Raw genomic sequence first — 288,358 nt, 5'->3', positions numbered from 1 at the left:
CAACAAAGACTCAATGCGGCCAAAACTAAATAAATAAAATAAATTAATTTTTTTAAAAAGCTAATGATTGGAGGGGCTTGCACTTGGCTATGACAGAGTGGCTAATACCTGGCTTGCCCAACAATAAAAGCTGGGACATGACAAAACCCCCAGGAAAACAAAACAAACCTGTTTGAAGGTATCAGAGATCAACCAAGGTAGTCAGGACCTTGGTGAGAGGAAAGAAATTCTCAGAGGTGAGCTGGACCTCTTCCAGAGCTTTAATCCACAGAGCGTTTACTAATTCACAGTGCAGGGCAAAGAGGTCCAACAGAGTCCAACAGTGAACTAAGGGTTGACACAGTCTCACTCGAATGGGGAGACCTAACTGGAGCTCAGGCTTACCAAGGCAGCTAGGAATCAAGGAGCCAAGATCCTGGGGAAAAGGGACCTGCAGAGAAAGGTTTCCACACCTGCATGGAATTCGCCACTGAGGTATCTGATGACCCCTAGAGATGCACACTGCAAAGTGTGACACCAGGAAGACCACTGACACTGACACAGCCATTCTAGAGAGCACAGCCTAGTCTAATCAAACATACACACACACAATGGTAGAACTGATAACTAATGAATAACCAAATGAACAGAAAAATACAAGTGAGCATGAAGCCGTGTACAGACTGATGAGCATGATTCCCTCAAACCTCTGCAACTAAGCTGCAAGAAAAAAGAAACTATAATAGGAACTTAAATGATAAGATACTTAGAAGCAAAATGTAAAAAAGAAATATAAAAGATTAATATGAAGAAAACAAACGTATGGAGACATATGAATAATTGAACAAACGGAGAGACAGCTCTGATTTCTGGATGAGAAGGTTTAAAATTATACATACGAATTCTTGAGGGGGAAGGAATCAAGGTGGCAGAGGAGTAGAATGTGGAGCTCACCTCCTCCCGCAAATACATAAAAAACACATCTACAAGTGGGACAATTCACACAGAACAGCTACTGAACACTGGCAGAAGACCTCAGAATTCCACAAGGGCAAGAAAACCTCCACGTAACTGGATAGGACAAAAGGAAAACGAAAGAAAAAAAAAAACAGAGAGAAAGGAATCAGAATGGGACCTGCACCCCAGGGAGGGAGCTGTGAAGGAGGAAAGGTTCCCACATTCTGGGAAGTACCCTCAAGGGCAGGGAGATCAGCCTGGACAGAGGGGGAACTTCAGAGCCTCAAAGGAGAGTGCAGTAACCAGTCTTCAGAAGGCAAAATGGAGAGTGACCTGCACAGATTGTTGGTACCACCACCCTGTGCTTCCCAGCCTGAGGTGCTCATCCACCAGTGCTGGTGGAGGCTTGGTGCCAAAGCTCAGGCTTTGGCAGTCGCAGCCAGGGAGAGGACCAGGGTTGTCTGCATGGAGACAGCCTGAAGACACTGGGCTGTGGCAACTGAGGGTGCACTGGGAAAAAGTCTGGGCCTGTCAGAGAGACAAGGCACCATGGTTGGGGGCGGGGGCATAAGGAGAGGGGTGAGACCACCATAGGAGCTTCTTTCCCTGTGCACACTCTCAGGCAGCAGGACACTACCTACATGAGCTCCAGGGGCGGGTGCAAGCCACCGCCTCCATCGTGGGCTCCAGAGGCGGACATGGGCTGCTGCCAATGCTAAGAGACCCATGAGTGGGCTCTGCTCACTGCCCCCCCTTTGTTCTGGGAGTGTGGGGGCTGCTGCTGCCGCTGGGAAACATGGCAGCGGGCGCCAATCACTGCCCCTGCTAGCGTGGGAGTGCATGTGCAGTCGCCACTGCTGGGAGACACAGGAGCAGACACCAACCGCTGCCCCTGCTGCCCAGGGGTGTGCGGGTCACTGCTGCTGCTACGGGACCCATGCGTGGGCACCGAGTGCTGTCCCAGGAGTGCGTGGGCTGCTACTACTGCTGGGAGACCCGTGGGCAGGTGCCAGTTGCTGCCCCTGCCATACCAGGAGGGAGCACAGAGCGCTGCACCCACATACCCCATATAAAGGGAGTAACAGCCAGCACACACTGAGGAAAGAGGCACCACGCGTCTAAACTAAAAGCAGCCTCTCAATTCAGGACAAGATGGTGGAGTAAAAGGAGTTGAGCTCACCTCCTGTCACCAAAACACCAAAATCACAACTAACTGCTGAAGAACCACTGACAAAAAAGATCGGAACCTACCAAAAAGATATTTTAAATCCAAAGACAAGGAAGAAGCCACAACAAGACAGTAAGAGGGGTGCTTTCACGATACAATCAAATCTTATACCCACTGGATGGGTGACCCACAAACTGGAAAATAATTACACTGCAGAGGTTCTCCCACAGGAGTGAGAGTTCTGAGCCCCATGTCAGCCTCCCAAGCCTGAAGGTCTGGCATCAGGAAGAGGAGCTCCCAGAGCATTTGGTTTTGAAGGCCGGGGGGCTTGAATGCAGGAGTTCTACGGGACTGAGGGAAACAGAGACTCCACTTTTTCAGGGCGCACATAAGATTTCACATGCACTGGGACCCAACACAAAGCAGTGATTCCATAGGAGTCTGCGCTAGACTTGCCTGTGGGTTCTGGAGGGTCTCCTGGGGAGGTGGGGGTTGGCTGTGGCTCACTGTGGGGACAAGTACACAGGTGGAAGAGGCACTAGGGAATATTGACCAGTGTGAGGTCTCTTGGAGGTCGCCATTTTGGCACTGAGACCCGGCCCCAACCAAAGGCCTGCAGGCTCCAATGCTGGGACGCCTCAGGCCAAACAACAAGCAGATGGGGAGCACAGCCCTACCCATCAATGGACAGACTGCCTAATGTTGTACTGAGCTCACAACCACCTCTCAACACACCCCTTGACACAGCCCTGCCCACCAGAGGAAAAAGATGCAGCTCCACCCACCAGTGAGCAGGCACCAGTCCATCCCACCAGGAAGCCTGCACAAACCCCTGGACCAACCTCACCCACCAGGGGGCAGGCACCAGAAACAAGAGGACCTATAATCCTGCAGCCTGCAGAAAGGAGACCACAAACACAGGAAGTCAGAAAAAAACGAGATGGCAGAGAAACATGTTCCAAAGGAGCAAGATAAAACCCCAGAAGAACCACTAAGTGAAGTGGAGATAGGCAATCTACCTGAAAAAGACATCAGGGGACTTCCCTGGTGGTCCAGTGGTAAAGGATCTGCCTTCCAAAGCAGGGGAGGTGGGTTCGATCCCTGATCGGGAACTAAGATCCCACATGCCGCAGAGCAACTAAGCCTGTGTGGCACACTACTGAACCTGCGCCCCTCAACTAGAGAGCCCGTGTGCCACAAACTACAGAGTCCATGCAGTCTGGAGCCCACACACTACAACTACAGAGCCCACCCACTCTGGAGCCAGTGCACCACAACTAGAGAGAGAAAACCCACATGCCACAACTAGAGAGAAGCCGATGTGCCACAACTAGAGAGAAGCCCACAAGCCACAACTAGAGAGAAGCCCACGTCCCACAACAAAGAGCCTGCACACCACAACGAAGATCCTGCATACTGCAATGAAAATCCCATGTGCTGCAATGAAGACCCAATGCACCCAAAAATCATAACAAAAAAAAGAGATCAGAGTAATGGTAGTAAAGATGATCCAAGATCTCAGAAAAAGAAAGGAGGCACAGACCGAGAAGATACAAGAAATGTTTAACAAAAAGATTTAAAGAACAAACAGACAAACAATACAATAACTGAAATGAAAAATACACTAGAAGGAATCAATAGCAGAATAAATGTGACAGAAGAACAACTAAGTGAGCTGGAAGATAGAGTGGTGGAAATCACTGCCACCACTGTCCCCATTGTGGGACAGAATGAAAAACGAATGAAAAGAAATGAGGACACTCTCAGAGACCTCTGGGACAATATTAAATACACCAAAAGTCATATTAGAGATCCAAGAAGGAGAAGAAAAAGAGAAAGGGCCGAGAAAATATTTGAGAAGACAATAGCTGAAAATTTCCCTAACATGGGAAAGGAAACACTCAAATCTAGGAAGTGCAGAAAGTCCAATACAGGATAAATCAAGGAGGAACACACTGACACACATATTAATCAAACTGACAAAAATTAAAGACAAAGAGAAAATATTAAAAGCAAAAAGGGAAAAGCTAAAAATTAACATGCAAGGGAATATCCATGAGGTTATCAACTGATTTTTCAGCAGAAAATCTGCAGGATAGAAGGGAGTGGCACAATATATTTAAAGTGATAAAAGGGAAAAACCCATGACCAAGGATACTCTACCCAGCAAGGCTCTTGTTCAGATACAAGGGAGAAATCAAAAGCTTTACAGACAAGCAAAAGCTAAGAGAATTCAGCAACACCAAACCAGCTTTACAACAAATGCTAAAGGAACTTCTCCAGGCAGAAAAGGCTACAACTAGAAACAAGAAAATTAGGAATGGGAAAGCTCACTGGTAAAGGCAAACATACAGTAAAGGAAGGACATCATCCACACAAACATGATATCAAAACCATCAATCGTGAAAAGAGGAGAGTACAAATGCGGGATATTGGAAATGCATTTGAAATTAAGAGGCCAGCAACTTAAAACAATCTTGTATGTATATAGACTGCTATACCAAAACCTCATAGGAACATCAAATCAAAAATCTACAGTAGATACACACACAGAAGAAAAAGCAATCCAAACACAACACTAAAGATAGACATTAGGGACTTCCCTGGTGGTCCAGTGGTTAAGACTCTGTGCTCCCAGTGCAGGGGGCCCAAGTTTGATCCCTGGTCAGGGAACTAGATCCTGCATGCTGAAACTAAGAGCCTGCATGCCACAGCTAAACATCCTGCATGCTACAACTTAAATATCCAGCACGTGGCAATGAAGACCCCACATGCTGCAAGTAAGATCCGGCACAGCCAAATAAATTAATGAAAAAATAAAAATAAAGATAGTCATCAAATCACAAGAAGAGAGAAAAAAGAGGAAGAAAAAAACACCTACCAAAACAATGAACAAAATGGCAATAAGGACATATATACCAGTAATTACCTTAAATTATTAAATGTAAATGGATTAAATGCTCCAACCAAAAGGCATAGACTGGCTGAATGGATACAAGAACAAGACCCATATATATGCTGTCTACAGGAGACCCACTTCAGATCTAGGGACACATACAGACTGAAAGTGAGGGTATGAAAAAGGTATTCCATGAAAATAGAAATCAAAAGAAAGCTGGAGTAACAATACTCGTATCAGAAAAATAGACTTCAAAATAAAGACTGTTACAGAGACAAAGAAGGACACTACATAATGATCATGGGATCAATCCAAGAATAAGATGTAACAATTGTAAATATTTATGCACCCAACATAGGAGCACCTCAATATATAAGGCAAATGCTAACAGACATAAAAAGACAAATTGACAGTAACACAGTAATAGTGGGGGACTAACCACCTAGAGAGAAAATCAATAAGGAAACACAGACCTTAAATGACACATTAGACCAGATGGACTTACTGAAAATTTATAGAGCATAATCTGAAAGCAGCAGAATACACATTAGTTTCAAATGCACATAGAACATTGTCCATGATAGATCACATGCTGGGCCATAAAGCAAGCCTAAATAAATTTAAGAAAATTGAAATCATATCAAGCATCTTTTCCAACCACAACGCTATGAGATTAGAAAGCAACTACAAGAAAAAAAACTGTAAAAAAACACAAACACGTGGAGGCCAAACAATAAGCTACTAAACCGATGGATCACTGAAGAGATCAAAGAATAAATCAAAAAATACCTAGAGACAAATGAAAATGATAACATGATAACCCAAAACCAGTGGGATGCAGCAAAAGCAGTTCTAAGAGGAAAGTTTATAGCAATACTATCTTGCCTCAGGAAACAAGAAAAACCCCAAATAAACAACTAACCTTACACCTAAAGCAACTAGAGAAAAGAACAACAACAAAACCCAGAATTCGAAGAAAGAAATCATAAAGATCAGAGCAGAAATCAGTAAAATAGAGAGGAAGAAAATAATAGAAAAGATCAATGAAACTAAAATCTGGTTCTTTGAAAAGATAAACAACATTGATAAACCTTCAGCCAGACTCATCAAGAAAAAAAGGGAGCGGGCTCAAATCAATAAAATTAGAAGTGAAAAAGGGGAAATTACAACAAACACCACAGAAATACAAAGGATCATAAGAGACTACTACAAGCAACTGTATGCCAATAAAATGGACAACCTAGAAGAAATGGACAAATCCTCAGAAAGGTACAACATTCCAAAACTGAATCAGGAAGAAACAGAAAATAGGAACCGACCAATCACAAGTACTGAAATTGAAACTGTGATTTAAAAACTTCCAAACAAACAAAAAGTCCAGGACCAGATGGTTTCACAGGCAAATTCTATCAAACATTTAGAGAAGAGCTAACACCTATCCTCCTAAAACTCTTCTAAAATACTGTAGAGGAAGAACACTCCCAAACTCATTCTATGAGGCCACCATCACCCTGATACAGAATCAAAGACACCACAAAAAAATAAAATTACAGGCCAATGTCACTGATGAACAGACACAAAAATCCTCAACAAAATACTAGCAAACCAAATCCAACAATACATTAAAAGGATCATACACCACGATGAAGTGGGATTTATACCAGGGATGCAGAGAATTTTCAATATCTGCAAATCAGTGTGATATGACATTAACAAATTAAAGAATAAAAACCATATGATCATCTCAATAGATGCAGAAAAACCTTTTGACAAAATCCAACACCTATTTATGATAAAAACTCTCCAGAATGTGGGCATAGAGGGAACCTACCTCAACATAATAAAGGCCATATATGTTATGACAAACTCACAGCCAACATCATACTCAACGGTGAAAAGCTGAAAGCATTTCCTCTAAGATCAGGAAAAAGACAAAAATGTCCACTCTTGCCACTTTTATTCAATATAGTTTTGGAAGTCCTAGCTATGGCAATCTAAGAAAAAAAAGAAATAAAAGGAATAAAAATTGGAAAAGAAGTAAAACTGTCACAGTTTGCAGATGACATGATACTAAACAGAGAAAATCCTAAAGATGCTACCAGAAAACTACTAGAGCTCATCAATGAATTCAGTGAAGTTGCAGCATACAAAATTGATACACAGAAATCTCTTGCATTCCTATACACTGACAACAAAAGATCAGAAAGAGAAATCAAAGAAACAATCCCATTTACCATGGCATCAAAAAGAATAAAATACCTAGGAATAAGCCTACCTAAGGAGGCAAAAGACCTGTTCTCTGAAAACTACTGGGTTGCCCAAAAAGTTCATTCAGGTTTTTCCATATGATGTTACAAAAAAACCCAAATGAATATTCTGGCCAACCCAATATAAGGTACTGATGAAAGAAATCAAAGATAACACAAACAGATGAAAAGATATATCACGTTCTTGGACTGGGAATCAATATTGTCAAAATGACTATACTACCTAAGGCAATCTATAGACTCAATGTAATCCCTATAAAAATGCCAATGGCATTTTACACAGAACTAGAACAAGTTTTAATTTGTATGGAAACAAGGAAGACCCTGAATAACCAAAGCAATCCTAAGAAAGAAGACTGGAACTGGAGGAATCAGACTCCCTGACTTCAGACTATACCACAAAGCTACAGTAAATCAACACAGTATGGTACTGGCACAAAAACAGAAAGATAGATCAATGGAACAGGATAGAAAGTCCAGATATAAACCCATGCACCTATTGTCAATTAATCTATGAAAAAGGGGGCAAGGATATACAATGGAGAAAAGACAGTCTCTTCAATAAGTGGTGCTGGGAAAACTGGACAGCTACATGTAAAAGAATACAATTAGGACATTCTCTAACACCATATACAGAAACGAACTTTCAGAAATTGTGTCAGGTGAAACATGTCATGAACTGGAACTTCTCTCCAATATGGTAATCTTCACAGTGAAACTTACCATACTTATTTTTTCTGATCACTATAAAAATCAAAACCTAACAGGAAGAGAAATGCAAATCAAAACTACAATAAGGACTGGGGTTGGCAGCGTCAACACAGCCTGCAGGGGTTAGTGCACCACGGCTGGCCGGGAGGGAGCCCGGGGAAAAGTCTGGACCTGCCGAAGAGGCAAGGGACTTTTTCTTCCCTCTTTGTTTCCTGGTGCGCAAGGAGAGGGGATTAAGAACACTGCTTAAAGGAGCTCCAAAGACGGGTGCGAGCCGCAGCTAAGAGCGCGGACCCCAGAGACAGGCACGAGACGCTAAGGCTGCTGCCGCCACCAAGAAACCTGTGTGTGAGCACAGGTCACCATCCACACCCCCCTTCCAGGGAGCCTGTGCAGCCCGCAACTGCCAGGGTCCCGGGATCCAGCAACAACTCCCCCGAGAGAACGCACGGCGCGCCTCAGGCTGGTGAAACGTCACGCCGCCCTCTGCCGCTGCAGGCTCAACCCGCACTCCGTGCCCCTCCCTCCCCCAGGCCTGAGTGAGCCAGAGGCCCAGAATCAGCGGCTCCTTTAACCCCGTCCTGTCTGAGCAAAGAACAGATGCCCTCCGGGGTCCTACACGCAGAGGCGGGGCCAAATCCAAAGCTGAGCCCCTAGGAGATGTGAGAACAAAGAAGAGAAAGGGAACTCTCTCCCAGCAGCCTCAGAAGCAGCGGATTAAAGCTCCACAATCAACTTGATGTACCCTGCATCTGTGGAATACATGAATAGACAACCAATCATCCCAAATTAAGGAGGTGGACTTTGAGAGCAAGATTTATTATTTTTTCCCCTTTTCCTCTTTTTGTGAGTGTGTATGTGTATGCTTCTGTGTGAGATTTTGTCTGTATAGCTTTGCTTCCACCATTTGTCCTAGGGTTCTATCTGTCCGTTTTTTTCTCTTAATAATTATTTTTTAATAACTTTATTATATTTTATCTTACTTTATTTTATTTTACTTTTTCTTTCTTTTTTTCCTTGTTCCCTCCTTCCTTCCTTCCTCCCTCCTTCCCTCCCTCCCTCCTTTCTTTCTTTCTACTTCTAATTCTTTTTTTCTACTTTTTCTCCCTTTTATTCTGAGCCATGTGGATGAAAGGCTCTTGGTGATGCAGCGAGGAGTCAGTGCTGTGCCTCTGAGGTGGGAGAGCCAACTTTAGGACACTGGTCCACATCCACATAATATCAAATGGCAAAAATCTCCCAGAGATCTCCATCTCAACACCAGCACCCAGCTTCACTCAACGACCAGCAAGCTACAGTGCTGGACATCCTATGCCAAACAACTAGCAAGACAGGAACACAACCCCACCCATTAGCACACAGGCTGCCTAAAATCATAATAAGACCACAGACACCACAAAACACACCACCAGACGTGGACCTGCCCACCAGAAAGACAAGATCCAGCCTCATCCACCAGAACACAGGCACTAGTCCCCTCCACCAGGAAGCCTACCCAACCCACTGAACCAACCTTAGCCACTGGGGACAGACACCAAAAACAACGGGAACTATGAACCTGCAGCCTGCAAAAAGGAGACGTCAAACACAGTAAGATAAGCAAAATGAGAAGACAGAAAAACACACAGATGAAGGAGCAAGATAAAAACCCACCAGACCTAACAAATGAAGAGGAAATAGGCAGTCTATCTGAAAAAGAAATCAGAATAATGATAGCAAAGATGATCCAAAATCTTGGAAATAGAATAGACAAAATGCAAGAAACATTTAACAAGGACCTAGAAGAACTAAAGATGAAACAAACAATGATGAACAACACAATAAATGAAATGAAAAATACTCTAGATGGGATCAATAGCAGAATAACTGAGGCAGAGAAATGGATACGTGACCTGGAAGATAAAATAGTGGAAATAACTACTGCAGAGCAGAATAAAGAAAAAAGAATCAAAAGAACCGAGGACAGTCTCAGAGACCTCTGGGACAACATTAAACGCACCAACATTCGAATTATAGGGGTTCCAGAAGAAGAAGAGAAAAAGAAAAGGACTGAGAAAATATTTGAAGAGATTATAGTTGAAAAGATCCCTAACATGGGAAACAAAATAGTTAATCAAGTCCAGGAAGTCCAGGATAAAGTCCAGGATAAATCCAAGCAGAAATACGCCAAGACACATATTAATCAAACTGTCAAAAATTAAATACAAAGAAAACATATTAAAAGCAGCAAGGGAAAAACAACAAATAACACACAAAGGAATCCCCATAAGGTTAACAGCTGATCTTTCAGTAGAAACTCTGCAAGCCAGAAGGGACTGGCAGGACATATCTAAAGTGATGAAGGAGAAAAACCTACAATCAAGATTACTCTACCCAGCAAGGATCTCATTCAGATTTGATGGAGAAATTCAAACCTTTACAGACAAGCAAAAGCTGAGAGAGTTCAGCACCACCAAAGCAGCTCTACAACAACTGCTAAAGGAACTTCTCTAGGCAAGAAACACAAGAGAAGGAAAAGACCTACAATAACAAACCCAAAACAATTAAGAAAATGGGAATAGGAACATAATATCGATAATTACCTTACATGTAAATGGACTAAATGTTCCCACCAAAAGACACAGATTGGCTTAACAGATAAAAAAACAAGACCCATATATCTGCTGTCTACAAGAGACCCACTTCAGATCTAGAGACACATACAGACTGAAAGTAAGGGGATGGAAAAAGATATTCCATGCAAATGGAAACCAAAACAAAGCTGGAGTAGCAATTCTCATATCAGACAAAATAGACTTTAAAATAAAGACTATTAGAAGACACAAAGAAGGACACTACATAATGATCAAGGGATCGGTCCAAGAAAAAGATGTAACAATTGTAAATATTTATGGACCCAACATAGGAGCACCTCAATACATAAGGTAAATACTAACAGCCATAAAAGGGAAAATTGACAGTAACACATTCATAGTAGGGGACTTTAACAACCCACTTTCACTTTGGACAGATCATCCAAAATGAAAATAAATAAGGAAACACAAACTTTAAATGATACATTAAACAAGATGGATTTAATTGATATTTATAGGACATTCCATCCAAAAACAACAGAATACACATTTTTCTCAAGTGCTCATGGAATATTCTCCAGGATAGATCATATCTTGGGTCACAAATCAAGCCTTGGTAAATTTAAGAAAACTGAAATTGTATCAAGTATCTATTCCGACAACAACGCTATGAGACTAGATATCTATTACAGAAAAAGATCTGTAAAAAATACAAACACATGGAGGCTAAACAATACACTACTTAATAACGAAGTGATCACTGAAGAAATCAAAGAGGAAATAAAAAAATACCTAGAAACAAATGACAATGAAGCCACGACGACCCAATATCTATGGGATGCAGCAAAAGCAGTTCTAAGAGGGAAGTTTATAGCAATACTATCCTACCTTAAGAACAGGAAACATCTCGAATAAACAACCTAACCTTGCACCTAAAGCAATTAGAGAAAGAAGAACAAAACAACCCCAAAGTTAGCAGAAGGAAAGAAATCATAAAAATCAGATCAGAAATAAATGAAAAAGAAATGAAGGAAACGATAGCAAACATCAATAAAACTAAAAGCTGGTTCTTTGAGAAGATAAACAAAATTGATAAACCATTAGCCAGACTCATCAAGAAAAAAAGGGAGAAGACTCAAATCAATAGAAATAGAAATGGAAAAGGAGAAATAACAACTAACACTGCAGAAATACAAAAGATCATGAGAGATTACTACAAGCAACTCTATGCCAATAAAATGGACAACCTGGAAGAAATGGACAAATTCTTAGAAATGCACAAACTGCTAAGACTGAATCAGGAAGAAATAGAAAATATAAACAGACCAATCACAAGCACTGATATTGAAACTGTGATTTAAAATCTTCCAACAAAGAAAAGCCCAGGACTAGATGGCTTCACAGGCAAATTCTATCAAACATTTAGAGAAGAGCTAACACCTATCCTTCTCAAACTCTTCCAAAATATAGCAGAGGGAGGAACACTCCCAAACTCATTCTCCGAGGCCACCATCATCACCCTGATACCAAAACCAGACAAGGATGTCATAAAAAAAGAAAACTACAGGCCAATATCACTGATGAACATAGATGCAAATATCCTCAACAAAATACTAGCAAACAGAATCCAACAGCACATTAAACGGATCATACACCATGATCAAGTGGGGTTTATTCCAGGAATGCAAGGATTCTTCAATATATGCAAATCAATCAACGTGATACACCATTTTAACAAATTGAAGGAGAAAAACCATATGATCATTTCAATAGATGCAGAGAAAGCTTTCAACAAAATTCAACACACATTTATGATAAAAACCCTGCAGAAAGTGGGCATAGAGGGAGCTTTCCTCAACATAATAAAGGCCATATATGACAAACCCACAGCCAACATTGTCCTCAAGGGTGAAAAACTGAAAGCATTTCCACTAAGATCAGGAACAAGACAAGGTTGCCCACTCTCACCACTCTTATTCAACATAGTTTTGGAAGTTTTAGCCATAGCAATCAGAAAGAAAAGGAAATAAAAGGAATCCAAATCGGAAAAGAAGAAGTAAAGCTGTCACTGTTTGCAGATGACATGATACTATACATAGAGAATCCTAAAGATGCTACCAGAAAACTACTAGAGCTAATCAATGAATTTGGTAAAGTAGCAGGATACAAAATTAATGCACAGAAATCTCTGGCATTCCTATACACTAATGATGAAAAATCTGAAAGTGAAATCAAGAAAACACTTCCATTTACCATTGCAACAAACAGAATAAAATATCTAGGAATAAACCTACCTAAGGAGACAAAAGACCTGTATGCAGAAAATTATAAGACACTGATGAAAGAAATTAAAGATGATACAAATAGATGGAGAGATATACCATGTTCTTGGATTGGAAGAATCAACATTGTGAAAGTGACTCTATTTCCCAAAGCAATCTACAGATTCAATGCAATCCCTATCAAACTACCACTGGCATTTTTCACAAAACTAGAACAAAAAATTTCACAATTTGTATGGAAACACAAAAGACCCCGAATAGCCAAAGCAATCTTGAGAACGAAAAACGGAGCTGGAAGAATCAGGCTCCCTGACTTCAGACTATACTACAAAGCTACAGTAATCAAGACAATATGGTACTGGTACAAAAACAGATATATAGATCAATGGAACAGGAGAGAAAGCCCAGAGATAAACCCACGCACATATGGTCACCTTATCTTTGATAAAGGAGGCAGGAATGTACAGTGGAGAAAGGACAACCTTTTCAATAAGTGGTGCTGGGAAAACTGGACAGGTACATGTAAAAGTATGATATTAGATCACTCCCTAACACCATACACAAAAATAAGCTCAAAATGGATTAAAGACCTAAATGTAAGGCCAGAAACTATCAAACTCTTAGAGGAAAACATAGGCAGGACACTCTATGACATAAATCACAGCAAGATCCTCTTTGACCCACCTCCTAGAGAAATGGAAATAAAAACAAAAATAAACAAATGGGACCTAATGAAACTTCAAAGCTTTTGCACAGCAAAGGAAACCATAAAGACGACCAAAAGACAACCCTCAGAATGGGAGAAAATATTTGCAAATGAAGCAACTGACAAAGGATTAATCTCCAAAATTTATAAGCAGCACATGCAGCTTAATAACAAAAAACAAACAACCCAATCCAAAAATGGGCAGAAGACCTAAACAGACATTTCTCCAAAGAAGATATACAGACTGCCAACAAACACATGAAAGAATGCTCAACATCACTAATCATGAGAGAAATGCAAATCAAAACTACAATGAGATATCATCTCACACCAGTCAGAATGGCCATCATCAAAAAATCCAGAAACAGTAAATGCTGGAGAGGGTGTGGAGAAAAGGGAACCCTCTTGCACTGCTGGTGGGAATATAACTTGATACAGCCACTGTGGAGAACAGTATGGAGGTTCCTTAAAAAACCACAAATAGAACTACCATATGACCCAGCAATCCCACTACTAGGCATACACCCTGAGAAAACCATAATTCAAAAAGTGTCATGTACCAAAATGTTCATTGCAGCTCTATTTACAATAGCCTGGAGATGGAAACAACCTAAGTGTCCATCATCGGATGAATGGATAAAGAAGATGTGGCACATATATACAATGGAATATTACTCAGCCATAAAAAGAAACGAAATTGAGCTATGTGTAATGAGGTGGATAGACCTAGAGTCTGTCATACATAGTGAAGTCAGTCAGAAAGAGAGAGATAAATACCGTATGCTAACACATATATATGGAATTTAAGAAGAAAAATGTCATGAAGAACCTAGGGGTAAGACAGGAATAAAGACACAGACTTAGTAGAGAATGGACTTGAGGATATGGGGAGGGGGAAGGGTAAGCTGGGACAAAGCGAGAGAGAGGCATGGACATATATATACTACCAAACGTAAGGTAGATAGCTAGTGGGAAGCAGTCGCATAGCACAGGGAGATCAGCTTGGTGCTTTGTGACCGCCTGGAGGGGTGGGACAATTTAGTAAATATCAATTATAAAATCAAAAATAAATTAATTAATTAAAAACAAACAAACAAAACACTACAATGAGATCTCACCTCACACCAGTCAGAGTGGCCATCATCAAAAAATCTACAATCAATAAATGCTGGAGAGGTTGTGGCGAAAAGGGAATCCTCTTGCACTGCTGGTGGCAGTGTAAATTGCTACTTTGGAGAACAGTATGTAGGTTCCTTAAAAAACTAAAAATAGAGTTACCATATGATCCAAAAATCCCACTCCTGACAGAATCTGGAGAAAACCATAATTCGAAAAGGTACATGCACTGCAATGTTCATTGCAGCACTATTTACAATAGCTAAGACATGGAAGCTACATAAATGTCCATTGACAGAGGAATGGATAAAGAAGGTGTGGCACATATATACAACAGAATATAAATCAGCTATAAAAATAATGAAGTAATGCCATTTGTAGCAACACGGATGGACTCAGAGATTATTATACTAAGTGAAGGAAGTCAGACAGAGAAAGAGAAATACCATAATGACATCATTTATATGTGGAATATAAAAAGAAATGATACAAATGAACTTATTTACAGAACAGAAACAGACTCACAGACTTAGAAAACAAACTTATGATTACCAAAGGTGAAAGGTGGCGGGGAGGGGAGGGATAAATTAGGAGTTTGGGATTAACATATACACACTATTATATGTAAAACAGATAATCAACAAGGATCTAGTGTATAGCACAGGAACTCTACTCAATGTTCTATAATAACCTGTATGGGAAAAGAATCTGAAAAGGAATGGATATATGTATATTTATAACTGAATTACTTTGCTGTACACCTGAAACTATTACAACATCATAAATCAACTATACTCCAATATAAAATAAAAATTAAATTTAAAGAAAGATACCAATTCTTCCCACAATAATCTGTATATTTAGCACAATTTCCATTGAAATCCCAAAAGATTACTTATAAAACTTGATAAAAATTAATTCTAAAATTAATATAGAAGAATGAGAGAATATTTAGAAAATATTTGAAAAAGAAAGTAATGAAGGAAAAATGTCCCTAGCAGATATTAAAATGCACAATAAAGCTATAATAACAGTAATAGTTATATCACTGGAACAGACTAGATCTAAAAAGGACTAAGGATATAAGTGTACCCAAGTCATAAAACACAAACCATAAAAGTAATGTGACATAATGTACATCAGTATGTATATATATTATGATTTCATTTTTTATAACACAAATTTTGAGTATTTGTTTGCTTTAAGGACTGAGGTAGGAGTTAAGCTTTATTTTTCCCAATAGTTAGCCATTGACTGAATATCCACACTGATTACTAATGATCCTTATCACATACCAATTTCCTGTGATTCATTCGTTGTCTGGTCCTTTACCTGTACTATTTTAATTGCTACAGCTGCACGCATTTTCACGTGCAAGGGTCAAACTGACCTCATTTTTTTTTAGAATTTCTCCCAGCTATTCTACATATTCTTTTATATGACCTTTTAAATTATTTGATTTCACAAAGTTTTTTATTTGCAACTGCATTTAATTCACTGATAAATTTGGGAAGATGTGATATCTCTATAATGTTGATCTTTGGATCCAATCAGAAGGTATGTTTATAGTTTTCTTAAAGGAGATATATTTTCAAAATAAGGGAGAGAATATATATATGTTAATTATTCAGCTATAGTATAATTTTTGTCTATATAATCTATCTGACTAAAAGAGACTTGTCTCTTTCTATGATTATGTTTCTGTCACATTTTCTTTATATTTTCAGCAGTTTTGGTCTTAAAGGTAATTTTTGACTTTTTACCTTTGATTTTCATAAAAGTTGAACTGGTACACATTTGTAAATGCTACTGATTCCTCTCCATCAGCTCTGAGGTACTGAATTCAGAGTTGCTTACTTGAGTTGACCCCAAAGCTCTCTGAGTTATTTTTTCACAGTACTGGGGCCTGTCGGCCAGCCAGCAGTCCACTTTTGCTACTGTTACTATTTTGCCGAATATAAATTGTATTTTTCCCTTATTAATTTTATAAGATAATTGAAACATGGAAACATAAATGGGTTGGTGCTAGTGATAAGAATCAATTCTACTGCAAAAAGATGAAATTCATCAGATAAACCTAGTAGCAAATCCTCAGCTTCAACTAGGCATTTATCATGAAAATAAAGCAAAATTAAAGAAATTTTAGAAAACAAACTTATGGTTACCAAAGGGGATAGTGGGGGGTGGGGGAGATAAATTAGGAGTTTGGGATTAACATATACACATCAGTATATATAAAATAGATAACCAACAAGGATCTACTGTATAGCACAGGGAACTATATTCAATATCTTATAATAACCCAAAATGGAAAGGAATCTGAAAAATATATACATATGTATAACTGAATGACTTTGCTGTACACCTGAAATTAATGCAACATTGTAAGTTAACTATATTTCAATAAAAATGATTTTAAAAGAAATCAGATGAAATATATCAAAACTGTAGTAATAAAGATGGTTATATTGAAGGGCAGTATCCAATGGAATATAACACAAGCCACATGGGCAACTTAAAATTTTCCAGTAGCTACACTGAAAGGGCAAAAACCCCACAAATTAATTTACTTAACCCAACATATCCAAAAGGTTATGATTTCAACATACAGCATAAAAATTAGTAACATGGTGATTTATATATTTTTTCATGCTAAGACTTAGAAAGCTGGTATTTATTTTATACTTGCAGTGTTGCACTCAGACCAGTGGCTATGGTAATAGATGATGCGGACCTAAAAGGTAAGGTATAACTAGGAATCTTACCACATTTTAGCTCTCTTGGAATGGAATTCCCTTTGTAACTTAATGGATTGTCTAGCTTCAACAAGTTACATTTTCATAAACTTTTCCATGAAAATATATTTTTTTAAGTTTTATTTTTTATTTATTTATTTGTTTATCTTTGGCTGTGTTGGGTCTTTGTTGCTGCACACAGTCTTTCTCTAGTTGCGGCGAGCGGGGGCTACTCTTTGTTGTGGCGAGCGGGCTTCTCATTGTGGTGGCTTCTCTTGCTATGGAGTACGGGCTCTAGGCACACGGGCTTCAGTAGTTGTGGTGCATGGGCTCAGTAGTTGTGGCACACGGGCTAAGTTGCTCCACTGCATATGGGATCCTCCCGGACCAGGGCACGAACCTGTGTCCCCTGCATTGGCAGGCGGATTCTTAACCACTGCACCACCAGGGAAGCCCATCCATGAAAATATATATACATATTTTAACATTTTTATTGGAGTATAATTGCTTTACAATGGTGTGTTAGTTTCTGCTGTATAACAAAGTGAATCAGCTATACATAAACATATACCCCCATATCTCTTCCCTCTTGCGTCTCCCTCCCTCCCACCCTCCCTATCCCACCCCTCTAGGTGGTCACAAAGCACCGAGCTGATCTCCCTGTGCTATGCAGCTGCTTCCCACTAGCTATCTATTTTACGTTTGGTAGTGTATATATGGCCATGCCACTCTCTCACTTTGTCCCAGCTTACCCTTCCCCCTCCCCATATCCTCAAGTCCATTCTCTAGTAGGTCTGTGTCTTTATTCCTGTAAAAGAGAATTGTTTGCATGATATTTTGATGCTGTGGGTTCAACAGCACTTATGAACTTCTTACGAATTTCTTTACCCATCATTTATATAAAGTGACACTCTTAGACATGTCTTAATGCTCTTTGCTTGACTAACTTGACAGTAATCTCGTGACCCATATTTTATTTTGTTTGTTTTTGCCCACCATATTTCTCCCATCTCTTTATTTAAAATTTTGATTCCTCTTAAGAGTATCTTTTGTAGACATTAGTAAACCGTAGACCTCCTGTTTTAATTATGTCACTTACAGACATTAATTCATTGGTTTAAATTTGTGATGCAATACTTGAGTAAACAGTATTCACATGTATTATAGACAGTTTCACTGTCACTTTTGTGTGACTGCGCTTTCCTATTTCCTATCTTTGCTATGTGGCCCCTATTTTCTTTGAGCTCATCTCACTCTTCTCCCTTTGGTAACTTGAAAGTTATTAAGAATGACCTTATTTTAATGTTAAGTAACATATGGGAATGTGGATATTTCACGTCAACTTCATCCAACTTCATAAGCAAAACAAAATCCATTTACTTCCTCCTATGGAAGAAAAGGGAATTCACCCACTTAAAACTTCCTTCTGATATCAGCTCCAAGTTTTTGTTGGGATATACTAGGATTTTTGTCCATCACTTATTATTTTTAACATCATGGAGGCTTTTCTGTAAATAGGTATAGCATCTACACACTGTATTATGAATACAATGATTCTATATTTAAATAATTTAATGTTTACTGTCTAAAGGCCAGCTCCATAATTTGTAGGGCTGAGTGCAAAATGAAAATGGGGATCTCTTTGTTCAAAATTATCAAGAATTTTAAGATGGCAACGGCAGAATGCAAACCACGTGTTGCTCTTTGAAGCACGAGGCTCAGTGAGACCGCATAGGTCCTAAAGTCCGCTGCCCTCTTGTCATACCACTTTCCAGTCTGTTAGTTCTTTGGTTTATTTATCTCGGGTGGCCTTGGCCTGCAGTGGCTCAAAGCAGGATTTTGGTTCCCAGCCAGAGGTTGAAGTCGGGCCACGGCAGTGAGAGCACTGAATCCTTGCCACTAGAGAACCAGGGACCCGTGGCCAGTGACAAGGCCCTGGCCTGCCGGCTTTGTAGAAATGAATTCCCACAAAGAAACAGAAAGTAGTGAAACAAATGTTTATTAGGAGGAAAAAGAGTACATGTGAACAGGCACACACAGCCCAGCTCAGAGAAAAGGTCGCACCCTCATGGTAGTTTTATAATCACTTACATGGGGCATTTCTTCTGGGTTTCCTTTGGCCAATCATCTTGCTTTTCCAGGCTCTGAGCCTGTATTTGGTTTATCTCAGGGTCCTCCCTTGTGTGCGTGCATATCTCTTAGCCAAGATGGATTCTAGCAAAGAGGCCTATGGGTAGGTTGACATCACTACCTTTTTGACCTTCAAGGGGCATTTCTGTACATGTACAGTCGGGAAGGTCTCTTTGACTTCGAGAATGAGGAATATGCGGTCTCTTTTATCTGGGCAGGGCCCAGCCTCTCCTGTTATCCTCCTGCTACTGTCTTCATCCTGGAGTATCTGTCCACAGGGGACCAACAGCAGCTGCTCAGCCAGGGGCCCATCTATCTCCTGCCTCATTATCATTTAGTGGATTGAAGTAAGACCTTGCACCAGTCCTGGGCAAAGTCCTGCTGGCCCTCGGATTCCTTCCTCACTCTTCTACTTGTTCTGAGCCATAGAGGGACTTTCCTGTGAAAGACGTTTTCCCAGGTCCTTGAGTCAGCTGGTTTTCAGCAAGGTTTGGCCAATGGGAGATGAAGGAAGAAACTGGAAGGATGGAGGAAGGGAGAAGGAGAGTATTTCCCCCTTTCCCTGTGCATCTCATTCAGCATCCCAGACACCAACTCCCCATGAGTCTCAAGGAATACAGCAGTGCCCCCTTATCTACAGTGGGTATGTTCCAAGACCTCCAGTGGGTGCCTGAAATTGGGCTAGTACAAAACCCTATATATACTATGTTTTTTCCTATACATACGTACCTGTGATAAAGTTTAATTTGTAAATTAGGCACAGTAAGAGACTAACAACAACTAATAATAAAATAAAACAATTATACTATAATAAAAGATATAAATGTGGTTTCTCTCTCTCAAAATATCTTACTGTACAAATTTAACACCTTTTCCGTTTTAACTAAGTACTTATCATTCACTGTGGCCATAACTTTTGCAGTTTGAGGTGGGACAGTAAAAGGAGCATGAATTTCTTTTTCCTTCTTCACAATTTCATGACTAGGACATACATTCCTAACATAGATCTTAGCAGCCTCAGCATACAATTTCTTTTCTTTCCTTAAGTCCATACCTTTCAACTTTTCACTTAAAGGAAGCACTTACCGGCTCCTCTGTGGCATTTCCCAATTGTCAGCATCACTACTCTTATGCTTTGGGACCATTATGAAGTAAAATAAGGGTCATTTGAACACAAGCACTACCATACTGTGGTAGTCGACTGATAACCCAGATGGCTGCAGAGTGACTGTCGGGAGGGATATCCTGCACAAAGGGATGTTTCAGGTCCTGGGTGGGACTGTGCTAAATGGCCTGAGATTTCATCATGCTACTCAGAACGGCAAGCAATTTAAAACTTATTAATTGTTAATATACAAACAGCTCATACAGTTCAGTACCAAAAAACCAAGCAATCCATTGAAAAAGTGGGTGGAAACAGATATTTCTCCAAAGAAGACATATAGATGGCCAACAGGCACATGAAAAGATGTTCAACATCACTAATTATTAGAGAAATGCAAATCAAAACTACAATGAGGTATCACCTCACACTGGTCAGAATGGCCATCATCAAAAAGTCTAAGAGGGACTTCCCTGGTGGCACAGTGGTTAAGGATCTGCCTGCCAATGCAGGGGACACAGGTTCGAGCCCTAGTCTGGGAAGATCCCACATGCCGCAGAGCAATGAAACCCATGTGCCACAAGTACTGAGCCTGCGTTCTAGAGCCTGTGAGCCACAACTACTGAGCCCACGTGCCACAACTACTGAAGCCCGCACACCTAGAGCCCGTGTTCTGCAACAAGAGAAGCCACCACAATGAGAAGCTCACACACTGCAAGGAAGAGTAGCCCCCTCTCACCACAACTAGAGAAAGCTCACTTGCAACAAAGACCCAACGCAGCCAAAAATAAATTTTAAAAAAAGTCTACAAATAATAAATTCTGGAGAGGGTGTGGAAAAAAGGGAACCCTCCTACACTGTTGATGCGAATGTAAATTGGTACAACCCCTATGGAGAACAGTATGGAGGTTACTTAAAAAACTAAAAATAGAGTTACAATATGATTCAGCAATCACTTGTGGGCATATATCCAGAAAAGATGAAAACTGCCATTCAAAAAGATACATGCACTCCAATGTTCATAGCAGCACTTTTTACAATAGCCAAGACATAGAAGCAACTGAAATGTCCATCAACAGATAAATGGATAAAGAAGATGTGGTATATATACATACAATGGAATATCACTCAGCCATAAAAAAGAATGAAATAATGTCATTTGCAGCAACATGGATGGACCTAGAGATTATTATACTAAGTGAAGTCAAACAGAGAAAGACAAATATCACATGATATCACTTCTATGTGGAATCTAAAAAAATTATACAAATGAACTTACAAAACAGAAACAGATTCACAGACATGGAAAACAAACTGGTTACCAAAGAGGAAAGGCGGGATAAATTAAAAGCTTGGAAAAAAAAAAAAAAAGAGCTTGGGATTAACAGATATATCGTACTATATAAAAAATAAACAAGGACCTACTGTATAGCACAAGGAACTATATGCAATATCTTGTAATAGCCTATAATGGAAAAGAATCTGAAAAAGAATTCATATATATATAAAATATATGAATATATATTTGAATATATATATAAAATATATATAATATAAAATATATATAATACATATTTATATATTTTATATTTATATATAAATATAAACATTTATACTTATATATTTATATATATTAAAAATATATATATATAAAATCTGAATCACTTTGCTGTACACCTGAAGCTAACACAATATTGTTAATCAACTCTACTTCAATTAAATAAAAATAAAACAATTCACAAATTGAAACTTCTCATTCATTATTTTCAGACTGCAGCTGACTGCAGGTAAATGAAACTGTGGAAAGTGAAACTGAGGATTTTGGGTGGTGATGGGGCTACTGTATCTCCCTTCCTGCTAGACAGGTCAGCCAGGATTAATTTCCTTCTGGTAACTCTGGCCTCTGGTCTCCTTTGTTCTGCCAGCAGAGAGCCTTGCTGTTGTTTCTTGCTATTGCTCATCTTGAAATGTCTCATTTCCCCTTAAAAGCTCTCACATCAACTGTGAAAGTGATTTTCTTCATTCACTTCTCCCTCTTTCAAATAATCATGACAAAATTATTTTCTGGGTCTATACGTACAAGAGATGGTTGTCTGTTACCTTTGCATGCAAATGACAACTTAGCATGGCACAGAATTCATGAGTTGCCCTGTGTTCATTATTTTTAAACTCTGGAGCAGTGCTTCTCAGACTTCAGCATGCCTCAGAATCACCTAGAGGACTTACTGCTGCACAGATTTCTGGGCCCCACCTGCAGAGAATCAGTGTCTATGGTAGGGCTCCCGAATTTGATATTCTAACAAGATTCAGGGAGCACTGAAGCTGCCAGTCTGCAGACCACACTTGAGCAGCAGTGTTCTGAGAGTTCAAAATTTCCTTCAAAAATTCCTGTGCTTCTTTTCCTTTCACTGCCTGCCACATGCTCTTAAATAGTGGCAATGTGTTCTGACTCCGCCTTCAACTTGCTCAAAAATAAATGACCTCTTAGCTATTTTTTTTTAAATCTGTGACGGGTTGCTAGGGAAAATATTTGGTTTCTGAACAAAGTTTTTTAACGATTAGTTAAAATTCTTGTTCATTTAGATGGGTTATAAGGGAGGTTTTACTTTTTAAAATGTTTTCAGGAACTTTTATTTCCTAGTTTAAAAATAACTCATGCATACTGGAGAAAATTAGGAGAGCAGAGAAAACAGAAAAACAGGAAATAGAAACTGCCCATTACTTTTGCACAGCAAAGGAAACCGTAAACAAAATGAAAAGACAACAGAACAGAGAAAGACTGGGAGAAGATATTTGCAAATGATGCAACCAGGGCTTAATTTCCAAAATATACAAACAGCTCATACAACTCAATATAAAAAAAAATAGACAATCCAATCGAAAAATTGGCAGAAGACCTAAATAGACATTTCTGCAAAGAAGACATACAGATGGCCAATAGGCACATGAAAAGATGCTCTTTATTGCTAATTATCAAAGAAATTCAAATCAAAACTACAGTGAGTACCACCTCACACCAGTCAGAATGGCCATCATTAAAAAGTCTACAAACTCAAAACTACAATGGGAAATCACCTCACACCAGTCAAAAGAATTCTCTCAAAAAATCCACAAACAGGGCTTCCCTGGTGGCACAGTGGTTGAGAGTCCGCCTGCTGATGCAGGGGACATGGGTTCATGTCCCGGTTCGGGAGGATCGCACGTGCCGTGGAGCAGCTGGGCCCGTGAGCCATGGCCGCTGAGCCTGCGCGTCTGGAGCCTGTGCTCCACAACGGGAGAGGCCACAACAGTGAGAGGCCCACGTACCGCAAAAAAAAAAAAAAAAAAAAAATCCACAAACAATAAATGCTGGGGAGGGTGTGGAGAGAAGGGAACCCTCCTAATACTGTTGGTGGGAATGTAAATTGGTACAGCCACTATGGAGAACAGTATGGAGATTCCTTAGAAAACTAAAAATAGAACTACCATATGATCTTGCAATCCCACTTCTGGGCATATATCCAGAGAAAAACATGGTCCGAAGGGATACATGCACCCCAACGTTCACTGCAGCACTGTTTACAACAGCCAAGACGTGGAAGCACCCACTCACAGAAGAGTGGATAAAGAAGATGTGGTACATATATACAATGGAATATTACTCAGCCATTTAAAATAATGAAATAACACTATTTGCAGCAACAAGGATTGCTAGAGATTGTCATACTGAGTGAAGTAAGTCAGAGAAAGAGAAATACCGTGTAACATTTGAGGCATCTAGAAAGAAATGATACAAATGAACTTATTTACAAAACAGAACTAGACTCACAGACTTAGAGAATGAACTTATGGTTACCAGAGCAGAAAGGTGGAGGGAAGGGATAGTTAGGGAGTTTGGGATTGACACGTCGTACACACTGCTATACTTAAAATAGATAACCAACAAGGACCTACTGTATAGCACAGGGAACTCTGCTCAATATTATGTAACAACCTAAATGGGAAAACAATTTTAAAAAGAATAGATATGTGTATATGAATAACTGAATCACTTTGCTGTACACCTGAAACCATCACAACACTGTTAATCAACTATACTCCAATATACAGTAAAAAGTTTTTTAAAAGTCTACAAAAAATAAATATTGGAGAGGGTATGGAGAAAAGGGAACCCTCTTATACTGTTTATGGGAATATAAATTGGTAGAGCCATTACAGAAAACAGTATGGAGGGTCTTCAAAAAACTAAAAATAGAGTTACCATATGATACAGCAATCCCACTCCTGGGCATATACTCAGAATTCATGCACCCCTATGTTCACAGCAGCACAATTTACAATAGTCAAGACATGGAAACAACCTAAATGTCCAACGACAGATGAATGGATAAAGAAGATGTGGTATAAATATATATATGTATAAATAAAATGAAATATCACTCAGCCATAAAAAAGAATGAATAATGCCATTTGCAGCAACATAGTGGACCTAGAGATTATCATACTAATCAAAGTTAAGTCAGAAAGAGAAAGACAAATACCATATGATATCACTTATATGTGGAATATAAAATACGACACAAATGAACATATCTGTGAAACAGAAACAGACTCACAGACATAAAGAACAGACTTGTGGTTGCCAAGGAGAGGGCGTGGGGGAGGGAAGGGCTGGGAGGAGTTTGGGATTAGCAGATGCAAAGTAGTATTAATAGGATGGATATACAACAAAGTCCTACTGTATAGCACAGGGAATTATATTCAATGTCCTGTGATAAACCATAATGGAAAAGAATATATATTCTTTTATGTATATATATATATATATATATACACACATGCATATATTAACTGAGTCACTTTGCTGTACAGCAGAAATTAACACAACATTGTAAATCAACTATACTTCAGTTAAATTTTTTTTAAAAAGAAAAATAAATTGCCCATTGCTCACTATCTGGAAGTAAATAATCCTAACATTTTTGTCCACTTCCTTTCAATATTTTTCTTAACTTATTGAGAGAAAATTATACAATTCAATTTTGATATTACATTTTTCACAGAAAATTTTATTTTCCAAGTCAAGTGGAGAGATCTGGCAGGAATATAACTCTATTTACATGGCATGGCCAGAAGTTTATTTGATTATACCTATTGTTCAGTGTAATTACTAATAGCATTTTTTTTTTTTTTTTACACCCAAACATTTTTTACTGGGAGTACAGGGAAATAAAGTTGGAGGAAAGAGGAGTAGAGGTTAACTGGGGGTGGGGGGGGGGTTAAAGGAAGTCAAAAGAAATTTGATTAAACCAATAAAAGTAAAGCTTTCTGTATATTATTTAATGTTTGAAGATACCAAAAGAAAAGTGAAATGTAACTTAACTAGAAAATTTTGGAAGGAGTAAAGGGAGAGAAGAGAGAAGTGGTGAAGTGAGTTAAATCCTTATCTTGGATGTTACCCCACAGGAAACAATGGCACCAGATGAGTAATGCAAGCTATTCTATAAAACTGTTCTTGCAAAAACTCTATTGTCACCACACCCTCTCAATGGCACTTTGGGATCATTGTCTAATCTGCATCTAGACCGCAGAACCTCTGCCACAGTTACTGCAGAATAATCGGCATCTCTACCCACAGATGGGACAGAAAATATCACCTCGAATTGTGAATTTCTTCTATGTTTTATACAAGCAATATGCCGGCTTGGTGAAAACTAGGTCACATATGGGTCCCCTGCTGCAAGAGAGTCTGGAAAATGTAGGTTTGCTTTTCTTTTATAGACTTGTGGCTTCTATCATACAGGAAGGCAACAGAGGGTGGTGGCGCTCATGTTGAGTGAACTGATTTGCAGAGTTTGCCATAATCTGTCTGCTTAAATAACACCTGTAGACAGTACTTTTAAAAGTTTTCTGTACCCTGACATTCCACCACAGAGCCTTATAATAAACTCCCATCATCAAAACAAACAAAAAAAACCCAAAAGTACAAACAATGAATATATACAAATAGAAAATTCATAGTATAGAAAGGTAAAAACTGCTTATTATAACTCCTTTCCACCCCTCCCCCACTTCCTGGATGAGTTATCTACTGCCGAGTAACAAATTACCCCCAAAATATAGCAACTTAACAAAACATTTATTATCTCAGTTTCTGTAGGTCAGAAACCTAGGCGCTGCTTAGCTGGCTGTCTCTGGCTCTAAGTCTCTTGGGTTGTAGTCAAGCTGTTGACAGGACTTCATCTCATCTAGACACTCAGCTGGGGGAAGATCTTCCAACTCACTCACGTGATTGTTGGCAGCATTTAGCCCCTCATAGGCAACGGACTGAGGATCTCAGTTCCTCATGGCTGTTGGCTTCAGGCCGCCCTCAGTTCCTTGCCACCAGTTCCCCTGCTTAGAGCAGCCCACATCATAGCCACCAGCTTCCCTCCTGGTGAGCAAACAAGAGAGAAAGCAAGAGAAAACAGCCAAGACGGAAGCCACCATCTTTCTATAACTTCATGCAAGTGACATCCGCCACTTCTGCTGAATTGTGGTTAAGTCACCACGTTCAGTCTACACTCAAGAGGAGGGGATAACACAAGGGTGTGAATCCCAGGAGGTACCTCACCTTAGAGGACACCTATCACAACTCATTTGCGCCCTGCCCACAACTCTTTCCCCCCAAAGTAACCACTGTTAACAGTTTCTTATGATTCCTTTCAGGGGAAAAAAGTAACAATTGGATTTCAATCAATTTTCCAAAATTAATCTGGAAGTGTTCTAACAGTTACTGCTAAGATTTAAATGTCAACCATTCCTCAGTGGCATAAAAGTCATCCTCTTAGCCAAAGAGACCAGATGAGCATTGAAACTCACAGCCTGTGTTCAGCAAAAAAGGTAAACAGTACGGCGATGGTAACGTGGTGAAAGTGCCTGAACGTGTGTTTACATTTTCACAAATGAAGAAAAAAATCAACCACAGAACATATGGGCAATGCCTCAGAAGAAGTTTTTGAAAAGTAAATTTGTTCAGAAAATGCCTCCAGCTCTGTCTCCACAGAGCTGACAGAGAAGCAGGGTGATGCTCCCATGATACAGGTTAACCTAACATACAAATAACAATGACCGTGTGTGCTCCTCCCTGGTACCACCTCTGGCCTCACTCAGAACTCACGGCCAGCCCAGCAAAAGTGCTATTACTAACCCCCCCTTCATCTTCTTCACAGAGATGAAGAAACTGTGGCTCTGAAATGTAAGTGACTTGCCCAAGTTCCAACCCAAGGGTCTTTGGTTTCAATGCCCTCTTCCCACTTCGTTCAATGCCTGAAGTCTGTTTTAACCTCTCCCCAACTTTACTGATGCCCACACTATTCCACAGCTTAACTAAGCAGACCCAGCTACAAGCTTCCTTGTGGGTAGTTTCCCTCTATCAGAAGGACATCTTTCAGCTGTCACCTGCCATCCCCCTCTCCTATGTGAATAAAGGATTCCGAAAATAGGAACATACGATTCTCATCTGGTTCCACTCTATCTAGATCAGTGATGCCTCACAAGGTCTTTTTTTCTTACAGAAGCCAGCAAATATTTAGAGATCATTCTCAAGCTGTGTACACTGCAGCAGGACACTGGATGCTGGCTTTTGTCCTATTTGAATTTAAATTAAGAAAACAACTAAAAATAGATATAAGTCTTAGCTATTTGGGGAAGAAAATTATACAACAAATAACACTTGTAGACAATGTCCAATATGATGAATAAAACATGTAATTATGTTAGAGAGACTGCTGAGAATTAGAAAGTACTAGATGCTATCTGATTTAGAAATTTGAGCTACAGCTATAGTAAAATCTGAAGTGTTAAATACCCCTTCAGGATTAAGCACTCATCAAACAAATATTTATTGACCTTAGTACTAGGGACAAAAAAATGCAAAGATAAACAAAAGCATTTTGGGGATTCTTGAAGAGGCAGAATGAGAAATGATCATATAAAAATAATTACAGTACTATTAAGGGGGCATTTATTCCCCAGTTCATACATTTTCATGTGGAACTCCCATTAGACAACACTAGGCTTTTCTCCACCTCTCTCCTTCCCCCTTCACTGGTACCCAGGCTAAGGGCGAATTATCTGATGGAGAGTTTAGAAGAGGAAAATGGACTTGCCTCTCTGCTTCTCTCTCTCTCTCCCCTCACCCCACTGCTACTCTTAAGCTCTCTGACACTCTACTTAAAGGAAACATGGTAGGGTTTTTGCCCATATGGAAGTAGTTTCAGTCAGACAGGGAAGTGTACTCATAAGCCAATATGAGCACGCAACTTAAGTTTCACCTTCCAAGATACAGTTTTCTATCAGCAAATGGGGCTGAGATTATATATATATATCTTATATGTATATATTTACATATAAATTACATATATTTTTACAGTTTCATGAAATTTTATTTTTCTATACAATCAGGTAACGAGTCGTGTTAACATCACATTTCCAACATGAAGCTGCTATTTTGATCTTCATCTCACATCTCCTATGTGTCTCTCTTAGAACTAGGCAACAGAGAGAGAGGGTGCTTACTGTAACACTTCAAACTCCAAGAGAAACAGGATATGTGTATAGCATATTGTAAGTACAACAAGCGCTGTAGGACATGAGGAGATACCATCTCTTCCCATTGGATATCTAAGGACCTCACAGTGCAGTCACTGGGGCAAAATGTTGAAGTATCTCGACTTATTAAGGCAAAGAAGGCAGGAAAGAACATGCTAGAAAAGATAATTCAGAAAATTACTCTGCATGAAAATGTGTGTCACAGTAGGAAAATGGAAAAGAGTCTCTGTGGCCTCAGGGTATGAAGAGTTGTGGAGAGGGGGAAAGTGGAGCGGAGGTCACACTGTGTGGATGGAGAGCTCTCTACAGATTTCTGTGCCCCAATCCCAGGATTCAGTGCCTCTGGGATGGAGACCACTATTTGCTGTTTTAAAAACTACTCCAGATACTTTAGATGCACAATCAGCTTCAGGAAGCACTGTCTTCCAGGCTAAAAAGTATGAACTTCATCCTATTAGTAATAAGAAGCCATTAGAGGATGCTGGCTTCAAACATCTGTAGCAAGATAACTCTGGTGGGCAGGGTGAAGGCAAAAATAAATGAGGGAAGCTACAACCACAGTGGTTGGAAAGAGAAAAGATAGGGTTGATTCTAGGTATATTTTGGAGGAAGGGGAGACAGGGCTGAGTGACCAGGTAAGAGGGGAAAGGACGCACTTGCTGGAGAAGGGGGAAGAGGTAGAAATGACTGGAGGATTCTAATTTGTCTCAGCAGAAGTGGAGAGGTGCCTGCAGGGATTATTTGTCCCATAATTCTTATGTCTCTCTCCATCCTTCTACTCACCCATCCACATGAAAGGAAGAGTGGCTGATCGTATCGGTCAGAGTCTGATGCACTGGGTTAGGTCACTGCACTGAACAGCGCTGCGTGTTGCCCCTGTGCTCTCTGTTCCACTGTGCCTTGGTGAGTAAGGCAGACACACCCATTTCTCTAGGGGCTGTTTGGAGAATAGAGCCTTTTAGAGTCAGGAGAGAAAGACAGGTGGAAGAGGTCCTGCTTGATTTTCCCAATCTAAGCCATAGTCTCCAATTCAGTTTTAAGGATCTGAAGTGGGGAATCAGGGTAACTGCCCCCAGTTCATTTTGGAAAGACCTAAGCCATGTTGTATCCTGTCTAGTTTAGCCTTTGTCCTAAATATTTCTGTTTTGAAGTAGTAGTATGAGTAGTTACATTAAAGTAAGCTGGGGTGAATTTGGTAGACTCACACTTTGTACTTCTATCTGCTGCCATGGTTTCATCTAGGAATGAGTGATCTGTGGGAACAAGGAGCACAGTTTTCATATTAATGTAACAGGGGAAAACAAATCTGACTCCATATTGGATCTGTTTCTTTTACTTTAACCCTTGTATACTACTGCTTTTTCTACAAGTTAATCACTAAAGGGATGTTGCCTAGAGCTTAAAGTATGCATAATGGCCCTCTGGGAACCCTGCCTCCCATGACTGAGCTTAAGCTAAAATATCTTTGTTTAGCTCACAGGAAACATCCTGACCAGGCCCACCTGTAAATGACTTCAGGAAGGAAGAAATTAACACATCCCCTCTGGAGTCTGGCTGGAACCAGGAAATACTTGCAACCACTTACTGCCCTTTTTACTTTACCCCCTCACCTTCCCCTCTTTGTCTTCCCCTCAGTGTCTGCTTCTGGGTGAATCCAACTAGGAAAGAAAATTTTTTCTGGACTAATGTAGATACGACACTTAATGCAACAGAGTCATGGTAAAAAATAATGTTCTTACTAAATTAAGAAACCTGTGCAGCATATAGTTCACAACTGCATTCAAACACCTTGCAATCAAAATCACAGCTGTACTCGTCAAATTTTTAAAATACTTTTATATTTATCACTACAACTGAACTGCATTTTTTTCTTTTTTTGGTGGACACTGAGCCTGGAAACTAGAAACACTGATGAAAGGCAATACAAGTTTTTGTCTACTGCCTATCATCACCTGAGTTTAGAGATGTTTGAGCCTTTGAAAAATTACTTTGTGAGTCAAATTCAGAGTCCTGCAAATGGTATTAAACTTTTGCGTAACTGAGTAATCTAAAGCTTGTTTGCATTGTATTCAAAATGTTAAACAATTGTAGTCCTCCAAACCTCAACATTCAACCTTTTTTTTTCTAATTGCAGTTTGAAAGCAACACTTGCATACAGGAAGCTGTTGACATGTATCCCTACTAAAGCTACAGAGGAACTGAACAAATTAACAATGATAGGGCAAAGGAGATGTAAGATTCAATTTTCAGGTTCTGTAAATATACTTTGGAATATCTTATTTTGTAGGTAGAATCTATTAATTCTGCAGCATCTAAATTTGATTATCGGGAGACGCAAGAGGGAAGAGATATGGGAACATATGTATATGTATAACTGATTCACTTTGTTATAAATATAAAGCAGAAACTAGTACACCATTGTAAAGCAATTATACACCAATAAAGATGTTAAAAAACACCCCACACCAATTAAAATAAATAAATAAATTTGATTATCATTTGAAAGAATCATAGATACAAATTACTGAGTTTTTCTGATGAAAATTAATTTTGATAGGTAGCAAAAGAAAAAACAGATTAATTGAACTACATCAAAATTTAAAACTTCAATGCATTGAAGGATACAAAGTAAAAAGGCCACTCAAGGAATGGGGGGAAATATTTGCAAATCATATATCTGATAAGAGGTTAATATCCAGACTATATAAAACACTCCTACAACTCAACAACAAAAACAACCCAATATTAAAATGGGCAAAGCACTCAAATAGACATTTCTTAATATATACAAATGGCCAAAAAGCACATGAAAAGATGCTCAGCATAATTTATCAATAGGGAAATGCAAACTCAAACCACAATAAGATACCACCTCATACCTATTAGGACAGCTACTTTCAAGAACAAAGTAACAAGTGTTGGTGAGGATATAGTAAGATTGGAACACTTATGTACTGTTTGTGGGAGTATAAAATGGTACAGCCTCTATGGAAAACAAAGTGGCGGTTCCTCAAAAAATTAAAAATGGAACTACTCTACGATCCAGCAACTCCAATTCTGGGTATATACTTAAAAGAATTTAAATTAGGAACTTCAAGACATATTTGCACTCCTATGTTCATAACAGCATTAGTCCCAATAGTCAAAAGGTGGAAGCAAACCAAGTATCCATTAGTGGATGAATGGATAAACAAAATGTGGTATATACATAAAATGGAATATTATTCAGCCTTAAAAAACTAGGAAATTCTGACACATGCCACAACATGGATGAACGTTGAGGGCACTGTGCTAAGTGAAATAAGACCATCATAAAAGGATAAATATGATCCCACTTGTATGACTTATTTGTAGTCAAATTTATAGAGCCAGGAAGTAGGATGGGATTACCAAAGTCTGGAGGGATGGGAGAGTGGGGAGCTATCATTTCATGGTACAGAATTGCAGTTTTGCAAGAGGAAATGAGCTCTACAGGTGGACGGTGGTAATGGTTACATAACAACGTGAATGTACTTAACGCTACTGAACTTCACACTTAAAATGGTTAAGATGGTAAATTTTATGTATGTTTTACCACAACTTAAAAATGCCCAGGGGACTTCCCTGGTGGCACAGTGGTTAAGAATCCGCCTACCAATGCAGGGAACACGGGTTCAAGCCCTGGCCTGGGAGAATCCCACATGCCACGGAGCAACTAAGTCCATGTACCACAACTAATGAGCCTGCGCTCTAGAGCCTGTGAGCCACAACTACTGAACCCACGTACCGCAAACACTGAAGCCCGTGTGCCTAGAGCCCATGCTCTGCAACAAGAGAAACCACCGCAATGAGAAGCCCACGCACCACAATGAAGGGTAGCCCCTACTCGCCAAAACTAGAGAAAGCCTGCGTGCAGCAACAAAGACCCAACACAGCCAAAAATAAAGACATTAAAGAAAAAAAATTTTAAATGCCCCCAAAATTCTGAAAGAAACCTTGAATGGAAGCAAAAGATAAGACCTGCAAAAATATTTGGGCTGAAATATTTACAAATTTCAATATAAGGGAAATTAGAATTTAACATTCTCCTTTTAGCAGAATTTGTTCTACAATTACTTGCACATAAGTACCTGTAAAGATAGCATTTTCTTAATTATAGATTATAACATGTAGAGAAGAGCCAAGTGAAGGTGTGAGCAATTTTAAATTTACTAACCATAAAATGCATATTTGAAGCTGATTACCGGCAATTTTTTGAAAAAAAATTTAAATCATTTAAAAAAGGTTTTCTCAGTCTCTTCTGGAAGTGGTGTTGGGTAAATTGGACAGCTGCAAGTAAATAAATGAAGTTAGAACACACCCTAACTCCATACACAAAAATAAACTCAAAATGGCTTACACACTTAAATGTAAGACATGACACCGTAAAACTCCTAGACGCGAACAGATGCATAACATCCTGACATAAATCGTACCAATGTTTTCTTAGGTCAGTCTCCCAAGGCAACAGAGATAAAAGCAAAAATAAACAAATGGGACCTAATCAAACTTAAAAGCCTTTGTACAGCAAAGGAAACCCCAAACAAAATGAAAAGTCAACCTATGGACTGGGAGAAAATATTTGTAAATGATGTGACCGACAAGGGCTTGATTTCCAAAACTTATAAACAGCTCATACAACTCAATAACAAAACAAACAACCCACTCGAAAAATGGGCAGAAGACCTAAATAGACATTTCTCCAGAGAAAACATACAGATAGCCAACAGGCACATGAAAAGATGATCAACATCGCTAATTATTAGAGAAATACAATCAAAACTACAGAGGGGACTTCCCTCGTGGCAGAGTGGTTAAGAATCCACCTGCCAATGCAGGGGACAAGGGTTCGAGCCCTGGTCCGGGAAGATCCCACATGCCGCAAAGCAACTAAGCTCTAGAGTCCGTGAGCCAGAACTACTGAGCCCACGTGCCACATCTATCGAAGCCCGTGTGCCTAGAACCTGTGCTTCGCAACAAGAGAAGCGCCTGCTCGCTGCAATTAGAGAAAGCCTTCGCAGAGCAACGAAGACCCAATGCAGCCAAAAATAATAAATAAAAATTTTAAAAAAACTACAATGAGATATCACCTCACACCAGTCAGAATGGCCATCATCAAGTCTACAAACAATAAGTGCTGGAGAGGGTGTGGAAGAAAGGGAACCCTCCCCTACACTGTTTGTGGGAATGTAAATTGGTGCAACTATGGAAAACAGTATGGAGGTTCCTCAGAAAACTAGAGTTGCCATATGATGCAGCAATCCCATCCCTGGGCATATATCCAGAGAAAACCATAATTCAAAAAGATACATGCACTCAAGTGTTCACAGCAGCACTATTCACAATAGTCAAGACATGGAAACAACCTAGATGTCCATCGACAGACGAATGGATAAAGAAGATGTGGTACATATATACAGTGCAATATTACTCAGCCATAAAAAAGAATGAAATAATGCCATTTGCAGCAACATGGATGGACCTGGAGATTATCATACTAAGTGAAGTCAGTCAGAAAGACAAATATCATATAGCATCACTTATATGTGGGTGTTAAAAAAAGAGATACAAATGAACTTATTTCCAAAACAGAAATAGACACACAGATAAAGAAAACAAATTTATGATTACCAAGGGTGAAATTGGGGGGGTGGGAGGGTTAAATTAGAAATTTAAGATTAACAGATACAAGTGTTGGTGAGGATATAGTAAGATTGGAACACTTATGTACTGATTCACTTACATAAAATAGATAGGGACTTCCCTGGTGGCACAGTGGTTAAGGATCTGCCTGCCAATGCAGGGGATACGGGTTCAAGCCCTGGTCCAGGAAAATCCCACATGCCACGGAGCAACTAAGCCTGTGCGCCACAGCTACTGAGCCTGCGCTCTAGAGCCCGCAAGCCACAACTACTGAGCCCGTGTGCCACAACTACTGAAGCCCGCACACCTCGAGCTCATGCCCTGCAACAAGAGAAGCCACCACAATGAGATGGCCACGCACCACAACAAAGAGTAGCCCCTGGTCGCCGCAACTAGGGAAACCCCGCATGCAGCAACGAAGATCCAATGCAGCCAAAAATAAATTAATTAAAAAGTAAATAAAATAAACAACAGGGACCTACTGTACAGCACAGGGAACTATATTCAATATCTTGTAATAACCTATAATGGAAAAGAATCTGAAAAAGAATATATATATATGTATAACTGAATCACTTTGCTGTACACCTGAAACATTGTAAATCAACTATACTTCAATAAAAAATAAAAATAAATTTTTCAGAAAAGTATCAGTGACAGAGAAAGAGATATGGCTGAGAAGCAGATCAAAGTAAGTGAATAGGTAGCAAGAATAACTTTTTTGTTTACCTTATTTCAAATGCTTAATATAAACAAGCTTTCATAAAATTTGCTTTAATGTACATGGAAACATTACTTTTATTTTGTAGAAAGCATTTTGTTTTTAAAAATAGTTTTTAATAGGACTATATTATAAGCCTATCAACATCATAAGAGCAGTTGAGGGCCAATTAATAAATATTTCAAATCATATGATTCATTCTTAGCAGAGTTTCTCGGTCTCAAAAATATTTAGGTTTAGATGATAAACGGTATACTTAGTTGTTTATAAAGTTGGTACGTTCCCCACCTGGTTGTCGATCCTCAGTCCCTCCACTGGAGGAAGGGCACTGGAGGAAGGAAGGAGAAGCAGCACGTCATGAACCGTGATTCACGGGTGCCCAGCCATGTGAGGACACCCTCAAAAGCAGCATTCGAAGACCAGCGTACTCCAGGGAAAGGCCAGGTCTCATTGTGCCGCTGTGCAAGCCGATGGCGTGGCTCAGGCTGGTATGAGATTATTGGAAAATGGGATTCTTCTAGTTCCATTTAAGGCTGACTTCAGAACAGCCAGTGCTTCCAACAGGCTTTTAGGCAGCTGTGGGGAGAATGCTGTTTTGCTCTCACAGCTTGTTTTCTCCTTTAATCTGTTTCTCAGCAAGGACAGCATAGAGGGACAGGATGTCTCTGAAGAAAGCATCTACACTCCACATATGCCTCCGGTTCACAACCTCTGAGCATAGGCAGGTGGCTCTGGATCCATATTCCCAGACTATGTACCCAGAGCTAAGAAGGGAGCCATGGCGTGACTAACATCTTGGATTCATACAGTCTGTGAAGTTCCTTGGATTCACCACCTCCTCACCATGTATCAACTTAATTTTGGGTTGCTAATTATATACCTTTAATTCAGTTCAGCATTTCATGACCCAAACACTGGTTTCAATCACAGTGGGTGATGGAATTTCTCTTACCAATAAACAGACAAAAATGCCTGAGGAACTTATTATACAAGACTACGTTACCTAAGTTAAGGCAGATTCTGATAGATTATATTATTGTTGGCCACATATTGTAGCTTTCCTTCCTTAGATGCTTCTGCAAGAGTTATAAATTCTTACACAGTTGAATTCAGGAGTGGCCATGCGACTTGCATTAATCAATGAAATAAGGGCAGAAATAATGTGTTACTTCTAGGCAGAAGCTTTAAGAGCCAGTGTGTGGCTTCTCCACGTCTCTCTTCTCTCTGCCACAGCAACTGGGAATATTTCAGGTAGAGGCTACTCTGCTAGTCTGGTCCCAGAATGAAGATGACATGGAGCAAAACCATAGCAATGTGTCACAATAAGTAGATAATATGAGTGAAAATTAAAACTTTATCATTGGGGCTTCCCTGGTGGCGCAGTGGTTGAGAGTCTGCCTGCTAATGCAGGGGACACGGGTTCAAGACCTGGTCTGGGAAGATTCCACATGCCGCGGAGCAACTACACCCGTGAGCCACAACTGCTGAGCCTGCCCATCTGGAGCCTGTGCTCCACAACAAGAGAGGCCGCGATAGTGAGAGGCCCGTGCACCGCAATGAAGAGTGGCCCCTGCTTGCCACAACTAGAGAAAGCCCTTGCACAGAAACAAAGACCCAACACAGCAAAAATAAATTAATAAACTCCTACCCCCAACATCTTAAAAATAACCTTTATCGTTGTAAGTTACTAAGATTTGGAGTTGTTTGTTACTACAGCATAACTTAACCTATCCTGACTAATGCATAATTATCAAACTCAAAGGCTAGAAATAAAATCTAGGTATGCCTGGACATTTTGCTTACGGGGATCCCAGGGAAGAATAGGATGAAAAACACAGTAAATGCAAGCCAGGCAGGACCTCAATAATGCAGTCCTGGCCTGCGTTCAACGTTGGGGTAACAGGAGGATGCTTCCTGGCTAAAATTGCCTCATTTAGATAGACAGAAGAGTAAAGATGGGCATGATCTGTTTGAAAAATAGATGTTGCAATAGACTCAGAACTTGGTACATTTATATTTCTTATTGCGGAGAACCCCAGAAGATAGATTATAGATGACTGTGTCAGGAAAACATATGTTTAAGCTCAAAAGCAAAGAGAAAAGGAATGAAAAGCACTCTGGTCTAGTGCAGTTTTTGTCCTCCATGTGCTAGAGCAGAAACAGGACCACCATACAAGCTGGTTAGATTTTAAATTCTGCTGGGTTTGCTTGAAGAGAGTAGGAAATAGAAGGAATCTGGGCTCTAGAGAGTTATCCCACTACTGTAAGAAAAGACACATCAAGAAAACAGCTTTCTACTGCTACAGAATTCACACAAGTTAATCTAAGACTAGAACTTAAGAATTTGATACCAACAGCTCATACAAACCAATATCAAATCAAAACAAAACAACCCAATCAAAAATTGGGCAGAAGAACTAAATAGACATTTCTCCAAAGAAGACACACACATGGCCAACAGGCACAAGATACTCAACATCACTAATTACTAGAGAAATGCAAACCAAAACCATGATAAGGCATCACCTCACACCAGTCAGAATGGCCATCATCAAAAAACACAAACAATAAACGCTGGAGAGGGTGTGGAGAAAAGGAACCCTCCCACACTGTTGGTGGGAATGTAAGTTGGTGCAGCCACTGTGGAGAACAGTATGGAGGTTCCTTAAAAAACTAAAAATATGATATGATCCAGCAATCCTACTCCTGAGCATATATCCAGAAAAGATGAAAACTCTAAAAGATCCATGCACCCCAATGTTCACTGCAGCACTGTTCACAAGAGCCAAGACATGGAAGCAACCTAAGTGTCCATCGACAGATGAATGCATAAAGATGTGGTATATATATACAATAGAATACAACTCATAAAAAGAGTAAAAAGAATGAAATAATGCCATTTGCAGCAATGTGGATGGACCTACAGATTATCATACTGAGTGAAGTAAGTCAGAGAAAGAGGAATATTACATTTATATGTGGAATCTAAAAAATAATACAGATGGATTTATTTACAAAACAGAAAGCGACTCACAGATATAGAAAACAATCTTACAGTTACCAAAGGAGAAAAGGAGGTGAGGGAGGGATCAATTAGGGGTATGAGATTAACAGATACACATCACTCTATATAAAACAAATAAACAACAAGGATTTACTGTATAGTACAGAGAACTATATTCAATATTTTGTAATAGCCTATAATGGAAAAGAATCTGAAAAAAATATATATATAACTGAATCACTTTGCTGCACACCTGAAACTAATACAGTATTGTTCTGTTTTCATTGAAATATAGTTGATTTACAATGTTGTGTTAATTACTGCTGTACAACAAAGTGACGCATACATATATGGAAAATGGGATTTTTCCCATTTTCATATATATGTCATACATATATATATATGTCATACATATATGTACTTTTATATATTCTTTCCATTATGGTTTATCACATACATATATACATACATATATGTATGTATCTTCCTATACATACATATATGTACATACATATATGTACTTATATATATATATGTCATACATATATGTACTTTTTAATATTCTTTTCCATTATGGTTTACCATAGGATATTGAATATAATCCTCTGTGCTACACAGTAGGACCTTGTTGTGTTTCCATTCTCTATATGAAAGCTCACATCTGCTAACCCCGACCTCCCACTCCAACCCTCCCCCAACTTCCTCCCCCATGGCAACCACCAGTCTGTTCTCTATGTTAGTGATTCTGTTTCAAAGATAGGTTCATTTGTTGCACAATACTGTAAGTCCACTATATTTTGATTAAAAAGTTGATGCCTTGCTTTGCTGTTTCTACAGTGATAACTCCTCATGGAGCAATGGGGGCCCCATCTGGTGCCCTGATAAGGATCAGGTATGAGAGAACAGCGAGACAGAGGGAACACCTTAGCTAATGCTTTATAACCCATCCCCTCCCCACATCTATTAACACAGTAGCACTCCCGTCATCCTCTTGCTATTCTACCTCGTCGGTACAGTTTCAGCACATGGAGGGGTGTGACTAGTAGGGCAGATTTGGGGAATCCTATGCCTGGTCGTCTAACTCACAACATGCACATAACTGAATATCCCTCAACCGACTAGAGTGGTGAGCACGACTGACTGGTATTTCTACAGGCACTTTTCCAATAAATAAGTACAGAACTAGAGAGACCGAGCATGCAGCCAGAAGGAACAGGGAGCTGGCAGGGGCAGTCTGTGACAGGCAGAATAGGATGTATGGACAGCAGAAGAAAAGGTCCGGTAGCCTAAGAGGAAGATGCCAGCTCCGCCTGAGGCCCTGCCCAGCCGTCTGGGCTAAAATGATCTGACACCGGATGAAGCAAGGGGAGCGCTGGATGCACTTCAAATAGGCAACCCTGGACTTCCCTGGTGGCGCAGTGGTTAAGAATCCGCCTGCCAAGCCAGGGGACACGGGTTTGAGCCCCGGCCCGGGAAGATCCCACATGCCGCAGAGCAACTAAGCCCGTGCGCCACAACTACCGAGCCTGCGCTCCAGAGCCCAAGAGCCACAACTACTGAGCCTATTTGCCACAACTACCGAAGCCTGCATGCCTAGAGCCCGTGCTCCACAACAGAAGCCACTGCAATGAGAAACCCGCACACTGCAACAAAGACCCAACGCAGCCAAAAAATAAATTAATTAATGATAAAAAAGGCAACCCTCCTACTTTAAGACGTGAATAATTGATCATTTGGGACAAAAATGGTGAGTTCTGCTTCCCTTTTCCCCATGACTCATGCTTTCGTACATATACGTGTGTGCACACAGACACATGTGGACACACATAGAAGCCCACAAAACCAAGGACTGATGTGACAAAAATGACAGGACTGGCAATGGTCAAATGGCCAGTTGTGAGATGAAAGGGTTGTGGGTGCTGCTGGGTATATGGACCCGAAGAGTTGCTCATCCAGCTCTGCCAGAGTGAACATGAAACGCTGGAAGTAGAGGGAACGTCCGGGGAACAGGATTTGTGAGGCAGGGAGAAGCATCGTGTGTTGCCCCCTACCCTCTCTAGAGAATGCAGAAGGAACTAAGGAAATTCTTCCCTGAAGTCTCAAAGTGATTCTAAACACAGATGTAGCAGTCATCGTCTGAGCCCTGTGCATGCAGCCCGCTGGGATGGTCTTCTCTGCACCCTTCTCCCCTGCTTCCCTTTGCTTTTGCCTCCAGAGCTCTGCACCTGTGATTTTTCCAGAAGACTTCTTCAGCTTCCTGGAGCCGACTTTGCCTGCAGGAGTGCACAGCCCCAGGTATTCCCAGCCTTGTGGCCCTTAACCAATGACTAGTGTAGATAGATAGATGGATAGATAGATAAAATAGATAAACAGATAGGTAGATAGATAGATTGGATAGATGGATAAATGGATAGATAAATAAGATAAATAGATGATAGATAGATGATAGATAGATAGATAGATGGATGTGTGTGTGGGGTTGTGTCTTGGGTGTGGGAGATGACTGCTTGGCCTCCCTGCTCAGGTCCCAACATCTCTGAAGCTCATTTACATTCCAGAACTCTGAGGAATCAGGCTGCAGCCACCCTCCCCTAAGAATTCCTTCTCCTCCTCTTCCCCCTAGCAGTACCCCTACTCCCTTACTGGTCTTTTTCTGAAAGCATTTCCTTAACAAATCACTTTCACCCAAATCCTTAGCTCAGAGTCTTTCCCTGGGGAATTATTTTTTGGAAGTATAATAGACATACCGCATTACATTAGTTGCAGGTGTACAACATAATGATTTGATATCTATATATACTGTGAAATGACCACCACAGTCAGTCTAGTTTCCGGGGAATTTGACTCAAGACAATAGAGGACTGGTGTTGGCTTTTTGCTGAAGTTTGCTGAGAGGAAAAATCTGCAGGTCACCCTTGCTGCTAAGCTAAAGTGACCTCAAAGCCGTTGGGTGAACCAGGCACCAGAAGCTGAGAGGAAGTGGTCATGTCTCCACAGGATCACCCAATGGCAAAGCTGCAGGAGGACCCACCTAGGTACCTGAAGATCATCTGTCACAAGAAAAAGCCAGTATTGGATACATCCGGGATGATGGAGCTGACAGTAGCCATCAGCTGCAGTTGGGCACCAGAGCCAAGCAAATGTGATGAAAATAAAGACAAATGTGCCTCCCCCACATGTTCACCCAAGTGTGTTGCCCATGGAAACAGACACTCCTTTCTTCTCCCTGATGCTACCCAGAGATGCGAACACTGAAGCCTGTTGAATGAGAAGTAGAATTAATAGGAGGTGAGAAGAAGAACACAGGATATGCAAAAGAGTTCGGGAGAGGGAGCTATGCGCTTTGACTGAAGTAATACTTCACTTCAGCTGAGTATTTACCTGAATGAGATAAAGTATTAAAACAGGAGTGACTAGAAGGTTGCCCAAAGATGTCAGCCTGGTGGTAAATATCTTTGAAAACCTTTCCTTGAAGTATTTCAAGTTTGGCAGCAGGAAAATGTCAAAACCTCAAATGAACCAGATCTTGATTAAGGATTTCATTTAAAATGTATTTACCTTGGCGGAGATCAGCCAGGATGGAGGAGTAGAAAGACCGTGAGCTCACCTCCTCTCATGAGCACACCAAAATCACAACTATCTGCAGAACCATCGATGAGCCTACCAGAAAAACATATTCTACAGATAAAGACATAAAGAAGGAACCACAATGAGAGGGGCAGGAGGGGTGTACTCGTGATATAATCAAGTCCCATACCCCTGAGTGGGCAACCCACAAACTGCAGGATAATTATATTGCAGAGGTCCTCCTACAGGAGTGAGAGTTCTGAGCCCCACGTCGGGCTCCCCAGCCCAGGGGTCCTGCACTGGGAAGATGAGCCCCCAGAGCATTTGGCTTCGAAGGCCAGTGGGGCTTAATTCTGGGAGCCCCACAGGACTGGGGGAAATAGACTTCACTCTTAAAGGGCGCTCACAAAGTCTCATGTGCGCTGGGGCCCAGGGAAAAAGCAGTAATTTGATAGGAGCCTAAGCCAGAGCTACCTGCTGGCCTTGGAGAGCTTCCTGGAGGAGGCAGGAGGCAGCCGCACCTCACCCTGTATAGACACTGGCAGCAGCCACACTTGGCAGCGTTCTACTGTGTGAACACTACTGCTGGTGGCCACCATCTCGGGACGCCTCCTCTAGCTCATTAGTGCCAAGACCTGGCCCCATCCAACAGCCTGTAGGCGCCAGGGCTGGGATGCCTCAGGCTGAAAACCTAACTGGCTGGCGACACAGCCCCACGCATCAGCAGACAGGCTGCCTAAAGACTTCCTGAGCCCGAAGCTGCATGCTTCTAGACAGGGCCCTGCTCACCAGAAGCCAAAACCCAGCTCCATGCACCAGTGGGCAGGGTAACAGGCCCTGCCCTCCAGAAAGCCTGCATTAGCCTCTAGACCAGCCCCATCCACCAGGGGCAGATACCAGATGCAAGAAAACCACAATCCCACAGCCTGCGGATCCAGCCCACCCACAGCAAGCCAGACCCTCCCTTGGGACCAGCTGGGCCCTGGCCCTGCCTGCTAGCAGGCCAACAGAAGCTTCAGGACACCCCAGACCACATACCCAACTGTGTCAGAAACTGGTACCTCCCACCAGCGATCTGACACCAGCTCTGTGACTCCTTGGCCCTGCAACCAGACTCCAAGACCCAGCTTTGCCTACCAGTAGTCTGGTACCAACCCCAGGACCTGGCTTCACCCACCACTGGGTGAGCAAAAGCCCTGAAGTCTTCTGAACGCTGACTCTGCACACCAGTGAGCCAGCACTAACCAGGGCCCCCTAAGGCCCTGCAGCCAGCCGCCTCATGACCAGACCCCACCAAACATCAGCCAGCAGCATATACACAAGGTAGGGCCTGGTCAACAGGGCCAGGGGTCAACCAAGCCCACCAGACCACCCACACAGTCAGCCCTCTACAACAGAAGAACAGAACCCACAAAGCCCTTTTATGGGGAACTCACAGAGCATATACCTTGGGTGACGGTAGGCAGTGTGCCGCTGGGATGCACAGGACGTCTCCTACAGAGGGCCACTTCTCCAAGGTTGAGAAACGTAACTCACCTCCCACATACTTAAAAATGCAAACAGCAACTTAGCCAAAATGAGGCGCAGAGGAACATGTTCCAGACGAAGGAACAAGATAAAACCCCAGAAGAACTCAGTGAAGTGGAGACAGGCAATCTACTTGAAAAAGATTTCAGAATAGTGATCGTAAAGATGATCAAAGAACTTGGGAGAAGAATGGATGCACACAGCTAGAAGTTAGAGGCTGAGGCTGGGGAGATCAGGAGAGGCAGGCGGGAGGAGCCATCTGGGAGCAGGGAGAGGAGAGGAGGGTGACTGCTCTGCCCACTTGGGCACGGGGAGCCTGCTGAGCTCCCTCCAAAACCCCATCCAGGCTGTGTGGGTCCTCGGGGCAGAGGAGGGAGGCCAGGGAGATCAGGAGAGGCAGACGGGAGGAGCCATCCAGGTGGAGCAGGAGAGAAGCGGAAGTTTGCCCCACCCACTCGAGCCCAGGAAACCTGTTGGGCTCCCAGGTGAGGTCCACTGCCCTCTGAGAGCAGGGGTGGGGGGCACGCCTGGGCCCCTTCTGTTCCTTGAGCCTAAGCCCCACCCCTCACAGCCCCTAGACCTTTCCCAGCCCTGTGGGTTCTGAGCATTGGCTCCACCTACCACCCACACCTCACCCTTGCTTAGGCCCCATCCTCCACAGCCAAGGCCTTTCCCACTTTTTTTTCTCTCCACTTTACAATTGTGGTACTGATGTACCCTCCGGTTGTTGATTCATCTATATTTTTATCTTTATATTCTTTCTAACATATCGGTTAGTTTCCTAGTCTAATTTTATTTTTCACTTCGTTATTGGTTTCTTTTTGCCCACCCCACACAGCTGGCGGGATCTTGGTTCACAAGTTGGGGGTCAGGCTGAAGGTCCTGTGGTGGGAGCTCCGAGTCCAAACCACGGGACTAAAAGAGAACCTCAGATCCCAGGGAATATTCACTGGAGTGAGGTCTCACGGAGTTCCTCACCTCAGCACCAAGACCCAGCTCTACCCAATAGGCAACAAACTCCAGTGTTGGAAGCCTCAGGCCAAACAACCAGTGAGACAGGAACACAATCCAACTCATACAAAAAAAAGTGGGGGCTTCCCTGGTGGCGCAGTGGTTAAGAATCTGCCTGCCAATGCAGTGGACACAGGTTCGAGCCCTGGCCCGGGAAGATCCCACATGCCATGGAGGAACTAAGCCCATGCACCACAACTACTGAGCCTGTGCTCTAGAGCTCATGTGCCACGACTACTGAGCCCACGTGCCACAACTACTGAAGCCTGTGTGCCTAGAGCCCGTGCTCTGCAACAAGAGAAGCCACTGCACCACAATGAAGAGTAGCCCCTGCTCGCCGCAACCAGAGAAAGCCTGCAACAAAGACCCAACGCAACCAAAAATTTAAAAATTAAAAATTTAAAAAAAATGAGACAATTAAAAACTATGGCACAGATGAAGGAGCAAGATAAAAACCTACAAGACCAAATAAATGAAGAGGAAATAGGTAATCTACCTGAAAAAGAACTCAGAGTTATGATAGTAAAGATGATCCAGAATCTCGGAAATAGAATAGAGGCATGGATTGAGGACATACAAAAAGTGTTTAACAAAATTCTAGACGAACTAAAGAACAAACAAATGAACAGCACAGTAACTGAAAGGAAAAATACAACAGAAAGAATCAGTAACAGAATAACTGAGGCATAAGAATGAATACGTGAGCTGGAAGACAAAATGGTGGAAATAACAGCCAAGGAGCAGAAAAAAGAATGAAAAGAATTAAAGACAAGCTCAGGGACCTCTAGGACAACACTAAACACACCAATGTTCAAATTACAGTGGTCCCAGAAAAAGAAGGGAAAAAGAAAGGTCAGAGAAAATATTTGAAGAGATTATAGTCGAAAACTTCCCTAAACTGGAAAGGAAATAGTCACCCAAGACCAGGAAGCAGAGAGTCCAATACAGGATAAACCCTAGGAAAAACACACCAAGACACATATTAATCAAACTAACAAAAATTAAATTCAAAGAAAAAATATTAAAAGGAGCAAGGGAAAAAAAAAATAACATACCAAAGAATCCCCATAAGGTTATCAGCTGACTTTTCAGTGGAAACTCTGCAGGCCAGAAGTGAGTGGCAGGATATACTTAAAATGATGAAAGAAAAACCTACAACCAAGATTACTCTACCCAGCAAGGATCTCATTCAGATTTGACGGAGAAGTCAAAAGTTTCCAGACAAGCAAAAGCTAAGAGAATTCAGCACCACCAAACCAGCTTTACAACAAATGTTAAAGAAACTTCTCTACATGGGAAACACAAGAGAAGGAAAAGACCCAGAAAAACTAACCCAAAACAATTAAGAAAATGGTAATAGGAACATACATATCAATAATAACCTTGAATGTAAATAGATTAAATGCCCCAACCAAAAGACATAGACTAGTTGAATGGATACAAAACAAGACCCATATATATCCAGTCTAAAAGAGACCCACGTCAGACCTAGGGACACGTACAGACTGAAAGTGAAGGAATGGAAAAAGATATTCCATGCAAATGGAAATCAAAAGCAAGCTGAAGTAGCAATACTCGCATGAAATAAAATAGGCTTTAAAATAAAAACTGTTACAAGAGGTAAGGAGGGACACTACATAATGATCAAAGGATCCTTTGATTCAAGAAGAAGATATAACAATTATAAATGTTTATGAACCCAACATAAGAGCATCTAAATACATAAGGCAAATGCTAACAACCATGAAATGAGAAATCGACAGTAACACAATAATAGTAGGGGACTTTAACACCCAACTTACACCAATTGATAGATCATCCAAACAGAAATAAGGAAACACAAGCTTTAAATGACAAAATAGACCAGGTAGATTTAATTGATATTTATAGAACATCCCACCCAAAAGTGGATGAATACACTTCCTTCTCAAGTGCACACAGAACATTCTGCAGGAGAGATCACATCTTGGGTCACAAAAAAAGCCTCACAAATCAATTTTAAGAATATTGAAATTGTATCTAGCATCTTTTCTGACCACAGAGCTATGAGATTGGAACTCAATTACAGGAAAAAAACTATAAAAAACAAAAATACGTAAAGGCTAAACAGTGCGCTACTAAATAACCAACAGATCACTGAAGAAATCAAAGAAAAAATTAAAAATACATGGAAAAAAATAACAAAAACTTGACAACCCAAAACCTATGGGACACAGCAAAAGCAGTTCTAAGAGGGAAGTATATAGCAATTCAGAGGGAAGTATATAGCAATTCAATCTCGCCTCAAGAAACAAGAAAAATCTCAAATAAACAATCTAACCCTACACTTAAAACAACTAGAGAAAGAAGAACAAAGAAAACCCAAAGTCGGTAGAAGGAAAGAAATCATAAATATTAGAGCAGAAATAAATGAAATAGAAATGAAGAAAACAATAGCAAAGATGAATAAAACTGAAAGCTGGTTCCTTGAGAATATAAACAAAATGGATAAACCCTTAGCCAGACTCATCAAGAAAAAAGGGAGAGGACACAAATCAAAAAATTTGGAAATGAAAATGGAGAAATCACAAATGACACTGCAGAAATACAAAGGATTATAAGAGACTACTACAAACAACTATATGCCAATAAAATGAACAACGAAGAAATGGACAAATTCTTGGAAAGGTGCAATTTTCCAAGACTGAACTAGGAAGAGTTAGAAAATATCAACAGACCTATCACAAGCAACGAAATTGAAACCATAATTAAAAATCTTCCAACAAAAGTCCAGGACCAGACATCTTCACAGGTGAATTCTATCAAACATTTTGAGAAGAGCTAATACCAATCCTTCTCCAATTCTTCCAAAAAATTGCGGGAGAAACACTCCCAAATTCATTCTACGAAGCCACCATCACCCTGATACCAAAACTACAAAAAGGTATCACAAAAAGGAAAATTATAGACCAATATCACTGATGAACATACATGCAAAAATACTGGACAAAATACTAGAAACAGAATCCAACAGCACATTAAAAGGATCATACACCATGATCAAGTGGGGTTTATCCCAGGGATGCAAGGATTCCTCAATATATGGAAATCAATCAATCAAAGACCCCAAATAACCAAAGCAATCCTGAGAAAGAAAAACAGAGTTGGAGGAACCAGGCTCCCTGACTTCAAACTCTACCACAAAGCTACAGTAATCAAGACAGTATGGTACTGGCACAAAAACAGAAATATAGATCAATGGAACAGGACAGAAAGCCCAGAGATAAAATACCCACGCACATATGGTCACCTAATTTACGACAAAGGAGGCAAGAACATACAATGGAGAAAAGACAGCCTTTCTATAAGTGGCGCTGGGAAAACTGGACAGCGCCATGTAAAAGAATGAAATTAGAACACTCCCTAACACCATACACAAAAATAAACTCAAAATGGATTCGAGACCTAAAATGTAAGGCCAGACACTATAAAACTCTTAGAGGAAAGCTTAGGAAAGACACTCTTTGACATAAATCACAGCAAGATCTTTTTTGACACACCTTCTGGAGTAATGGAAATAAAAACAAAAATAAACAAATGGGACTTAATTAAACTTAAAAGCTTTTGCACAGCAAAGGAAACAATAAACAAGACAAAAAGGCAACCCTCAGAATGGGAGAAAATATTTGCAAATGACACAGACAAAAGATTAATCTCCAAAATATACAAACAGCTCATGAAGCTCAATATCAAAAAAACCCCCAAACAATCCAGTTAAAAAATGGGTGGAAGACCTAAATAGACATTTCACCAAGGAAGATATACAGATAGCCACGAGGCACATGAAAAGATGCTCAACATCACTAATTATCAGAGAAATGCAAATCAAACTGAGGTATCACCTCAGGCCAGTCAGAATGGCTATTATCAAAAAACCTGGAAACAATAAATACTGCAAAGAGTGTGGTGAAAAGGGAACCCTCCTGCACTGTTGGTGGGAATGAAAATTGACACAACCCCTATGGAAAGAGTATGGAGCTTCCTTAAAAAGCTAATAATAGAACTACCATATGACCCAGCAATCCCACTACTGGGCATATACTGAGAGAAAACCAAAATTCAAAAAGACACATGCACCCCAATGTTCACTGCAGCACTGTTTACAATAGCCAGGTCATGGAAGCAACCTAAATGCCTGTCATCAGACAAATGGATAAAGAAGAGCTCGCACATATACAATAGAATATTAATTAGCCATAAAAAGGAACGAAATTGGGTCATTTGTAGAGACGTGGATGGATCTAGAGACTGCCATACAGAGTGAAGTCAGAAAGAGAAAAACAAATACCGTATATTAACGTGTATATGTGGAACCTAGAAAAACGGTACAGATGAACCGGTTTGCAGGACAGAAATAGAGACACAGATATAGAGAACAAATATATGGACACCAAGGGGGGAAAGTGGCGGGGAGGGGTGGTGGTGTGATGAATTGGGAGATTGGGGTTGACATATATACACTAATATGTATAAAATGGATAACTAATAAGAACCTGCTGTATAAAAAAATAAATAAAATTCAAAAAAAAGAAGATATGAGATATACATACACACACAATGGAATACTACTCAGCCATAAAAAAGAATAAAAATTTTGCCATTTGCAGCAACATGGATGGACTTGTAAGTCATTATGCTAGGTAAAATAAGTCAGACACAGAAAGACAAACACTGTGTGATATCACTTATATGTGGAATCTAAAAAATACACACTAGTGAATATAACAAAAAAGAAGTAGACTCAGTGATACAGAGAACAAACTAGTGGTTACCAGTGGGGAGAGGAAAGGGAGGAGAGGCAGTACAGATGTACAAACTATTAGGTATAAAATTAGCTACAAGGATACAACACGGGAATACACATGGGGAATACAGCCAATATTTTATAATAAAGTCAATATTTTATAAGCTACAAGGAAACAACACTGGGGATACAGACAGTATTTTATAATAACCATAAATGGAGTATAACCTTTAAAAATCATGAATCACTGTACTGTACACCTGTAACTTACATAATATTGTAAAGCAACTATACTTCAATTAAAGATTTTTTTTAAGTAAAACAGGAGTGACTACAATAGCTGGAAGAGAGAAGATCAATATCCAGTTACGTACTGCTGAGAAGCCTGGGAGCCCATAAATGGAAATAAGATCTGTTAGGAAAATAATTTTATTTCTTTGCATACATCCCCCTTGTCGCACACCTGGCAGCATTCTCACTCCCCATTTAAAGTTAGAAGATACTAAACTTGCAAGTGGCTTGCCTTCCTCAGCTCCTTTTATAACTTTGGGAGAAGCTCTTATGATGGAAAACCCATCCTATTGGGCATGATAGCCCTATCTAAGGCCCATTCAAAACAACACATGATGGATAACAGTCTTCTCAGATCTCTTTCAATTTCTTTATAAAAGATAAAGCTGGGACTTCCCTGGTGTGTGCAGTTGCTAGGAATATATCCTTTCATCTTCTCATTCTAGACTGAGGGATCTAAACTCATGACTGCTCAGAGGAACTGCTAAGTCCAAATCAACCCTGCCTGGAATCTCTGCTTTTGTCCTTCAGTGCCAAAATGTAAGCTCTCCCGGATGTCCATCTTTCTCTATGCCACCATCTCTCTACGGCTCCATGCGATTTTACTGTTAATCCATCTATGGGCCATGGAGATGGTTTCCTCTTGGCTCCCACTGCCATTTCCAGTATTAGACACCACCAGCTCTCAAAATAAACAAAGCCAAATGTGGCTCCTGGGAGACTCACACCATTGGATTTATCACTCTCGACCTGTCAGGCACTCGGCTAGCTCCATATTCAATCCCATGTATTAAGGATTTTGAAACCTGGTTGATAATTGTCAGCTCTGCTCCAAGTTCTGCATCCTGGATGACTTCAACATCTATTGGGACAACCCATCTAATAAATCAATTTCTTAGCTCTTCGACCACTTCATCTCTAATGACCATCTCCTCCACTCTTCTCCAGCTACCATCTACCAAAGTCATGGTATGGATTGAAGAGGGCAATCGATAGGCCCACTCCTCTCTTCTCATTAAGTTCTATACCAGTTGTAGTATAGAGGGGAGTAAGACAGATAGAAATGAATTTATCTTTACTACAGATGATAATAGCTAGATTCGAGAATGGAACTTAGCTGTGAAGCCAAGATTAAGCTTCTTGATAGTGGGCCCTAGAATGAGGGGCATCCACCCAGCGTGAATATGTACAGGTTCTTCATGAGGAGATCAGAATGTGCACTTCCTGGGTAGCAAAGGAGGTAAGGGAGAAAGAGCTGGGGACCTATGTTTAACTTCTCCTTCCCAAGCCCTCCAGAGTTGAATCAAAGCACAAGAGAGCCACTTTATATGAAAGGAAATGACAAGCATGGAGGGTAAGTATCCTTCCCAGCTGCAGCTTGGACCATATCATCGTCCCAAACTGCTTCATCTCCCAAATCACTAATTCGAGCAGCCTACTCCCTGGCCAATTACCGTGTACCCTCATTGGAAGTTTTGGTCCTATGAAGCTTTCTTGTTCATTTCCCTTCTATTACAGTGTAGATTTCTTTCTAAGCTCTTACTAATATTCTCTAATACCTCACTCCTCTGAATTTTCTTCATCTGTCTAGCAAAACTATAAGCCTATAAGATTCTGGGTTGTTTTGCACCTAGAGTCAAATGGCCAAATACTCCTGGAGAAAAACACAGCACATTGATATCATTTAAAATACACCGTCATCAGCCTCAATTACGCCCTCAACACAGACCAGCACTATTACATTTCTCTGATCAACTCATTCTCCTGCGCTCAACAATGGCTATTTAAAATCATGCCCCACCCTTCTTTGAAGCCTTTTGCTTTTTAGCAGATGAGATCATTTCCTATTTTACTGAGAACTGTGAAGCCATCAGTCAGGTGCTCCTTAACTTCCTGATACCAAACCTACATAACCACCCACATCTGTACCCATCATCAGAGCTGTCTGCCCTCCCCACCCCGCCAGCCCCGTCTACAGCACACACCTTCTCCTGTGCCTTGGACCCTGTTTGTTTGTGCTATCATGATCACTCCCCACCAGCAAATATCCCTTTTCCCTCTGCATATTCGGCCAGTCCTTACAAACTGGACCTTTTCCAACACCATTTAAATGTACTTAAGGCTCCTCTCTCTGAAAAATAACTTCCCTTCAGCTGGATGTGACTGGGGAAGAACCACAGGGACTTCTCAAATACTGGTCATATTCTTCACCTGAAGTTGAATACACACATATTACATAGACTCTTTTATATATGTGAATTTTTATATATATTAATTTTTCACACTTAAAAAGGAAAAACCAAACCAAACCTTCTCTCAATCTCAAATCGTGTTGTAACTCATCACCATATTGTTGTGCCATGTATCACTCTTTTCTTTCACAATCACACTTCTTGAAAGAGATACCTGTATTTTCTGTCTCCACTTTCTTAATTCCCAATCCTTCCTCAACCTATTCCAGGCTGAATGTTCTGGTCCCATGTTCTCCCCTCCCCCAGTCACTCCTCTGAACCAGCTCTGATAAGGGCAACAATGACTTCCCTGTCCTCAAACAGTGGACACTGTTCAGATCTTATCTTACGGCACAATTCAGCAGTCTTCTTGAATGCTATTAACCACTTGCAAATTCTTGCAACTCTTTTCCCCTTGCTGCAATGCTGCCACGTCCTCCTGCTTTCCCTTCCTGCTTCTTCTCAGCCCACTTTCTGGACTCATCTTCTATTCAGCCATTAGATCTGAAGCTTGCCAAGGCCCAGGCCTTTTTTTCAATACACTCTTTCTGTCTAGGCATCTCCACCCAAGAGCATTAGTTTTAACTGCTGTCTCTAAGCTATTTGTATCTTAGGCTCAGACACTTCCTTGAGGTCCAGATGCATATATCCAACAACCTATTTATATCATCCACTGGCGCGTCACAAAGGCACTCCAGACACCTCACGTTCAAGACCAAACCCAGGCTCTTCCCCGAAACATCTGGTCTTCTGCCAGTGATCCCTGTTTCATGGATGCCTCACACATCTTTTACTGTCCAACTTCTGTCCCACCACAGAACCTCTGCACATCTCGACCTAGCTGCCTGCAATGCTCTTCCTTTTTCTCTTTCCTTTGGTAACTCCAGACATTCTTTGTATGTCAAAGGTCTCTTCCTCAGAGAAATCTTCCATGTCCCATAAGTGTAGATCAGCTTTCTATGATACATTCCTTTTCCTTGGAGCATTTGTCTAAATTTGAATGTTTGTGTTTATTAATTAGCATGGTTATTCAGTCAATCTCTAGGACTCCCACTGAACGCTTAAGTGTCTCCCCCACTGAACGACCCTTGTTATTGCTCCAGTGTGTCACTGGTGTCCAGTATAGTGAGCACACACTTGTGCAGCAGGCGCTCACTAATATTTGTTAAGACTCAGAGAACGGCCTTGTGGTTGCCAAGGGGGAGGGGAGGCATCTTTGCATCAGACTCCATTGTGGGAAGTCTATATACTTGCAAAAAATATACCACTATCCTTGCTCGGGTACCCCAAGCCATCTTAAAGCAGATCTTCTTGACTTTCACTCATGAAGGATCTCATTTCTTTTTCCCTAGAAGAACTCTGTGCACACCTAATCATCTTAGAAACGAATTCCTTTTATGTTTACTTGTAACATCAAAAAGCTACCAATTCATAAAAAGCAAAGTATGTCCCCCCCATTAAAAGCATCCTACTAAAATATGACACAAATGAACTTATCTATGAAACAGACTTATGGACATAGAGAACAGACTTGTGGTTGCCAAGGGGGAAGTGGGGGGAGGGTTGGACTGGGAGTTTGGGATTAGCAGATGCAAACTATTATATATGGAATGGATAAACAACAAGGTCCTACTGTATAGCACAGGGGACTATATTCAGTATCCTATGATAAACCATAATGGAAAAGAATATGAAAAAGAATGTGCGTATCTATATATATATGTATGTATAATGAATCACTTTGCTGCACAGCAGAAATTAACACAGCATTGTAAGTCAACTATACTCCAATAAAATAAATTTAATTAAAAAATAACAATATGTTTAAAGTATGTGTGTATAATCATAAATAAATGAACGATTAGCATGTAGTGGGATATAATTTACTCTCAATATAAGAGTAATTTGGATTCTCGTTTTATTTTGAGCCTCTTTGGTTGTGTGGTCAATGTCCAGAGAGCTGTGGATTTCAGCGCCATACTGGACACTCTGATGCACCTAGAACTGTCATAGCACTGCAGGCACTGGAGGATAAGATGCCAGGAGCCCACAGGAAGAATATTTAGAAAGTTGCTCCTGAAAAGGAACATCAAAAGCCTCTGTTGCCTTCCTCTCTTGCTAAAATCTGAAATTATAATATTGGATATGGGTTACTGTGGTAACAAGGAGACAGGGAGGTATTTGAGAAAAAGACATTACAATGCAGATAGGGGCTTCATCTGTATAAACTTTGGGTGAAAGTCCCTTCCTTTGAGATAAGCTTTAAATGTTATTATGTCTGCTCCTCTGAATATGGAGGACTTCATAAGGAACACAAGAATATTCTCACGTTTTTACAAGCAGGCTGATTTTTCTGTTTATCCATTCTCAGAGGAGCCCAGAAAGACCACAAAAGAGGCATCCTGGCAGTGGTAACAAAGGGGTATTAAAAGTCAAGGTCAGGAGGCTGCCAAAGTAAAGAATTCTACTTTGAGCAGAGAGAATAGGGAGCAAAACTCAGTGACAACCAAGATAAGGGTAACAAACGTTTACATGGCACTGACCATGATCCCGGCACTTTTCCAAGCGTTTGATTTATATTAACTACTCTAACCCTCAACTCAATTTTAGGAAAGAAGTACTAATTTTATCCTAATTTTAGAGATGAGGAAACTAGAGCAGAATGGGCTGAGTACTTCCAAGATTATCAATGTCGTGCCATGGTTATGAACTTTTTAAACAGAAGATGCATTTAGACATGAAAAAAAGCATCCTGTACTTTATACAATGAATAAATGATACTGGTGGGAGGAAACCTGCCAATAGGTCCAGAATTAAGATCAACTCGTAATGAGATGGCTGTTGACTTAAAACTGGGGGCCCGTAGTTTTTTGTCAATCTGCCTCCTTTGAAGGTTGCTTACTTCTTGGGTGAGTATATTCATCTGTCTATATCTTAACAATCTGCAGATTCTTCTGAATACCTTGAAGACAAACCAAATCCTTGCTGGCCTGCAAAATGAGACAGATGGACCCTTGCGGGACTGAACTTTTTTATCTGCAAAAAAAAGGTTGGGATCGGGGAGCATGGAGAGATCGTGGTCATAGGTCCCTGATCCTGACCATGTTGCTTGGATTCAAGGACCATTTGGGTCATCAGCTATGTGCGTCTCAGAAAACATGATACTACAGAAGACCATTCTCCTCTTTGTAAAGAAAGAGGACACAGAGAAAAGACATCCTCAGTTTAATCTAAGTCACTTATCAAGTGATGGAGAGATCCAAAATTGAAGCAGCTTGACAAGAGGCCAAAGTTCTGTGTTAGTGATAAAAGATATATACTCAGAAAATAGTGCCTTAGGGTCTGAAAAGTTGGGGGACAAATGCTCCAGCCCCTAGAATCAGTAAATGATGGCTGTAAGGGTCCTATGGCGGCTCAGTAAACAAGATTCCAGAGATCCAGGTAAGAAATTCCCATGAAAACACTGGGGGACAACAGCAGGAATAATGTGCAAGTGAGGGGTCCCTCTGGAGGTTTGCAGCGTCAGAGCCATTCCACTGTCCAAGCTTCCTGCGGAGCTGGGTCAGGGACCACTGGGAACAACTCACGGGGACAACGCTGGGGCTGCTGACTCACTTCCCTGGAATGCTGGATGCCTGAGCACCTGCAGGTCTTGCAACACACACTAGAGGGAGCTGTGAAGGTGTTGACCATGCCCAGGACAGATCCGAATGAGTTCTAAGGATTAGAACGTGCTAGAAAGGGAGACATACTCAAAGAAACCAGGAAAGATGAGAGTAGATAAAAGTGTCTTAAAAGTGGCAAGAGAATATGGGATGAGACAGCTAAAGTCAGCATTAGGGACATCATGTGGCAGGCGCAAAAATTATGTGAATTCCTCCTATTTCAGGGTGAACCCAGGTGAAAGAGTTCTCACATGAAAGTCTTCATGGCTTCATATGAGAGCACATGGAGGTTAGTCCACAGGAGGGCATAAAATAAAACATGAATTAAACAAAGTTGTACCACATCCCCAAATGAGGAAATTTAATATCATGAAAATGTGAATTGTCCCATTAATATAGAAATGAGTGCAATCCAAATTAGAACCCTGGTGTGTGGGGTTTTTTCTTCTTTTGGATTAAATGAATTTAAAATTCATATGGAAAAATAAATGTTCAAGAATAGTCAAGAAAATTTTGAAAAGGAAGGCTTTATACAATATTAAATCATGTGAAACCTCTGTAATAAAACCAGTATGATGTTAGCATAGGAAAAGGCGAAAAGACAAGTGGAACTATGTAGAATAGCATCCCCTAAAATAGATTTCAGTGCCTTGGGGAATTTAATATAGGAAAATATTTTATAATTCAGCAGGGAACAGTGTTTTAATTTAATGAATAATACTGGCAAAACTAGCTATGCATTGGGAGAGAATAAATTTGATTCCCGTCTCTCATATAAGAATAAATTCCAGATGGAGTAAAATCTTAAAGGTAAAGAATAACACAACACATTTTAAAAGAAAGTATAAGAGACCATACATGCAAGCTAGAGGTTGGCGAGACAGGAAAATCATGAGCTATCAATAATCAGTCATATTTGATTTTACAAATGTTAAAACATTTTATAAGGTAAAATATAACAAACATAACACATTTATATTGTTTGTAGCATACAAACGATTGAGAAAAATATCTGTAACAGCTAAAGCATAGGTTACATACAAACAACTCTAACAAATTATAATCACACCAAAAAAAGACGATGGAATAGAAAAATGGATAGAGATAAGAGACAGGTCACAGAAAAGCAACTCCAAATGGCTTGTTATCAACAATAAAAGGCCTTTAAGCTTGCTAGTCGTCAGGGGAAAGCAGATAAAATTATGAAGGATTACTGTACACAAATGATATTGACAAAAATTAAAAAGGAGCTTCACTTACTGTTGGCGTTTACCATCAGGAAAAGGGGTTGCTCCTGCACTGCTGATCCACTTGTGAATTGTTCAAATTTTTGTGAAAACAACCTAGCACAATCTGTTAAAAAACAACAACAACAATCTAACACCTGGAAAGCTAATCTTCAGGTATAAAAAGTAGCAATGCAAAAAGAAACATGTACTCATACTTGTTCCAGCATTCTTTGTAGTACTAAAACTCCTGGAACCAAAGTAAATACATATCAAGAAGGGAATGGTTATGTAGGTGGAGGCATAGCTGACCAAGGCATATCTTGTAGTTATGAAAGAATCAGGTAGAGCTACACTAGTTGACTTGGAGGAACTCCTGAAGCTGTTCAACTAGGAATGCAAGATGCAGAGGTGATATACATACATATAAATAAAACACAGTTCCATTTTTGTGAAAGTTAATGGCAAAAAAGGCCACTTGATTTTGTACATATGTGTTGTGTATTTGTGTGGTTTACTTATATAAAAATGTGTATGTTCATAAATATATACACAGAAATATCATGAAAGGATGATCACTGAAAGGTCACTGTGGTCACTGCAGGACATGTGGTTTCTAAGTAACCCTGAGACAGGCTGGGACCTGGGACCTTTACTGCAGTCCTTGCACCTGGACAAACATCTCCTCCAGCAAAAGAATATAAAAAGAAACTATAAGGGACTAAAAATAACTGCATGCACAGGCAGATGGGGCAAATTATCAACAAGATACAAAAAGGCCAAAACCCAGCTGCCACTGCTGAGGTGGCAGGAGCGAAAGCAGAGTACTGGGCATGATCCCTGCACACAGCGCCACCAAGGGGGTGGGCAGACCACCTAAGCCACCTTCCAGCCCAACTCACCCACACATCCCTACTCTCACCTCAATTAAGGGACCAGCTCACTGCTCCCGCCTCAGGGCGTGAGCAAGGGCACCTGTTACTTGTTCTAGCTCCTTCGGGCTGCAGCATGAGTCCCAATTAAGCCTTGCCTAAATTCTTCGTCTGGCCTCTTTTCAATTTCTATCGATTAAAGAACCGAAAGACGCTAGTCAGTAACAACCCTAGCGTCATTCGAATCTGAGGATGGGCCTCAGAACAGGGTGGCTAAGAGGACGGGCTCCAGAACCAGATGGACTGGATCTGAAGTCCACCTCCGCTGCCTTTTAACTATGAAATTTAAGTAAAGTCCTTGTGCCTCAGTTTCCTTATTGGTAAAACAGGTTTTCAGTACCTAACTCACAGACTTGTTCCGAGAATAAAATGAGAAATTAAAATATTTAAAGCACCTAGAACAGAGTTTGGCACTCAGTAAGCAGTATGTAAGTCCTTGCTAATGAAATATTCACACTGATTTTGTGGCAATGAGAAGGTATTATTTATGTAATCAGAAAAAATTTGAATGACATTAAAGGAACAAACCCAGGTAGAGTAGAATTTTCGGACTAAAAAAATTGTATGGTTTTCTAACTTCTTCCCTTCACTTTCTGTAAAAGAATGAGTGGGAAAAAAAAATACCAGAACTTCTTTCTGGGTGGGAAGAAAGAAAGAGAAGAGAGGGTGGGAGAGAGGCAAGAAGGAAAGGAGGGAAAGAAGGAAAAGAGAAAGATGTATATGTGCCTCTGTGGAAGGGTCTCTGCAGTATAGTGATAGTGCCCGGTACAGTGTATACAGTGGTCATCCGTGTAAATCAAAATTAAGATATGCGGAGAGTGATGTTGAGACAGGCTGGGACCTGGGACCCTTTAGTCCTAGCACCTGGACAAATCTCCTTGAACAGAATACAAAGAAGCTATAAGGGACTAAAATTAACTGCATGCAGGCGCAGATGGAGGCAATTATGTGCAATAAGATACAAGAAGGCCATGAACCACTGCCACTTCTAGGATGCCGGAAGCGAAAGCAGGGTACTGCGCACGATCCCTGCACACAGCACCCCCAAGGGGACGGGCCGACCACCTAAGCTGCCCCTCTGGCCCGACCCACCCATCCACCCCATTTGAGGAAACAGCCCGCCCCCTCCCTCCCACCCACGCCCACCGGGAGCGAGCAAGGGCACCTGTTACTTGTTTTCACTCCCTTGTGCTGCAGCATGAGTTCCACTAAAGCCTCGCCTGAATTTCTCATCTGGCCTTTTAGCAATTTCCATTGATTAAATAGTCCCAAGAAATCTGACTCCATACGAGATGTTTCTTTCATGTTAATCTTTGTTTTCTTGGAGTTAAGAATGTTGCCTAGAGCCTGAAATATACAGGATAGCCTATTCTCAAGGCTCTGACCTTTAAGGGTGTAACACTTTTCCATCCTTATAGAGGTTAAAAAGCTGCACAACAGACAGTAACATTTGTTTTGTTTGAAGTTTACAGGAACATCTGACCTGACCTTTCTGGACAAAGGATTCCTGCACCAAGAAGTCTGCAGCAACCAACCTGACCCCTCCCTCAACTTGCCTTTAAAAATGCTTTGCTGGGCTTCCCTGGTGGCGCAGTGGTTGAGAGTCCGCCTGCCGATGCAGGGGAGGCGGGTTCATGCCCCAGTCCCGGAAGATCCCACATGCCGCGGAGCGGCTGGGCCCGTAAGCCATGGCCGCTGAGCCTGCGCATCCGGAGCCTGTGCTCCGCAACGGGAGAGGCCGCAACAGTGAGAGGCCCGCGTACCACAAAAAAAACCCCCAAAAAACCCACAATGCTTTGCAGAGGGCTTCCCTGGTGGCGCAGTGGTTGAGAGTCCACCTGCCGATGCAGGGGACGCGGGTTCGTGCCCCGGACCGGGAAGATCCCACATGCCGCGGAGCGGCTGGGCCCGTGAGCCATGGCCGCTGAGCCTGCGCGTCCGGAGCCTGTGCTCAACGGGAGAGGCCCCAACAGTGAGAGGCCTCCGTACCGCAAAAAAAAAAAAAAAAAAAAAAAAGAAAGAAAAAAGAAAATGCTTTGCTGAAACCCTTCAGGGATGGGGGCTTTGGGGGCACAAACCACTTGTCGCCTTACTTGGTCCTGCAATAAACCTTTCTCAGCTCCAAACTCCAACGTTTCAGTCTAAACTCCAATGTTTCGGTACTATTTGGCCTCACCATGTGTCGGGCACACAAACCTGCATTCGCTAACGTTCCCAGAAAAACAGTGATTGAGCAACTATCCGCAGACTAAAAGAGCTCTGGGAAAGCTCTGGAATACAAGTAAGAAGCTGCAGCAGCCCAGTGGAACTCCAAAACAGAAAATGGCCACATAAAAGAGGGTAGGAATAATTTTACCTGTGTCATTCCATCCCCCAAGTCAGCAAATCCCCTTGGACGTGAGCTCACTCCATGGAAGAAACGGGGAGGAGAACGCCGGTAGCTTTCACCACTGAGGACCCCAAAAGTCCTCACTGCTGCTGTGGACTCCCGCAGCCTCTGCCATTGCAAATCCCCGAAATCTTCACCAAACTGGGACCATGGCTACGGAACTTCTCACAGTCCACAACATTGAGCGCCTCTGACGCCAGGATTCACCGCTCCGAGCCTTATATGGGCTCCACTGCGCACGCCCACCCTGTATTTGGTGCACCTGGAACTGGCATCCCCACGTGACCTCGGACCCAGCACCAGACTCGCTGTGAGAGTGCATCTCACTGAACCAGTGAAACCGTTAACAGAAGCTGATAATTAATAGAAATGCTTGAACTTGTCTTATAGAACAACAGATAAGGGAATGGCCTGTTAAAACCCTTTTGCTTGTAAACTGCCTTCACTGATTAAGTTCGCTTTAGTTGTCTTTTTTCTTAAAGAGAGGAAAAATATCTTTCCTTACGTACCTTCTCAGCTTCACACAGCTCAGCTGTTTTGCAGGAACGCTGAGTCAGCTGCTCCCTAGTGCGAGCTGGCTGGGGGCTGGTTAGGACCAGCGACCCTAAAACTGGACCTGCGCATGTCCTGTGGATATCCGAGGGCCAGAAAACCCCACCCTCAGATCAGGCTGAGCGCCTCCATCTTGAATCTGCACAAGCAGGTAACCTAGATGCACCTGCGCAGAACACCAATTGTCTCGCCTTTTTCCCTAACTCCAATCACCCTTCCCCACGCCTAAGACCATCCTACTTACCCCAAAACTCTCGCCTTTGGGGGATGGATCTGAGACTTGTTCTCTTGTCTCTTCACTTTGTGAATAAACGTTTTGTTGGCAGTAAACTTCAGTGTATCAGCCTTTGGCTTGCTATGCGTTGGGTAAACAGACCTGGTTTGGTAACACTAGGGCCCTGACATCCACACACAAGCGAAGGTCTTTCCCTGCCAGTCAATAAAGTCTGGAAGAAGTGACTACTTCCAATCTGAAGACACCAATGCAAGGCTACAAGGAAAACAAAAAATCAGGTAAACATAATGCCGTGAAAGGAAGACAATACAGTTCCAGCAACTGACACAAGAGAAATGGAAATCTATGAGATCTTTGACAAAGAATTCAAAGAAATTGTTTTCAAGAAGTTCAGGGAGCTACAAGAGAACACAGACAATGCAATGAAATCAGAAAAATAATACATGTACCAAAAACAAATGACCCAAATAAAAATGGACTACGGACCCGAATAAACTTTTGTCCCAAGAAGACATACAAATGACCAACAGGTATATAAAAAGGTACTCAACATCACTAATCATCAGGAAAATGCAAATCAAAACCACCAGAGGTATCACCTGATACCTATTAGGAGGGCTATTATCAAAAAATCAAAAGATAGCAAGCGTTGGCAAAGATGTGAATTGTTGGGTGGCAATGTAAATTGGCACAGCCATTATGGAAAGCCGTATGAAGAGTCCTCAAAAAAAGTTAAAAAATAGAACAATCATACTATAACAGCAGCCCCATTTTGGGGTTATACCCAAAGGAAACAAAATCAGGACCTTAAAGAGATGATCTGCACTCCCATGTCTACTGCAGCATCATTCACAATAGCCAAGATAGGGAAATAACCTAAATGTCCATTGATGAATAAGTAGATAAAGAAAATGTGACACACACACACGCACTGAAATATTATTCGACCAGAGAAAAGAAGGAAATCCTGCCGTTTGTGACAACATGGATGAACCCTGAGGATATTATGCCAGGTGAAATGAACTAGACTCAGAAAGACGTGCTACCTGTTGTTTTTTGTTTTCTGGCCGGGCTGCACAACTTCCAGAATCTTAGTTCCCTGAAACAGGGATGGAACCCAGGCCCATGGCAGTGAAAGCACAGAGACCTAACCATTGGACCTCCAGGGAATTCCCTACATGCTGCTTTTTATTTTAAAACAAGTTACTAAAAACATAAACTCGATAAAACCAGAGTTTGGAATTATGCTGTTGACAACGATGAACTCTCTTGCAGTAGACCAACCTGCTGAGAATGTGTAGGAAAGCTGAATAGAACTAAACATGCACATCCCCACACACCATTTGAAGGCATCAGAGAGCTACCAAGCCCATGAGGACTTGGGGAAGGTAAGAGTCCATAAATTGGGGAAGCGAGGTAGTTGAAACATATGGCGCCGTTTTTCACTCCCGGCTGCTAGCTGGGAGCTTTTACTGATTAAAAGGCAGCTGCAAGGCCAAGAAGTTGAGGAGAAAACTGTGGTTTACAGAGAGAGAGAGGCTGAATAGAACTTCTGGAAGTCTTGTGGAGTTTGGTATAAAAATTGGAGTACAAGCCCACAAAGGAGGAAGTAATGTGGTAAACACCCTAAGCATTCAGTTGGGATCACAAAAGGATAGATACTCCAAATTAAATGAATCATAAATTGCCCAGCCTTCACATAAAAAAAGGTTTGAATGAGTTTAATCTCTGTTGGGGTTAAGGAGATCTTCATTCCTCTAACTGCTCACCAAAAGCAAAAATATATTTTACTTGGAGGAAGATATCGTCAAGATCCTGAGTTTATCTTTTTTTTCTAATATTTATTTATTTATATTCGTTGCACTGGGTCATTGTGGCATGTGGGCTCCTTAGCTGCAGCTCAAGGGCTCCTTAGTTGTGGCATGTGAACTCTTAGTTGTGGCATGCATGTGGGATCTAGTTTCCTGACTGGGGATCAAACCCGGGCACCCTGCATTGGAAGCACGGCATCTTACTGCGCCACCAGGGAAGTCCCCTCAGCTTATCTTGATAATATATAACATACAACGTCTGACATTCAATCAAAAATAACTTGGTATGCAAAAAGGAAGGAAGGAAGGAGAGAGGGAGAGGAAAAGAAAGAAAAGATGAAGAAAAAAATTATTTGACTGAAAAGGAAGAGAAAAAGGCAAAAAACACTTAGATGAAAAATTCAAATATTAGAGCTATCAGGTAAGAACACTAAAATAGTTGTAACTAATATGCTCAAAGAAATTAAATGACAAGATGGTGAATTTCACCATATACTGGAATTTACCGAGAAGAATCAAATAGGAATTCCAGAACTGAAAGATATATAACTGAAATTAAGAGTTCATGGTTGGAGAAGTTTCACTTCTGATTAGGCTGTTGAAGTTATAAAACATCATTACTCCTGCTCAAACAACAACATATCAGCTAAACTAAAAAAAAATCTTAATTTTAAAATGATATTAGAATGACATTGAAGAGCCGTGGAAACCATAAAGTCTAAGTGATCTGTACTGCAGAATATGGCAAGCTCTTGGCAAGGAGGGAATAACTGGCGGTCCATTTTACATGTGGGCGTAATTATCCTCTCTGGTAACGTGGAGGTGCCACTCAAAAACGTCAAGAAAAAACTTGTTGGCACAGCTGTTGGGAATGTGCTAGAAGGCAGCCTTTGGTTGTTAAATTCAGTGAATGCCTCAACTACAGAAAGCCAACCCACCCAAAGCCACGCTTCTCTGAGGGTGGTCCGTATTTACTGCCTGATTGAGGCATTTTCGCTTAACACAGGAAAACTGTGACTGGCTATCTTATCCCGGGCCTCCTTGTGGGGCTGCCTGAGATTACTGGGTCTGTGTTGCAGCCTGACTGTCCTCTTTGCTTCTTTCCTCTCTCTTCCATAGATATGGATTCCTAATAAACATACAGTCCTTTAGACTCTGTCTCAGAGACTGCTGACTGGAGAACTCCATCTGTAGACAGTTACTGCCAGGAATGGCCAAAAAAGTGAACACTGAAGTGGGGTTTTGGAGCTAGATTACTCTCTGCCCAGCTGCTACTGAAGACTTCACCACTGGTGAAAAGTGGAGCACACACAGTTGTTAAAAATTTCAGTAGTGATGAATGCACTAGCATGTAAAGAGAATGCACTAGACAAAGGTATCAGTATTTTAAAAGTATGGGGGAGGAAGGTACCTCAACCTATGAAAGGCCAAATAGGAAGATCCCATAGCTGGTATCATACTCAATGGTGAAAAACGGAAAGCTTTTCTTCTAAAATCAGGAACAAGTCAAGAATGCCCACTCTCACCACTTCTATACAACATAGTACTGGAAGTCCCAGAGTAATTAGACAAGATAAAGAAATAAAAGACATCCAAATTGAAAAGGAAGAAGTAAAATGGTCTCTGTTTGCAAATGACATGATCTTATGTATAGAAAATCCAAAAGACTACATGAAAAATAGTATGGTACTGGCAAAAAGACTGTTAGAACTAATAAATGAACTCAGTAAAGTTGTATGATATAAGCTCAACGTACAAAAATCAGTTGCATTTCTATGCACAATGAACTATCTGAAAAGGAAATAAGTAAAATAATCCCAATTACAATAGCACCAAAATGAATAAAATACTTAGGAATAAACTCAACCAAGGAGATGAAAGACTTGTACACTAAAAACTATATGGCATTGATTAAAGAAATTAAAGAAGACACAAACAAATGGAAAGACATCCTATGCTCTTGAATGAAAAGGCTTAATGTTATTAAAATGTCCATACCACCCCAAATGACCTATAGATTCAATGCAATCCTTATCAAAACCCCAAAGACATTTTTAACAGAAAGAGAAAAAAACTATGCTTCATATGGAACCACAAAAAAACCCAAACAGCCAAAACAATCCTAAGCAAGAAGAACAAAGTCAGAGGCATCACACTTCCTGATTTTGAAACATATTACAAAACTCGTAGTCAAAGCAGTATGGTACTGGCATTAAGACAGACATATTGACCAACAGAATAGAATGGAGAGCCCAGAAATAAATCCATGCATATACACTCAACTGATCTTAGGGTGCCAAGAGTACACAGTGTGGAAATCATAGTCCTTTCAACAAACGGTGTTGAGAAAACTGGATAGCCATATGCAAAAGAAAGAGATTGGACTCTTTTCTTGTATCTCACACAAAAATCAACTCAAATGGATTAATAAGTTAAACATAAGACCTGAACCTATAAAAATCCTAGCAGAAAATATAGGGAAAAAATTCTTGATATTGATCTTGGCAATGATTTCACAGATATGACACCAAAAGCACAGGCAACACAAACAAAAATAAACAAGTAGGACTACATCAAACTAAACAACCTTCTGCACAGCAAAGAAAACAATCAACAGAGTCAAAGGCAAGCTAGGGGATGGGAGAAAATATTTGCAAACCATACATCTGTTAAGGGATAAATCTCCAAAGTGTATAATGAACCCCTACAACTCAACAGCCAAAAAACTAATAACCTGAATAAAAAATGAACTAAAGACTTAAACAGGCATTTCTCCAAAGAAGACATATAAAAGATCAACATACATATGAAAAAATGTTTAACGTCACTAATCATTGGGAAATGCAAATGAAAACCATAATATCACCTCACACCTGTCATGACAGCTATCATGAAAGACCAAAAGACAACAACTGTTGGCAAGCATGTGGAGAAAAGGGAATTCCTGTGCACTGTTGGCATATGATCCTCAAAAAATTAAAGCTAGAACTACCATATGATCCAGGAATCTCACTTCTGGGTATTTATCCAAAATAATTGAAATCAGGATCTCAAAGACATATAAGCACTCCCATGTTCACTGCAGCACTATTCACAATAGCTAAGATGTGGAAACACCCTAAGTGTCCATCAACATAGAAACGGATGAATAAAATGTGGTATATACATAGAACGGAATGCTAGTCAGCCTTACAAAAATAAGAAAATTCTGCAGTATGCATGACATAGATAAACCTTGAGGATATTATGCTAAGGGAAACAAGTCAGTTACAGAAAGATAAATCTGCATGATTCTGCTTACATGAAGTATCTAGAATTCATAGAATCGAAGAGTGAAATGGTGGTTGCCAGGCGTTGGGGGGCACGGGTGGGTGGGAAACGGGAAGTTACTAATCAATGGGTACAAAGTTTCAGTTAAGCAAGAAGAGTCAGTTCTAGAGATCTGCTGTACAACATTACACAGTCCACAATAATGTACTGCACACTGAAAAATTCGTTCAGCGGTAGATCTCATGTGAAGTATTCTTATCACAATAAACTGAAATTTTAAAAAAGACAAGTATGCAGGAATCAGTAACTAAAAAGATTATGGAGTTAGATGCCTAGTGCAAAACTCACCGACACTCTAGAAAAAGATAAGGAAAGGCTAAAAGCAACTAACTGGCAGTTGAAAGGCCAGCATGAATAGAGCACCTCTTGGGAGACTGCTAAGAGGCTCTGAAAAGTATCTGCAGTTGCGGCTGCAGGGAAATCTAAGCACGAGGCCCAGGACTCAATCACAAGAGTAGCAGGGTTCCAGAGGTTAAACTCTCAGCCACGGTAGGTCTTAATGCCAAGATTAGAGCCTTGTTTGAGAAACAATAGGACACTGACACATGGGATGAGGATATCTGGGTTGAAAACCCCGAAACTCTTAAATCCACAAATTTTCCTAAAACTTCTGAGCCTTCAGAAGTGGCACATCCCTTTCCAAGAGCTAGTGCTCTGTTCCCCTGAAGACAATTCAAAAGCCTCTCCTCTGTAAGCAAGGATGTGCCCCAGGATATGTCCCCTCATTCGTCCTGGGTACCAGGCCTATAACTCGGGTGAAGTCACAGGATGCCCCAGCCAGCAACATGAAGGGCAGAAAAGGGAGGAAAAGGCCTGTACCTCAAAGGAGCTGCCAGTCCCAGCCAGCGTGTACTGGCAGGACCAGCAGAGTCTGTGTGGGACTGGATCTGAGCATGTTGGGTAAAGGGGGCCTGGAACATAAGATTGGATAACAGAAAGTTTACAAATTAATTGTACTTTTCCGAGATAAAGCGTTTAACATGCTAGCAAAGACTCTAATCTGGCTCTAGGATGGCTCCTAGAAGCATGGAAAAAGTAATAGTCTGTACTAAGTGAGGAAAAATACCAGAACTACTGTGGCAGACAGTGGAAGAAGAGATTCAAGGACTCAGGGAAGTGGGCATGCAGGAGTGGACAGACTGTGTAAGGCCAGAAAACTCAGCAGATCGTCAGGTTTGATGATGGGAAAGCCTTCCTCAGTTTGTGGTAATTTGTTATGGCAGCCCCAGGAAATGAAACACTTCCTTCCACAGGTGCTGATCCAAGGGCACTCCCTGTAAACAGCCTGCACACTGAGCTCCATCTCAGAGTCTGCGCTTCCCTGAGAACCCAGTCTCACTGTACCTGTGTCACAGGTGGGAGGTGCCTGGCATCACCTCAAAACACTTGGAACTAGAAGATAACTGAAATTAACTAAATCTGAACCCCAGCTGCCACCAGCTCAGCTGATAAGATCATAGAGATCAGCCCCTCAATAGTATAAGAAGGCGGAAAGCAGAGAGATCTCACAGTCTTTTTTGTTTTGGCTGCCTTGGGTCTTCGTTGCCGCACGTGGGCTTTCTCCAGTTGCGGCGAGCAGGGGCTACTCTTTGTTGCGGTGCGTGGGTTTCTCACTGTGGTGGCTTCTCTTTTTGCGGAGCACAGACTCTAGGTACGCGGGCTTCAGTAGTTGTGGCACGCAGGCTCAGTACTTGTGGCTCGCGGGCTCAGTACTTGTGGCTCGCGGGCTCTAGAGCGCAGGCCCAGTAGTTGTGGCGCACCGGCTTAGGTGCTCTGCGGCATGTGGGATCTTCCCGGGCCAGGGCTCGAACCCGTGTCCCCTGCCTGGCAGGCGGATTCTTAACCACTGCGCCACCAGGGAAGCCCTCTCACAGTCTTATAGTATACTGGTGACTTGCTTGCAAAGTCTGGCTATTGGGAGGGGGCTGACTTCGTTCTCAAGCGGTCCAGATGTAAACTGAAACAAATTAAAGCTGCTATTGATCCCCCACTGAGGTTAACTCCTAGTGAGATCAAAAAAATCATCCCTTCACCTCAGCTGCCTGACAGAATCTACTTCACTGTCTACTGTTTTAAACACAATGCCCGTCATAAAATTGAAAATGTATATGACACGAAGAAGACATGAATTTTATAATCGCTTTTCTTTACCTTAGAGAGATATTTGGGAAATAATCTCTCACTTATTTCAAGTTTACAGTTCCTTCAGTTTGTTTTTTTTTTCACCCATCAGATTGACAAAAATCCAAAGGCTTGCCAAAATTAGCCAGATTGTGCAGAAACAGGCACTTTCATACACTGCTGATAAAAATGCAAAATAGTGCTATCCCCTGGAGTTGAATTTGACAATACTGAACAAACCTGCTTACACAGGTATTATTTGACCTACAGATTCATTAGGAATTTATCCCGAAGATATAGTTTTAACAACATGAAAATACACATGCAAAAATTATTCATACAGCATTATTTATAATTGTAAAATATTGTAATCTACTTAAATGTACAAATAGAAGATTGCTTTCACTGACTCTATCTGGGATAATTTCGGCTTCAAGATAAATAAGAACGATAATTGTTGGTTGAATACACTATGATAAATATACACTCTGAAGTACTGGAAACTGGTAAAAAAAAAAATAGGGAAATCTTTATAAACTGAAAGAGAGTAATTTCCAGAACATATTTTAAATAAAAAATGCAAAAGAATATACATAGTATGCTAGGGGTTTTTTTGTAAAAAAGAAGACAAAATAAGAAAACATGCACATATTTGTATAACTTTGCAAAAAGTAATACAAGACTGATAATACAAAAAGTAATAAAATTGGTTACCCACAAGGAATGGAGATGAAGGGATGGTTGAAGGGATAGGAGAAGGAGTGACACTTCCCTGAGTGTACATTTCTATACAGTTTTGACTTTTTGATTCATATTAATGTTCTACATATCCAATAAAATAAAGTTAATAAGGATGGGGAAAATCTTAAACTAAATGAAAACAGTAACAAACCTGTTTCCAGTGAATAAAGTGATCTGCCTCAGGAAGTTTCTCATTTTTTTTTTATTATGGTAAAATATACATAACATACAATTGACCATTTTAACCATTTTTAAGTGTGTAGTTCTGTGGCATTAAGTACATTCATATTGCTGGGCAATCATCACCACCATCCATTTCCAGATGTCTCTTCATCTTGTAAAACTGAAACTCCACACCCATTAAATAACAACTCTCCATTGCCACCAGTCCTGGGTTATCTACCATTCTACTTTCTGTCTCTATGACTTTGACTACTCCAGGTACTTCATATAAATGGAATCATACAATATTTGACCTTTTATGATTGGCTTGCTTTATATGGCATCATGTCCTCAAGGTTCTTCCATGTTGTAGCATGTGTCAAGATTTCCTTCCTTTTAAGGCTCTATGAATATATCACATTTGTTTATCCATTAACCAGTCAACGGACACCAGAGTTGCTTCTACCTTTGACGATTATGAATAATGCTGCTATGACTGTAGGTGTACAAATATTTCTTTGAGACCTTGCTTTAATTTTTGGTGGGGTATATATCCAGAAATGGTACTGCTGTCATACGAAAGTTCTATTTTACTTTTTTCAGGAATTGCAATGTTGTTTTCCATAGTGGCTACACCATTTTATATTCCCACCGAGAGTGCACAGGTATTCCAATTTTACTACATCCTCACCAACATGTTATTTTCTGGGTTTGATAGTAGCTATTCTAATGGGTATAAGGTGGTATCTCATTGTGATTTTAATTTTGATTTTCCTGATGATGAGTGATGTTGAACATCTTTTCATGTGCTTATTGGCCATTTGATTATCTCGTTTGGAGAAATGTCTATTCAAGCCCTTTGTCCGTTTTTAAATCAGGTTGTTTGGTTTTTGTTGTTGAGTTTTAGGAGTTCTTTATATGTTCTGGATATTAACCCTTTATCAGATATATGGTGAGCAAATAGTTTCTCCGATTCCATGGTTTGTCTTTTCACTCTGCTGATTGTTTCCTTTGATAAACAAAAGCATTTAATTTTGATGTAGTCCAATTTATCTCTTTTTCTTTTGTTGTCCATGTTTTTGGTGAGATATCCAACAAATCATTGCCTAATGCAATATCATGCTTTCCTTTTATGTTTTCTTCTAAGAGTGTTATAATTTTAGGCCTTACATTTAGGTCTTTAATCCATTTTGAGTTAATTTTTGTACCTTGTATAAGTAAGACTTCAACTTCATTTATCTACATATCAATACCCAGTTTTCCCAGCGCCATTTGTTAAAAAGACTGTCCTTGGGCTTCCCTGGTGGCGCAGTGGTTGAGAGTCCGCCTGCCTGCCGATGCAGGGGACACGGGTTCGTGCCCTGGTTGGTCTGGGAAGATCCCACATGCCGCGGAGCAGCTGGGCCCGTCAGCCATGGCCGCTGAGCCTGCGTGTCCGGAGCCTGTGCTCCGCAACGGGAGAGGCCACAACAGTGAGAGGCCCGCGTACCGCAAAAAAAAAAAAAAAAAGAAGAAAAGAAAAAAGACTGTCCTTTCTTTTTGAAAGGCCTTGGCACTTTTGTTGAGAATCATTCAACCATATATGTGAAGGTTGATTTGGGGACCTCTCTATTCTATTCCATTGGTCTGTCTTTCTGCCAGTACCGCAAGAAAATGTTGAAGATGGTATTTTGACTTCAGTCCAAAGAAAAAAAAAGGTTAACCTTGAACTCTTCTCAATAGGTTTGTTGCAGTGGTATCAGTATTATGAAACCATTTTGTGGGTATTGCAGAGTTGCGCAAATGAGTGACTATAGTAAGGTTCTTGAGAGCCAGGGAAATATATAAGATGAGAGATACAAGTATGGAATGGGGAAAAGCAAGCAAGATCCTACGTCGGATTCTAATTAGAAGTATCCATATAAGTTTATTATTTCAATGACGCTCAGTCACTCATTTGCAACGAGCAAAGCCTGAACCCACACCTTCGTTTCTAAATACAATTCTCCACAAAAATGAACCAAGGGTTCATGGAGAAATGGCTTATTCAAGGGCTGGGGCAGAGAAAATCAAGATGAGCCTGGAATATGTTACTGTGCCAGAAAATAAGGAAGTGCTCGGAAATGATGAGGATAGATTGGAAAAATGAAGGGGCTTTCACTGGCCAGGTCTGGGGTAATTTGAGCAGCAAGGTACATAAGAACAGTAACAGAATGAATAAAATAAGAATCCATGAGTCCATATTGACAATAGATAATAAAGTAGTAGATATATGGAAAGAAAGGGAAGGCTCTTGCATACAGTGGAGTTCTGATTAGCAAACACAGTAGCACCGATGGAAGCAGAAAATCGCTATTTAAAAAGCATCTTGGTAAAAACAGATTTAGGCAAGAACCATTACGCATGCCAAATCGGGGGAGGGAGATTTTGGCAAGAAACAGAGTATTTACGTAGTTTCAGAGCGTCCACCTACAAGTTTCTTATTTATTAAAAATGGTTGAGAATCCACCTGCCAATGCAGGGGACACGGGTTCGAGCCCTGGTCTGGGAGGATCCCGCATGCTGCGGAGCAACTGGACCCGTGAGCCACAATTACTGAGCCTGAGCGTCTGGAGCCTGTGCTCCGCAGAGAACAAGAGAGGCAGCGATAGTGAGAGGCCCGCGCACCGCGATGAAGAGTGGCCCCCGCTTGCCACAACTGGGGAAGGCCCTCGCACAGAAACGAAGACCCAACACAGCCATAAATAAATAAATAAATAATTTTTAAAAAAAATTTAAAAAAAAAAAAGGAAAAATAGTAGCTATAGAATGGAGAGCCCTGACAACACAGATGACTAAACTAACTTCATAAGGGGCAAATGGACCATGTTTAAATGTAAAAGTCTGCACCTTGTGGAGGATGATCAACTTAGTATTAATCTCAGAAACATCTCAGTGTAGGTAGGAGGCAGGATAACATGGGAGGGTGAAGAAACAGCAGATGTTTAGAGGGGACCAAAGAACACGTGTCTACCGTGTTCTAGGAGCTCTTCATCTGAACTACTGAGTAGGGGATGGCCTGGCCCACTGCCCAGATCCCCGTCCAAGAAGGGCTTGCTGGGATCTCCCTGGTGGTACAGTGGTTAAGACTCTGCGCTTCTAACGCAGGGGTCGTGGGTTCGATCCCTGGCCAGGGAACTAAGATCCCAGATGCTGCGCTGTGTGGCCAAAAAAAAAAAAAAGGGGCTTGCTGTTCACCTCTGAGGGAGTGCGGTCCCCAGGCAACTTCCTGCCACGGCCTGCAGAGTGGACTCCCCTGGCAGAAAGCTGCCTGACCCCAGTTCACACGCCTCCTAGGGCCACCGGCCTCAGTGGCTGGTGGGCAGAGGTGTAATGGCCCAGCTCCTGTGAACTGGATGGGGACATTCTATGGGCACTGCTCCCTACAGAGCCCAGACCTGCCTGGGAGTCCAGCTTCCTCCTCTGCCAATCCTGCTTCCTCCCCCTGCCTTTCACAGGTTCAGCGATCTCTAATCAACCTCCCCCCCAAACTCAGCCTCTGCTTCCTTAGAACCCAACCTGCAAGTGGCTCGCTCAAAAGCTACTGCTTTTTTCATTAAATTAAGAAGGAAAAGAAGGGCAAATTATGCACTTACAAAAATACATTGTTTCAAAAGAAAGCAACAGATGAGCACGGGCTGTTCCAACTAATGAAAATCTTGTTTTCAGAAATCTGTTTGTCAGTTATTTGGATTGGGAGATAAATTTTTCCAAGATGCATGCTGTTTTGAAGAAGGAGGTTGGATTCTGCATCAGTTTCCTAGGCCTGCTATAAGAAAGTAACAAAAACTGGGTGGCTTAAAACAACAGAAATGTATAACCTCTGTTCTGGAGGCGGTAGTCTGTAATCCAGGTGTCAGCAGGCCGTGCTCACTCTCCAAGCTTCTGCAGTTGCTGGAGGTGCTCCTGTGGCGCAGCTGAGTAACTCCCATCTGTGCCTCCATCATTACACGGCCCTCTGCCCTCTGCATCTGTCTTCACATGCATTCTCCTCTGCGTGTGTCTGTTTCCAACTCTCTTCTTTTTTTTAAAAAAAAAATAAAGAAACCGTTCTATTGGATTAAGGACCTGCCCTACTGCACTGTGACCTCATCTTAATTTACATCTTAATTATATCTGTAAAGATCCTATTTCCAAATGAGATTAAATTCACAGGTACCAGGAGTTAGGACTTCAATGATCTCTTGTGGAGACTGTAAAGAAAAAACTCCTCCTAGGTGTTTCCTTTCTACTTGCAAAACTTCTGGCCACAAAATGCTGGGGTAGCTGCCGGGTTTCCCCACACCAAGCAATTCTGCAACACCAGCTGGGGGTCCTACAATTCAGTTCAGTCCTGACACTACCTAGAGTTAGTGTCAGATCCCATAGTTTAAGGGCTCAATCCCACCCTCCACTACAGATGCCAATGGCAAGTTCAGGTTGTCACCTGTGCTTCTTACCAACTGGCTGTAAATTGGAGGTTTGCATGACCCCCTTCTAGGATTAATTTACTGGAGTGGCTCACAGAACTCAGAGAAACATTTTACTTACTAGATTACTGGTTTATTATAAGGGTATATAACTCAGGAATCACCAGATGGAAGAGATGCATAGGGCAAGACACGTGTGGAGCTTCTAAGCCCCCTCCAGGCCCCATTCTCTCTGCACCACCACGTGTTTACCAACCCGGAAGCTCTCTGAATCTTACCCTTTTTGTTTTTATGGAGGCTTCATTACATAGGCATGGTTGATTCAATCATTGGCCTGTCTCCTCTCCCCAGAGGTCGGGGGTGGGAGAAGGTAGGGGGGTAGGGGGATGCAATGAGGGTGGGGCTGAATGTTCCAACCCTCTAATCACCAGGTTGGTTCTCCTGGCAACAAGCCCCCATCGTTAGGACCTTTCTAAGAGTTACCTCATTAACATACACTCAGGTGTGATTGAAAGGGGCTTTTTTTCTTTTTTTTTAAATAAATTTATTTATTTTTGGCTGCGCTGGGTCTTCGTTGCTGCGCACGGACTTCCTTTAGTTGCGGCAAGTGGGCGCTACTCTTCGTTGTGGTGCACGGGCTTCTTATTGTGGCGGCTTCCCTTGTTGTGGAGCATGGACTCTAGCTGCATGGGCTTCAGTAGTTGTGGCATGTGGGTTCAGTAGTTGTGGTTCACGGGCTTTAGCGCGCAGGCTTAGTAGTTGTGGCGCACGGGCTTAGTTGCTCTGCGGCATGTGGGCTCTTCCCGGACCAGGGCTTGAACCCGTGTCCTCAGCATTGGCAGGCGGATTCTTAACCACTGTGCCACCAGGGAAGCCCAAAAGGGGCTTTCTTAAGAATAACAAAAAATACTTGTATTGCTCTAATCACTTGGGAAATTTCAAGGGTTTGGGGAGCTTTGTGCAAGAACAGGGACAAACACCAAGCATAATATTTCTTATTATAAATCACAATATCACAGGGACACAATTCAATCCATGACAGCTTCTGTCCTAGACGAGCTTACCAAAGCCTCTCTAAGCCCCATAATGCTGAACTACAGCAGAAACACAGAAAGCAATACTAATAGGAAATATTACCACCATCACCACACAACTTGCTTGATTCCTTGGAGGTGGCTCTAGGCAGCAGCCTGTTGGGGGTCTTAGAGAAGAGAGGTGAAGAGAGTGAGGTAATTTTAGATGTGAGAATGTAATAGGGAGGAACAAATCTGACTCCATATTGGATCTACTTCTTTTACTTTGAACTTTGTATGCTATTGCTTTGGCTAGAAGTTTATTACTAAAGGGAAAGTACACATATGGCCCATCCCCAGGAACCCTGCCTCCCCTACCTCAGTGTTAAGCTAAAATGCCTTTGTTTAACTCACAGGAAACATCCTGACCGGGCACACCTGTAAATGGCTTCCCGAAAGAAGTAATTAACACATTCCCTCTGGAGTCTGACCGGAACCAGGAAATATTTGCAACAACTTATTGTCTTTTTCACTTTACCTCCTCACCTACCCCTCTTTGTTCTATAAAAGAAACTAGCATCCAAACCTGCGCAAGATGGTTCTTTGGGACACTAGTCCGACACCTCAGTCTGCTGGCTTTCCAAATAAAGTCTCTATTCCTTGCCCAATGACTCGTGTCTTGATTTATTGGCCTGTCATACAGTGAGAAGTATGAACCTGGAGTAGGTAACAGGAACAGGTAGAAGGTTGTGTGGTCTCTGGAGAGGAAAAAGGCTGTACTGCAGGGAAGTAGGCAGATGTTTGGGAGGACACAGTGCTTAGTCCAGACTTCTTGTACATAAAATCATACCAGGAACCTGGGTTGTCTTCATTAGCCAGGGGCTTTGGTTGAAGTGCAGGCTTGGAGTGGAGGAACACTGTCGTGGGGAATCTTATGGTCCAAGGTAATATACCTCTACTATGTCAGCGGCAGCCACAGTTCCAGGAGCAGTTTGGAGAGAGGTGTGTAGGGGTGGCAAAAGATGGGGTGAAGGTGGGGGAGCAGCCATGCAGCCAAAGGTAGGCACATGTGAATAGCTACATTTATGTAAAATATAAATATGGACATATTTAATCAAAAAAATAAGTTCCTTGAACCAAAAAAAATCTCAGGCCAACATATGATAAAATTAAGCATTTGTTAAAAGGTTTTCAAGTAGATCACTGTTACAAAGCTGGGGTTTGTCCAAGCTGGAAAACTTCCCAATAAAATAGTCTAGATATATAAGCAAGTAAGAGGGTGCTCTCAGTAGCCCAGACAAATGTGCTGTTTCCCACACTGTACATGGAATTTTTATAGCTTATTTGTGGATAGAAAATAGCTTAAAATATTTGCAGGGACTTGTCCCTTTCTTCAGAAAGAGTTGTGGTTAATTAGAATTTCTATTTTGTTTTGCTCCCTGACCTCTCAGTTGGCTTGTAAGCTATTAAGTGATGTTCAAGCATTTTGTTTTGAGGCATAGAAGTTGTTTTGCATTGTTCTGCACAAACACATCAGACATGGTGTTGAAGTACTTTAAAGTTATTAGGCAACTGAATACATTGTTATTGTTTTCCTTAGTGGCCAATGGCTCACGTATTAAAACAAAGCTCTTGCCTCCTATGCAGTATTTTGGGATACATTAGTGATACATTATTAATAGAGTTAGAAGTTTGTATTTTTAGACTTGGTTAAGTTGGGAAAAGACAAGGGTAGTTATGCAGGCGAAACTGAATAAAAATATATGTGGGACTAAAATGTAAATAGTTGGCATAATTTGAAGAAAGTTTTCACCTGAAATGCATAGGATAATCAGTCCAAAAAATATATTTTACAGCACATCCTCCTTTCACTGCTATTTTAACATTTGTGAGACAAAATAAAATTTTGTCTGAGTCTTTAAACAAAGAGGTAAGTGTAAGTACTAGTCATAATTTGGTTGGGACCAAAAGTCCAGTTAGGTTCAACCAAATGTTTAAATGGAATGGCTCCTTAATTATCTGTACAATGACATAAAGAAGATGTAGCTAATTAGAATATACAGCATAAATTTTAACTCTTGTGAGTGTCAGCAAAGAGCTAGACACATTAAACAATGGATCTAGAAATCTACCTTCCTAAGGGTCTAAATTGGACTTACAAGATATAAATACAGGCAAGGATAAACTTCTGTACCATTAAAACATCTGGAAAATGAGTTTTGTGATAATACAGTAGTAATTCTGGGCCTATTCCAAATTATGAAAACCTGTCATAATTATACTTCTGATTTATCAAGCAATTTGAAGTGCAATTTAAGTGAATTGGAAATTACAATTAATTCAGGAATTCTGCCCTGTTCAGATGAATACCTGGGGTTGGAGTTGTGATGCTTTTTCTGAACTTTACCTGAATAATCATTAAATATAATTTAACCTTTTGTAAGCAGCTTTTGGGAGGAAAGAGCTCTTTGCAGGAAAGAGCTCCCTGCAGGAGGCCTCTTTTGTCTTGACACTAACATTAAACCAGGCACCCCCCATGTTCTACTCACCTCTGGACCGCTTGATCACACAATACCTTGCCTAACGTGTTGGTTCTTTCCATAGATCAAAGAAGTAGAAATGAAGAATAAGGAATTAACAGACGACCAGATCTCTTCGCTAGCTTCCCCTTCAGTCAGCTCCCAAACTGTGTGAATAAGATTGCATCTAGAGAAAGACCACAAGAAGTCAACAAGCCTGCACATAAGCCTGCACACATTGTGGGATGGCAACAACTCTGACCCCCATCTCAGTGATTAACTGAGACTACTTCCCTTTCTCCTTTTAAAAGCTTTCGTGGCCGAGCAGTATCTTTGGAGATGGTTTTGGGGGACACTGATTGATGGCAGATTGCCGGCATTCTGAATAAAAGGAGTTTTCCTTTCTACCAACATTTGTCTCTCTCTCTTGAGTACTGCTTTCTGAGTGGTAAACAGCCAGACCTGAGTTCGGTAACAATCTAAGCTTGTCCCTGAAATTAGTGAGGATTCGGGTTACTTTTCATTAATAGTGACATCTACGTGGAACTGCAAGGGTCACATTTTTCCTTGACTGACCAAGGAGAAAAATGTATGGTCATTATGAGGAACAGGCACAAACAATCAAGGAATACTGGTGGGAGGGCCCAGTGGTGTTGGGGATGAAGGAAACACACACAAAAGCATGGCTCCTACAACTTCAGAGACAGAAGGTGTCGCTGAGGGTCGCTGGTACCGTGGACTTCTGCTGTGTTCTGTGGCTCTAAGGATCTTCCTTAAAGACAGTCACAGGGAATAAACGGGCCACCTAATGCGTGGAGCTCTGGGCACCCAACATTCTCTGCATCCAGAGAGGGTCCATCTGATTAATATATTTGAGTGCTGCATAAGGTTTTGTAAAAAAAAAAAAGACTCCACTGTATGACATAACCATGATTAAAAATCATACTAGTTTTTTTTTTGAGTATAAGATGCTATTGAGGTAGGAAGCAAGATGGCGGAATAGAAGGACGTGCTCTCACTCCCTCTTGTGAGAACACCAGAATCACAACTAGCTGCTGGACAATCATCAACAGGAAGACACTGGAACTCATCAAAAAAGATACCCCCACATCCAAAGACAAAGGAGAAGCCACAATGAGACGGTAGGAGGGGCGCAATCACAGTAAAATCAAATCCCATAACTGCTGGGTGGGTGATTCACAGACTGGAGAACACTTATAACACAGAAGCCCACCCACTGGAGTGAAGGTTCTGAGCCCCACGTCAGGCTTCCCAACCTGGGGGTCTGGCAATGGGAGGAGGAATTCCTAGAGAATCAGACTTTGAAGCCTGGTGGGATTTGATTGCAGGACTTTGACAGGACTGGGGGAAACAGAGACTTCACTCATGGAGGGCACACACAAAGTAGTGTGCACATTGGGACCCAGGGGAAGGAGCAGTGACCCCAGGGGAGACTGAACCAGACCTACCTGCTAGTGTTGGAGGGTCTCCTGCAGAGGCCAGGGGTGGGTGGCTGTGGCTCACCGTGGGGACAAGAACCCTGGCAGCAGAAGTTCTGGGAAGTACTCCTAGGCGTCCCAGAGTCTGTCATTAGCCTCAGCAAAGAGTCCAGGTAGGCTCCAGTGCTGGGTTGCCTCAGGCCAAACAATCAACAGGGAGGGAATGCAGACCCACCCATCAGCAGTCAGGCAGATTAAAGTTTTACTGAGCTCTGCCCACCAGAGCAAGAGTCAGCTCTACCCACCACCAGTCCCTCCCATCAGGAAACTTACACAGGCCTCTTAGATAGCCTCATCCACCAGAGGGCACACATTAGAATCAAGAAGAACTACAATCCTGCAGCCTGTGGAACAAAAACCACACACAGAAGGATAGACAAGATGAAAAGGCAGAGGGCTATGTACCAGATGAAGGAACAAGATAAAACCCCAGAAAAACAACTAAATGAAGTGGAGATAGGCAACCTTCCAAAAACGAATTCAGAATAATGATAGTGAAGATGATCCAGGACCTCGGAAAAACAATGGAGGCAAAGATCAAGAAGATGCAAGAAATGTTTAACAAAGACCTAGAAGAATTAAAGAACAAACAGAGATCAATAATACAATAACGGAAATGAAATCTACACTAGAAGGAATCAATAGCAGAATAACTGAGGCAGAAGAATGGATAAGTGACCTGGAAGACAGAATGGTGGAATTCACTGCTGCGGAACAGAATAAAGAAAAAAAAATGAAAAGGAATGCAGACAGCCTAAGAGACCTCTGGGACAACATTAAACGTAACAACATACGCATTATAGGGGACCCAGAAGGAGAAGAGAGAGAGAAAGGACCAGAGAAAATATTTGAAGAGATTATAGTGGAAAACTTCCCTAACATGGGAAAGGAAATAGCCACCCAAGCCCAGGAAGTGCATAGTCCCAGGCAGGATAAACCCAAGGAGAAACACACAGAGACACATAGTAATCAAACTGACATAAATTAAAGACAAAGAAAAATTATTGAAAGCAGCAAGGGAAAAATGACTTAACATACATGGGTACTCCCATAAGGTTTACAGCTGATTTCTCAGCAGAAACTCTACAAGCCAGAAGGGAGTGGCATGATATACTTAAAGTGATGAAAGGGAAGAACCTACAACCAAGATTACTCTACCTGGCAAGGATCTCATTCAGATTTGATGGAGAAATAAAAAGCTTTACAGACAAGCAAAAGCTAAGAGAAGTCAGCACCACCAAACCAGCTCTACAACAAATGCTAAAGGAACTTCTCTAAGTGGGAAACACAAGAGAAGAAAAGGACCTACAAAAACAAACTCAGAACAATTAAGAAAATGGTCACAGGAACATACATATAGATAATTACCTTAAATGTGAATGGATTAAATGCTCCAAACAAAAGACACAGGCTTGCTGAATGGATACAAAAAGAAGACCCACCTATATGCTGTCTAGAAGAGACACACTTCAGACCTAGGGACACATACAGACTGAAAGTGAGGGGATGGAAACAGATATTCCATGCAAATGGAAATCAAAAGAAAGCTGGAGTAGCTATACTCATATCAGACAAAATAGACTTTGACATAAAGAATGTTTCAAGAGACAAGAAAGGACACTACATAATGATCAAGGGATCAATCCAAGAAGAAGATAAAACAATTATAAATATATATGCACCCAACATAGGAGCACCTCAATACATAAGACAACTGCTAACAGCTATAAAAGAGGAAATCAACAGTAACACAATAATAGTAGGAGACTTTAACACCTCACTTACACCAATGGACAGATCATCCAAAATGAAAACAAATAACGAAACACAACCTTTAAATGACACAATAGACCAGATAGATTAAATTGATATTTATAGGACATTCCATCCAAAAACAGCAGATTACACTTTCTTCTCAAGTGCACATGGAACATTCTCCAGAATAGATCAAATCTTGTGTCACAAATCAAGACTCAGTAAATTTAGGAAAATTGAAATCACATCAAGCATCTTTTCTGACCAAAACACTAAGAGATTAGAAATGAATTACAGGGAAAAAAACGTAAAAAACACAAACACATGGAGGCTAAACAATACGTTACTAAATAACCAAGAAATCACTGAAGAAATCAAAGAGGAAATAAAAAAATACCTAGAGACAAATGACAATGAAAACATGACGATCCAAAACCTATGGGATGCAGCAAAAGCAGTTCTAAGAGGGAAGTTTATAGCTATACAAGCCTACTTCAAGAAACAAGAAAAACCTCAAATAAACAATCTAACCTTACACCTAAAGGAACTAGAGAAAGAAGAACAAACAAAACCCAAAGTTAGCAGAAGGAAAGAAATCATAAAGATCAGAGCAGAAATAAATGAAATAGAAAGAAAGAAAACAATAGCAAAGATCAATAAAACTAAAAGCTGGTTCTTTGAGATGATAAGCAAAATTGATAAACCATTAGCCAAACTCATCAAGAAAGAGGGAGAGGACTCAAATCAATAACATTAGAAATGAAAAAGGAGAAGTTACAACAGACATCGCAGAAATACAAAGCATCCTAAGAGACTACTACAAGCAACTCTATGCCAATAAAATGGACAACCTGGAAGAAAACGACAAATTCTTAGAAAGGTATAACCTTCCAAGACTGAACCAGGAAGAAATAGAAAATATGAACAGACCAATCACAAGTAATGAAATTGAAACTGTGATTAAAAATCTTCCAACAAACCAGGACCAGATGGCTTCACAGGTGAATTCTATCAAACATTTAGAGAAGAGCTAACACCATCCTTCTCAAACTCCTTCAAAAAATTGCAGAGGAAGGAACACTCCCAAACTCATTCTATGAGGCTACCATAACCCTGATACCAAAACCAGACAAAGATACTACGAAAAAAGAAAATTACAGACCAATATCACTAAGGAATATAGATGCCAAAATCCTCAACAAAATACTAGCAAACAGAATCCAACAACACATTAAAAGGATCATACACCATGATCAATTGGGATTTATCCCAGGGATGCAAGGATTCTTCAATATATGCAAATCAATCAATGTGATACACCATATTAACAAATTGAAGAATAAAAAACACATGATCATCTCAACAGATGCAGAAAAAGCTTTTGACAAAATTCAATACCCATTTATGATAAAAACTCTCCAGAAAGTGGGCATAGAGGGAACCTACCTCAACATAATAAAGGCCATATAGGACAAACCCACAGCAAACATCATTCTCAATGGTGAAAAACTGAAAGCATTTCATCCAAGGTCAGGAACAAGACAAGGATGTCTACTTTCACCACTATTTTTCAACATAGTTTTGGAAGTCCTAGCCACGGCAATCAGAGAAGAAAAAGAAATAAAAGGACTACAAATTTGAAAAGAAGAAGTAAAACTGTCACTGTTTGCAGATGACATGATACTATACATAGAGAATCCTAAAAATGTCACCAGAAAACTACTGGAGCTAATGAATGAATTTGGTAAAGTAGCAGGATACAAAATTAATGCACAGAAATCTTTTGCATTCCTATACACTAATGATGAAAAAATCTGAAAGAGAAATTAAGGAAACACTCCCACTTACCACTGCAACAAAAAGAATGAAATAGCTAGGAATAAACCTACCTAGGGAGACTAAAGACCTGTATGCAGAAAACTATAGGACAGTGATGAAAGAAACTAAAGATGATACCAACAGATGGAGAGATATACCATGTTCTTGGATTGGAAGAATAAATATTGTGAAAATGACTCTACTACCTAAAGCAATCTACAGTTTCAATGCAATCCCTATCAAATTACCAATGGCATTTTTTACAGAACGAGAACAAATAATCTTAAAATTTGTATGGAGAGGGCTTCCCTGGTGGCGCAGTGGTTGAGAGTCCGCCTGCCGATGCAGGGGACACGGGTTCATGCCCCGGTCCGGGAGAGTCCCACATGCCGCGGAGCGGCTGGGACCGTGAGCCATGGCCGCTGAGCCTGCGCGTCCGGAGCCTGTGCTCCGCAGTAGGGGAGGCCACAGCAGTGAGAGGCCCGCGTACAGCAAAAAAACAAAAACAACAACAACAACAAAATAAAATTTGTATGGAGACACAAAAGACCCCGAATAGCCAAAGCAGTCTTGAGGGTAAAAAGCGGAGCTAGAGGAATCAGAGTCCCTGACTTCAGACTATACTACAAAGCTACAATAATCAAGATAATATGGTACTTGCACAAAAACAGAAATATAGATCAATGGAACAGGATAGAAAGCCCAGAGATAAACCCATGCACCAATGGTCAACTAATCTATGACAAAGGAGGCAAGGATATAAAATGGAGAAAAGACAGTCTCTTCAATAAGTGGTGCTGGGAAAAATGGACAGCTACATGTAAAAGAATGAAATTAGAACACTCCCTAACACCATACACAAAAATAAACTCAAAATGGATTCGAGACCTAAATGCAAGACCAGACACTATAAAACTCTTAGAGGAAAACATAGGCAGAACACTCTTTACATAAATCAGAGCAAGATCTTTTTCGATCCACCTCCTAGAGTAATGGAAATAAAAACAAAAATAAACAAATGGGACCTAATGAAACTTCAAAGCTTTTGCACAGCAAAGGAAACCATAAACAAGATGAAAAGACAACCCTCAGAATGGGAGAAAATATTTGTAAACGAATCAATGGACAAAGGATTAATCTCCAAAATATATAAACAGCTCATGCAGCTCAATATTAAAGAAATAAACAACCTAATCCAAAAATGTCCAGACCTAAATAGACATTTCTCCAAAGAAGACATACAGATGGCCAAGAAGCACATGAAAAGCTGCTCAACATCACTAATCATTAGAGAAATGCAAATCAAAACTACAATGAGGTATCACCTCACACCAGTCTTCAGAATAGCCACCACCAAAAAATCTAGAAACAAATGCTGGAGAGGGTGTGGAGAAAAGGAAACCCTTTTGCACTGTTGGTGGGAATGTAAATTGATACAGCCACTATGGAGAACAGTATGGAGGTTCCTTAAGAAACTAAAAATAGAATTATCATATGATCCAGCAATCCCACTACTGGGATATACCCAGAGATAACCATATCTCAAAAAGACACATTCACCCCCATGTTCATTGCAGCACTATTTACAATAGCCAGGTCATGGAAGCAACTGAAATGCCCATCGACAGATGAATGGATAAAGATGTGGTACATATGTACAATTGAATATTACTCAGCTATGAAAAGGAACGAAATTGAGTCATTTGTTGAGACGTGGATGGATCTAGAGACTGTCATACAGAGTGAAGTAAGTCAGAAAGAGAAAAACAAATATTGTATATTAATGCATGTATGTGGAACCTAGAAAAATGGTACAGATGAACCAGTTTACAGGGCAGAAATTGAGACACAGATGTAGAGAACAAACGTATGGACACCAAGGGGGGAAAGCCATGGGGGGTGGGGATGGTGGTGTGATGAATTGGACTATTGGGATTGACATGTACACACTGATGTGTATAAAATTGATGACTAATAAGAACCTGCTGTATAAAAAAATAAATGAAATAAAATTCAATAATTCAAAAGAAAATCATACTAAGTGAAGTAAGTCAGACAAAGACAAATATCATGTGATGCCACTTATATGTGGAATCTAAAACAATGATATAAATGAACTTATTTACAAGAAAGAAACAGACTTAGAGACATAGAAAATAAACTTATGGTTACCAAATGGGGAGGGAGGGATAAATTAGGAGCTTGGGATTAACAGATACAAACTACCACATATAAATAGGTAAACAACAAGGACCTACTGCATAGCATGGGGAACTATACTCAATATCTTGCAATAACCTATAATGGAAAAAAATCTGAAAAAGAATATATATATATATATATATGTATAACTGAATCACTTTGCTGTTCACCTGAAACTAACACAGCACTGTAAATCAACTATGCTTCAATTTAAAAAAAATTATCCTAAGGAAAAAAATCATTGTAGTAGTTGGGCTCCCCTTCCCCCCACCCATGTTCCAGTAGCATTACTGAAGAATTATGAGAAGAAATAGCTAAGAATGCATCCTCATGAGTTAGTCTCATGCATTCCTGCATTCGGCACAGTTGTTAAGAATCCACCTGTCAATGCAGGGGACACGAGTTCGAGCCCTGGTCCAGGAAGATCCCACATGTCGCGGCGCAACTAAGCCCATGCCCCACAACTACTGAGGCTGTGCTCTGGAGCCCATGAGCTACAACTACTGAGCCCACAAGCCACAACTACTGAAGCCTGCACACCTAGAGCCCGTGCTCCACAACAAGAGAAGCCACCGCAATGAGGAGCCCGCGCACCGCAACGAAGAGTAGCCCCCAGTCACCGCAACTAGAAGAAATCCCGCGTGCAGCAATGAAGACCCAATGCAGCCAAAAAAAAAAAAAATATATATATATATATATATATATTTACAGGGCACCTACTAAGTACCGGCTAAAGCGCTTCATCAATATTCCAGAGTGGCTAGAATGAGCCACATGGCAACCCAAAAATACTGGTTGATTTGTTAACAGTTTGCACACAATTTTTTAATATGCTCAGCATGTATTCCAAATGGAATTATCAAGAAATGACAAGCTTCCCTTTCCACCCACGCTACAGATCTAGATTTGGGCATCCGAATGATAAGAAAAGCGAACCATTTGCAATTTTATTTCAAAAGATATTCACTGTGTTCCAAAAACTGGTGGGGGAGTAATTGCCAGGAGAGACAAAGGCTGGGACAGTGGGATCTGATGGCTCGGGCCCTAAGTAAGCAGAGAAAAAGTAAACCCACTGCTTGGGACCCTGTCCCTTGCTTGTCAGAGAAAGGGCAGTGGTGACTGTAATGAGGGCTATAGCCAGGCCCAGAGGGAGCAGAGGGGGGCTCTGGGGCTCAGAGTATAAGAGTAACCATGGACTGATATGCTCCAGAACATTCTGGTATATTCCAACATTCTGAGGCTTGTATCCTCATGGCCAAGATGCCAAGGCAGAGCTAAGGTTCAGAAGCCCCCGACTCAAAATTCGTGGCTTCTGAGTAGTCTGTTCTACTGAATGCTGACCAAGAGAAGAAACAAGTTTTTCTTACTTTGCTCTGAAGTAAACTCCTGTTTAGTTGAGATGTTGGAAAGAAGGTGACCAACTCTTGCAGTTTCCCCAGGACTTTCCTGGTTTTAGCACTGTAAGTCCTGTGTCCTGGAAACGCCTTCATTCCCAGGCAAATTGGGATGAATAGCCATCCTAAGGAAGTAAGAGCCAAGTGAATAGACTGAGTATTTCGGTAAAAAACCATCAGAAAAGTGGCTTAAAAAGCTGTGATAGGGTAGAACAAATCTGACTCCATATTGGATCTGTTTCTTTAAATCTTTGTGTTCTATAGCTTTTGTTTAGGGTTAAGAATGTTGCCTATAGGCTGAAATGTACAGGATAGACCATTCTCAAGGCTCTGACCTTTAAGGGTATAACACTTTCCCATTCATATAGAGATAAAAAGTTGCAGAACAGGGCTTCCCTGGTGGCGCAGTGGTTGAGAGTCCGCCTGCCGATGCAGGGAACACGGGTTCGTGCCCTGGTCCAGGAAGATACCACATGCCGCGGAGCGGCTGGGCCCGTGAGCCATGGCCGCTGAGCTTGCGCGTCCGGAGCCTGTGCTCCGCAACGGGAGAAGCCACAACAGTGAGAGGCCCGCGTACCGCAAAAAAAAAAAAAAAAAAAAAAAAAAAAAAAAAAGTTGCGGAACAGAGAATAACATTTATCTTGTTGGAGGTTTACAGTATCATCCTGACCTGACCTACCTGGACAGCTGCAAGAACAAAGGATTCTGACACGAAGAGGTCTCCAACAACCTACCATGTCACTCCCTCACCTTGCCTTTAAAATGCTTTGCTGAAACTCCTCCCAGGAGTTTGGGATTTCGGGAGGCATAAGCTACCTGTCTCCTTCCATGGCCCTGCAATAAACCTTTCTCTGCTCCAAACTGACATTTGAGTTTGTTTGGCCTCAGTGTGCATCGCATAATAAAACCCCTATCATTTTTTTTTTTTTTTTTGCTCACCACTCCACATTCTTGACTAGGATTGTCTGGGCGGTTCTTCCGCTGGTCTTGCTGATGATTTTTTGTGCGGCTGTATTGGGCCAGTGTTTCTCCTGGAGGATGGTCTCAGCTCGTATACAGGGACATCTGGGTTTTGCTCTCCCTGTCCAAGTAACCTCAGGGCTTCTCCCTTTACCATGTGCCCTCTCCAAGGGGCTTTTTACAGCAGGGTAGCTGAAACTCTACACGGCAGCACAGGAAGAACAGGTTTCGTTCCTCAGACTGCGAAACCTGCCTGGCTTCTCAAGGCGTTGGTCTGGAATTAGCACAGTGTACTTCCGCCATATCTTATTGGTAAAAGGCAGTCACAAGCCTTTTAGAATCAAGGTGAGGGGACTATACTAGGAGTGGATACCAAGCGGCAAAGCACGGGAGCTGCCCACGTGACAGTCTACTCCAGAGGTGGCGTGAGATGCTCTCCGGAACTCACAGGATTCCCAGGTGCCTGACTCACTTCTGACCTGTTTGCTGGGCCACCTGCCTTACCCTTCTCACATTCTCAGAGAGAACCCAATATGAATAGTTTGACCTTCGGTCAGAGGCTTCAAGAGCTCTAGGTAGGTATAGGACAAGTTTATCTCTATTATTCTTACTTCTGCAAAGTGTACTGACGATGGTGAATCCCTGTTAAGGTTACCAGAAGGTGGGTAAGAAGCAACAGGTTAGGAGGCCTGGGTCTTACGCTGCTGGTGTGAGGCAATAAAGGACCTGCCTCTTCCATGCAATGGTTCTTGGAAAGTGAGTGCCTATGCTCAGGGCAGGGATTACAGAGATCACCAAAGCACAGCACCTGCCTTAAAGGAGTGGACCCTTCTCAGCAAGGAACCTCCCGCCCTCGCCCCAAGTCTTGTGTGAAAGTTTACACAAGTGTCACCATTGGTGCCTCCCTCCTTTGTACCTGTGTCTCTGGGGCAGCTCCAACGTCTGCCCTGACTCGGTTTCCCAGTCGGCTTCCCTCGTTGGGCTGCGAGCCTCCCGAGGGTGTGTTCTTGAACACACAGATAATCGAGGGTTGCATTCTCTGCCTGGGGTCGTCGAGCGGGTCCTCCAGGGAGCGCAGCCCACCCCCCTCCATTTCCACTTGCACCTTCCCGGTGTTCTCGTTCCCTCTTCTCCAACTCCTCCGCCCACACCCGCCTTTTTTTTTTATTTTTTTGCTGGAGAGAATTGGGGCCCCTCTCACCCTCCCCCACCACAAACTCCGCCTTCAGAGAACCCCGGAGCTGCTGCGGGCCCTGCGGCTGCTGCTCGGCTCCCTTCCCTTTCTCCACCAGACCTCCTCTGCCATCACTGTGGGCGCTCTCTGGGCATTTCGACTCTTGGCTTCTTCTCTCCCTTTAGCTCGCCACCCGTGTCACCGACCGGGCCGGCGCGTCCCGCCTCCGCTCTGTCGCTTTAAGTGGGTCCCCGCCGCCGCGCCCCTCCCTCACCCCTCCTGGCGCTCAGCGGCTCCTCGCCGCCTCTCCTGCTCCTCCTTTCCCGCTCCTCCTCGCCGCCCGCTCCGCTCCTCTCAGCCTCCGCGGACCCGCAGCCATGGCCGACATCAAGACGGGCATCTTTGCCAAGAACGTCCAGAAGCGACTCAACCGCGCGCAGGAAAAGGTCAGAAGCGGGTGGCGGGGACGCGGCGGGCAGGGCCGAGCCGGCCGGGGCGGGGGTGGGATGTGGGGGAGCGCAGGAGGCCGGGCCGGGGTCTCGGGGACGCCTTGCCCTCCGCCGCAGCCACTGCAGCAAGGCGGCACCCGGCGCTGCGGGGAGCTGGCGGGAAGGCGGGAGCGCCGGGGACGCGCAGCCCCTGTCCCGGGAGGCGCGGGGTTGGCCCGGGTCTCCCGGCTGCCTCGCCGCTCCCCCGCGCGGCTGGCCGCGCTCCCCGCCCTCCTGGGCCGGCGCCCGGCACGAGCTGTGGCAGGTGCGCCGTGTCGCCCGCGGCTCCCGGAGCTGAGCGCATCTTCCTCCCGGCGCCCGCTGGCCGCGCGCCCGCAGGCGCCTGGTGGGGACGCGGCCCGCAGGTCCCGGCGGGAGATTGCGGCGCTGTCCTTCCTCCGGCGGGATTTCCTGGCTACTTGGGTGCAGCAGGAACGAGCGATTTAGCACAGAAGCTACCTCCGAAGAAATATGTTTGGATTAAGAAGGCTGATCGCGAAGAGCCAAGGGCTTTAATACAGTACTGTGCAGTGAATCCCGAAGTTCAAAACCGAGATCTAGATGCACACTTATTTCTTTCGATTTTTCTTCCTTTTTTTTTTTTTTGAGGGGTCTCTCTGTATGTGTATCCCTTTTGACGCCAGCGTCCTTCTCTGGAAGGTCAAAAATAAATATGACCTGAACCTAACAGTTCTCTGCATCTTTTTGCACAGAGGAGGGCGTTTTATTGCATGAAAAAAAAAAAATCCATGCTGCACGGGTTGGGTTCCCTGGTGTTTCACAAGATTGGTCGCAGTAATTTATTTTTCTCCCCGAGAGGTGGGCACAAATGAACGCCATGTCCAAATCAAGCCCAGCCCCGAGCAGTTGGAGAGGTACAGTAGCAGGCAGTGGGTTTGCCTGGCTTCCCTGCCCACTGCTTGTCGTCAAGACCTTGCCAGCACTGAGGTCTTCATTTGTGTCCCGGGCAAAGGACATTCATATTGTAGATGAAGCATTGTACTTGAAAATGGACACCGGCTAATGAGCCCCGTGGTCCGTGTCACTTGAACTGTGTTCTCTTTCACGTGGAAGTATTTTCCATCCTTGGGATTCTGGATGTTTAGTGGTTTCCTGTTTTACTGGAAGTCAGATCTGCCGCGTTGCCCACTATGAAGGTGAATTTCCCTTTTCAGACTTGGGCTCAGGACGCCCCCCCAGTTCCTATTGACTCCCATGAACTCAGCTGAAGGGGGCACTGATTCCTTTGCCTGTCCGCATGCCCAGAGGCTGGGTGGCTGCCTCTCGTCCCTCCCTTCACACATGCATGCTCTCAATGCAGTAAGAGGATTGTATTTCTTTTAATATCTACCCAAGCTCATCCCGAACTGTGATCCTCCTGTCGCTCCTTTAGCAGCTGAATTAACAAGGCTTCCTGCCCCCTTCTAGTCCCTGGCTACTTGTGCAGAAAGTAGCCATGATCTGCTGGGATCCTGGCCAGGTTTTGTCATCATTTTTCCATACTTCCTTTTACCCACTGGTAGGTATTCCTCCCCACCCTCTCCCTCCTTCCAAGTAAGTACTTGAATTTTAGGTCTGAAGCTTTTCATTGAATCCACTTCCCATCTGTGAGGGAATTTATTGATACAGTCTGCCTTCTGACATATTAAATTATTTCTTAATCTAGGTCACCAGCTGTTAATATGCCAGAAATAACTGAAAAGAAAATGTAATCTGACTTAGAGAGCATTCAAACCCTTATGAATTGTTGAAAACTCACTTTTTCATAATGGTGTGTATTATGATAGCAGTTGTGGTTGGTGGTTAATCAAGGTGGCCTAGGGAAGCCTTGAGCAGGGCTTCAAGTGTCCTATTTCTTCCCTGGGGAAAGCTTCGGATGAAAACTTCCTGTTGTACTTAGTTTAGGGGGTTAAGACACCAAGAGGCTGAGAGTATGAGTTCTGTCCCTGGGTGAGTTCTGTCCCTGGGTAAGTTCTGAGCCCATGCAGCGCATGGGAAAAGGGCATGTGGGAATCCAGTTAAGGCAGCCCAGTCGATCCCAAACAGAAGCCGCGGGACAATGGAAAGCAGTGTGTTGCTGTTTGGGCTTGATAAGACATCTCCCCCAGTGATTCCTTCTTTTCGCATCTTCGGTCTCCTCCTCTTATCCAGATGCTCCATTGCAACAATGATATGCTACGTATGTTTCTGAGACCCTTTGCTCCTTGTTTCTACCACCACATTTTCTCAAAAGAGTGTCCACTCCCTCGACTTTTCTATCACCTGTAATCCACCTAACAGCTTGCATGCATTTTGGCTCCAAATGCATGACTGAAACTACACTAAGAGGTAATTTATGGCTTTCTATGAATTTAAGGTACATTTTTTCTTATTGAAAGTCTGTAAAGGTTCATTGGAGAAAGAATGAAATACATATATGAGGGGAAAAAAAACCCCACCAACAAATTAGGACACATAAATTCTACCACCCAGAGATTTCACGGTCATTTGATATGTATCCCAGTACATTTGTTTCCTTACGTACGTGTATATATTTATACAACTAAAACAGGCGCATCCTATATGGTTTTGTAACTTGTTTATTTCATTTAATAATCATGAACGTTCTTCAATAGATGTACATATTTTCCATCACTATTATAAGTGACTGAACAGTATTGGAATGTATGAGTTATAATGGACCCGCTGTTTTTGGACACTCAGTTTCCAGTGTTTTCGAATATAAATACGATCGGTGAGAAAACTTATAGGGAAAATGTTCCCACACACTCTTAAGTATCTCCTTAGATGAATTCCTAGGAGAAGAATTATGGTGTCAAAGGTGTGCTTCTTTTTATTATAGCTAGATTGCCTTTCAGAAAGGTTGTGTCAGTTTACATTCTCACTAGCAGTCCATCGGATGTTTGCCAACACCAGATAATAAAATTTAAAGCACTCTTTAGATTTAACATCGGAAAAAATTAGTTCCTGTTTATTTCATGTTTGATTTTTAAAACCCGAACGTGAGTTTCTTGCGTTCTTGTTTTGTTTCATTTGTGAATGGTGTGTTTATACTTGTGCCCATTTTGTGGAGCATCTCCATCTTGTTATTCGTAAGGGCAGAAACTTTATCAATCCAAACATTATTTCTTCCTTTTCTATTTACTTTTTAATTTTTTGAGGATTTTGTTTCTGTTATAGAGCACGTTTATGTTTATATTATGTGTATGTTTTATATATTTGCTTAAATCTATCGATTGATTTTGCATGGTTTCTCTTTGGGCTGTTGAATTAGGATCCTGCCACTTGTAAGTATCAGAAAACTCAATTCAAACTGGCTTAAGGAAAGAAGAGGATTTAATTAAAAGTAAAAATATGGTTCTTGCACACATAAATTTAAATGAGATTTTAATGAATATATGTTTGTATTAAGCTATGAACATATAATATATGTATATATAAAATATATGTGCATATGTGTGTGTGTTACATGTTAACTCATTTGACTCTGTGAGGTTGGTACCATTACTATTCCTATTTTATAGATTAGGAAGAGGTCAAGTGACAGGCCCAAGGTCACACAGTATGCAGTAAAGCTGAAGTTTGAAGCCACGCAGTCCATTACTTCCTCCTTACACGGTACTGCCTCTTATAATTATGAAAACGGCAGGGGAAGACAGACTTCAGACCTGCATGGAACCAGGGCTCAACCACAGGCATCAGGGCTCAGGTGTCTTTTCCTCATCTCTCATCTCTGCTGTTCATCCTGTCAGCCCCATTCTTGGGCACCTTCTTCTCTTTTGGTGGCAAGATGGCTGCCAGCCCCTCTAGGCTAGGCCACATTTACAGAGAACTCCTCAGTATAGCCCTCATCGGCCCAAATTTGGGCTTGTGCCTATCCCTGGAAAAGAAAATATATCTCTGGCCAAGGGCCAGGGCCATGGGTTGGATTGGGCCTGAGTCACAGGCTTCTACGGAAGCTGGGGTGGAGAAGTTTCCCCTAGACCATCTGTACTGCTGGTAGAGGAGGGAGAATCAGAGCACAGAAAAGGGAATGGGCACTGTGCTGGCAAAATGAAAGGTGTCCACCACGGTGCACTTCAAAGGCCTTCTCTGCCCCGTGGTTGTGTAAATAATCACATAGCTAATAGCTTATAACTTAATATTCACTTAAAATTTTCCCATCAAGTTAATATATGCACAATTTAAAAAAATCAAATATTAGTAAAAGACTTATTATGAAAAATAGCAGTCCCCTGTCTCTCCTTTCCTCAACGGCCAGTCTTGTTTCCCCAGAGGCAGCTATTACTAATCACAAATAAGCTTAAGATAGGAAAGGATCTATCCTTTCTTATTTGGTGAAGACCGGTAAAGATTTAGCTCTCTTACATTCATCCTTCTACTTCCATATCCCCTAATAATAGAGCAAAAATTGTGGATTGCTGAGGATTATATTTTTAAAAAGTTAAAGTATAGAAAAAGAATAGATACGTGAATATGCATAACGGAATAACTCCGCTGTACACCTGAAACTAACACAGCATTGTTAATCAACAGTACTCCAATATAAAATAAAAATTTTAAAAAAAAGCTTACTTGATAACATCAGAAAAAGTATAATGTTTGTTGACTAAAGTATACAAATCTTAATATTCAGCTCGGTGGATTTTTATGTGTATGGATTTCCATATAGCTACCACCCAGATCAAGTTATAGAACATTTCTATTATAAACCAGATATCTGTCATCCCTCATGTCTCTTTTGTTCTTTGTCTTGTTTATGTTCATACCTTTTTAATTCCTTTACCATCATTTCCCTGATGAACATCTTTTCTTGTATAATGCTTGTTGGTTATTTTGGTATCTTCTTTTGCAAAGTGTCTGTTAAAGTTTTTTGCCTATGTGTTTTATTTGGGTTGCTTGTTGTTTTCTTCTTGGTATGTAGTTCTTTTTATATTCAGGATATGAATCCTTTGTCAGATAGACAATTTGCAAATATTTTCTCCTAGAAGGTGGCTTGCCTTTTTACTTTCTTCATGGTGCCCTTTGTGTGTGTTTAAAATTTTAATGAAGTCTTATCTGAAGATTAGGTTTTCCATACAGCTTTTTGTTTCCCTAGAGTTAATAATAGCCTTTATTTCTGTTTGCTTATTTTTTTATGAACTATTTAGAATTGTTTGTTCTTGCTTCATCAGCTCTGTCAGATGCCTGTCAATATCATTATCAAAGGTTCAATATATCAGGTAATGCAATTATATTCTCCAGTGAGCGACACCACCCACAACTCCCCTCTGTTTGGAGCCTCTGCCCTTTTGCTGTAATCTGGGCTGACTTTTTTTTTCTAGGCCTGCTACATAGCTGTCATCCTGGGTCTTTCCTTGCCAATGTTGGGGTCGAGGAAGGGACTTGAAGGCACATCTGATGACTGTCCCCCATTGTCATTGTTGTTCTTTATCCTCACTTTCTGTAGTACTTGGTAGAACCAGGTTTGAAGCCGGAGTGTGTTTGAGTGTGTGACTGTGCAGTGAGAATTGGCTGCTTTTTCATTGGTTGCCTGTACAGGCACTTTTAAAAAGTAGCTTTCTCTATTCTGCTGAATTGTTTCCATTCTTTTATCTACTTTTCGGCTTCTGTAAAATGTATTGAACTCATCCACTAGTAGTGCCTCCCCTCTTTTTATCCATGTATGTTCATACCTTTTTATTCCTTTGCTGTTGTTTTTTGTTGGGTTTTGGGAGGAGACAGATATAAACACGTACAGTCAGTCTGCCTGTTTATCCAGAGGCCTTTTTTACTTAAATATTTTATCCCTTTGGGATTTTTTTGTCCATCTTTGTTCATTTGTGAAATCCAGTGACATTTATTTGGTCTTAACCCTCCTTGACCTCTATGCAATATTTAAATTGGTGGAGCACTTTAAACATTTTTTAAGATTTAAACATTTTTTTTTTCTCCTCCCTTTTTTGCGGTACGCGGGCCTCTCACCGCTGTGGCCTCTCCCGTTGCGGAGCACAGGCTCCAGACGCGCAGGCTCAGCGGCCATGGCTCACGGGCCCAGCCGCTCCGCGGCATGTGGGATCTTCGCGGACCGGGGCACGAACCCATGTCCCCCGCATTGGCAGGCGGACTCTCAGCCACTGCGCCACCAGGGAAGCCCTAAACATTTTTTTTTTCTCCTCCCTTTTTTGTGGTACGCGGGCCTCTCACTGTTGTGGCCTCTCCCGTTGCGGAGCACAGGCTCCGGACGCGCAGGCTCAGCGGCCATGTCTCACGGGCCCAGCCGCCCCGCGGCATGTGGGATCTTCCCGGACCGGGGCACGAACCCGTGTCCCCTGCATCGGCAGGCGGACTCTCAACCACTGCGCCACCAGGGAAGCCCTAAACATTTTTTTTCTAATGTGACTCTAGTGAGCAGGGAAGCCTTTGGTATAATACTAGCCTTTTTCAGCAGTAGGTTAGATAAGAGAGTTATGCTATTTAAACTCTAAAGACATGTGTAAAGACATCACTGCTTGATATTCTTTGTGCCAGTTTATCTGCCCTGAGTAATTATTGTAAAATAATAGGTGCGATTTTTTTCTTGCATTATAACTTCCCAAGTAAATTGTAGGTGCTTGAGGACAAGGACCTAATGTCTTGTGAATTGTATGTACTCGGTGATGATGTATTATTTGACTTCGTATGTTCTTGCTAGTTTACTTCCCAACCCTGCAGACACATTGTCCGAAAGTATCCTTCCACATGATTCTTTCTCTCTGACTTCTGTGAAATTATCATAAAGGTGTCACTGTGTATCACTGTCATTTGAATTGTCATTTTGTGGAGGTAGTATATCAAATAAAATTAACCTTATGAGTTCTGAGGATGGTGGGAACTCCATCAATGTTAGGTTGAACTGTACTAAATTGTTAGTTTTGTAAGTCAAACAGTCAAATATTGGTAGAGTCTTGTGGTTCAGCCCCACGCTGATTGTGTGATGTGGCAAGAAAAAGAGTGTAGTCTCCTTCTATGCCTAATTGTGTGACATTTGTGGGTTTTTAAAAAAAAATTGTTGCCTTGCTGGTGCCCACATCTTGGTTTGTTCTCAAAGGGAGACATGTGGATGGTGTTTGTGTGTGCATGTGCTGATGTGTACGTGCCTGTGTTTATTTATTTACGCAGATTGAATGGGAGAAGGAATACCCTGCTCTGACCAGGAGACACTTTCCATGGATCCCAGTGCCTTGTCTGTGGAAGAGTAGCTTGTATGACCATGTTTACATTTGAGGACACTTTGGAGACTGAGTCTCTGAGACACATCCAGGGTTTCCCCTTTTAAGATCATCAGAAGACTTTGTTGTTGTCCGCTTCTACATTGTACAAGCTTATACCTTCTCATCTACTAAGATAATTTTCTCTGGCTGTATTAGGAACTGACAAAACTAAAAATAATTCTGAGGACATTCTTGACAGTAAAGTTTCTTTCTTCATTTTTTTTTTTACACATAAACATGCATATACCCATGCATCCTTCTTTCTCCAGGAATAGGGAATTAGAACTGTAGGGATTGAGATTTTAATATTAGTAAGAGTTATCATTATCCTTTACAACATAGCATATTGTGTGTGCGTGTGTTCCATAAATGATACTTTAAAAGTCAGCTTGTCTATGGACCGATACAACTTAAAATACCTGAAACACTTGTGTAAATAATATGGTCCACTTTACTAGAGGTATAAAATTAGGTCCCATTTAAAAAAATACTCTAATTAAATGGTTTCAACATCGAATCCAGTGTATCATGAGAATCTCTTACTCCTCCCTGGGGTCCCCGTCTTGTGATAAGTTCAGAAATCCTATGGGGAGGGTCCCTTCTCTAAAGAAGTCTGTGGTTTTTACTATGGCCTTATGGAAAAGGGTTCTAAAAGGGAGTCCAGCATTCAGATGTCACTCTTGTCCCCCAGGGTGAGCACTGCAGTGTGTCAGGAACATGGTGTCCCCACTGATGGGTCTCACAGTGAGGGCAGGGCCAGGAAGCCTTTCTCTCTGGGATTATACTCAACTATGGCCACTGTGTCACAGAATGCCTGAGCTCCAAATATGTGAGCTCTTTATCAGTGGGCTTATTATTTCCAAATATACTTTCACATATACACACAGCTTCTCGCTCCAAGATTTCCCATCATGCCAGGGTTTCTAAGTTAGGAAATTCATTATCAGCAAACACTGATTATCCATTCCATTCTATGCCACTCCACTCTGTTCTGTTTTTAATAACACGCTAAGGGGACATACTAAACGGATTTCCAGCCTGCAGTTTGGGAATACCACCTTAGAGGACCTCCAGCATCCTTTCTTGTAAGCTGACTTTCTTTTGGGCCATCGGTCCATTTAAGGGTGTGTGTGTGTGTGTGTGTGTGTGTGTGTGTGTGTGTGTGATTAAGTTTCAAAAAAATGTTGTGAAGCACTTTGTGAGGGGATGAGTCGAGAAGGCAAAGAGTATTTAAAAAAATATGTTCTGACTTTTTAAGGTCTGGGAATTTCCACTTGACTCTTCAAACACAATTTTTTAGTTTTCTAGCCACTTAAATTAGGGGCTGTCTGAGTAGAACTCCCGAGGAAATAACTGAGCCTGTGGGCTTGTATGAAGGGATAACAGATATAAAGATTTCTTATGTTGCAGATATAATTTTCCAGATATTCTCCATAATGGCTAACCTTTACATAATGAAGCTCCCATCATCACAGAGTTTGAGGAATTCACTGATGAACATATATAATAAGACTACATACACAGCATTGTGCAAAATTAACGTTTCCTGAGAACACATCCACAGGCCAACTTTTAATAAGTGAAGCTGAAACTTCATTCTTACCAATTCAAAGTAAGTCTAAATTTAAGTGTAGTGCTTTAGTAGATATATTTCCTGAATATATATTGAGTAAATCTCTTATTAGGAATAATGTTGGATAAAGCCATGAAAAAGATCTTAGTTTTGAAATATTTGCTATGCATAATATACTTATATATAAATTTTGATTACCCTGAAGCTACTTAGATGTACGAAAATCAGAAAACCATGATTTTGGTCATTTTCATCTTATTCTCATATAGTTCTTTAGTTGAAAGTTTAGTTCATAAGTGGGAAGAACCTGAAAAAAAATATATATATGTGTACATATATAATGTACACACACACATATATACACATTTTTTCTATCTTAAAGTGCCTATAATGATTTAATAAAATACACATGGACGTATGAATAAATGTACTTTTGTTACGGCACCTGACACTTGTTGAGTAAAAGGGTGCTAAATTTACATATTCTAACAGTTAATATATTCGATTGTGAAATCAACCTGGTAAAATTCAGTTATTCATTTAGAATCATTTACTAAGAATCTAAAAGACTCATGCACCCAACGTTCATTGCAGCATTATTTACAATAGCCAGGACATGGAACCAACCTAAATGTCCATTAACAGAGGAATAGATACAGAAGATGTGGTACATATGTTCAATGGAATATTACTCAGCCATAAAAAATGAAATAATGCCATTTGCAGCAACATGGATGGACCTAGAGGTTGTCATACTGAGTGAAGTGAGTCAGAGAAAGACAAATACCATATTAAATCACTTATATGTGGAATGTAAAAATATGGTACAAATGAACTTCTTTACAAACCAAATAGAGTCACAGATGTAGAAAACAAACTTATGGTTACCGGGGGGGGGGGGGGAGAGATAAATTGGGAGATTGGGATTGACATGTACACATTATTATATATAAAATAGATAACTAATAAGGACCTACTCTATAGCCCAGGGAACTCTACTCAATACTCTGTAATGACCTATGTGGGAAAATAATCTAAAAAAAGAGTGGATATATGTATATGTATAATTGATTCACTTTGCTGAATGCCTGGAATTAACACAACATTGTGAATCAACTATACTCTAATAAAAATTAAAAAAAAAAAAGAATCTAAGGGCCAAAAGGCACTTGCTAGGCGCTTGTAATATAGCATTCAACAAAGACCAGCAGGAGGTGGTAGAGAGAGAAATCTTTGAATATACTAATAACCAAATCGTTATTAATGAAAAATCATAATTAAAAATTCTGTGAGGAGAAAAAAACCATTTGTAAATGTAACTAGGGAACTCACCTAGAGTGAGAGGATTGCATATACCTATCTGAAGCAGGTAGATTTTAAGCTAAGGTCCTAAGGATGAGTTGTAGCTGTCCAGGCAAGGGGAGTAGGGTAAGAGCGTGGGGATTTTAGGAGTCAGTAAGCATTCTAAACATCATACTCTTCGCCCTTATTTAACTAAGATAAAAATAAGAGCTGTAAAAAAAAAAAAAGAAAAGAGCTGTAGAATATACAAGAGATAACGAGAATCGACTGCGCGTTGGCTTTATAAATGATCTCTTCTACCATTTGCATTGCATATTTATCAAAGTGGCAAAGTGGACCCTAACTGGGATGGTCCTTCTGTAGTCGCAGTCCCTCTTTTGTGTGATCAGATTTTTACTCTCACATGTTGAAGAGTCCTTCTATGTCCGAGTTCCCCCTTGATACAGAGGCAGGACACTGGTTCCGAGCTGACTTGCCCTCTGAATTATCTGTCATACAAAGATCCCTTTGTATAACAGCAGTAAACTCCAGCCCAATCTGCTTTTATGGATTTGTAAGGTCTCTTATCGTAAACCATCAGAAATGCAAAATAAATATGAAAGCCCTTATAAAATTCTTAAATGCCACACATCTGGAAACATTGGTTTGTCTTTAAAAGGTTTGAATGCACTTGGATTCCCAACTTTTAGTGAGAGAGAGAGAGAAGAGAGAGAACACACATGGTTAAGGCTGGCAGCAACTTGACTTAATTATGTTGTAGACATTGACTAGATTATTTTGCAGGCTGTGGTCTTGAATTTAGGAATAATCTGAGATGATTTGCAGCTTGGGAAGAATCTTAAATTTGGAAGAGAATCTTTTGTAGCAGGCAGTCTCTTCCTCTACCTAGTAATGTTTGCTAACAGTTGAGTAGCATAGATGGCCCAAGCCTTGGAAGGATCTCCCATTTTGTGGTAGCACAGCCTAGAACAGTGTGATGATACCTTTCACATGCCCTGTTATTCCTCAATATTTGAGGCATCTGTACAAGAAATCCTGCCTCTTTAACCTACGTGTTTCTATAGCAAAAAATCAACTTCCAACCTGCTCCCTGTTCAGTGGGTTCTTCTCTGAGTCTCTAGGAAAACGATGGTCCAGATTTTTCTTCCCATCCCTCTAGGAAATGCATGTGACCATGGGGACCACTAGCATTATGAAACATGGTCAGCAGAGGGTTCTCCTGGGTACCTGTATTGGCCTGTGGTTGCTCCTGTTAAGCATAGGGAGTGAATCTAGAAATCAGGTACCTCCAGGGTAGTGTTTTCTCAATAGTCAGGAACATTTGAGGAGTGGGTGAGTTAAGAATGCAGATTCCTGGGCCTATTTAAAAACTTACCAGAATCTCTTATTAAGACTTGGGAATATGCATTTTAATAAATTCCTCTGGTAATTCAAAGGTTTACTGAATCTGCAAAGCACACTGCTTTAGAGAAGGGCATTTGGTTGACATTCTGTGGTGGGTATGAGCTCCTAGGTCCACTCCAGGGTTATAATTTGGAGAGTAAGGCTTTCTTCCACCCAGTGACTATAAATTTATCTCCAAAGTAGTAGAGAGAAGAGGGTGAAAAGCAGTGCCCTATTCTATGCTTAAAAATATCCTCATGCTTAACGTAGCCTACTTAGATTTCAAAGGAATCAGTTTTGTGGAGGCCAAATTGGAGATGTTTCATCAAGGGCCAAATATCTTCCTTATGAGGAGTGTTGTATAGCATAGAAGATCGGAGTCTGTGAAATCTGGTTCTGTAAAAACCATTATAATTTTAGAATAATGCTGGCTAATGCATCAGTCACAAAATGTAGAAATATTTGTCTCAAAAAACTGCTGTGTATTTTTGGTGGGTGACAGAAGGAGATGGGCGAGTTTGGGAGATATGTTTATAATTACATTGATTTTTGTATGTTTTACTGTAGAGTGAATAGTAATGAGATTGCTTAATGTGCCTAGTAGAGATCGTGGTCAAAACTCAGAGGATGGTTTTGGTCTCTTGTGGAAGAAGCCCCATTTGATAGGACCTGGATTATTAGATTCTAAGTTTAATTTTTCTTAAGGTATTTGTTGAGAACTTGTGTCTTTATTCTTAATGGATATTGTTTTACACTTTTCATTTCTTGTGATGTTTTTGTCTGTTTTTTGTATCTGAGTAATAATCGCCTCAAACAATGAATTGGGAAGTGACCCATCTCCTATTTTTTGGAAGAGTTTGTGAAGAATTGGTGTTAGTTCTTCTCTTAATATTGGTAAAATTCATCAGTGAAGCAATCTAGGCTTGGGTTTTTTATTTGCGGGAAGTTTTTTGATTGCTAATCAAATCTCTTACCTTGTTTAGGTCCACACAGATTCTCTATGTCTTTTTGAGTCAGTTTTTGTAGACTGTGTCTTTCTAGAAATTTTGTTTCATCTAGTTTATTGATTTAATTTGTTGGCATATACTTGGTCATAGTGTTCCTTTATGTAGTAGTATTCCTTTTTATTTCTATAAGGTTGGTAGTAATGTCACCTGTTTCATTCCTGATTTTAATAATTTCAGTCCTCTCTATTTCTTGGTCAGTCTAGCTAAAGTCTTGTCACTTTTGTTAATCTCTTCAAAGAACCAATTTTTTGTTTCATTGGTTTTCTCTTGCATTAGCTGCATTCCATAAGAGTTGGTATGTTGGGTTTTCATTTATCTAATATATATTCCGGTTTCCCTTTGATTTCTTTTTTTATCAGTTGGGTATTAAGGAGTGTGTTGTTTTGTTTGCACAGGTTTATTAATTTTCAAAATTTCCCGTGTTAATGATTTCTAATTTCATTCAATTGTAGTTGGGTAACATGCTTTATGTGATTTCAGTCCTTTAAACTTATTGTGGAATGGAGGGTGGGGGAATTGGGTGAATGTGGTCAAAGGTACAAACTTCCAGTTGTAAGATAAATAAGTTATGGGGATGTCATGTACAGTATGCTGACTATAGTTAACAAGACTGTACTCTATATTTGAAACTTGCTAAGAGAGTGGATCTTAAAAGTCCTCAAAACAAGAAAAAAATATTTAACTATGTGACACGATGAATGTTAACTAAACTTATTGTGGTAATCATTTTGAAGTACAGATCTTCCTTGACATATGATGGGGTTAAGTCCTGATAAAGCCATCATAAGTTAAAAATACCCTAAGTTGAAAAAATGTATTAAATACACCTAACCTACCAAACATCATAGCTTAGCCTAGGCTACTTTTTTTTTTTTTTTTTTGCAGTACGCGGGCCTCTCACTGTTGTGGCCTCTCCCGTTGCGGAGCACGGGCTCCGGAGGCGCAGGCTTAGCGGCCATGGCTCACGGGGCCCAGCCGCTCCGCAGCATGTGGGATCCTCCCGGACCGGGGCACGAACCCGTGTCCCCTGCATCGGCAGGCGGACTCTCAACCACTGCGCCACCAGGGAAGCCCCTCATCACACGTTTAAAACAATTATTATTTTTTTTAAATTGATGTATAGTTGATTTACAACGTTGTGGTAGCTTCAGGTGTACAGCACAAAAATTCATATATATATATATGTGTGTGTATGTGTATATATATATATATATATATACTCGTTTTCAGATTCTTTTCCCTTACAGGTTATTACAAAATATTGAGTATAGCTCCCTGTGCTATATAGTAGGTCCTTGTTGGTTATCTATTTTATATACAGTAGTGTGTATGTGTTAATCCCAAACTCTTAATTTATATAAACAAATTCTTATAAAAAGAACCTGTTATTTAGGGCTAATAACATTTCTTACATGAATGTAGTCACTGTAGCCTACCTTTTCCCAGTTGCCCATCCCATAGTAACTAGAGATCTGTATGTAGAGATGGCCCAGGCAAACAAAGAGGGAGTCTTTATTAGAGGTGACCAGGGAGACATCTACATTTATCTCCAGAGTGCATTAGATGAGATCCTGTAGAGTTTGGGTATAGAGCAACCTGTTTGGAGTAAATAGTAACATTGCTGACCCTCCTCTCATCACTAAAGACTCTGTTTCCTCAAACTGAAATTGAAAGATGCACATATCTGTGTGCATTATGTGTGTGTGTGTGTGTGCATGTGTGTTTTGGGGAAGTTTTTAGAGTGAGGTATGACATGCATGTATTAACTTGCAAAAAATCTTAGGTGTACAGCTTGACAAAATTTTACAAATATACATGTATAACATATAATCTGTGTTACTGACACTCCGATGAAGTGAAGAGCGTTTCTGGAACCCAGCAGACTCCTTCAGACTTCTTCCAAGTTAATATTTCCTCTCTTCTGTTCGCTTCTTCCTACCAGGTAGCCGCTATTCTGATTCTACTCCCATAGGTTAGTTTCACCTGTTCTTTAAATTTGTATAAACAGAGTCATACAGTGTGCGCTCTTTTGAATCTTACTTCTTTCACTCATCCCAGTATGTATGAGAGTGATCCCTGTTGCTGTGTATAGGAGTTCATTCCTTTCTTTCATGAATAGTATTACCCTGTACAATCTCCCACAATTTATTTATCCATCCTCCAGTTGATAGGCATTTGGCTTGTTTCCGGTCTTTGGCTGTTATGAATACAGCGGCTGTGCACATTCCTTATACATGTCTTCCGGTGGACAAAACCCACTCATTTCTTTTGGGTTAATACCTCGGAATACAATTTCTGATTCTTTAGGGTAAGCATTATCTAGCTTTAGGAGAAAGGGCTAAAGAGTCTTCCAAAGTGATATATCAAATTTACACTCCCATCAGCAAGTGTGAGAGTTTAGAGAGCCTGTATCTTCAAATGATAAGTTTGGTGTTGCATACTGAGTTGTATTTGTCTCGTGCTGTATCAGCATAAGACTCCTTGTTTAATGAACAAATGACGTTATGTATTTTACACAGAATCATAGGAACATTCCTCTCTCAAGAACCCGTCAATATATTGTGTTTAAACTCGGGGAGTGGTGACCATTACACTACCACTCACATGTGCAGAGGAAGGGTACAGCTGGAGCCTGTGTGCATGGGGCGAGGGGTAGGAGGATTGTGGTGCAAAGAGTCTCAGGGTGGCAAGGGTTCTTTGATGTGCTGTATTCTACCTCCTGTCTTCTGGGATCAGGGTCTCTGGTCCACACAGGTGGCTTTCTCTGCAGGTGTATGTGGTTTAGTAAGTTAGGATCTGAGCACCTCTGGGCTTAAGCAAGGCTCAGTGGCATGGCGTGCTGCAACTGACTCAGCCCCACCTTGGTTTCTTCTGGCCCTGTATGTTCTTCTGCCATTTGGCTAGACTGACGCTGGGCTCTGGTCCCCAGCCCTTCTACGGAGCCGCGTGTCTACTGCCTCAGTAGCCACATCCCTCTTCCAAACTGGCGGGTTTCTTGGCCAAACTTCCTAGTAACTGTGTGTTCACCACATGAGTGTCAAGGCATTGAGGAATCTAAACTTCAGGCTCCCCTTGACCTGGTTACCTAGCGCAGTCACAGAGATGTAGCTGTGCCCAAGGTTGGCAAGTAGGGCAGGCTGAAAAAGGAACTTTCTAGAGTGCTCTGTGGGGTGTAAGTGTCATAGCTCTCTTTTGCCGTTGACATTATCCTTACTTCAAAGGGAGGAGAGAGGAAAATGGGGATGCATTTTTATTCCACCTTTTTCTCTTGTCCATGGAGGGGAAGGCTTTCCTTTGCATTCTGTTGTATCTTCCTGCCACAGGGCTTGCCAGGCCGTCACGGATGAAAGGGGCCTCTTCATTCCACTGTGGGAGCGAGGACTCTGCCCTGGGCTTCACTTGCCTCTTTAGCATTTGATATACTAAGGAGAGAAATGAAAGATGATGGAAAATTGTCATTTGAGGCATCTTCATTCTTGCGCCCCATCTAGTTTGCATTAAGAATTGGGTGTTTTCTGGGAAATACAGCCAATATTTTGTAATAACTGTAAATGGGAAGTAAACTTTAAAAATTGTATAAAACTAAAAACATTTAAAAAAGTGAAATTTGCCATTAAAAAAAGAAGAATTGGATGTTTTCTATCCATAGGCATCATTATGAGCAATTCACCTATATTGGCTCATTTAACCCTCATCGTAAACCTATGAAGTAGGTGTTCTTATTATCCCTATTTTACAGATGAGGAGACGGAAGCACAGAAAGGACAAGGTTGAGCAGTTTGCTTGAGGTTACTTAGCCAGTTAAGGGTGGCATTGGGATTTGATCTCGGAAGCCTGCTTCCAGAGAGCCCACGTTTTCTGAAATGACTGAGAACTTGGCATGTTCTTTTCATCAGTTCTGATGATGTTCCTCTGCAGTGTTGAGTTGAGAAAATGTCAGGTCTCAAGTCATGACCCCGGGTTGGGGAGAAATTCCATGGAGTCTGGTCCCTGAAATGGTTTCATTCCTTTATGAGTCATTCATTGCTTTATGTGTCATCATATCTGTACCCCTGGGACCTCTCAGTTATCGTCTCAACTTTTGGATTTTACACACTGGCTTTTCTTAAACTGGGGCAAACCCATGTGACAATCACCTGTTTTTGGTTACATGGTAGTTTTATCTTAGCAGCTCAAACTACTTTAATAAACATGGTGCTCACAGGCTTATGGGATCTGGGACGGAGGTACTAGTAACTCGGGGTCTTAGTGGCTCAAAAGATGGGTTTGGAAAAACCATAGAGAATTACCAGTTATCCAAGTTCATTTCATTTCTTACAAGATGAACATCCTGTAAAATCTTTACCGCTCACCCCAAAGTTGAGCACCAGGAGAAGTAAGAGAAAGACGTGCCACTGAATATGACCTCACAGATGGGGAAGAGAGCGGGGCATGGATGTGTGTGCTCTACCATATTGACAAAGGTGGCTTTCTAAATACAAAGGGCAGATTCTTCCCAAGCCATCCAGTGAACCGGCACGTGTTCTACATCTGCATCTTAGAAACTTGCATAGGCTAACAATGCTGATTTCCTCTTAATTTTAGCTCACTTGAATAACTCCATTTTCATCTCTCCAGATGCTTTTCCAAAGCCTCTCAAGTCCACAGATTTTTTATGATCCATCATAGAAACGCTCTAGCATTCACTGATGACTCCTCTTCTTTCTTTTGTCACGTGGTAGACAATTTCAATTTGCCCATAGTATCAGTTCTTCCTTTTTCACGGCTATCCAGCTAAAGATAGCATCTCCCAACCTCATTTGCAGCTAGATGTGGCCACGGCAGTTAGCTCTGACCAGAGGGAGGGGAGCAGAAGGGCTCATGTGTAAAACTTCTAGGTCTTGATTGTAAGCCTGGGGGTTTGGGTTCCACTGCCCCCTCTTAATCCCCACTGTCTGGAATGTGGATGTAATGGTGGGAGGTGGAGCTGAGACCTAGGACCGTGGATGTCACGCCATCTCAAGTGTTGAGCGTGGCAAGACAATTTGGTGGCGGAGCCTGGGTCCACCACACTGTGGAGTTGTCACAGCCTCAGGGCTACAGGAGAACAGTGGCCGGACAGGGCAAAAGAATTCTATGTCTGCAGAAGCTACTGTGTTTTCCGGCTTTCATTCCTACAGCTAAACCTCCGTCCTAAGGTTTAGTTTGAACTGTTTGAAACCGCCATTTTTTTGTGAATCAAAACTTGTCAAATATCATCCGTTTCATACTGTTCAATAAGAACACACATTCATTTCATCATTTTTTTTCCATTAAGTTTTGCACGTACCATCTGAGGATGCATCCTGTGAAAGTAGACAGTGTTTTATGGAAGGTGCCTCAGACATGGTGGAGAAGTACTGTCAGTTCAGAACAGGAGGTGACTCAGGAATTACCCAGATTCGATCTGTTGTAAACATTGTTCTCTTTAGTTAAGACCTCCCTGGAAGCCTCATAAGGTATTTTTATTCTCATTAGTTGGAAGGCAGCCACCTCAGCAGCTGACTATATCAATGGATGACTTTAAGGTTTGACCCCCTGAGTGGTATTTTCCTTTCAGCTGTGATGCAAATGGGCCACGTGTATTGGGTCGTTTGCCAAGGGTAGGTGCTTTGCTCTCAAGGGTATTTGGAGCTGGCCATGATACTTTAGAAAGTGTGCCTTTGGTAAAGGGTAAGCTGGGCCGCTAGAACTACTGGAAGATTTTGTTAGGATTTGGAAGCAGTTCAGGATGATGGGAAGAGATGTGGGAATTAGTCAGGTGTGGGTTCGAATCCTGACTTTCTCACTTCCCACCTATGTGGTCTTGGGGCCAGTCTCTCTGAACCTATGCTTCCACTTCAGTAAAATGCAGATAATGATGCTGATTTTTCAGACCGCAGTTAGAATCTGAGCTAATATTGTAAACATTGGCACAGTATGTAGGAGTTGCACAGAATAGAAATGGTCGCTATTTTTATTTTCTTTGGATTTTAATGTCTTTCTCAAGGTGGCACATCAGCGCTCTGTTTATATGGCTTCTAATCCTTCTTTAGATGAGATGGAGAATCTCCATCCTTTCTGGATCTTAGATCCAAAAAGAGGATCTAAGTATACACTCCACACATCTATTTGGGCCAAATTGGGAGGCTCCTTGTTTAAACTGAGAAAACCTGGTACATAACATATATTTCCTTTGGTCACGTGCATGTGTGCTAAAGACTGGGGCCAGAGCCACAGATGAAGACAAACCATTTGCCATCATCTGTCTGCCCTTGGATACCTCACAGGCAGAGTGTGTGGCCTGCATCCTCAGCCATGGCGGAACAGACCCAGGGACACTTTTGAAAATCCTGATTCTTGTCCATTTTGGTAAGACCAAGATGGAAAGACGTTTTCTCTCTTTCTTTTCTCTCAAAGCTCTCTATATCTCAATGCTTGTGTGGCTCTTTGAGAAAACTATTCAGATGGCGGGGAGGAACTTGATCCCGTGGGTAAGATTTAATCCACCTTGCCCTCTGTTCAAGCTCTGAAGCCCCCTTTGAAACGCTAGTGATATTTTCATGGTGATAATGGTACAAAACAAAAACAGGCTTACCAGGGTCTCCATTGAACTTAGACCCAAAACTTTAGACCTAGAAGGGAAGTGAGAAATCAGAGGTGTATCCTCAGACCCAAGTCATTGGCTTAGCTTACTGTCGAAGTTGTGTAGACAGACCTTGTTTTGGGTCTACTACATTTACAGTAACCCAGACTTATCTGTTCCTGTCATGTGGCTCTCTCATCAGTATAATTAGTTTTAATAACTGTTATTTTTAATTAATATTTTAATTAATTAGGCTGCATTGGGTCTTAGTTGTGGCACGCAGGATCTTCGTCATGGCACGTGGGATCTTTCGTTAAGGTACGTAGGCTTCTCTCTAGTTGCGGCTTGTGGGCTCCAGAGCACGCGGGCTCAGTAGTTGCGGCACGTGGGCTTAGTTGCCCCATGGCATGTGGGATCTTAGTTCCTTGACCAGGGATCGAACCCAGCTCCCGCACATTGGAAGGCGGATTGTCAAGCACTGTACCACCAGGGAAGTCCCTCTAACTGTTACTATTGACATTTATGAAATAAGGAATGAATTAAACCTCTGTTCCAGCCCAGTGCATAGGAAATATATTTGATACACCTATAGAAAAGATGAGCTAATCTAAGTGGGCAAATTTAGGTGAGACAACCCGTAGAAGGTGGGTAGAATTCAGCCGCTGGTTTCATTTCTCTGAGCTGCTGCAAATAACAGTTGCAGAGTTACTGCACCAGGCAGCATACGGAAGTCGAAAGAATATTTCCTATTGTGGCTGTGTCTTCCACAGTGGAGACTGGAGGTTTAGGAATCAGAGCTGTATATAGGACTTAGATAATCCTAATTTTGTAGAACACATATGATCCTGGGGTTCAGATAAGAGATGTTCACCTCATTTAAACATTAAAATATATTTTAGAACACAATATGAGATCTACCCTCTTAACAAATTTTTTTTTTTTTTTTTTTTTGCGGTATGCCGGCCTCTCACTGTTGTGGCCTCTCCCGTTGCGGAGCACAGGCTCCGGACGCACAGGCTCAGCGGCCATGGCTCACAGGCGCAGCCGCTCCACGGCATGTGGGATCTTCCCAGACCGGGACACGAACCCGTGTCCCCTGCATCGGCAGGCGGACTCTCAACCACTGCGCCACCAGGGAAGCCCTCTTAACAAATTTTTAAGTATACAGTACAGTACTGTTGACTACAGGTGCAGTGTTGTACAGGTGGATCTCTAGAATGTATTCATCTTGTTTAACTGAAACTTTATCCCTGTTGATTAGCAACTGCCTACTTCCCCCTCCCTGCCAGCCCCACCACCGTTGCACTCTTTGATTCTATGCATCTCTTTAGATACCTCACAGGCAGCATTTTGTCCTTCTGTGACTAGCTTATTTCACTTAGCATCGTGTCCTTAAGGTTCATCCATGTTGATCATATGACAGTATTTCCTTCTTTTTCTAAGGCTAATATTCCACTGTATGGATGTACCACATTTTCTTTATCCTTTTCAGCCCTTCAGGGACATTTACGTTGTTTCCACATCTTGACTATTGTGAATAGTGCTTAAAATAATGAGCTACTGAAGCATTTTTGTCACACATAGGAGAGAGGCAAGCATAGGACTTGAATCTCCTGATGACAGCATCTGGTAACCCGGCCTTCCACCCTGATTTATCTCCCCATGAGGCCCTGGCCTCTGTTTCTTTGGATTGATGTCAGTATTGATCATAGGTGTCAGTAGTGACATTTAGTGACGTCAGTATATTGGAGGGATTGGGGAGATACATGACAAAGATTAAACTCTCAGCCTTTCTTCTTTTAAGTCTGGGGGCTCTTGGAGGTGCTGATCAGGATGAGGACGCCAAGGATTCTGAGAGAGAAAGTGGAGGAGAGTCAGAACAGCTGGCAGAGACCGGGAGGCAGCATAGAGGAGAGCTGGCCCACAGATTCATGGTCAGATGCCTCCACAGTCCTGAACTCCATCAGAGCGCGTGCCTTATGCAAGCGAACCCCGCATAGAAGCTCTGACCGCAGGGATTTGACGAATAAACACACACAAAAAATCCCTGACTTATATCGGAGTTTTCACCAACATGGGATAAAAAAGAAAGCTCTATCTTTTAAGTCATCTTCATAATGCTTTATAAATGGATTTTTGGGGTGATTTTATTTATTTATTTTTGGCTGCGTTGGGTCCTCGTTGCTGCGCACGGGCTTTTCTCTAGTTGCGGTGAGCAGAAGCTACTCTGTTGTGGTGCGAGGGCTTCTCATTGTGGTGGCTTCTCGTTTCGGGGCACAGGCTCTAGGCACACGGGCTGAGTAGCTGTGGCTCATGGACTCTAGAGTGCAGGCTCAGTAGTTGTGGCACATGGGCTTAGCTGCTCTGTGGCATGTGGGATCTTCCCGGACCAGGGCTCGAACCTGTGTCCCCTGCATTGGCAGGCGGATTCTTAACCCCTACGCCACCAGGGAAGTCCCTGGAACTTTTAATAAAGTTAGTGTCTGTAACATCAGGAATTAGTCCCACAAGGACTGGATATTGGAAGCCTTAGATCCTATTTTTAGTAACTTCAGTGGTTTATGCAATTAAAATTAAATCCATTACCAGGAAAATTGTGTGAGTTCCTTGTGTTCCTCCTTGGAGCATCCAGACCCCCTTTGCTTTCATTTGATTGTGCAGTCATGGAAACGGATGACTTGGCAGACGTTAGACCATTCCCCAATAACGGAAACAAACCCTCCCGGTTTCTCTCTATTGCCTCCTTTCCTCTATCTGTCTGTAACTCTTTGTTTCCCTGGAGGCCCCGATGTCTTCTGGAAGGGCTTTCTCACACTCCTGCTTTGGACCACAGTAGCCTCTTTGATGTTAGCCTGAAACATTGCATAAAAACACTCTGCTTTCAAAAATTGGATCTGTATCATTAGTATGTAACCCAATGTACATTTAACTATTTTAGTGTCTTGGATGTTCTGCTTTGGATATTTAGTTACAGGGGAGTTTTAAGTGGAGAAAATGAGGTGACTTTCTCCATCCCACACCCAGAATGCTCCCTTGTACACAGTCGCAGCTGGTACACAGACATGGTGGGTGCGCAGAAGCAGCAGAGGCTTTGGGTCTTTGGAATTGGAGGGTTTATACCTCATCCTTTGCTCTTGTTGCAGTTTCTGGCTTGCCATCATTTGTCTCAAATTCTACCATCTTCTTGAGGCTTCTTGGCGCCTCAAGGAGGAGGGCTGATTCCTGGGGACATTTGCTACAGACCACCTGGGAGGGTGCCCAGCCTCACCAACGGAAGACCCTGTTTCTCTAGGACTTCTTGGGGCATGCACACCCTGGTGCTTCTGTGTATGGTCTGTCCGTTGCTCTCCACCTTTGCCTCTCAGGCCTTGAGAGTTCAAATTCGGCTGTACCGGATGTGTGCTTATTCTTTGTTTTGTAGGTCTGTTTACTGTAGGTTGTTTCAGTGTGTTGGGGACAGTGCACATATCTCCCCTCTGTTTCACTGCACCGGTGAATGAGGTCCAACACTTGAAGTTTCATCTACCAGCCATGGTCTTCATAAATGACACGTTGGCTCATTCCGGACAGGTGCAATTGCACTTATTTGCCTAGTTTTGAAGTTCTCTGGAAATTCCCTCAAGTCATCTTAATTCCTCTGATCCTCTTAATCAACACAGGATGTAATTCTCACATCGAGCTAATTTTTCCCTGCCGTATAACCTAAGTCCCGTATGCTCTGTCCTTTGTCCACTGAAAAGATATTACTTTTCATGCATTGCACACTCACATATGTTGTGAGATTTGTCTTTTTTCTTGTTTTTGTTTTCCAGGATGAGAGCAGGGCTTGAGTACAACTCAGCTGGATTTGGATTTGGTAGCACTCTCCACTGTGGAGCCTAGAAATAGTCTGGAGGCCTCAGGGTGGTGTCACATAAGTGACCGGGTTCTTCTCCTGGTGGCTTTTTATTTTTTCGGCTGTGCCTCGTGGCATTTGGAACTTCCCCAACCTGGGGGACCAGGGATGGAACCTGTGCCCCCTGCAGTGGAAGCGCAGAGTCTTAACCACTGGACCACCAGGGAAGTCCTCTTCCCCTGGTGGCTTTAAGTCAAGGGGCTTAACCACTGTACTTGTTTTAGGTTACCATGGAGACATGTACATTTGTAGCTGTAACTTGTGCCTAGCATATTGCCAAAATGGTTTAGGCACTGAAAGAATCTGACTCCCATGGTGAAGTACAAAGAAGTTTGGGAAAATAGAAAAGAATTTCAAAACTAGTTTGAGTAGCTTTTCTTTTGCTTTGGAATTCTGAGAAATGAGAATTATGTTTTTTAACGTGATTTTTTAAAGATTGTTTTTGACATGGATCATTTTTAAGTCTCTATTGAATTTGCTACAGTGTTTCTTCTGTTTTATGTTTTGGCTTTCTTGGCCACGAGGCATGTGGGAATCTTAGCTCCCCGACCAGGTATCGAACCTGCAACCCCTGCATTGGAAGACAAAGTCTTAACCGCTGGACCGCCAGGAAAGTCCCGTGATTTTTTTTTAAACGTCATATTTTTCTGCCTTATTTTAACTTTTTATTTTGACATTATATCAGATTTATGGACAAGTTGCAAAGTGAGGCAATATTCAAAATCAGGAGATTGATACGGTGCTATTATCTAATCTATAGACCTGATTCAGTTTTCACCAGTTGTGTCCTTATAGCAGCACATCTTTTTAGTCTCCTTTGGTCTCAAGCAGTCCTCAGCCTTTCTTTCTTTGTATCAGGATATTGGCAGTTTTGAAGAATCCAGGCCATTTATTTTGTAGAATGTCTCTCAGTTTTGGCATGCCTGTTTCCTTGTGATTCAGTGAATTTGGCAGGAATACTGTAGAAGTGATGCAGTGTTCTCAGTGTCATAGTACATCACATCAATGTCTTGGAGATTGTAGTAAGCAGAGTAATATGTCCTCAAGATGTTCACATCCTAAGTTCTGGAACCTGTAAATATCTTACCTAGCCTGGCAAAAGGAGCTTCATGGATGTGATTAAGTGAAGGATCTTGAGATGGGAAGATTATCTTGGACTATCCGGGTGGGTCCAACGTAATCAGGGGTCCTGATACAGGAAGGAGAGAGCCAGGGGAGTCAGAGAGGGAAACATGATGAAGGAAACAGGTTGGATGCTGTATCTTTGGCTCAGTGCCCGCTTGGGTGATGTTTGTCTGTGGTGGTACTTGCCACTTCATAATAGTGTCTTAATATTTTATTCGAATTGTCTTGTAACAAGGTTGAATCAAGAACGTTTATTTAGCCCAAGCTCAGTGATGAGTGTAGATACAAAAGCCCCATATAAAATCGTGGACAAACTGAATTTCGAAGTGCATTAAAGGAATTATCCTCCAACCAGGTAAGATTTGTCTCTTAAGGGCAGGCATGGTTTAATGTTTAGCATATCTTTCGGTATGTTAGGTTGAACCATAGGAAACTACCATGTTTTCCAGTTTAAAAATGTTGGAATGGGCTTTCCTGGTGGCGCAGTGGTTGAGAGTCCGCCTGCCGATGCAGGGGACGCGGGTTCGTGCCCCGGTCCGGGAAGATCCCACATGCCGCGGAGCGGCTGGGCCCGTGAGCCATGGCCGCTGAGCCTGCGCGTCCGGAGCCTGTGCTCCGCAACGGGAGAAGCCATAACAGAAAGAGGCCCGCGTACTGCAAAAAAAAAAAAAAAAAAATGTTGGAAGATTTGCATTTTCCTGTGGTTCAACCTAAAAATGTAGCCAATCAATAGGTAATAATTTCAATAGATGTATAAAAGTATATGATAAAACTCACCACCCATTCCTGATTAAAACCTCCTTTTTGGGGCTTCCCTGGTGGCGCAGTGGTTGGCAGTCCACCTGCTGATGCAGGGGACGCGGGTTCGTGTCCCGGTCCGGGAGGATCCACATGCTGCGGAGTGGCTGGGCCCGTGAGCCATGGCCGCTGAGCCTGCGCGTCCAGAGCCTGTGCTCCGCAACGGGAGAGGCCACAACAGTGAGAGGCCCGCCTACCGCAAAGAAAAAAAAAACAAAACAAAAACCTCCTTTTTTCTCATGACGAAAAATATTAATATTAATCTTATGGTGAGCATCATAGTTGTTCTATTTAAAATCAGGAATATTAGAAAGATCTCCAATTGACAATATTATTTGATGTTGATTTGGAATTTCTGGCTAATTGAAAGAGTCATGAAATGGAAGTAATATTATAACATGAGCGTGACATGACTAACAGATACAAAGAAAAATTTAAATATTCATCTAAAACTCATGCAGTTATTTAAATCATTTAGTAATAAATTTAGTACATTAGTACATAAGAGACAAAGAAAAATTACTGTTTTCTTAAATATCACCAATATTTACAAGATATGATAAGAAAAAATTATTCCATGACAACAACACAATATAAACTCTGGTCAACCCTACTAAGCAAAGAGTGGTACCTATTTAAAAGGATATTGTATACTGAGAGCCGTAGCTGTAAGTTATGGTGTAAAAATGGCTGAATGCATGGAGAGATGTACTCTGTTCTTTTAGAAAGACTGAATATTTTAAGGATGGCAGCACTTCCCGACTTAATCTCAATTTTAAAATATTCTAAATTGTACTCCAATAAAGATGTTAAAAAAAAATATTCTAGCAACAGGTAATCAGATGAAAGTACATATGAGTATTTTTGATTATTTTGTGCCACCAGAGGACTTACCCTCTTCATATATAATGTACTATAAAGGTAAAATAATTAAAACAATGGGGCTCTTGTTCAAGAATCTCTACACAGATTAGATTAGAACACAAACCTCAGAAGAAGGCAGACCCATCAAGGAAGCATCAGTTTGACAAAGCGAAGCTCTCACTCCAAAAATATATGAAAGGAATATTCATCAATAATCGGTCATAAAAAAAGCGGCTAATTGGGGAAATCATGAATTGTATGAGTTTTCACCTTATGCCATAAATAAAAACATTTTTCAGATGGATTGATTAAAAAAATATCAGATAAGACTGTAAAAATTAAAGGTGAATATATAACTGAATCTGTGATGAGAATCAATTTTCTAAGCATAAAAGCAACAGAACACTAACATAGTTTTTATTGCGTACAGCTTTAAAGTGTAAGTTTGTTTGAAATATATTAAGCAATATTCAAAAGCAAAGAACTAAAATACATCATTTGGAACATATGTGAGTTATTTTCCTACTATATCAAAAGGTCTCATAAGTCAATTAAAGTGTTCATAGTCTAGCAGGGGAATGGACCAATGGCTGGCTTAGATAGTTCTTAAAAGAAGCAATAAAAATGATTTTGAAAGATATGAGAAAGGTCAGATTAGTTGGTAATAAAAGAAATGCATTTAAATTGCAGTTTTATCTCTTATGTTATTAGACTCTCAAAGAAAAATAAATAAATAAAAGCAACTCATTACCTCTTAATGAGGTCCCAGTCACTCTTCTGAGTTACTGGTTGGGAGTGCAGTCCTTAAAAATGTCTACGATCTTCGGTTCAGTAATTCTATTAGCAGGAATATACAATAAGAAAATTAAAAGCTATATATATATTTAAAGATATTTTTTATAATAATGCTTTGGATGGGGAATTTTTTTTTATTTGGATGGGGAAATGTTTTATAATAGTAAAATACGGGAACAAATAGTGTTGGAGAATAGGAGTTTTATTAACTAATTTATGTGAGATCCATTTATTATGGATTAAATTAAAATACCATTAAAATAATATTTACAAAGCTTATTTAAAGAAATATTTTAAATATTTCAAATCTATTTAATATTAATGATAAAATATTAAGTAAAAATGCATGCTGCAGACTATATAATTTTATATGTATGATCATATCAATTTGTATAGCTATATATTCATATGTAAACGGGAGGACACGGGTGATTTATTGTGTCCTATAAATTAAGAATATATGTCCTTTTCCAGTACTTCAAGAATATTTACACTGATAATACTATACAGTAAGCTATAAAGATCATCTTACTACATTGCTAAAAGCAGGAATCACACAGACCACATTCTCTCTACAACTCAAAGAATTAGAGAATAATTGAAAAGTTTTATCACAATTCAACTACTTGAAGAATTACAAAGGTTTCTGTTAAGTAATTTAAAGCAAATAGAGGAAATCAAAACTACATGTAGAAATCACTATGTAGAAATCAATTGACCATGACACATTGCACTCTAAAAGTCATGAGATAAAGCAATTGCTTTAAATGCTTTTGTATTAAATAGGAAAGGATAAAATTAAATAAAATGAGCTTCTACTCAAGAAGCCAGGAAATATAATTTAAGGACAGGAAGAGAAAGGAATAATAAGGTTAAAAACAGAAATCCAGGAATAAGGCAATGAAATATACAATAAAATTGATATATTAAAATGAGATAATTCTTGGAAAATACTAATAAAATAAATGTAACTCTGGGATGACCAATCAAGAAAAAATGCTGGAATACACATCAAGAAAATAAAGAGAAAGGGGGTGGAACCACAGATATAGGGCTGATAAAATGTAAAGTACTAACCTATAACTCAGAAAATTTTGGGGAAAAGAACTGGGGCTTATCTTATCAGATATTAAAATATTGCAAACACAAATAACTACTTGAACACTGACAAAATTTTAGTGAAAGGAAGTGGACTTTGTCTTATCAGAATTAAGATGTTACAAACATAATTAGACAAATCAGTGGAAAATTATAGAAAGTTGAGATACAGAGCCAAAGATATGTTAAGAATCATTCAACAAGTCTATTTGAGCCAACAGCTCATCATTTTGGAAAATAAACCCATGATATTTATTTTATGCACTATATACAGAAATAAGTTCACCGCTAGAATGAGGATTAATGTATAGAAGAGAAAAATGAAACAGGTGTTTTAAGAGACCACAGATAAATACATAGGGAGACTGAGGGTAGAGGAGTCTTTCTGAGCCAGGTGCAAAGGCAGACAGCATACCAGAAAAGATAGACAGATTTCACTCTATTGAAAACAAACCAAGAATAAAATTTACCATAAATAAGATTAATTTACCATAAATAAGAATAAAATTTACCATAAATAAGATTAAAATTTACCATAAAAAAGATATTTTCAAATCATATGACAGCTCACAGCATGTTCTATTGTGTTCTGTTGAGTTTTGGTAGGTGGATGTCATTAAGACGAGTTTAGCTTATCAGACATTAATGTTGCCTTTTGTTGGTATTCTGAGTGTTTGGTAGGAGTAATTTCTGCCTCTGCTTGTGAAAGGTTATAAAAATTTATTTTAATTGTGGAAAAAAATTTTAAAAGATAATTAACGTCAGCATGAGAAATATATATTTAATTCTGTTTAAGAAATCCTAGACAACGAATTACTCCAAAGTGTCTCTCTTGAATTAGAATATTCATAAATGACTATATATTTGTATATATTTTTTACCTTGAACTCCTAACTGTAGAGCTGATTCAAACCCATTCAAACCCATCTAGGTCACACGCATGATCTGCTGAACTTCGTGATTCATTATAGCTTTTCTCCTATTTCTTTTATGTGGCAAATACTCAGTAATAATAGCCCTCTTACTTAACATAATATAACTTTCATGATGATGAACTCCTATTAAATGGAAATGCAATAATATACATCAATCTTTGAATTCCTGTGATTGCATATGTCATACAGTTTCACAAATAAGCAAAAGGATTGACTATGAATCCGAAGCTTTTATTAAGTAATTATGGTATCAAAACTCTCATGAAATAGATATTATTTATTCTGCCTTTTCATTTTATAGTAATGACAACAAAGAACTATATATGCTTTTTAATATTCAGCTCAGAGGTTTATAACAAGACTAAAAATGGAGTAGCATAGATAGAGGTGATCTAAAATCGACTTTTTCACTTAGTCAATGACTATACGTTGCACTCTTGCCCTGGGTCAGGTGGCATTGGACTTTATCCTAAAGACAGTGGGAAGCTGTTGAAACAGCAGAGAAATGTGATTGCATCTGAGGGGTTAGAGGGTCATTTGACTGTGGTGTAGAGAATGGGTTGGAGGGGTAAGAAGGACTTGAAGCAGAGAGATGCACAGGTGAGGGGATGGGGGATGGAGGCCATCTGCCCAGCGGGAATGGCAGGGAGCTGGAGAGGGATGGACAGGATTGAGGGGTCATTGGGAAGGAGATGGATGGGATTTGGTATGTGGGAGTGGGCAAGAGGGATGGTCAAGGGCAATTTTAGGTTTCTGATTTGAGAAAGTAAATGTAGAAGGAGGACGATTGGACTCCCATCCTTTTTCACCTTTCCCTTCCCATCAGCGGTTTTATTTGATCACGCTTGACTGCAGCGTGAAAGTTGAAAGTCACAACAGAGGGCACACTTCTGAGCGTGTTTATAACGTCGTGTCCCAACTTCAGATCTGGTGTGAGTGGTGACCCTCTTCACTCTTCTCGGCGTGTCCCCCCACATCTTGGTAGTGTCTCGACACGTCCCCCTCCTGCTGCCCACACTTCCTGCCTGGAGTCTCTTTTTCTGATGGTCCCTGGGCTCTTTCCTTGTGTCTAAAGGGCCAGGCCTGGGTGCTGCCACCTGGAGCTGGAATAGAGGCAACAGGCTGCACGAGGCCCTCACTGACAGCTCGGGGAAGGCGGTGGCTTGTGGCAAGCTCTGGCCTTTCTACACTCTTTCCTTCTCTCACACAGGCAAACAGCCCCTCCTCCTTCCCAGCAGTTTTCAGACCTTGCACATGTCTCTTGTACTTACTCATGTCCAAGTTCAAGTTGGGCTTTTCTGGATGCCCTGATTTTTACGGGGGAGGATTCTTGCTCTTCTCCTTAGCCTCTGCTCTGTATTTGGGCTTCACTGGCCATTCTCATATCCTTCCCATCTGCAAGAGAACCGCATCGGGGACTGCTCTATTGGCTGCTGAGTTCGCCAGCACAGACCCCAGACACCCTCTTTTGGTACAACCCGTTTTTTAAAAAAATTTTTATTGGAGTATTGTTGATTTACAATGTGTGTTAATTTCTACTGTACAGCAAAGTGATTCAGTTGTACATATGTATGCACTCTTTTTCATATTTTCCATTATGGTTTATCACAGGATATTGAATATAGTTTCCTGTGCTATACAGTTGGACCTTGTTGTTTATCCATTCTATATATAATAGTGCATCTGCTAATCCCAACCTCCCCATGCATCCCTCCCCCACCCCTCTCCCCCTTGGCAACCACAAGTCTGTTCTCTATGTCTGTGAGTCTGTTTCTGTTTCATAGGTAAGTTCATTCATGTCATATTTTAGATTCCACATATAAGTGACATCCTATGGTAATTATTTGTCTTTCTCTTTTTGATTTTCTTCACTTAGTATGATGATCTCTAGGTCCATCCATGTTGCTGCAAATGGCATTATTTCATTTTTTTCTATGGCTGAGTGGTATTCCATTGTATATATGTCGTACAACCCATTTTTAACGTGACCTTGATCTTTCCTAGCACTTCCCACCCTGGACCCCAGCACAGACCATATGCATGTTCCCACCTCTCTGCCTGCTTCTGAGGGGAAAGCAGGAAGCAGAGGTGATGCATGGAGGGGAGGGAAGGAAGACGCGTGTTGGGGAGCCCTGGGGAGCGCTCTGCTTCCACTAGAGTGTGGAGTTCAGAGTTAACAGGTCAAAGGCATAACTGGAGACCTGCTCCCGCATCCCTCTGTGGTCACAGAGCACTGGCTGCTAGCAGACATCTTGCCCCAGTTTCACTTGGCAAATGTCTCTCCTGGAGAGCAAAGGCCATCTGTGTCCTTCCTCTCTTGTACATTTGGTGTGTAACCTACTCCAATACGGTGGGCCTGTAGTCAGTCTTAAAATTCTTTCTTTTTTTTTTTTTAACTTATGTCTCATCCCTGCCTTATATTTCTTTGAAGCGTTTCTTAGATTCTTTCATTTTCTCTACATCACCTAGGATGATCATTTCAAAAAATATTGCTGATAAAAAAAATCTAGGAATAATTTAGAATTAGGAACATTGCCTTTTCCATCTTGCTAGGATGGACTGCCCTTAGGTGAAATTTGGTATGAAGGTGTGTTTATTTAGCCCATGTAAGTGTTGGTTTTTTGTTTTTTTTGTTTTGTTTTGTTTGCTTGTTTTTAGAATGCTCTAGACACAAAATCTTAGACATACGTTCGGTAATTATTTCTTCTATCTGTTATTAAAGTTTGAGTTGAGTAGGGTTGAATGGGAGCAATATAAGTTTTTGGAGGTCACAAAATATAGTCTTACAAGTGCTGGTTTTTTAAAAACTATACATTTAAATATCAGGAGAACCCACATAATAATCGGGATTTCAGATTTCCCTAGAGAAATATGAAGGTGTAGCAATACTGGGATGGCATTTCCTCCAGGCAGCAAACTCCTGGAGTGGAGTAGATGTCCCCCTTCCCCCTTTAGACATGCTCTCTCTTTTCTGGGTCCAGCTTTAGGCAGATCACCTACCTCTGCTGAGCCTCAGGTCTCTAACATAAGATGCGATATGACCGATGAATGGATAAAGAAGCCGTGGTACATATGTACGATGGAATACTACTTAGCCATAAAAAAGAACGAAATAATGCCATTTGCAGCAACATGAATGGACCTAGAAATTATCATACTACGTGAAGTAAGTCAGAAAGAGAAAGACAGATACCATATGAGATCACTTATATGTGGAATCTAAAATATGACACAAATGAACCTATCTATGAAACAGAAACAGAATCACGGGCATATAAAACAGACTGGTGGTTGCCAAGGGGGAGGGGGTTGGGGGAGGGATGGAGCAGGAGGTTGAGGTTAGCAGACGTAAGCTTTTATATATAGAATGGATAAACAACAAGGTCCTACTGTATAGCACAGGGAACTATGCTCAATATTCTATGACAAACCATAATGGAAAAGACTATAAAAAAAGAATATATATATATGGATAACTGAATCACTTTGCTGTAAGCAGTAATTAACACAACATTGTAAATCAACTATATTTCAATAAAAAAAATAAGAGAAAAGAAAACAAAAACATAAGATGGGATTAATAATCACCACTGCAGAAGTTTTTAGTGTGGATTTTGTGTACACAGAGCACAATGTCTGATATGAAGTAGACACGCAGGATACATGGGTTACTGTCCCCCAGGGAGCTAGTTCACGGGCTTAAGAGGAGATGGTGTGTTGGGGAAGGTGTTTTGGGGACATGGGGGAAGAGGTATTGGAAGGAGCTTGGAATTCACTGGGATCATACATGTATCTTGTGTACAGACCTGGCAGAAACTTTGTCATCCTAGACTCCGCTCTTTCTTGCCCCACATCCAGTCCATCAATAAATCATGTCAGCTCTGCTTTCAGAACGAACCTGGAATTGGGGAGTCCTCACTTCTCTCTCTGATCCAGACCGCCATCATCTGTCACCTGGTGATGGGACTGGCCTCCCCACTTGGCTTCCTGCTTCTGACCCAGACCCCTGCCACCTGTTCTCCTCAAGACCACCAGAGTGCTAAGGTCAGAGCGAGGCAGGCCTCTGCTCAGAACCTTCCAGTGGCACTCACGTCACTGTGGTCAAAGCCACCGCTCTCTCTGTGTCCCACAGGCCCTCCTGATCTGGCTCCTTCCTCCTTGTCTCTCTGACATTATTTATTACCCCCCTGCCCCCGCTCTCTCCACTCCATTTCTCTCCTCTTCGTTTGCTTATTGCATCTCTTTTTATGCCTATGTGTTTTACTTATTTATTTTCTGCAAATATGTTTTATTTTTTCTTTTATTTACTTTTTAACTTTACTGCATCTTAAGCATTCCAACTGTCCAACGCACTTCCTACTTTACTTACTTATCTTATTATTTCTTTCCCCAGTTCCATGTAAGCTTTGGGCAGGGACTTTGGACTGTGTGTTCACATCTGTATCCCCAGTGTCAAGGTCAGTACTTGGCACTTAGCGGGTGCCCCACACTTGTTTATTGACCAAGGAACAAAAGCTAATGAAGGGGCTTCCCTGGTGGCGCAGTGGTTGAGAATCTGCCTGCCGATGCAGGGGACACGGGTTCGAGCCCTGGTCTGGGAGGATCCCACATGCCGCGGAGCAGCTAGGCCCGTGAGCCACAAGTACTGAGCCTGCGCGTCTGGAGCCTGTGCTCCGCAACAAGAGAGGCCGCGATAGTGAGAGGCCCGCGCACCGCGATGAAGAGTGGCCCCCGCTTGCCGCAACTGGAGAAAGCCCTCGCACAGAAACGAAGACCCAACACAGCAAAAATAAATAAATTAATTAATAAACTCCTACCCCCAACATCTTCTTAAAAAAAAAGCTAATGAAAACATGTTACCAAAAAGGAGCACCTGTCCTCCTCTTCTTTCCAAAGCCAAGCTATGGAGTAAAGCAGCAAATTAACACCTGCTATTTTTAGAGAGGCAGTTAGCTCCTATGACAGAACGGAAAGCAATAGAGGGAAAATTATAGGTCCTTTAACATTTGTATTTGATTAAAAGTAGGAGCCACCCAGGAGCACTGTCTGTATCCCTTGATGCTGTGAATGTAGCCTTGGTTAATTCTACAGGGTCTGTACCCTCAGAACACACATTCCTTCAGAGTGTCCTGGCAGCTCCTGGAGCTTTTTTTTTTTTTTTTTAAAGAATGTCAAAGCAATTTATTGAATATGTCCTACACTGAAAGAAGAGATTCTGTTTCACTAGAGTGAAACAGATCCTTAAGTACAAAAATAATTAAATGTTTGACTGATCGTTAAGCTGTTTTATGGTTTCTTTCCTCTCGAAAGCCTTTCATTTATATCATTTAGCCGGCATATTTCTTGTGTCCTTACTGTGTGCCAAGTGTTTTATAAGATACAAAGAGAAGTGTTAAAATGATGTCTGCACTTCAATAACTTGCAATTCAGTTGGAGAGACAGCATGAAGATTCATAAGCAGCTATAAGAGAAGTTAAGTAAGTACAAGAAAAGAGATGCTGCTTTAACAGTCATCGGGGACCTAGAATATGCCAGACACCATCCTTAGGGTAAGTCAAAGCACGTGCCCTTATTTATTCAGCTGTGATGTAGAGATTACTGGTCTCACTTCATGGATCAGCGTAGTGAGATGCAGGGAGCTTAAGTAACTGGGCATCCTGCAGTGGGAGAAACTGAGTTTGAATCAAGGTTGTTAGACCCCAAGGTCATTAGACCTCAAGGTCATTTCTCTTTCCACTCAAACACAGCTGAGAAGGTGCTGTAGTTCATGAGGGGGGAAGGATCATGTCTGCAGGGAGAGACGTCAGAGAAAGTTGAACGGAGGGAGAGGCTTCAGAAGGACGTCGGTGTCAGAGCTGTGAACAGGAGGTGGTGGTGGAGGCACACTGAGTACAACGGTGGGATTGCCAGCAGTTTGGCTGTGAGCTTGTTGTGGGCAGAGAAGGGGGGATGATGAAGATTCAGGGATCTCTGCAGTATTTTCCCACTTTGGGGACCCTTTCAAACTTAGGAAAGCAGAGTTGACAGAGGGAGGTTTGGGGCTTTCAAGATCTGTATGTTATTCTCTTTGTTGGCTGGGATTATTTTTACTTGGAAACTGCCTTAGCTTTAGGGAACTAGAGGGCGTGGTGGAAGTCAGAGGAGACCTGATAACTTAGCTGTACGTACATCTCAACAGAGAAAAAAATCATGGGACTTCTATTTGGAAGAGCTCTTGTGGTTGGTGGAAAGACCACCCTGGGCTTTGGATACAGATCAACCTGGGTGTTGGCCCCCCTTCTATCACTAAATAGCTTTGTGGTATGTTTTACCCTCCCTAAAACGTAATAATGATATTTATCATGTTCTCCTGAATATAAGGCAACCAGTGAGAAGGTTCACTCTCAAAAATTTTTTTCACTCTGTAGGAACTTATAAGGCTGTAGTTAAAATTGTTGAATGTCAACTTATAAAATTAATGTATTATTATTATTTTTTAAATTTATTTAAATTTATTTTTTTAGATTCCATATATATGTGTTAGCATACGGTATCTATTTTTCTCTGACTTACTTCACTCTGTATGACAGTCTCTAGGTCCTAAAAAAGAAAACGGCTCTGAAGAACCTAGGGGCATGACAGGAACAAAGACGCAGACATAGAGAATGGACTTAAGGACACGGGGAGTGGGAAGGGTAAGCTGGGACGAAGTGAGAGAGCAGCATGGACTTATATACACTACCAAATGTCAAATAGATAGCTAGTGGGAAGCAGCCGCATAGCACAGGGAGATCAGCTTGGTGCTTTGTGACCACCTAGAGGGGTGATATAGGGAGGGTGGGAGGGAGACGCAAGAGGGAGGAGATATGGGGATATGTGTATACATATAGCTGATTCACTTTGTTATAAAGCAGAAACTAACACACCATTGTAAAGCAGTTATACTCCAATAAAGATGTTAAAATATAAAATAAAATTAATGTATTAATTTAGTAGCATATATTTAGAAATCTCATATAAAATCATATCCTACCTTAGAGATATAGCTTTTTCTACTCCTATTTTATGAAACAGTTTTTTAGTTTTTCACATGCATCTTTGACCTCAGTATCTTTGTTCCCAGTGGAGCCCCCTTTTGAATTCTCTGACACAGTTTCCCAGAGCATTTCAACACTCTGTCAGAGTTGTTTGCAACTGGTATTTGAAGTCCAGATGCCCATGAAAGTCTTCAATTACATTTTAACAATGACAGCCATAATCTCAGTAAAATATATCTTAAATATAGTATCACAAGAGTTCTTTATATTGATGGTTTGGTGGTAAAGAAATGATGGTCTTTAGAATTAAAGCCACTTCCAGGTTTTCTGAATATGTATCTGGTTTTCTTTTCTGATTATAAAAATAATAAATACCCATAACAATTAATCCAATATAAACCCCCATTATTGGAGAGTTGATTAGGCACAGAATAAAGTCAGGAATGTGAGTTAGGCATACTAATTGGCAAAGAAAATGAGTTTTACATTTTGACAGGTCTATTTTGATGTGGTGGCATTGCATATGTGTAACATACAGTAGACATTTAGAAAATCATAAATCGTACTGCCCTTTGCTTACCCAGATCAGTTCATCAAGGGAGGTACAGCAGGGTAATGATTAAACATATACTGGAATTGTTTTGCTTTTTTTATATCTAGAGAAATTAAATTCAATAGAAAAGATTCAAGATAATAAGGAACTCCATTATGTGTAAGTGATTGAGAGAGGAGTGCAGACCTAAAGTTGGGGAAAGGACTGTTTGAAATAAGATGGAAAGTAGTATGGACAATGATAATTTACAGTATTTAATAAGCTGTTTTGAAGTTCAGAATTTTGAAGCTGAGAAGCCTAGCTGATTACTCAGGACTATATAGGGGCTTAATACTGAGTAAGTATTACAATTTAGGGCTTAGAGAATGAGCACAGTTGGCAGTCACAATAATTAGGAAGATTTTCTTCTGGAATGGACCAAAGGCATTGACACATATATATGATCCGATGTTTCAGTACATCGAAGCAGGGTCATCCCTGTACCACTTTTTGGTGCCATTTGAAGGTTTCATTCACTGTTTAGGAAAATTGTTAATTAAATATTTTGTTCAAAGAATTAAGCTCAGAGGACTTTGCGTTTGACAGCCCCCGGTGACTGTCTCGGGTCATAACATAGTGCTTTCTCTTTTGCAAACATTCATTAGTTAACTGTCAGAGTCTCCCCAAATCCCTTTTCAGTTGGTTTCAGTACAAAATATTATTTAAGTATCAGAAGGTCTTTTATTACCTGGACTTAAACACCACTGATAACTCAGGAAGTTTAAGCTGACAGTTGCCCTTGGAAACACCTCCTCGGGGTAAGCACTTCCAGGTTGATGTCAACATTGTTCTTTGGTAGCACTAAACAGTCACAACGGCCAAACCTCGTGGCCCACCTGCTTTAGGAAACATAGGCGCCCAGAGTTGTTTCCTAAAAGGTAAGGTGGTCTGAAGTGTGATGAAGCCTGGTGAACAGACTGCTGTGGTTTCAGCTCCTTGATTTATTCAGTCCCTTAAGGAGTCATAAAAAAGGTAGAAAGTTGGTAAAGGGCCTCCTCATAGACTTAGATATTAACCAGATATTACGCGGGTACTGATCATTCCATCCATTAACATGCCGGAGATTCAGAATAGGTGGGGATTTTATTTGTGCATGTGTGTGTGTTTGTTTATATTAATTGATGATATTTGGGGCAGTATTTGGGACCAAAGTGTGTTACAGGAAAAGAATGCAGACTTTGAAGTCAGGAGGCCCTGGTTTATAATCGAGACTCTGCTGAAAAAGAAATCTAGTCTCTCTAAGCCTTCATTTCTCCATCTGCAAATTGATGATTGAAGTGCTTATTTTGGACATTAAAGAGATGCTGAAGTGCTTAGCACAGGATGTAGGGTGGAGTAGGTCGGCAGTAAATGATAATGGCAAGGATAATGACGGTGATAAGCAAAATTGGGGACCCGTGGTGTTCACTCTGGTGTGGTAGAACGTAGGCTGTCTGCTTTCCTGGTTTGGGTCGCGTGCTTTCCTCTTGTACACGGCATTGGCTCTAGACCACTCCTTCCATCTCGGGCTGTGTATTTTCACATGAATGTGGTAAGTGTACAAGAAAAGATCCATCTGTATTCCTTAGAGCTGACTCACTAGCAATTAGCACTTTCATATCTTGATTTGTTGCAAGCGTGAGTTACTATCTAGAGTAGTTTTGAAATTGAGCAGATGCTCTAGATTTGAGATACCCCGTGATTGGTACCACAAGACTGAAGTCTGATACTATCACTTCGCTTCAGTCCCCACTGGTTTTTTGGGGGGGTCCGCACCACACGGCTTGTGGGATCTTAGTTCCCCGACCAGGGATTGAACCTGGCCCTTGGCAGTGAAAGCGCAGAATCCTAATCACTGGACGGCCAGGGAATTCCCCCCACTGGTATTCTAATGTAAGATTTGTTTTGCTCAAAGAATGCCCTTTTAAAAAATTGTGGTGAGAATGGGATGGACACATGACCCAAGAATGGCAGAGCTGGGTGGTGGGTATGTGAGGGCTTATTATACTGTTATGTCTACTTATGTGTATGTTAGAAATTTTCCATAATAAAAAAGTTCCACATTTTGAAAATTCTGGGATAGTTGTCTTCCTGTATTTGGAAGTAATAGGCATGTTTTAGTCCCATGTCTGGATTTCATACAGCTGTCTTTTAGGTGTTGTTTAATGTATTATGTCATTATTTGTAGGATGAGATGATTTAATAGGGCAAAAAAAGATGAAAGCTAATTTCAAAAGAAACATGGAAGGACCAGGAGATTATCATGTTAAGTGAAGTAATTCAGGCAGAGGAAGACAAATATCATATGATATCACTTATATGTGCAATCTAAAATATGACACAAATGAACTTATTTACATAATGGAAATAGACTGACGTAGAAACCAAACTTATTGTTACCAGAAGGGAAGGTGCGGGGGAGGGATAAATTAGGAGTTTGGGATTAACATATACAGATTACTGTATATAAAATAGATAAACAACAAGGACCTATTGTATAGCACAGGAAACTCTACTCAGTATCTTATAATAACCTATAATGGAAAAGAATCTGAAAAAGAATATATATATATATATACACACACATATATATGTGTGTGTGTGTATAACAATTTACTGTACACTTGAAGCTAACACAACATTGTAAATTAACTACACTTCAATTTTAAAAAAGTGTGAGAATGTTATCTCAGTGCAAGTAGAGGAAGCTTAGGAAAAAATCTCTCAGGACAACTGCAATCTCACTGTCCTCTGGTTTAAGGGTTATTTATGTAAGTGAAATTCTCTGGGTGGCTAGATTCCACAGTTAAGCATACATTTATATTTAATTTTCCCATCAGGAGAAATAATCAGTACTGAAGCATTATTGAGATTTAGACATTCTGCTGTATGTGGCACTTAAATGATGAAGGATGTTCAGAAATAGCCCTCACTGTATTTAAATAGCCTGTTAGAGTAGACAGGAAAATTCCACTGACACAGTGGATGGTGGGGCTCTTTTAATATACCCATGTGTTAAAAGCTTGGGCTGAATTTGAGTTTGTGATGTATAAAACAACATCAAAACCTAGTATACAGTGCATTTGTCACCCTGTTTCTTCAAGTATTCTTATGTGTCAAAAGAATGTATTTTTCTTAAGCCAGGTGTGTGTCTGCAGGACCTGGTACCACAGATGGCTTCAGGGCTTGCTTCACCATCAGGCTGCATCCTCATCTTTGTAAGAGCTCCATGAGTGCTCTGCTGTAGTCAGCAAGGCTTATTCGTCTCTCCTCCCCTCCAGCTAAAAGCTAGCAGTCAACTTATATCCCCTACCCTCTTGTCATGCCAACTGGAAGCAAGATGTTTGTTCACTCTTTCCCAAAGAGTAATGGTTTAGGGCCTGGAGGTTGGAGTCAGACAGCCCTGGGTTTAAATCTCCGGACTACCTCTTATTAGCTGTGAGCCACGTGGCCTCACACATTCTCAGATTCCTCATTATAAAATGGGAATAACAGTGGTATCTATCCCATAGCCCTGTTGTGAAAGGAAATAAAATACAGCTCCTTACCTAAACTGGCACCCAATAAATAATTGTGTGAATTGTTATTATTGTGATTATGAATCGTTCACTTAGGAGTCTTGAGTGTTTGATCGTGTAGCTAGCTTGCTGCTTCCCAGAGTTGGAAATTGCCGTCTTCCCTGGTTGTCATGGAGAATGCCAAGATGAATATTTTGTGATTCTTACCTGGAAAGGAGAGGAAATGTCCGTCTCAAACCTGAGGCACGTGAGGCAAAGTGTAGACCTGGGGGCTATTTGGCAAAAAATGCACATATGCCCTTGCACGCTGGATTCAAGCCCAGATCTTTACGTAATGGCCACTTTATTTAGGTAGAAGTCGTGAGGACGTAGCTTCATCTGCTCTGGTCTCTGCTGAAGCAACAGTGGAATCAGACCGTGCACCCAAGAGTGTTCAGAGAGAAAATTTCCAGGAAGCTTCCTGCCCATAAATGTCAATTTCCCAGTTCTCTCATCACAAACCTGGCCTTCCAAATCCCTAGGGGGTCCTTTCCCTCTTGTACCCCACAGCATAGTTCATGGTTGAATACCAAGAATTACCCACCAGAGAAGGAAGAGACTATCTCTAAGAGGAACTGTAATTTTTGGCAGAATAACTGCCTCCAGGGGAGAGTCCCTCATGGATGGTGTTGTCTGAAAAGGAAGGTACTAGGTATTAGTACACGACTCACCTGCCTGCAGAGACATCTCATGAGTATGACCACATCGGGAGGGATCTCCTGCTGTGTTATGAAGAGGCTCAGAAGCAGTGACATCCATGCCATAGTGACCCATGTCTTCCTAAAAGGAACCATTTCCGACTGAAATTTCTTACTGCCAGGGCTCCTTGGAGAAATAGCTGATTCCAGTGTGGGCAGGAAATGTACAAGATGAGTCTGGAATATCTTGTCATCCTCTAAAGGAAGGAAGCTATCTAAGACTTTGGGTCACTTTCAAAGGAAACAGATGCCAACTCAAAAGAGCTCCCTCAGGTCAAAAGAGTGACCTGAGGGCTTCCCTGGTGGCGCAGTGGTTGAGAATCCGCCTGCCGATGCAGGGGACACGGGTTCGTTCCCTGGTCCGGGAAGATCCCACATGCCGCGGAGCTGCTGGGCCCGTGAGCCATGGCCGCTGAGCCTGTGTGTCCGGAGCCTGTGCTCCGCAGCGGGAAAGGCCACAACAGTGAGAGGCCCGCGTACTGCCCAAAAAAAAAAAAGAGTGACCTGAGACATCACAATAAGAACTTGGAAAGGATAATGACTACAGTGGGTTGAAACACACCAAATAAATAAAGCCGAACGGGCCTTTAATGATCCTAAAAATGTTTGAAAACAAATGCACATATGAAAATAAATTGGTCATAACCAAATCATTCATTTTTCACGGATTCCAGGCAGATGAGGCTCAAATCCTAAACCCTCAAAACACAATGACAATCCCTAACTTTGTCATGATAGAGCAGGACTTAGCGAGCTGAGATGTGTGGCAGTGGTGATGGTGGGAGAGGGAGTGCTTTAGGGACAACTTTCAAGAGTTGTTACTCGTTTAAAGAAGACTGCAGGACCTAGTGGGCAGCAGGTGTTACCGAGTCCAAGTTTGTACTGCTCACTGCACAACAGGCCAGTAAATCAAGAGACGAGTTGTTGGGGCAAGGAATAGTGACTATTTGGAAAGTCAGCAGACCGAGAAGATGGTGGACTAGTGTCCCAAAGAGCCATCTTAGCAGAGTTAGAATTCAGGTTTCTTTTCATGCTAAAAGGGGAGAGGGTGTGGTTGGTTGTTGCCAACTTCCTGGTGTCAGAATCCTTTGTTCTTGCAGCTGTCCATGTAGGTCAGGTCACTGTGATCCTATAAACCTCCAGCAAGACAAATGTTATTCTCTGTTCTGCAACTTTTTAACCTCTATATGAATGGAAAAGCGTCATACCCTTTAAAGGTCAGAGCCTTGAGAATGAGCTATCCTGTGTATTTCACGCTATAGGCAACATTCTTAACTTGAAGCCAAAGTAATAGAATAGAAAGGTTAAAGTATGGAGAAAAGAAACAGATCCAGTACGGAGTCAGGTTTGTTCTTCCCTATTACAGTTCCTCATTTAGAGAAGGCTGCAGGACTTAGTGGGCAGCATGCAGCGCGGGCACCCCTGGCTCCGCCGTCTCTGCCTCTGTGGCGCCTGGTGCATGGCCCTCAAAGCCATATCCCTCTTGTACTGCAGTTGTGTTGAAGGTTGTTTCCCTATTAGACCATGAGCTTCCCAGGGCGCAGGGGCTCTGATTTATCCTGTTCAGTACTCCCAGTGTCTGCCCCAGTGCCTGGCATATCATAGGACTCAATAAATGTGTATTGAATGAGTAAGGACCTGATAGTATATAGCCTCATCCTCAAAGAATACAGGAAGCTTCACTATGAATATTCACATATGTGTTTCCCCTTAAATCCTTGATTGTATATTTCTTTGCTTATAAGTGTGTCCTGATATTATGATTTCAGCCGTTTTAAAGGTACATCTTGTGCTCTTTACTGACATGCTAAAACAAAAATCTACCATTTACTTAATAGCTACCGTTTGCTAGTCTCTATATTAGGGACTTTGTAAAGCTTGCTTCTTTCGACCTTCATGAACTTCTGAAATCTCTGTTTTATAGAAGGGGAATTAAATCTCAGAGAAGTTAAGTAACTTGCCAGAGTCATTCAGCTAGGACGTGGTGGAGCCCAGGTCTGTGGCACTCCCAAGTCTATATTGTTTTTACTCTGCTGGGATACAGAAATGTCATCTTGGGCTCTCGGATGCTTTGAGTGAAGGGGAGCTCTGATGAATATCATCTTTAAGAATGAAGAAATAGGGCTTCCCTGGTGGCGCAGTGGTTGAGAGTCTGCTTGCCAGTGCAGGGGACACAGTTTGAGCCCTCGTCTGGGAAGATCCCACATGCCGCGGAGCAACTAGCCCCGTGAGCCATAATTACTGAGCCTGCGCGTCTGGAGCCTGTGCTCCGCAACAAGAGAGGCCGCGATAGTGGGAGGCCCCGCGCACTGCCATGAGGAGCGGCCCCCACTTGCCGCAACTGGAGAAAGCCCTCGCACAGAAACGAAGAGCCGTACGCAGCCATAAATAAACGGATAAATAAATAAAATGAAAAAAAAAGAATGAAGAAATAGGAAGTGGTGATTCTTTTAACGTCGACATTTTATGAAAAGAATTCCCTATTCCCATCAGTAATAAACCACGAGATTGCCAATGCACTGTTTACTATTATGTATGCAGGATCATTCTAAGCTAAGTTCCCCCTTAGACAAAAATATAATGAAGATAAAGAGAAATTTGAATCCATGTGCCAAATTGTGCTTGAGTGTGGGATAATCATTTGCATTTTAATACCAGATCCTGAATAAATAAGATTGTTTTCAGAATAGAGCCTTTCAGACAGTCACAGATTGCACCGAGTCTGCTTTTAACTATGCCCTGTGTCTCCTTCAACATGTCCCTTTGGGCTAAAGCTTGGCCATGTGCCACCTCCTAGGGCCACTATGTCCTCTCAAGCTGATGGCTGATTAGTTGTTTAAGAATCGCGTGTGGGTGACTTATAATGTCAGACAGTGGAACTAGGAGAAAATGCAGCATGGGATACCCATTCATTCCCACTTTCAGTATATATCTATCTGTGTGTCTACCATCTGTCCATCTATTTATCTGTCTATCCCTCTATCTATCAATATACCTATTTATATCTGTGGTTCTCAAACTCTTTAGTCTCAGTACCATTTTGTGCTCTTAAAAACAATTGATGACCCCAAAGAGTTGTGGTTTATTTGAATTATATTCATTGATATTTCCCATATTAGAAATTGAAGCAGAAAAATTAAAAGCATAAGAATACACAGGCACACATTCCTTTAGCTGTCAGAGCACAGATGTCATCACACTTCATGGCGTCTCTGGCAAACTTGAATATACCCTCATGAGAGAATAAGAGTGAAGATATTTTTGATTCTGCAGACCCATAGAAAGGTGTGGAAGACCCCCACCAGGAGTGTGTGGACCACACGTTGGTAGCTGCTGGTTTGTGTGTTTTTCATTTCTCTTCGTCTTTCTTGAACCCACTCCAGTCAGGCTTTCTACCTGACCATACCACCTACACTGCTCTTGTCAAGGTCATCCGTTACCTCCACATGTTTAATTCAGTGGTCAGTTCTCAGTCATCACCTTACTCGACCTCTCAGAACCATGTGACACAGTTTATCATTCCCTTATCCTTGAAATATTTTCTTCATTTGGCTTTCCCAGTGACTCAGTCCTTGAGGACTTTTTTTTTTTTTTTTTGCGGTACGAGGGCCTCTTACTGTTGTGGCCTCTCCCGTTGCGGAGCACAGGCTCCGGACGCACAGGCTCAGCAGCCATGGCTCACGGGCCCAGCCGCTCCGCGGCATGTGGGATCTTCCCGGACCGGGGCATGAACCCGCGTCCCCTGCATTGGCAGGCGGACTCTCAACCACTGCGCCACCAGGGAAGCCCGAGGACTTCTTTTGTTTTAAATCTACATTATTCACTTGGTGTGGACATCATCCAGTCTCATATTTTAAAATACCATTTATGTGCAGATACTCCCAAGTATTATTTCCAGCCTTGACCTCTCTCCTGAACTCGAGATCTGTGTATCCCACTGCCTCCTTGACCTGTCTCCTCGGGTGTCTGGTCGCATCTCAAACATAATGTGTGCATAATGGGGCTCCCCAGCTCCTTCCCTAAGCCTTCTTCTCCCATAGTCTTCCTCATTGCGGCAAACTCCCATCTTTCGAGTCGCTCAGTCATAAAACTTGGAGTCATTCTCGACTCTTCTCCTTCACACTCCTCACCCAGTCCCTCAGCCAGTGTAATCTGGCTCAAATTCTAAAATAGATCTGGAGTCCTGCTACTTTGCACCACCTCTTCTGCTACTACCACCCTACTGCCTTGGCCTGAGTTACCGCAGAGCCTCTCAATTGTCCCCTGGTCCCTCCCTTGCTTCACTACAACCACTTCTTCGCACAGCGATCTGGTTGTTCCTGCTAAAAGGTGAATCAGATCATGGCTCTCCTGTGTTCCAGAAGATCCAGTGCCTTTTCATCTCATTCAGAAAGAAAGCCAAAGTCTTTAGAAAAGGCTCCCAAAGCCCCGTAGGACTTGTCCCCTAGGTCCACTGTCTCTTTGCTCTTCCCCTGGCTCACTCCCATCCCCCCACGCTGTATCCTTGTGGCACCTCCGGGCTTTTGCCCTACAGCATCATCCTTCTAGAAAGCCCTTCCCATTTGTCTGCAGGGTTCACTCTTTACATATCAAAACAAAACAGAATAGAAAACAAAGAGATGCGAGAGAACTTTGGGAGGGGTTGGGAACATCAGTTCCCTTGATTGTGGCGATGGTGTCAGGAGTGTTTGCATATGTCCAAACCCATCAAACTGTACACATGAACTACGTCCAGTTCTTTGTATCAGTATATCAACTATACCTCAAAAGAGCTCTTACAAAACAACTTTGGACATTATTCAAATATCACATGCTCAAGTGAGGCCTTTGTCAACACTGCTTCCTGCTATATTTTTCCCCATGGCATGTTCCAACATTAATTATATATTTTACTTATTGTTTTAAAAAAATTGTCTCTCTTCTCTCCAACCACGGCTGAAAGATCTCTTAAGGCAGTGGTTAATTTTGTCTGTTTCTTCTCTTGCAGTTCAGTGCCTAGAGGGTGCATGGCAAACCCTAGACTCTGATTAAACATTTGTTAAATGAATGAATGAGTGGGAATGAAACTGTCAATTTCATCTCCTTAGGTTGAGAAAGAATTCATTAAAAACATCAAAGAAGTAGAGTAGGATTAGCTAATTCCAAACTCCACATTTTCACAGAGTATTCAACATAATGTGTAGTTCAAAAAAATGTCTTTTAGGATAAGTCATGACTTTGATCATAGGAAGACCCCAATTTTTTGAAAATTAATTTTTTTGGCGTATAGTTGCTTTACAATGTTGTGTTAGTTTCTGCTGTACAGCAAAGTGAATCAGCTATACATATACATATATCCCCTCTTTTGTGGATTTCCATATAGGTCACCACAGAGGATTGAGTAGAGTTCCCTGTGCTATACAGTAGGTTCTCATTAGTTATCTGTTTTATACATTATATGTCAATCCCAATCTCCCAGTTCATCCCACCTTCCTTTCCCCCCTTGGTATCCATAAGTTTGTTCTCTACATCTGTGTCTCTATTTCTGCTTTGCAAATAAGTTCATCTGTACCATTTTTCTAGATTCCACATATAAGTGTTATTATACGGCATTTGTTTTTCTCTTTCTGACTTACTTCACTCTGTATGACAGTCTCCAGGTCTATCCACATCTCTGCAAATGACACTCTTTCGTTCTTTTCATGGCTGCGTAATATACCATTGTATATATGTACCACATCTTCTTTATCCATTCCTCTGTTGATGGACATTTAGGTTGCTTCCATCTCCTGGCTATTGTAAATAGTGCTGCAATGAATATTGGGGTGCAAGTATCTTTTTGAATTATGGTTTTCTCCCAGAATATGCCCAGGAGTGGGATTGCTGAGTCATATGGTAGTTCTGTTTTTAGTTTTTTGAGGTACAGGAAGGCCCAAGTTTTATGTTGAGGTTCAAGTGTAGACTCATACCTACCTGGTGAGGTACCTTTGCATAAACTGATTTTGCGGCGGAGGACCTTTGGTGTGGGACTCCCCTTTGAGAACAAGTGCAACTATTCCAGAGTTCTCAGAGCCTTCTCAGCATCATCATTACTGCATTTATCTTGCAGCTTCTCATACTCAGATAATAGCATAGGTAATAATAGATAATATTGGGAGGGTGACTATCTCAGGCTCCTTAGGCCACTGGCTGAGGGAAAACAAACCCAGGTGCAGGTCTGGTCCATCCGCTCAGGGCATCACACAGGACACCCCTGGGATTTGGCAGCCCAGGTTTGATACTGAAGGGTATATAGTACAGACAGCTATGTGGTTTTTGCAAAAAGCGGGGAGGTCCAAGATAAAATAGTCTGGGAAATAACCCGTTAAAGTTTCTGCTTTTTCCAGGGCCTTTATTTCAGAATTGTATATAGTAAGCCTCTAAGAAGGAGTTGTTTTGTGATTACCAAGAGGGGAGGGGGGGGCGGTGGGATGAATTGGGAGATTGGGTCTGACATATATACCCTACTAGGTATAAAATAGATAACTAATGATCACCTACTGTATAGCACAGGGAACTCTACTCAGTGCTCTGTGGTGACCGAAATGGGAAGGAAATCTAAAAAAGCGTTGATATATGTATACGTACGACTGATTCACTTTGCTGTACAGCAAGAAACTAACACAACATTGTAAAGCAACTATACTCCAATAAAAATTAATTTAGCAAAAAAAGAAGGAATTATAGGAGGCAGTGTTTCACACAGTTATTGGAATACAAACCCTTTTGTTTTTGCAACATCTCCCTGGGGGGAATTCATGAACATAGTACTGAGCCTTTACTGTTTATATGTGTTACATTCTTTTCATCTTTCCTCTGGCCTCCCAACACTAGGAAGAGAAAGACATAAACATTAAGTGGAAAGGTCTTATAATGAATTGTTTCTTCCAAAATGAGAACAAAGTCTAGGAGGGTATTTTATTTACATAGAATTGGAGCAGCGCTCTGATGAGAATCTGCAAAAGGGTAAAAAAAGTCAGCTGAACTTTTTGGAGGTTCACATTAGGCTAGTTTTTTGCATAAACTTTTTTGTCACTGAGGGACCGGGCTTACACTGTGTACATTTTTTTGGTCCCTTGCGCCTCTTTTTCTTTATGCGTATTTTACTTAAAGGGTTTGGTGACAGAGGAATCCAAAGTTAAATTTAGGTGTAGGTATTAACGTCATTAATTCAGATTCGACTGTCAATATAAAACATGTCTTCCCTCATTGATTTTGATTATTTCTTTATCCCTTAAAGAAATATTCAGGGAGTATAACCATTGACAAATGTTATTGCACTCATCACGCAGTGTTTGCTCCTTTGGTAGGAAGAGTTCTGGACCAGGCATTTCTTTTTTTTTTTTTTTTTTTTTTTTTTTTTTGCGGTGCGCGGGCCTCTCACTGCTGTGGCCTCTCCCGGTGCGGAGCACAGGCTCCGGATGCGCAGGCTCAGCGGCCATGGCTCACGGGCCCAGCCGCTCCGCGGCATGTGGGATCTTCCCGGACCGGGGCACGAACCCGTGTCCCCTGCACCGGCAGGCGGACTCTCAACCACTGCGCCACCAGGGAAGCCCCAGGCATTTCTTAAACTGTAGGCTATTACGTTATCTTCTAAGATCTCAGCACCTACCAACTGTTCACTGAACGTAAGTCAAGACAGTACACCCCCACAATTGTAGCCACCGCTACAATTAGGAGAAGACAGCCTACACTTGATGTATATTATATTAAGAAACAACTTAGGAGTTGGTGGCTTGGGAGTGAAGCTGTCCCCCATTCCTACTTTGAGGCTGAAGAACACGATTCTCTGAAGAATGGTGCTGGAAGGGAAAGCAAAGCCCACAGGTGGTGAAGAGGATCTGGCTGTGTTTCTGTGGGAACCAGTGTTCCAGGGGAGAAAGGGCATTTCTGTCTGTCCTGTCGTAGACACTGACTCGTGAGTCACTGCACACCGTAGACCAGCTAGACAGAGCAGCGGACACCAACACAGCCTCTGCTGGGTGTTTCATAGTTTCCGTTTGTCCTTGGGTATCTTGGAGTCTCAGTTCTCAAAGCGCGTGGTCCAGGGACTTTGGCAGAACCTAAGACTTTCTCAGGAGCTTTGTGAGACCAACATCATTTTCGAAATAACGCTAAGCTGTTGTTTTTGCTTTTATCACTCTCATTCTCTTACAAGCGTACCGTAGAGTTTTCCAGAGGCTAATATCTCTACAGATTGAATGCCGAAGTAGATGTGAGAATCCAACTGTCTTCTGTTAAGCCAGACAGTAAAGAAATTTGGAAGCATATTTTTTAAAAATCCATAAAATGTCATAAAATATTTTATATACGATGACACATAATGGGCTTATTATGTGAAATAGCTTAATAAATATTTAAAGTTATTTTTTGCTTAAAATTTGAATTGGGTAAATCATTGGTAAGATATAACTTCAGTAAACTAAAGATGTTTATGAACATTTTTTGTGTACATATGCCCCAAATATTGCTGGTGTTTTTATTTGCTAAATCTGGCAACCCTAACTGCTCAGCCCTTGTTTTTTGTGGGAAGGGCTTGTTTTAGCATCTATTCTTTGTTTGGGGAGACGGTGGAAAAACCACAAGCTCTTCTTGCTTATTTATTGACTGCCAGTTCAGCAGACAGTGGAGCCAGCTCTAATAAGTACAGGCACGCTGGGTTATTCTTTTAAAAAAATTTTAAAATGTATTTTATTTACTCTTATTTTTTTTTTACTGAGATAACATTGGTTTATATCATAATATAAATTTCACGTGTACAACATTGCATTTCTACTTCTATATGTATTACAGCGTGCTCACCACCAAAAGTTTATTTTCCATCTGTCACCATACAGTTGACCTGTTTACGCATCTCACCACCCCCATCTCCTCCCGTAATTTCTATTGCTACTGTGTTCTTTGTATCTATTCAATACATGTTTGCTTTGTTCACTTATTTTGTTTTTTGTTGGTTTGCTTGTTTTTTATATTCCTCATATCAGGGAAATCATACATTTGTCTTTCTCCGTCTGACTTATTTCACTTAGCATAATGCCGTCAAGGTCCATCCATGTTGTCTCAAATAGCAAGATTTCATCTTTTTATGGTTGAGTAATATTCCATTGTCTCTATACACCACATCTTCTTTATCCATTCATCCACCAATGGGCACTTAGGTTGCTTTTATATCTTGACTGTTTTAAATAATGCTGTGACGAACATAGGAGTGTATATATCTCTTTGAAACAGTGTTTTCATATTCTTTGGCTAAATGTCCAGAAGTGGACTAGCTGGGTCATTTGATAGTTCCATTCTTAATTTTTTGAGGAATCTTCATACCGTTCTCCATAGTGGCTACACCAGTTACATTCCCACCAACAGCGTAGGAGGGTTCCTCTTTTTCCACATCTTCTCCAACACTAGTGATTTCTTGCCTTTTTGGCAATAGCCATTCTAACGGGCATGAGGTGATACCTCATGGTGGTTTTGATTTTCATTTCCCTAATAATTCGCACTGGGTTATTCTTGATGTCTTTCTGACTTTGCAGTGGTAGATGTGATTTTCTCCAGGAAAGAGTTGAGGGTTAATTGAAAGGCATCACCTAAAAAAATGCAGGCTTCCCTGGTTCCACGTGGCAGTGTCAGCAACTGATCTCAGCTCAGTCTCTGCCATTTATTTCTGGATATAGTTGTATCTCTTGTCACTCAGAGCAGAGCCTGCAGAGCTGGCACGGTTACTGTGCTTGTTTCTAATGTGAAGCCCTTGGAATTTGTCAAGAGAGGGCTCTAGGGCCAGTTGCCAAGAGGATTCACTGGCATTGCTCGATCGATTGATTCATTATTTCTCCCTCTTCCATTCCTCTCTTCTTCCTTCCCTTCATCCCTTCTTTTTCCTTTATCTCTCTGTCTCTCTATCTCTCCCTTTCTGTTTTCCTCTCTTCTGTTCAGCAGCTGTTCACTGCATTCTTCAGTGGATGTGGCACTGTGCTAAATTCTGCTTTTCAGGAAAAAACCAAAAGAGTGATGTTCCTGGCTTCGGGGACCTTGGTCAGTATCTCAGAATTCTTTGCCGCTGACTTGTACTAATCAAGCTCACAAGGGAATGAGGCATAGAAGTCAGAATGTCAGTGGGTTAGTTTACAGCAGAGGACTGTCCTGTCCAGTGGATTCCATGCTTAGCATCCGCACAAGGAGGAGAGGGCACTGGTAGGCAAACCTGTAACTGACGGGGCTGGGACTACGGTCCTGCGAGGGAGGGGGCAGCCCAAGAGTGAGGTGATTCATCTCCACGCAGTTTGGAAACTTGGAAATTTGGAAATTCATCTGCCATGCGGCTCCTTCCTCTCCTTCCTTTTGATTTTTTAAAATGAGTCTGTGGATGTCATCTGTTTAATAGCATTTTTTTTTTAGCTATAATAAAGTTTTGTGTCGGAAGCAGCATATCTTCTGCCTATTTCTGCTACATAAAAATCTATTTCCAAATTTTCTCACACCCTGGTAAAGATGATTTGTACGTAGACTAGAAGAGAATAAGATGGTAAGCCAGAACCCCACGCAGATCTTCTTTAAGAAATAATAACTACTGGTTACTGAGAGCATATTGTGAACCCTCTATATGTTATTTCATTTGATTCCTCAAAGCAATCCTATCAGGTAGAGTTTCTCATTTCCATTTCATAGGTAAGAAACGGATTCCAGAAAGGGTAAGTGTCTTGCCTCAGGTCACTGTTACATGGCAGGATCCAGATTCTGTCTCCAAGTCCACGTTCATATCCACATGCTGTGCTATGCCCCTTACTTTCCTTGTGCTAGACACAGAAGGAGTTAAGTGAAGATCTCTCAGGCATGAGGCCGGGGCTTCTGTCCAATCCTTAAACCTTTTCTTTAGAAATAGACATAGAAAAAAACAACGAGCCACCCTCTCTGCCCCATTCTTTGGCCTTTTTTCTTATGTACTCTGAGTTGATAAATAAGACAAGATTGGCATGGTCTGGGCATCTAATTCTCATAAGCAGATTTCCTGGAAGACCCCAGGTGGTTCATTCTGTGTCTCCTCAGGTCAATAAGTATGAAAACAAGAAAAAATAATGACGATAGAGCTGCAACACATTATAAGGAAAATTGCCGTAATTTAATATCTGAGGATATTAAATCAAACATTTCAAGGGCTGTCACGTGGAGAAGGGATTAGTTCTGCCCTAAAGCAATGAACTGGGAGAACCAATAAAGAGAAATTATAAGCATGAGTTGTGGAGCTCAGTGTTAGGAAGTTTTTTGTTTTGTTTTCTCCCTTCTACTCACCCTCCGTACCTTCCTACCTTCCATTAGACTTTTCCAAAGTGGTATGGGCTTCTTTAGAAGGTTTTGAGCTCTCCAGCATTGGATGGCCACTTCGAAGTCTTCCTGTGAAGGTGTTTTCGTTATTGGTTTAGAACTGTGATCTTACACGCTGCCACATCTCAAGAAATTCTAGTGGCAGCCAGGACCAGAATGTTTATCAATGGAGACGTTCCCCTGTAAGAGTTACTTAGGGAAGGTGAATAAAAGCTACAACGGCCACTGGAGGAGGTGGGCCCTTCGTTACTGCGTCCCTGTCAGGCTCAGAGAGGACAGGCAGGGCAGCCACCTCCCCTCTTTGGCTCTGACCCCAGGTGGATAAGAACAGATGGAGTGTGGGTAGCAGAGGCTGAGCAGTGGAGGAGGGAGGGCCAGGAAGGTGGAAAGAGCGTCAAGCTGCCCTTTGATGACTTCCCCTTGAAATCCTGGCTGTGGCACATCATGTTCACTCTCCATTTTGTACACGTATAAACATTAAAAAACTTAACATTTAATCACAAAATATTCGTGACTATATTTTCCAGCTTAAAAAATCAAATTACTACAGAGGAGACTGAACATTTTTTTGTCCTCTATCCCCATGCCCAGCAGAGGGTACACGCAGAGTAGAGCCAAAAGCACATTTGTTTACAGAGGAAGGATGCAACAGAATACCCGGGATCTGGATTTACTAGCACTATTCAGTCCTTGTGGAGTGTTTTAATAATGATTTTTTACTTAAGTAATAGTAATGAGTGCTAATTATAGAAATTTGGACAGCCTAGAAAAAATAGAATAAAAAATTTACCCATAGACTTACCACAAAAGATAATGTTGGTAATCATTGCTATCTTTCTTTTATTTGTCCCGTTAATATTTATTCTTGTAATAAGTGGGCTTTTATGGCTTGTTTGGCACAATTTTCAGGCCAGCCACTTCTCAGTTATAAGTGGTATCAGCTGCTGATTGTGATTGTCTTTTCAGTTCCCTGAATCTTATAATTAGAGGAATCCTAATGAGAGAGTGATAGTTGGCTGGAATTCTGATCTTCAGTGTTGTTAGGAGTGTTCGCCTGTGTCTTGAGGATCCTGCTGTCTGAGTGGACCTCACCAAGGGCCGATGGAGCAGAAGTCTCCAGTTGTGGGACTTTGATAGATTACCTGCTCATTTGTCCTCCATACCGAATCTGGAAGTGCATGATGGGAATAACAAGGCCCTGAGTCGTCTCGTGCGTGGTGAAGTCAAGGAAAAGAAGAATATATGTGATAAAGTTGACGTCACTAACTGTGGGAAATGAGGATGGTTCAATAATGTTGTTAAGATTATTAGCTGGCTACTCAGGAAAGAAAAAAAAGTACTTTTTAGATCTTTGTCTTGCACTGTACATCAAAATCCATCCCAGAGGCAGCATGGCATTGTGTTTGAGCACCGAGAGTCTAGAGCCAGCCTACATGGGTTCAGATCCTGGCTCTGCCACTTCCTGGCTCTGTGACTTTGCTCAAGTTACCTCACTTCTCTCTGAGAAAATATGTCTCTACTTTCTCACCTGTAAAATGGGATGGTAATAGTAGCTATTTAGGGTAGTTGTGAGAATTAAATGTTATTGCATTATTTACTGTTTAGAATTATAATTTAGAACAGTATCTGCCACAAACCCGGTTACATATAATTGTTTAGTATTACGATGATGATGATGATGTTTGCTAGTGTGTTTGTAATTATTCTTATTATCTACTACTACTACTATTATTATTATGCTTTACATGTTTTTTTTTATTTACTCAGCCATAAAAAGAAACAAAATTGAGTTATTTGTAGTGAGGTGGATGGACCTAGAGTCTGTCATACAGAGTGAAGTAAGTCAGAAAGAGAAAAACAAATACTGTACACTAATGCATATATATGGAATCTTAAAAAAATGGTTCTGAAGCACCTAGGGGCAGGACAGGAATAAAGACGCAGACATAGAGAATGGACTTGAGGACACGGGGAGGGGGAAGGGTAAGCTGGGATGAAGTGAGAGTGGCATGGACAAATATACACTACCAAATGTCAAATAGATAGCTAGTGGGAAGCAGCCGCATAGCACAGGGAGATCACCTCGGTGCTTTGTGACCACCTAGAGGAGTGGGATAGGGAGAGTGGGAGGGAGACACAAGAGGGAGGAGATATGGGAACATATGTATATGTATAACTGATTCACTTTGTTATACAGCAGAAACTAACGCACCATTGTAAAGCAATTATACTCCAATAAAGATATATTAAAAAAACCCCACAAAACAACCAGGAGGAAATAGAAATTGATATTTATCTGATCTTAAGGTTAGAAAAGGCTCTCTAAGCATGCAGTCAGAGACAGAAACCACAAACAACTGATAGATTTAACTACATAAACATGAATGTCTATATTGGCTAGGTCAACAAAGTAAAGCATAAATATTTACAACATTAAAAAATAAATGAAAACACAGAATAAATAGTTGCAACACACCTGACAGATGAAGAGGTGATAGTTAGCCTTCTGACACAATTTGGCAGGAGACCAAAGCTCATCCCTTGGATTTGTTATATACGGTTGTCATTAGCCTGTGCTCAAAATTATGCACCTACACCTCTACGAGTGTATGTATGTGTGTGTATATGTATGTATTTCTTTCCTGCTTGTTCTGTAAATGATTTGTCAGCTTACAGTGATGCAAAATAGCAAATATTAAAAATAAGAGAAAAGAAAATGGAGAAACAGTGGAGGAGGACTTGAGGTGGAGTCACAGTGCAGCTGTGATTGACAGGGCAACGTAAGAAGACGAGCAGTTTTACCATCCAGTGTCCCTAAGCCCAAACCTACCTAATTACTAAAGGACGTACAAGTCATTTTGATAACTGAGCACAGTGGAAAAAATTCTCTTCAGAGTCATCAAGAGAGGGTACTTACTGGTTATGTAATGATGGGCAATCTTAAGACCATTTTGTCGTTACTGCTACTATTACTAACGATGATGGTGCGTTTCATTCTCTTGGTATTGGCTGATGGCCCCACACCAAAGCAGGTTACGGGAAAGCGATTTCTCAGGGTTGAGAATGGTGATACAGTGATGCAGTGCAAGGGTCCTGGGCCTGCTTGCCCTCAGATGCCCCTCTCTGGGGCACATGCTGTCCCTCCTCTGCTCTCTGCGTTGGAGGGCCCGGACCCTGCGGGCTCCATTTCCCAGGTTCTTTCAGTTGGCTTCCAGCTGACATTGGCCATTGGGAGGCACTGCCGGGAGGTTGGAGGGTAGGTGGAAGGGAGAGACCAGGGTAATTCTCTGTCTTCCACTTTACCTGGGGTGGTTCCTTTAGCTGCGGCTGTGTGTCCTTCCTGGGTCCAGCTTCTCATGGGCTGGCCGACGATGGTGCCACCTTCTCTCAGTCGACCTTGGTCCCTGGGCTCTCCCCAGGTCAGATATGGGAGCGGCTTTCCCCACTGGCTGGTCTTTGAAACTCCTCATGTGCCCCTTTGGCTTCTCAGCACCTCCATCCCCTGGATGGTAAGTAAGTGGTTTCTGACTTCTGACTTATACAGACATCAGGTCTCAACTGACCTGGCTGGATTCTGGATGATGATATATTGTCTCACTAATCATCATCATGGGGACTTCCCTGGTGGTCCAGTGGTTAAGACTGTGCGCTTCCATCGCAGGGGGCGCGGGTTCGATCCCTGGTTGGGGAACTAAGATCCCCGCATGCCACGTGTCACGGCCAAAAATAAAATAAAAAATTAACTAATTAGCATCACAAAGCAAATGAGAAAATGAGAAGGCTGAAGAGTGGCCTCACCAGCTAGTCTCCATGGCTAATGTGGAATCCATTACTTATTATAATGTCTTCTTTGTAAAGTTACGCCTGTGGGTATGTTTTCCCCACTAAAGGGCTGCTTTGGTTTGATTGCGTTTTGTGAACCAGCCCAGAGTCAGGGCCTCCAATTTTCAGGACTCCTTAGGGCAATTTCCAGGCAGGCTGCTTTGTTAGAATCTACTTGGACATCCACTTGCACTAGGCACGGTGTTATGTAGAATTTGTGCTGTCGTGGAGAATTACCATTTAGATTGAAGAAATGTATTTCATTTGTTTCCATAATTTATTTCCAAGAAACCTATGGCCTTACAAATGGAACATAATTGGGACATTTTGTTTTTCTGTTTTAGTGAAATTGCTTCCATCTCTATATTAATGAAAAAAGAACAAAGAAAGAATACCTCAAAAGACATCCACAGGCAACTTTTCTATCACCTTTAGTGCTGTGGTCCCCACTCAGATGGGCACTCATAACGAGCCTCGCACAACCCTGCTGGGCCTGACTGGCTTTTTATCCCAAGCCTTTCCATATTCTGATTTCCTTGTAAATTTAAAAAAAAAAAAAAAAGCTTTTCCATATTCTTATATATAAGCAGCACCAATCTTTTAGAAAGTGGAAGGAACTCTTTCCCAGGCATTGTGATTCTTCAGGTTACTTGCCCCCCACCCCTGCCTCCACCCCGCAATTTCTGTCCAACTGTGCTTTGTGCAAATGACAGGTACTTCTGTCAGGCAATTCTGCTTTTCATATAATGTTACCTGGTATTTATTTTCTTTAGGACAAATGTATAAGAACAGAAATACAGTATTTGCAGTACAAATAGATACAAGTACACATAAACAGAAGCCACTTACATGTAAATGTTAACTAGCATTAGAAATTGTTTCAGTGTATGGTGACTTAAAAGAATTACTTTATATGATAATACAATGCCTAATGTTGCATTGTATTGATACTTTAGTTTGCAGCTCCCCGTTTTGGGGGCATTTCTTTTTCTTTTTACAGATAGCATGATGAGGAGGATATTTGTGCATAAAGTCTTTGCTGGGTTTTAGACCGTTACCTTAGGTGCCATAAATTATTTCTCAGTTATCATATTATGCAGATTATATTTATCAGCCAAAATAGATGGGGGTTGGATTATTAAACTATATTGCCATTTTAATTGAAAAAATATATGATTTCAGGGCTTCCCTGGTGGCGCAGTGGTTGTGAGTCCGCCTGCCGATGCAGGGGACACGGGTTCGTGCCCCGGTCCGGGAAGATCCCACATGCCGCGGAGCGGCTGGGCCCGTGAACCATGGCCGCTGAGCCTGCGTGTCCGGAGCCTGTGCTCCGCAACGGGAGAGGCCACAGCAGTGAGAGGCCCGCGTACAGCAAAAAAAAAAAAAAAAAAAAAAAAAAAAAAAAAAAATGATTTCAGTAATGTAAAAAAATAAACAAGCAGTTGCAGTGGAAAAAGAAGAAAGAGATATGCCAAGTGCTAATAGTGCTTTTTGCTGGTTATTGAGACTATCAGAGATTTTTGTTTTCTTTAGACTTTCCATGTTTTCTGTAACAGAGCATTTATAGGTAAATCAGAATTATTCTTAATTATTTGGGGATTATTTTTATTGTTTTCAAATAATGATTCATTTAAAAATACATGTATTATTTCTCTCCTCAAGGTGTTTTAAAGTCTCAGATCATGTATTCATGTAAATCTTTTGTTCAATAGATATTTACTGAGTGCCTCTAAGAGAGAGACTGCATAGGAAGCTCAGGTCCTGGGAATCAGATTCCTGTATTCAAATCTCACCTGTATTACCATTTGGTTGTATGATTTTGGGAAAGTTACTTAACTCAGGCCTGTTCTTTTGTGGAGCTCATAGCCTCCTGGGAAAAGTGTGGTGTGGTTACTTATCAAATGTCATGAAATGAAACAATTTGATCATGATGTGCTTATTATTGGTGTTTGGCATACTGATTTCTCAAACAGGATTTGAGAATGAATGATTGAAATAAATGAATGAAAAAGGATTGACTTAGAAACTCTTTTCCCCTAGAGTAAAAATCTTTTGGTTCTTCTGGGGCATTTATGTGTGCAGTTAACAAGCTGCCCATGGATGAACCATGGAAGCCATTCATTCATTCACTCACTACTCATTCATTCATTTATCATTCATATAATCAATACATTCATATAATCATTCATTCAGTACTTAGTGAGCATCTAATAAATAAAAGGATAAGCATGAAAAAAAATCTCTTTCTAATGCCTTCTCCTCAGAAAACACGTTTTAATTCAAATAGGAAAACATAAAATGCTTAGCAGTTGATTTCTCAACTGGGTGCAAATGTAGTTGACCTTCAGTTACCGCTATGGAATTCAGATATAGGTGGTGATGCTTAGTAAGAAGAACTTACAGAAATGTTCAAGGAAGATGCCTCTGAGACTAATGATGACTTTAAATTCTGTTTCAAGTGAAGCTTTTTCCCTTAAAAGAAGGTGAAGAGTAGGTGTGACGACACCCCCCTCGCATTGTTGTTTTCTCTTCGTTTATTCTTTTTGCTGCTGTATTCTTACAACAGCAAATTACAAATAGAAGATGCTTCTGTGTTGCTCACCCCTTTCTCTTACCCTTCTGCTCCCCTTTATCTCCATGCCCCTCTCTGCTTCTTGCCCTCCTCTTCTCTCACTCTGTGTAATCAAATCATGGTTGCTTTGAATATTTTCAATGCTGCCACAGAAGAAGAGGCTGTGAGTTTCAACACCCCCAACACCCCTTCGTGTATTTGAGGATCCATACCTTTGCCTTGCTTCTGTCACTTTCATGATGCGGGAAGCTTTTAAGTGTTTCTTCAGTTTCCCCTTCTTCTCTTCTGCTTTGCCAGTAGGTGATAATAAATATTTATGAACTAGTGATTCCATCTCGATGCTGTCACAGTACTATAAATGACATCACCCCAATTTGAGGCGTGTTTTAAAATTAATTGATTTAAAGAGAAAAGAAAACCACGGAGCAGTTAGCACATCCTCACCCTGTCAGGCAGCTGCCTGGTGCTGCCGGGGAATGAGGGCTTTCTCTTTTGACTATTAGGGTTTGTTGGAAAGAATTGAAATTGTCGATGTGTTTTGCTTAGGGTTGAACAGGATTTTTTTTTCCTCCTGTATTGTGAGGTTGCCCCTTGCTTGCCTTCCTGACTTTTTCATTTTTCTCTTCCTGTCTTTCCATCTGTGGAATGGCTTCCTTCTTTTCTCCCCACCTCGGTTTCCATCCATTTAACTTTCTCATGGCCCTTATTTTCTACTTGGCCCTTCAGCTGAAGGCCCGTCTCTTCTGGAAAGCCTTCTGTCTTAGTCATCTCGGCCTGCTGTAACAAAATACCATGGAATGGGGGGCTTAAACAACAGACATTTATTCCTCTCAGTTCTGGAGTCTGGAAGTGCAGGGTCAAGGTGCTGACAGATTTGCTGTCTGGTGAGGGCTCTCTTCCTGGCTTGTAGGCAGCAGCCTTCTCTCCGTGTGTTCACATGGCCTTTCCTCGGGCAGGTGCATGGAGAGAGAGGGGGTTACAGTCTCTTCCTCTTCGTATAAGGATACTAAGTCCATCAGGGGGGCTCTACTCTCATAACCTCATCTAAACGTAATTACCTCCCAAAGACTCCACCTCCAAATACCATTATTTTGAGGGTTAGGGCTTTAACGTATGCATTTTAGGGAACATGGACATTCAGTCTGTCAACTGGAAAAATAATACACAACCTAAAAGTTGAGAATTATGCTTTATTTGGAGGATAAAACTGAGAACTTAAGCCTGGGATGCTGCCTCTCAGATAGCTCTGAGGGATTGCTTCAAAGAGGTAAGGGAGGAGCCAGGATACACAGGGGGGTTTGCAACAAAGACCAGGTAGTCGAAACATCAAAGAGATTACTGTTAAATAAATAAAACCAGATCTTTCAAGTTAAGGAATTTAGTGCTTTTCTGTATATGGGAAAATGCAAGAGCCTGGGCTCATTGAAATAATATCTTTGATATGCACCTTAGCTGTCTGGGGCCAGTATCCTGTGCTTTCCCACCCTGAGTCCCCTCAGGGTGCATCGTTGGGGGTGGCTGCAGTGGCTGAGAGCTTGGCAGCTGGCAGCCCATTTGTCTCCACCCTGAGTCCCCTCAGGGCTCACCCTCGGAGTGGCTGTAGTGGCTTGGTGGCCGCAGCATCCTTTGTTTACCGATATGACAGCAACATTTTTCATTCACAAGTCCGTAGCCCCTTGAGCCAGAGGAATTCTGCCTTCCTTCTTCCTTTAGGGCCACTCATGGGCCAGTCACGTGGCTCTGGAGGTTTCTCTTCTCTCTTTTGCTTCCCTGCAAACATGATTAACTCAGGAACCCTGCATTTTGCCCCCCTCCTCTGTTGCGCAGTGCCTAGTACGATACTTGGCCCTGGCTTGGGACTCAGCATTTCTTGACCAAGTCAGTGATGGATCATGACCCACGTGCTGGCCCCTCCCTGGGCTGGAAGCACGATACTTTACAGAGGGTGAGACAGGCCCTGCTGTCCAACTTCATGAGAGGAACCAAGTGTTGGCTGTTTAGCTTGAATGTTGGTAACTACTATACAATCACACGTCCAAAGCCGGAAGGGAACTTAGTGCTCATCATTCAACCTATGAGAAATGGAATACTGCCCGCCGTATCCGTAAACAAAGGATGTCACAGTCATCAGCAATTGTAGCCACCAGCCTGCGGTGCCATCTAGCAGCCATCAGACTGCAGCCACTCCCCACGGTGAGCCCTGAGGAAACTCAGGATGTGAAAATACAGGATACTGGAACCCAGATAGCTGAGGTGCCTATCAAAGGACTGATTTCAGTGAGCGCGGACTCTTGCATCTTCCCACACACACAAAAGCGCTACATTCCCTTAACTTTTAGATTTCTAGTTTTCTTTAATTCACAGTAATCTTCTGTTCCTACTACCTGCCCTTTGTTGCAAAACTCCTATATATCCTGGCACCCCTCTTGCCTCCTGGGAGCAGTTCTCTCAGGGTTACTTGAAATGCTGCCTCCCGGGCTTGAAGTCCTAAAGATTTCTGCTGAATAAAACATAACTCTCAACGTTTAGGTTGTGCATTTATTTTTTAGTCGACACCTATTTCCGTATGGCAAAGATGACTGCAGGAGAGCTTAAATGACTTGTCTGCGATCTCACATAAAAATAACCATGCACCTGCCCTGTGAGCCTAACGAGTGGACTTAACAATAAAGCAAGGCCTTGCTAAGAGAGCCTGGCCCCCTGTCCATACGCACAGATACCGTAGATGGCAGCGGTGCAAGGAACGTGTGGTCTCTTGACTTGAAATAATCTCACAAGCTCAGCATCGTGAAAACAGGTTATTAAAAGCACAGACCAGGGTTTCTGGTACTAGCTCTATCACTTTCTAGCTATGTGACACGGGGCCATTTCATACCTGTAAGCCTCCGTTTTCTCATTTGTAAATTGGGGATAATAATGGTACCTACCTTACAGGCTATTCAGGAGGGTTACATGAAATAAAGCTTGTAGCACAGTTCTTGACACAGCAGAAGCATTCAGTGCATGAAGTTGTTGGAATTAGACATCCCCACTTGTCAGAGGGACAAGATGGAACGCCCCTGACTTCCTGTTTAATGTGACTCAGGGCTCCAGCTGGGCATCGAGCCTGTTGTCAGTGATGGTTCACTGAGCATCTCACTGGGAATCCCTGGCTCCCCCTCCCGTCGGGAAACCCAGTGCTGCTGAAACCACAGGTCTGGCTTTCTTCTAGAATACTGTGTAGAAGCCACTGTCCCCTGTTCCTCAGCCTGAAAATTAGAGCTGCATCTCTTTGTCCATCTGTATTCACCTTGCGTGGGTGAGCTGTCAATTCGGCTGGGTTTTGACTGCTCTGTCACTTTCTGTTGTCACAATCAAGAGAGGAGCTGAGGAAATATGGTTGGGAACCTGATCGTGATTTCAGTAGTACGCCCGCTGGGTTTGCCGGATCACAGAATGCTGGCAGCCTGCGAGCTGCATGTACCGTGCCTGCTAGGAACTTGAGGAGGCTGGAAAACACATGAATTATACATTTTGACAATGTGAACATGCAAAGGGCATGTCCTCTGTGACTTTAGTTTTTCATGAAACGAACTGTTCTTGGATTCCGAAATCTATATACTTCCCTTACATCTCGCTGTTTCCTAGTCAGCGTGTGGCTGCCAGGATAAATCAAGTGGAGTGACTACAAATGGAAGAATGCAAAATCAGCTTCTTAACGCAGAGGTCTGTTCGCCCCATAGGTGCCAATTACAAAAGCAGTGAGCATTGTTGTTTTCTTTCATCTTTTCCTCCCAGGTTGAACCACAGGGGTCACTGGAGCCCAGCGTGGCTGTGGAGCGTCCCAGGATTAACACCCATCGCTCACCAATACCTTTTTTAAAACAAATTTTTTTTTGGCTGCATTGGGTCTTCGTTGCTGCACGTGGGCTTTCTCTAGTTGTGGTGAGCGGGGGCTACTCTCTTCCTTGCAGTATGTGGGCTTCTCATTGTGGTGGCTTCTCTTGTTGCGGAGCATGGGCTCTAGGCGCACGGACTTCAGTACTTATAGCACGTGGGCTCAGTAGTTGTGGCTCGTGGGCTCTAGAGCGCGGGCTTCAGTAGTTGTGGCGCAGGGGGTTAGTTGCTCTGTGGCATGTGGGATCTTCCAGGACCAGGGCTTGAACTCGTGTCCCCTGCATTGGCAGGCGGATTCTTAACCACTGTGCCACCAGGGAAGCCCACCAATAGCTTTTTAAGGCAACTTTCTTGACATGTGAAAATTGTTATATAGCATGTTGTTCGGCATCTCTTAACCTAAAAACATTCCTTTAAAAGAAAATGCTTTACATCTTTCTCACCCTGATGGTTACTAACCAGCTTGCCACCTCCGTCGTGGCATTGTGCCTTTCTTGCCACCCCGAGGACTAAAAATAGCATTAATCAAAGTGTTTTAAATGGTTTCTCGAATTTAATCTGAGGAGTGTTTAGGGATGGAGACCACTTTTTAGGTCCAGAAAAGTTTTAGTTCTCTGAATAAGCCAAGATGCAAATTTAAAATGAGGCTCTAATTGCAGGACTACGTTGTCAAATGCTGGAATCTGTCTTTTGAGTCCTAATCAGCGTTTTATGACCAGATGTACTCCACCTGCATTTATCACTTTTGGGTGGTGCAAAGTCCTTGGTATCGTTTGGCAGCCCAAACCATCAATACCCGTACCTGTCTGCTCACTGGCCTTGAGCTGTGTGTTGTGGAAGCCTTGCTCAGGGCCATCTGTCAGATGAATTCTTTTGGATGGACTTTCTCTAGGACCTATGCTTAGAAAGGCTTCAAGAAATACATTATTTGCTTCTTCAGCAATTATGTGAATAATGAGCATTCTGAATGTCCCTAGGTCCTAGTGGTCACCTTGTCTTGAAGTTTCGACTCATGAATCTTTCTCTTTTCTCCTGTTAACTAATAAAAATGTAACTGAGTAAGTTTAAAGATCAAATTGGCTTTATTGAATGAATGAATCAGGTGGCATCCCATCTAGCAAAAAGAAAGGAGCTCTATTTGGAGAATGATGACCCTTTTCAAAAAGCTGGTGCTTTATAGGAATTGTTTTCTTGAGTACTGCCAGCCCTGTAAAGTGTTATAAGCCCTCTGATATTGTATCATCATCCTCATTTTACAGAAAAGAAATAGAAAAAACATAGACAAGATAAATAACATACTTTTTTTAAAAAATAAATTTATTTATTTATTGGCTGCGTTGGGTCTTCGTTGCTGTGTGCTGGATTTCTAGTCGCAGTGCGAGGGTGCTACTCTTTGTTGTAGTGTGCGGGCTTCTCACTGTGGCGGCTTCTCTTGTTGCAGAGCACGGGGTTCTAGGCACACAGGGTTCTGGGTGCACAGGCTTCAGTAGTTGTGGCTCGCAGGCTCTAGAGCGCAGGCTCAGTAGTTGTGGCGCACAGGCTTAGCTGCTCCACAGCATGTGGAATCTTCCCGGACCAGGGCTTGAACCCATGTCCCCTGCATTGGCAGGCAGACTCTTAACCACAGTGTCATCAAAGAAGCCCTAACATACTTTAAGTCACACCACTTGGGGCAGACTCAGACTCCTCCTCTTTAGTAAAGCCAAACTTTGTGTCTGATGCTGAAATATTTTTAATGCTGTCAAACTGGAAGAAAAAGTTACCTATGTGTATACAAACATTCTTTTGTTCTGGGTATATTTTTCTTTACTAACAGTTTATCAACATAAGAAGTACATCATATATAATTCAAGGGCAAGTATTGAAAATATATTTTAGTTGGGCCTGGATAAAATTCACAATGTTAAACTAGAAAAACAGGGCTTCCCTGGTGGCGCAGTGGTTGAGAGTCCGCCTGCCGATGCAGGGGACACGGGTTCGTGCCCCGGTCCGGGAAGATCCCACATGCCGTGGAGCGGCTGGGCCTGTGAGCCATGGCCGCTGAGCCTGCACGTCCAGAGCCTGTGCTCTGCAAAGGGAGAGGCCACAACAGTGAGAGGCTCGCGTACCCCCCAAAAAAGAAAAAAAAAACAGAAAAAAACCCCTAGAAAAACAGGTTGAAATACATGAAAGTAATGTGTAAATTATTTTGGGCAGCAGTTGACAGTTAAAAGCAATAGTATACAGATACCAGGGGAATGTTCAAATAACAGGAAACAACTTAAAATTTATTAGGCCTTGAAAAAATCAGATCTTATCCTGACACTGAACTTGTGCAGACCTATGTGTCAATATATCAGTTATCTGTGCTATGGATACATGACTGAATTTGAATTTGACAAGTTGAAAAAAACTGTGATTACTGAAGAGACTACTTCATTGTTGCTTCACGTGCAAGTCAGATTTGAAAAGTAATAAACATTGGAGATTGAGGAAAAACAAAATTTCTAAAGTCCCTACACAGGGCGTAGTACTTGTTATTAAGGTACTTCCTACTATGCACTTTCATAGTATTGGCAATTCATGTTGGCTTCTAAAGTAAGCTGCAGTTGAATTTTGTTCACTCCAGATTCACTTTTCAAAAAGTATGGAAATTACATGTCCCCAGTCATTAATGTTACATAAAGTACATTATATCTACACAGAAAAGCAATTGATTAGCAGTGTTTCTCTCTAATTGGTGGGATTATTTGTCTTTGCTTACCTGTATTTTCCAGTTTTTATACAGGGAACAACTGTAGTTTTTATATATATATATATATAGTTTAATGTAAATATTCTAATTGTCAATAAATTTGTTTTTGAACACACTTAATTTTTCATGAATGCAATCCAGTTTAAAAATTCAAAGGGTCTCACATAGACATCAGACTTGTGGTTACCAAGGGGGAGGGGGGAGAGAGAAGGATGGACTGGGAATTTGGCATTGGTAGGTGCAAACTATTACATTTAGAATGGATAAACAGCAAGGTCCTACTGCATAGCGCGGGGAACTATATCCAACCTCCTGGGATAAACCATAATGGAAAAGAATATGACAAAGAATGTCTCTATGTGTAAAACTGAGTCACTTTGTACAGCAGAGACTGGCACATTGTAAATCAACTCTACTTCAATAAAAAAAAAGAGAGAAAAAGAAACACATCCACGGGCCTTTTAAGATATCTACTCAATACTCTGTTTCAGTGATTTTTCAATAAACATTTTTTCTCAAATCAAAAAACGGAAAGAAGAAAGGAGCTCTGCTGAGCTATAGAAAAGGAAAGGTTTTTCAAGATGGAGAGGGGGCAGAAAAAGTAAATTACTCACAAAGAATGCATTGTTTCAAGGAACCTCACTCTGCGAAGGGAGGCAGAAGGGTTCTGTGAGACAGACGACTTCGCTAATGTTGACCAGTTGAGATTACATCTTGTGGGTGATTGAAGCTGCATTTAGGTTAGGTATGAGGTCTTGGTTTGCTACCGTGGAGCTTAGCACAAGTGACTCCGTGTTGGGCTTGTTGTCTCAATTCCCCCTTTGGATCAGACGTTCAGCCTAACTGAGGGATGTGGTCAAAATTTACCCACTTCAGACCCACTTCAGAAGCAGCCTTCATGCCAGAGATCTGTGGTTATTCGAACTTTTATTACTAGTGATTTCATGACAGGTGTACCTGCAACCCCTGGCAATGAGACCCCTGTAGAGGTGGTGTTAAAGATGGTCACTGAGATTAAGAAGATTCCTGGTATTTCTTGAGTTATGTATGACTTAACATCAAAGCCCCCAGGAATGACTGAGTGGGAGTAATAAACTTCTTGTTCTACTAAAAAAAGAAAAGAAAAGAAAAAGTGCATTAGCAGCATTCTCAGCTACTGCTGTATAGTTCTTGAGGCTTCTGATGATGCTTTGTGTGATAGTCATAGGTCAGGACTTTGTTGCTTAATCTCTGTGATATTCATGGGCCATGACTTCAGGTTCACAGTTTTCAAGTTGGCCATTCTCTTTGTTCCTTTTCTGATGTTCCGGTCTTAGGGAGATTATTTGCTTGGTGGTTAGTGGCTGCAAACGTCCACTTAAAGCTTTTGAGAGAATAGAGTGCACCAGGGAGACTATTACAATGACTATTATAAACTATTATAAACAGGAGTACACTTCAGACACCTCTTTGCTCAGCTAAAAGAGAAATCGAGGGCTTTCCTATTATCAAGAACAACTTTGGCCAGAGAGTCTAAGAATGTTTTGTCAGGCAACTATTGCTTGAACAGTCGATTGTGGAATACTTTCAAGAGTTCAGGAGAGGTTATTGATTGTATTCTCATTTACATTTACTCCTAACCAGGGAAGTATGGCCCTCGATGATGTAAACCCAGGGGAGTCAACCAATGAGGTGTCTTAGTTTGTCTGTGGAAAGTTAGGGGCACAGTGAGATAATTTAAGAGGCATTGCCTGGCTATGTGCCAGCCATCTAAGCATTCATAAGCCCAAGGAGAACGATAACGACCACAAACACAAACCTGATTGGGGCACAAACCATCTCCTTGAAGATGGTACTATTCATGGTGCCTGTTCAAGTCAGCAGTTGTTAGTTTTCTCCCAGCCTAAAATAAAGGGTTGTCCTGATTACCTTGCAAAGATGGGTGCTGTTGGTGAGATCTTTTAGTGAAAAAGGGCAGGTCTTATGTAGATAGTCATGAGAACGTGAGGATGCAAGTATACTAAGACATACATAGGTATCTAATTGTCCCGTGCAGCTGTAATTGGAGAAAGGTAAGAAAAATGCACAGAATGTTCTGGCTGAAAAGCTAAACTCTATAAGAGACTTCTGGGGGGAGGGGCCAGTCGTAGTTTGCAGGGACACTGGGAATAAAAGAGACATTGGTCACAGGGAGGGCCAGGGGGTCTCTAGGATCATGAACAGATAAGAGTTTTTTTTGGTTTTTTGGGTTTTTTTGTGGTACGCAGGCCTCTCACTGTTGCGGCCTCTCCCGTTGCGGAGCACAGGCTCCGGACGCGCAGGCTCAGCGGCCATGGCTCACGGGCCCAGCCGCTCCGCGGCATGTGGGATCTTCCCGGACCGGGACACGAACCCGTGTCCCCTGCATCGGCAGGCGGACTCTCAACCACTGCGCCACCAGGGAAGCCCCAGATAAGAGTTTTTGATGACAAATCCAGTAGTTTGAAAGGTTAACAATGGCCTGAAGGATATGGATGATAGTATTATTTTTCCAGGCCATGCCAGAGTAAAGGGAGAAGGAGAAGATAAAAGGTTTCATGTTTAGTTAAAGTATGAAGTCTCAATCCAACATCTAGGGAGGAAGCAGTCTACCTTTACCTTGATGTTGGCTTCTTCCTTCCTAGTCCATTTGATTGGAGGGTTCCAGCATCTGCACAAGACCAGATGTTGGGTGGAGCCTTCTTCGGCTGGGAGATGTGTATCCACAGTTCAAGTCCTTAAAATTTGTCTGCGTCTTGAGAAGGACCTGGTATATAACCTTCCAAGGATATTCAAGGGCAGTGTTTGTTCTTAGTGATTCTAAATCAGAAGGGTGGGAGAAAATTGGAAATGTTAGTTTGGAAAGTTGTAGCCAGATACTTGAGGAAACTAGAAGAACTCAGGATCTAGTTCAGTTTACAGGTATATATAGCAAAAACCTCAAAGACAATTAACAGAATTAGACTCTAATGTAGACAAAGGTGCAAACATAATTTTTCTTTCTACAATTACTCCCATTTTTCTTTAAAGAATAATCACAGTAAAACTAATTTGTTTACATTGTACTTGGCCTGATTACTTACATAAATGTAGCAAGAATAGTGATTAACCTTATAAGCCTTTTTTAAGACTGGAACGTTTTAAGCAATGTACCAGGTCAGTTTTCCTAAGGCCTGTTGCAAGGAGAACAGATTCTTACTAAATTTTTGCAAATAGCTAACCGTATTGCTACATGAAAAGAGTACTCCAGATTTCTGAATGTTTTATAAGAATCATAATCATTCTCCTCACTTCATTCAGTCCTACGTAATAATACTTGTTCTCCTTGAATGCAGTTTTTCTGGTAGTTCTGGAAATTTTTATGCAGTTTAATTTTGTGATCTTAAAGTTATCAGAAACCTGTATTCCAGAGTCCTTGTCAGAGTTCTTTCTGTGAATCTCTCTGCTGAAACAGTTTTGCAAAACCATTAGAGTAAAGCAATAACTGTCTGTAAATGATAAAAGACTAAAAAATGGCATGGTTAAAGATGTGATTAGCATTTATTAAAGTGCAGTTGACAAGGAAATTGGTTATTTCTGTGACATACACCATTTTAAGATAATAATCATAATTATGACTGATAGCATTATACCAGGACATTTCAGAATTTTAGGAATTTTATATAATTTCTAGACCACTTATATTAATAACATGCACCTATACAATATAACCTAAGAAGGTTTATCATCACTTATTTGACAATGCTTCCCATGTAATTCAACATATAAAATAAGCCTTTATAAGGAGAGAGAACAAATCTTTTGAGATGTTCCAGGGACCCTCTGTAAGATCCCCAAGTTAGTTCAAAGTCAAAAAGACTTCGTTTAGAATTTGACTTTGGGGAAGTTTGTCAAAAATATCAAAAGCTTTCAAAACACTTGGTCAAATAGGATCATAGGTCACAGTGAAACAATAGTTAGTTAGTTATTTAACCATAGTGACAGAGACTTTGAAAGATAAATGATTGTAAAAAAAAGAAAAAATTAATTCTTCTAATGGAGAAGACTAGTTTTACTTAAGTAATCAAAGACCTTATAAAGACAGCATACACAGAAAATGATTTTGATAAAACTCAGTGTTTGTTTTCTAGGCAGATCACTCAAAAGGTGGAGAAAAACCTCTATTTACAATTTCTCATTAAGAGCAGATCAACAATCCGAGAAAACTTGTCTTGTTAGCAGATGAAAGAAAAGTAAGTTTTAGTTTTACATAAGTACATTACTGATTTTAAAGCTTAATTTTATAACCCTTATAATAAGTTTATTTGATTTTGGCCAACTTGACCACACAAGGTAAGAATCTATCTTTTCCCAGCTTTTTATTTAAATTCTCTTTTCCTCCATTCTGAAATAACCAGTTTAGGACAAAATAACTTTCATTTCCCTTAAAAAAAAAGGTATCTCTATTCCTCATAACATCTCTTACTGAAAACACATATTCTACTTCCCTTGTTGACAGAGATATTTTTCTAATTATTTGTAGTAGCTTTAGTTACATATATTATAAATTTTAACCTAAAAACCCAAATTTTTAGTGAAAATAAAAAGGTAAACAACTGTGAACTCTTCTTTACATTAGTATTCCGTGGCTTGACAAATTTACAAATATTTTTTATAAGTTCTAGAAACATATGCTTTCTCATAGTAAATTTTTTAGGGTGGCACAAAATATGTTTGCTAATAAACCCAAATATCTTTTAGTTTCTCTGTAAAAGGAAGCCAAAGTGGATAAACCTGTGTTCAGTAATTAATTTTTCAGTATTCCATGTTACTTGGAAATGATCTAGATGTTTAACGATTATCCGTCATTTAATTTAATTTAGCAAACTTTAAGGTTTTAGGTTACTGAAGAGATTTGAAAAGTTCACCTAAAAACTGTTTATCCTACTTACATCAATTTACTTTATTTGTTCTTAACAATTATGTTTACATCACCCATTAAAAACTTTATGAGACATTAAACAAAGTCAGTCATCAACCCAAACAGTTTTTCTTCCTGGCAGATTTTATAAGAGATTACATGAACTTATTTGACCTTTAGTAAGCCTAGGTAGAATAAAAGTTGTATGTCTGCATCATTTTTAATGTTGATAATCCTAGAGACATGTCTGCTTTAATTAAGCTAACACCTTTAGACTAGCTTTTATTTACTAAAGATTATCTCAGATGGTGTGAACCTGAAAAGCATTTGAGTTAGTTTTTCTTACATTTTTAAGAATTTTAGAATACATGACTTATGTAAGAGCTTAATTTTCTTCAGGCCAATTAAATAGAGCACATATACAAATTAATTCTAACAATATCATCTAGAGGTAGAAAATACCAGACATCTACAACACATACATATAGATGCATGTGAACAGACAGACACAGAGAATAGCTTCCATACACTTAAGATTTCTCATTTGTCCAAGTTCCAAATGACCTTTCTCCATTGTTTTTCTTTTGATCAAAATTACCTCCCTGAAAATTGTATTTTCACATTGACAACTCAGAGGAACAGGGAAGGCATGCAAGTTTCTCCAAGAAGGACTTGGGTTGCCCAAGACCCACATTTTACAAGCCTTATGGACTAAATAGGGGAGGTTTGGGGATTGATCAAAAAGAATAGGTGAACTTTGAATTGCCTCCAGACTCACATTTCTAGTTTTGCAAAGATTTGTAAGATAAGGACAGTTGCTCTTAATTCCTCAGAGAATCGGGTTGCAGCCTAAATGACATCATAGGTTGATCCGCCCAATAAATCCTTTTACAAGGGCTTTAGAGGTTTTTTCCTTTCTTCTGGGTACATCATTTTATTTTAACTTAGGAAAGAAGGCCTAAAAATTTTTTCTATCAGGCTCTGCAATATGGTCAATTTCTGACCACAGAGCTACTTCGTAGTTTTTAGCAGGGACAAACAGTAAATATTTTTGGCAGTGTTGACTCAAGAGACACCCTTCCTCCCCGCAAAAGGATGCAAAAGATATTTTATTTTCCTCTTTCTACGGGTATTGCAGAGATCTGGAAGAGCTGACCCTGGTAAGAATTCTTACCGTCAGCTGTCTTCTGACCTGTCGTGTCTTCTGCAGTGAGAGCAAACCCCTTCCCAGGCTGCAGAGATGGAGGGTGGGTATCCGAGCATGTGTTTCTGGCCCTCCTAGAAGGCCTTGCCTTTGAAAACCACCAGGCTCCTTTTATATCAGTTTGAGTTTTGAAATTTTTTTTTTTTTTTTTTTTTTGCGGTACACGGGCCTCTCACTGTTGTGGCCTCTCCCGTTGCGGAGCACAGGCTCCAGACGCCATGGCTCACGGGCCTAGCCGCTCTGCGTCATGTGGGATCTTCCCGGACCGGGGCACGAACCCGTGTCCCCTGCATCGGCAGGCGGACTCTCAACCACTGCGCCACCAGGGAAGCCCTGAAATTTTATTTTATAGGAATCAAATTCTGGCAGCACTCAAGGCCAATTTTTAAGGGCCTTAATCTATGTAAATACATATTACCCTTCCTAGGGCACAGGCTTGTTTTGCAATTACGGCTTTAGAACTTGGACTCAATGTAATATATATTTAAATACACGCTACTTGATGTATATTAAAATGGTTTACTTGGACCCTCAGCAATCTATTCTGAGAGACCAGGTTTTTTTGTGACCGTGTATATGTGCATGTGTGCTTTAAAACTGCAACTATGCCCTCCAACCCCTTGCTCAGTGGATTCAGGATGGGCACAGTGATTGCCAGGGCCAGAGACAGTCTTGGGCTATCAGCCAGGGCCTGGCAGGAGGCAGAATTCAGCTCAGATGGTTCAAGATGCTTTAGTGGGGACTTCCCTGGCGGTCCAGTGGATAAGACTCTGTGCTCCCAGTGCAGGGGGCGTGGGTTCAATCCCTGGGCGGGGAACTAGATCCCACATGCCGTGTCTAAAAGATCCTGCATGCCGTAAGTAAGACCCAGCACAGCCAAATAAATGAATAATTAAATAAATAAATTTTTTTTTTAAAGATGCTTTAGTGAATAGAGCATAGAAGGGCAGAAGTGTTAACGGAATCACCAAAGACTAGTAACAACAGCAAGAAACTGTAGCCACTGCTAGGACTCAAGGGGCAAGAGGAGAAAATGGTGCAGCTAGACCCAGTGACAGTCATAAAGGAGGGGTTTCCGGATGGGAGCCGTAGGGGTGAAGGGAACGTAAGTATTGCCAGAAACAGCTCAAAGCCGAGACAGAGCGGGACCTGACCTTTCTTTCCCCACACTTTCATTTCCTGCTGGTGCCTCCATTGGTCCAGGAAGCTAGAGTCAAGGGAGCTTGGGCAAGTCCGTCCACTGGTTCAGTCCTGCAGGGCGCAGAGACCTGTAGAAAATGAATTTGGGGCCGGCGTATGTTGAGGTCATGATGTATATTACACAGATGGTTTTCTTTCATTAGTTGTCACCTAAATGGTGAAAGAATGGTGGAGAAGAAGAGGAAGAAGTGAGAAAGCTTTCGCTTACACGTGGCAGAGCTGGGTCATGAACCAGATCCCCTCCCCACCAATTATACGAGCCTGGTTTATATTGAATTATTTATGCAGGGCAATTAATGATGCTGCCCGTATGTATCCCAGTAACCTGAGCTGCACTTGGCAGGAGTTACAATGCAGGGATTCTGTTTGTTTTTCAGGATCCTGTGTGGGTGCCTTGGGGCGGCAGAAAGGAGGAAGGGAGACCCTTGGGGCCTCAGCGGCTTATCCAGGGCGATGGAGCCTACACCTGGCTGAACCAGGACATCTCATGATTTGTTTTTGTTGCTGAGAGATGGCTCACTTCTGAGTGTTATATAAACTTGGTATTAAATTAAAATAATTACTCCTGAGGAATAAGCTTAAGGCTTTGCCCACAGCTAACAGATCAGAGCAAATCTGTGGTCATCAGAATGATATTTGCAGACCTGCTTCAACAGACGCCTGCCAGGTGATCCTGATGCCACAGCCAGGTTGAGGAGCTCTGTTTTAGAGGCGCAGGGCTTCCCAGGTCTAGATCCCTGGTAGGGATGGTGTAGCTCAGGGCTTTCCCGAGTGTGTTTGGTAGCACATCAGTCTCGCAAGATACTCCTTAGACCAAAAGGTTCTCTGGTCAAAAAATTTTTGGACGACACTGCATTCTGCATCGTCTTCGTGGTGATTCAAAATGCACTTAGCATATGAAGACCATATGAAGTCATCTAGTTTCCTGGCTAAGTTTTGTTTAAGCGTGAGTTATTATTTAAATTTACATTTATTTAAGTTTTTGTCTTTTGTCTTTCCAGCTGGTTATATAACCCTTTCATTTGGTCCTTAACACCTAGGAGAGTGCAACTGTACAGCCCATATTCAGAAGGAAGGCTCATTTTAGATGCTTCTGTTCATACTTTGAGACCCAAGTACAGTACAGATGTTTCTTTACTTTTCCCATTTCCTAACTTTGCACCTTAACATTTCAGAAGCAGCCTACCTGGGATGTGCAGCTATGCATCTCTATCTCAGGATGCCTTTGGCCCTTTCCGCAGGGTCCTGGACTTATTGAGGAGGAGGGGGAATTCGAGTTTTTGAAGCCTGGGCATTTGTGGAAGTGAATAAGGTTTTTCACATTCTTTGGAGAGACAGTTCTACAAAATGAAACTTTCTCTCACTAATATTGGACACTTTTCACAGCTAATTTAAGTATATTTTATGCCAACAGAGTCTGTCACGAAGCTTCCAGTAAGAGGTGAGGAGGGAAAAGGAAAGGAGAAAGAAGCGATGATAGGAGAAGACCCCATTTGCCTCAATTATGTTCAAAGGAGGAGGTGACTGTTGTGTTTGCGGATACGGCATAGGGCTAAGGCTGAGCCTGGTGTCTTGTTCACAGCCGGGTGCTGGCTGGGCATTAGGTCCCTGATGTTCGTTAGATTTTAGAGGAAGAAGCAAAGATTGGTTCAGTATAAATGATTATGGCCTGCAGACTTCTGGGTTAAAGTCTCTTTCTTATTTTATATGGAAAACCATCATAGAACATTTGCCAGAGAAACAGATTTGCTCTTATTTGCAGCCATGATTGTCTGATGTTAAAGTCCCCTGTTTGTAGTCCAGGTTGCTTGGAACATTCATGCCGAGGTCCATGTGATTTCAGTTGTTTCCACATGAAAGGGCAGGAGTGCCTTACTCACCATTTGGGGGGATGGCCAGGAAAACCGTCACAGATGTTCCTGTTTCATTTATCTGACGTTGTTTACTGTCGCTGAGCCAGAAACTCACGTTTAATTCACAGATTGTGGACAAAAACGTGACTGATTGGAATGATTCCGCTTCCTATGGAGTAGTCTGCAGAATCATGTTTTTATAAAAACCTGATGGCGATGACTCCATTAAAATGCAAATTAAACTGCAAACAACCAGAACCCACTCAGCTGTCCAGAGCATTTAACCATTTGGAAATTTTTCAGTCCTTTGCTTTAAGAGAACAACGGAGGAAACGCTGAATAGAGCTTGTGCATTCATTTTAATATCCGATGTTCAAGGTGTATCCTGTGATCATTGCAGTTTCAGTGTGAAAAGCTTGATTTTTTCTACATTGACAGCAAATGCCCAGAAAAATGACTTTTTTTTTTTTAATTTACCTGTGGGGTGTGACACTGAGTTTGTAATTTTTGGAGCAGGGTTCCCAAACTTGAATGTACAGATGGATTGCCTGGGGATACTGTTGAACAGCAGATTCTAATTCAGTGGGTCTGGGATAGATGTGAAATTCTGCATATCTAGCAAGCTGCCGGGTGAAAGCTGTACAGTAAGAAGATTTCAAAGTGTTCATGGGTTACTCCTCTCTATGACCCTGGACATTATGTTGACTGGACTGCAGTATTCCTTCCACTTGCTGACTAATCAAATATTAGATATTATAAATTATGGCTTTAACAGCGACATTGAAGCAGAAGGGAAAGGACCAACTTTTTAAAAAGTGATCTCAGCGGGGAGGGATAGATTGGGAGTTAGGGATTGACATGTACACACTGCTGTATTTAAAATAGATAACCAACAAGGACCTACTGTAAAAAATAAATAAATAAAGTGATCTCACATCCGGATCTTCTTAAACAAAAGGCAGAGAAATACTACTGCAGTGTTGCCTATAATAAGGTGCAGAAGTGGTGTAGCCAGTGAAATCTAAAGTAATGATCTCATGAGAATGCAGGCTGTGGAGAGAGGTTTGGCCTTAGAATCATGATCAGTTATTTTTCTAAAAACACAGTTCTAGCTTTTTAAACATTTTGATTTTTACACCAGAGAGCCTGCGTGGGATTTGATTTCCCCATAAACATGGAATAAGACATATAGAAGCTAGTTGTTTGTAGGTGTTGCTTCCTTTTTACTCTGCTCAGGATTTACTAGGTGCCAAGGTCAAAGATTTTGCAGGAGACTACCCTTTCAGTAGGAGAAAAGTAAGTCATGCCATTTTTAGTTTTCTATTCTGAAAGTTCGACTTTACGGCTCTAAAGAGCTTTGGTGTGGGGTATAGCATCCTTCTTTATTCTCCTTTTTTTCAAAATTGTTTTGACTATTCTGTGTCTTTCATATTTCCATATAAACTGTAGAATTATCTTGTCAATTTCCTCAGTGAGCCTACTAGGATTTTGGTTGTGATTCCCTTGAATTCTCAACGGAGGAACATCAACATATAAACAACATTCATGAAAAGATGTCGTTCAAATGCCAGGGATAAAAGTCCCACAAGCTTTCAAAAGGAAAAACAATCTCTCTTTGAGATGTCTTCAAATGAAGGCTGAAAACATCCTACTAAACACTTTTTAATGAGAATTATCCTTTGCCAACTGCAGGCAGGGCTTATGTTCCTGAAAAGCGTCCTCGTTGGCAAAACTCCATTGTTGTGGGATCAGTATCTTTAGACTTGCTTATCTTGCAAATTGTTTCTGGTAGGATGGATTGTGCTGGTTTGTTTTTATCCCATTCGTACACTGTGACACAACAGTGGTACTTTTTTAGAAGCGTGTTTGGTTGCTTTAGTTCATTATTGCTCATGGTTGGAAGGTGAAAAGGGCGGTGGGAGATTTTGAGCTAGGAATTTTGAGACCCCAATTGTATTCCAGGATGGCCTGTGGAAAGCGTTACAGGAAACCAGCAAGGGATGGAGACGCTGCTGGGTCTAGCAGCAGAGGAGGGTGCTGGGGATCTTTGATCTCCAGGCCTATAGGGGAAGGGGAGGAAGCTGTTACCAGAACTTAGGGAGAGGAGATGTAGTTGTTGGAGGGGCCACCAGAGGATTGAGGCTACTGTGATGGTGGCTGCAGGGAGGGGACCAGGGGAACCACTGTCCCCACGTCTCTGCTCCTGCCTTTCCATCTTCTGCTGGCTTGAGTTCTCATGATCAACTCTAGACAGAAGCCAGAGGGGCAGGGCCGGGTGCAGTCCCTAGAGGTGCTGAACCAGGTGAGGAGGGGGGAGTGTGGATCTGTAGGCGTCAGTGCAGAGTATGACCCGCAGAAGTATCTGCATGTGTTTACAGATGGTCCGAACAGCCAGTAAAAGGCTGTTCCAGAAGCGTGTTTCCCTTATGCAAGTATCATGTAAGTATCACTCAGGGTGTCCAGAAAACAGCTGTGTTCTTCCTACCCCTTCTATCACGTGGTAATTCTTACACACCAAACTGTGCTTCTTAAAAAAAAAAACCCTTAAAGTATTCCCCTGTCCAGACAAGAGTCTGGTGATATAGCCCAAAGCAGCATACTGTTAGGCTCGATATTTTAAAAATTCACACAAAGTTTGCGTTTAACTTTATAAAATATTCCATATTAACCATATGAAAGTGGCGAATCCAGCTCCAGAAGCTCCAATTAAATCTGAAAAGTGGGCCTCATCCAAACTATATTTCATAGTTTCTTTTCTTTAGTAATTCACTTCATGCAGATCAGACTTTAAAAATAGCTGCAGAAAATTGAAAATCAAGGCATAAAAGCAGAATACAGAAATGTGTGCAGAAATAATTAGTGCTGCAGGATTTACTTGTTTCTTCGCTCCTTTATTTATTTGTTTGTTTGTGGCGATTGCATGTTTGTTGGTGAGAAGTATTTTCAGCCCTGAGTGCCCAGGAGCAGAAGGCCATGTGCTCTGACAGGCAGCCCTCACGGCCGTAACGAGCATCCTATAGCTCACCTAAGTCTCCCAGGACCTTATGTTGCCCCTCTGTTCCAGTGTTCTTTAAATAAAGGTCACGAAGGCACTCAGAGTTCCTTCTTGTGCACAGATCTTTAGAAAACTGCCACGGGAACAAACTGAATGGAAAATACCATGTCCAGCTCTATATCAGGACTCATTTCCAGAGGAAGTACCATTTGGTTTTCAACCTATTAGCAATCTCCTTTTTTTTTTTTTGACTTCCATTCAAACCTGCAAATTCGTATAAAAATTTTTACATCAGATGACTCTTAGTTTGGGATCAATAACCATTCAAGGTAGAAACCACTAGTGAAATGGCCTTTGAGTCACATCCTGTTGGGTGTGTCTAAAATCCTTGGTGACGGTGAGCCCAGGCAATTGGAGTCTGTTGCACATTTAGGAACCTGTGGAATTGGGGCCCTCCTTCAATATGAGATTACCCAGAAAGCGATTTCAAAAGTTCTTTAAGCATCCTGTATCTTTCTCTTTGTGTTTATCCACGAAGTGTTTGTGAGGCAGGAAGGGTCAAGTTACCAAAGGCATCATTAATAAAAAAAGGAGTCTGAAGAGGGACAGTGTCCTTTCTGATATCACTCAGTGGCCCCAGGCAGGACTGCAGGGACTTTGTTGTGAGGATCTGTTCATGCCATTCTTTCCACCAAAAGTTTGGGAAACAGTGCAATGCTTGCCCATAGGACATTATAGAACAAGCAGCTACATTGTACTGATGTGCACCTAAGGTTTTTTGTTTTGTTTTTCTGAACTACTTGTTACTGAAGCACTCTTTGTGGCCTGATCTCTAAGGTTCTTATAATGAGGTGATGTCCTCCTAGGCCTTTTGCCAGTCTGAAGCTAGTTGGAGGTCTTCTTTCTAAGTAAGGGTAGAGTGGGGAGAATGTGTATTTTGTATAACCCATGTCCACTCACCCAGGGTATTTGAATAAATATAATGACCTATTTTGGATGGAGGTGATGTCAGATGGTTCCATTTAACAGAAGTATGGATCCAGCAGTTGCCATATTGGCATCCCTGGCCATGTGATACAGACAGTGAGAGTGAATGTAGAATGGACGAAAATGACTTCGTTGTCTAGGGAAAAGCTACCAGCCATGTTTCTTTCCCTGCTGCTGTCTTTAGGGCATTATAGCCTTGTAGTTAGAAGCTGACTCTGGAATCATACTGTTTGCTTTGAATCCCAGCTCAGTTACATACTAGTTTGTGACTGTGGTCAATTGTTTAACCTCACCAATTTTCAGTGTTCTCATCAGTAAAATGAAGGTAGTCATTATAACCTAACTCACAAGGTTGTTGGAAGGATTAAATTCACTTTTAGGTATAATGCATTTGGAACTGTGCTTGACGTATTTTAAATTTCCATAGATGAGAGCTAATAAATTAAGGAATATGGAGTTATTAAGATGGGGCATTTTCCCTAGAGGAAGAAAAGCAAAAACGTGTCTTTACTCTCTTCTCTGGACTCTCCTTTTCATCTGATTCCTATCCATCAACTCCCTCTTATCTTAGGCAATTTACAGTTCCCAATTGAAATCCTGAGTCGGGTTTTGTGGACCCACCTAAGTCAACATCTTCCTTCCTATTTGTACTGCAGTTCAGTGTGTTCAAATTGCTGATTCATCTTCTGCTGGTACTGTGGGTAACTGAGGTCACAAAGGTGGCTTGAGGAGTCTGTAGGAAGAAATCAGGCACAGGACTGATCCCCAGTGAAGTGTCTGGGTACAGAGCCCTCCCTGGTTGCTATGGCCACATGCCTTTCTAACAGCTCCTCTGTAGGTAGATTGCCACCAGTTTAGCAGACAACTTTTCTCTTGTGGTATATGGAGGAATATCTTCCCCTAGCTAAGCAGCGTGAGGATTAATTTGAATGATTTAATGAGGTTGGAGGATCACTGTGCAATATTGGCATGAGATAGCGCTCTGTCCTGGAAGGGGGGGGGCACTGGAGAAGGAAAATATGGTCCCTCTCAGAGCCTTAGGATGACTCAAAGGTTGTAGCCGACTGTGTCCCTGAATTTTGCTGTAAATGTTGTATTCTGGGTTGGATACAGGAAGTATCAGTTTTCATAGAAAAGTAGTCTTGAGACGAGGTGACCCAAGCAAGAGGAAGAGAGGGGGCACCCAGCTTCCTGGAGAAGAAGAAGGGGTCAGATAGATGCCAGGGCTCACAATTCATCTTTCCTACATCAGTATTCCTCAAGCTATCTTTTCCAACAAGATTTTTTTTAAGTCAGAGGAGTAAGATGCCCTCAACTTTAAAGGGTTGGGGAGGGTAGAAGAGAGCAGAATTCTGCAGCAGGATACCTCACCAGGTAGACCCGTGACTGAAAGCAACTTTGGCTGGTGCTTTACTGTATCTGCGTTTTGGGGGCCCACCTCACTTCTCTTTCCTTTCCAGGCCCCTGAACTTTCTTTCCTCCACTGCTTTCTAATACCCAGTTGCTTCTGTCCCACTTAGGATAAACCTGCTCACGTCTGAGACTTGTACTTTCTCTCTACCATGCGTTATTCTCAAACTTTTAAAGTCTGAAGACCACCCAAATGGGATGGAAACCTGTGAACCTTCCCTCTCTCATTTGTTCTCGTGTACCTCCCTGAAAGTGTTTCCCAGAATTAGCAAGAAGGCTCATGCCAACCTCCGAGAGGCTTTGATGATGTGATGCCTAATGTACTGTTGAGATCTGCCAGGGCAAGAAGTGAATGTCATAGCGGTGCAGAAATAGGCCCCACAGAGGACCAGATGGAAGGCAAAGTGCAGGACCTTGATGGGCACCTGAGCCACACCAAAGGATGACTCGTCTTATTCTTCTCAAATCAGGCCGCATTAAAGCCACTTCTTTAAGTCTTGAAACATATCCAGAAAGAGGTTAAGGGACTAGTACCCTGAAGTTGGAGAAACAGTGCAGTGTGTACCCATAGGACACTTCAGAAGAGCAGCTACCCTGCACTCGCGGGCACCCAATGGTCTCCCTCCAGTCTGAGGTTTTGGATCTTTGCACAGCATCAGAGTGAGCACTTGATAAATGGATAGGTGGGTGTCCAGACAGATAAGTGAATGAATCATTTGGATGTGGGCAGTGGTAGAAGACCATCTGTCTGTGCCCTCCTGTCCAGAAAAGGCCATGGTCATCCCATGTACTTGATTCCTGGATTCAGTGAATCATGTTTACATAATTTGATGTGCTCTTCTTTCTTTATAAAGACAGAAAGTATGAAGAGAGGGGCACCTCCTTGTTTAGAGAAAACTAATTAGATTGTAGGATTCTTTCTTTGACTTTTAGAGTCTGGCTTAAGGAAGGATGAATTAAGGAAGGAATGAATCACCCAGAGTTAGAACTTTGTCTAGTCTGAGCCGTCATCTAATGTGTGAATCTCTCTAGGGCATCCCAGTGGCCAATGCTGCAGAATTCTTTTAACCATCACCCTTGTCCCAGCATCAAGCAGTATATAAAAACGTGTCTCAGACACCCCCAATGGCCTTCATCTTGAATTACCTTGTCTGCATCCCCGCCTCTTATCAGTTTCCCACTTCGGATCATAGGACCTTTTTTCGTGCTTGGGGTCATACCTCACTATTTTTTGACCTTGCTTTGATCTTTCCCCTAATTAACAGAAGTCCTTTCTATGTGGAATGGAAGATTGTGAATTTTTTTCTTTGACTTCAAATGCCAACTACTTTTTTTGAGAGCTGTGAACATAGTGTTCCATTCCTAATTTTAACATATGGAGAGAAGGCAATTATTCTCTCACTGCTACAATAGTCAGCATTTAATTTGCACTGGACTCCGAGGATTTGAAATTGGATCGGAATTTTGGCTTTACAGTGTGGGGAAACTGCCCAAATTAAAACGAGTTCTAAATTTTTAGGGACTTGACTTGGACACTTTGTACACGAACAATTGCTCTAGAAAAGTATGTGAGATTCACATCATTGGAGCAGCCTTTGTAAACCAAGCTGAGAAACTTAACTGCTTTAGGAGACACTGAAAAAAGATTTATTAGCTTAAATATTCCAAGTTACCATATTCCTGCTTTAAATTTTTTTTATTTTTTGCCTATGTCATGATGTCTTTTAGGATCAGATCAGAACTTCTGAACTCAGGGCTGAGAGTGACAAGATGAATACCCAGCCAGCTCTAGAGGAATATTTCAGAATCTCACTGAAAGGAAAAGCAGTTTGAAAAAGCTTCTTCAGTTGAGAATATTATTTTGCATTTGAAAACTGACAGCAACAAAAGTAACAACAGAAATCTTCTTGTAAAGTGTCGGGCTTCCCTGCTGGCGCAGTGGTTGAGAGTCCGCCTGCCGATGCAGGGGACGCGGGTTTGTGCCCCGGTCCGGGAAGATCCCACATGCCGCGGAGCGGCTGGGCTCCTGGGTCATGGCCGCTGGGCCCGCGTGTCCGGAGACTGTGCTCCTCAACGGGAGAGGCCACAGCAGTGAGAGGCCCACGTACCGCAAAAAAAAAACAAAAAAACAGGAAAGTGTCAATGTACATGAAATTATCTTTGAAGTAAAAGACCTAAATCCTAAGCCAATATGCACCAGGCGCAGATTTTTCTTCCTTTTGCCTGGGGAGGAGGAAGATGTGTCATGTCAAAATCTGAGTGTCAGATGCATGAATATATTAGTAATCCTCCTGTAATATCAGTGGGGCCAAACTGTTCAGGCTTAGTTGGTATTGTCAACATAGCCAGTAGAGAGGTGAATGAGAGAGGCCACCTAAATTATAAACTCACTGTTAAATATTGTACTATTAGAACAAGGTAGAAGATACATTTTTTTGTCATCTCAGTTCTAGGTTTCAGTGTCCTCGATGCCTTAAGATACTGTCTTTCTATGTAGCAGATGAATCTTATCACCTGTATCAAGGCTGCTGGAGAAAAGTCACAAAACTGCTTAAATGTGGGTACCTGCACTTTGGTGGTTTCTGCCTCAGCTGGGCCTTTGGTTCCACCCACGATTCCTGCTTTGTGTTTCTGGTTCTTAACCTTTTCCAATTCCACATCTAAACCATTCCCATCTCCCTGGAGACTTTGCAACAACTCAGCACCCTGATTGTCACCAGATGACCCATTCAGCCACCACAGAAGAAATGATGTCACCCTTGACTCATTCTGTCCTCACCATTTTTGTCTCATAAGCTGTGAAATTCTGTATGTTTACTTCTTGAGGGTTGGTTTTATCTGTTCCTTAGCTGCGGCTGTCATTTATTGCCTGGACTATTTAAATAATCTCTTAACTGGTCTCCCTTTTCCACTCATTCTCTCTTCTAACCTGTCCTTAACACTGTCACCAGGGAGCACAGATTTAATCACGTAGCTGTCTCCAGGGAAGGGAAACTCTTCATTGCCTTCCCGTGGTCTCTACAAGCAGACTGAAGTCTTTAGTCTTGCAGACGAAGCCTTTCCGTAATCTGCCCTCTGCCTAGCACGCTAGCCGCATCTACCCTAGTTCCACAGCTTGCACCCGTGCTCAGACCTGTCACGTGACCACAGTCCCTGGAACGCAGTTTGCTCTACTGCGGCCCCTAGCACAGGGTTTGGCAAGCAGTCTTCAGCAAGTCAATATCAGCTGGAGATAGAAACGAACAGACGTTCTTCTCTGCCTCCTATTCATTGAGATTTGCATTCTTGTCTAGGGAAAATGTCTAACATGATACATTGATTATGGATTCAAGAATGAGAAGATATTTGAAATATGACTCATTCCACTCACCAGTGTGATGAATAAATCTCTTCTCTAGCACCTCTAACTTTGGGTTAAACTTAAATAACTCCTAGGACAGTGAGCTCATTACCTCTACCAACAAACTATTTAATTTCCAGAAAACCATGATAGAAACTTCTGGCACAAACATTTTCTTGATAAAGCTTTTACCTGCCCGTGCTGATTCTTGATCTTGGTTTCTGATGGGAAAAGTCCAGTCCTTCTTCCTGATGTTGGTCCTTCAGGTATTTGAAGACAGATGTACTCTTTTCCCTTTGGTCTCCTCTTCTCCCCGTTACTATACCGATTATATCATTTATGCCTCTTACCTCATGGTATCAACTCTCTCCGCTTCAGCTGACTCCAGGTTGTCTATGTATCTATGTGGTTATCAACTTGTTCACCACATAGAATCATTCAGGACTGCTCCCCGGGTACCTTTCATGCTTGTTCGTGTAGCCTGAGATTACATTAGATGCTTTGGCAGCAATATCACTTTGTCAGCTCATACTGACTGTCGGCGAAAATGGTTCCTTATTTCTACTTAAGGGCAGGAACCATGTATTCTTTTTTTTTTTTGCAGTACGCGGGCCTCTCACCGTTGTGGCCTCTCCCGTTGCGGAGCACAGGCTCCGGACGCGCAGGCTCAGCGGCCATGGCTCACGGGCCCAGCCGCTCTGCGGCATGTGGGAGCTTCCCAAACGGGGGAACGAACCCGTGTCCCCTGCATCGGCAGGCGGACTCTCAACCACTGCGCCACCAGGGAGGCCCCAGGAACCATGTGTTCTTAACATCCATCCTGTCTCATTGTAGTTGAAAGTTGAATACATAAATCTGGCACTTGGACAATTATATTTTGACCTACATTTTATCCCTGTTGAATTTCAACTTGTTAGGGAAGCTTTCTTTTGTGAATCCTCATTCTCATCCTATAACATATCCAATATCCTCCCCAACTTTTTGTCAGTATAAGTTTAGGCCATTGATAAATTATTCGATAGTGTTAGATAATAATATCTATAATAATAGTAGATATTTATTGAGCATTAATTATATGCTAGGCATCAAAGCTCAGCCTTTCCATGTGTATCCTTGGTAGTTTCACACAATACTGTACCATTGATACCCTTTCCTTACACATGAATCACTGAATCAGGTGTAGGTCCCCAAGGGCTGCCTCTGGAAACCTTTCTTCCGGTTGATATTAATTCACTCATCTATATCTTTTGAGGAGAGTCTTTCAACTAGTTACTAACAATCTACTTGCTTGTACTAGAATCTAATACATAAATCTCTTATATACCAGATATGAGTATGATAAACTCCTGTTACTTATCTTTATGATTTTTCCTGATTACTTTAGTGACATATAACCATAGAGGAAATTATGGAAAATGTAGCAAATTATAAAGAAAAAAATAATAATCGCTCTGAATCTTACCATCCAGGAATAACCTCTGTTAACTTTAAAATAGATCATATATATATTTGATCGTGTTTCTTACGCTTATCAACTTATTCCCTAGTTACAATGCCCAGTTCTTTCAAAAATTAGTGTTTTCTCTTCTGTCTTTCACAGAGACTCTTAAGTGAGAAAAGATTATTAGTTAATAGAGTGATTATTTGTCCTTTGAATAGTTATGTTACTGGATACATCCAGCTTTGTTTAAATAATAATTTTGCAATGAGAAATAATATATCTTTCCTATTATTCATATATGATGTTGGTTTGGGACATGAAATTGAATGAAGTTGAGTAATTGGTAATATATGTGAGTCTGTATACAGTTTTATTGTTTTAAAAAATCTTTGTTTAGTAATGCCAAAGGAAGGAATACTAGCATATATTATAAACAGTTAGTTTTAGAATAGAATAAAATAATCATTTTTTACTTATATACTTAGAATAATTACTATTTACCTCCAAAGAAAATTTATTTCTTGAAGGAATCTGCATGGACTCTGACTTGTTGGGTAAATACTTTGATACTTGGGTTTAGTTAAAACATTCTAAACTGAGTCTAAGGAAGTTATCAATTTGTACAAGAGTATATCTTTAAGGAAACAAATTAGCATAAGCTGATGTACAACCTAGCCATAGAAAGTGCTTTGTATGAGTGTATGTTTTAATGCCCAAATGGTTATGTTTTGGAAAAACATATTTGGTAATGCCATAGGGTGTACGTATTCTGAGAAGGCAACATTTATGGAGTTTTTATAAATTCTTAAATAAGTTGGTGTTTTAGATACTAGAAATGGGAATCTTGAATAGTGTACCCGATCATGACTCTCAGGGTCCTTTTGCTCCGTCCCAAGTAACTTTCTGCTGTATCGCTAAGAACTACTTCTGATACCCAGTCTTGTGCTCTAGGAAAACAGAGCCACTCATGTCCAGTTCACAGTCCATCATGATTCTTCCAGTGGTCTTTGCTTAGGCTGCTTCCTTAACTGGAAGGTACTCTGCCACGTTCCTGTCTGCAGGAATTGCCAGCATAGTTTTAAATTCGAAGTATGGTTGATTTACAACATTGTGTTAGTTTCTGGTGTACAGGAAGGTGCTTCAGTTATATACGTGTGTGTGTGTATATGTGTGTGTGTGTGTGTGTGTGTGTATATATACATATTCTTTTCCATTGTGATTTATTACAGGGTATTGAATATAGTTCCCGTGCTATACAGTAGGACCTTGTTATTGATCACTTTTATATAGTAGTTTGTATCTGCTAATTCCAAACTCCTAATTTATCCCTCCCCCACCCCCTTTCCCCTTTAGTAACCATAAGTTTGTTTTCTATGTCTGAGTCTGTTTCGTAAATAACTTCGTACTTGTGTCGTATTTTAGATTCCCCATATAAGTGATATCATATGATGTTTGTCTTTTTCTCTCTGACTGACTTCACTTAGTATGATAGTCTCTAGGTTCATCCATGTTGCTGCAAATGGCATTATTTCATTCTTTTTTATGGCTGAGTAGTATTCCACTGTATGTATGTACCACATCTTTTTTTTTCCTTTTTACTATTATTATCTTCATTTTACTGATGAAGAAATATACTCAGAGAGGTTAAGTGAGCTGCTGGTATGTTATACCACATCTTTTTATCCATCCATCTGTCAATGGACATTGAGGTTGCTTCCACGTCTTGGCTATTGGAAATAGTGCTGCTATGAACATTGGGGTGCATGTATCCTTTCCAATTGTAATTTTCTCTGAATATATGCCCAGGAGTGGGATTGCTGGATTCCAGCATGTTTTGAAGAATCCCCACCAGGATTCCCTGAAGAGCTCAGCTCTAAGGGGATATTGCTTCTAACGCCTTGCCATCCACTCATCTTGCTTATTACAGATTGTCTTTGATTTGTTATTTGTGAACTTGCCTTGTCTACCCCATTAGATCATAAGCTTAAGATTAAGTCCTGGGGCCTTATTTTATTCGTATATCTATTTCTGGATAACCAGTTCTTAGCATGGGCTTTGTGTATCCCAGGGCCTCTTTGAACATTTATTGAATTGAAGAGAGTGTCAGGAGATGGTGGGGGAGAATTTACCATGTGCCTGTGGCTCCAGTAATTCTAAATCCATCCCTATGAAGTAGGCTAGTACTTTCCTCAAATAACTTTGATTCACCGTTTAACAAAAAAGTGAGCAACTGTTATGCATCAAGCATTGTGCCAGACGCTTTGGACAAAAGGACAAGGCATAGCTTTTGTCTTTAAGTCTTACAGCCTACTGGAGAAAAAATATGTGAATGAATGAATGCTATAGCGTGACACCTCCTCAAGGTCATGCAGCCTGTGCGTGGTAGGACTGTGATTAAAATCCAGGTCTGTTCAACTCCAAAGCCACTAGGCCAAGATGCTTACAGAACAGAAAACTAGCTGTGCTAAGAGAGACGTCTCCTCAGAAGAGCGAAACAACAGCCTTGCTCTGCTTTTTGTTTGAAAACATTATTATTTTTTTAACATCTTTATTGGAGTATAATTGCTTTACATTGGTGTGTTAGTTTCTGCTTTATAACAAAGTGAATCAGCTATACCTATACATATATCCCCATATCTCCTCCCTCTTATGTCTCCCTCCCACCGTCCCTATCCCACCCTGAAAACATTATTAAATTGAACCATTTTGTTTTATCCACAAACTAGGTCCTTCAGAAGCTTGGGAAAGCTGATGAGACAAAAGATGAACAGTTTGAAGAATATGTGCAGAACTTCAAACGGCAAGAGGCAAGTATATTTATCTCATTTCTGGGGTGGGAAATGGGTTGGCTTTGTGTTTTAGTGCGTAAATAAAATACCTTGAGGTTGAAGAAAGATCTTCTTCATTGGGCTTGGCATTAACTTGAGGGAACAATGGTTAATTCTGCAGACTTTTTCTGTGCGAGGCAAAGAGGTAGTAGGCACTGCGGGAAGAAGATTTGTGTTTTAGAATCTCAGGAGATGAAGACTTTGCTCCTCTGGAGCTCCTCAATACAGATCACTGATCTAAAGGAAAGGCGATCTTTTCGGTGATTTACCTTCCACTGAGTATTAGCAGTAATTAAATACTTCTGACAAAATTATTTCAATTGCTGCATGCTTTAAGATCACGCATTTTCAATAGAGAGTATATCTCCCAAGAGGGAGAAAATTGGTTATTGGTGGATGAAAACTATCATACTCTTTTTATGGGAATACTTCACATAAGTAGACATGGTATATCTGTGGTATTAACATTTCATGGGGGTATAATTAGGAAAAGAATGTCTAAAAAGTTTCCTCAGGGGAGGCAATGAAAAAAAAGGTTGAAAACACAGTTTGTGGTATTTGTTCCTTTAATAGGGTGCTACGTGTTTAACAGACATATGAATAAAGAAACAAACTTTTTAAAATTATTTGTTTATATTTCTAAGGCTTGATGAATGGCTGGCATATCATCTTTAGAGACCATGCGTGAGGGTCAGGGAGAGGGAAGAGAAACGCCGGGGTCTCTTAGATTAGAAGCTTCAAATCTGGAGCTCATTCTCGAGGTAGGCTGGGCCAGCAAACTCTGGAAAATAAGGTTTGGACACAGGGAAAATGTAAGGACATGGGTTTATTTTCCTGTTGTCATTGGAGCCACAAGTGTCCACAGAGGAAATTGTGGCCTCAGGGATGACAGCCAGCAATGGAAGATCAACGTAGGTTTTCACAATTTTTTTTTTTTTTTTTTTTTTTTTGCGGTATGCGGGCCTCTCACTGTTGTGGCCTCTCCCGTTGTGGAGCACAGGCTCCGGACGCGCAGGCTCAGCGGCCATGGCTCACGGGCCCAGCCGCTCCGCGGCATGTGGGATCTTCCCGGGCCGGGGCACGAACCCGTGTCCCCTGCATCGGCAGGCGGACTCTCAACCACTGCGCCACCAGGGAAGCCCCCAACGTAGGTGTTATGTCACTGCCTTTGCTTCTGTTTGCAGATCCCTGATCCTGGAGGTTTCTTGTTTCCATTTGTGTATCAGCGTTCTGGCTGTTTTGTAACATGCTGTTTCTCTTCCTTACCAACAGGGGATATAAAATCCAGCAGTTAGAGCCCGGTAGACTAGTCTCCACCAAAACACATTGCTGAATGTCTCCAATTTCATCCCAAGACTAAGGGTCGGACAGATAGGAACTCAATTTATTATGAATAACAGTGATCTCGTTCTATCTGAAAATGAGAAAAGAGAGAGGGGAGTTGGAGAAGAAACCGGTGATAGATGGAAAACTAGATCATGTCCAGATCACTGAGTATTATAGAGAGATTTGGATTTATGACGGTAGAAAAGAGAATTCCTAGAGAAATGTTGGACGTCGGCTCATAGACTAAGTTGCCCCCCAGTCTCCTCCGGGAGAACAGATTCTCCACATCTCCTGATGTTCTCGTTTGGTGAGTTCTCTTGCACTTTCTCATACACTAGGATAGCACTCGTGCAGATCATTGACTTGGATGGCAGCAACTTCCCACAGAGAAACTTGTCAATCAGGGCCCTTGTTACTTTGCCGGGCAGTCCCCAGTGTCTGCTTGAAGGGATCGGCTTTGGGTAGAAGAAGTGACTCACGTTTACAGATTTCCCTCCTTGAGGATTTACCCTCTATCCTTTGAAACCTAGTCTTCCTGTCCGGTGTGTCCCTGTGGAGCTAATTAGTTCTTTGCTGTTAGATTGTTTTTCTCAGTCACTTTTACGGCATTATGATATTTTAGCACCCCAGAAGGCTAACCTTGGGAAGCATCAAGTTCAGGAATGCATTCATGATAAGGTAGTACTTTGCATTTTCCAATTATGGGGAATTTTTTAAAAATATAAATTTATTTATTTTATTTATTTATTTTTGGCTGTGTTGGGTCTTGGTTGCTGTGCGTGGGCTTTCTCTAGTTGTGGCGAGTGGGGGCTACTTTTCGTTGTGGTGCATGGGCTTCCCATTGCTGTGGCTAGTCTTGTTGTGGAGCACGGGCTCTAGGTGTGTGGGCTTCATTAGTTGTGGTGCCCGACCTTCAGTAGTTGTGGCTCGCGGGCTCTAGAGCGCAGGTTCAGTAGCTGTGGCGCACGGGCTTAGTTGCTCCGCGGCATGTGGGATCTTCCCGGACCAGGGCTCGAAACTGTGTCCCCTGCGTTGGCAGGAGGATTCTTAACCACTGCGCCACCAGGGATGCCCCTTATGGGGAATTTTTATTGTTCTTTTTTGGACTTTGTTGACTGAACAAGGTGAGGATTGTTTTTTGTCTAAGGTATTAGAGAGAAGTGCAGTTGGCTAAATCATCATCAGTTAAATGCTCTGCTGCTTATTCTTTTCACTATATACATTTTCAAATGTTATGGAGCCAATAGTATACTGTCATTCTTGAAGATCAACACCTTAGCTCTGTCAAGATCATTAGCAGATTTCATAATGCAGGTAAAACTTAAACATTTGGGGAAACTTGCACAAGCAATTCTACTTGATAAGAGTAAAACAAATAGAACGGAAATGTAAAAATAGTATTTCTCACGGAGTCTCCTGACCCTCTTTGGTTCCCTATGAAAATATTCTCACATGAAAATCATCTTGCATTTGCACATGCTCATTTTGATTTTTTTTTTGTTTTAATCAGAAAGAGTAAATTTATAGCCATTTTACTGCCATGAGGAGGGAGGGAACTTTAACCTTGTCTGTATATTAAAGGGAGAGAAGGAAAAAAGGAGGGGGTGGGAGGAAGGTGAGGAGAGAGGTTTACTAATCTTCTATAGAAACATATTAAAGGTTGGGAAGAATAGCTGAAGACTGAATTTATTAATACTCTGTAGAAGGAAAACTGTGTCTTTTTAACCCCCAGTATGTATTGGTGACCAATTCCCATCTGTTGCATATGCTTTTATGCTATGTAGAAACATTAACCAAGGATGAAGGATCTACCAAGATTGTGGTGACCTCTACAAGGCTTATTATTTTTTGTATTAATGTGAATCATTACTCTAAAGGCAGAAGGCATTCTCTTAAGGTGACATACGCTAAAGACATTGACCTGGGAAATCTAGATTTCATATTTTTTTCTGTGTATATGTATTTCAAATCCAACAAAAATACTATTTATAGTATAAAATGAACTTTATTTGGATTTGTGCAGTATATTAGAGTCATCTGACCATACTAAATTAGTACTTAATCCAATGATTCTAAAAGTAGACCACTAGGACTTCCCTGGCGGTCCATTGATTAAGACTCCATGCTCCCAATGCAGGGGGCATGGGTTCGATCCCTGGTCAGGGAACTAAGATCCTGCATGCTGCACAGTGCGGCCAAAAAAAAAAAAGAATGTTAAGAAAAGTAGACCATTAGAATGTTCTAGAAAGTATTCAAGCATCTGGGGCTCTGATGATCTTGCTTTTAAATTTCCTTTAAGAAAATCAGAAGAGTCCTTATAGTAATTGATATATTCCCTGCTTCTTCGTGGTGGAAACAGAGGTAGCAGACGGGTCTATGTTTGCACTTGAGCTTGAGGATTAGCTTTTATCTTGTTCCAACCCCAAATTCTCTTTTTGATCCCAGACCTCTTTTCCTAAAAGTTATTTGATTTACGTTAGCCGGAGAGCATGGATACAGGGTCTGTGCATATGCTCTCACATTGTCCACTGCACTCCCCGTTGCTGTGGATTTTGTGGTCCAGGAACACCCAGTCAGGACCGGGAGGAAGGGGAGAGGAGTGTCCAGCAAAGGAGAATAGAGTGACCCCTCCCCCAAGAGCTCAGGGTTTTCCATGGTGACGAGTGGTAAGGAAAGCAAGGGTTGGAGACATCCAGCCAGGAGAATGAGACCTGACTTCACCGTTTCCTCCCCAGAGGGTTTGTTTTTTTCCTTTCTATATTTCCTCTTTTACCAGAGCTGCTAACAAGTAGCAGAAGTGACTGGTGTGAACATCGGCTGCTTTCACTTCAGTTCACCTGGGTGCTTGCTGACGGGTCTGTTAATGAGCCCAGAGAAGGTGGCTTCTCTCTCTCCTTCCTGCTCATAAACTTGCCCACGAAGATGCCATGCTTATGGCCAGTGTGCAGATTACAACAGGATAACCCAGGGACTGGTGGGGCTCAGATAACCAGCTTTGATCACGTTTCAGAAAGTACAGATATGGGCGCCCTAATGGAGGTGTGGTCTGAGAACTTCTCATATGAAGGAGAAGGGAGCCTCACTTCTGCTCACGTCTCCACGGCTTTTTAGTCCCCCCTTGAAATACCATACAGTGTAGCTCTGCTGCTTCTCTCCATGCCCACCACCAGGTAACGGCCTAATTGGTATAACACAGATGAAGAAGGAAAGAAATATCGGGACCTTGAAATGCTCTCCAGTGGGGAGGATCCAGAGCCATTGATTCTCATTATTAGGATAATCCAATGTCTGAAAGGTGGAGTCATGTCTTCATACTGATCTCTCCTCTGCACAGGGGTCCCGTGTGGCCGCTTTCATCTTTTTCTCTGCACAGAATCTAGTGCTTTGAACATAAACTTTAAAACATTTGTTAAACGTGAAGCTGAACTAGTGGCAGAAACGATCATTTGGAGCATGTTCCTAGAGCACGTTTTTATTTCTGGGATGGAAGAGGTGTTGAATAGTGCTTGAATTTTTGTAAGCAGTTTCACGACACTTTTTAGGACATACGTATATAAATAATTAAAAATTACAGAATAGAAGTTTGAAAAAACAACATAAATACAGGATATGTTCCCACGGTGTGTTAATGTGTGGATAAAATTTTTATTTATGGCAAATCACATTTACATTCCGAAAAGTTTTGTAATTTCCTTGAGCAGATAGTCCTAACAGATATCCTAGAACTATTTCTTTTTAACACAGATAACCATGATGTGAAAGGGGCTGGCTGGTTGTTCCTATGCCTGGTGGTGGTATTTAGGGACTGGCCTGCTCGCTTCCAATTTCTTCTTCCACTTTCTCCACTGCGGGTGCTTCCTTATGATTGAACTATCCTTGCCTGACCTGCCATCTCCCTCTGTTGAAGTCCTACCTTTGCTTAAGGTCAACTTACAAGATATTTCTTACCTGACGGCTTTCCAGTGCCCTCAGCCAGGCTCTCTCTTTCTCTGTATCCTCCAGTGTACATTTTTTTGTAATTCATCCAAAAGCTCTTGTTCCAGTTTTCTTGTATGACAGTTATTTTAGATGTGCACCTCTGTCCTCATTAGGTAATAAAATATTTAAAGGAAGGCATCCTTTCCCAGCCATTAAAAAAATCCGCCTGCCAATGCAGGGGACACGGGTTTGACTGGGAAGATCCCACGTGCCATGGAGCAGCTAAGCACGTGCGCCACAACTACTGAAGCTCGCGTGCCTAGAGCCTGTGCTCCACAACAACAGAAGCCACTGCAATGCGAAGCCTGCAAACTGCAACGAAGAGTAGCCCCCGCTTGCTGCAACTAGAGAAAGCCCGTGCACAGCAGCGAAGACCCAGCACAGCCAAAAAAATGAATAAATAAATAAATCTCTGCCCTCTGCACCTGACAGGTGCTTATTAGTAAATATATCCCTCCTTGTCACACTTAGCTCTGTACTCACTCTTTGTCTTGGATTTTCCATGCCTCCTCACTCATTCATTGTCAGTGTTTCTCTTCATTGTCATTTACTTTCTCATTTTCATCCTGACTTTTGGCAGCAAAATAACCTTTGGAGAGTGTCTCACATGGCCTGGATTTGATTCTAACCTGGGTTATTGAGACTAGAGCAAGGCTCTGGTCCCCTCTCTGGGTTCTGAAGCTGCCCTAGTTCCATGCTACTCCGTATGTATCAGCTGGCCTGTATGGTATTTTCCATTTTCTGAGAGCTTCACATACTTTTACTCACAATGTAATAAGTAATTTTAATTAATGCAGAAGAATGTTTTTCAGTCCTTGAACCCCAGCTACATTCTTCAATTTGTAGGGTTTTTTTTCATGAATTGTGTTTTAGAGTAAGCTTACTCTTCTCTGATCGGATAATATTTTGACCATACAGCACTAATATATTTAATGGATACAGTTAATTTCTTCTGAGCAACTTCTGAGAGACTTGTTGAGTCTTGTTGCTTGCATTTATACTTGGTTTCCATTAAAGTTTGAACTCAATAATTGCACAATATACTACAAGAGAATTCATATATGTCTGCATCTCTGGAAATAAAGTTGACTCCTGTTTCTGGCTAGCTATACGTTTCTGTGAGAATACCGCAATACTGAAAACCATCTTAGTGCGCCAGTGTTTTCCAAAATTTAAAGTATTTCTTCTTGGTATCAACTTTTAAGGAAGTTTCACGGTTATTTGATTGATGATAGCATGTGGGTGCATGTTTAGAACAATAGTATGTAACCATTTCCATATTCATTTTCTTTATATTTATTGAATGTCTTCTGTGTTCCAGGAATGGTTCTAGGTCTTTGGGAAACTTCAGAGAACAAGCAGACAAAGGTTGCTACCACTGTGGATCTTACATTCCAAAACAGGGGGACAGACAATAAATAAAACACTTTAATAAAAATAAGCAGATTATACTGTTTGCTAGAAATGATGAGAGCTATAGAATAGCTAGAGAATAGCTAGAGAATATATAGAGATAGAGAATATATAGAGTGAGGTAAAATATATCAGGAGGCTTGGAGACAGTAAGTTTCAAGTTTGGCTTCAAAGGGGAGCAAATAAATAGGACCGTAGCTGGGGAAGGAAGTGACGTCAAGAGAGCATTTTCCTAAGGTGGCAGAAATATGTGTATACTAATGGGACTCATTTAGTACAGAAGGAAAAAATGATGAATCACCAGAGAAGGGAGAGAACAGCTGACTTGTGTCCTTGAGTAGAAAGAGGAGTTGGGATCCGGTCCACAACTGGCGACATTGGCTTGAGCTAGGAGCTGGATACTTCATCGAAGGTAACAGGTCAATATATATATAACAAGCCAAATAATAAGTGTCTATTCAAAGCATTTCTTGGCTGACTCAACACCTAATTAAATGTCTACTAAGCATAAGGCATTGCAAACGGAGTGATAAATCGTTCAGACAGAATAGTTTCTGTCTTTGTCGAGCTTGTGGTCTAGTGTGCAAAAGTCTTCTTTCTTTTAAAAAATAAAGTAGTAGAAAAAAGACACAGGATCTTGAGATAATGTTACTATAGTTCCATCATTAGAATGCATTTTGGTATCCTAGTTTCACCTTTAACATTAGCGTATGAGTATACTCTCACTCCAGTTGGTATTCTTACAAAAAATGGTCTAAGCCCCTAGTTAAGACTTTCAGTCTTCTTTGTACCATTGTTCTGGTGGAAAAGATGTGGTTTGCATATATAGTCTTGACTTAAGAGTCCTTTTTTGGGTAAGTATCACCCATTGATTGCCAATACAATTGACTTCTGTGGAAGGGAGCAGAGAGAAGAAACCTGCAGGTGTCAAAAGAATGTGTTGGCCCTTGCCCTTCAAATGTGCCTGGATTTCTCTATAGTCTTCTGTTTATTCATTTCTGACACACCCATTAAACCTCTCTTTTGCTCACTGGCTTTCAAGGAGAGAAATGAGTCTGCCTACTTCTTGTGACTATTCAGGTGTTGCTGTCCATGGTGCCGGATGGGAGAAAGAAAAAAATATTCGTTGGAGAACTTGTCCATCTTTTATCCTCTTTGTTCTTATTTCTTTCATTCCAACCACAAGAATATCTTTTCATTTATGGCCTATATAAATCAAAAGCTTAACCTAACTAAAATTTGATCCAGTCAAACTACAGATGTTCTAGGCATCACTGTTTGGGCCACTTCCTATAGAGCCTGTTCCCCACTTAAGAAATCACTTTTAGAGGAATCTCGTCATGTTATTGCTCAAAAGGTTTCCTTTCATCTGTCTTATTCTGTTGCCTATTTTAATTGTATTTTACCTTACTACATTAATTAACTATGCCAATTGGAGAAGATTTAGTATCTCATTTCCCAGCATTCATTTAGAGACCAATTCCATGTATCTCCTACTTCTCCTTGTGAAGTCAACTTATTATCTAGTTTGGATGCCCCTCCCTAAATGATCCCCAGGTTGACTGTACTGTTCTGAGAATGTGATGCAGAGAATTAGGCATCTCTCTCATCCAAGCCTAAGGAGGCTGTGGAATGGTTGTAAACATTGGCACAGATGAGCTGCAGTTGATTTTCAGATTTGCGTCAGTATTACTGATTCCCTGCAGTTGCCTGCAATTCTCTCTCATAAGTCACCCTGTAAGCCCCTTTCTAACTTTGCGCTGAAGATATAGTCTAAGTGATGGAAATGCATTAGAAGGCATGTCTGATGGTGACTGAATGAAACCTGGAGCCGGACGTATTTTTAAGGGCCTTTTGGGCTATCTCATACTAGAGCCACATACGAGAGTGTCCATTCACACACTGTGTCAATTAAATGATAGACCCACTGAGAAATTAAAGCAGAGGTTCCCAAATAACCAGTAGAATATCTGAATGCCTTTCAAAATTTTGATTCCTGGGTCCCATTCCAGACTTCTGAGTCGGGTCACCCGTTTTGACTTGTATCTCTAAAGAACCATCATAAGGTAGTAACAACTTGGATGCAAGCCTTAGATTTCACTGATATAGTGAAGATAATACATATATTTCCATGTATGTGGAATAGTAATACACATTATTCCTTAATTGTACCTTCTTTTGACTGTGTTCCTAAACCCAGATAATTGTAAGACTCTTCTATGGAGCTTAAAAAATCTACAAATTTCCAAGCCATACCTGACTGGCTTAGGCAAAAGCACTGATGAAGAATTTTTATTATTAAGACTTTCCATAAGTAGGGCTTTAACACTTATTACTCTGTTGGTCACGGGTATTCATGCTTTCTTGTTTCCTCACAGTAATTTATCATGTCAGTTTGATTTTTTCTCATATCCATGATTCAGTGGTTCTTACACATCTGCATAAATTACTGCCACGGGTTCTAGGATCCTCTGTTGCTGAAACACTTAAAGGTACAAAAAAACTTTCTGAAAAACATAAATGTGTGTTTGAGACTTAGAAATACAAATTAAAATGAAGGAAGCAGTCACAATTCCCCAGTGGCTTGTTTGGGGGAGGTTTTGTATATTCCTCATGAAGATACTCCTTCGTACTATGACAAGTAGCAGAACTTGGTTCAGTCAAGCATTTATGAAACACCTGCTCTTTGCACAGTTTATCATTGAAAAGGTATCAGGTAGAATAATAATAGTGCATCCAACATTTATTGAATGCATACTGTGTGCCTGGTTCTCTGCTGATAAGTTACGTGGACTGTCTCCTTTGACGCTGGTGATAGCCCTAGTAAGTGAATACCATTATCACTTCATTTTACCAACGATGAATCAGAGGCCTAAGTGACTTGCCCAAGGTTCCACAGTTAAAAGTGGCAGAGCTCAGATTTTAAAGCCAGGCAGTGTGATCCCAGAGCCCACCGACTTAACCCCTATGCTCTATGAATCCAATGGAGTATACTCAAGAATCATGAGCTTTTGAGAAAAACAAGTAAACAGCCAGTATCTTTATTTACAGATTAGAACTACATCATGAGAGCACAGAAAAAATGATTCCTTTAGTTAAATCATTCTCATTGGTTAACAGTTGATTTCTCTTACGTAGCCACATCCATCATTTGCTGGCGTCTGTGCCTTTACAGTTTGAGGGCATAGAGGTGGGAGAGGGCAGTGAAACGTGGGCTTTTGAGGCAGTTTGCGGAGCCTAAATAATCCAGACCACCTCAGCTCCAGTACCGGCTTGCCGTCTGTTAGCTCTGTGACCTCTGGCCAAGCTTTTCAGCCTCTGTTCCTCAGTCTTCTCATTTGCAAATGTGTGCTGACCTCAGAGGTATTGTGAGGATTATGAGTTAATAGGACAGTGTCTGGAGCAAAGGGAGCCTTCAGTAAATGTTTGACTTTGTTACTTATTGCTATATTAAAGGCTTGCTTTGAGGACACTGTTATGGTCTGAAGTTATGTACCTCCTAAGTTTGTATGTTAAAGTCCTAACCCTGGTACACATTAGAATGTGACTTTTTTTTTTTTTTTTTTTTGTGGAACGCGGGCCTCTCACTGCTGTGGCCTCTCCCGTTGCGGAGCACTGGCTCCGGACGCGCAGGCTCAGCAGCCATGGCTCACGGGCCCAGCCGCTCCGCGGCATGTGGGATCTTCCCGGACCGGGGCACGAACCCGTGTCCCCTGCATCGGCAGGCGGACTCTCAACCACTGCGCCACCAGGGAAGCCCAATGTGACTGTTTTTGAAGATAGGGCCATTAAAGAGGTAATTAAGGTCAAGTGAAGTCATATTGGTGAGTCCTAATCCAGCATGACTGTTGTCCTTCTAAGAAAAGAGAAAGACACTGGGATGCACACATATACAGAAAAAAGGCTATGTGAGGACACAAGAAAGCAGCTGTTTGTTTGCAAGGCAAGGAGAGAGGCCTCAGGGGAAACCAAACCTGCCAACACCTTGATCTTGGACTTGTAGCCTCCACAACTGTGAGGAAATACATTTCTGTTGTGTAAGACACCCAGTCTCTGGTATTTTGTTACGGTGGCCCTAACGAACTAACACAGACAGCATAAATGGCAGTTTCAGAAGCATCCTGGATGTTATTTTATGTCTGGAATAATGATAGACAAGGTACGTACTTCATTTCTACTCATCTATGCACCTCTGTAACTTGACATAGCAGTTGTTTCTCTAATACTTTTAAGTCCTGTCCAATTTGGCCATGATAGAATATTGTAAATGGAGTGGTATCCATACCCACAGAAAGGGACACTGAACGGTAAGTCACAGGAAGAGTCATTGTTGAGGGGCGGCTCCTGTGGCATTTCTCTTAATTTTTGGGTCATTTCCCCCCTCCCCGCTGTATTCATTACTGTGCTCTAGGAATTAAAGCAAAGCTTCGAAAGATATGTATATAATGTCTCTGGTGCAGCTTATAAGTCAAGCCTCTTCACACACACACATGAAATGAAAAAAAAATGGGATGGCTTTTCAAGGCTTACAAACTCAGTTGCCTAAAGGCCATAAAGCATATCTGTACGTCGTATCCAGCCTGCCTGTGGTGGTGAGTTTAACAGTTCTAATTAGGTAGTTCTATCCCCTTGCACACACAATGGGTTAGCTTTTCCAAAAGATCAGAATAGACACCTATAAACACGTTAGTTGGCTTAAGGGAAATACATGGAAAAATGGTACATGTAATTACTAGCTAGCTTTCTAATTTTGTTTTGTTGAAAGGCAGAAGGTATTTGACTTGGTTTTCAGATCATAGGTATGCTTGGAGTTGCTGACGAGGATAGTTGGAAATTGGGCCATGAATCCTGGATAAAACTGTGGAAGCTGAGATGTTCTCTTCGATGTCTATCTCCCTTCCATGTTCCACTCGCTGCCGCCATCAGCCCAGAAATGTGATTTCAAAATACACTCCAGTCTCCTCTCTATCTTATATCTTTTGCACGAAGATATGCCAAAAGAAAATTTTAAAAATAAAGAAATGGTGCTATGAAATCAGTGCTAGTTTCTTAATGACGGCTCCTATTACGACAAAGAGCTCAAAGCAAGGAAGCAAACAATGTACGTGCCTAAGACCCTGCTGCTTTTACCTTTGAAAAACTCTCATCTTCCAATTGAACGGCACCCGAGCTTATCAGAGGGAGAGCTCTATTTCTTAGTAAACCAAGAGTGCCTGGAGTGTTGAGCAGCCTAAGGTTGTCTTTGATCATAAGTGGATTCAGACGTTATGACTTACTAGTCATCTGTTCATCAAGTTGCTGATAATAACTCCATTAAATCTAATCTTCTTGATAATCTGATTTTCTCCTCAGCTTCAAAAATGATCACAAAATATACTAACATCGAGATCGAGTTAACCTGTCCGAACTCTGAGAAATTGAGCCAATTTTAATTTTGATGTGTTACTTAGCCTTTTCAAGAGAAGAATGTCAGTAAAGGCCAAAAATAATAATGTAACTCTGGAAACTTCTATAGGTTCATGATCACAGGCAAGCTAATAGGACTTACCATTGTGAAATCACAGTTTTTGAAGTTACATCTCTTCAGATCCAAGTTTCATACGTCCGTTAATACTGTTGGCCTTCTATCTCAGCTCCTTTTAAAACATCAACCCAGTTTCTTAGTTAAAGAGGATATTTAATAAAAAAATTTTCTGTCTTGTGGGTATTGCTTTTATTTTTTAAAAACAAAGTTACCTATAAATATAAATCAGTTACCTATAAATATAAATTACATTCACCATATTTTAACAAGTCAATTCAACAAGCCATTGCTTGTTTACTAGGTATTAAATACATATTGCCTTAAGGTGTTTGGCTAGACCTGCATAGCCTTGCAAATAAAATGCACTGGATTTGGTTTTGCCAGTACAGTCAGGGCCACCGTGGTATATGCCCCTGACCGCGGGTGTCATGCACATGGTAGTATGGGGCATGGTGCTTCTGAATTTGCAGTGGTTGCTGTGCTGAGTTTAGTTCCTTAGAAATTTATCAATTCATTCTATGCGTTGTATCTCAAATTCAAATCAATGCTTCAAGTACAGTTTCTTTCTTTTGGGCAGGCGTAACTGGGTCTAAGGTAAGCTAACAAAATCGTACCTCTGTATTGGCTCCTGCAGTCCTAGACATAAGTATTTACCAGTATTAATATCTTTTTAGTGTTTCAGAATTCAGTGTACCTAAACAATAAACGACTTGACTCATTAATCTTCAAGTGTTATTCATCATAGTTTGGTGCAACCCTGTTTTTAAGCCCAATGCCCAGGTACAGTTTGCCGTAGCTGTAGGACTTTGAGACACTCTTCTTGTGTGTCAGTCTGTGGTAGCTCTTATCAGGAACCAGGCTCACCTTGCAGGAAATCTGTCTGTAACTCTTCCTTGCACTTATTACTAGAGTGCAGTAGGAAACCTTGATGTGGTAGCATTTATAGCTAGTCCTTTGACACTTCATAGATTAAATCTTTAAATGTTCAAGAACGAAAGATGTGTCTGGGAGCTGTCCTAGGTGCTGAAGAGAGACAAGCAGCGAGAGCTGCCCAGGAGTCAGGCCTATCTGGGAACCGACCCCCTCCTCTGCCCCACCCTCCCCCCAAGACATATAAACAAATAATTAAGTAATTGGTGTTCCTGAGGACCAATCTGATGTAGAACAATTTGGAAACACATTTAATTAGGTATGGAATGTGATTTCTTCCTATTGGGTAACAAAGATATTTGAAACTTTCCATGGTGGTGTGCCTGTTTCACTCTCTCTCCAGCTATTTAATTAGATTTTAAACTTCAGTCTAGTCCTTAGAGGCAGGTATCATGGAGAGGTGCTCACAGCACTAGGGGAAGAAAGCAACAGCTTCAAGAGACCACTCTGCAAGAGAAGAAAGGGATTCTTGGACTAGAGGCAGTGAGTCTCAGACCTTTGTAAGGTTTTAAAACCATGAAGACTTTTTGCTTACCTATTAATTTAAAAACTTTTTAAATTTCATATTGGAGTATAGCCAGTTAACAATGTTGCAATAGTTTCAGGTGCACAGCAAAGAGACTCGGCCATACATAGACATGTATCCATTCTCCCCCAGGGCTCCCCTCGCATCTAAGCTGCCACATAACATTGAGAAGAATTCCCTGTGCTATACAGCAGGTCCTTGTTGATTATCCTTTTTAAATATAGCAGTGTGTACATGTCAATCCCAAACTCCCTAACTATCCCTTCCCTCCACCCTTCCCCCACTGGTAACCGTAAGTTCATTCACTAAGTCTGTGAGTCCGTTTCTGTTTTGTAAATACGTTCATTTGTATCATTTCTCCATTTGTATCATTTCTTTTAGATTCCGCATACGGTATCTCTCTTTGTCTGACTTACTTCACTCAGTATGACAATCTCTAGGTCCATCTTGCCTATTCATTTTGGATATCTTCATGATGAAACCCAAAATGACCCTGGCTTGTTTTCCAGAACATCCAGGAAACAGAAGACTGGGGAGACGGTTTCCTTCTCCCCAGCCCTGTGAGGGTGTGACACACAAGGGAGGGGGTGTTTGGGGGTAGCTTTAATGAGGAAGGAGAAGCAAGCCACTCCCTTGGGCTGTGTGGAAAGAAAGCCAGGCCTGGGGGACCGTCTAGGCTTGAGAGGCAGCGGCTCCTGACACTGATAAATGATGCAATTGAAAAAATAAATAAAGAACCTCTGACTAACACCAGGGGCATGTTATTATACTATATGCCAGGGCAAGGGATATTGTGGGCAGTGAATCCTTCTTAGATATTTTCCAAAGAGGCGTATTAGTAGGCAATGCAGATAACTTAATTATAATAGACTCACTTGCCCATAAGTCCTGAGGAGAGTGTGACCAAGAGTTGGAATAATAATTTTATACTGTAGAGAATGACATTAAGAAATTGAAGGGAAAACTCTCAAGGTTGTGGAATTTTCAGTCTTTTTTCTGCACACACGCATGCACAATACACAATTCAAGGCTGAAGGACTGAAATGGTAATTTTCAGAGGAATTTGGAACGAACTTTAGATTCAGTGACATGCGAGCAGTGCTATAAGAGTTATTTCTCATTTAAAACTTACTTGTGATTCACATAGAGTAATGATGTTAAGTAGATTTTATTATGCAGTAGGTTTTGTGCAGAACTACTGTGTGGCATATTATAGGTGAAAAATTTCTTTCCAGAGGCTTTTGCTTGATTCAGGCAGAATTTTATACGAAATTCAATATGGTCATTACCGAATGCTTTATGAACCTTAATACTCACGGGGAAAATTAAGAATTTTAATAATTGGAAAAGAATAAAGTTATTTAAGTTAGCCTCCAGTTTATCTGCCTAAATTGAACTCATGAATTTAAGCCATTATTATATAATTTGAATTTTCTGTCACTCTTATAATATCTAAACGTTTCTTCTGGGATGCTTATTTTATTTTTTAAAATGTTTATTGTTCCCCTTGGGCTAGATGAATGCAGTGTATAGATTGGAGCCTGAATATTTCCTTCTCTTTCTTGTACTTTTCTTGAAAGAAAAGGCAATGACTTAATTGTGGGCTTAATTTGACATGCTTTATTTCGTAAGTATTTGGGAAAAGAATGCCTTTCCACCCTGCTCTTCTGCTGTTTCCAGGTACTCTGAGCAGTCGGGGTAACTCAAAACCATCAGTTACTGTGGTTGGCTCTGTATTACTTCCTGAGGGGAAAGCATCCCTCTGGGTGAGATGTGAGCCCCGCCTGAGCTAAGTGCTTCTTGCACTTTTCCAGGGAAGGGGCAGGAACAGTAGTAGAGCAGAGTCTTAAAGCAGACATCTGAAAACAGGAGACATCTGTGAAGTTCTGTTTCATCTCTGCAGCTTTTCATTCTACATCCTAACAGGTGGCTTAGTGGTGGTGAAATAATGGTTTCTCCATTTGTCCCCCTCCAATCTCAATAAATTGATATTCCAGCGAGATGTTTCAGGTTTATTTTGTGGCTGTAAGTGTGCTAGACAAATCGTTAAGTACCTCTAAGGTCTACACTTACCTATTTTGAAAAATGTGGCCTTAGGGGAGTCAGACCCTCCTCATTACCCCTTTCAGGGCTGTAGGCTTTAGATCGGTCTGGATCTAGATCTGTCTGGGTAAATCACATGTCTGATTTCACGTATTATTCTCTCTAAATGATCTGCCGTCTGTTGGGACAAATGATTGTGGCCTGCTGTCCTCTCTCAGTACCATTCTACCTCTTTCAATCACTTGGCCACCACTCAGGCTCCCATTTGCTAAATCACCCACTTTGTCCTTCATCTTTCCAATTTGATTTCCTTTCTGAAATGTTTCTGTAAGTGCCTTTAATGCTCTTCTGCTCAGTAACTCCATTGGCTTGTTGTTGTTAGATTTCAGGCTACTCTATCTTTCTGCATTTCTACTCTTGATGGTGAACCATTGTATCAGGCTGTTTAGGGTAGGTCACCAATACCTTGGTGGCTTTTAAGAACAGGTTTGTTTCTCGCTCCTGAAAGTGTGCACGGTAGCTGCCCATTTCATCTTCCCTTCGCTCTGAGATCCAGGCTGGAGAAGCAGCCCCTATCTGGAACGTTATGGGGCGCATGGTAGAGGGAAAGGAAATGGTCGGAGTGTGTGACGGCTCTTACATCTTCTGCTCAGAAGTAGCACATGGCTCTTCCACTCACATTTCATTAGCCAAGTCCCACAACCAAGCTTGATGTTGATGGGGCAGGAAGTATAATCCTCCCCCCAAAACAGATCTGGTAGGGAGATGCAGTGCAGATGTGACAATAATAAAATCTCCCCAAACAATGTCTTTTCAGCTTTTTATATACTCAGAATCTTACACAGTATCTGTCCCAAAATAGATAATCAATAGGGGAAAGACTGACTTCCTTTTTCCCCAAATTCTTTTCCTGTTCGTGTTGGGGACCTTGGCCTGATTCTACCTGTTTCTTCTCTGGATCCTTCATACCTTCTACCTGTGCCCAAGTGTTTATCATTAGCATTTTCCTTCATTCTCCTCATTCTTGGCCTACAGTTTTACACTATACTTTGATGTTTTGGAAATCCACTATGGTCAGTTTTTTTTTTTAATCTAGCTTGTAGTAGTTTGCTTTCACACTGCATTTCTGAATGGCTCAGCAAGGCAAAGGAAACTTAGTTTTGATTTTAAGCCATGCTGAGCCACAAGAAAGGGAGTCAGTTGTTTAGAACTTTGATGATTTCTGTTTTGCCTTTCTGTATAGCACCATTCTGGTTGAAGTTCATATGTGCCAACAAATGAATTAACCCTAAGCTTTCATCTGGCGGTACCTGGATTTACAGAGTTGCAAAAACAGCCCGAGCTTAAGGCAGGTAAAGAAAACCTCACCTGAGCTTTACATAGACTTTATAGAAATAATGTCACTATACCTGCACTATAAGATATAGGAAAATATTCTCTTCCAGAATTTATTTTGGAGTCCAGCATAGTCTTAAACACTTCTTTTCAAAGTTTGTTTGTATTTTTTTTAATATTTATTTTTATTTATTTGGCTGTGCCGGGTCTTAGTTGAGGCATTTGGGATCTGTAGTTGTGGCATGCAGACTCTTCTCAGTTGCGGCATGCGCACTCTTTAGTTGCAGCATGTGGGATCTAGGTCCCTGGCGAGGGATCGAACCTTGGCCCCCTGCATTGGGAGCACGGAGCCTTAGCCACTGGACCACCAGGGAAGTCCCCAGAGTTTATTTATATTAATCACTATCTATTTTTAAATGTGGTGGGCATTTTGGCTTTGCGTTGTGTTTGGATGGTGTTTCAGAATTAAGTATAATCTGCTTTGCAATGCAATTTTTCGTATAGATATTTTAGTTCCTCTACTAGATTATAAGTTATTGAAAGGCTTTTTTTTAAGAGTTTAGTTTTCTTTTTTTAAAATTAATTAATTTATTTTTGGCTGCATCGGGTCTTAGTTGGAGCACGCGGGATCTTTCATTGTGGCGTGCAGGCTTCTTTCTAGTTGTGGCCTGCGGGTTTCCCCTTCTCTAGTTGTGGCACACAGGCTCCAGGGCACGTGGGCTCTGTAGTTTGTGGCACGCAGCCTCTCTAGTTGAGGCGCGCAAGCTCAGTAGTTGTGGCGTGCAGGCTTAGTTGCCCCGCAGCATGTGAGATCTTAGTTCCCTGACCAGGGATCGAACCTGCATCCCCTGCATTACAGGGTGGATTCTTTACCACTGGACCACCAGGGAAGTCCCTGAAGGACATAAGTGTTTTTTTGCCTTCATCCCCTCTCCCTTTTTGGTAAATACTAGCAAATGCTCGTTGAATGTGACTATTATAGTTGCTATATTAGTGGGTGTATTATTAACTATCAAGTTAGAGTTATAAAACAGTTGCTATAGTATTAATCTTCAAGGTGGAGTCATTCTGTATGCTAGCTCTCTTCACTTTTGTTAAGTGATTATGCAATTAAAATGCATATATTTTTAATGTGTTCAGTTGCAGTATCATAGGCAACACTGTAGGTGCTAGCTGTATGCCCCTAGCACCTACCTTTTCTGAGCCCACTAGACTGACTTGCAGCTTCCAGCATCAGAGCTCTTTGCCCGAGGGCTTTCTGTGGTTCCTGAGACCTATCTGTCCCTACATGGACATAATGGGGAATTAATGTCCCCCAGAAGCAGCCCTCAGCCAATGATTGGCAGGAGTTGATGCATAAATGCCCCAGCTCCCTTGCCCCTCGGTTAGGATGTCTATAGGGTGTTTGAGTCTGTCTCCCAGAGTTCCCCAGCAGGGTTAAGGCGGGGCTGCCCACTGCAGAAGCTTGCTTGCTAATGCGCCCTGCGTTGGCTCTCTTTCCTTACCTGCTTCACTTCTCCACGCTACCATCAACATTTCCTGGGGGAACTCCGGACTAAAATCTAATCCTACTCTCAGAGTCTTAGAGTTTCTAAGTGCAATCCAAACCAAAACAAATGTTCATGGGCCAACATTTACAATTGAACAATTTCTGTAATTTGGTGATGTCCAATAGAAACACAATGCAAACCACATTCATAATTTAAAATGTTCTAATGTATTTTAAAAAGTGAAAGATACTGTACACCTGAAACTAACACAGTATCATAAATCAACTATACTTTAATTTTTTTTTATTTTTTTCGGTACGCGGGCCTCTCACTGTTGTGGCCTCTCCCGTTGCGGAGCACAGGCTCCGGACGCGCAGGCTCAGCGGCCATGGCTCACGGGCCCAGCCGCTCCGCGGCATGTGGGATCTTCCCGGACCGGGGCACGAACCTGCGTCCCCTGCATCGGCAGGCGGACTCTCAACCACTGCGCCACCAGGGAAGCCCTATACTTTAATTTTTAAAAAACGAAAAGAAAGAGATGAAATGAGTCAATATAGTTTATCTAACTCAGTATATCCAAAATATTGTATTAATATACAGTCAGTGTAGAATATATTAATGAGATATATATGTTTTTGGGCACTAAATCTCTGTCCACTTGGGGCTAGTAGCTACCATATTAAACAGTGAACGGTGATGATCAGTTTCCAACCATTGTAACCTACATGTCAAAATTTAGAGACTTAGTAGCTCTTGAATGTATTGAACTGCTCTATGGTGGGTCACAGTTTCTAAGCAAAGTCTTACTTGCCTTCTCCTTTTCTTTTCTTTCTTTAAAAAATATTTAATTTTTTTGGCTGTGCCGGGTCTTAGTTGCGGCATGCATGCAGGATCTAGTTACCCGACCAGGGATCGAACCTGGGCCCCCTACATTGGGAGTGTGGAGTCTTACCCACTGGATCACCAGGGAAGTCCCTCTCCTTTTCCTTTTTAGGCTGAGTAAAATCTTTGTAAATATCTTGTTTAGTCTTGGGCATCTTGTTTAGTCTGTGTCCACATATTTATGTTCTTTCAAGAATGAGCTCCTGGCGGAAATAACTCGAGACTTATTGCTTTGTACATGTTTGCATGCAAGATGCAGACAAGATGCTTAACATCTCTGTGTTTGTGTGTTTTCAGGCAGAGGGTACCAGACTTCAGCGAGAACTCCGAGGATATTTAGCAGCTATCAAAGGTAATGTGTATGAGTTGTTTACTGCATGTTACCAAGCACGGGTTGTTCTTGGAATTCAAGAGTAACAAGATTGAGTGTTAATTATACAGCCATTTGGCTTTCTGGCAGGATGGGTACTCGAGCACAGGTGTTCCATTCCACCCACTCCCCAATTCCCATTGAAATGATAATCAGAATATACAAGGAACAAATGTGTCTGCCCTTATGCTGGAAACTAGGAATAAGTGCCTCCCACGTCCTACAGCCTTCTAGGAAGAGTTGTTAGATAGAGTGAGCTTGAGACCTTGCAGCTGATTTCATCCCAGGGGAGAGTATGTCCCAAGAGCTGGATGCTCACAGACTTATACACAAGCCTTCTAGCTGGAGGGGGCGAGGGATGGTAGCAGGGTTAGCAGGAAGCATGGCCCTGGACTGCATGTGGCTTGTGGGGACCGGCTGCACCTGCAGCCCTGCCACTGTAGGGGGACAGAGAGGCTCTGGCGTTGGTTTCTAGTCTCGGGATATTCAAGGCAAAGAAATGAGGCTGGTGACGGAGGGCAGGGAGAGTGATCCGGGGTGTGTGCTCCATCTCTGCCGGCCGGCCGCTGTCCAGCCCCCTGCACTGAGTCCGATCCAAGTGCAACCACGGATGTGATGGATGATAAGGCAGATTTTGAGATTAGTGGGGAGAGATTTGTGGGGTGGGACTAGTATTTTGTTTTTTTTAAATTGGTATTGATATATAGTTGATTTACAATGTGTTAGTTTCAGGGGTACAGCAAAGTGATATATATATATAAATATATATACTTTATATATATAATATATATAAATATACTTTTTTTAGATTCTTTTCCATTATAGGTTATTATAAGATATTGAGTATAGTTCCTGTGCTATACAGTAGGTCCTATTTTATATATAGTAGTGTGTGTATTTTAATCCCAAACTCCTAATTTATCCCTCCCCGACCCTTTTCCCCTTTGGTAACCATAAGTTTGTTTTCTCTATGAGTCTATTTCTGTTTTGTAAATAAATTCATTGGTATCATTTTATAAGCGATATCATATGAAATTCTCTGTCTGACTTACTTCACTTAGTATGATAATCTCTAAGTCCATCCATGTTGCTGCAAATGGTGTTATTTCATTCTTTTTTGTGGCTGAGTAATATTCCATTGTGTGACTCTTTGAGCGAATACTTTGATCATTTCAGACATCTTCTTTTCATTTTTTATTTTATTTTGTAGAGCAGAGAAAGGTTTATTTCAAGGGCCAAGCAAGGAGAACAGGCATCTTGTGCTCAAAAACCTCAAACTCCTCAGGCATCTTCTTTTATTTTGTCCTTTTCTCTCATTGTTGAACCCAGAACTGACTGTCTTAAATTCAGCAAGCATGTGGGTGAGTCTAGAGTGTTGCAGCTTTCAGTCTAACAAAAAAATTTCCCTCTTTGATTCATTGGCATTAAGTTTATGTGTCTTTTATTTTTAATGGCAGCACTATGGTTTTTCTCTCCTCTCCTTCTATCCAGCCCCTTTTCATATTCCCTAGTGACAAAGACCAGGACACCAACTCGGTCAGGTCTCACCTTCCAGCTGTGAGGGAGAGTCTGGTGCCAAAGAGGCGCTTCTCCAAGTCACCAGCCAAAGACTCCACCTTGTTCTGTCCCCAGCCCTGAGCTGTCTCCACGGCAATCCACACTTTACCCTCCATGTTTTGAAGGAGGGCAGAGGGAGTCTGGAAAAGACTTTGTGATACTTTGTATCACCATGTTGCACTGGGAAACTTTTTATCTTTCCTGTTATTAATAACCATATTTTTGTAACATACCAAATTGTACCTTAACGAAAATTCTGAAAATACCCATAGACTTAAGAATGCTAAGCTTTCTGAGAGTTCTGACTTAAAACTGTATGTATAAGCTTTTAGTAATATTAGAAAAAGAACAACTTCTTGTTTCTTTTGAAAATTTTTAGGCCACTTAAAGCCCTTTCAGTGATGCCTGAAAATCCTATAGATTTTGCTTCTATCTGCTTTCCCCTCGCCAGATGCTTTATTTCTAATATTTAAAGTCATTTGGTATTAGTTGTTTTAGAACTCTTTAGTTTTATAGGTAAGTATTCTAGGTGTCCCATACATGTACGGTTTCATGCCATTTAGCAAGTGACAGCACACATAAGAGGACATATTATTATTGGTGTTTTTAGACTAGAACACCTTGTTGATGTTTTTCAAGACCCAGCATGTATCTTTATCCTAAAAATACTAGAAAATGCACACTGTAATCAGAATCAGGACTACAGGTGCAAAGAGCAGTTGTGCCTGCCCAGATTTTCCTTAAACAATTAGCAAGTATTCAAGATTTTTCCTCTCACTTTGAAAAGTAGGGAAAGGAGGAAGAGACTCCTCACCTACCTCTCTCTAACAGGAGTTGTTTTTCTCCAATGCTAGGCATGCAAGAGGCTTCCATGAAGCTCACCGAGTCGCTGCATGAAGTCTATGAGCCCGACTGGTACGGGCGCGAAGACGTGAAAATGGTTGGCGAGGTGAGAGCTGGTCACAGCACGTGAGAGGCCCCAGGGTGACTTCTGTGAGGTTCCCACCATGTCCTGCTCACTCAGCCTATCCCCTGACCCCCTCTCACCGCTTCATGGCCCTAATCATGAAGGGGCACCGTGTACCCAGAAGGCACTGTGCAGTTCCACCATCCAGATCAACCCAAACTTGCAGTGAGGAGTGAACATGACAATAAAGCCACTTGGGTAGAAAGCTGTGGCTTAAAGATTGGTTTTGTTCAACATGAGAATAGCACTTGTCTGTCCTTTACTACACTTCTTAGCCCATTCCAGTAGGAGAACTGGCTCATGGCCTGATTTTATGTACTGCACCTTCTTCCCCATCCCTCCTTGAAAGCAGGCACGGGATCTGGGAAGAGCATCCCATTCGCTTTACCACTAGATGGTCCCTTCGCTGGTCTGCAGGGCCGAGGACAGGGCCTGCTAATAGGAATTTAACTAATGAAAGGCTTCGTCCTTAGACATGTCTTAACACCTAAAATGCACCGTCTAGCTCAGGGAAGTGAGAAAGTGGTCATTGTTGCTTTGAAGAAGGCGGAATGGGATGTGACATCAGATGAGTTCTTTAATCTTCTTGGGCTTTAGTTTCCTTATCGGCGAAGTGAGAATAATAATTGTATCTCCTAAAAACACACTTAAAGTCGAGTGTATTGACATCCTCGACCTAGTGTACAGTGTGTGTGATTATTACTGACTTTAGGAAGCCTGCAGCCGGGTTTTCTCATGTCCAAGCTCTTTGTTAAAGCAAAGAATGGTTGGTCATCATGCCCACTTCATGGGAGCTCGTTGCTTCTCATGAGGCACAGGAGAGTTAAGACATATGGCCGCCACAATTCAGGGAAGGGTCTGGTACATGACATGCCGATCATCTATGCAGCCTTTGGAAAGATGGGTTAACATCTTTCCTGGGCTGCTTCCCCAAAATTCTGACATCCCCACAGTTATGACTATGATAGAAACTGAGATCTATTTATGAAGAAAGCTCATTGTGAGCTCTGTTACCTCTTTCGAAAACTTTCAGTATGTGAATTAGGCAAAACTAGCCTCCACACACCATTTTCCAATGCAGTTTTGAGGAATGGCATCTTCTCACATTTCTTAAATATAAAGACACTGTGTTTCAACAGCGTGTTGTTAAAGGCTTAACTCATTTTGTAAATTTCCAATTAGAGGTGTATAATTAAAAATTCATTGTGAAAAGAAGAATTTTTAAGGGAATGGTTAGAAACTTGTGTGAATGGCTTTTCAGAACACCACATTACAATTCTGTGTGTGGCAAATGCCACTGTTGACCTTGATTCCTAAGGAAACAGCTGCTGTCCTACCTTGATCCTTGTGGCTGCCAGGATTTGGGGAATCTTTCAATGGTGAAGCACCTGACACTGCATGTCCAGGGGGTCTGCTCAGATCATAAGATAAGCCTCTTTGTACGGTGGACTTAAATTTTTTTGTTTGCATAAAATTCTTTTCTTTTAATTAATTAATTAATTAATTAATTAATTCAGTTGCGCCTGGTCTTAGATACAGCAGGCGGGCTCCTTAGTTGCAGCACATGGGCTCCTTAGTTGTGACATGCGAACTCTTAGTCGTGGCTTGCATGTGAGATCTAGTTCCCCGACCTGGGATCGAACCCGGGCCCCCTGCATTGGGAGCACGGAGTCTTATCCACTGCACCACCAGGGAAGTCCCTGTTTGCATAAAATTCTTAATAAGGATCTATGACAATTAGAATTGGGTTTTAACGTGTGAAAAAGAGAAGCAAATCAACCATTAAAAAGTGGTTTTCAACAAGAGAGAAGCTTCTCTCCCATAACCGACCTTGGAGGTTGGCAGCCCAGGTGTGGTATGGGGGACCCACGAGCATCAGGGGCCTGTCTTTGCATCCCTGCTGCCACCTCCACGTTCAAGATGACTCTGAGCTCTGGCTTTCAGCTCTCATTTTTGTCTTCCAGTCAGCAAGAAGGAGGAGGCTTGGAGGACAAGCCTCCTTTTAGGGCCACTTCCTGAAAGTCCATCCCATTGGCAGAATTTAGTCTCATGGCTACACTTGGCTGCAGTGGAGGCTGGGAAGTATGGTCTGTATCCCAGGCAGCCGAGTGCCCGGCTAAAACTGGACGTTCTATTGCTAAGAAAAAAGAAAGGGTAGACATTGTCAGGAGATGCCAGATGTAGTAATGGGAGGAATATGGAATGACGTTCTTGCACATGTGCCTGGGATTCTGTGAAGCAAGTTTATGTTGTCAACCCACATACTTGGAGAAATTGAAACTCAGGAACGTTCAGTTTTCCAAAGTCACACAGCTAGGATATGAACTCTGTTCTGGTGAGGCAGCCTGGTGTCATCGACAGATCATGGGCTTCAAATTCAAGGGTTGAAACCAGAGTCTGTCATATACCAGCTGCATGACCTTAGCCAAACTATGTAACATCTCTGGATTTCAGCATCATCATCTGTATAATGGCAACAATGAGACTTTCTTCATAAGGCTATTGTGAGAATTAAATCACACACACACACAGAGACACATACAGCTTTTAACCCAATGCCTTGACAGTAATAGGAGTAACAATAATAATAATATCTAATACTCATTGTGTTCATGACAATTGATGTTCCATAAATGGTAGGGCCCTTCCCAGTAGGACTAAATTTTCTGCTCTCCGTGTGGAGGCTTCAGCTGCGGTTTGTTGTTTGTCTGGAGTGGTTTCTAATTTCATGGATTGCTTCAGAAGCAAACTGTCTTGGTGGAATTCTTCACAGACTCCTCCTAGCCCCAAAGTCCATTTATAGGAATCGGGGGACCTTTTGAAGTTTCTACATTCTTTAGTAATTCGGAATCAGAAACACATTTTTAAATGAGCTGAGCCCTTAGGTAGCCTGTGTTATAAATTAGAACTGGTAGCCAAATTACTGTATTCTTAAATAATCCACACTTTTCTAGCATTTACTAGCCAGGGAAGTAGAACTTATTTAATTTTATAGTTTCAGCTTTTTTAGAAGTTGGTGAAAGTTATCCAATTAAAATAATTCTGCAGTTGTCTCTTTATTTCTCTTTTTCTCTCAGAAATGTGATGTGCTGTGGGAAGACTTCCATCAAAAACTAGTGGATGGGTCCTTGCTGACACTGGACACCTATCTGGGCCAATTTCCTGACATAAAGGTATTTTATTCTGTGTCTATAAAGGGAAGAATTGAATGGTCCCATGTTCTTATTAAAACATGGGCAAGAGATAAGTAGAATTAAAAGTCCTCAAGCTGACATCAAAAACAGTTGGTAACTTTTCATTTATTTAAGCATGAGATTTTTATCCTGTTCCTAACAGTTTAAAATGAAATATAGTTCCAGAAATCACATTCCCCCTTTAATGAACTGCTTCAGCTTTTATTTCTCTACAGAAGTTTTTTAATCCTATAGATATAAAATCATAAATCAGAGATACCAAAAAATTCCAGTCTTCTTTATGTTCAAACCTTTTGGTTATATGGCATTTGGCAAAAATTTCCGTTAGAATAAACAAAGGTCATGAGGAAAGGAGAAACTTCATTGCACATGTGAGAGCAGAATCTGATCTTTTCCTTCCTGTTTATTTTGTGTATGTTCATAGTATACCTGCATATTTTTTCTCTCCTTGAAATTTTCAGGTTCACATTGAATTCTTAAGATGTAAGCACTTCAAATACATTTGCATCTGGATCTAAAAATATCTTGTCTAAAACATTTGTCTTATTCGACACTTGGATTCATTGAAAGGAAAATATACAAGTGAAGGATTGAATATCACAGATTTGAAATTGACTCTTAAGGTATAGATGTTCTTTAAACCATCAGGGCTGTATATAGCAAATGGTAGCATTAATAGATCTGCTCCCTAGTTGTTCTCCCAGCTCAAAGAGGACTGCTAGGTAAGACAGCCATGTGCTGACCTTCCTGTAGAGCAAGGAGGCCATGAACCAGTGTCCACGGGCATTTTCAGTATCTTGCTAGGTGACCTCTGATGTGAAGTTCCATTTTTACCTGGCCTTCTTTATAGCCATTGCCAGACACCAGGAAACTATCTGCAATAATGTGCACCGCCCTTGGCCATGAAACATAGTGAAGCTTCTTGGCCAAAACTATACTCCTATCAATGACGTTAGTTTCCTCAGTCCCACACAGAGTGCCTAACGCTAGATGGCCAACACCTGAAGTGTGTTTTGGGCCACCAGAGGCACCAGACAAAAACCTAGGTGGATCAGACTGGACATATTAGCCTTGTTGGCAAGATGTCCCAGAGAACAAATCCAAATGACGAATTCTAGGTGATGTTATCATAATAGGCAGCAGAGTGCTTTACCGAGCCATTGTATAGCTACATCTTAATTTGGAAAGGTATTAAGTCAGTTTTAAAAATTTTCTGAGAAATTAAACAATTTTTTAAAAAGTTAAAATTCTGTACACAGGGAATGTGTTTTGAGATATCTTCAGATAATTTGATAGGCATTGACATTTTGCCTTGGAATTTGCAGCATTTGTGGAGCAAACAGTCTCAGAATTATTATCACGCTTTAGAATACTGTTTATTGCATGGTAATTCAGTCTCCATAAAAATCAATTCCTAATAAATTAGGTGAAAGAAACGTTTGTCTTCCTACTTGAAAATTTCAAAGAACGTCGCAACTTGTCTAAATTAGTCATATAATATTTGATAGTACAACTTAGATGAGCAAATAAAGGCTGTGATTGACTACAGAAGAATACATTTGAAAAGTTGTTGAGCTTCGGGAACAAAAACTTAGTATCATCAAAAATGTGTGAAGGATCTGTTTGTTATCTGTTATTTGTTATGATACTGCCCAGCAATAGCTATTTGGAAATTGACCATTCTCTCTAGGAGCGTAAAATTTCAGAAGACATACAGAAGTACCTTTGTTGAAACAGAGAGATTAAAATAAACTCATGATGGAGTATGTTGGTTAGTCTTTTCAGTTTGTTGAAACACTCAGTGGAACTTTTATTCTATTTTTTAATTAATTAATTAATTAAATTTTGGCTGCATTGGGTCTGCGTTGCTGAGTGCGGGCTTCTCGTTGCTGAGTGCGGGCTTCTCGTTGCAGTGGCTTCTCTTTGTTGCAGAGCACAGGCTCTAGGCACATGGGCTTCAGTAGTTGTGGCACGTGGGCTTAGTAGTTGTTGTGAAAGGGCTTAGCTGCTCCGCGGCATATGGGATCTTCCCGGACCAGGGCTCGAACCCGTGCCCCCTGCATTGGCAGGTGGATTCTTAACCATTGCGCCACCAGGGAAGTCCTTTTATTCTGTTTAAGCAGTTCTTTTCCTGTGGTCCATGGTGTCCATGGTTGAGGTCACACACAATGATGATCCTCCAGTTACTGAAACATCTTACATGAGAGATTTGGAATCATGTTATCTAGCTGGATTCCCTGAAGATAAATGAAATACGGTTTTACCTGCATCGTGGAAAGAGCCTACATAATCTCTCTCTCTGTTTCTCTGAAGTCACATTTCGAATATTAGAGCATACACATAGGGTTTCAACCAAGATAGACAATTGTGAAACCATTTCATATGGTGAACAGTGAAGGAAATAGCAGTGTTTAACTTGGAAAGGAAACAACCTGGGGTTGGAGAGCAGTTGGGATAGCTGTTTCTAATAGTTGAAAGACTTCTTCTGTGAACATACACAGATGTTGTGCCTTTTACTCAATGGACGGAAGTTAGACGTGGATACAGACTCTGTCACTTCATAAAGTGAGTGCTGAGAGATTATGTAGTGAATGGGTTATTGATGAAAAGGAGGATTAATGATTAAAAATACAGTGGAGCCTTTTCAAAGCCTGGAACACAGTTGACTTCCTGGACTCATTAACATCAACAGGGTGTGCATGGTGAGGCAAATTTCCAAATATTTACTGCAGCCCATCAGCAAGGGCTATGCAGTACCATTCATGAGGGAATGGTGTTTGACTTTTCCAGCTGTGATTGGCAGGGCACCTGGTGTTACAGTTTTTGTTGTGCAGCACTGATATCTAAAATCAATGTTGGAATAAGAGCCAGCTCGTCCCCAACCTACACAGGCTTACAGCTCTTAGCAGTTATTGTAAAATGACGTTTAGATTTGATCTTAGCAGCTGTGCATGAGCCATTAAGCATATATTTACAGCGGTGGGCCAAAATGAATTCCACATTGGGGTTATTGTTGAAATTTTTAAAAAATTTAGTAAATTATTTTTTTTTACTGCATACGGTCAATGAATAGTGGGGAATCTGAAGAACTTTTAATTGAACCATTTAATTGAGACTTCCCTTGTGGTCCAGTGGTAAAGAATCCACCTCCCAATGCAGGGAACCCAAGTTCAATCCCTAGTCAGGGAACTAAGATCCCACAGCTCTAGAGCCACGTGCCTGAGCACCACAACTAGAGAGAGAAAACCCACACGCCACAACTAGAGAGAAGCCCAGGCTCTACAACCAAGACCCAACACAGCCAAAAATAATAAAAATAAATAAATAACTAAAATAAGTAAATATTTAAAAGCCATTTAGTTAAACAATTTACGATTACGCTAGTAAATTTATTTAATAAAATTTACTATTGGATGATTAAATAAGAAGTGTATCATTTTCCATGTGAAAGCTATAGTGTATTAACTCTACCCTTTCTTAGGAGATGTGGTTCTTTTTTCAGGTTTCCCACACATCAGGTAGGTAAGGCAATAAGATTGATATGTTTTGCCAACACAAAAATATATGCATCAAAATAAGTGATGGCCTTCAAAATGTCACTTCTACCATGGTAAGCTGTACTCCGTAATTAACTTGTCAGTTACACAAGAAAATGCCTCACATTATTTACTTCACTTCTTGTTTTTGAACAAAAAATAAGATGATCCAGTGCACTGTTCCCAGGCTTGGAAGTAATTGAATTTTGCCTCTTTTCGAAAATCAAGTTTATCTTCAAAGCATCAAGATTTGCTTTTTTGGAAGATACTAAAGGACAACCTCCCCACCCCCGACCAAGTCCACAAAGCAGAGCTTTGTAAAAGTTTCCACAGAGTTATACAAGGCCACTACCTCAAGGGGCGGTGCTCCTTGGAAGGTAACAGATGTCTGCTGAAAGTAATGAGCTTTGTCACCTTGTTAGCACCTTTCTCTCTACCCTGCTGGGCTAATTCATCACATATTTTGAGTGAACGTGGTATGTCAGCCATCCTTCCACTGACGCCAGTCGGAAGTGGTCGGTGCAGAGGATAAAGTGAAAGGGATTGGAAGCAGCTAAATGAGTGTAACTGCCCCGCCCTACCTGTCATCACCCCTGAAGGGGGTGTAGAGGAGTAGCACAGAGTTACAGATGGTAGCCGGATGACAGAGTCTGTCAGAGACACCTGGGAAGTGCTAGAAAGAGTACTAACCAAGCATCAGGGGCAGGGACTGAGTGAGACAGGTGAGGGCACGAGGGTTCAAAGTCCTATGTGGACTGCTGACCCTGCACTAACATTGCCCCAAGAGTGAGAGCCTCCTTAAACATTGTGCCCTAGGTGTCTCACTGGAGTCACCCTACTCTTGGCACTGGTCCCGGGGCTGATACCTAATTCATCTTTCGCCGCAGACTTTCTGAGTAATTCTGGACAAGTTAGAGGTTAATCTCATGCAACTTCAAATTCCCTACCTGTAAAATGGGAAAATCCCTGAAACACCCATACTGGGCATTGCTGTGAGGACCCAGAGGACTATGTTTTGTAAACGATAAACATTTATATTATTGTTGTTTTTTTTCTTCCTACCCTATGAAATTTAAAGTTTTTTAAGGATCCTCTTCTGCAGTTCTCAGTATTAGACTAGCTGGGCACAACTAGACCCCTGGGGATTTTTTTAAAAGGGACAGATGCCTGGACTTTGCCTCAGACTAACTAAATCAGAATCTCTTAGTCTGGGGCTCAGGAATCAGTATATTTTACACTACTTGCTTATTAGTTGTTCCTCTTTAACTTAATTTTTAGTGGTTGCCCTACAGTTTGCAATGTACAGCTTTAACTTGTCTAACTTCAGGTAACATTGCAGCACTTTATGTACAGTCTAAGAACCTTATAGCAGTGTATTTCCAGCTCCTCCCTCCATTCCCTGTGCTCTTATTGTCATATATTTTCCCTGTACATAGGTTATAAAGCCCACGATCTATTGTTTCTGCTTTTCTCTAGTTCAGTGACCTTTCCAAGCAATTCAAAGTAAAAAACCAAAATCTTGTCTATTTACCTTAATTTTTACCATTTCTGGTACTCATTTCTTTGTACAGCTTCTGTTGGTATTAAAATTCGTATATGGCAATGAGTTCCCCCAGCTTTTGTTTGTCTTTTAAAAAACGTGTATTTCACCTTTACTTTTGGAAGGTATTTTCACTGGGAATAGAATTCTAAAAATCTCTCTTGATTTTTTATTTTTCAGTGCTTAAGAGGTGCTACTCCATTGTATTCTGGCCTGCCCAGTTTCTGAAGACTGTGCAATTCTTACCTTTGTACTTATTTTTTTTCTTTATTCTTGATTTGAAGCAGTTTGGTTTTGGTGTAGCTGTCTGTGTCTTGTTTGGTATTTATCCCTCTTGGGATTCTATGAAGGTCTTGGATGTGTACTTTGATGTCTTCCTTATTTTATAAAATTCCCAGCCATTATCACTTCAAATATTTCTCTGCCTCTCCCTCTCCTCTCTTTGAGACTCCAGTTACACGATGTTAGACTGTTTGATATTGTATTGGTCTTGTATGCTTGATTCTGTTTTTTTTTAAACTTTTGCTCACTTCGTGGCAGTTTCTTTAGTGATTTTTAAAAATTAATTAATTTTTAGTTTTGGCTTCATTGGGTCTTCATTGCTGGGCGTGGGCTTTCTCTACTTGCGGTGAGCGGGGCTACTCTTCGTTGTGGTGCGTGGGCTTCTCATTGTGGTCACTTCTCTTGTTGTGGAGCACAGGCTCTAGGTGTGCAGGCTTCAGTAGTAGTGGCACGCAGCATCAGTAGTTGTGGCTCGCGGGCTCTAGAGCGCAGGCTCAGTAGTTGTGGCGCACGGGCCTAGTTGCTCCACGGCATGTGGGATCCTCCCGTACCAGGGCTCGAACACGTGTCCCCTGCATTGGCAGGCGGATTCTTAACCACTGTGCCACCAGGGAAGTCCCTCTCTTTGTGTTTTAATGAGAAAATTTTCTCTTCATTTCATTTATCTTGAACTGTACTGTTTCTTTCCTCAGCTGTTTTAAGTCTAATGAAGGAATTTCTCCTCTGATAAATTTTATCATTTCCATTTGATTTCCATTTAGCTGAATTTCCATGTATCTGTTGACATTCCCTATCTGTTTATGTATTTTGTCTACCTTTTCCAGCTGGATACTTTAACATATTAGTCATAGTTATTTTAAAATTACTGACTGGGGACTTCTGGCGGTCCAGTGGTTAAGGCTCTGTACTTCCACTGCAGGGGGCACAGGTTCAATCCCTGGTTGGGGAGCTAAGATCCCGCATGCTGCATGGGTGCAGCCCCCCCCAAAAAATTACTAATACTTCCAACATTTGGGTCATGTCTGGTTCTGTTGCTTTCTCTGTCTTTTCTCATGGGCCATTTTTCTTTTTTTTAAGGTGTGTGTTTCAGAATTTTTGATTGAATGCCAGACATTGTGTATAGAATAGTGAAGACTGGAGTACTGTTTATGCCTGGAAATGGGCGTGCCTTTTTGTCAAGCCAGTAGTGCGACAGTTCAAATTACTCTGCTTGCACCTTGAGCTGGACTTGTGTTTTGTTGTTGCTATTGTTACTTTCCGTGCACTGTCGCTTTCAAATTCCTCTACAATTGGGCTGCCTTGCACGTATAGTCTAACATCTATAAAATTTTCAGGCTCTTGGGTTGAAGTCTAGTTTTTGCCTCTACTTTGACCCACATTGGTTGGGCCCTTGGATGCCAGAGAGTTTTTCTCCGTGTTCCTGCCTCCCTCAGATTTCAGGTGTCCTTGAGTGCCAGTGTTTCAGAGGGGATCTCTCTCCATACACTTGGCCTTTCTCCAGTGGTAGGCAGCTGTTTCTTGTTATTCAGTGCTGGGCTTGGAGTTGAGGCAAGGCTGTTTTATGTTATACTTTCCTGGCCTGTCTTAGGCAAAGTCAGCCTCGTATCTGTGGTTGAGCTTGAACAGGAGTTTCCTGACCCTGCCAAAGTGGGATCAGACCTCTTCTTGTTATAGGAATCCGATCTTGGGCCCAAGAGGGTTTTATGTTCCTCCCCTATGGGTTGAGATTTTTTTCTCCCACTCTTCTGTGTGTTACAATTATTTTTGAATATATCTAGGAGCCCAAGGGATTCCTATCCATCACTGGGGCCAGATTGATTTTGCTTCTACCTTTCCCCCAGAATCAGTGGATCTCTGCCTGGTCTCTGTGGACCAGAGGATCTGTTGTTTCCTCCTCAAGTGGCTTAAGGCTTTTGCTTTGTAAAGAGAAAAATGTCCAAGGGAATGGGCAGAGCTTTGTCTTTCTACCCCCATAGCCATCAGAGATCATCTCATTCTCACTTGCACTGCAAGGAAGTGTCTTGTCCCCAGTCTTTCTCATAGCATACAGTGGAGGCCCAAGGAAAGAGCTTGCCCATAAGTGCAACTTCCCTTTGTGTCTTGGACACCCAGCTATCCCAAACTGACACGTTAGCCCACAATAGACCTTAAACAATGTGTTAAAATTTTAGCTGACTACTTCTTGTCCACCTGTATGGTGCCACAGCTTTTACCTGCCAAAGGTGAAAGAGTTGGTATGTCTCGTCTCTCCTTGAAGAGACTCATCCCTCTTTGGAATTGAGATTCCTTTATTGCCATATGACTTCATGTGTGTGACACAATCAAGACAATTTATGCTTTTATAAATTATCCAGATTTTTTTCTTGCTAGTGTGACCGTAACATTGTTTGCAGCTCTCTATATCCTAACTGGAAACAGAAGTCTCTAGAAATCAATATATTTTAAAATCTCCTCAGATGATTTGAATGAACAAAAGGATTGACAAACACTTCTAGGCAGAAGGGTTTCTTAGGAAGTAAATCTGATTTATAGAACTGCTGTTAGTGTGAGTGCTATAAGAATTATAAAACCAAATCCTAATATAGTCTTGTACTATCTTCAGAATGGAACATTTAAAGATCTAGAATAGAGACTAACAGAGAGTATAGGTTTAGGTGCTTCCCTCAACCAGTTCTGGAATTTCTCTGGTCTTTGCAAATTCTGCCTTCACCTCCTTACGATTGTCCTAATTATTTTCAGAAGGGAGGCCTTTACCTAATGGTTTTCACACAAAGGAGCGGAGGCTGTAGTCTGTTTTCCAGGGGTCATTTGTCTAGTGAAATTCTGGTTCACCTCGATCTCCGGTCAAGGTCCCCAGCTACTGCAGACAAGGAAGGCATTTCGGCAGTCAAGAAGAGAGTCTGGGACCGTGTCTCTTTCTTAGCGCATATGTTTCCCTGTTGGCAGAACCGCATCGCAAAGCGCAGCAGGAAACTGGTGGACTACGACAGTGCCCGCCACCACCTGGAGGCTTTGCAGAGCTCCAAGAGGAAGGACGAGAGTCGCATCTCTAAGGTAGGGGCCGATCCCACTGTTGTCACCACTCTCCATGTTCTGTGACCTATCGCAACTTTGCTTTTGAAAATGAAATCTTCCCTTTCTCATGGAGATGGGAATCAGGACAGAATTGAAACTGAAGCACGGTGCTTGTGGGCTGCTGTTCATAATTTTCAAGTAACATTAAGGGTTTTCAGGTCACAGTAGAGTTCACATGGGTGACACTGACTCACATTTTCATCATCATAAACGTTCGCCCCCAACAGTACCGCCTGATCAAAGAAAGTAACGCGTCCTTACATTCTTTCTGTGGTCGTGCTCCATACTTGATGGCAGAATGCAGATTCAACTAGGAAATCGAGTGTGAAATTCTCAGACATAAGTTGTGCTTGAGCGTACAGATGTGTACTACAATTGCATGACGTGCTTTTTCTTTTAGAAAACCCATTTCCGGAGCCTTTACCATGTATGTCAGTCATCGACTGACAGCTCACGGGAGACACCTGCTGACTTCTCACTTGGCCTCCAGTCTTGCCTTCCCCCATCTGCACACACACAGCTGCCTGGATGGCCTTTCTGCAGCACATATCTAGATAGAGTTTCTCCACCGCTTAAGTCTTTTAACGGCTCCCACTGCCTGTAGAAAAAAAATTCTAGATTCCTTACCATGGCCCATGCGACCTTCGCAATTTGGTTCTGACTCACCTCTCCGTCCTTGTCAGCTTTCAAGTCTTCTTTCCCCTCCTTTCCTCCCTCTACACATGTCCTAAGCTGGAGCCTCTGTGACCTACAATACCAGCTGCTGAGCAGCTGTGATAAGAGCTGCCCTTCACGCGAGGCCCCTGAGGTGCCAGGCACCATGTTCAACACTTCATTTACATCTTCTTTCTTCAATGCTCACAACACCTGTGAGGTGGGCATTGCTATGTGCATTTTACGGATTTGAGGTGCACAAAGGTGGAGCAGTCTGATAAGTCCACATGGTTAGTGAGCTAGCATCCCCAGTCCAGCAACCCCACCTTTTATGTATTGCAGTCCATTCTCCATCCCCTTTGTTAGCAAACATTTGCTCATTCTTCAAGATTTGATATCAAGTTAAAACATCACCTGCCCTATGGAACCTTCTCGATTCCCTGCACCATCTTCCTTAATAGCACGCTCCGTAACAGCTTATAAGCCCTTTCTTGTAGTGTAATTACTTAGACTTCCCACTAGACAGGGAATTTCTTGGAGAAGCATCCGTGTCCAGCATCCCGAGCAGAGCGGTGTATGTGACAGGCTGTTAATGCATTTTTGTAGCGTGAATGACTCTGTAAGAGATGCAAGAGCAGCCATTGTAATCAATCACGTTTTCCTTTTGAAATAAGATTCAGTATTTCACTTTTTTAAAAATTAATTAATTTATTTATTTTTGGCTGCATTGGGTCTTCGTTGCTGCGCGCGGGCTTTCTCTAGTTGTGGCGAGCAGGGGCTACTCTTTGTTGCAGTGCGTGAGCTTCTCATTGTGGTGGCTTCTCTTGTTGCAGAGTATGGACGTGGGCACTCAGGCTTCAGTAGCTGTGGCACGTGGGCTCAGTAGTTGTGGCTCGTGGGCTCTAGAGCACAGGCTCAGTAGTTGTGGCTCGCGGGCTCTACAGCGCAGGCTCAGTAGTTGTGGTGCACGGGCTTAGTTGCTCTGCAGCATGTGGGATCTTCCCGGGCCAGGAATCAAACCCGTGTCCTCTGCATTGGCAGGTGGATTCTTTACCACTGCGCCACCAGGGAAGTCCCCAGTATTTCACTTTTATTGAAAAAAATCTTGTGGATTTTTACCAGATTCTCTGCTTCCCAAAATATTTCCGGGATGCCATAAAGCTATTCCTATTTTATATTAAGCGATGTTGTGTCTAGAAATGGCTGTGTCTGTGTGATATTTTTTAGTGTAAACATGTTATGTGTCACTTCTAGGCAGAAGAGGAATTTCAGAAAGCACAGAAAGTGTTTGAAGAGTTTAACGTTGACTTACAAGAAGAGTTACCATCATTATGGTCAAGGTAAAGATGTTTCTGTACAGGTTATAGAAGTTCATGAACAGAGAATATTCCTTATCTTGTCTTATTCCGTGTGATGCTTCCGCACTGTGCAATAGAAGTGTTCAGTAATCTGTAATTTCCAATATGGTAGCTACTTGCCACACGTGGCTAGCTGTTGAGCACTTGGAATATGGCTAATGTGACCGGGGAACTGAATTTTAAATTAAAATGATTTCTCTTTAACTCTTTTAAATCTAAATAACCTGATGTAGCTAGCAGCTACTCCATTGGATGGCACAATCTTAGACCTTGGTATATTTCTCAGGTGGAGACCCAAATCTCAGCTAAGAAGCATTAGGAGAACTGTCCTTAACCTTGAAATTTACAAGGATACTCTTTTAGCTTTTGGAAGAACTTCCTTTATTCCAATAGCTCATCTAGTCTTCGGTCTTTGATACGAAGCCTCTACTTTCAGCCCTTACCTGTTAACCCGAACTTCATTCCTATTTTAGATGTTAACTATTCTTCTCATTTATAGGTATTCTGCATTTCTCATGCCATTAAGTGCAGTTTTCCCCACTCAGTGGTTGAACAAGAAGCTGTTGGGTGAAGTGGGGCCTTATATCTCTCAATTCCCATCAGCACCCCCATGCTACCACCCTGAATAAACAGGATTGTGCTTGTCATTGCAACACTGCTTTAAGTCAAATCCTAAATCTTGGCGAGGATATGGAGAAAAGGGAACCCTCGTACACTGTTGGTGAGACTGTAAATTGGCGCAGCCACTATGGAAAACAGTATGGAGGTTCCTCAGAAAACTAAAAATAGAATTACCATATGATCCAGCAATCCTACTCCTGGGCATATATCCGAAAAAGATGAAAACTCTAATTGAAAAAGATATATGCGCCCCTCTATTCATAACAGCACTATTCACAATAGCCAAAACATGGAAGCAACCTAAATGTCCATTGACAGATGAATGAATAAAGAAGATATGGTACGTACATACAATGGAATACTACTCAGCCATAAAAAAGAACAAAATAATGCCGTTTGCAGCAACATGGATGCAGCTAGACATGATCATAAGTGAGGTTAAGTCAGAAAGAGAAAGACAAATCCCATATGATGTCACTTATATGTGGAATCTAAAATATGGCACAAATGAACCTATCTATGACACAGAAACAGACTTATAGGCAGAGTATTATTCTTCCATTGTAGGGGGCTCTGGGGGAAACAGTGACCAGCTCCCGGGGGGACAGGCTTCCCTCAGGGCAGTGCTGAGGTGCGAGCGTCCTGGCTGGCAAGCTGGGACTGCGGTAAGCTGAGCTTTTAATCCTTTCCACCATTTCCGAGAACAAAGAAACATCTTAATAAAGAAATTAAGTTGGCCTTGACAGCTGACCAGGAGGGACCTGAGAAGGCCTCAGACAAGTCCTTTGGGGAAATGGTAATGTCTCAGAGTCTCTTGTTTATGAAGAACTTGTGAAATGAAACCTCCCAAGCAGATGATATCAGAATTCAGAGCCTGGTACTCTTTGTGGGTGTATATCTTACTGCTGGTGACGCTAGTTTTTTAAAAGCCAAGGCAGAATGTGCCCTTCCAGTGGAATGAGTGCCAAATTTGTTCATTCATTGGTTTGTTCATTTGCTTATTCATTCATTCATTTATTCATGGACTTTTGTGTGTGTGTGTGTGTGTGTGTGTGTGTGTGTTCCCGGGCCTCTCACTGCTGTGGCCTCTCCCGTTGCGGAGCACAGGCTCCGGACGCGCAGGCTCAGTGACCATGGCTCACGGGCCCAGCCGCTCCGCGGCATGTGGGATCTTCCCAGACCAGGGCACGAACCCGTGTCCTCTGCATCGGCAGGCAGACTCTCAACCGCTGCGCCACCAGGGAAGCCCTATTCATGGACTATTTACTGCATGCCTGTTCTGTCCTGTTCTGCTATATTAGGTGCTGGGCCTATACTCACGAACTAGACCAAGGCAGTCCCTACTTTGAAAGAATCTCTGATTGCATAAATTGGAGAGAATCACTATATGATAAGTTGCATTAAAAATACTGAACTTTTTTCTCAATTGAATACACCTAGTTGATTTAATTTCTCAGTTCTAAAAGGAAACAATAAACGTATTAGAAAATTGTGGATGTTTGTTTAGTCATTCTAAATAAGGTATTTCTCTCTAGTGCCAGTTATTTCTCTAAATAATCATTGCTATAAAAAAGATATGCTGTGTATCAGGAAACAGAATTTAAAGATAGAAGAAAGGGGATTCTTGTTTTTGCTCAATGTATTCAAAGTTCAATATGTTTAATAGAAAATCCCTTATAAATAAATAACAATAAAACAACACCAAGAAATAAGCAAAGTAGGAATAGATGACTCACAAAAGGAGAAATTCAAATGGGCGATAAATGAACAAAAAAAATGTTAACTCACCTTTCATTAAAGGAACATACATAATTAAATAGTTGGTGAGATGCTAACTCTTTCTCATCATATTTACAAAGGTTTTGTGTCAAGTCACATTCAATGTTGAGGGAACAGAAGGGGGAGCAGGTCAGCAGTGCCCATCGAAGCTTCTGTTTTCTGTGCCTTTCACCCAGCATTTACAGTCAAGAAGCTTATTCAAAGGAACTAGTAAAGCTGGACCCAGAGTTCAAGTCATAGGTCTTCATTAGGGTTTTGTTTATTATAGTGAAAAATCGATGCAAAGAAAACGATACCCACCATCAACTTCAACTTCATCCCACTCCCCCATGTCTATTTAAATCTGACCCTTCTTCAGGGCAGCCTCCTTGTCGTCTCAAGCAGATGTTTGCAGCTGGTACAGGGCTCATCACTCTCCTCTCCTCTTGGTTCCTTCAGCTGTTTCTGACGTATCTGCTAATTTCTGCTATTTAACCACGTATGGCCTTTTGTGGTACCTTTAACACTCGCACGCTGTTCTGAAATCTGCTTCTGTCTCTCACCAGTATGAATGGAGCATGTGTCCATCAGTCAGCCCTCACGTGCTCCTCCAACTGGACTGTTAGTGTCTTAGCCCACCACCAGGTGTGCCCACCACCAGGTGTGCAGCCAGACTTAGAGAGTCTCTTTGTCTAGTAATTGAATGAGGAACTACTGTCTGCATGATTGGGGTCCTAGGCTGCCAGTTCAAGTGCCCCAGGAAGACTCCTTTGCAAACTATGCAAGAGCTGGGTCCCTCTGCACGATGTTGTCAGGACACGTGCAGTCTCTCCTCTCCCATCCAGCCTCTGCCTTAGTTAGCTTCCTCAAATACAGGTCCAAGTCCTCTCCTTCCCCCAGGTCCAACAGGGCCGCGGGTTGTAAGTAACTGTTGCCTGCAAATAAATGCGTGCTTCCTGGTCTGGAAGGTCCTCTGTCTCCCCAGGCTGTCACCTCCCAGGCTTCTGATCTGACCCTCTGCGTACTAACTATTTCCCAAACACACTGTGCCAGGATTTTCTTTATTAATGTGTGTGTGTTGTATACAGACATATACATGATTATGTATATTACAGTTAACTCTTGAAAAACGCAGGGTTGCTGACCCCCATACGGTCTAAAATCTGAGTACTGCTAGCTCTGCCTCAAAAACAAAAGAATTGATAAATGACTCGTCCAAGGGCAGGAAACTGAAACAGTTCAGCTAGAATCAGAACTCAAACCCTAGTTCTTTTGACTCCACATATTATGATCTCTTATTGAACACAAGCTTTTCCCTACAGTTAGTTCATTTAAAGATCTGTCAAATGAAAATACAGGTACTATCTTTATTGAAAACATCCATGCGTAAGTGGATCTGCACAGTTCAAACCTGTGTTGTTCAAGGGTCAACTGTACTTTAAATCAATGAAAAGAAAAAGGTGAATTCAGGACCACATGATCACTGTAGATAAAGAATATTAAGATTGAGCGAAACATTCATGTGTCTTTCTCTGTCTGGCTTATTTCACTTAGCATAATACCCTCAAGGTCTATACGTCTTGTCACAAATGGCAGGATTTCCTTCCTTCTCATGGCTGAATAACGTTTCATTGTATCTATATATCACATCTTCTTTAACCACTCATCAGTTGATGGACACTCGGATTGTTTCTATATCTTGGCTATTGTGAATAACGCTGCAATGAACATGGAAGTGTGATACCTCTTTGAGATTCTGTCTCCATTCCCTCATGTATATATATCCAGAAGTGGAATTGCTGGATCGTATGATAGTTCTATTTTTAATTTTTTGAGGAATCTCCATACTGTTTCCCATAGCAGCTGCACCAATTTACATTCCCACCAACAGTGCACAAGGGCTCCGTTTTCTCCACATCCTTGCCAACATTTGTTTTCTCTTGTCATTCTGATGATACCCATTCTGATAGGTGTGAGGTTATACTGCATGATATCGCTTATATGTGGTATCTTTTTTTAAAAAAGGCAAACTCATAGCAACAGTGTAGAAAAGTGCTTGCCAGGTGCTGGTGGTGGGGGAAGTAGGGAGAGGTTGGTAAAAGGTGCAAACTTTCAGCTCTAATGAATAAGGACTGAGGACCTAATGTAAAATATGGTGACTGTAGTTGATAACACTGTGTTATATAGTTGAAATTTGCTAATAGAACTTAAATGTTCTACAAGAAAAAGATAAATATGTGAGGTGCTGGGTGTGTTCATTAACTAGTTGGGGGAATCCTTTCACAGTGTATAATATCAAGTCACCATCATGTCGCTTTAAATATCGTACAATTTTATTTGTCGATTAGACCTTAATGAAGCTGAAAGAAAGGATGAAGAAAACCCAAATAAACTAACCTTATAAAGAAAAAAAAAGATTAAGTGAAACATGGTAGGAATCTAAGGTACAGGTTAAGCCATAGGAGAAGTAAGTCTTATTGGTAGAATGGATTTTAGCACTCAACTACTGTTTCATTTCCGAACCTCTAAATTGAACTTCTGGCTTTTATTTTATTAAAATTCCAAACCATGTAATTCATGAGAAAGCATGGAAATAACATTCACGCTTCAGCAGAATTTCTTGGCAAGCATGCCATGCTTTTCTATTGCGTTTTCCTCCTTTTGCAACCAAAGACTGGTTCTCTACTTGTTAACTGCATGGCCTGGGACAGTAAAACTCTTGTGCCTCAGTTTTTTTGGATATAAAATGAGAATCACTGCCTAGGGGGTTGTTATGAGGGTTAAGTGAGGGAATATAAGAAAGTGCTTAGACGACTCTCCCTTTTATTGGCTTTAATGATGATGCAAATTCATCCACCTCTACTGTTTGGAATTTGACTCACCACAAGGCACAGCTAAGCCACTAGAAGCCCCCTTTTCTCTACCCTTTCAACTCTTTGTTTAAATAAGAGGGGTGCCTACTGTGTATGGGCACATTCTTATTTCCCAATAAGTATTCTTATTATAAACTCCCTGAATATATGTTTACTCCACATATTAGACCTATTTAGTATTTCTGGTCCTTTCTTGCTCTTGATTGGCACTTGGAATCTAATTAACCAGTCAGGATTCTGGGATGATTTTTGAGAATGTCACTGAAAAAAGAACATGAATTAAATCAAAGTGGTGATTTACTCAGATGGAGTCAGAAGGACTGAATTAAATATAGAGCCCAAAGAGCCCTCATTTAGAGCAGAGGGAGCTTATACTGGGGATACTGGGCTGAATCCACTGGGCTGACTGGTGTGCTTACTATTAGGGACCTAAACATGAAGACTGAGGGGACCCTGCTCATTTCACAGAAGCCCCCCACCATGACTTTACTTCACAAATGTGTTTGAGGTATTGCGAATGAATAGCTTGTGTTTTTAATTTGTTCAATGAAAGTACACTCTCACTTCAGCTGAAAAATTGTAATTAATTTGTAGGTTTTTTTATTTCTCTCTATCAAACAAATTTCAGAATCCAAATATATGATACCAAAACTAGACCATTTATATTTTGTAAAAATTAATAAACTTCTCTATCTGAAAACTTTTACAAGATACAAATCTAAACTACAAATGTTTAGGGCAGTGGTTCCAAAAGTGTTATCTCTGAGCCAGCAGCATCAGTATTACCTGGAGCTTGTTAGAAATTCAAATTCTTAGTCCCCACCTCAGACCTGCTGAATCAGAAACAAACCTCCAAGTGACCCTGGTGCACATTGAAGTGTGAGAACCATTTGTTGGGGTTATTACCAACACTCTAGGAAAGGTGGTGCTGTATACCAAAAGAAGCTATTTTTTTTTTCGTTAACAAATCAGGAAAGGTTGGGCCTACTCTGGGTTAGGCATTTTTATTTAATCCAACGTTATTCAAAATTTCGTAAAGAAAATCTGTCTTTAATATATGTCATTGCCATTGAAAATACAGTTTTGCTGACCGGTCTTTCCCATCTCTTCTTTCCTCTTTGTATCTCTACATGGTAGACGAGTTGGATTTTATGTCAATACTTTCAAAAATGTCTCTAGCCTAGAGGCCAAGTTTCATAAGGAAATTGCGGTGGTGAGTAATGAAGATTGTTTTTCCTTATGGAATATAAAGTAAATGAATGTTTGTTCTGGAAGCAGATGAAATGGCACAGCATTATGCAAAGAATTCACTCTCTCTCGTGTTTCTTTTAATAGTGTGTCATGACCCTCAATAATATTTCTACATTTTTTTTGTAGTGACCACATGGTTCTGTATAGCTGGTAAAGATTTTAGTTTGTGCTTTCATGAATCCCTGCCTGCTTGTTACAGTCTTACAGTCTTTTTTTTTTTTCTTTCAGTCAATTTTTAAAGTTGGATTTCCAAGTCTTTAGGCTCAGGAGAAATTGGTTTCCAGATATTCACATAGTCAGCAGCTCTGTCATCGACTAGTATTTTCTTAGTTCAGCAGGGAGGTTGTATGACTTTATCTCTAATGGAATCAATGTAAACAATAAGTTTTCCTGCTCTGGTTTGCATATATATTTGTTTATTTGTGTTTGTGGCCTGACAGTTTTGACATGAATTTTAAGTTGAACCCTGTTCAGAGGTTAACTTATCCTGGGACCATCCATACTATCATAAGATTCTTAGTTTTTCAATAAACAATTCCTTTCTGGGGTCAGTAGCCTGAATTTGCACTAGAATGACTTACAGCAGTGGCCTCTGTCCCCTTAGCTTTGCCACAAACTATATGAAGTGATGACGAAATTGGGTGACCAGCACGCTGACAAGGCCTTCACCATTCAAGGAGCTCCCAGGTAGGCCATGTTCATCAGAGCCAAGTTCATGTCTGTACACCTTGAAAGCAAGGATTGTTGCAAATTCTGGTCTGTATCAGCCTATGGTCTTTTACTCATCCTCCAACGATCTAAAACCAAGGAGCCCTTCCATCTGGAGGCTGACGCCAGCCTTAGTTCTGTGCTTTTAAGTTGACTTTTAGCCTTCAGATGAATCTCCATGGACTTTTGTCATTGTCACAATAGAGTTGATATCTACCTCTCTCTGCTTTCCAGCAGTGGTGTCAGCTTTTTACATATAATGTCTTTTTTTTTAATAAATTTTTTTATTTATTTATTTTTGGCTGCGTTGGGTCTTCGTTGCTGTGCACCGGCTTTTCTCTAGTTGCGGCGAGCGGGGGGCTACTCTTCGTTGCGGTGCGCGGGCTTCTCATTGCGGTGGCTTCTCTTGTTGTGGAGCACGGGCTCTAGGCGCGCGGGCTTCAGTAGTTGCGGCACGTGGGCTCAGTAGTTGTGGCTCCCGGGTTCTAGAGCTCAGGGTCAGTAGTTGTGGCGCACGGGCTTAGTTGCTCCGCAGCATGTGGGATCTTCCCGGAACAGGGCTTGAACCCGTGTCCCCTGCATTGACAGGTGGATTCTTAACCACTGTGCCACAAGGGACGTCCCTTACATATAATTTCTAGTTGTGCACTTGTTACTTTATTTGGAGAAGAAGGGAATTCCCCAAACTCACAACTGTTAGTCCTTATACTTATTATTGGTGCTTATACCTTTAATGAATCCATTTTGGGAAAGGAAAAAGGAAGTAGGTGAGACCTCATCTTACCTCCAAACTTGACCTTGCAAGCACTGCGTTGTTTTGTTGAACGTTGGTTTGGTTTTATTTTGAGTACACCAGTCAGTTATACCAAAGGCTCAGTGATCCGTAAGTAAATGGTCTACATTGCCAGGGTTTGGATTCACAGCAGTTTTCTCCTGTGATTTGGGAATCCCTTTTATCCATCCTTCTCAGACATTATGTACTCAAGTAGTGTAGGCTAGTGAGGCTTGGGTTGGAAGTCAGAAGACTCGGCTTTCAAGTTTCTGACTCTGCAGTTAATTTGCTGTGCCTTCCTTGAGTAGGTTCAATCACCTCTCTGGTTTAAGAGCTCTTTTTTAATCAACAGAAATAAAAATGTGCTATTGAACTAAACAGCTTCTAAGGTAATATGCAGTCCTGACATTCTGTACTTATGATCTTAACATCAGTCAATCTATATATGATACACACGCATTTATAAAAACACACATACTCTTAACACAGGCACCACCACTTCCATATATCCACCTCCGTATATCAGTGTTTGGAACTCCCCGGAAATAGGTAATTTTCTTAGTTGATGCCCCTTGGTTTAGCTGTACCTGTAGTCCCTACTCTGGCTGCTATTCTAAGTGAGCATTAAGTATATTTTCTTTGTCTAAGAGAAAGAATGTTGCCTAAAAGAATACAGGAAAGGGATAGAGCTGCTGTTTCCAATACAATTATTTCAATATGAGGTTAGAAACCAAGAAAGAATTGTAATAAGAGTATCACAGTGACATTTGGGTGATTTAGAGATGCAGTGCATGGGAAAAGGTTGTTCCCTTACACAGAGAGGAAAGGGACAAAGGCATCTGGCAGTTGCAATGTTGCTGAATCAGATACAATGAAGAAAAAGCGGGGCCACGACCACTTGACAAACGTTCTTCATTTTTTTCCATGTTCCTCCGCAGAACAAGGTGGTGAGTGAGCTCAGCGGGGTCTCCATTTGGCATAGATTTGGGGGCTGTGCTTCCCAGCAGAGGCCATGATTGCTGGCACGGCCCCAATCATGCATGCGTCCACGTCTTGTCCACGGGACCCATTCCCTCAGCCCCTTGAATACGTAGACCCTGCTGCTGTGTACGTGCTCATTTATTTGGGGGTGCAGACCTTGTTCCCTCAATCTGTAGCGTTTAGAAATTCTTAGAGAGTAGGATGTATCCCGAGTCGTGTCTTAGCCGTTGCATTCGGGCTGACGACAGGCAACTGGCCTGGTGCCAGGGATGTAGTGGGCTCTCAGGAAACAGTACAGACTCTCGTCCGTCACATAATATGTTTGCAGTTTCAAGCTGTCTGAGCTGAGTCACTGTGCCATAAGGTGTAGAAAGAGAAATAATGAATTAATTTCTAAATGTCATCAGAAAGCACTCCTACAAAATCTTAATGAGTGCTGTCCTTTTTTTAATACCCCATGAATCATTTGGGGGGTAGGTTTTGCTATAGATTATGCCATAGCAAGATTCTCTTAAAAATCAAAAGTAAAATTAGTTCAATTAATTCAGCTTATGTTTGGAAGATCCTTGCAGTCTGTCTGGCCCAGTGGAAAGAACAGGGGTTCGCATTACCAAGGCCAGAATTCAGATCCACTAAATTGCCCGGTCACTTTAGGGGTCTTTATCCTCTCCGTGCCCTACTTTACTGACCTGTAAAGTGGGGACAGTCGTGCCTGGGTCTTGTGATGATTAGAGATAATATATGAACGGGATCTGGCGCACAGTGGACAATACATAGTACCAGTTACCGCATCACCGTCGCTAATAAGCAGAATTAACAGGAAGAGGGAGTAGATAACCAGCAGTACCTGGAGTGCCTCAGTGTTTCTGTGGGAAGGAGGGCCCCTGAGAAATAAGTACTGTTCCTTAGAAGGAGCCCTGCTTACTCTCTGTGTTCATCCAGCGACTCGGGTCCTCTCCGTATTGCAAAGACGCCATCGCCGCCCGAGGAGCCTTCACCCCTCCCGAGCCCGACAGCTAGTCCAAATCACACGCTGGCACCTGCGTCTCCTGCACCAGCCCGGCCTCGGTCACCCTCGCAGGTAGGAAGAGATCACGTGTATAATATTAGGGGGACTGGGAACACTGGTGCTCAGTTGACCACACCTGGGGTAATTCTATGGGGCGGGGACATTGACAAGAGTTTCCAGTCAGGCAGGTTTTGAGGTGGGAGCCTTGGGCATTGTGACCGTCACCAAGGAATCAGCTTCCTTCTCTTACTTGGATTTTTATGTTTCCTCACATACCCTCTGCTTGAGTGTGTTGACACGTCTTTCCACAATCTCAGCTTCCTCAGGCTCGCATGCTCTCCTTTTCTCAGAGTCCTGTCCTTTAAGGTTCTGTTAAATCCTACCTTTTCCAGGAAGCCTCCCTCCTGTTAGTGCTTTAGGTAACATCTGGAGCAAGAAAGGCCACGACGTGTATGTCATTTCACGTTTTTTGCATCACCCGCGGTATATTGCGCGTGCGCTCAACAAAAATGATGGAACAAGTGTTTGAAAGAAGCAGAAAGGGCCGAGCAAAGATAAATACAGGGAAAAGTGGCCACCCTTATCTTCCCTGCTTTTGGCAAAAATGAAATTCCTATGGGGAAACTTGAAGTCTCCAATCCAGTTCAAGCTTTCTTGTGTATGGTTGAAACTAAGGAACGTTGTACGAAGATACGAATCATGGATAGATCTCTAAAACGCTTATTTTCCAAAATACTGGAGTGCCGAGTGAGATGTAGGCTGCTTATGGTGGTCTCACTAACTCCAGTGAAAAGCTTGCTGGATGTTAGTTCTAGAATGCTAAGGCACTGTTGAAGTGAGAAATCATTTTCAGTTGACTTCAGAGAAGGAACTGCCTTAGTTTAACTTGAGAGGCACAGGTACACGTGGCACTGCAGCCCTGTGTATAGCCCTTGGGTTGAGATGGATGGAGCCTCATAGCCTGACTTTTTCTCATTGGGCCACTGGTTGTCAGAGCTCTGAGGGCCACCCAGGAAGGCGTTCTTTGCCCGAATCAGGTGGGCTTATTTCTCTAAGCAGACCTACGTTTCAATCAGCAATCAGTCTGTTCCCCTAGCTCTGTTTACGTGACATTTCTGCATGTCTCCCGTGCCATCTTTGCCTGAATTAACCCCTGTTGGTTTGTGTGATGCTTCTTAGACAAGGAAAGGGCCTCCTGTCCCACCTCTCCCTAAAGTCACCCCAACAAAGGAGCTGCAGCAGGAGAACATCATCAGTTTCTTCGAGGACAACTTTGTTCCGGAAATCAGTGTGACGACGCCTTCTCAGGTGAGTGCCTGATACAGAGCTGGGATGTTCACTAAAGCACCACAGCAGAGGGACCCTCAGAGCTCATCTCTAAAGAAGGTGGCAGATGTTCAAGCCAACAATGTAATTTCAGTTGTCATTCGGGTTTGCTTTATCAATACTTGGTGTGTCTAAAGGGTTCCCAAATGGGAGATGTGCGGTATTTGAAAAGACTCATTTTTCCCGCTGTTAAGAGTTGTACATCCTTCCTATAGAAAGTTGGGAAAAATACTAAGTGTAAAGTGAAGAATGTTAATAATCCCTTAAATCATAACCCTAACATAACCGCGGATGCATTTTGGTTTACTTTCTTTTAGTTATTTTTTCTTTTAGTTTTTTTGTTTTATCAGTTTTGCAGCACAGAATTCGGATTGTATTGTTAGGTATTCCTGAATTTTCTGCGTCATCTTACTGAGCATTTTTTCGTGTCATAATATTGTCTTTTCCAAAAAAAAGTTTGACCGGGGTATTCTATCAGATGGATGTAACCAACCGCCGATGGTGGTCACAGGTTACTTCCGCTTTTTCTGTTACATCACCAGCACCTTGGTGATATCAATATATATTAATACACGTTTGTGCTTTTATCATTTCTTCCATATTGCTCCCTGGCAGAGAATAGGAAAATGAAATTCAAAGAGGTGAATGTTAAGTCTTTTGACCTTTAGCAGGAGTAAATGTATTCATTTCCATGACTTGGCACCAGCGTTCCCCCTGCTTTTCAAGATACCTGATTGTGTGTGTGTTCCACCTACAGCTACTCTCAATGTTATACCTACACCTGTCCCAGTTTGGTTGTCCCATGGCCTCAAGGACTTAGTTGCTCCTAATGCCCTCAAAGCCATCTCTCTGTTGAGGGTGAATGTCCCCAGAGAAGTCATGCCAGTATCATTTCCTCCTGGTGTCCTCAGGGTCAGAAATAATTTTAACATTTTGCAAGGGGTGCAAACACAGCATTGTAATTACTGAGTACATCCATAACAACACTACATATTGTATCCCAATTACAATTGCATCCTGTCGCTAATAATGGAAATAATGTGCTAAAAACAGGGAGCTCAGGAAATGAAAACTCAGAAGCAGTGCAGTGGCACATCATAATTTCTCATCTCTTTCGAGGGCATTTATGGATCAGCACGTTGCTTTTAGCTGTTGTTTTCCTTCTCCTGTTGTTTGTATGAGGTGCTGCATTTGGTAAGCTAATTAGAACTTGAAATGTGATTTAGTAGCTCCTTCGAGGAGGGGGAATTGCACTTTTATCAGTGCGTGGACCAGTGATATCTGTGGATACACAGATGCCACCAGGGATAGCGGTCTTAGAGCCAAATGATCTTACCCAGCATCTGCCACGGCCCTGGCACCAAACTGGAGCAGTTTTCACTTCCAAGTTGTGCTGCCCCTTTGTATTTCTAACAGCTCATTCTGTTTTTAGCTACATCACTTTAAAAGCAACAGTGTTTTAGGGTGATAATACCCTTACTCAAGTTGCTTTCACCTGGACCCCGCGAGAGCATCCTCTCAATTCCATCATCAATAGAGAATGTGGCCACCTAGAAGCCGTGTGTATTTAGCTGAGGACGTGTAGCAGCTGAGGCCACTGAAGTAGAGAAAACGTGACACGTAGACTGGTTCTGAAATAAAGATGGGGTTTAAAAGAGTTCTTTCTTCAAAAATGTTTTTTTTTATTTGCAGTTTGCTGGCTCGTACAAGGGTCCTTTACAGCGGGGGAAAAAAAAGAATCAAAGCACTTCTAAAAATTACAGATGCCAGAAGAGGTGCCTGCGTCCTCCTAAGAGTGTTAACGTGTGCTGGTGTTGTTGACTGAGAGTGATGGGCAAAGCCAAGAGTTAGGGAGAGGAGAGGGAGAGGAAGCACCTTTCAAAGCAGAAACGTCTCCAGCTGTGGCTGTAGCAGTGTGGCTACTGCAGTGACGCAGAGCTGATGGAGCCGCCTTGCCCCAGCATCGATAGTCTGTATGCATGACTCCAAGGCTCTTGGAAAGGGAAGGAAAAGCATCTCCCATTTTGCAATATATATTAATGCACGTTTGCGCCTTTTATCATTTCTTTTTTTTAGAACTTCGCAACACGTTTTTATTTTTGCTTTATATCTATTACAGTGTCTGAAACCTAAAGAAATACAATTTCTCTTCCAATTTGGATGTGTGTGTAAATATCATTTGTCTGGACTCAGCACACTCAATGCCATGGTTTCCTGGCCTGTATGTGCTCTGAAATCATCAAGCTCTGTCTGTCTACCACTTATAACTTACCGGCTGGGTCACGTCCATCAGTGTGCCAGGTGACTCTGAAAGAAGTAACCCCCAGAGACGTTACGGGGGCGCATTTGGGGGGTTCAACTTCATACAGATTGTTTTCTTTTACTCTGGGAAGGAGGCAGAAAGGATTTTCTGTCATTTTCTTCTGGATATAAGTGGCAACATGGTTGTAGCAGGTGGACCCCAGTATATAACTCGAAGCATTTCCATCGATTCAATGGCTGTGAGTCTCATGTCGCACTAAGAGCAGGGGTGAATCAAGGATTTATAGTTCAGTCTGCTTTCTCCCTTATTGAGTGGTATAATCTAGCTTTATTTAATTTCACTTATTTTTTCTTTATTGACGTATAGTTGATTTACAATGTTGTGTTAGCTTCTGGCGTACAGCAAAGTGATTCATAGATATATATTTATATATAAATTTTATTTTACTGTTTTCAAAATGTTTAATGGGTCATTTTACATTTAACAAACAGATTTATGCCCCCAGTTTGCTATTTTTATCATTTGCATAACTGGGAAGAAAAGCGTTTGTATTAATCCCACCTGGAAGCTCAAGATGTGATGAATGAAATATTCCTCATCTCTGATGGATTTGTATGTTTCATACACCAGGCTTCGTCACAGCGATAATTCTCCCTTGAGAACGTCCTGGGATTGGAAACAGAAATCCATCAGGTCTACAGAGCCCTCTAATGGCCCAGACCTTAAATGTAGCCTGTGTATTTGGGAAATAGATATTTCCCAGAATCTTCTCTGGAAATATCCTTATCTGCTCATAGGGAGATGCCTGCTTATCAAGACCACAGGGCTGACTTTGCTTCTCTGGTTCTGTGTTTACAACTATGGACCCGATAAGGGACAAATCCATCCCTCCATGTTTTTAACTCCCAGGAACTTAAATAGGAACAAATCCTGTGTGTGTGTGTGTGTGTGTGTGTGTGTGTGTGTGTGCGTGCGTGCGTGCGTGCGTGCGTGCACGCACCGCATTATTCTTTCAAAACAGCATTTTCCATCTAGTCCCGTGAGATGCTGTGAAAAGCGCATCTTTGATCATAGAAGGGTGGGGGCTGCATCTCCTTTTGCATTTTTCATAGTCCCTTTCAGCATGTATGGGGCTCTGAGGACTTCTGCAACAAAATCTCTGTGTACTCTCTTTAAATAAGAGCTTCTCAAATAATCTCCCATTCCCCTCAAAATACTCTATTCTTAGGAAAATGGATTTTTGGTAAACATTTTTAAAAAGTATTACATCCCTGGAAACCAAATATATGGGAAATAAATAAGATTTTTACCAGAGATCAAGACCAAAAAAAAAAATCATGTGTATAAATACACATAGATATATGTGTACATGCAAGGTTGTCTCCTTTTTTCTTCAGAAAATGTCCTGGAGTGTTTTCTATGCTGACTTGGTTACTTAACTTTAATTCAGATATTCACCGTCCCCTCCCACCAGGCCTTTCCTTAGGGATTGTGGTCCTGGGCAAATACTTTTTTTGGCGCAGGGGCTCTCCATATAAGCAGTCTGAGTCACTTGATGTGAACGATGCCAGCAGCATCCTGGTGGCCAGTCTCACGGGACCCCGTAAGTGAAATGCCGGCCAGTGGGACAGGTCTGCTTGTCAGCCAGCCTCTTCGCAGCAGGCCTGGCCACCAAGTTCCAGGGCACCCTGGTGATGTATGAGCCCCAGACTCCTGGGGTATGAGACGGACCCTCCCCGTGGAGTTAGGGTGGGAGAATACTCCAAAGTGGAAAGATGGGGGCCGGGCCCATGCAGCTCCTGGTCCAGGGGTGTCCTGCTTGGATGGCACTGCTAGTGGTAGCAGGTTCCCACAACCAGAGGGTGATCTAAAAAATTCCAAGAAAGGTGCTCAAAAGCGTGGGGACCCCTTGAGAGGCAGGGCTAGGGGCAGGGTCCCTTCTTGCCTATCTTCCTGTCAAATAGCAGTGAGGAAGAAAAGATGGCTTGTTTTTGGATTTCTTTTTCATAGCAGATACCCCAACTATTTGGTCTAAATCTTTTCCCGACAATGACGTCACATATTTTCTCTCTTTGATATAGCTTTCTTGTTTACGAATCCAAAGGGATTATCTTCTGAACAGCCCAGCTTGTTTCTCGAAGCCCTCCTGTCACCCTGATGTGCGGGAAGGCAAGACATCAGCACAGCCTTTAAATCGTGTGACCGTCGGGATCACATCAACACTATTTACTTTGCTACTCGTAGATCTCCGTTCTCCAGCCTAAAGCTGCATCTTACGTTTTAAGTTCGTGAAATCAACCTCTTTTTCCTAGCCAATCAAACTGAAATAGATTTTTCAACTTGCAAAACACGTTCACGAGACAGCCCTTTTTCATCTCCTCAATCCTGATGGGGCCAGACTGCGATTATTTACATGCGCGTCACTGGCTTCCTGGGTGTCTGTAACCTGCTTTTAAATACCGCCCTGGCTTTTCTTTTCAATGTAGCATATTTCTGGACCAGCTGCTTCTACTTTCAGTTGATATTTTTTTCAAAGTAAACATGTTAACATTCTTTGAAGACAGAAAGAATTAATAAGATGAAAATCGGAAAGAGGAAAAAATAGTACTTTTCAAGCCCAGAGTCAGTCAGTATGGGTTGAAATTTATTTCTTTACATATGGATATACAATAGTTGAAAAGTCTAGCATTATTCTCCTTAATTGCCTTTGTACCTTTGTGGAAAATTAGTTGTCCATATGTGTATAGTTCTATATCTGGACTGGTTTTCCATTGATCTTTTTGCTTAGGTTTATGCCAGTACCACACTATCTTGATGACTGTCCCTTTATACTGTCTTGAAACTAGATAGGGTTAGTCCTTCAACTTTGTTATTCTTTTTCAGAGTTGTTTCCGCTAGTCTAGGTTCTTTGAGTTTCCATATGAATTTTAGAATCAATTTGTAAGTTTCTACAAACTTTTGGGACATTGTATTAGATTTCTAGGGCTGTCGTAATAAAGCACCACAAATAGCGTGGCTTAAAGTAACAGGCGTTTATTCTCTCACAGTTCTGCAGTTAGAGGTCCAAGATCAAGGTGTCAGCAGGGCCGTGTTCCCTCTGAAAGGCTCTGGGGGAGGATTGTTTCTTGCACCTCTAATTTCTGTTGGTTGCTGGCAATCCTTGGTGTTCATTGGTGTGTAGACCCATCATTCCACTCTCTGCCTCTGTCATCACACTGCATTTTCCCTGTGTGTCTGTGTGCTCTGTATCTTCACATGGCATTGTCTTTGTGTCTTTATATCCAGAATTCCCTTTTCTTATAAGGACACCAGCTATTGCATTAAGGCCCATCCTAATCCAATACGATCTCATGTTATTTTTATTACATCTGCAAAGAACCTATTACCAAATAAGGTCACATTCAAAGGTTTCTGATGGACGTGAATTTTACAGGGGACTGGGTGGGCACAGTATTCAACCCAATACAGATGATTGGAATTGCATTGATTCTGTAGATCAATTTGGGGAACATTAACATCTTAATAATATTGAGTTGTCTGACCCATAAACACAGTATATCTCTCCCTTTATTAAGATCTTTAACTTATCTTTGCTTTGTTTTGTAGTATTCAGTATACAAGCATTTCACATCTTTTGTTGGGTGGTTTACCCCTAAGTATTTCGTATTTTTAGTGTGACTGTAAATCATATTTAAAAAATTTCAGTTTCTGGGTTTTTATACTGTTATATGTAAATATAACTGATTTTTGTATATTGATGCTGTATCCTGCAGCCTTGTTAAACTCAATATTAGTTCCTTAGCTTTTTTGCAGATTTCACTGGATTTTCTATATAGGTGATTGTATCTTATGTGAATAAAGATAGTAGTATTTCTTCCTTTCTAAATCGGATGCCCTTTATTTCTTTTTCCTGCCTTATTTCACTGTCTAGTACTGCTAGTATAATGTCAAAAAGAAGTGGTGAAGAAGTTGTCCTTGCCTTGATCTTAGGGGAAAAGCGTCCAGTCTTTTGTTATTAAGCATGATGATAGCTGTAGGTTTTTGTAGATACCCTTTATCAGGCTGAGGAAGTTGACTTTTTTACCTACCTTGTTCAGAGTTTTGGACAGGACTGGAGGTGGATTTTTTCAAATACTTTCTCTACACTATTAAGATGATCATATGAGTTTTCTTTTTTAATTTGTTAATATGATGAATTATATTCATTGGTTTTCACGTGGTAAATCAATCATGCATTCCTCAGGTAAATTCCATTTGGTCATGATGAATTATACTTGTATACATATTTTTATTCAATTTGCCAAAACTTTTTCTAGAGTTTTTCTGTCTATATTCATGAGGTTTATTAGTCCGCAGGGTGTTTTTTTTAAAACAACATCTTTGTCTGGTTTTAGTACCAGGGTAATGCTTGCCTCATAGAATGACTTGGGAAGTACTCCCTCATCTTCAATTTTCTAGGAAAGATTATATGGGACTGGTATTTTTTCTTCCGTAAATATGTGGTTGAATTCACCAGAGAAGCCATCTGGGCCTGAAGGGTTGTTATTACTATTATTATTATTATTAATGGACAAATGTCTTAAACTACAAATGTAATTCCTTTAATCGATATAGAGCAATTCAAGTCATTTCTTCTTGAGTAAGCCTTGGGAGTTTGTGTTTCTTAAGAAATTTGTCTGTTTCTTCTAAGTTGTCAAATGTATTGGAATAAAGTGGTTCATAATATTTCCTTAATATTCTTCCTAATGTCTGTGGCTCTGCCCCCACTCTCATTTCTTTTTCTTTTTTAAAAATTTATTTATTTATTTTTGGCTGCCTTGGGTCTTGGTTGCTGCGTGTGGGCTTTCTCTAGTTGTGGTGAGCGGGGGCTACTCTGCTGTAGGCGCACAGGCTTCAGTGATTGTGGCTCGCAGGCTCTAGAGTGTAGGCTCAGTAGTTGTGGCGCACAGGCTTAGTTGCTCCACGGCATGTGGGATCTTCCTGGACCAGGGCTCCAGCCCATGTCCTGTGCATTGGCAGGCAGATTCTTAACCACTATGCCACCAGGGAAGCCCCGTCATTTCTGATATTGATAATTTGTGCACTTTCTCTATCTTCTTTTTACCCTTGATCAGTCTGGCTAGAGAATTTTATTAGTCTTCTCAAAGATTAAAACTATCTTTTTGACTTTGTTGCTATTCATATTTTCTCTCTCTTTCTTGTCTTCTATTTCATTAATTTCCATTTTGATCTGTATAATTTTCCCCATTTTTATTTAGGGTTTTATTTGCTGTGTGTATTTTTTTCACCCAAGTAGAGGCTGAGGTTTACTAATTTGAGACCTTTCTTCTTTTCTTAAATAGGGGTTTAGTGCTATAAATTTCCCCCCAAGTACTGCTTTAGTAGCAGCTCACAAATTTTGTTGTGCTGTTTTTATTTTTGTTCAGTTCAAAGTATTTTCTAATTTCCACTATGATTTCTTCAACTCATCAGGTTATTAATAAAGTGTTAATTTTGTCCAAATATTGGAGGATTTTCCAGAGAGAATTATGTTACTGATTTCTAACTTAATTCCAATGAACTCAGAGAACATACTTTATATGACTTGAACATTTTTAAGTATATTGAGACCTGTTTTATGCCTCTGGAATATTGTCTACCATGTTCCATGTTTCATGTGTACACAGAAAGAAAATGTACTCTGTTATTGTGTGGAACGCTAAGTGTGAATTAGGTCATATTGGGTCATAGTGTTACCTATGTCTTCTGTAACCTTGTTTATTTTCTCTCTACTTGTTCTACTATTAAAAATTAACTATTGAAATTTCTTCTACAAAATTATGCATTTTTCTCTTTCATTTTGCTGCTTTCTTGGTTCTTGCTTCCTGTATTTTGAAGCTCTATAATTGAATGTACAAATGTTTGGGAATTGACTCCTTTTTATATCGGGAAATTACCTTCTTTATCCCTGATAATACTTTTTGATATGAAATATACTTTGTTTGATGTTAATATAACTATTCTAGCTTTCTTTTTGTTAAGTTGGCATCCTATATCTTTTTCCATCCTTTTACTTTTAACTGTTTGTGTCTCTATATTTAAAGTTAGTTTCTTGTAGGCAGTATCTAGTTGAGTCTTGCTCTTTTTAAATTCAACCTGACAATCTCTGCCTTTCATTATATTATATAGACCATTTTCATTCAAGGTGATTATCATATGGTGAAGTCTAAATCTAGCACCTTGATTTTTTTTTTCTATTATCCCATCTGTTTTAACCCTTCCACCTCATTTTTCTTCTGGATTAATCCATCATTTTTATTATTCTCCTTTATTTCTTTTGTTTATTAGCTTTAACTTATTATTTTGTTACTTTAGTGGTTGCTTTAGGGCTTAAATAACTTATCACAGTCTACCTCCAAACAGCAGTATACCGTTTCAGGTATCGTGTAAAAACCTCACAATAGTATACTTACATTTCTTCCCTTCTGGTTTTTGTGCTATTTTGTCATGGAGTTTACTTTTTAATGTGAAGTAACTTCACATTACTTTATTATTTTTTTAAGCAATCAATTAGCTTTTAAGGAGATTTAATGATGACTCAAGTCATATGTTCTTACCTATGTAGTTACCATTTCTGATGCTTTTCACTCCTTTTTGTGGATCCATCTTTCCATGTGATAGCATTTCTTCTGCCTGAAAACTGTTCTTTCACATTAGTTCTAGGGCAGATCTGATGGTGATAAATTCTCTCTGTTTTTGTATGTCTGAAAAAACTCTCCATCTCATTTTTGTGTTTTAAAAATAGTTTCAAGAGGCACAGAATTCTAGGTTGGCAGTTTCTTCCTCTCGGTACTTCAAAGATACTGATTCTCTGTCTTTTTGCTTGCATTATTTCTGGTGGTAAATCTGCTGTTATTCTTATGTCATTCCTTGTAAGTGACATGTCTTTTTTTGCCTGGCCACTTTTAAGAATTTCTTTTTAATGCTAGTGTCGAGAAATTAGTTACGATGGGCCCAGGTGTGCTCCATGTGTCTCCCATCCTCTTTGGCCAGTGGCTGCACAAAGCTTGTACTCTTCATGGTGAATGGCAGGAATCCAAAGAAAACAAGTCAACCATGCAAGCACATTTCAAGCCTTTGCTTGCATTATGTTCAGTGACATCCCTTGGCCAAAGCATGACGCATGGTCACCCCCAAGTCAAGGCATAAGGAAGTGAACTCCATCTGTCATGAGGCCAGGGCAGGGCTAGGCATAAGGATTATGCTCAATTGTACACTATATTGGAGAAAGTCCGGTACCTTAATTGTAAACTTAAGATGTCCTTAGCAGAAGACACTTCATGAAATACAGCATAGAAGGTTATTATAATTGGTAGTTATTTCCCATTGGATATTTCTCCTCAGTGTGGTTTCACATCTAGTCTCCTTTCTTAGGTACACATCCCAGGTCATCTCTTCTAGACTTTGGATGGTAAAACAGTAGTTGGGATCAAGCTCCCAAAAAGCTCAAGAATGTTGGGACCGCATCAGATCTACTCCAGTGGTGATGCAGGTGTGAGGAATGAGAAAAGATTCGTTTTCTTTTGTTATGTTAAGGGAAATTACATGTCACTATGTTTAGACATGGAATGACAGCATTGTGAGTACCTCCGTGCCCTTTTATAAAGGAATACTGCATGAACAGGCAACCCTTTTTTGCTCTTTTTGTAGCTCTATTAAATTACTCTTTGATTATGAGTGCCTTAAGGGATAACTGTCAAGTTTAAGAGAGAAAAACCAAATAGAGATTGAGCCTGAAGAAGCCAGTTACACATTTTGAAGGCAGGCAGACTGGTATGACGGATATTTGATGACAGTAATTTTACACAGACATCATTACTAAGAGTAGTAACAATATGGCTTCCATTTCCATTTTGAGTGTCTCTAATATATTATATTCAGTGCATTTCTTGTCTTTATTACTCATGGTAGTCTTACTAGGTATTATTATTCTCATTTTATGCGTGAAGAAATGGGGGCTCCAAGAAGCTGAATTAACTGCCCAGTGAGAGACAGCAAGCAAGTGGCAAAATTGGGGTGCAAACCCAGATTTATTTCAATCAAAGTCAAAGCATAATTGACTAATTTTTTTAATCCTTGATCTCTAAATTCCCATTTGAGCTTCCTTAAGGGGATCTGTTTGGCTCCTAAGGGACCAATGGACATGTTTGTGTGGCCTCAATTTTTCTGGAGAACAAGAAGAATGTCAAGAATTCCTTTGCACGTCTCAGGGGTCCCTAAGATGTGGGACGGGGTCTCTGCAGCAGCCTGGAATAGCATTGGAGTCACAGGACGGTAGATGACCTGGTTCAGCCCATTCTCTTCATCTCCAAATGGGAAAATGATGCCTCTTGAAATGATCTACCTCTTGATTTTTTTTTTTAAGGATTCGCAGCACAGGTTAAATGCAGTTTGGGGAATACAGTAAAGTAATTCTTTAAAGACAACAAAGTGCATTCCTGTGAGTTGGTGTTCATATGTGTCAAGTTGTTAGAGCAGTGTGCATCCTAAATGTAATTTAAGTGTTTGCAAAATCTTAAAAATATAACTTGTACCAGTATACAAGTTGATGAAAAACAAAACTCATGCAGATTTTGAATAGGGGCTGAGGGAATCTGTTGACAGTTTTGTGATTGTAATTGTTAAAGAAAGAGGGATCTCAGAAAAGCATTATCCTTGTCAAATTTAAAAGTATATGTGAGGAATAATTGTGCTGCAAAATAGATAATTCAAGACTAACAGCAGGATATATAAGCAGATTTCCTCCTACAAGGAGTGTGGATATACTAAAAAAAATGTATTATCTGTTCTGCCCCCAGGCTTTTCATACCTTTCTGAATTTTTAAGTTTTATGTCTATGATCAACATTAATTAAAATAACTCCTGTTCTTTAAATTTTTTCTCTAAACATCTCTATTTTTATATAATACTTTATCCATTGTGCCCTTTCAATTTCTAGGCAACAGATGGTCAGAATTGAAGCTTATATCAAATACCAAACGTATGTAACTCGAATTGTGTGAAAACTGACCCCAATTCTCTCCACTGTGGTACAGTTTATGAGGGCTTATTTCAGCTATGACCTTTATTGTGTAACCTGAGTCTGGGTTAGACCAACCTCAAGGCCATGCTATGTCATGATCTCACAGTAAATGTGCGTTGCTGGTATAGTGGTAAGCATAGCTGCCTTCCACAGTAAATGAATTAAAGTTAGTGCTCAGTATTATAATTTTTTTTCTGCGGTACGCAGGCCTCTCACTGTTGCAGCCTCTCCCGTTGCGGAGCACAGGCTCCGGACGCGCAGGCTCAGCGGCCATGGCTCACGGGCCCAGCCGCTCCGCGGCATGTGGGATCTTCCCGGACCGGGGCGCAAACCTGCGTCCCCTGCATCGGCAGGCGGACTCCCAACCACTGCACCACCAAGGAAGCCCTATAATTATTTTTGCTATTGCTATAACAGTACTTTCATTCTCTATTTGGTTTTCTTTCTAATCTAAAAATGTTCTTGGGGTAGGAGCTCATGTTGCATTGAAAACTGGGGGACGTGTTTTTCTCTCTTTCGCTCCCTCATAAACACAGTTGGGACAAACAGCATTATGGATGAAGAGTGGATCACATGATAACTGAAACCAGGGGTGGGGCACCTCTGAGGGGAAGAGGCAGGTGGGGTGAGATCACAGTAGACAACAATACCTGCCTTTTTTTTTTTTAATAAATTTACTTATTTATTTATTTATTGGCTGCGTTGGGTCTTCGTTGCTGCACGTGGGCTTTCTCTAGTTGCGGCCAGCGGGGGCTACTCTTCGTTGCGGTGCACAAGCTTCTCATTGCGGTGGCTTGTCTTGTTGCGGAGCACGGGCTCTAGGCACACGGGCTTCAGTCGTTGTGGCTCGCAGGCTCTAGAGCACAGGCTCAGTAGTTGTGGCTCACAGGCTTAGTTGCTCTGCGGCATGTGGCGTCGTCCCGGACCAGGGCTCGAACCTGTGTCCCTTGCATTGGCAGGCGGATTCTAAACCATTGTGCCACCAGGGAAGTCCCCCTTACTTTTTAAATCTTAGCTTCCTAGGGGGCATCACAGCAGTGGGTAACTGTAACGGGTCCAAGCCTTAGCCCATCTTATCTACTTGTTCCTCTGTAAATCTTGGCCTGAGTTTTCTGAGCTGGCAGAGAAGGAGATTCCTTGGATCTTGGTGGCTTTAGGATACATTTCTCAGACATTCTCTTTGTTGCCTGGACTTGGAGCTGAACAAAGGATAAGAACCGGAGCCTGGGCCATGTACCTGAGCATCTCAGGTGGTACTTGGCTGGAGGTGGTTATTTCGCCTCTCATCCTACATAAGTAGTGACTCTGGGAGCCCATGGATGAGCCAGCTAAGTGGTAAATTATCAAAGCGTGCTTTGGGGTATCAGCTGAAATTGGAGGGTTATACATGGAATAGGTCATGAAGTCTGATCAGATTCAAGCTTGTGTATGTTTTGTTTTGTTTTAACAGAATGAAGTCCCTGAGGTGAAGAAAGAGGAGACCTTGTTGGATCTGGACTTTGACCCTTTCAAGCCCGACATGCCCTCTGCGGGTTCTGCTGGAGTAACCCACTCACCGATGTCGCAGGTACCAAGTGGATTTTTGGATGTTTGGGACTGATATTTCATAAACTTTAACAAGCTCAGTAAGGCATTCCGCTGACCCCTCTCCCTTTCACGTGACTGTTGACTTTTCTTTTCAGTTGACGAATATTTCCTAATGGGAAGGAAGGGTAGAAAGAGGACTTGATCACTGTCAATTATTCTCAACCTCCCCTACCATTAGCTTTCTCTACCCGCAGAGCTGGGATAACATACATTCCAGTTTGCCAGGAATCATCCGTCTCAGAATGGTAATCCACAGAACCACATTTGTACTCGGAAGTGTCTGGGGTTGGATGATACATTTTATGGCTTCCCAAAATAAGACTGTTTCTTTGGGCTTGGGGTTTAATCTTCTTACTGTTTTCTCTACTTTCCTTCCTCATACTTTGCAAATTAAGGCATGTTTCAAATCACCATGAGATTTTGCCCCAAAAGGAATTTGTTTTCAGTATTGATAGTTCTGAACTTGACGATGGTGATGATGGCCTGTGTGTTCTTGATCATGGCTTGATGCAGAGCTGGCCTTGCTTATCCAAGCTTACCCCTGCTCACGACTTCCTCCCCCTCAGCATTTTCCCCATTTCAGTAGTTATTATGATCTCATTGTCTATCAGAGGGATACTGGTGGTGGATGCTGTCATGACCTGTGGGTGATTCCTCTGGAATATAGCTACTTCACAGTTGTCTCTGCTCACGGAAGGAAGTTAACTCAGAATTTTTGCTACCCGGAAATTGTTTATGTCAGTAGTTTTGATGTGGTCGGGGCCTCACATTTGAGTTTGGGAAAAATCCAAGGATGCTACAATGTACTTCAAATTAGTGAATCACGGTGTATTGCAAAACTCAGCTTAGGAAGTGAGACCCAGCTCAACTTCCTGGTCGTGAAGCCTTCTTGATACAGTAAACCTGGGGCACAGACAGCTCACTGTGACCCTCACTAAATAAAACTCCTCTTTAATCCATATTTTGTTCCAGAATGTGATTGGATTTCTGCGGGCCTCCAGGTTGTGATATTGGAATAAAATAAAAATAAAAATCTGAGACATCAACAAAGCAGGCAATTAAGTAGGTTAGACACTGGTCGGAAAGGTACTTTGCAAAGAAAAATAAAAATGGGTCTCTTAGATGAACGTTTCAGGAAGTTCTATTAATTCCCTTTTAAGATATTCGTGATGTGCCTTAGAATATTAAGGGCTCCAAGAAGTCCTACAATTTAAAAAAACTGTTTAGATTTGTTTAACTTAGGGTTTCCCAAATTTGTTTGACCCCAGAAATCTGTTTTAATGAAACGGTCTTAACATTCATGGGAATGGCCTCTAAAACTCACTTTGGAAAATGCTGATGTAGTCATTGTCAGCAAGTTTGACGATTCTATCCTGGTGGCCAAGCAAAGCAGAAAATGAATGTACGTACCATTCAGAACAGCTCCTTTCCAGAGCTTTCCCATTGTATAGAAAGCCAGCAGAATTCAAGGGACTTCTTCTGCCTTCCCCTCCAACATTTATTACTTCAGTGGCAGGAAGAAAGTTTCTACAGTGGCTGCTGTGATGATCAGGGGGTGAGATACCACAGCATTTCTATCTGCAAGTCTGACTCAGGAGAGAAACCTCTTCTCTATCAACTCATGATTAAAAGAAGCCATGAATCATGGAAATTAAGGCTAAGAGATTCTTTCAGAATTCAACAAACAAACAAAAAATAACCTTGGTGATATCTTCAAAGGTCTCAGTTTCTGGAGGAAATGTATTACTGCCATCAGGGCAAGCTGTGTGTGCCCCTCTATCCTTCCCTCGGGCCAGGTGATTAACTGCTCTGACTTCCCAGTGGCTGTAATTGAGTCACCTCACCGCAGAGTTGTCCTGTGATCCAGCGCTCACCACATCTCTCCTCTTTGGCTAAGAAGAAACGTGTAGGCTGAGATAACAAAAGGCACAGAGCTGTTAGAATCTGCTGCCTTCTCTCCCCTTCACTCAAAATGCTCTCCCTTCCCCATCGCCTGACCCCGTGTTTTATTTTATTTTATTTTATTTTGAGATCCAGAGTTTTGCTTTATTAGACATCTGTGAAGACAGTTTGCAGATACAGTCAGATTGTGAATTGCTGCCACGTTCTGTGAAGTTTGAGTTTATAGTGAACAAGACCCCAGTGGCTGTTATTTTAGAATATATTTCCATATTCCAAGCAGATGAGACATGTGATGTTTATGGCCAACAGCTTTCACACTAGTCATCCACTTCAGCCATTTCCCAGCATAAATATGCAGCTTAATCCCAGCTACTTCATCTCTACAATGTGGGATTCGATCTTCAACTAATAATGCATTCTGACTCCTGTTTATATAGGTGCATGCAGTTAAGCAGACCTGGACTCTAACAGCTAAACTTGATCTAAATAGCATTCTAGGGGTAGGGCAGGCTCTGTAATCCGGACTCATCTTAGCCATCTGACCCCATGTTTTAATTTGCGTTCTTGCTGCTCACAGAACACCTCACCTTGTGATGTCTGCAGTGTCCACACGAGCTAACACATCCTTTCACGATCGGAAGGAGTGATAAACACGTTTCCCGTTGCTGCCTTCCTTTGGAGAAAATACCTGTTCTGTCTGCATTACGCAAGGATGTGTAGGAGCTTCTAGGAGCTGTGATTCTTAAGGGGCTGTGAAGCAAGAAAGCATCAACCATTTGGAGAATCAGAAAATGCATATAAGGTGCAGGAGGAGTCCAAGTACCAATAACTGGCTTTCAGTGGAGCTGTTCTACACTTAGTCGTTCTACAAGTGGGTGCTAACCCAGAGACCGACCAGGCTGCCCAGAGCTGCAGGGTGGGACCATTAGAGGAGGCCTGGACCAGCTGCGGTGGGGGGAGGTTTCAGCTGGAACCATAGGGCCCATCTTCTGTGCAGAACAGAACCCAAACCAGACATCCGTAATCCCGTCTGGAAAGTGTCCTATGCTTCAGATGTGAGTACCAGGCTCTCTTAATTTTCTGTTCACATTTAGAGATTCAAAATAAGTGCGCAAACATGGATCTATTCTAGTCACAAAGACATGAGCAGAAAAGGAGGTAGTCTTAGCTGTAATTCTGAGTCACAAAAGAAATAGGAACGTGTCCCCCACTTTCCCCACACAGTGGAAGTTATTTAAACCATCTGGATTCATTCCCCAGGATCAATAAGCTTCATAATTAAAATGCCAGTAGTAAGTGTAATTCACCCATGTCTTAGGGGGCACCCTGCTAATTTGCACGATTGCCAATTAATCGAGCTGTGTGTTATCGTCTAATTCAACATACTGAAGAACTATTTTTCTGGAATTCATTTACCATTAACAGATCATCGTCTTGAATTTGGTAAGGCGGGGTGGGGAGAGGAAAGAGCATTAGCAGTGGTTAGGACCTGCATTTCCTCAAAGATGTGATAAACTCTAATTTCTGGACATCTTGTTTCCTTCATTTTAATTGTGTGTGTGTCTGTGCGTGTGTGTGTTACTGTAAACCCATTCATCACAGTTCAGATATAGTTTTCACTCACAGAGCAAAAAGCAGATTGACTAGACCTATGCTATCCAATATGGCAGCCACTAGCCACACGTGGACATTTTAAATCTAAATTAAATAGAAGAATGTAAAATTAAAATTTGGTTCTGTTCCACTTGCACATTTCAAGTGTTCAGTAGCACGTGTGACTAGTGGCTGCTGCATTGGACAGCACAGATGTGGAACATTTTCATCACCAAAGAAAGTTCTGTTGGACAGTGCCGTACGAAGCGTTCCTGAAATGTTTATGATTTTATTTCAAGAACTTTTGTCACCTCCGTGTTTTTGACATGCTGAGGATTTGTCTGTTAATGGTATTTTTGTTTCTCTGTTTGCTTTCAGACATTGCCCTGGGACCTATGGACGGTAAGAGAACTAAGAACCCTGTATTTTGGTGTATCTGGATGGCTAGACATTTGGGAACCTTGTTATATTTTATTTCATCTGTGATGGAAAGAAGACCCAGATGTTTTTTGATGACAACGTAGTCCCCTAGAACGATCATCAGCTCCCTCATGATTTCTAAGCATTTACCTGCACATGGAAACAAAGGTGAGGAAAAGAATGTCAGTGCCAGACTCCTGGGTGAGCAGGAATTCAGTGTTTTGCCTTTTATGCATCCTCCTGTGATTATCGGTGGCCAGAGGAAATTTTGTAGTGAAGGCGTGCTTATTTGTTATTGCTTATAGAATACACAAAAAGTATGGATGAGAAAATGTGAAGGACGAGCTACTCGACACAGGGAACCATTTTCTCATTATTATTTTCAATGAAGCTTATTAGTCAATGAGGATTTGAACCTCAGAGTCACACAGTCCTGGATTTGAGTCTAGACTCTAGTTCTTCCAACAATATGACTTTGAGCAACTTCTACTAAGACTCTTTAAGCCTCAGTTATTCTCATCTGTAAAATAAGGGTAATGACGCCGACCTCAGAGGGTTGTGTGAGGATTAGAGATAGTATTTGTAGAATATTTAGCCCAATGTCTAGCATGTGTCAATACAAGGTAGATATTACTGCTCATGTTATGTATTCAGCTACTCTGATGTACAAGGATGAATACTTCCAGAATTTAGACTTCAGAATAAAACACAAACAGGCTGTTGTGGTGGTGACATCTGTGCAATTAAGAAAATGACTGCACCCACATAGAGCCTCACATCCCTTGGGGTAGGGCCGTGGTCTACCCCTTTCTTAGAGAAGCCCTTGGTCACGTGGTCTTAAGAAATCAACTTGAGTTCACGTTTTCTTCTTTTTTAGTGAGACAGCAACAGGAAGGTTGGGTAGATTTAACTATTCATGAGCCTGATCTTTTGAGGCGACATTGCTACTTTCTTCCCTTAAAACAGAAAGATGACTATCCCCTTCCCTTCCACAGGAGCTTAAAGCATCGTGGAAAGCTCTCAAGAGAAGAGCTAAAAAATGTTGAACAAAAACATCTTTTCTAGGGAGCTGGTTTTACTTGGATATTCGCAAAAAGGGATACATGGATTGACATTCAGAACACTGGAAAATTCTAGCCTCAACTTTGTGTTAATTTTTTTTAAAGATTAAGAGGACAACGCTAATTTTGGTTATTCCAATATTTCATATGTTTAGTTGGAGCTATTATACACCTTACGTTCCCTAGCTGGGAAGGGTATAGAGAGGCTAAAAGTACCATCTAGAAGGAACGCTGACTAATTCAGAGGACAGACCTGCTAGGAATGGTAATGATGACAAGATTGTAAGACGGAAGCTCCCTGGGCATAGTAGCTGACATTTCTTGATCTTATCTCCTCAGTGTTATTTCTCTGTGTGCAGACAAGTCTTCTAGGTTGCGGGGAGAACAAGAGGAAAATCCTCCAGGCAGGCAGAGGGGTTAGTCTGTCGGATCATCTTCCATGCAAACACCACTTCAAAGGCAGAACCAAGGGCAGGATGAGTTTGGGAAAGATTTTATTCTGACACTGTATCAGAGCACATGATGCTGTGTGATTCTGTGGCTGCTAATGCTTGATCTTATCCTGGTCTCCTCAGGCTTGCTTCTTTATTTGAAACTTTTCATTTCACAGTCTGCTAAAGCAAAAGTCATGTAATAGCCGTAAAACGTCCTTGTTGGTATTAGTAAATGACAGAGGCATTTTTCATGTTTCAATTGTGTAGTCTTAGCAATAGTGGAACAAAACTCATTCCTATTATAAAACAAGTTGCAAAACTTAATATCAAACCAATAAAAGCCAAAGTCTTCAGCAGTATGTAGACTTTGGACAGCCTGGGATTTTACTGTGCTACGGAATTTTCTTCTCTTGCCTTACGATTATGCTTATTTCTTCTTCTTCTTTTTTTTACTCATATAGACAAGCACTGATTTGGTACAACCGGTAGGTAAATATCCAGAAAATTCTGGATTTTTTCGGTACTTAATATGCATTGTATATGTGGTATATTATCTAGAATGAGCTCTTTTTTTTTTCTCATGGCATTGTTAGTCACAGATTTAGCCGTAAACCATTTAATTTAAATACTTTCTAGCTTTGTGTAACTGGTGCCACCCTACTGAAGAGCTTTGTGTTTTTCATCAAATCTTACCATGATCTATTTCATCTTATGTGTTTTTTTTTTTTCCTTTGCTTTTCTGCACACTCTAAAGACTGATTCTTCAAAAAGTCTTTCCCTGTGTAACCTGATCATGGAGGAACCTCCAGACAGTGGGTTGACCGAAGAAATTCAAAGATCTCAGATTGATTTAGGTGCAATTATTTGGGGCCCTGATGCTAGTACAGACAGTGTCAGCCAGGAAATTACCCAAGGTGGGTCGCAGGAAGACTCTGCATGTCTCTCCAAAGCAGAGCAGGAACTGGGATTTTCCACCGGGATACTTCCTGCTGCTGGCTGGTACACTGTAGCTGGACAGGGTGAGCATGGTCTGGGGGCAGCTGCTCCACGTGGAGAAGAACAAATGCCCCCAAATCCCATGCCTGGTGCTGCTTGTTTGGAGATGGCGCATCCTTGCGATCTACCTGACTCAGAGATACCAGCCGTGGAAACTGGCGGCCTGGTCAAAGAAAGTCAAGAAGATGTTAAAAAGTCAGAAGAAGAAGAAGGAAAACAGAAGATAGAAGATTCTGTCTGGGCAGGTGTGGAGACATATGAAAAGGTAGAGGCTGGAGCTCTTGGCGTCAAGGCCCTAGGAGGGACAGAGGAATTTGAAGAGAGAGGAGGTACAGGAAACAGAGTAGTAGATCTTTTTAAGACAGTAGGAAAGCAAGACCAGGAGACCTTAAAAAGCAATGAAGAGGAAACTAAGAAAGATCTAAGTGCTGGGTATAAGGAAAGTGTAAAGACCAATGAAAAGTATCTTGAGAAAATTGACATATTTGAAAAAGACGTGGAAAGTGTAGACAGAGCAGATGAGTTGAGTGACAGAGACCAAGGGCTAGATGAAGGGATTCAAGTAGTAATAAATAATTGTGAAATTATAGAGGGATCTGGAGCTAACCCTGCCAATCCCACAGATATTTTGAATCCGCCTCTCCATACTGACTCTGTATCTAATCCTGAAGATGCCAGCACAGAGGAATGGTTCTTAGCTGGAAAAAACATAAAGAAAAATGTAATTGACCCTCCTAACCATGATAAAATGTATCACTCAGCACAGGGCAGTGCAGATGCTGAAGAGATGCAGTGTGAGGCTGTGTTACATGCGCCTGGAAGTAACAGAGATGGAAATCAGTCTGTTGTTTTATCGATAAAACATGAAGCAGCAGCTCAGTCTAGGACAGATCTTAATTATGCTCTGGGAACTAATGCAAACAGAAGAGATTGGTGTTTGTGTAAGGCCGAAGATTCATTAATAGAGGAACCTGAAAGTACAGTGACTGGGAACTGTAGCCATACCATTAACTTGCCAAAAATTGCAAAACCAGACTCTTGGGGGACAGATCCAGGCCAAATCTGGCAGCCAAGCTTGGATTCAGCAGTGAATAATACGGATATATTGGAATTCTCTGGTATACCAGATGGCCAAGCAAGTGGATTTGCCAGTTGCTTTGATTCTATTAGTCACTGGCCTATCAGAGATACGGGAGGCTTAGATAATTGCTGGGAACATTTAGACACAGTTGGGAGCAAGAAAGGGCTGGAGGTGGACTTACTAGCAGAGGTATGTGGGGAACAAGCCATTGCTAGCCGTGGGGAACAGAGTCAAGAGATAGCTAGACCATTGGTTATGGGAACCTCCCAGAATGTTAGCACCGAGAGTTCCACTAGTCCCCAAGACAATGACACCAACAACTCAGATTTATCTGAAGATGAAATTGCTAACCAGAGATATGGACTGTTGTACCAAGAAATAGAGGCTGATAAAGAAGAGGTACTTACCCCAGTATGTAGTATAGACTAGCCAAAGACTTTTGTAGGTTCTGTTTTTCCTAATGTTTCTCACCGACTTCATCATCCATCACTATCTTCTCCAAGATCTGCTTCATCTCCTTGACAGATTGTCATGTACCTCTTGAAATCTGTGCAAACCAAACACAAAATAGGTTGACAAAACAAACAAACAAAAATCCCCCGGAACAACAACACAAAAAGCAGAATGATGGTGTTGGAAACTAATGAGTGTCTACTTTACCATCCTATTTACTGTATTTATTCTCTCTACTTTCACTTTTGTTGTTCAAGCACTAAATATATATATAAAACAGACAGATTTACTGTTCCTAAAGTGGTTCTACCCCGGTAAAAACACATGAAATGTTTCTACCCAGGCCCATGGAAGCTATAAAATCTCATAATAGCTGTTCATCAAAATGATGTATTTAGAGAAATACTGGAAATGCTTCCAGATTCTATGGATGGCTAAAAAAACGAGCTATTTAACCACTCATGGCTCTTGTCTGGAATCATGTTCTCATTATTGAGAAAGTGGGCTTTGGTTAGCCCTGAGCCACATACCAGCAATAATTGTAAAAATAATGTTGTTCTTTTTTTTGTCAGCCTATTTAAAATAATACAGGATGGCCTTTTCCATTTCCTAAGCATTTTCATGCACAGCAGCCTTTTGTATTATTTTAAAATTTGCAGTGGTTTTTACTTTCCCACCTGTCTAGTAGACATTTACCAATCCTACAAAAGTAATGAAAAAAATAACGTACTCTGATTCCCATTTCTCTTTAGGCTTCTGGAGGTCCATTTAATGGATTCACCCAGGTAAGAAATCAATTTGCTGGCAAAATCCATCTGTTGAGAATGATGCAAATCTGAAAAATGTGGACCTCTGCTTGCTGGGATAGCATAATGTTTAAGTACGTCAGCATAAAATTTGAGCCCACTTCTTGTGAATTCAGTAATGGAAACAGTAATAGGAGCAATGTTGCAGCGTTGTTGTGAAGATTAAATGAAATGTGAACGTAGAGATTTAGCCCAGCAGCCTAGCACGTACTAAGTGCTCCTTGACTCTAGTTAGCTCTTGTTAATATTATTAGCTCTACCATGGAATTCTGATGACGCCTCCACTAGAAATGAGAAGTTGTCTTTATCTGAGAGATCTCCTAGGTTCAGCTGTTGGAAAAGAGGAGATAGGATTGTTTTGAACTAATGAGATGGATCTTCAGACAATATAAGAGATTTTTAGGAGTCTCCTTCTAAATATTTATCTAAGAGTCATACTACACGGAACCTTATTTCTTCAGTGGTTCTTCAGGAAGGAGCCACTGGAAGATCAGAAACTGTAGGTTGGCTCTGACCAATAAGACGTGCCACACAGTGGACTGTCCCATTCACTGTATATGTCCCAACAGATGGACGGTGTAACCCATGTGAAAGGCAGGCCACGTGGCTGTCAAGTTCATGGAATAAGTTCTGAAAACCTCTTCAAGGGAGACTTCAAATATCTGCTTGTCTGTGATGAGTGCTTTTTCTCAGACTATGAGACATGAACAATTTTGAATTTTAACATTCAGAATTTCTCCATTTAAAAGTTTGACTACTTTCCCCCATGTTACCTATAAAAAGAGAAGACCCACTGGCTCACACACCTACACCCAAATACAGATAACACACAAACGCACAGAGAGATGATAACATGTCTCTTCCATAGAAGAGAACTCCTTTGAAAGATCGGGTCATGAGAATTCATTTCTTATTTTTTAAGTTTGTATTTATCACTTATAAATGCACATAGTTTAAAGAGTAACAACATTTTATAAGGTTTTTTTTTTAATTTAAAAACTTCAGACCATCTTACATCCCCTGATTTCCTGCTTCTTAGAGGAAAATACTTTCACGCCTTGTAGCAGATTCTCTGATTTCACCCCCATATGTGTGCATGACTTTCTTCTAATGCTCCTTCTTGATTTCCGAAGCATTAGCTATGGACTTATCTCTCAGGAAGATGAGGACTTAAAGCGCTTTCAACCTGCTGTGCCACAGTTCACATCTCTCTCTGCTTCCTGTCCTTCCACTGATGTCATAGCCAGCCAGCCAATCATTGGTGGTATTATCACGATGCTATAGACGCTCTTAGTGCTCAAGTCATGAAGTTTACATTTCCTTTTATGCCAACTTTTTTTTCCTTTGAGGAAATAATTGTAGGGTCTTGTTTGTTAGCATGTTGGTTTGTTTGCTTAGTTTTCTAGGTACTTATTACTAATTCAACCCCATACTCTGTGGTTATAGAAATCTCCTCTCGTTTTGTTTAAAACATTAAACATTCTTTAAGTTTCATCCTCCTGAAGGTTGAAGCTATCCTTCTGGATGGCTCCAGCCTGACCTGGGGATTCCATGGCTACAACTTGCTGCTACGGCTATTGTCACAGGGTCTCCCATCACGTCTACTGTGGGGATTGCCTCACCTGTCTTCTGTCCATCCACTCTTTTCAGGACACAGATTGTCCTCATTTGGGGCTAAATTCCTCATTTGGGTAGAGCACATCCTCCAGTAGCTTGCTGAGAAAGTGTGCGCAAGAAGCATGTATTTGTGACCTTCTCTGTTTGAAAATATTTGTGTTCCCATGTACATAATGGACTGTAAGTTTGGATATTATATTACAAGTTGTAAACTGTTTTCCTTTAGAATTTTGGAGCCATTGCTCCACCCGATTCTACCTCCTAGCCTTGCCACTGAGAAATTGTCATTTTGATTCTTGATCTTTTGTAAGAAACCCTCTCTCTTTCTCTCTCTCTCTCTCTGCTCCCTTATGTACCCCTCCCACCTTCTTTTTCTCTTTCTTTCTGGAAGTCTGTGTAATCTTTATACCCCAGTGATTCTAGGATTTTACAGTGATGTACTGTGGTCTGAGTCTATTTTCATACATTGTACTAGGCCCTTTTCATCTAAAGACTGTGTCTTTCAGTTTGGGGGACTTTTTCTTCCTGATGATTTCTTTTGCTTTCTTTTGTTTTCTCATTCTGTAACCCTTCTCTTTTTCATATGCTGGCTTCTTGAGCTTGTCTTCTAATTAATTCTTTTTCTTTGCTTTTCCCTTTTCTCTTTCTCTGCTTTCCAACTCTTCCAACAGATTTTTCACTTCTATATATTTTTTTAATTTCCAAGAGCTCTTTTTGTTTACTGAATATTTGGTTTTTAATAACATCCTCTTCTTGTGTCATGAATACAGCATCTTCCATTATATTTCCAAGGGTATTAATAGTAATAATTTTCAAAGGTCTTTTCCCCCCTGTAAAGTCTTTGTTTCTTCCACTTTTTTAAACCTATTTGGTCTCCCTTTAATATTTGAAACTTTTCTTAAATGTTTGTTAATCTTGGCTGTCTCCTCGTATTTAATGAGAGGGGGACACTGAAAAGCTGAGAGACTTGTACAAGTAGGTAGAGCTCATTGACTATGGGTATTGTTGTAGGATTCTGTTGTAGGATTATCTTTCCTGTTGAGGAATTCCTAGTGTCAGATTCTTTAGGCTTTTTGTTTTTTTCTTGAGCTGGTCCTATTTCCCTGGGAAGACTCTTCTGGTCTCCTGTCTGGGTATGTGCAGGGGTGCAGGGGTACAAGCCTGGCTGCCAGTGTAATGGGAGTTGAATGGGGAAGAAGTTGGGAGAGGAGGAGCCCATGTCTAAATATTTATTATGTAAATTTTCATTTAATCCTGCTGCTTTCCTAACATGCCTGTGTGTCCCCCAGTCCAGAGACCCTCTGTTTCAGCCTCTGAAAATAATCTCAGGTCGGGGGTGGAAAGGGTATTGCTTGGTTTTCAGGTAGATGAGAGTATCTCCAGGTCTAAGTACTTTTTAATAGACTTCCAACCAGTTCCTCTGTCTTTAGCAGCATCCTAATTTCCATTTCCTGTGGTCCCCATCTTTCTAATTCTTGATCCATTGGGATTTATGAGTAATAAATTGGCTTGCTTTTTGGCATTTCTTACATCAACTTAAGGTACAGATGTTTTTGGTTCCCAAGTTACCTACTGTTCGTTCATTTGCTTTTCAGTTTCAGAATTTTGTTGATGTTGTTTTTGTTCCCATTCTTTTTACCCTTATGGGTTTATGCCTTTAAAAATTAATTTTCTTACTGTTATTTAGTTTGGATTCTGGAGGTAATTGCCTGTGTTCAATCCACCATCTTTAACCAAATGTCACTGGCTCATCTTTTCTGTTGGGGAACCGTTGATGTTTAATTCTTTGGGGATCTCTTTGGTCAGATTACCCAGGAAAGATTCTTTCAGTCTCCTGTTTGGAGGGTATAAGTCTGGCTACCTGATGAAGATCTTCCTAGAGATCACTGTTCCCTGAGATTTCCTCCACCTTGATTTTTTTAGGATTCGTATCCTGAATGAATATATTGTATACAGTTTTTAAGTTATGGTTCATAATTAACTCATAGAAGTCACACTTCAGTGATATAGTAAGATTAAGGTTCCAACATTTTAAAACGTTTAAATTTGTAGCTTAGATCCATCAAATTCTAACTTGATGTTGATGTCCAGAGGAGCAGCTGCAGACCAAAGATGCCTCTGAAGACACTGCCCTTTACATAATGTCTCTCATCAGATCATTGAATTCCGCTAGCTCAGGTTTCTATGTAGAATAACTGCTGGCAAAAAATTATCTCTGCATGTTTTGCTTTTCTGATTTAAATAAAAAGAGACTAAAAGAACTTTATAATGTACTTATTGACACAATTCATGCGAGCTAATTTATATGATACCTTTGTTGTTGCTTTTTTGGCAAATTACCTGAAACCCTAATAATTTTGAATATTGTACTTTATTCCCAATTTTCAGCCGCAGGACACTACATTATTCACGATGCAGACAGACCAGGATATGATCTGTAACTTGGTAAGCTGATTTTGGTTTGTGTTTGGGGGATGTTGTTAGTTACCACCAAATGATCCAAGGTTGATCTTTGTAGGTTATTTAGAGCCTGAAATCCAGCGTGTGGTTTCTGTAGCCCCCTCTTTTCTAGAAAATGAGAAGGAGAGCTTCCGAAAAATCTCAGTGTGACTTTGAATGTGGCTGCTTCTATTATAAAGGCACAGTGATCCCAGCAAAAATCAGTCTCTTAATTACGGGCTTCAGTGGAACACAGTCTATCCATCAAGGACATGGGTGTTTCTTTTTTTTTTTTTAATTAAAAAAATAAATTTATTTATTTATCTGGCTGCGTTGGGTCTTTGTTGCTGCGCGCGGGCTTTCTCTAGTTGCAGTGAGCGGGTGCTACTCTTCGTTGCGGTGTGCGGGCTTCTCATTGCGGTGGCTTCTCTTGTTGTGGAGCACGGGCTCTAGGCGTGCGGGCTCAGTAGTTGTGGCGCACGGGCTTAGTTGCTCCCCGGCATGTGGGATCTTCCCGGACCAGGGAACGAACCTGTACATGGGTGTTTCTGAGTGACTGTACCTTATGCTACGGGACTGACGATGAAATTGCCTCGAGAATTCATGCTTGAAAGTAGATCCTTGCTTTTCCTTGAACCGGAAGCTACCTCATTTCTCATGTCCTCCCTTCATTTTGTGAGTTGTAGAAGGAAGTAATGCACAGTAGAGGTAGGATTCCTACTTTGCTGTCAAATGAGATGAGAGGAAAGCTTAGCTGGGGAGTGAGGAGGCAGAAGGGTTACTCTGGGGGTTAGAGGAGATTCTTACAAACTCAGTTATCATGGGAAACGTTTTTAGCAGCAGCTTACTCGTAAAGTTGAATGAAGAGACCTTGAGTGACATCACTGAGAGCTTCCCAGTGCTACACTACAGGGGGTTTGGGCTCTTTGAGGATTAGTTCATGGTTATGCGTAGCACACTGGTTTTCCCGTGGGAATGGCATAGGATTATCCCAGCTTCTGGCTTTCGTTTTGGAAACTTAGAATTGGGTTTAAGGAGAAGGACTTTTTCCTTTCAGGTGATTTCACTTCTAAGTAAGGATTTCTGCTCCGGGAAGTTTGTCTTCAAGGCTAATTTGATATTTTTCAAAGGCAAGTGTTTCTCTAGCACCTTGTCTGGAGGTGGTTGTATTTTTGCCTTTTGGGTAACCAGATAAAAAGGCGGAGCCTGTGAGGCTGCAAGTAAAGATTTCAGTGTTTAAAATTCAGATTATATTGATGTTAATAATGGAGCCAGAGAGACCTCCATTTCATGGTCATTGGTGGTTTTCAGTCTGGGGTGCTGATGGGTGCTGGAGGATAAGATTTTTAATTATCAGTTGAGAATGGGTTACGAAAAATGGAGGGACCCTGGTATAAACGAAAAGGCAATGGGTCATCATTAAATTCACACCTATTACTGTTGCAAATTCCTGGCATAGAATCCAGTGGTTTTTAAGTTTCTCTGAACATCTCTCTACCCCCTACAGCTGGTTCTAGGAGCTTCCATTGCCTGCCCTCCCCTTCTCTTTTTATGTGTTCTCTGAAGCAGACTTCCTGCACCTTCTTTCCATTGGGGAACTTAGCTTCGTCATTCCCAGCATTGTAGATGCTGCTAGGGTTGCCCTGTGGGGAACTAGGAATCGCAGTGACCCTCTCCCACTGAGCTGTGATTATATGGGGTCTTCCCGGGAGCAGGGCAGTGTCCCAACATGGGTTCATTGACTGGTCTGAGCAAGGTGGAGGCTGCAGTTGGTAGTCAACTGCACATCTCCCCAGTCTGCATCCTATGGCCCCACGGGACATCCCTTGTGTACACATTTAAACCTTTTTGAATCTGCAAACCCTGCCCTGGGCTCAGGGTTGCCTCCATGGCCCTTTGCAGTTCTCAATAAATTAGCTCTCCCCAGTTTGGAGAAGCAGGATCATAAGGTAGTCGCTATATTGGAATGTGACTAGACCCTTAACTCCATTCTCCCAACCCATCTCTTCTTCCTCTGCATTGACCTTCTTTCTAGCTTATCACAGAGGATGCCGGAACATGTGCACCAAAGTTACACTACTCGTTTTGTTCTAAAACAATTCCATTTCTGAGTCTCAGAGTTAAACCATTGTGGCATCCTGCTGTCAGTAATAAATATAGAGTATACCTCTCCTCTGAATGTATAATGGTCTCTACTCCAGCAAACAACAGCAAGTCCTTACCAGCGCTCCCAGGTGTGTATGGCATGGTATCAACCCACTTGCAATGCTTGTCAAGGGAGGCTTCTTATAGAAAAAAAAGTGGTTGAAACAGGGCACAATTCCTATAGGACTACTCTGAGATCTTTCTACAAGGTGTTGTTCACAATTTACCTTTGTTTTTCTTTCTGTCTTGACAAAACATTTTCAATTTTACATTATCTTAGAAGAATTAGGAAAGTGGTTTCTATTTCCGGAGTTGAGTAGCTGATTTTATGTGCAAACATGCTGTCACGCTTCAGCCTTACTCATCATTCAGTGAGTTCTGTTTGTCCCCCTAGAATTTAAGTTGTCAAGTGTGTAATGCTATATTATAATATTCGGTGTGATATTATAAATAGAGAAAAATGTTGTGACTCGTAGGACATAACCCGTCTCTCCTCCCCTTCATACTTTGCTTCCATTGAGTCATTGTCTGACCTCAGCAAGGAGACGCCATTGGACTTATTCATGAAATCACCCTAGTTATTCTCGCCGTATTATTCTCTGAAGTAAAACTTCAGAATTTCCTCGCACTTCCAAGAAACCCAGCCTCTGATGCAAATATGTTTTCATTTTAAGTTATCTCTGTGTTTGGTTTTCTGGGTTTTTTCTTAATGTGCACAGATATATTTATTTGATACACGTTTTGAAACTTCTCTTGACCCCTCATCCTCCATTGCAGACTCAGCTCGCCAGGGGACAGCCATCAGCCTATGGGTTTCTTGCTCTTCGTCAAATTACCCTTCCTATCCTTGTCGTGTAGGTCATCTGATACCATTCTCTCATAGCAAATCACCTCGACTTCCAAAATGGTTAGATCATACTCTGAGAGCTTACAGTAGCTCTTTGCTGCAAGGAAAACTCAGTCCATTATGAAGATAATTCCTTTTGAACAATACAAGTGAAATCTTTCCCCATAAAGGACTCCTGAGAGTAGATGAGAGTGAATTTTATCTCATTCTTTCTTAAAAATTGTGTCTGATCACCCCTTAAAGGTTATAAAAGCCCATAAAAATATCAAACCTCTGTACATTTATCTCCCTAAGTGTCCTTTCATTTTATGAAGCCCTTTCAAGAGAAGGGTGGTATGACCTTGGTATGCGTCACAGTGGAGGTTTTGGTGGAGGGCACGAGACAAATATTTTGCGTATTTATCCAACAGCAGGCTATCATTATTTTCCATAATCTCAGCATAACTTCTCCATCACTTCCCCACGCAGCTTGCCATGTGCACCAGCTTCAGTGGACCTATGGGAGAGCTAGAGATGGCTTTTGATTGCGTATGGCGAATGTCTGATGGAAGTTACTGATTCCTCCAAAGGAAGTATTTATTGGAGACTCCGTACTCCTCTAGGAAAACGCTTTTAAACTTTCTTATGGTTTCAATGCCCTAATAGAAAATGATCTTAAAGTGCCCTACAGTGGCCATCCATTTAGTGAAATAGTCATGCTAAGTAGTGTGTTTACATTAATCTATAAATCAAAAGAGAGGAAACAATTTCAGTAGCCGTGGTAACTTGCATCGGCTGTGCTGTTTTTCATAGCCTGTTGTTATTTAATCATGCTAATTTTAAAACTCAAAAAATCTGGAGGTAAGAGATGCCAGAGGCTTGATTCAGCATATAATTGGAATCAGGAGGGTGTCTGTGTGTAGGGGTCACAGTGGGAAGAAAAGACCTCACTCTTATCCACACAAGTAGAAGAGTCTAATTGGTACCACAGAGAATACTGCCTGTGGTTCCCTAAAGAATTAGTTTATTATATGAAAAAAACACACAAAAAACTGATGGCTAAGGATTTTGTTGGAGGGAAAAGTGGAATAAGGGAACGAACAAAATGTAAGGCAGCCAAGTATCTCTGACTGTGGTGTCTCCTTGCCAGGTGGTTGGATCTACTCCTCCCAGCTGGGGCAGTTGCGCAGTAACTTCATAGTGACCTTTTCATGCACCTTAATGCGTTTTGATCTGAGTATTGGGATGGCCCCTCATTTTTTTGGTTGCATTGCATATCAACAGAGTGGGGAGGTCCCAGAATTGTGTTTCCGTGAGCTCTTCCCTACTCCTTCCAACTTCCAAAGGTGGGAGCTCCTAGGATCTCTCCTCTCTCTGCTCAGTAGTAGAAAGTACCGTTTCAGGATCTCTTATAGGTGACCTAAGGAAGTGAATACTCATAATGTTGAAAGTAAGTAAAATGAGTAGCCAAAATGGTAAGTCTTTTTGCCCAACTTCAAGGGATATAACAGTGCTTGGTGATGGTAATGTGAAGCTTAATAAGAGTTTATTCCTAGACTTCTCAGTTGTGTAAAGACCCATCATGCCTAATGTGCGGGTTTTTTCCAGCACAAATTTAATGAAGCTAATTGCCTGTAGGATGATGAAGAAAATCGTAATTGTCCAGTATTCCGTCATGTTATCTATTCACTTGTTGAATCTTTTTCCTCTAATCCTCAAACCATCAAAGGCTGAACCTGAACAGGCTCCGCCCACAGAGCCGAAAGCAGAGGAGCCCCCAGCTGCTGTACCACCTGCTGCCGGGCTGGACCTTGGACTTGACACCCAGGCTGAGGAGCCAGTGGAGGGGGCAGAGGTGAGCGCCACCTCCCTTCCACCCTCCCCCCGCCTCCCCTGCCATTAGCTGTGCTCATCTCATCATCCCATTTCTCGCTTCTCATTCATGCTTCACTTGGACCAAATCACCTGCGTATCTGTCATGGCTCCCCAGGTTCAAATGGCCTTTACTCCTTTGACAGGGAAACTGCATATTGTTTTTTTTTTAAGGAAGATATCCAGAGACCTGCTCTTACACTGTCATGTAGCCACAGGCTTGGTTCTCAAAAAACGGTGCCTTGATTCTTTCTGATAACTCTCCCATTCATGGTCAATAGGTTGTCATAACTCACAGATAACCAGACTTGTTAATGCTCCGCCCCACCTGTGATGGCTGGAGATGGGCCTTCCATTAGGGACTAACTGCAGATGATAGACAGAAGGGTAATCACCTTGTTGGTTGTGTCTACACGTTGATTTCTTACAATATTAGTTTTGTAGGTTGGTGAAGGCCCCAGGAGGGACTGAAATCCTATATTAGAAATCCTTGAATCTATAAAGACTTCTATGGGAACAACTGTTTGCTCAAAGTCAAGTCTGGTGCTGGCTGTTATAGCACAAGAGAGCTTGAGGATGTATTTTGTGCAAGAGTGGAGACTCATTTGTCTGCCTGGAACCCTTCTCTAACCTGCTCCTTTCAGCCACACACCACACCACATCGAAAACTGGGATGGGCTCTATATGCACCCTATTGAATTGGATAAGTTAACACATGTGAAAGTGTAGAATGATACCAAGGAAAATTTACCAGGGAAGTGTACCAAAGTTTCCCAGGGAGAGTGAACAATAGTTTACTTATGAAATGCAGTTAAAATATCTCCCAAGAATTTCAATCAGGGTACCCTACAGCCTTCCCAGAATCTGTACAAAGAGAGAGACCAGGCTTCCCTGGTGGCGCAGTGGTTGAGAGTCTGCCTGCCGATGCAGGGGACGCGGGTTCGTGCCCCGGTCCAGGAAGATCCCACATGCTGCGGAGCGGCTGGGCCCGTGAGCCATGGCCGCTGAGCCTGTGCGTCCGGAGCCTGTGCTCCGCGGCGGGAGAGGCCACAACAGTGAGAGGCCAGCGTAACGCAAAAAAAAAAAAAAAAAAGAAGAGGTAGACCAATCTCCCTATTCCCAAAATAACATTGCCTAGGTGAGATAACTAGAGAAATAAAAGCTATATTTTTGCTGTCCGTGCCCTAGGTTGTTTTACTGGGAAAAGGGTAGGTCATCTGTCAAATGTATTATTTATTAACAGAGTAGAAAAAATAAATAATAGGGCAAGATAGTGACGCAAAATACAAATTAAGAATTACTCAAGAAAAATGATCGTATTTTCCATGTAAAGGTACACAGTTGGACCAAGTTTTGTAAGGAAAACAAGACTGTGTTCTGCTAGACTTAGACTGAGTCCCTCCTAAAAAGGCTGTTTGCACAGATTGTAGACTGGGAAGTGCTGAGGTGCTGTGCTCCAGTGTCCGGAATTTTTCTTCTTAACTCTCATTCCCAGGTTCGCAGGTGATCTTAGTAACTCAGTGCAGACGGAGCATTTTCATTTGGTGTCAAATCTCTCCACTCAGCTTAGGATGATTTAAATAACAAAGGAAGGGAAGGAGACAATTGATTGTTCGAATGCTGTTACAATTAAGAAGAAAATTGATTTTAAAAAGAATATGGACCATGCCAGGGAGTTAGAAAGATATTGATTAGGTTCAGATATTGATTTAGAAATGGCTTCAGTTCTGAAAGGTTGTCATCAAATTTCTATTTTGAAGAGCAGCACAGACTCCATCTTTACCAGTGCTTTTTTTTAAATTAATTTTTATTGGAGTAGAGTTGATTTACAATGTGTGTGTGTGTTACTTTCTGCTGTACAGCAAAGTGAATCAGTTATACATACACATGTATCCACTCTTTTTTACATTCTGTTCCCATATAGGTCATTACAGAGTATTGAGTAGAGTTACCTATGCTATATAGCAGTTATCTATTTTATATATAGTAGTGTATACCAGTGTTTTTAAACCCAGTTGATTCAGTGCCCCAGACTATTCAGTGTAAGGCTTAATGACGTCAACGCCCATGGTTTTGAGCAAAGGTATTCTGGGTTTGACAGTAGGGTGGAGATGTGAAATAGACAAGCTCATGTGTTAAATACAGGCTCGAACATTGATCCTCTAATGGCCGTGACCACATAACCTCTCATACCCATCCTTACTTTAACAAACTTATATAAGTAGGTTTTGTTTTCTCAAAGTCTAAGTTCATTGGTTTTCCAATGAAGAATCTGAGTAGCTACCCATTATCAAGTACCTACTACATATATGTCGTACCTACTACATATATAAAGATTTATAAAAGAATTACAATCTTTTAAATCAAGGGTGGTGTTAAAAATATTTAGCAAACTGTATGGTATAAGCATCAACCATTACTAGAACGGGCTTCCCTCATGTTGGGTAAGGAGATGTTTGGAAGAATTCTTTTTTTAAAAAAAATATTTATTCATTTGGCTGAGTCGGGTCTTAGTTGTGGCACGTGGGATCTTTGTTGCGGCACGCGGACTTTTCTCTAGCTGTGGTGCGTGGGCTCCAGAGCACACAGGCTCAGTAGTTGCCCCGCCGCATGTGGGATCTTAGGTCACTGACCAGGGATCAAACCCGCTTCCCCTGCATTGGAAGGCAGATTCTTAACCACTGGACCACCAGGGAAGTCCCCGGAAGAATTCTTCATTCTGAAAATGCTTGTCTCCTAAAGCTTATGTGAACTTTAGAGAATAGAAAATTTAGATTCCTTGTGAAATGCAAGGCAGTTTGAAGAATCTTATGAAGGATTCAGGCACCTGCTGAGATGCAGAGATGATTAAGAACAGCAGGTCCTGAGCTGACCATGTGAGTCATCCTCTCTGAGAAGAAAAAGTTCAAGCAGTTGATTTCTCCACCCTCAAATGGACTAAAAAATAATAGTAAGAGAAGGCAGTTTCCAGCAGTTTGATTTGCCTAATACTCATCTGAAGTGGCTACTTTTCATGTTTTAAAATGGACACACTTGGATAAAGTCAGTTCTCCCCCCCAAGTCCACCCTTCTACTTAAGAAAATAATCTCAGATAAAATGTGTTTTTGTTCTCTTAATGTAGGTTTATAGCTTCTTTTTTCTGGTCATAATTGAGATGATATTAGGGTTATTTTTTCTAAAGAAATCTCTCTTCTGTTGCTAGATGTGTGATATTTAGTTGTAAAGAGATGGAAATCCACACCGTGTCCCGAGCATTAATTAGAAGGTTGGCTGTGGCTGTCATCGGTCACGATGGGGTTGATGTGACCTTTTGAAGTCATCATTTTTGCTGCCGAAATGTCACCACACGGTTATTATTTCCAGTCTTGACAGAACGCATTTCGTATGAGGTGAAATTTGTGGTGTTTTGTTAAAAAAAAAAAAAAGAGGCAAATGTAATTTCGAAAACAGGAAATTTGAGCAGCAGTTCACAAAGAAACCTCGGGCTCCCAAGAAAAGTTTAATTATTACATTTTTGTTTGTTGTCTCATTCCCCACCTAGCTTATATTGTTTTTAGTTTTTCCCTACAGCACCAAATTTTACCAGTATATCTGCAGGGTACGTTTTAAAAACCAACACTTGCTACCTCTTCTCCAGACGTTTCCATGTTATATAAGTACTGAAATTTTTCTTTAGAAAAAAAATCAATATTTGTTTAGAAATATATCAGAGAATTAGGTCAAAACCAGATAAAGATGATTTTTACCTACATTTATTTTATTTTCTTGCAGAGAATCCCTTCTAACTTTCTCTAAATTTCTGTCTGCTCCTATATTTTGCTCCAATGATGTGAAGTGGACCAATGTCTTTTTTCCCTATTATTTTTAAAGAAATAATGCCGTGTAATTAAATTTAGGGTTAACATTGTTTCCAAAACAAATAAATGGGGAAAAGATCGAGGTAGATATTTTTAGAATTTTAGAATTTTTAGAATAATTTTAGAATCCTGGAAGGTGAAACACTGACCCATTATTTGAGGAACTACTTTTGTGTTTCGTTTTTCGAACATTTCACCAAACTTAAGTTGACTTGTCAGGACCAATTTAAACCAACAACTATAGATAGATTGATGATAGATACATAGATACATAGATGATAGCTGATAGGTAAACAGATAGATGATAGATGGTGATGATAGATAGATAGATAGACAAATGATAGATAGTTAACTGATAGGTAAACAGATATAGATAGATTAGATAGATAGATGTTAGATAAACAGATGATGATAGATAGGTAGACAGATGATAGATAACTGATAGGTAAACAGATATAGATAGATAGATAGATGATAGATAATAGGTAAACAGATAGATGATTTATAGATGATAGATAGATAGGTAGATAGATAGGTAAACAGATACATGATAGATAGATACATAGATAGAGATATACACTATGATCTGTGAACTTCATCTTTCCAGGAATATTTCTATCTGTGTTTGTAGAATGCATGTACTAGTTTCCTCCTTCATTCAGCTGGTAGATGTAGCTGAGTCCTCGCTAGATGTCTGGCTCTGTTCTGGGTCTGGGGGATACGATGATGCAGGCAGTAGATACGCCTCCTGCCGTCCTGGTTCACACAGACTGGTGCTGGGTGAGGCGTACATTACACAGTAGTCCAGGCATCCTTCTGTGATGGGCCTGTGTGTGGGCAACAGCATTGAGTTTTCTCCTTGTGCAGAGTGAACATGGGAGCTCAGGCTTCCAGTGTGCCTCTAGATGTGAGCTCGGATCTGTCAGAGGAAGACCTGAGGAACAGAGGAAGCCAGTAATTTCTCGTCTGCCCTTCAATATCACAGAATTATGTCCACACGCAAAGTGCTCACTCTGAAGCATGCTTCAAACTATAATGTATATAATTATATATGGATATGGATATATATGGCGATAGATAGATAGACAGACAGATATGCATGTCTTGGAGATAGATGTACCTTTTTTACCTTTCTCAGAAAAAAATCACAGGAATGGTTATTGTCTCTGAGTTTGACTGTATTCCTATCAGCAGCTAATTACATTCTCAGTGCCCTGCAGGCCAAACAAATAGCTGTTTCTTTTGTGTTCCATGGCACCCAGCACAGAACTGGGTGAATAATACATGCCCAGTAAATTCTGAGTCATTGATTTGTTGACTGATGGACACTGTCATCTACTGATCCTGAAAGAGACTACAGCCAAAGCTGTTAAAATACCGATATTATGTGGTCATTTTCTCTCTTTCAGTTTCCATTCAGATAATTGAACTTTTATACTTAGGAAAAGGAAGCTGCTTATTGTGATCAAAAACAGGACCACCTTCCTCCTTATGCTGCACAGTGGCCTTGTGACATCTGAGCCCCAGTTGCCATAAATGTAAAATGGGATTAATGATAATTACCTTCAAAGTTTCTGGCAAGGACTTGGAAATAATCCAGGTCACTAGTTTAGCACCTGACACGTAGATGTTCCTCCAACAGTGAGAGTTGGATAATATCATTATTGTCATCATCTTCATGATAAGTGGTTTCCTCCAAGATAAGCAGATGTAGGTGAAAGCTGTACTCTGGGAAGGAGCTGGCCACAGATGTGAAAGATAACAGCACCCCTTTCCCTTTTGTTGCACGTTGATATTAAGGGACTTGATCTGATTTAGGTCCCCATCAGCACAAATTTCCTCTTGGTTCCTAAAGAAGCTGCATCCCATCAAAATTCTTTGCCTTTTCTGAGAAGACTTCTTCTCTTCTAGGGACCTTCATATTGGGTCCATTGATGGGAATATTCCAACCTTCACTTCCAGGAAGCTGTGGGCGTTCAGAGGCATGCAGCCTCCTTCAGGGGGGTGATAGAAGGAGCACACAGGCAGGTGAGCTCCAGAGATGTATTCAGAGTTGACCCAAGTGGCCGGGCCGAGACCTTTCTTTCTCTCTACCACTGCAGCACATCACGGGGAAGAGATGGAGTTAGCCAGGGCTAAGATGAAGGTAGGTGGTGGAAACTTCCCACGCCTCACACCTCACAGAGCAGGTTGACCTGGGGTTGTCAGTTTCTATCTCTGGAAAATGGGGCCGTGGTTGTTTCCATATATGGTTGATATTAAGTATTCATTAACCACCTGCCAGCTGTTAGGCAGCACACGCAAACATCTTCCCTGCTTTCTGGGGTCTCATATTCCAAAGCCCCTTCTTGCACAGACCCATGTGATGATTGTGGAATGTTATTATTTCTTCAGTGTTCTAATTACATGTGAACATGATCGTGAGGTTTCAGATTGTTCTTCCACTTTCGAGCAGCCATTTGTCGATGATGGGTGCCTAGTGATTTTTTAAGTGTTACTTTCGGCATGTGCTTTTTTTTCTTATTGAGGTGCAATTCACATAACATGAAATTAATCCGTTTAAAGTGAAAAATTCGGTGGCTTTTGTACATTCCTAATGTACAACCACCACTTCTATCTCGTTCCGAAACACTTTCATCTCCCCAGGTTAAAACCCCATACCCATGGTCCCCCCCCCCGCCAGCCCCTGGGAACTGCCAATCTGCTTTCTGTCTCTATGGATTTATCTACCTTGGAGATTTCATATACATAGAACCATACAATACGTGACCTTTTGTGTCCGGCTTGGTGTATACTTTTTGGCACATGCTAAATCTAGTGCTTGAACTTGCTGTTTTTAACATGGCTTTGGTTCTAATCAACTTCCGGATAAAAACTCCCTTATTCTCTCTCAGTATTTACTGAGCTCAATGCATAAGCCCACGTTGATACCTTTCCTGGCCATCAGCCCAGTTGGGTAAGACCAGACCCAACTGGGCTGATGGCCAGGAATGCTAAAAAGACAACTCTTTATAAAACCCACCCCCACCCTCCATCAATCCTAGTCTTACCCCAAACAGGATTTTGACTGGCAGAGCCTTGCAGATGTGTCTACGGGCTCAGGTCTCTCACTCTGTGGGTCCCAGTATCAAGGTTTATTTGGTCCATGGATAATATGGAACTGAACATTCAGACCAGTGTGTCTTATAGTTCTGCACCAGTTCTTACCCTTTCTTGTTCTGTTCATCCTCTCAACACCTCCAGGGTAGAAGGTCCTTTCCATGGACCTCTCCTCATTAGTGGACATGAGCTGAAACCGTAAGCGTGATCAGGAAAAAGTGCTTGATTTTGGATCAGAGATCCCTTCCTTTTCTCTTGCAAATTGAGTCTCAATGTTGCCAATATTGAGTCTCAACCAACCCAGGGGCTGCCTTAGAGAATTACTGTGTTTGGCCTGCAGTGAAAGGCAGTATGACTGAAACACCAAGAGAGTTAAGGCGCAGGCAACAGGACCATATTGTATGCTAATATTTGACATACATTATCTCACAGCAATCCTGTGAAGGAAGCATTTTTTTTTTTTTTTTTTTTTTACGGTACACGGGCCTCTCACTGTTGTGGCCTCTCCCGTTACGGAGCACAGGCTCCGGACGCGCAGGCTCAGCGGCCATGGCTCACGGGCCCAGCCGCTCCGCGGCATGTGGGATCTTCCCGGACCAGGGCATGAACCCGTGTCCCCTGCATCGGCAGGTGGACTCTCAACCACTGCACCACCGGGGAAGCCCCGTGAAGGAAGCATTCTTTAGGTATCATTACCGCATTTTGCAGATTAAGGAAACAGACACAGAGAGTTTATGTGGTTTAAACCAAGATCACACACCCAGAAAATGATGACATGAAATGCAAATCCTGACATTTTTAATCCATAGGTATTCATCTCATAACTACTCCAGATGCTGTATTTTTCAAAAGAGCAGGTTTTTATAAAAGTACATTTACAGACCAGTCTAAAGCCAACAGGGTCACAACTGGGCTCAAATCCCTCCATGCTGACACCAGGACTTTCTCCAACCAATGCTTCGACTTGGTGCGTATTCCTGATGTGGAGCTGAAGGGTCAAAAAGAAATAGAAACGCTTGTAGAGCCCAACCTTGAGTTTCACAGAGGCAATGGGTATCCTAATCCTCCACTTTGGCTGCAAAGCAAGGGTCTAAGTGGGTGTATTGGAAAGATCCCTGAATCAAGAGCCTGGAGACTCTTAGCTCCATGGCTCACCAGTGAGGCGGCCTTGGGAAATCATTTTCCCGTTCTCTACCAGTTATCTCATCTCTCCTTTACAAGTTGTGTTTGATACACACTATGTCCTCTTCCTACTCTCAGCAGTCTACAACTTACTACATTAAACAGTTAAGGATTTCCAAATCCTTTGTAATGAGAGAGCCCTTGAATCATGTCTTATTCTCCAGCTTCTATTTGCTAGACAAATGGGGCGACAGATCTGCATGGAGTGTTTTACTTACCAAGTCCAGGGACTAGTCAAAGGCTGTCCTATCAGAGGGTAGGCAGTTGGGTCTTCCACATGCGACAGTCAGCTGCTTACCTTTCCTCAAGATTCAGGCCTCCGACGGCCATCTGGCTGAGTCACAGGTTGCCCAAGGACATGCCTGTGGTTCTTGGCAGGGTCAGGGTTGGGAGTTTTGCCAACAGAGCATGATGACATTTAGGTGATTTGCAGATCTCCGTTTTTTGGTTTAGTCTCTGGGTGTGTCTGGCAGCCCTGCCTCTGCCTTCTGCTAACCCCAGCCTGAGCCTGTTCACTAGAAGGCAGTTTGAGTAGTGGCAGCAAATGCTCAAAGATACCATAGCCAGGCAGGGTGAAATGTTTATTGTGGGGTAAAGGCATTTTCTAAAGAGCCTCTCTAACAAGTTCTTTGCAACCCCCACTGAAGCTGTGTTTTGTGGCTACTTCTGAAACTAATACTTGCTCACGTCCCAATCTCTGAGAGTGTACAACACACAATATTTACCTTTGCTTATAAAGATAAATCCACCTTTCCTGTGCATTTCTCCCATACACTTTGCAAATGAATCTCTAATTAAAACTTTAAGAATTTAATGTGTATGGTTATTAGATATTCTGCTATGACCTTAAAGGCCAAATTAACCCCAAATTCCTTAACTTTGGCATTTCAGCAGGAGATCTTAATTTTTAAGGAAAGTGTGGAGCTAAATTGGACAGATGTTGCCGTGGCAACGCTGCTGCCAGCAGCTGAGTTGCCCTGGGACCAGGCTGCTTAAGGCTTACGATGGGACTGCAGGCAATACTAGGAGAGTAGATTGAAAAAGATGATTGAGCTGAAGGTCAGGGGGAGAAAAACCCACTAAATTCCTTTATTAGAAAGGAAACGTATAGATTATCAAATGAAGTTTGTAATACCAGGAGCAACCTGTGAAGGGAACAGTATTGGAGGCACGGTGTTCCATGGGAGAGCTCACAGTACAGTCTTGCTGAAGGGGAATTATGACCTGCCATGTTTTAAGTGTAGTTTATGAGAGAAGGAGTACCGTCCACCAGACTGTATCTTAGTGTAGGAACCTTCTCTTCTCTAGCTGCCTCTTAAGATTTTCTTTAAAATGGATCCTTGGGGCTTCCCTGGTGGCGCAGTGGTTGAGAGTCCGCCTGCCGATGCAGGGGACGTGGGTTCGTGCCCCGGTCCGGGAAGATCCCACATGCCGCGGAGCGGCTGGGCCCGTGAGCCATGGCCGCTGAGCCTGCGCGTCCGGAGCCTGTGCTCCGCAATGGGAGAGGCGGCAGCAGTGAGAGGCCCGCGTACCGAAAAAAAAAAAAAAAAAAAAGAAAATGGATCCTGAAGAGAATCCTGTGTTTTCATACAAATGCTTGGATCTTTGGACAAGTCAAGAGCTCATGTTGGATCCAGAACAAGGGCTGGGCAGGAAAAGGCCAGGATGGCCTGGAGCCAGGATTCACACTGTGAGATTCATCTCCCTTCATTACTTCCCAGAGGGACTCAGGGGTCACTCCAGCTCCAATGCTTGTTAGTGGGAGAGTCAGAACTAAAACCCAGGTCACCAGCTCCATCTCTAGGATTACTGCCACTCCACCTTATTTCCTCCCTTGTAAAATGAGAACTCTGGGTTAGATGAGGCCTCCGGTCCTTCCAGCTGTGGAATCATATCAATCTCTAACTTGGGAACATAGCTAGGACTGCCCAAGTGCCCAGTTTCTAAGTGTTTTCAGTTGTAACTCTGCAGTGCACTGGATAACACCAGGAGATGGATTCATCTTCTTTTCCACTTTCCCATTCTGTACATATCTTTCTAAACAATGGAATTTACAGGACTACTGACAAAAATAATGGGGAGAAATTCTATTCAACCAATCTCTTCTTGATAGCTTTCGATTACATAATTTGTATCAAGTCAGAGGGATTTTACAACATGTTTGCTTAGGTGCCCAGAGACATCATGTCTACAAATAAAAATTTTATTTATAATCTACTATTCTCAACTTAAAAAAATCTCAGCTTAAAAATTTTATTTATAATCTACAAATCTCAAAAAAAATTTTATTTATAATCTACAAATCCAAGAGTGTGAGTGAATGCATTGGCTGTAAGAACATGCTTGAATTCTTCAGCAAACACTGCTCGCTTGGGAGTTGTCCGTAGGACGTGGCAGGTCTGTGGAGGTGCCGGGTCTCAGGATCGCTGTGGAACTCTGATTTAGAGGTGCGTTGCTTTCTTGGTTGCCGTTTGGTGTGAAAAAACACAGAATTTAGAGTTAGACTGTTCCAATCCTGGTTTACGGACTGGGCAAGTCCCTAAGTATGAGTTGACTTGTGTAGAAAGCGGGACTATATCTAATAGGGCTGTTGGGTGAATAACATGCAATAAGTGTAAAAGACCTGGGATAGCACCTGGAAAATTGTAGAGCTACAGTAAAGGTCAGTTTCCCCGACAGCCTACAGAATGTGCATATATTGAAACTGTCAAGCAGAAACCTGTCTGTGGATCAGAATTATTACTCTCCATGTTTGGGATAAATTGGAAAGCCTAGAATTCAGTGATCTTTTAGCCAAGTGCCTCCTGCCAAGAGCAAATGTCAGGAAGATGGCTACTCTCTGACGCAAGGGTAACCAAATTAAAAATATGTATTTCTTACATTCTTTACTTATCATTTGTGTCATTTACCCCAGGAATATTTTAATGAAAATCAAATGCATCCGGTGAGCACATAACTGAAGATTGTAAGACTGAAACAGAAAAAAAATAAATCACAAAATTTTACTAGATTCACTGTTATCAGTGTATTTTTTCATGTTAATGCTCTTTACGCTTAAATATACAAAGTGAGTCAAAGCATGAATAGTACTCAAAGTATTAGCCAAGCTCTGGAGAATTTTCCACAAACCAAGGCATGAACAAATCCTAAAAGCACAGTAACTGAGCCTGGCATAGAAAAATATGTGTCATCCATCCCACCCCAGATAGAAGACACTGGTACCCAGCCCACCATGAGTGCGGGCACATCTCTCTGAAGCATCCAGGCCACCTGGGACCTACTGTCACTCTCACACCAACACATCCTTTGACACATGCATTTGGGGGATTTAAGACAGATGGCTGTGAAATGCTTACAATGTAATGCAGAGTGCAAAAGGCAGTGCTACCTTGACTACATACGTGAATTCCCTGGACTTCATTAAGATTCCAATTCAGTAGGTTTGGGGTGGGGCCTGACACCCTGCATTTCTAACAAGCTCCTAGGTGATGCCTCTGCTACTAGCTGGGACCAAGGGTGCAACCGTAGATAGATAATCCCAGTTAAGTTCAAGCACGTGTGTCCATAGCAAAAAGATGTGTGGGAGAAAACACATCAAAATGTTAACGTTGGTCATAAAATGATGAGTACTTTGGTTTCTTTTTTACGCTCCCATGTTTTCCAAATTTTCTCTAATGACCACCATTTAATAAAAATACTAACATTTTAAAAAGAAACTATATTGTATTAACACACATACACACAAACTAGAAACCAGCTAGTGTTCAATTATAGGAGAACTGTTAAATAAATTGTTAAATAGAGAAAACAAAGTGTTATATATCCACTAATATAATTTTTCCAAGAAACACAATCCATGTGTTCTAAAATAAACAAAGTCCCTATATGCACAGAAAATGAATAAAAATATATCAAAATGGTACCATAAGTTGTTTACTTTATTATTTTGAAAACCATGGTATCTATTATTTTTTTATGCAGAAAAATACCTATTTTCAGATGGCCTACCCTATAGGAATTTCATACTAGGGCATCTCTTCACTTTTCCTCATCCAGGTCAGTTACACAGTTGGCAAGCTGCTTTTCAGGCATTGTTCAGAGCTAATATTGCCAAGAAAACAAACCATGAATGAATAAAGTAAATCAATAAATTACACAAAGCCTGCAGATTACAAATTCTCCTGCAGCCAATCACAGCTCTTATCTGGGGTCTCAGCCCTTGTTGACCTGCTTCTAGGGCACCATTGCCCAGAGGGACCGGTTAGTTTCTGTCACCCACTGTGTTCCCCTGCTGTGCAGGATAGGGGGGGGGGGCATTGTTGCATTGCATTCATTTCATTCCGCTTGCAGGAAATCTCGCTAAGGCACGTAGGTGTTTGAAAAGACTCTGCCATGCATGCCATGACCATATTGCTTTCCACCAAGGGGATTGTTGAGGCAGAAGATTAAAAGGCAGTAAGAGCTATACACTGTGATAAAGTGAGAACCGCTCACCTTCTCAAAGAAGGTCCCCTGCAGATTCCTGTGATTTCTGTGTGATTAATGTGCAAATTGGCAATAGGGTCCATGTGACTCAGGGACCTTGTGGATATGGTAAACAACCTGAGGGTAGGGAGAACTGTTTTTAGTCTTTTTTTGCATCAGATGATTTCCCACCATAAATCTATTTGGCGAACAGATAGTACAGTTTTGGAAGAAGATAATAGTGTTTCTCTTAAAATGTGTAGTGAAGAGAAAAATTTAGTAACGTTGAATATCAAAGGCTTGAAATACTTTCAGTAGTTTCAATACTCTGGTCTCCCTTTTAAAAAAAACAAAAAATACAGTCATTAGTCATTGTGGTTGCAGGTGTCTAGAGTCTAGGAAAGACTAAATTTAGAGTCTAAGTCTACATTAGCTGACAGATTGGAATGCATAAAAATAATCATAGAGGGATAACTCTGTCACTGAAAACCTTTTTAATCTGTTCTTGATTTATCTAGAGCTAACGTCTGATCTGAGCAAATGGATTCTATTTTCCATTGTATTATTATGTTGTTCTATTATTGCAGTCAGTAAATATGCACTGGAAATATTTTGGTAAGAGAAGAAAATATGGCACAGATTCCAGACATAAGGCGAGGGTCAGGGCATCCTTGATTTTTCAGAGGAGTGTCGGACAGAGGCCAAAAGATACAAGGGAGTACAGGTGGCGACGTCCTTCTCTGTTTCTATAATGTTCTTAAGGTCTGTAAAACCACAGTGTTAATTTCAGCTAGAAAAATAGGAATTCATTTCTAATGGACTCAGAGAAGGATGGAGGAGTGATCATTTCTTCCCTTTCCCAAGTAGGTCATTCAAAGTGTTTGGCTTTTCCTGTCTGTAGTCAGTGCCATTTCCTTAGCACCTTGTCTTTATTAGCATTGTTACTTTCAATATTTTGGTGATTTATATCTGCCGTCATTCTTATCAACAATATTCCACCTGCTCCATCCCTTTTTTTGTGTGTGACAGGGATCAGGTAAATTGCTGATATGCTAAAGCTGGGCTATTTGTTCCTTTGAGGTCAGCGAACCTCAGAGCAGACAGACAAGAGCCCTTGGTCTACACCTGCTGGTGGCCGGCATCGCTGCAACCACCCTGTCAGGTGTAAATCAGATCCAGCCAATGAGGATGCCTATTAAAATTATTTAACAAAGGAGAGGTGATAACATGTATATCTTGCACTAGTAAAATCGGATACAACCAAACTGATGGTTATAGAGAGCCATAGAGATAAATCGGGGACTCATTATTAACATTCTATTTGTATCGAGTTAAAGAATTACTTTTGGTAACCCCATCGATACTTCACAAAAATATATTCTCTTCGGGAGATACATCAATCCAGTTGAGAGTAAAATCCAATTACTAACAGTATGTGCTTGGAACATGTATGTAAGGAAGGGTTTATGTATGATAACTTGGAGGAGTAGCCTGTCAATACGATAATGCCTGCTTTTCGATCTGTAACACTGTGTCTGCGTGTATGTGTGTATGTAATGGTATTCACTGCTTGCCCATGCTGTCTGCATAGTATAGAGCCCGTCTGGTTCGAAGCTGTTGAAACCAGGGGGATGTTCACTCCATAGGTGTGATTTTTCCAGACAGATAGAAAGCATACATAACTTAGAATGATGACAATACAACTTGTTTTCTACATTTGAGCTCATAAGTTCATTGCATGCACGTGGTCTTTATGTATAGTTTCCGATGAGGAAGAAGATTCATTAGGTCCTTAGGATCCTGGAGAGAGCTTGTTGGCTTCTCCAACAGTAAAGCTAAGAGCAGTTGTTCATCACTCTTCTTAGAATTAAGATGCCCTCCTAATATATGTTCTGAGTATTACTCTTTTAACAATGGTAACAAACATATACATAAAAAGACCCGTTTATGTAAAACAAGAGATGCAATTCTCTTAAATTTTTAAATTAACTTTTTATTATAGGAATTTTCAGTTATTCACCTAAATATAAATCCCCCTGTACCTGTTACCCCACTTCAGTAGTTACCAACGTTTATAATTCATCATAAATAAGTATATTACAATTCAGGTAGAAGGATTACTTTTCTGAAGTCATGTGCTTAATGTCAGAGTAGAAAAAATAAATAAATGCCATGTCATGGCCAGTGGCTGCATTTTGGATTGTTGCATACCGTGTGGAGAGCCAAATTCTCATAATAGGAAATTCTCCTAAGAGAGGGAAGTAAATTTCTAAGAATATGAGTAATACTTATAACAAATACTCCACTGTTAGCATTATTTTTCATTTCTAAAGTAAAATGTGGCAGAAAAATGTATTCTGCAACAGGTTATTTATTTATTTTTCTTTTTTTTAATTGAAGTATAGTTTGTTTACAATGTTGTGTTAGTTTCCAGTGTACAGCAGAGTGGTTCAGTCATACATATATATATGTGTGTATTCTTTTCCAGATTCTTTTCCTTTATAGATTATTACAAGATACTGAGTATAGTTCCCTGTGCTATACAGTAGGTCCTTGTTGGTTATCTAATTTCTGTTTAGTAGTGTGTATACTGCAATGGGTTATTTTTATAAATAAAAGTAAATTGGAGTCAGAAGAAAGTTGTTATTTTAAAAAATGCCCGGCTGTGACTGTAGGTGTGTAGCTCAGAATCTCCATGTCCCATTTCTGAGGCCCGATTGGCAGGCACTCTCCATCACCCTTTTCAGTATTCTGGGTTTGACAGTTAATATCTGCAACATCAGAGCTTTCCTAACTTAGTAGGACAGACTGGGTAGAATTTATTCAATAAAGAAAAGGAACGGCTAATGCTAATCACATCAGCTGTCAAGATCAGTTTTTGAAAGATGCGTCCTGAGTGTATTATATAAGATCAAGCTACAATTCTCCTTCTGTCTCAGTCTTTCCGATTTGAAGCTCTCAAATCACGTCTGCCAAACTGATGTGAGAGTCTGGTTCAAGACTTGGACTCCATAGCCAATCTGTGCAAAACTAAAACTTCTGATTGCACTTCATTTCGTTATTACAAGTTTTAAATACTATTCAAAGCTCTTCTGACTGCGTTCCAACCTTAGAAACAAAATTCTCTTTTTTTCTGTCTTGCTTTTCTCAGTAAAGGACCCAGAGTCTGATTTGATTTTTGGATTATATTGCATATTTGATGACAAAAATGATTTTCCCTTCATTCTCAAGAGGTCTCATTGAGAAAGTTCCTACTTTTTTTTTTTTCATGACTGTGATTTAGCTTCTGGGACCTTTCCCCATGAAGATTTGAAAGTTCATACTAAAATACAGTTTTTCTAAATTCCGACTTTGTGCGATGAGGGTAATTTTAAGTGGCTTTCTTCCATGACCCAGGTAGTATCGGGCCCGGGCCCCTTCCATTTCATCACTCAGATAGCCTCTACAGCCTTGCTGCCCTCTGCTTTCAGCCAACAGAGCTAGAAAGAGCTTGAGGAGGGGACCACGCACCTCAAAAGCCATGTCTCAGGAGTGGCATGTGTCACTTCCATTCAAATTCCAATGTGCTACACCCAACTGCAAGGAAAGCTGAGGAATGCAGCGTTGTTGGGGGTCAGGAGGGAGAGGAGTCAGGGTTTTGTGGAGCAAATGGCAGGCTCTGGTGTACCTGCATCTGGGGCTTAAGGACATGACAAAAAAAGCCTGGAAGTCTGATGGCCTCAGAGGAGGCGACAGACGTGAAAGGGCTGAGTCTGACTCTTACTGAGGCCCCTGGAGACAGACACAGCCTGTTTGGTTTCTGGTTTACAGCTCATCCCTGCAACGGATGCTGATGTGACGGCTGGGACCTTGGTGCCGGCAGCCGAGGGGGGCCCCGTGGGGGAAGCAGAGACAGAGAAGGTGACTCTTCCTGCTGGAGAAGGAGCGAGTTCAGAGGAGGCCAAGATTGACACCGAAGCCACAGAGGCTGTAGATGGTGACAGACCTCAACCGGTAGAAACAGAAGCAGCAGCAACTCAGGTACATGTCCTAGTAAATGGAGGTTCTAGGGAGGTAACGCCCATTGAAATCCTCTGTCTGTTGGTTAATGGTGGTACCTCTTTTGAATGTGGAGCTGTGGACCGTTGGTAGCCATTCTGTGGCATTGCATTCCACCAAAACGCAATACTCGATTCTCAGGAAGAGTGGCCTCAGCATTCTCTCTGTATCAGCATCGTGAGGCTCCACATGGGCCCCTATTGCTCTGGCGGACTGACCTTAAGCACAGGTAGGGGCAAAGGAAACCGTGGAATAACGTGATGGAGAAAAGGAGTGAAGCACGCTGAAAAGGATGAGAATGGGGGAAGGAGGAAGAGAATATGATAGAACAAATACAGGGTTGTTGGATGCAGTGAGAAAAGAGCCAGAAAGTGCTTAGCCAGGTACCAGGCACATGGTGAGAAGCCCGTATTAGGAGTTATTTATATTACTGTAATTACTGTTCTGTGGTCATTATTTTTATTAGAGTGCCCCAAACTCACCATTAGGCTCCTTTCACCAAAAGCCCACCCCTGTGTTGCACTTTCAAAAGAAAATGGGTCATTGATACGTACATGAAGTTGGAGTTACCCGAGCTCTTCCTTTCTTTGGAGAAACATTCAAAGGCAACAAATGCAGACATTCCTAATGGGGAGCCTCAAACCCAGGAGCCAAAGCAGGACAGCTCTTCTCAAGCCCGTGTTCTTTGCTCTTCTAAGTAGAAACAGAGAAGAGTTGGTTTCATGTGAGGCTTTGCTTTTTCCTGATTATTTTACTCATAATAAATTTCCAGTAACCTCTCCAGAGTTATTTAAAGCTTGAAATTGAATGAGCCCTTCAAACAGCAGGTAGCAGTACTACTTAGAGAAACAACTCAAACATATATGCCGTTTTGTCCGTAGATTTTCTTTGTCACAATGCCAGGCATATTCCTGTACGTATTGCTGTGCTTGTTGAAAGAGTGTATTGTTTTCTCCAAATTGAAGAACGGAGGTGCCTGTGTCCGCTGATACCTGAGGATGTAGCGAACTTGATGTCCAGGCTTCCATTAGGCTAGTGGAATTCCCCTCAGTGCTTATCTTTGTTAAAAAATGAAAGCGAGATCCTGATCCTTTGGTTCTGCTTTTCCCCCAGACAACACAGTACTTAGAGTGCTTGGCGGGACTTGTCATCCCTCAAGTTGTCACTGCAGTGTGGGCTCTGATGATAATCAACAAGCAAAGGACAGGCAGATTATCTCCAAACACGGGTCACCAGATCTTTATCGACAATAGGATTTCAAGGAGAAAAGCAGTCACAGGAGGTGAAATGTCAGTTTCAAGCGAGGGTTACTGTTCAGTGGGACAAGAACGGACCACTGCGAAAATGAGAGCATCCTTAGAGCCCTACTACATTCCCTTTCAGGATCGTCCCCCCACTCCCGTGGTGACTCGCCCTCTCTCCCCGAAGCCTCCTATCCCACTTCCCAGTTTCCCTAGTAACCTCACTCTTAACCAAACTGCCTGGTTGTTCAAGGATCCAGAAATTAGTCCTACTAAGGGCTTCTGTCTCAGGAGAGAGAGAAAGGAAGCCATGTCGGGAGGAAGGTGCCACAAGGTGGAAGGGCCAAAGGCCAGAATAAGGGAACAGCAGGCATTTAGCTGGATGGGGGAGGTGGGGACGGTGGAGCCAGGCAGCGTGGGGTGGGGTAGTGGCCACTCTTGGAAGGTATAGAAGTCTTCTTTCCCAGTCGCTGCCAACCACATTTTTCTTCCTTTAGGAGAAGGTCATTCCTTCGGTGGTCATAGAGCCCGCCTCCAACAATGAAGGGGAGGGAGAACACGAAGACACCATGGGTGCAGAGTCCAAGGAGGCAACTGTTGACGCGGCTCTCCCGGGCTCCACCGGCGAGACACCAGCGCTGGCCTCGGAGGAGCAGGAGGCGGGCAAGGCCTCCCAGCCAGCCGCCCCCTCCGCAAGCGAGGCCTTCCAGGAAGGGCCTCCCGGTTTCCTCTACAAGGTCTTAACATTTCTTCTTTTTATTTTGCTTTCTTTTTCTTATTTTATTCAATGTCAGGAAAATGTAATAGAAAAATCTGTCACTTTGGATGGAGAACAGAGTGTAATTAAATTTAGCCCTGCTTGAGAACTGTGTTGCATTTGATTTGCAGTTAACTGAGGTTCATTGGGTAAATGATATGCCCCTTGGTAGTGAATGGGTGGATTTCTTTGGTAGTGAATGGGTGTGTCCTCCCGAGCGCCCCCTAGAGCCCAGGGCTTGAAATCACCCGTGTGCTCATCTGGTCCCCCATGGAGGGCAGGGTACATGAATTGTTCAGTCAGCTCTGGCACCTTGTTGTAGTGCATGGCACAGAGTAGGGAGTCAATAACTATTCTGAAAGTTAATAACTATCTTAATGGGCTTCCACGATAAGGATAAAAAATAATGGCAAAGGGGCTTCCCTGGTGGCGCAGTGGTTGAGAGTCCGCCTGCCGGTGCAGGGGACACGGTTCGTGCCCCGGTCCGGGAAGATCCCACGTGCCGCGGAGCGGCTGGGCCCGTGAGCCATGGCCGCTGAGCCTGCGCGTCCGGAGCCTGTGCTCCGCACCGGGAGAGGCCACAGCAGTGAGAGGCCCGCGTACCGCAAAAAATAAATAAATAATGATAATAATAATGGCAAGAAGGTTTTGCTCAGAGAGGCCATCAAATGGCTACTAAAGTCTTCATAAATGGAAGGGTGCATACCAAAAACCCAGTAAATACCTAATACTTAAGCCTAATACCCTAGTTTAAGCCAGGGGTTAAAGGCAGATAATCCTACCTAACAGAATATGGTTGGAATGTTAATTTGCATGTTTGATTTTGCATTTCCTAATTCAGCTCTTTGTCTTTTACCAAGTGTTAACTCCATGTGCGTTTGTCGTAGTGGGATTGAGTAGAATCCTCTTTTTCTCTCTCTGCTCATTAGAAAGTAACTGCTACCTTGTCACCTCCAGTGGGTCCAGGTGGGATTGATGAATGAATTCATGTGGAGAAAAAAGCTAGACTTGTGGCCAGTGAGGACATGTGTCCCACTGGGTTCTGTTTTAAGAAGAGGACATGAAATCAAGGGGGCAGGTGCCATGCAAAGCCAGGCCTGGCTGGGTCCCTCCCTGGCTTTGCCCACTAGCTGCAGTGTGAGCTGGGGAATTGCAGTTACCCTCTCTCTGGGCTTCAGTTTTCTCATCAGAAAAATGAATTTCATAGTCATTTCCAGCTCTGACATGTTATGATTCTGTATGCAAAATACACAGCTTAAAAGCCAGGTGTTTAATCTTGGCAGTGGGGTTGAGGCGAGGGATATGGGAGAGAGAAAACTGGCCATGACTAAACCATTATCCAAGCTGGGTGATGAGTCCATGGGGGTTCATTATAGTACTCTTTCTCCTTTTGCTTTTAAAAAATTTTCTATAATCAAATTTTAAAGAAATCTTTCCAAAAAAATGGGAAAGAAGGATGATGGGTTAAGACAGATGTTGTTAAAAGATGCAAACTTGCAGCAAGTAGTAAAGTAGACCTAGAGATCTAATCCATGGTGAATATAGATGACACTGTTGTATTATAGTCATCAAACCTGCTAAGAGACTAGAACTTAATTAACCCAACCACTAAAAAGAAATGATAATTATGTAACCTGATCAGGAGCTAGCTAGGCTACAGTGGCAATCATGTTACCATATATAAATGTATCAAATTAACACGGTGTATACCTTAAATTATACAATGGCACATGTCACATACATTTCAGTTAAAAACCAGAAAAAGAGAGAAGGGAAAGAAACAGATTGTCATGGTTTAAAAGGTAAGATAGGGAAGGAAGTTTGCTTATAAAGAAATTGATCACAGGCTTAATTAGTAATTCCTATATAACATGCAAGCTCTCAATTATTATTTTACAGAAGCTGGGGTTAGAGGAACTTTTCACTAAGTATCTTTACTTCAGGTTAAAAAACAAACAGTAACAAAACATTGATGATAATACAATGCAAATCTCTAACAAAAATATGATGTATTAAAATTTCATTAATGCACTACATTTTAGTTCTTGCAGAAGGCATTGCTTTACTAAATATACATTCAAGTGGCCTCAGTATCAGTCTGTAAGACTCAGATATTTTAAGTAAACAGAGATTAGGATTTCTTTTCTGTCTTCAGCGGCCTTCTTCCTTGGGGTGTGACTCATCTTCATCCTATTTTATCCAGCTTGGAGATGCTTCTTAGAGAACCTGCTGATAATCTGGCTGAGACACTTTAATTTTACATCTCCTTTTCTTTCTAAAATGAATCGGTTCTCTTACAATCTCTTGCAGGTGGAAACACTGCATGATTTCGAGGCAGCAAATTCTGATGAGCTTACCTTACAAAGGGGTGACGTGGTGTTGGTTGTGCCCTCAGATTCGGAAGCTGACCAGGTAAAGGATGAGAGTGGAAAGTACTGCAGGCTGTATCGGTTTTTCCTGAGAGTCAGTTGGGCACAGTGACTTCCTGAAGACGTTTCTACCTTCTGAGATGCTGTGTGACAGCTCTGAAAAGGGCTTAAGGTCACAGCATCACTAACTAGATTTTTAGGACACTTCTTTTGGGATGCCACTGGGATGCTATTATATATTTTTTTTAATACAAATAGATGACAAAGCATAAATTACCAATATCAGGCAAAAGTGTCTAGGTATCTGAAAATCATTAAACACCTCATTATAAACTTAGGAAAATATGTAAAATATATATCAAATATATTTTATACTTATAAAATATATTATAAAATATAAATTTATATATATATTTGCATTAACCATAAGTTATCTTTTAAAGAAATAAAGAGGAAAAAAGCTAGTCTTTTATATTTACCAACATGTTTGCCATTTCCAGTGCTCTGATTTCTTCCTATAGATTGAGTCCTAGAGTGCTGATCTAGCAGTAAATCCTCTCAGCATTTGTTTACATGACGTTTATTTGACGCCTTTATTCATGTTCATTTTTAAAGATTTTTCACTAGAGGAAGAATTCTGAGTTGGATTTTTTTTTCTTTCAACTCTTTAAAGATGTTACTCCATTGTTTTCTGCTCTCTCCGATTCATATTAGAAGTCAGCTGTAATTTGTTTAACCTTGTTTCTCAAATACACTGTGTACTCAGTATACACTGTGTATACTCAGTATACACCTGAGTACTTTTTAGAATTTCTCTGTATCTTTGGTTTTCATCAGTTCAGCTCTAATGTGCTTAGGTGTTATTTTTTTTTTAGGTTTCATGCTTGGGGTTCATGAGCTCCTTAGACTTGTATCTTGATTTTTTTTTTTATTACATTCGGAAGATTTTTGGCTATTATTTCCTAATTTTTTGCTCTCTTTCACCTCTTTTTCCTCTGTCTCCAACTATATATATGTTGGACTTCTTGATGTCTAAGACTCTGGGTTTTTTGTTCAGTATTTACTCCTCTTTGTACTCACATTGGATAATTTCCATTGATCTTCTTTGAGTACAGTGAGCCTTCTGCTGTGTTGAATTTGTTGTTAATCTGATCTTGGGAATTTTTAATTTCAGATATTACTTACACAGGTCTATAATTTCTATGTTTTCTTTTATATAGTTTCTGTTTTTTGCTGAGGTTTTCCCATCTATTCTCATTATTACCATCTTTCAGTTTAAGTACTTGAACCGAGTTACAATAGCTGCTTTAAATTTCTTAGTAGTTCTCTCTTTCAAGATAGTAGTTCTGGGCTTCCCTGGTGGCGCAGTGGTTGAGAGTCCGCCTCCCGATGCAGGGAACGCGGGTTCGTGCCCGGCCCGGGAAGATCCCACATGCCGCGGAGCGGCTAGGCCCGTGAGTCATGGCCGCTGAGCCTGTGCGTCGGAGCCTGTGCTCCGCAACAGGAGAGGCCACAACAGTGAGAGGCCCGCGTACCGAAGACAGTAGTTCTCTCTTTCAAGATATTCTCCATAAAAGTACTTCTCTGAATGCCCTGCGTCACCCAGACTGAGGCTGATCCTCAGGGAGAAAGCTCTATTAGCAGATCTCACCCAATGCAGTTTCAAGGGTCAAATATCCCCCAATTTCTACCTGCTTTTGGTCATCCTCAGTGCCTTCAAATAGTTGTTATACATGCACAACTCCGTTATTTGTCAGATTCTAATATATAAACATATTTTATAGCTGTCATTTCTAAATATAAATAGTTGCATTTCTGTATGCATATGTATATATAACTACATATAAATATCTAGTTGTTCTAGTTGTTTATAACTGTTCTATGCAAAAGCATTTGTCTGATACCAGCTATTTTGCCACTACCAAAACTGGAAATCTTTAGTCTACCCCATGTTTTAAGCAGTTAAAGTTTAATTTTCTATATTTTCCTCACTAAAGATTGCTATTAACTATGATTCTTCACTTTATAAGTTGCATTTCAGAATGTATGTGTTGGAATATATCTTGATTATGGCTTTGTGCCAGCCCTTTATTTTTATTTTTATTGAAACTATTTTAAAATGAGTGACTCCACTTGGCTGCATTAGATTTTTCACCTGCTGTAAATAAAGTCAAATATAGACACTTGAGGGGGAAATATGACCTTTTATATGTCTACTAGAGGTTTAGAAAATATTTAGTTATCATCTTTTGCTCTAAGTATAACTTTGTCCTTCGCATACATAACATCATAATTTTCTAGAGGACACTTTTCCTCGTCAGCTAGGATTTTATCAGTTATTTTATTGAATCATTTTTTTTCTCAGTGTTATTTTTTTCTGCCTTCAGATATTGGCCTGTCTAAATGCTTATATTTCTTGTCTATATAGCAGCATCAGTTTATGGTCTCAGATTATATCAAAGGGAATGTATTCAGCTTCTTTATTTAATTTTTGAGACCTTGTTTTATCTGATGTACTTGAACTATATTGGGGATTGGTTCAGATTAAATCCGGCTATCCCTCATTTTAAGTGAGATCTCTTTCCTGCATTGGTTAACATAATAAAGGCAGTCATTTCCCTCTCGTTTCACTTCATACGGTCTGTGTGTTTAAAATAGATCCTTCAACTCAGCTTTTCCCAGCTAGACTCTGCTTATCTCCAGAAGGCCAAGGGCAGATGGCAACCTCTGTCTCTCAGTTTTACGTTTGGTCTCCCGTGCTGTATGACCGTGCACGGATGGGTTCTTTAAACTTTCCGTGGTTAACTATCTTCATTTTTGTGGGGGCACGCCTATATGATAGAGAAATGTTTTTGAGGAGTAATTTACAAAGACTCTACAAATGTTGCCAGCAAGAATGTCATGACATCAAACAGCTTTGTAGTTTATATAAACTTGAAAAACAATGAACACGATAGTGATATCAGGCAACACATATCGAGCTGTTAGTATTTGGTAAGCCTTGTATATGGTGGTTTATTTCAGTTACATGATACGAGCTGGCAGACAGAGTTCCTTCTTATAAGCAAGTGGTTGAGGATGAAATAAAAGACCTTCCATGGCCTTGTCAGCACTATATTCCAGCCCACTGGTCCTCAAGCCTTTTTTTCACTGTGATCCACAGGACAGGAAATGGTCCTGTGTGTGATGTTTTCACCCGGTGTTCCTCTCTTTGCACTGGCTATAACCCTTCCTTCCTCCCTCCCTCCCTCCCTCCCTCCCTCCCACACTGCTCGGCTTGTGGGATCTTAGTTCCCTGACCAGGGTTTGAACCCCGGCCCTCGACAGTGAGAGCACGCAGTCCTAACCACTGGACTGCCAGGGAATTCCCTGCACTGGCTATAATTCTAATTCTTTCCTCTTCCTTAAGGACTTACGTCATAATCCAGTTAGCATCAATTAACTATACTTTATACAAAATTATAATATTAATATTAACCTTCAATTAACAATATACATAAAACAATTTCAAATGTTTACTCCTTTTTTTTTTTTTAACTAACAACTTACTTGGGACAAGCCTTCCCCCTGAGCTCAGCACACCTGTTTACATGTAATGCATCATCCTCGTGCAGGACCACAATGCTCATTAAACCCATTATTTTATTAATCTTTGGCAATGCAGATTTTTCCAGTAGTTTGTTGGACTCTGAAAGCACTGTCTTTGTCTTGCAGGATGCAGGCTGGCTGGTAGGCGTGAAGGAATCAGACTGGCTTCAGTACAGAGACCTCGCCACGTACAAAGGCCTCTTTCCAGAGAACTTCACCCGGCGCCTGGATTAGGGCCAAAAGTATTGTAGAAAGAGCCTGATTACTGGGTTTTTAAACCTTTGTGAAAACCTGAAGAGTTCACTTTTGCTATGACACTCAGTGATTTGCAGACCAATGCCAGACAAAGTTTGGGAGGCTATGTCAATGAAGCATGTGCGCAAACAAATGTTTAGAGGAAAAAAAACCAAGTAAATTAAGGAAAAAGTCTTCACTGGTTCCCACGCTCTTGCTAACAGGTTTGTCTGTGCTTTGTCCAAGCTGTGGAGACTTGTATACTCGACCCCCTCCCACCAGTTCTAAAGTAGCTTTCTCCAGACCAGAACCTTAATTTCTCTGCACCAAGTGTATGGTATTGAGTGGCTTCCCTGCAGAAGACGTGATGAATTGTCCTGTAATACGAGATTATCTATTCCCCTGTGCAGGTGTGAGCACGTGCTCTCTCTCTCTCTCCCTGTCACATTTGCTGTGTTTAAAACGAAACTGCTGCAAAAGTTGTCACTGTTCTTTACCAGCACCTCTCTCTCTATATATATGGACACACAGTCACACGAGCTGTTTCTCATCACTCCTGGATCTATGTGTATGCACAAGGCTACAGATACATAGTTGCGCTCTCTCCTTTCCATTGTAGCTTTTAGCCTCTTATGTGTCATTGATACATGCGTTGCTCTCATTCCGTCTGGAATCACAGTTGCAGTTTTGCCTCTGGGCAAAAGCAGCCATCCCATTGCCAAAACGGTGGACAGTATCTGTGTTCGGAATGTGCATTCTTCAGGATGCGATGACTAACGGCACGTCGGAGCTGCTGCCCCTTTGGAGAAAGCAGAGTCTGATGATCTGGATGTCCGGCCACCAGGACTGGAGGTGGGCGAGTGGGGATTAGCAGCTAAATTGTCTTAATTTCTGCCTTTCTGAGACTGGCTGGCTGATGATCGGGGCATTTCAATCCACCCCCAAAGAACACTATTTCAAAAAGCTCCTATATATTTCCACCTCTTTTTATTGATGCAACTCATCTTCACCGATTGTCCGAAAATAAGATATAGATGATGTATGCTGTATCCACAAGTCATCGGTAACGAGTCTGTTTTCAGTGCTGTGTCATTCCAAATAAACCTTGGGTAATCTCCAGCAATGACCTTGACTCCTTCCGATGAGTCATTTGTTATGGAAAGCTTGTTTCATTCGGGTACACGGCTTGAAACAGTCTACGTTGGAGTTGTTATTTGTGCAGAAATATGCTTGTTCCTCCGGGTTTTGCTCCACAGCCTGCCTCCCTTCCGCAAACCCCTGCATCCCAGTCATTGCTGGTCACTCGGTGGTCCCTGCTGCCTGGCCATCAATACAGCACAAATAACAGCTTTCAGTGGAGGCCCCTCCGAGGTGCCGACTGTCGCTGCCCTAGTCTGTGTATCACAGAAATCTGACGACGTCCGTAATCAGCAGTTTCTTCTCACACCAGCCTCATTTTTTTTGGTTACTTTTCTTTCTGACATGTTTGTGTTTGGAGGTACATACAAAAAAATAGATTAGATGACATAGAAGAGTCAATTCACTGGACAATTGTTTATAGAAGAGAATTCTTAAAACCCTTTCAGTTGATTTAGACCCTTTTCTGCTAGTATAATTGTACTCAATATAAGCTGATCTAGAATGGGTGTTATTAGAATTTTAAATTTGGTATGTATTCGTGATTCATGATTTCATTTCTCCTGGTGGATTACTCACTTGGACGCTTAGTGGGTGGTTAAGTGTTGATAGAGAAACAGCTATTATCGACCCAAGATTTTTCCAGGGGCTGATTTCCAGGGAAACTGGATCCTCACGAAAGGCCTTGACCCAGGAAGCCCTATCCTAGCCTCCTCTTCATCTTTTAAGATTTCTCTTACAAATCTAGTAGGACTCAGACCTTCAGATAGATCAGAGGACCTTCACAAAGTCAGATACGGAAGCCTATGGTTCTTATAAACATACACCTACTTGGCATGCCTGCCAATTCCACATATAGACTGAGTGACATATATAGTTGCAGGGCAAAGCCCTGAGACAATTTGGATTTTTAATAATATCTCGGTGCCACCTGGGATGGAAAACTCCATGCACCATGCTGTCACACTTCTTCCACCTGGGCCAGCTCTTTCTGACCAAGCCAGGACAGCTTTTGAGTGAGCCAGAACCCCACATCCATGGGCTTCCGTGGAAAGAGTAGGCAGGTTCAGAATTCTGAGCCCTCTCATTACCTAAAAAAGCCCAAACTCAATCTACTAGAAAAACCCAGCATGGCCCCATGGTCCATTCTGATGGCCCATTCAAGAAAAAACCTTTGGGAAACTGCAGGAATTTTAAGAAATCGATGAGTTTAAAGATGACTGCAAATCAGTGCTTTATTTCACACAAAATGCATGAACACCTCAAAGCCTGAGAAATAACTGATTTGCCTTGCTAGGACTCTCCTGCTCTTTTCAAAGGAGCCCATGCTGCTTTCTGGGTTTTACTTGGAACCCAACTAAAGACTTTATGAACGCTGTGTACCAGACCTCGGACATGAGCTGGTCACACAGTTGTCTTGGGTGGTGGTGTAGCTGCTGTCTTCCCAGCATGATATATAATAGCATCCAAGTCCTAGGACTTGGATTAATGGCATCAGACATTGGTAGCTGCGTGGAGGAGATGTTGACCAGTATTCTCTTCGCAAACTTAGAGATCTGAGAGCCGTGCGCTTCTACTCATCCTCGACTCCACAGCAGGACCACGACTAGACAAACCTTAGCTGTTCAGGGCAGCCTTCCTCGAGGTACAGAGCATGGGTTTGATACTTTTTCATAATAACCAATAAAATATGCTGAAATAAGCTTAATAGTCCATCCAAATATTGGGTGGGTCAAAAAGGTCGTTTTACGGAAAATCCGAGTGAACTTTTCAGCCAACCCAAGAGTTAGTGGCTCATTGGCTATCCTTTGTTATGATTGCTTACTGGGAACACATACTGACTTTTTCCATTGAAGGGGTAATTGAGACACACCCCTTAATTCTATGCAGATTGAGAGGCAGGCTAGGTACCTTGAAACTCTTTCAAAGGCTATCTAAACTCACTTTCTTAAAATCCAGTTAATTTCCAGTCCCCTGTGGTCTCAGGTCCAACACTGCGGTTGCCTCATTTTTATAGGTTGGATCAAGGTCATGTGCTTATTCCTACTCCTACGCACCAGGGTGCGTCTGCCATTTGCTCTGGGAAAACACCTCCTGATGCCTTTTAGTGCCATGAAAGCCAGTGCAGGAGCGCCTGGCCTACGGCACATTGCCACACGGCTGACACCCTTACACCCTCTCCCTGTTAATAGATAGCATCAGACTCAGTGTCCTTACGCTCTGCTCTCCAAAAACCGGCCAGTGACCGCCAAGTGATTTCTGCGACATCTGATGATGCCGCCAGACTTCTCCAAACTCTCTGTAAGGTTCCAAGAGACTCATTTTCCTTGTTTTCTTGCTTCTTCCAATGGCTGCTGGAGTGGGGCGGCGGGGCAGGGCAGCATCAGTCTCCCTCTCTCTCTAGGTCTGTACACCCGCTGTCCAGAGCATGTTTCCCTGGAGGGTCCCATTACTGCTTCCAAGTCTGCATGGTCATTCATTAAACATCTGTAAGGCTCATGCTAAGTGTCAGGTACTGTGCACTGGACCACATGGACTGAGACCTTGCGCTCAAGGAACTGCTCTCGAAACCCCGCTGCAGCCCACCACTGAGGGGTCCCCCTCTTCAGAGCTCTGGGCCTGGAAATGTGAGGTCTCGCCTCTGCCATTCCTTTTCCAGATTCCAAGCACCTACCTTTGTTTCTTTTCTCAAAATGTCATGCAATCTTGTGCTTTAATCCCTGCTACCGCATCTGGGAGTGGTCCTTATCCCTGCCAAGGAAGACTTTTGGTGCTTGTCGTCCCACTATGTCCCTGCTTCCCTTCTTCCTAGTTTATCCTCCACTCCCCAGACCATTTACCTACACTGATGTCAAAGGGTTAGCACTCCCCTCTTGGTCTCCCTCCCTCCCTCTCTCTCTCTCTCTCTCTCTCTCTCTCTCTCTATCACACACACACACACACACTAATGAGGAACACTGTTGTATGACACGCGGAATCCTCATGCCTCTGCTTGTCTTTCAAAGCCCTGCACGTCTTTACCGATGCTTGTCTTCTGCTTCCGTCAGAGGACCTTCCTCACTGGTACATCCTGCCCTCCCGCTGCACCTCTACCCTTTGCTCACTGCACTGCAACCTCCTCCTGAAATGCCCGCCCCTCCTGTCTGCCTCTGCAATGCTCCCTCCCTCCAGGCACAGATTAAGTCCCATCTCCTGGACAAAGCTTTCTCGCCAGTTCACTCCTCTGTCCACACCTGTTCGGCTCATTGAATTTAGTGTAAAAAGGATATCAGTTAGCCCTTTGTTTCCCCCACTAACTGAAAACTCTCTACCAACCTTCTCAGTATTCCGAGTCTGCTCCAGGACCTTATACACAAGTGCACCAAGCAAAGGAACAAGGTACTGAGTGATGGATTAATTCAGGGAAGCCCAGAAGCTCCAATCCCCAATCTGAAATTCACTATAAGAAAGTACCCAAAGTATACGGCCAAAAAATGGTTTGACTACAAAATTGAGAATTTCTATCTAATGAATGGTGCTTGAGACAAAATCAGTAGAGAGATGATAGATTTGCTGAGAATATTCATGACAGCCGAAAGTCACAAAAGATAAGTATCTTATAAGTTTAAGATACTTATATCTTTAAGATAAGTATCTTAAACTTATTCAAGTCAACAAAAAACTAATAATTAGTATTATCTTAATACAATTTTAATTCACTTATGTTTGTTACTTATCTTTGTATTTATAATATTAATAAATTACTTGTAATAGTAAGTATAATATACATATTATGTAATAATATACAGTATTATTATATATTATAGTATATTATTATATAATATATAGTATATAATAACTAATATTTATTGCATGTCTATTATTTACCAGACACTCACCTAAGTGTTCTGCAAGTATTAATCTTCATTAATCTGTGAGGTAGTTGCTGTTTTTCCCTTTTGTAAATGAGGCTAAGGTACAGTGAGTGACATGAAGGAACTTCCTCCAGGTCACACAGCCAATAAACTGCAGGGCCAGGCTATAGCCTAGGCGTCCTGGCTCTAACATAGGTTTGCCCCTCTGCTATCCACCCTTCTTTTTGCTCTGTATTAAGGACTTGAATAGGCAAGGCTCTGGAGGAGACACTTGAGTGGATACCAGGCATAAAAGGAGACCTTCAGCTTCCTAATAATCAGACCAGTGCCAGTAATCTCATAGACTAGTGAGATGCTGCTTGGTAGCCAGCAGGTTGGTGAAAATTAAAATGTCAGCTAACATAGCACTGACGGTATTTAGTGAACATGTTTATGTGTAGTCCCTGTGACCTACAACCCTGGGGTTACATTCCCAGGGAATTGCTTACTCTGGGCATGAAGAGATCCTCTGAGGTGTCAGTCACTGCATAGCTGGGGATGGCCAGGAGCGGGCAGCAGGTGAGATGCTGGTCCCTGGGGGATGGATGCAGCGAGCTGTGAAGAGCAGTAAACCAGGTGAGCAGACAGATGTACAGACACAGGCAGGTAAGGTTGCTGTGCCATTTATATCAACGCAAAAATACATTCTTCACAAATGATACCCTAGTTTCCCCAGATACATAAGCTTGAAGGGCATAACAGATCGAGCATCTATGGAGGAACTGGAATAGGGAAAGAAGGGGAAAAAAGAATAAAATAAATAACAAATACGTAAAACTATGTAACATGACTGGTACAGATTAATGGTGATAGTGTGCTCTACACTGAGAAATATGACACACACAAAAATGAGAATGAAGGTTAAAAAATACACAAAACCCAAAAGGCAATCAGAAAATATATACCATGGAGAAACTCAGAGAATGCTAATTCCAGGACAAGCCATCAAAACCTCATATTTGAGCTTTGAGACTTAATTGTCGACAACCTATCTCCCCTCAATCTCAAGAATGGTTTCAACTGGTAAATTAAGATCAGGTTAACCCAAGGGGAATTGGTTCATTTTCTTCAGTGGTTATGGACAACCCAACTTTTTCCTTCTTCAGGGAAAATTCAGGTACACTGGCTACCAACGGATGTCTAGCTGGACCTGGCCATGGTGCACTAGTCATGGAGTTGACCTCACCTTCAAGGCAATGTTCTCCTCCAAGACAATTAAAGCAAACCCAGAATGAGGATGCTCCTGCATTTAAAAACTGGAGTCAGGTATTGACACAAGCCTTTGGGGGTCTCTGTGAAATGAAAATGAAAGAAGGTGTGAGAATCTAGTTTTTAGCCAAGATGTTTTCCAAACCATAGTCAACTACCATGTCCCTCAGAGACAGGCATACTGAGTGTGTTGTTGATAATCCTTTTGGTTTTTAAAAACCATGAAACATTACAACACTTTAAAATTATAAATAAACTTGAAGCATGGGGGTGGTACAGACAGATGGCAAATTATAAATATCCCCAAGAGAATTCTATTTTGTAGGCATATTTAGATTTACTGAAGGTCTTCTCTCTTAGTTTCTCAACAGAGCCAGAACCAATTAACTATAATAATCAGCATAATTCAGCTCTGGGTATGTACTGTAGTCATGTACATATACCTGTGTGTGCACGTGTGTGTGTGCGTGCACGTGAGCACGTTGGGCTCTCTCCATGCCTCAACGTTTGCATCTTTTCTAGGTGCGATATTTGAGCATTTCCTTTGCACTGGCTTGGGACAAATTTGCTGGAGGAAGTACTTTCTGTAGTGGTCAGACTGGGTAACAAAGCCAGTGACTATATATACCCTCACAATACACTTAGGAAATAATGGGCTTTTGCAAAGGAACCTACTCAGAATAAAAGTTTTCTAGAGCAGTTATTGTCAAGAGGAAGCAAACAACATGCATTATTATTACATCAAAGCCAACATGATAAGATTTCATCTTTTGCATCTTGCCACACCTGTTATTTCAACAACTGGAGTGTCAATTCAGTTCAGAATCACAAATTATTGGAATTGGAAGAGACCAAAAACATCACCCTCTCCTCTCATTTTGAGGCTGGGGAAATGGGGGCCTTGCAAGGAGGAGTCGCTTGCTTAAAAATACCAAGCATATTAGGAATACAGTTGGAAAAACAAGTTTTCTGCCTTGCATTCCTGGGCACTTTCATTCATCATGCTGAGTCTTTGCTGTTAACAGACATCACTTACTGGGGCTCTGATGCAGGGGAATGTATGACATATCTCCTATGCCACATGTATGACATATCTCCTATGGCCAAAAGGGGGCGCTAGAAGTTAGCGTAAGTGAATGCATCCAAATACTACTGCACTTTGTAAGCAGGAAGCACGAATTGAGAACAGATCCGATGTACAGTAACCCCACAATTTGCATTAAAATGAAACAGTCCAGTGAGGAGAAAAATTAATTCCTGAATCATAAACAGCCCAGCATGTTACTTAGGGCACAGGCTCTGGAGACTGGCTGACTTGGCTCAAATTCTTGGTGTGTCTTTATTCCCTAGGCAACCGCGAGTAAGTTACTTAACCTCTCTAAGCCTCTGTTTCATCTGTGAAATGGGCATAAGTATGCTTTTATGCTTGCAAAGGAGGGACAAGTATGTACAATGTTTCACGTTCAATAAAGGGTATTTGTTATCATTTAATGGATCAATGATTTCTGTTACAACCTCAAGAAAATTAGGCTTTTTAAAAGGCCATCAACTATTAACTCAAAAGTGTTAGAATGCATTTCTTTTACTTTTTGAGGTCAACCACGTTAATGAATATAGGTTCTTCAAGAATATCTTATAGTCTTTGTGTGTTGGTGTGTAAGAGTTATTCTTGAGTTTCCGTAATATTTCTGAAATTTTCTTCATGGTCCCTTGCATATTATAATTTAAAAAGACATCATATATATATGTGTGTGTGTGTGTATATATATATATATATATATATATACACATATATATATCACCTTTTTGTATTGAACAGGTGTTGGCACAGGCTTTGTAATTTGTTAGACTTGGGTTTGAATCCAGGCTCCATTACCTACTTCTTAAATGACCCTGAGCAGAATGGCCATCATTAAAAAATCTAAAGATAATAAATGCAGGAGAGGGTGTGGAGAAAAGGGAACCCTCTTGCACTGTTGGTGGGAATGTAAATTGATACAGCCACTATGGAGGACAATATGGAGGTTCCTTAAAAGACTAAAAATAGAACTACTATATAACCCAGCAATCCCACTACTGGGCATATACCCTGAGAAAACCATAATTCAAAAGGATACATGTACCCCAATGTTCATTGCAGCTCTATTTACAATAACCAGGACATGGAAGCAACCTAAGTGTCCATCAACAGATGAATGGATAAAGAAGATGTGGCACATATATACAATGGAATATTACTCAGCCATAAAAAGAAACGAAATGGAGTTATCTGTAGTGAGGTGGATGGACCCAGAGACTGTCATACAGAGTGAAGTAAGTCAGGAAGAGAAAAACAAATACCATATGCTGACACATATATATGGAATCTAAAAAAAAATAAAAAGGTTCCAAAGAACCTAGGGGCAAGACAGGAATAAAGACATAGAGAATGGACTTGAGGACACGAGGAGGGGGAAGTGTAAGCTGGGGTGAAGTGAGAGAGTGGCATGGACATATATACACTACCAAATGTAAAATAGATAGCTAGTGGGAAGCAGCTGCATAGGACAGGGAGATCAGCTCGGTGCTTTGTGACCACCTAGAGGGGTGGGATAGGGAGGATGGGAGGGAGATGCAAGAGGGAGGGGATATGGGGATATATGTATACGTATAGCTGATTCACTTTGTTATAAAGCAGAAACTAACACACCACTGTAAAGCAATTATACTCCAATAAAGATGTAAAAAAAAAAAAAGATCCCGAGCAGATGAAATGTTTTAAGATTCTGATTCTCTCATCTGTCAAATGTGGTTGAATATAAGTACTTTGAAGTATTATTACAAGGATTAAAATGTTATAAGAATTAAATGGTACTTAAAACCAACTTAGATAGTATTTATTTAAAAAACAAACAACTTGACACAATCCCTGGCACAAGGTGGACAGCATAACCAGAGTAAACACCATTGTTCCTATTTACAGTGACTTGCCCAAGGACACACATCCTTCAAGTGGCAGTTCTTGGATTCCAGCTGTCATTCTATCTTTTCCAAAGCAATATAGCCTCACAGAGTTACAGGGTCTCATGTCGGACTCTGCAAATGTCCCTATTTGGTGACTCTGTCCTGAGAAGGACCATCTCCCCTCAGCCCACTGTTGATGGGGTTACGTTGCTGTCTGTCCAGAGAGCCGGGGACCCCAGGCAGAGCCCCAGGACGGGACCATTCACCTGACAAGGAAGTCTGGAAGGCTGGCAGCCACGTGGAGTTTATCTGAGCCAGCAGTGTCCCCTCCTTTCGTCTGAACCTATCAGAACCTGTCACTTTCAAATGAAACCTTCTGATGATCCAGAGACTAAACCCTTAATTTCTTAAAAATACCCTAAACAGGTGAAATATCTTGGGGTTAGAGAAAGAAAACCAGACTGAAAGGAAACTCAGGAATCCAGAAAGAGGAAATCCTGTTTCACGGACGAGAAGCTGGGATTTGATATATCATCCAGGTAGCCAAGGGGGAAGACATAAACCTGAAATTTAAATGGAAGCAAACAAACTGGAATGGAGTCTCCAGACCCTGAAGGTGGTCAGTAGCACCCTACGCTGTAGGTGCGTGTGGGTAACTGAGCAGATGTAAGCAGGCTGATGAACCGAAGTCTCTCCAGCTGGTTACAGAAGTTCTCTGTGGGCCCAATGATGCACAACCCAGCCCAGATCACCCTCCTTCTTTCCTCACCAGCTCTGGCCTGCCACCTCTCTGGGGTTATGGAAGATTTCTTTTTTTTTTTTAACATCTTTATTGGCGTATAATTGCTTTACAATGGTGTGTTAGTTTCTGCTTTATAACAAAGTGAATCAGTTATACATATACATATGTTCCCATATCTCTTCCCTCTTGCGTCTCCCTCCCTCCCACCCTCCCTATCCCACCCCTCCAGGCGGTCACAAAGCACTGAGCTGATATCCCTGTGCTATGCGGCTGATTTCTTCTGTGAAAGGCAGTGGGAGAAAAGAGAGAATAAATACCACGATCACGGCATTGTCACCCCATCTCCCCATTAGACAGCTCTCCATGGTTAGATGCCCTATCTTTGCATCTTTATTACATCCAAAGAACTTAGCATAATGCCTTGCATGTCATGGCAGAT

General features: G+C 41.4%; 1 protein-coding gene and 1 non-coding gene across 4 annotated transcripts; both read left to right on the top strand.

The window, feature by feature from the left end:
- The first annotated feature begins 72,239 nt into the window (after nucleotides 1–72,239).
- Nucleotides 72,240–72,312, top strand: TRNAR-UCU (transfer RNA arginine (anticodon UCU)). Its single transcript has one exon. It is a non-coding gene; the product is annotated as a tRNA-Arg (tRNA).
- Nucleotides 72,313–87,098: 14,786 nt separating this feature from the next.
- AMPH (amphiphysin) lies at nucleotides 87,099–279,121 on the top strand. 3 transcript variants are annotated; one of them, XM_060157339.1, is made up of 21 exons: nucleotides 87,099–88,363; nucleotides 175,229–175,313; nucleotides 195,079–195,129; nucleotides 197,559–197,653; nucleotides 200,749–200,844; nucleotides 209,170–209,277; nucleotides 211,207–211,292; nucleotides 217,700–217,775; nucleotides 218,418–218,500; nucleotides 221,217–221,355; nucleotides 222,463–222,591; nucleotides 235,384–235,500; nucleotides 239,394–239,417; nucleotides 241,392–241,415; nucleotides 244,213–244,245; nucleotides 248,272–248,328; nucleotides 253,023–253,148; nucleotides 269,579–269,788; nucleotides 271,545–271,784; nucleotides 274,115–274,216; nucleotides 277,888–279,121. In XM_060157339.1, exons 1-21 carry the CDS (start codon nucleotides 88,295–88,297, stop codon nucleotides 277,993–277,995), a joined length of 2,058 nt encoding a protein of 685 aa, XP_060013322.1. In that variant the 5' UTR covers nucleotides 87,099–88,294; the 3' UTR covers nucleotides 277,996–279,121. The 3 variants fall into 3 exon arrangements, with proteins under 3 accessions (XP_060013322.1, XP_060013324.1, XP_060013323.1); XM_060157341.1 differs by lacking the exon at nucleotides 253,023–253,148; XM_060157340.1 differs by lacking the exons at nucleotides 241,392–241,415; nucleotides 244,213–244,245.
- The last annotated feature ends 9,237 nt before the right edge of the window (nucleotides 279,122–288,358 follow it).

The sequence above is a fragment of the Lagenorhynchus albirostris genome, chromosome 8 (genome assembly GCF_949774975.1).
Source record: "Lagenorhynchus albirostris chromosome 8, mLagAlb1.1, whole genome shotgun sequence".
Lineage (NCBI taxonomy): Eukaryota > Metazoa > Chordata > Mammalia > Artiodactyla > Delphinidae > Lagenorhynchus > Lagenorhynchus albirostris.
The sequence above is the reverse complement of the archived record's forward strand: the minus strand, read 5'-3'. Positions and strand labels throughout refer to the sequence as shown.

Bases quoted from the DNA above. Each gene is read 5' to 3' on its own strand.
- AMPH (XM_060157339.1), top strand. From the start codon at position 88,295: ATGGCCGACATCAAGACGGGCATCTTTGCCAAGAACGTCCAGAAGCGA. The intron at 209,278-211,206 runs GTAGGGGCCGAT...TGTCACTTCTAG, and splicing joins ACGAGAGTCGCATCTCTAAG to GCAGAAGAGGAATTTCAGAA. The intron at 217,776-218,417 runs GTGAGTAATGAA...CTGTCCCCTTAG, and splicing joins TTCATAAGGAAATTGCGGTG to CTTTGCCACAAACTATATGA.